The 288,358-nt window shown below is 35.4% G+C and overlaps 10 protein-coding genes across 13 annotated transcripts in view; 7 read left to right on the top strand and 3 right to left on the bottom strand.

The window, feature by feature from the left end:
- Nucleotides 1–17,343: 17,343 nt before the first annotated feature.
- On the top strand, nt 17,344–28,513 carry LOC135153857 (uncharacterized). Its single transcript, XM_064098106.1, has 10 exons — nt 17,344–17,505; nt 18,063–18,327; nt 21,433–21,554; nt 23,800–24,011; nt 24,562–24,683; nt 25,270–25,405; nt 25,675–25,938; nt 26,511–26,755; nt 26,927–27,353; nt 27,611–28,513. Exons 1-10 carry the CDS (start codon nt 17,466–17,468, stop codon nt 27,905–27,907), a joined length of 2,130 nt encoding a protein of 709 aa, XP_063954176.1. The 5' UTR covers nt 17,344–17,465; the 3' UTR covers nt 27,908–28,513.
- LOC135153858 (protein SFI1 homolog) lies at nt 28,336–54,162 on the bottom strand. The gene is made up of 14 exons (XM_064098107.1): nt 54,125–54,162; nt 44,035–44,608; nt 43,736–43,807; nt 43,106–43,216; nt 42,138–42,232; nt 41,576–41,796; nt 40,344–40,503; nt 37,488–37,649; nt 36,920–36,990; nt 34,340–34,432; nt 33,160–33,257; nt 32,704–32,770; nt 32,199–32,332; nt 28,336–31,263 (listed from the first exon to the last, which is right to left on the bottom strand). The coding sequence occupies exons 2-14, from the start codon at nt 44,598–44,600 to the stop codon at nt 31,080–31,082; spliced, it is 2,034 nt and encodes a 677-aa protein (XP_063954177.1). The 5' UTR covers nt 44,601–44,608; nt 54,125–54,162; the 3' UTR covers nt 28,336–31,079.
- A 10,082-nt stretch (nt 54,163–64,244) lies between these two features.
- Nucleotides 64,245–78,565, top strand: LOC129259159 (uncharacterized). Of its 3 annotated transcripts, XR_010293306.1 has the most exons (8): nt 64,245–64,334; nt 65,070–65,416; nt 66,459–66,661; nt 68,700–68,799; nt 74,794–75,105; nt 75,854–76,056; nt 76,905–78,019; nt 78,245–78,565. XR_010293306.1 is itself a non-coding variant. In XM_054897453.2 (7 exons), exons 2-7 carry the CDS (start codon nt 65,107–65,109, stop codon nt 77,049–77,051), a joined length of 1,275 nt encoding a protein of 424 aa, XP_054753428.2. In that variant the 5' UTR covers nt 64,654–64,933; nt 65,067–65,106; the 3' UTR covers nt 77,052–78,565. The 3 variants fall into 3 exon arrangements, 2 of the variants coding, with proteins under 2 accessions (XP_054753428.2, XP_063954178.1); XM_054897453.2 differs by lacking the exon at nt 64,245–64,334 and adding an exon at nt 64,654–64,933 and having other exon boundaries at nt 65,067–65,416; nt 76,905–78,565; XM_064098108.1 differs by lacking the exon at nt 64,245–64,334 and adding an exon at nt 64,844–64,933 and having other exon boundaries at nt 76,905–78,565.
- A 2,271-nt stretch (nt 78,566–80,836) lies between these two features.
- Nucleotides 80,837–94,339, top strand: LOC135153937 (uncharacterized). Its single transcript, XM_064098875.1, has 11 exons — nt 80,837–80,907; nt 82,497–82,551; nt 83,171–83,278; nt 84,075–84,119; nt 87,825–87,929; nt 88,830–88,901; nt 89,620–89,688; nt 89,892–89,957; nt 90,724–90,792; nt 91,424–91,510; nt 92,419–94,339. Exons 2-11 carry the CDS (start codon nt 82,498–82,500, stop codon nt 92,557–92,559), a joined length of 816 nt encoding a protein of 271 aa, XP_063954945.1. The 5' UTR covers nt 80,837–80,907; nt 82,497; the 3' UTR covers nt 92,560–94,339.
- Nucleotides 94,340–98,932: 4,593 nt separating this feature from the next.
- Nucleotides 98,933–106,926, top strand: LOC129259684 (baculoviral IAP repeat-containing protein 7-A-like). Its single transcript, XM_064098109.1, has 7 exons — nt 98,933–99,048; nt 101,552–102,278; nt 102,605–102,756; nt 103,249–103,363; nt 103,640–103,857; nt 104,112–104,223; nt 104,648–106,926. The coding sequence occupies exons 2-7, from the start codon at nt 101,684–101,686 to the stop codon at nt 104,851–104,853; spliced, it is 1,398 nt and encodes a 465-aa protein (XP_063954179.1). The 5' UTR covers nt 98,933–99,048; nt 101,552–101,683; the 3' UTR covers nt 104,854–106,926.
- A 943-nt stretch (nt 106,927–107,869) lies between these two features.
- Nucleotides 107,870–117,088, top strand: LOC129259683 (uncharacterized). The gene is made up of 9 exons (XM_064098110.1): nt 107,870–107,961; nt 108,774–108,823; nt 109,641–109,701; nt 110,097–110,201; nt 110,679–110,729; nt 111,267–111,368; nt 112,048–112,122; nt 112,897–112,974; nt 113,368–117,088. Exons 3-9 carry the CDS (start codon nt 109,645–109,647, stop codon nt 114,502–114,504), a joined length of 1,605 nt encoding a protein of 534 aa, XP_063954180.1. The 5' UTR covers nt 107,870–107,961; nt 108,774–108,823; nt 109,641–109,644; the 3' UTR covers nt 114,505–117,088.
- Nucleotides 117,089–124,000: 6,912 nt separating this feature from the next.
- Nucleotides 124,001–139,400, top strand: LOC135153860 (baculoviral IAP repeat-containing protein 7-like). The gene is made up of 7 exons (XM_064098111.1): nt 124,001–124,265; nt 132,729–133,367; nt 134,488–134,639; nt 135,210–135,324; nt 135,611–135,846; nt 136,654–136,766; nt 137,899–139,400. Exons 2-7 carry the CDS (start codon nt 132,812–132,814, stop codon nt 137,924–137,926), a joined length of 1,200 nt encoding a protein of 399 aa, XP_063954181.1. The 5' UTR covers nt 124,001–124,265; nt 132,729–132,811; the 3' UTR covers nt 137,927–139,400.
- A 2,084-nt stretch (nt 139,401–141,484) lies between these two features.
- LOC129259158 (transient receptor potential cation channel subfamily A member 1 homolog) lies at nt 141,485–164,091 on the bottom strand. 2 transcript variants are annotated; one of them, XM_064098112.1, is made up of 17 exons: nt 163,735–164,061; nt 160,700–160,802; nt 160,306–160,462; nt 159,242–159,318; nt 158,570–158,715; nt 157,020–157,168; nt 156,050–156,166; nt 154,547–154,621; nt 153,957–154,054; nt 152,922–153,245; nt 151,967–152,101; nt 149,756–149,864; nt 148,496–148,587; nt 147,757–147,978; nt 147,269–147,337; nt 146,684–146,914; nt 141,485–144,424 (listed from the first exon to the last, which is right to left on the bottom strand). In XM_064098112.1, the coding sequence occupies exons 2-17, from the start codon at nt 160,769–160,771 to the stop codon at nt 144,299–144,301; spliced, it is 2,199 nt and encodes a 732-aa protein (XP_063954182.1). In that variant the 5' UTR covers nt 160,772–160,802; nt 163,735–164,061; the 3' UTR covers nt 141,485–144,298. The 2 variants fall into 2 exon arrangements, with proteins under 2 accessions (XP_063954182.1, XP_054753425.2); XM_054897450.2 differs by lacking the exon at nt 154,547–154,621 and having other exon boundaries at nt 163,735–164,091.
- Nucleotides 164,092–178,198: 14,107 nt separating this feature from the next.
- On the bottom strand, nt 178,199–211,512 carry LOC129259680 (transient receptor potential cation channel subfamily A member 1 homolog). The gene is made up of 17 exons (XM_064098113.1): nt 211,222–211,512; nt 208,658–208,760; nt 205,783–205,939; nt 204,702–204,748; nt 203,995–204,140; nt 202,441–202,589; nt 200,660–200,782; nt 197,211–197,285; nt 196,580–196,677; nt 195,337–195,660; nt 194,402–194,536; nt 185,939–186,047; nt 183,470–183,561; nt 182,728–182,949; nt 182,261–182,329; nt 181,698–181,928; nt 178,199–180,959 (listed from the first exon to the last, which is right to left on the bottom strand). Exons 2-17 carry the CDS (start codon nt 208,727–208,729, stop codon nt 180,834–180,836), a joined length of 2,175 nt encoding a protein of 724 aa, XP_063954183.1. The 5' UTR covers nt 208,730–208,760; nt 211,222–211,512; the 3' UTR covers nt 178,199–180,833.
- A 55,730-nt stretch (nt 211,513–267,242) lies between these two features.
- LOC129259679 (relaxin receptor 2-like) overlaps nt 267,243–288,358 on the top strand; it is a 41,707-nt gene continuing 20,591 nt past the window's right edge. The window contains exons 1-9 of the mRNA XM_064098114.1: nt 267,243–267,578; nt 273,108–273,293; nt 278,449–278,541; nt 279,807–280,026; nt 281,748–281,819; nt 285,009–285,080; nt 285,682–285,753; nt 286,317–286,388; nt 287,688–287,759. Coding sequence (XP_063954184.1) covers nt 267,473–267,578; nt 273,108–273,293; nt 278,449–278,541; nt 279,807–280,026; nt 281,748–281,819; nt 285,009–285,080; nt 285,682–285,753; nt 286,317–286,388; nt 287,688–287,759 — 965 coding nt within the window. The 5' untranslated portion in view covers nt 267,243–267,472. The remainder of the gene's footprint in view (nt 267,579–273,107; nt 273,294–278,448; nt 278,542–279,806; nt 280,027–281,747; nt 281,820–285,008; nt 285,081–285,681; nt 285,754–286,316; nt 286,389–287,687; nt 287,760–288,358) is intronic.

The raw sequence follows: 288,358 nt of genomic DNA on the forward strand, positions 1-288,358 counted from the left end.
CACCAAATTTCTTCTGGTTGTCCTTTGAAACAAAGTTTTTTTTTTTCCTCCCTGAATATGTGAAATGACTAGTTTTAGCATTGTATGGTTCAATCAAGTTGGTCAAATCTGTAAAAATTGAAATATTGTATAATTCAAACAATAAAATACAAAAGAAATAGTGAGTGATCGAGGGATCATCGACTCTCATTTGCATGCCACTAATATAAGTTGTGCATGTAACTGTTTTGTGAAAAATAAGCCGCAAGTTTCAATCGTAACTTTCTATTATACATCTGATTTTGATGTAATTTTTAGCGTTATGCTTGTTTGCACTTTTCTCAATTGATTGAAATCAACATTTATCTGGGGTGGACTCCGGGGGTGGACTTGACCTTTAAACATGAATAACAAGTGGACTACAATTTCGATTTTGATGTCATATTATTCTGATGTGACTAGCATAATATTCCCCCAATATACCAACACGTACTCTTCACAACTTAATTCAATCAATCAATATAATTATTGATAACTGACAAAAAAAATCTTAAAAACAACGACAAAAAATCTCTCACAGGAACACATGGTGTGATTATCGGCGGAATGGAGACGTGCTATCATGAAATATCGGAGTACAAGCTGTATAAGCCTGTACTAGGTTGATAGATTAAGTTTATTTACTATCAATTTGCTCAAATAAAACGAGGGTAGTTGAGGGTTGGTGGAAGCGGTACACATTATATGTAACTTGTGTGAGACCAAGAATACACAATATTTCAGTTTCAGTTTAATAAGATTTCCTGCCCTGATTTCAATATAAGCTTGGTCTTTTTTTAAGTTGAATTTTAAGAAGCTGCTTAAGCTTTGACATTGTTCAGTAATTATCACTCTCTTTATATATTTCACCTTTGATATTACCTGCTTCTAATTGTGATAGACATCTTCCCCTTTCTCATGCAGTAACCACTCACAAAGGGATTAAGTATCTATCTTTTTGTCTGCAATTCCATCCCTCTTTTAAGTAGACTATCCAATATGGGTAAAAAAAACCATGAAATTCATGTAAATGATGTCACAAATCAAACACTTGAAATTATAATCACCTTGATAGATTTTTCTCAAACCTTCAACGATATTTTTATTATTTTTTCTGATATTTTAGCAGTAAACTTTTCGTCGGGTGAACTTCCCCTTTAAGAAAAGAAGCGATTATCCGTAATGAGGTTTTATGAGAGATAAGGCAACGAATTGTTAGTGAAATCTTAGTCCCACTTTCATTGTGAAACAATGCCCCTTGTACATTTACGAGGAATTTAAACCACAAGCAAAGGACTGGGTTTCATCACCAATCTGTGCAAACAAGTTATTTAGTGTGTGGTCTACTCCGGGGTCTGATTATCAGGGAGTGTTTGTGTGTCATTTTGTACCCATGGACCAAATAGCTCTATGCATGGACCATAGAGCTATTAGCTCCATGCGTGGACCTATACAGCAAGAGCTCTGAACTTACATTGCTGTGATCAATTTGACATGTACTATCTGGAGTAAATTCACTCAAACCTAGTATGTTTAAAAAATAATTATTTTTTACAAAATACAGAATGTAATACCAATTTAGACTAGGATAACTAATATACGGTGGGGGGGGGGGGACGTGACTCCCAATCAGCTGGCAAAAAAAAACGGGGGGGGGGAGGGAGGAAAGAGGGAGAAAGAAAGAAAAGTGGGAAATTAAGAAAAATAAGTTTAGGAAATATTATTTTCCCAATAATGTGATACTACATAATTAGGGCCTAAATGTATGTGTTCATCAATCCCGGCTCTCACAAATCATGGTCTGTATAACGAGAATAAAAATTTTCGTCCTAAAACATATCCCGTTTTCAAGACAATTCACACCGAATACTTTTCCTCGCGCTTGTATTATTTTATACCGTGACATACGTATCGTATAGCCTATCGTATATGATTACTTGAAGTGATTGCCCCTTTAATGGTCTCCATGCATATTTAAAAAAATCCATGCTTCGCATTCGCATTAGTGTATTATGCTCTTCATGAATCCGTTGATTCTGTTCTAAAAATGTTAAGATCTCGCTTTTCGCTCGCATTGTTTGATGAGAGAAATATATATTTTCTACATGACTTATTAGAAACAGTTCTTATTCTTTATTTCAGCGGTATTTCAGGTCTGAATATCAAATATTGTAGCTCACTTTTCGCGCTCGCAATATTTGATTAATGAGATATGTATCATGTTCGTGGTTACAAACCTGCTAAGATGTGTTTAGGTTTAAATCTAAAAACAAAGTAATTGGGGAGCCTACAATAGTCAACCATTTTCACTCATAATATGTGAGCACTTCACCCTACCTCATCTTAAAGCATTTTTTTAAAACCTCATGAAATGTCCTTTTAAGAATATTGTAAGGATTAAGGAATTTCCAAAGTTATTGACTGTTTTCATACCCGTATAAGGGCATGGGTGATGTACCATAAATGGGGCGAATTCAAGATGCATTAACCATGATCCTACAGCATTAACCCATTAACCTATATATGTTTTTCATCTATATTTGCATGTTAGTATACTGTACGTGCTTCCTTGATGTTGTGGTACAGAATTGTTGTTGTTAATTGCCAAGACTTTAACCCCCATTCTTTAATAGAATTGTACCCAAGCAACAACTCGGCAAGACTACCTCATGAAACTGCACGAGGGATGTAATAGCTCCATGATGAGGGCATTTACCAATATTCTATATTACGAAGATGTGCGCAACGGTAGACATTAGTCATACAATTTAGCTTTATCATGTGGATGACACGATTTGAGTTTTGAAAATCCTTCCATTTATCCATCCACTAGCTTTTGTTACATGTAATATAAATAACATACAGGTAAATCATACAATACAACCGATTTTTGCCATTTGGGGATTTATTTCTTGATGAAAAAATAACAGCAGGCCTATATACAGCAGTCTTTGTTAACAAGAAATATCGGTACCTGTCTATACTGTCAGGCAAGGTCAAGACGAAAAGTGCATGGCTGCTTTACACCCAATTTGCCTCCAAGTGAATTATTTCTCGTGGTCACTATAATAGACAGGTAGATTCTATTGATAGGTGACCACAGTGCTGTTGTTTAAAAAAAATGACAAACCACTAAACTCTCTCTATATTCGAATAAAAAAGTTTGGTATTGAGTCTGACAAATTGTTCAACATTTTCGTTCCTCTTACTGAAATACTACATTTATATTTGCAAATTTCAAAATAGGCACTAAATTTTGAAAGTCTTAATACTTTTATTGCTATTTATAAAAAAAGCTTGAATAATGTATTGCCAAAAAATAATAATAAACTCATTTACTTTCAGAAATTGATATTTTACATACTCTAATATTGCTATAAAGTACACGAAATTCATGTCTTGAGTTTTTCCAGCTATATTAGAAGAAATGTTTTCAGTTTACATGCCTTTTCCCTCGTCATATAATTGTACTTCAGGTTTTTTTATGACTGCCGTGGAATCATGTAATGTACATGTCCGACCAGAGCTTGTTGATGAGATGTTAACTTGTATAAAACATTATCATGATTATCATTCTCATATACGTGTATTGTATTTGTAATTTATTATTGTACGTATGGACTGTATTATACTTGTGTATTATGCTTATCAGTCTAATTCCACATTTTGTGTGTGTTTTCTGTATAGGGTTTATTATTATTATTGTTTTGACGGCTTATTGTTATCTTGATTTGATGATAGCAAACCTTTAACAATGGATAACAAATACAAAAAAGGGTTTCATTGTATTACTTATCCATGTAAGGCATACAACCCTTGAGTCTTAAATATCTATAATCAAGGGCCACAACATTTTGGAAAAGAAGAAGTCGAGCAAATGAGTAAAATACTTATCAGTAAAATTTGATTACACCATTGATCAGTGGCGTACATAAAGAACCACTGAAATTGAGGGACAGATCGTAGCACGTGTGGCAAAAATGCGAGCAAGCTAAGATTTTGACGTTTCTAAAATGAAAACATAACTTTGTAATATAGATTTTTACATATTCAGAAATTGATATTAAATTCATGAATTTCCGTTTCTTGCATTTTCTCCTTTCACCAATCTTCATATATTCGTGGGGTCTATGCTCCAAACCTAATCACATATGCAAAAATAAATCAAATAGCAATAAGAGAACTTGCTCTTTAACATGAGAATATAGTAATCATGATAATGATGACCGTTCTATTTGATGAAGAAAGCGACGGTATCCGAGGAAGTTTGGACCAGTAGGCTGACGTACATGTATGATAGCAAATGTTTTAAACAGTCGGAACAAATTCTATTTTATAGAGAGATAAAGAACTAAAATCAGCAATCTAATAGTTAATGTAAGTTCTTAGAATTAGATCACTTAAAAGTAATTTTGAAGCGTGACAACAAATCTTTAAACTATCAAGTTGAGGGAAGTTTTCAGAACAGGTTGGATTATGAAACATAAGCCAAATAAACATCCAACAATACAAAATAATGATTTGCAGGAGCACTTTCAAACTATATTTATATTGAAGTCGATCTGCGTGATAAAGCATAGTACATTATAAAAAGTACCTGAACATTCATTAGGAGCAAGTAAATGTTAAAACGTGTCCTAAATAACTGTCATTATCTATTTGTGTTTGAAATAGTTTTGGATTAGGGTGTGCAAAATATGTTAGTCTTTTGTTGAATCAAAGAAAAAAAAACATCAAATAGTCACTCACCAGAAAATTTCAGATTTCTTTTTAGGTTTTCGGAAAATATTAACATTATTCTCACTGTTTTATTTGTTAGAATGAACCGTTCGCGTATAAATATAAATGTCAGTACCTATCAGGTAAGTGACAAATGCATAAAGTCTAATATTTGGATATATGTCAGATGAAAATGATGCCACTTGAAAGTGGGACGATGGGGGAGCAGACTTTCGAGTCGCGAAAGTCCACTCCCCCATTTTATGGGTTTATTAAAAAAAATATACTTCAATGATTGTTTTACTTAATTGAATTGAATTGATGTAACTTGATTTACTTTAGTAAAATGGATGCAAAGAAAATAAGTAAATCTTACTTAAAACTGCCAAAAAATACTTGGAAAAATAAGATTTTTTTGCCATTTGAAATCACTCAATGATGCCAATTTATTGAGTGAATTCAAATTATTTTCATTTTACAGTGAAGGGGCTGACAATTTCAGAATTGTGCTTTGATATTCTTATATTCAGTCACTAAATTTGTGAAGTCCTTGATTCGCTCTTACAAGTCATGTCTAACGTCATTTTCGTATTTAAATCCCTGCTAAAGCTGTATATGTAGTAAATGGTTAAAACTGTGATCGTGGCCTTTGCAATTTTCCCCGCCACTAAATTCAAATTATGCACTTTTCTTTTTAGTCTCATAAAAAGTGGCTCTGTGTGAAGTTATCTGGCAAATTTATGGTTGAATTAAGAAAATTATCCTGATATTTTCAGCCCCTTCAATGCCCCTTCATGATTAAAAAAAGGAATACATTGCAAGCGCACAAACATTTTGATCAGGCACCTTATCGAATAAATTTTCATTTACAATCCTAAATTTATTCTACATAACAGTTTTTTTTTAATTCACATCCTTACCTCCATCCTCCATACCCTAAAAGAGCATATCTAATCTAGTAATGAATGTCGGATACTTAAAGCTTTGTATTACTTTAATTTGGCTTATAGTTGAAGGAACAGGAATCGATAGGTGAATTGGTATTTTTGAAATTTAGCTGGTAATATTGATGGATCCCCGTAGGTTTACACTCCGACGCCAATATTGTAAAGATAACTATAGATCTTTGATAAGCGCCAAGCGCGGAATGATTTATCGATGTAGGAATGGAACATTTTATCAATATTTGTAATAATGAACAGGATCAGTAACTAAACAATGTTATTGTATTGTTTTATTGCAATGCGCCAGGTGACATTAATTCATAATATTCCATATCATGAATAGATAGTTTTTGCGCGTTCTAATAAATGATAATGTATACGAGTGCAAAGCGCAAGTGGCTTATTTTTCAGATTTTAGGCACAAAAACTGGACATTCTTGCACTTTTTGAAATCTATTGGAGAGAGTGCAACGCGCGAGCTGAATTTTTTATATTTTGGGCAGTTTAAGCAAGTTTGTAATAAAGATCAATAGATGTATATCAATAAATAACTATTGCGAGCGCGAAACGTAAGCTGAAATTTCTTAAGATTTAGGCCTTAAAATGAGACATTCTATGCATCTTTTCATGTTGAAAAGGATGGGTGTCTATCTAAAAAATAACGCGAGTACGAAGCGCGAGTTGAAAACTAATTGCTTTTTATAAATAACCCACTGAGTACCCCAACATAAATCTTTGCTCTTAGTAAACAATATATAGGCGCGCGAAGCGCGAACTGATATATATATATTATATATATTAGTATAATGCCCCAAGAGGGAACCGTTTATTTATATCGACTTAAAAACGGGATATTTGAAGCACCATATCATCCTCGGTCTATCATAATAACGTTGTGAGCGCGAAGAGCACGGCATAGGTTTTTTTTTTAAATTGAATTATCTATTGTCCTGAAAGCTTTTTTTCATTTCACGCCCCCCCCCCTCAGATTTGACTACTTTCATCTAAAACTTGTGTTAATAATTGGGTACATTCAACCAAGGAGTTTAAAGATATTGATAACCATGTCACCCCATCTCTGAAAACTTCTTGAACAATCTCAAGAATGACCCTTTATCAAAATGTCATTTTGATGCTTATATACCGATCAATACCGGCGGTGATTGTTTGTAATAGCTAGATCAGTCTTTATTGGATGAAATAAATAATAATTATCGTTAAAGAACAATTCTAAATCCAACACAAGATTGGTGACTGACCGTTAAACAAATCTTTGTCAGTCATTTTTGGACGATAATTTAAATTTGACCGTTGGAGCGGATTAACATCGTCTTTTAGCAAATGATTGATTTTACTTAAAATAGACCTACAAAGGAGTTATCCTGAAACTTTCCTCAATAGCCAAGTCTATTTTTTTAAAAGAAAGTATACCTAATTAAGTCAAAACCTTTTTTTTTTTTTACTTTTCTAAACAAAGACTATGACAATTGTCTGTTTTTATATTGTGACTTTTTTCTATCGGTGATTTTTAATGAAAGAAAATATCGGAGATTTAATTCAATATATCATAATAACGGTACCTCCTATATAGTATTTATATATATATATCTAAAGGACTTGCTGGACATTTTTTCTGACAAAGTATGTTTTATTCAACAGTATCGATTATGAAACATTCAATGTATATGCATATACATTTTTTTGTTCAAACCAAAATGTTTGGTTTTGTTGCGGCAACCAGTGGCGTAACTACGGGGGGGGGGGGAGGGGCACGTGCCCGCCAATCAGCTGCCCCCCCCCCCCAAAAAAAAAAATCGAGGAAATTTTTTCATAAGTTTATGAAACATAATGTGCTTAGGGCCTATGTGTTCATCATTCCCGGTGCTCGCATAGTCGCATTGTCTATTTAATGAGATGTGAGAGTGACGGTAGTGTTTATCCGCTTAGAACAGAAGAGCCGAAATTTTGTGTCAATGCGATTGAAAAAAAAATCTTTTCATATTCTTTTGACCCATGTATACTTTATAATGTCTGGCAAGAATATACGAGTCAAATGGCAGGGGAGGAGAAAAACGTTTGGGAAACAAAGATGAAAGGCATTTTAGATATTTTTCGCGCGCGGAGCGCTGGAGCAAAATTTTGTTTGAAGAGAGAAAAGAACGCCTCGTTTTTATGGTGCCGGGTAAAAATGGCAGAAGTAATAATGGCAGAGGTAAAAATGGCAGAGGTACAAATGGCAGAGGTAATAATGGCAGAGGTAAAAATGGCAGAGGTAAAAATGGTAGAGGTAAAAATGGCAGAGGTAAAAATGGCAGAGGTAAAAATGGCAGAGGTAAAAATGGCAGAGGTTATAATGGCAGAGGTAAAAATGGCAGAGGTAAAGATCATGATATGCTACATCAACAAGGACAAAAACAGAACCTTTTCGGTTAATATCAGTCATAGTTATTGAATTTGAATGGACTCCTCTCGACGAAAGGAGTATTATGAACTGATTAGATATTATATTGATTTTTCTGTCATCATTTTAGGTCTATACTTTATCGTTGATATGATCAAACTCAAACTATTTCATGCCAAAATAATTTCAATTAGTGATTGATGAAAGTATTTATCTTGGCCAGTTCGTATAGTAGAACAGCACTTCATCCCATACATAACCAACAAATTTTAATGTAAAGACCAATGTGCGCTACCATTAACACACTGAAATAGACAAGTTCGGGATTTCTTTGAACCACTGGCATAACTTGGATAACAGAAAAATAACAAAACGTTCTGTAATAAAAGCAATTTTTCATATTTCAACATCATAATGGATCCGAATAGATATTGATATGATACGTATATAGTTTAATGTAAATGATATAATAATAGCAACTAGTGTTCAGTTTTTCAGAGCAATACCTCATTGCACCTAGTCCAAGTGGATGTCAGGTTCCTAACCTAGTTTCTATGGTAACGGTTACCGCATTAATTTTGAAATGTGTAGCGAATCAGGGATTTGAATTTTTAGGTGTTTCTTAGGTACCATTCTATCGACCTGTCTTGAAGGGGAAATTCACCCTGACAAATGGTTTACTGTAAAATTAGCAGAAAAATATATTGGTGAAAGTTTGCAGCAAGCCCATCAAAGATTAAGATAGTTATTAGAAGTTTGAGTTTTTATGATCTGTGACGTCATATACTAGCAGCTGCCCCGTATTTAATGCACCAAAATGTATACTTTTCAATATTTTAATAAGTGGTTCATGATTGCTAAAAAAAATCTTTCAGGTGCGGATGTGAAATGATTTGTATGTTACAATAAAGCCATTTTCATTTTTTTTTAGAAATTGACATTTCATTGACATTTTTTATTACACCATATGCGGGAAAAACTGCTCGCAAATGACGTCACCGTTAAAATGTAAAATTCTAACAGCTTTTTAAATCTTTGATGGATTTCCTAAAACCCCCACCAGTACCATTTTAATTATTTTCTGCTATTTCTACAATAATCTTTATGTCAGTGTGAATTTCCCCTGTAATGAATGAAGTATAATACTTGGGATCCAAAGTGTGCTTCAAATTTGAATATTAGAAGAGCGATTTGACATGAGAAGACCGTGCATGTAAGTCCAGGAAAAAATAAGAAATACCAACTCAAGTGTTATCAATTTGGTGCAGAAGATCTACAGCATCATTTGAAAATGTTACCCTTTCCATTAGTCAAACATTATTATTCCAAATTTCTTCTCAGAACCTTTCATATTTAACCTACTGTACATGGAGGGGCTTTTGGGTTTTTTGGCATGGGGGTTTAAAACTGACCATTTATACCTCTATCATTTTTACCTTTGCCATTATTACCTGTGCCATTTTTTCCTGTGCCATTTTTACCTTTGCCATTTTTACCTCTGCCATTTTTACCTTTGCCATTTTTACCTCTGCCATTTTTACCTTTGCCATTTTTACCTTTGCCATTTTTACCTCTGCCATTTTTACCTTTGCCATTTTTACCTCTGCCATTTTTACACCGAGCCGTTTTTATAAGGTTTTTATTCTTTTTACAATAGACCGCCCCCCCCCCCGCAAACACCACCCCCTCTCGCTACGCGCCTGCAAAAATGTCCCCTTTTCTGGTCAGAATATTAAAATTTTCGGCTCGCGCTCTCATCATTTGGATAGTGAATTCCTACAAACAAGCCTTAAAATGCCCCTCTTCCTATATGAATTAAAAAAAAATACATTTCGCGCGCAATATTTGAGTAGTGAGATACGTTTCTAGTTTAAAATTACAATGACTACAAAAAATGCTTCATGTGTTTAGGTGTCATTCTGACAAAAAAAGGAACCGCTTGGCGCGGGGGGCTTGCACTAGATGATTATGGTGAGATATGTATGCTTTTCATGAATTCCTAAAAGATAGTCCTTAAAATGTCTGTTTTGGGTCAATATATACGCTAATTTTCAGCTCGACCTTCGCGCTCCCATTGTTTGTTTAGTGAGACAGGTTCGTATCATAATAAAATTTGTTCATTATATCCCTTTTTTAAGTCTGAATATCAAAAAAAATTCAGCTCGCGCTTCGCGCTCGCACTATTTGATCAGCGAGATAAATATCCCTTTAGTGGCACAGTCCTATATATTAGGTCAGCTTACTGGCAATTGAGCGCACTTCGCGCGCCCACTGAGTGACACACAATTTTTGCTTGTAACCCCACCCCACCCCCCCCCCCGCCCCCACCGTGACCCAAATCACTGGCGGTAACAATAATGCACATAGGCTAAAGTATGTATTTAGCTAAACTAAGTAAGAAATCAATTACGTGATTTTTCGCGTTATTCTCCCTTCCCTCAGGCTTAACCTAAAAGTTATTATGAAATGGAAGGATACCGTGGGTAAAACTGATTTTAGGGCAAATGAAAAAAAAGGGACTTGCATGGCTTCATTTCAGGACTTAGTTGTTTTATGGCATTTGCCCCACAACAAACAACAAATATTAATATATTTCTCTTTCAAAATAAAGAACCAAGGGGGGGGGGGGGTGGTATCTTCAAATGTTCAGCCGTTCGGTGAAGTTATTGGCTCTGTTTCGCATCCTTTCTTATTTTTGCAGTATGTACAGATGAAACGTACTTATCCAGTCGAGGCCCAGTAATGACAATGGCTGTCTGGAAATATGAACGCGGTCATTTTTATCGTTCATGGTTGTAAAAATTCATGCAATCTATCGATATGTCGCCAGTGTCCCGTTGGTATTTAAGTTGTCAAAGCCCATTTCAGAATGGGATCGAATTTCAGGCGAATTTCGAGAGAAACCCTGTACGTATTAAAGGGGGAAGTTCGCCCTGACGAAAAGATTGAAATGAGTTGCCTGTTGATATACTGAAGGTTCAGTTTTTTTTTTTTAGAAAATGTTATTTTATTGGGGGATTTTATTCAATGTAGAAAGCTTTTGGCACATGACATTAGAGATAAAATATGATCATAAAAAACTAATGAAATTTATTTGATGGATTTTCTCAAACTTTCACCAATATACTTTTTAAATTATTTTTTCTGTTTTTTTTTACGATAAACTTTTCGTCAGGATGAATTTCCCTTTCAAAATATATGTACTTCTTCATTATGAATCTCACCTTTGGTATTCAACATTCATTTATTATTCAATATTTTATAGGCTTATATATTCAGGATAAAACGAAACAATCGAAAAGCATCGATATCCTGTTAACATTCATACATATTAATTTCAAATCTAACTTTCGGAATGTCCACCCCCCCCCCAAAAAAAAGGGGGTACAAAATATAAAGAATCCCATCTAGAATTTAAGTATGATATATACATGTATGATAAAGAAATGTAGAATCAAATGGGTTTTGGAGTTTATCCGGGGGCTGGTCATTATGCCAGGCCACTATCATTTTTTATAATAGCAGCCTTATCAGATTAATATTGCAGTCGTGATGATAGTGTCTTGGATTTTGGTTAATTTTTCGTATTTGTGCTTGGCCTAAATTTCAGGAAATGTTGACCAAAGCAAAATTAAATCTCACGCTTCTGCGTTAAAATGGAGTTTTAAGAGAAAAACCTGTTGAACGGCTTCTAGATCATTCACTGCCCCGTACAAGAACAAATAAACTGTCGTTTTCCCCGAGGGTTCCATGAATTCCGTACAATCGTGACCGTACAAAATCCTGTGGTAAACATTCCTCAATAAAATCCATTAGCTTTCGTTTCGTGCTAATTTGGTGTGAAGTGATTAAGAATGGATTATCATGGTACGAAGCTTTATTGTGTACCTGATGTATTGTACGTCAATTTGTTATCCGTGCAAGGCTTTCCCCTTGTTCTGTTATTTATTTCTTTATATCAGGAAATTGGAATTTGCACTTCTTTCTGTGAAGTATCCAACTTACTGCATGCTACATTTACCCTCCCTAATCTAAAATTATTGCTATTTAAAAGCAAAAACGGTCTACGGTGTTAGTGTGTTATTTTTGCAGGTTGTTAGAATTCATATAGAAGCACTCATATTTCACTAAATTCGAGCGCACAGCTCTAGCTGATGATACGTTTTGACAATCAGACCTGAAAAGGGATATTTTGATAACTTTATACATGGAGTACATGAAGAAAATAGGCACTTAAAAATCGAATAATGCGATCGAGCGCACACCGCTAGCTTAAAATTTTGATAAACAGAGGAGAAAACGATATATTTCCATTTTTACAGAGCACTTAATGAAAAAAATCAATTTGTAAATCAAACAAATTATCAAAGCTTGATATCCTAGCTGAAATTTATTTTCTTTCCAAGTCTTCATTTCACCTTCTTTTATTCATTCTACTTCCTCCTCTTACTTTTCTTCCTTTTTGTTAATCATCTCCTTTCGTTTCTTTTACTTTTTCCAATAAAATCTTATTTGGTGGTTGGTTTATTCTCACATGTCTTACGAAGGTTTTGTAACTGTTTTTTTTTCCCTCAAGCTATCGTCTCCCTTAGCTTTTCAGTTTCCTTCTTGTCTTCCTTCATATGCTCGTCTCGATATGATTGAATTAGTCTGCTGTTAATTTATATAAAATGGCATATAGTGAATTGAATTGAATTGAATTTATTGGAACTTCACTGGCAATTGCCAATATTTTGTTCGAAAGTGTATAGGTCCCAACTATAGTGTATAGGTCCCAACTTCTGACAGATGCAAATGGAGTAAAATGACAAAAAGCAAAAAAAGGTGTTGTTTGATTAATTAAAAGAGAAATCTCAAAGGTTTCACGTTGATTCGAAGGAGGTGGTTTCAATTGTATAGTCTTACCACGTAAATGATATTCAACAGTCAATGCGAGAATGTTGAAATCGAATGGCCATTCAATAATCGTAAATGCTGTGTTGACATGGTGGGTTTCAATGCTCAGTCAGAGTATTGATAAATGAAGTTTTATTTCATAGGCAGACAATGATGATTGTTCCATGCCATATATTATTTATAGTTATCAATTGATTGTGTCGTTTGATATTAAATCAACACGAGGCCTTTATTCTTACCTACGTGAAATTTTCAATTTAGAGGTTACCATGAAAATGACGAATAATTGTTTTACATTTAGGTGCATAACACACCAAAGCAACATCTCTTGGTTCGCCTGAGAATGCGTTAATTGTATTGTTGAGATTCAAATATGTCACCACAAATGTTGAATTTGTAATACCACTTTTATTTTAATTTTTGAATCCATGGAGTGTTTACCATTTTCCATTCACCAATTGTGTGTAGTAGAATATTGCTATAGAAATAATGTTGAGCTTGCATAAATAACATTTTTGTTCAAACATGGAGGGGTATTGATTGTCTTCTGCACGTTGGACCCGATAATGCATTTAATGTTCTCACTGACCTCAGGTTAATGGATGTTTATATTCAAGTTGACAGTTACCCTTGCCCATGTTCACCAACACCCAATAAGTTCAAGTATGTCCCTGATCTTGATTTAATACCATGTGTCATAAATGTCATTGACCACTGCCCAAGTGAAACCAACCTGTTTTATAAAATTCAGACTTATATTATTCAACTGTGTCTGGGAAATGTTGAAATTGTATGTCAAAGCAAATGAAAAGGAATTAAGTCTCATCATGGGTATCTAAAAGTATGTTTTTATTATTGTGTACCTTTTACACACCAAGATATAATGAAAGGCATTCAAGAATGCTATTGAGTTCACAACTAATGAAAAAAAAATCAAGTGGTGACACAAGGAGGGAGGGATGGAGGGACAAGGTGGCAATTGCCCCCCCCCCCCTCTGGAAATTTTGACAATGTCAAAATAATGTAAAGTATTGCAAAATTTCGCTTATATTTTGAAAATTTTCTCATCCGGTCCATGTCGGCTCTCAATGCTATTTAGTCAATAATGGCATGAATTCGCATATAGGTTTAGAACTGCTTTACAGGGTCATTCTAAAAAAAAATGTTACAATTCACAAAAACGTGTCTCGACAATCTTATGGCCGCTAGCTGCACAACCCAGCAGAACATTTTCTACAAAAATATTATTAAGACAATGACATTGATAGACTAGCTCCACAAAGCATATGCGATCAGTGACTAGTATAACTGTAATTCATCAATGTTGAATATTGACATCTTATTTAGAACTTAAAATTTCTAATTTGCTTTGCTATATAAGTTCTGTCAGTAATTGTTACGAAAATTAATACACTTCTCTGATGTACTATGCTGATATTGATAGTACGATTCTACTTCCAGAACAGGTGTCATGGCTTTGTCTAATGTTGAAGTCGGCAGAAACGGTGGAGAGAAAGGGAAGAAGGGGAAATAATTAAAGGACAAGTCCACCCCAACACAAAGTTGATTTGAATAAAAAGAGAAAAATCCAACAAACATAACACTGAAAATTTCATCAAAATCGGATGTAAAATAAGAAAGTTATGACATTAAAATTTTTGCAAAATTTCACTTAATAGTTATATGCACATCCCGGTCGGTATGCAAATGAGGGAACTGATGATATCACTCACTCACCTTTTTCTTTTGTTTTTTATTATAAGAAATATGAAATATTCTAATTTTCTCATTGTCCTGTGAATTTCTCACTGAAAATTTGGAATTACCATTGTTTAACATTATATGGTTCAGTCAAGTTGATCCTTATTGTCAAATCTGTAAAAATTGAAATATTGTATAATTCAAACAATAAAAACAAAAGAAATAGTGAGTGATGGACATCATCATCGATCCTCTCATTTGCATGTGACTAAATTGTGCATATAACTATTTTGTGAAGAATAAGCGAAACTTTTAAACTGTCATAACTTTCTTATTTTACATCCGATTTTGGTAAAAATTTCAATTCAATTCAATCTTTATTTCGCAGATAGGATAACAATACAAATAATGTTTGTCTAATTTTTCTTCCTTTTGATTCAAATTAACATTTTAATGAGGTGGACTTGACCTTTAAGCTTTCATGGACAAGGAAAGAGAAAGAAAAAACTATTTGCAATGACTCATGAGGAGGATTGATATATCGCCAATCAAAATTGTGAGCGCGAAGCGCAAGCTAAAACTTGTATAGTCTAATCTGCAAATTTGACATTCTAAGCATTTTTTGTGTAAAAAACGATCAGGATATTATTTGAATAAACTATTAATGCGAACGCAAAGTGCTAGCTGATTTATTTCGTATTCTGACTGAAAGCTTGACATTCTAAACAATCTTTGTACCAATTACAGAGGTTCAGACCCCAAAACGGGACATTCTATTAACTTTTTGTAATCATAAAAAAGCATGGGTGATGTCTTGCTCTCGTTTCATTCACCGTCATTTTTTATTATTCATGTCTTTCATGTTTTTTATGTTTTTCCCCTTTTTCTCTCTCTATCTTTTTGGCTTTTGGCAAGCCGCGGGATTCCTCGTAACCCAGAGAACTCATCTTGATTACGGGGCTGCGATTGTTATATTTTGTTCATTGCCAGACAATTTTAAGATGAACTACAATCCTGTGGCCCGGTTTTTCGGTTTTCTCATTCCAACGTTGAACATCAACTACAACAAAGAGTACACTTGTCCGTTTCCTGTTCTGTTTTTACCATTTTTTTGTTGGGGGGGCATAATGAATATGCGTTCCAAATTTATCTTTATTTATTGAAAAAGGTTAAACGAATTCCTAAATATGGATTTTCCTAAGCTAACAAAATAAATATCGCAATTTGTAACTTAATTTTACTTCTGTAACGAAGATTGACAAGGGTAAATTACATCGAGAGGATTTGATGGTACTATCTTTGGATTCCCAGAATTTGTATTATCGCTTAGGATCTCAGATAATGGATGAAAGTGATTTTAAGGTTGCCTTATTCAAATTATGAACATTAAACTGAACGAAATATGTATGACTATTATGGTACTTTTTGTTAAATGTTATTTGGTAAAATCCTGCTTCTGAAAAACAATATTGAATATTTTTTCTATTTTGCAACATTTTGGCTTCAGTAAATAAAATTGTTGACAGCACACTTAAACTGAATTGTGTGTATTTCTATTTCAAACGTGATATAATTGAGTAACATAACTGGGCAATGCTAAAGATTAACATACGTAACATTGATATACAGTGCTTTAGTAAATCCGGTCAGTACTTTAAATTGACGCAACTTGCCCATTCTCTGTTGCCACTTTCTCGTACATAGTACTTTCAGAATATGCATATTTCAACCCATTCTGTAGATTTAATTTTTACTATTTTTTCCGCATCAATTGGTGCATTTTTGTGAGAATGACCCTACATTGCTAATATTTTAGCATAAAGATAACACACTTTCTTGCTCTAGAGCACCGCTTCCTCGTGGGCAAGCAAGTGAAATACAGGGGCTGCGGAAGCAGTGTACAAAAACACAAAAATGACAATATGATTGTGATTTTATGCATGATCAGCCCCCCCCCCCCTTCCCCACTTTGAAAACCGTTCCGCGGCCCCTGAAATAAAATTTTTCGTAGGCATGCATAGGGTGCCACAAACTCCTTTTTCTTGATGAGGCTTCGAGCTTTGGTCACAACTAAGAGCGGCGACCGACCGAGTAGCCTGCTAGGGCGCCGCGGGAACTATATTAAACCAAAGAAACGAAACCCTTGCCCATGCCTATCTTTTCTGTATTATGCTTTTGCCGAATTTCCTGTTTATGAACGGGAGACGCATTTTGAAGCATGTGCCAAACTTCCCAAATCTTAATTAATAAATAAAAATTACAGTGACCATGTTTTCTTTAGATTATTACCTTTTGGTAGCCTTATGCACCCATCCCCCTCCCTCATATTCTGCTCTTCCCATTCCAGCTTATTTGCTATTCCATCTTATGGCCTCTTACCAATTTAGTTACCAGTAATTTCGTTCTCTTTATTTGGCGCGGGATGGGGGCGAGAATTTTATGTTCTTTGCACGTCATGTGCAAGAAAATTGATAACTTAATATCTTACAGATTTGACCAAACAATTGGGCAATATCCCTAGAGTTCGAATGAGCACTCTGTTTGCGTTGTATGGAATAAAATGTGAGACTTGATGGAGAGTTTTATAGAACCGAGAGTATGGAGTTGAAAAAAAATGACGCCCTCATATTCAAAGAATTTGGCGCGGGGAATGAAATCCGCTTTATACACAGCTTAACATCGGGCTTAACATGCGCATTTAGTGATGTGGAGGCAAGGATGATTTCTGCATAAAAGGAGCTGATACTATATGGGAGGATAACAGGGGATAACAGGTTGCAAGTACAATGGCCGGGACAAGCTCAACATCTGCTGGAAATTCGTCGGGTGAGTTTTAAGTCGGCCCATCATCAATCTAGTGATCTTTTCTGAATTATTTTTTTTTGCAAATACGGGAGTCTATATACCAATATTTTCTATCATTTTAGCTGAAATCATGTTGGAAAATAACCCCAAAGTATTCTTCCCGACACGATAGAGACTCGAATGTAGCAAACTAGCATACAATGGAAATGAGTCATTTTCTGAACGATATATTCATATTGTACGCGCTTAATGATTTCTGTTACAATAATTGTTACTAATTAGATTTTTTTTAAATAGTAAGGCCTTTTGGTTTTAAGAAAGCCTAATCATTTGGTTCATACAACTTTTATATTCAGTCTGTTCTTTATTGTTTTCGCTCGTAACATGTATGCAACCTAACAAATATACATTATCATTATGGACAAATACCTGTAAAAAATATTTCATTACGTAGAACATATACACGTAATTATTTTGATCAACTTAATTTCCTGAATATCGAGAATCGTGAATTATGAAATGGTAGTAGACCTCGATCTCAATAAGTAAAACATTTATGTAATTCGATAAAATTGTAGGGATGGAAATTACCCAACATAAGCAGAGTAGGAAGGAAAAATACCTGGACCGAAACCATGTTGCTGCAGATTTGCGACAGAAGTGTAAATGTGGTGAGGATTGCCTGTCAAAAATTGATATTGAGACGGCGCATTTATGGAGGAGCCGTTTGTTTCAGTGTAAAGAGGGAAGTGCCCGACAAGTCAAAATCATCGAATTGATGCAAAGTATGCAGCTTACTGTGGACTTCAACACATTCATAATCAATAGCGAAGTCTACTGTCGGTAAGTTTTCGATAATTACTTGTTGTTTATTTGATGTTGATTTATAATTGTTACTCGTTAAGCCTTTTAGTTCACGAGAGTCTATCTGCTCATCTTGTACCCCCGCCGGGAGGGGGGGGGGGACTACATTGACAGGTGGATACCATCGCTGTACTTGTACGTTTAGTGGTACAATTCAGGGAATACTTGCCAATAGTATCGTTTAATTTTCAATACTTGTTAACCCTAAATCTCCCGGGGTATTATGATTCTTCAATTCTTGTCATTCCCGGGGGGGGGGGGTGGTATTATGGCCGCCCCCCCCCCCCCCCATCAAGATCTCGGCCGCGGATTGCGCGATCATAGCATAGGTAATTTTCACTGAATTAATATTTTTATTTTATATGAATTAATTATGCTAATTTATTCATGAAATCATACTTTTCGCTCTGATACACTAAATAAAGCTCCTGGATTACTATTTTTTGGTGAAAATATTCTTTATAGCATTCATAACAATTGTAAATAAAAAAATTCTGGTACCAAAACCGATGTATTTTATGTATTTTATTGTTTTTTCGATGGAAATCGTTCCAGACTTAATTCTGATCATAAACAAGGCAAATTAATTGACAAATTAATTAAGTTTAATTAGTATAAGTAGAAATAATGATACATTTATAAATTTTGGCTCAATACACAATTTGCATTGGATTTGTACATGAAATCACGTTTTAAAGCAATTTTGGGTCTTACTTACATAATGTTGCGTAATGTCGTAACCGCGTACGCGGGCGTCACAAATTTGGTCTCGAAATTTGCGCGAGACTTAAAAGTCAGTGAGCAGCGAGGTCAAAAAATTTTGCGCAGCAGATATATCGCGAAAATTGTCGAGGGGGGCATTATGCCCCCCGGAGAATTAGGGTTAAGACTAGATTTGTATGGTTTCACACGCCAATACTTGTTAAGGGGTGCATTTTCAGATTATGGAAAATACGTGTTTAGGGTGTTTAATTGAGATATCATGGTCGTGCATGGTATCCACTCGTGAATGGAAGACCCCCACCCCCCCCCCCTTGACAGTGCTAAATGCGGTTATCAAGATGTTAGTGCATAGTGTTCTCCACCATGCATTTTCGTGCCGCCAATAATGGGAAGGGGGGGGGGGGTCGTTGTGCTGTAATTTGATTTATTTTAATGACTAATTCATTTGTGGGGATCCACATCATCCAATTTAGGGTCTACATGTACACAATGTGTGCCCAGGCCAGGGGTGCTAATTTATGCTTTGGACGGGGGGAGGGAGGGGGGGGGTGAACAAATTGAAGCCAAATTATGACACGTCTATCCATCGAACTAAAACATTAGCAATTTGGTATGTTTCATATAATCTTTTTATGACAACGCATTCCAATGCTCTTTAAAACATGCATTTTGCCAGACGTTTTGAACTCGTCCCACATGCCCCCACATATGTCCTCACCCAAATCTAATGATAGCACAATATAGGCCTACCAATCGGTAATTTTAAGATAGGTCCCAGAAAAAGAAAAACTCCGATAATTTTGGGGTCCTTCTCTTTATTAGCGACAGTACATTATAGCGGTCTGTACTCATTTCATTACAAAAAACAAACAAACAAAAACCACCGGTTTCAGACGAATCCCCTTTCCCGAAAGAATGAACCGGCATCTTTGGAATAACGAATCATAAATTATAAACATCTAAGTAACATTTAGATACATTGCGTCAAAGCAGTGTTCTAATAAAATTTGGTGTAGATTACCGGCAGGCTCAAGTGCCCCGGCCGGCGGTGCGATAGATAAAATATTTTTCCGAGCTATTTTGTAAATCGAAAGATCGTAAGTCAGCTGGATGAATTCGAATGGTCGAATTTAAAGCTTCATATTTATACACATGAATATAAAACATTGTTTTGTATTCCTTGTCCAAATTTTGGCCTATCGTATATTACATTTGGGTTTAAATGGTCTACAATCTGCTCAAGTGAACGCCTGTGCGATCGAGCGTTGCAATGCGATCTGCATACATGTGCGCGTGCGTTGTTCGCCACATTGGCTTTGCCGATTCGTCCCTGTCTTCGTAATCTAATCGAAAATATTTTGTGGAAATGCGGCGAAGTGTCAAAATGTATATCAATTTTCAGTTTGCTTGATATGTATTTTTTGTTCAAGCCAAGTATTTTGCGGTGGACTTCGCCGTGCAAGTCCAAATCTAATGATAGCACAATATAGGCCTACCAATCGGTAATTTTAAGATAGGTCCCAGAAAAAGAAAAACTCCGATAATTTTGGGGTCCTTCTCTTTATTAGCGACAGTACATTATAGCGGTCTGTACTCATTTCATTACAAAAAACAAACAAACAAAAACCACCGGTTTCAGACGAATCCCCTTTCCCGAAAGAATGAACCGGCATCTTTGGAATAACGAATCATAAATTATAAACATCTAAGTAACATTTAGATACATTGCGTCAAAGCAGTGTTCTAATGAAATTTGGTGTAGATTACCGGCAGGCTCAAGTGCCCCGGCCGGCGGTGCGATAGATAAAATATTTTTCCGAGCTATTTTGTAAATCGAAAGATCGTAAGTCAGCTGGATGAATTCGAATGGTCGAATTTAAAGCTTCATATTTATACACATGAATATAAAACATTGTTTTGTATTCCTTGTCCAAATTTTGGCCTATCGTATATTACATTTGGGTTTAAATGGTCTACAATCTGCTCAAGTGAACGCCTGTGCGATCGAGCGTTGCAATGCGATCTGCATACATGTGCGCGTGCGTTGTTCGCCACATTGGCTTTGCCGATTCGTCCCTGTCTTCGTAATCTAATCGAAAATATTTTGTGGAAATGCGGCGAAGTGTCAAAATGTATATCAATTTTCCGTTTGCTTGATATGTATTTTTTGTTCAAGCCAAGTATTTTGCGGTGGACTTCGCCGTGCAAGTCCAAAAATTTTATACTTGAGAAATCATGCCATGAAAATGCATGGAATAAGGTGGAATAGATGCAAAAATGGTCCAAATTAATGCTATGAATCATAAACCGCTAATTTTCAATATGCTTTGGAAATTAATTTTGTTTTGTTTTCTGGTACAGACATGCTTGGTTGCAAATTTTACGTATTTCTGAGAGTTCATTCTACCGAGCACTTAAACTACTAGGCGATGGAAAGCTGCACAATCCATGCAATATTGGAAACAATGGAAAAGGCTCTCGAGGTAAATCAGTCTTGAAAATCAATACAAATATGACAATATTTCAAATGCAAACAAGAACAAATGCAATTGTTTTTAATGTGCCTACCACTTTAGAATTTGATAAATATTTTTGGTTAACAAAGAGGTTTGAATGAGTGCAAGTTTATTTCACCTCAGCCTCTGACGAACAAACATGCACTCAAAATAATTTAGTATATGTTGTTCATGTTAATAGGTCCATGATAATAGTAATCCATTGTACAGTACTAAAAAGTTTGTATAAAAAACGGGACAGTTTTGAAAAGTATATCAAATTTTGTTTCAAATTATGATGTCTACATTTTGATGTTAATATAGATGCTCTCAGGTCTTATCTTTCAAATGCTATACATAGTTTCATTAAAATAGAAGAAAATTGATCATCAGACTTCTTGCTAGATTTTATTCAACTTGCTCTCATTTCTTTATTCCTGCATTAAGTATATGTTCATACTTGGTAACTGTGATCCTTTAATTAATACTATATATGTGTATATGAAAAAGATGGAGTCAAAGGTCATGTAGGGGAAAAGGTCAAAATGTTATGTGAACATGTCCATCCTTTTTAAAAGTGTTTTACAATTAAATTACCAGCTCTCCCATTAATATTGTGAATCCCCTGGTTGGGTTTTTAAAAGTTGGTTTTACTTATGAAAAAAATCAATGCTAAAAGATATCATTATTTAAAAAAACAATTCAAGTAAATGAATAGATTTGTAAAATGGATGTTGACAGCAAAATTCTAAAATTATGGCAAAGATAATGAAAAAATCAAGTCCAACCTCGGAAAATGTTGATTTGAATAGAAGAAAATCAAACTAGCATAGTACTGTAGCACAGCCCTGTACATACTACATACTACAAGTACGATGATACACCAACCTGATGGACTGTACTTTAACAGATGATGATGATAGTGCTGAAAAATTCATCAAAATCGGATGTAAAATAAGAAAGTTATGGCATTTTAAAGTTTTGCTTATTTTTCACAAAACAGTGATATTCACAACTTGGTGAGTCAGTCGATGATGTCCATCACTCACTATTTCTTTTGTTTTTTATTGTTTGAATTATACAATATTTCATTTTTTACAGATTTGACAATAAGGACCAACTTGACTTAACCATATAGTATTAAACAACTCTAATTCCACGTGTTCAGGGAAGAATAAATTGTTGTATCACTTGACAATTAGGACAAAATTAGAATATTCCATGTAATATAATACAAAATAAATAGTGAATGGATGATGTCTTGGTATCCTCATTTGCATACCAGCCAGGATGTGCATATAACCGTTTTGTGAAATTCTGCAAAACTTTAAAATGTGATAACTTTCTTATTTTACATCCAATTTTGATGAAATTTTAAGTGTTATACTTGTTGGATTTTTCTCTTCTCATTCAAATTAACTTTTTGTTGGTGTGGGCTCGTCTTTTAAAAGGAAATTTGCGGATTAGCAAGAAATCTGATGATCAGTATTTTCTAATTTTCTGCTGCCATTTGGCACAAGCCTTTTATTAATTCCTGACAAAAATTTTCTGTGTTCGCTCAAGCATGAAAGAAACTATTTTTATGGCATTTGAAAGATAAGACATCAGAGCATCTATTTACAAGAAAATAAAACCATGATAATTTGAAGCAAAATTTTGATAGACTTTTCAAAACTGTCTGTTTTTTCTTTTGATACGCACTGTATATATAGAGCTGCCAAGTTTGTGAGAAAACTCTTCAATTCTATATTTACAAGCAATTTTTTTCTTGATTATTTTGACAAACATGCCAGAATTCATAGTTCTTAACAAGTTTTCAAAATCCAATATCTAGGAGAAAAATTATATTTACACTAATGTCATCAGAATCCTACTAAATAAGATGAAATCTACCAATTGGCAGCTGTTTATATAGGCCCATTGGTAAGCTTTCCTTTTTACACCAAGGAATTGATATAGGTTGATAAAGTGATGTCTCTTTGGTTGCATCAATTGAGTTTGTAATCAATTTGGTCTGTAAGAAAAGTGTAAAAGATGTGTTTATCATCAATGTTGCTTTCCTCCATGTGGCCATTTTTATTTACACATGTATAAAGGAATCTATATATACACTATATTATTCAATTTTTAAATACCAATTGTATGTCTACATGAAGTGTGACATAATTATGTAAGTTCTGCATGTCAGATACAATTCCTGAGAAGTATTGATTACACAATGGTATATTCACAGGCCAGGAAGCAGTTGGTTTCATGGACAATTATGTGAAAATGATGGGCGACATCTGTCCGACGACTGGACGCACATTCCTTCCTTGCTGCACTGACATTGGAGATGTGTATGATGTGTATTGTCAGCACTATTACAATCAGGAACAACAGATAACAAGAACACGTTTCAAACAACTTTGGAAGGAATACTATTCACATGTTTCATTTCCAAAAGTATGTATATTTAGAAAAAAAATTAATCAGCATTCAAGGATATTTATACTTGTTTATTACAAATTTTCACTGAGGTGCAAATTTTTTTCATGGCTTCGAACTAAAATAGACACTAGAAGGTTATAGGACCATGCACCTCAGGATTAATCAACATTTAATCAACTAACCACAAGGAATAAAATTATATTTCAAAGTTTGGCATTCCTAGTTTGGCATTGTATCTGTGAAACACTTAGCATGTGCATGTCTTCACAAATATGCAGTGTGAGCTGTACGTTCCACTTCATATTTTTATTATATTTTTTATATATATATATATATTTTTTTTTTTTGGGGGGGGGGTGTTTTATTACATGAAGTATAATAATTTTATTTTTATTCTCCTAGAAAGTAAAACAGGATGAGATCTGAAATTGATTTTGTTACACAGGAGACATAATTTATTTTACATCTCATTGTTTAGAAATTTGACACAACTATGATTTCACGTAATAACAAATAGGAAGTAAAGAATGATAAAATATTAATATTTTCTTATTCATTTTCACAGATTACGAGGATGACCAAATGTAATGTCTGCATATTGGCAAAAGATCTTGTCTCAAAAACATCAGATCCTCAGACAAGGAAAATGTTGGTTAAAGAACGTGATGAACATCTCAAACGCCAGTGGTAATTTATTTTTTTTCACAAAGACTAAAAGGAGAGCAGTTAATGCAAGTACAAGCATAGATGGAAGATTTTCTGTTCATTTAGCACAGAACATGCTTTCCATTCTCTCTCCTCTATTTGATTCCTCCCCCTTTAAAAAGTTTCCTCCTTTCTTCTCTTTTTTTTCTTCATTTTAATTTCTCTGCATTGAAGTTTTTAATTTTTCTCTGCTTTCTTCAAGGGTGTGGGTGATACGGATCTGTTCCTGCACTCCATTCATTGTAAATTTAAAAAAAAATTGGATTAAAGTAGTTCAATCAGTTTGAACTTGTAAAGTACAGCACTTTTATTGGTTTAATTATCTCAATAGAAATATCAAATATCATTTTTTCCTTCAATATTATGTGCTAGCATAAGTCCAAACACCCTCTAATCCACCACTGAAAATGCTTGGTTCAAGAGAAGTTTAAAACTATCAAGTTTAAAAGAATGCTAGGGGAGTGACAGGTAATATTGTGAATGTTGATAAGCTTTCTGGATACATGCCCTTTGACGAATATTACTGTGCATCTCATATCTTCTAAATATAAATTGTAAATTGATGCAGGGGAGAGAGGAACGCATATTACAAAAGGAAAGCAGAGGCCAGTTCCAACAGCGAAGGTATTATAAGTGTCATTGTGGACGGTATGGACCAAGCTAAAACCTATCTTCCGCACTTTAAAGGATGGTCTAACCCAAAGGTGTGTAAGATCTCTCAACTTCTGCCTTGTGTCAGTTGCTAATTCTGATAAGTGCCATTGTATTTGAGAAAATGAAAAACAAAACATGTTTATTTCTCCTGGCCCTTACATAATCTACCCATTGTAAAAACTATCCATATTTCAGTTTTGCAGATATCAATGATGGATTTATATGAACTGAATATTACACAACTACATGTATATGAAAGATATAATAGAGGCCTGTTTGTGACTCATAAACAATTAGTTAGATTGTTTTTCTGTTCCAGGATTGTGACAAGTACAGACTGCAGCCTCACATTGAAGGCTGTCTAGTGCATGGCAGGACATTTTATGCCTACCTAGTCCTGGAAGATAGCCATGATTCCAACATGGTCATCAACACATTAATGAAGGCTTTGGTAAAGGAGAGTGCGGGAAGACCTCTTCCTTCAACTCTTTACCTACAACAGGATAATTGTTGGAGGGAAAACAAGAACCGCTTCTTCATTGGGTTCATGGCCTATCTGGTGGCAATGCACATATTTAATGAGGTGGGTGTTAGTGCATGTTGGTTTAAAATTGCTATATGCAAATCATTGTCCATGAAGTATAGTAGCCAGGATCTGCTTAAAGGAAAAGTAGCACATTCCATCATTGATTGTACACCATGGAAGCTGTTATGATTTCAATTATTAAAGCTAGTGACCTCAAGTATGTACATCTTTTTATTCAACAAATTATAGTCACAATGAAGATATCAGTGATGAAACACTGTACAATAACATGTTTTCAATCCACCAACCAAAATGTGTAGTTTTTTCCCCACGGTTACCAAATGCTGTCTCATTTGGAAACTGAACAACACTATCATGTCCATAAATTATGACTTACTTGAAATGTAATACAACAAAAATATAAGACAATTGATAGGTAAAGTGGGGATAGGAGAGAGATAGGGGGAAGGAAATAGTTCATTTTATTCTTTTAACATACATTAGGCGATGTTTGATAAATGAGTGCAATTTCATTAATGTTTTTGCATGATGCAAAGATGATACTTAAGATGGCAATTTTTATTAAAATTTAAAAAAAAGTTTTCCTCCACAAATTATTTTGCTCTTAGGTTCAGATGTCTTTTCTTATGGTAGGGCACACCCACGAAGACATAGATCAGCGCTTTAGTTGCATCTCGAGATCACTGAAGCATCGGGATGCTCGCACGCTTCCAGAGCTCCAGAGGGTGATTGTTGACTCTATGCCAAAGATGTCAGTTAAGGCTTTGAGGTTAGGTCAGGTGTTTGATATCAAAACTTGGCTGGAGCCATACCTCAATCCTATAAGTCAGCATAGTGCACAACATGCATTCAGGTACATTTATTTTACTTCATGATATTTATGATAATAATAATACTAATAAATATTATTAAAAAGATGATAATAATAATTGTCTTCTGAAAAGCATTATTACACTACTGTGACATGATGACCTACACACAGCTTTGGTTAAATCTTTTATTCATTTGAACTCTATTGATTCAGACTGACACGTTCCAAGGACGGACCTGTATTGCTCCACTACAAGCAATGGAACCAAGATCCAGATTGGCTGCCTCTGGCAAATGAGGATCAGATTCCTGTCTTTATCTCAGATGAAGATGGGAAAATGAAATTACCCCCAGGTAATCCAAACTTGCGACAGGCAACGTTTGAAAAACAGAGTCTGGAAATGGTTAAGCGAACCATATCAAATGCCAAGCACCATTTAACAGATGCAGAACATGTCAGTTGGTGGAGCAATTTTTTTGAGAACCCTCTTAATGATGCTCCAGCCAATGACTGGTTTCTGACCAAACTTGCACGTCAAGCCCATTCTCAACCAGACGGCCCTGGTGAAGTGACGGGAGAACTGGACTTGGCTCCTACACTACTGACACCTTTTCTAGAGAAGGAACGCCATACCATCAGGGTAAGTTGCATGTATTTGAAACAAAAATTATAATATTCTGAAAATATGAATATCAAATACTAAAAATAAAGCTTCATTTAAAAAATTCAAATTAAACTATCAACAGTTTTTATTTTTTAAACACTTATCGATCATCAATGCAAATTAATTCTTTGTCTTATTTTATGTTATAATTAAAATGTGTTCTTTTCTAGTTCAAAATCTGTATAAAAAATGCAATTTTTGTAATTTATATAATTTTAACCTTTTTTTGTCAGATTATACATAAAAGGAACTCACGGTCAAAGACAATCCAGGTAGCCCTCACCCTCCAAGCTGGTAAAATGGTTTTGACAAAATCAAAGGGTGTGGGGCAGATAGTGGGTATAACAGATGATGAGATCTCATTATCTGTATACCAAGGGAAGAAGCACACTATCTGGAGACCTCTTCTGCGACCGAATGGATCTTCAAAACAAAAAGTTGTAAACAGGGAAGATATTTCCAAGACGTTTGACTTGACGCCAGGTATGAGACTTCCCGGTAACATTGTGACGGCAATGGATGAACTTTAGAGTTGTTTTTTTTTCTCTCGAAGTCAGAGTCAAGAGTATATAGGTTTGTAATGGTATAAGCTATATCTAGCTATGAGAAAATAATTAAAGTAAGTCAGTCAATTCTGATATGTTCTAAAGGATCCATTTTAGTTCCTCTGTAAATGTTTTAAAAATATTTATAATGTTCCTGATTTTTAACACACCTACTTTATAAAAGATATATTTGAATACGTATTTCATTACATATGAAATAGAAATTATAAACATACCACATAGGCCTACCATTAACACATCCCTCTGTCTGCTTTAACACATAAATCAAAGCATAATGATTAATTTAGTAAGTAGTGTTAGAAATTCAATTGCATTCTTTATTTATAAAGTAAGCGCTCTTCTGGAACATGTGACGGTAAGTCCTGATTTTTTTTCTGTTCTTTCCCTTTAATACCTCTCTCTTGTTTTGTATTTCCAAAGTTAGGTCAATGTGTACCCAAAGGTTTTATGAGCTTTGAGTAAATAGTTTTATTATCATCTATGTTTTTGGCTTCTTGCTTACGATGTGAACAAATAATGAAACCAGGAATATGGTGAATGCAATAATAAATAATTAGTTAATTATCACGTACCTTCGTGTATCCCTCTTGTTGTAGATCCTTTCATGCTGTACTACATACACATATTTCAGTTAATATAATTATTGTTTAGATGCCTTCTAATACTATCTGATGATTCCAGCTCACAACACTACAATCATCTGACACAGATCCAGCCCCCCCCCCCCCCTTTGAAGCAAAATTTAAAATTTGTAATGTAAAAATGCCATGGAAACAGAGATGTTCCCCCTGTTTTACCTGTTCCTCTGAAAATCCCCCCCCCCCCCTTTGGAAAATCCTGGATCCACTCCTGGCAATCATGCTGTAATTACATCCAAAGTCAGTGGATGTATTTTTAGTCTACAATAATTGCTTCAATAGGCCTCCCGGATAGGCCTGCATATTCTTAAATACAGGAAAGTCAGTTATATTTTTTGGCCGGAAATGCGCTGTAATTTCAGCCAAATCAGAGTAGATCTATAAGGCAGCATATTCTTAGGCTCCTATATGCTGTAATTACAGCCCAAGTCAGTTATATTTTTTGGGCTAGAAATGCGCTGTAATTTCAGCCAAATCAGAATAAGCTAGAATCTGCTGTAATTACAGCCAAAGTCAGTTATATTTTTTGGACCAGAATGCGCTGTAATTTCAGCAAGATCATAGTAGATCTAGTCCTGCATATTCTTATGCTACAATCTGCTGTAATTACAGCCCAAGTCAGTTATTTTTTTGGCCAGAAATGCGCTGTAATTTCAGCCAAATCAGAGTAGGCAACAATGCGCTGGAATTACAGCCAAATTGGAGGGAACTGCAATACGCTGTAATTACAGCCATAGTCAGCTATATTTTGGGGCCAAAATGTGCTGTAATTACAGCCAAAGTCAAAGCCAATATATCTTGGCTAGGATGTAGGTAGTACTTAGCACGAAGAAAGATCAGCACACATTGATGCTTCTCTCTGTTCCAGCCGCTGTGATTACAGCAACACTGTATTTATATTGCTTTTTAATTGCAAAGGTATTCATTTTAGTAGAATTGTGAATCATTTCCTAAAAACTTGACAGTGCTTTAAATTGTCAAATCCAATTTACAACTGTTTCAAGTAATAGTCTTAAAAGAGGCTGTTATTATTAATGCAATGTATTTGTAAAAATAATCCATTGAGATGTATACAGGCTCATCCAAATGATCCAACAAAATCTGTTTTATGAGACAGTTTAAAAGAGTGAAATTTCCATAATGTATATATATATATAATGTACCTGACCCCTATATTGGGGACCTTCCTAAAATGATTTGTCTATGTTTTCTAATTCATATGGAAGGGTGTAGTTTATGAAGAGGAGTAAGAAAGGAAAGAAAAAAATAAAAAAAAAGCAGGTTCAGGCATATAAAACAAAAACACCTTTTTATATCATTTCATGGTTTTGTCCTGTAGTAACAGTCAGACACCTGTGCTTCTAAGCTAATCAAAACCAAAAACAAATGTTGATGAAATGTTCCCTATTTAACACTTTAAATTACCTCAGTAAAAAAAATCAAAAATATCCTCAAACTTGATGAAGATCACTGATTGTATAACACAGAACACACTGATTTCAATCCATCAAAGCCTCAACCCCTACTTGTAACACTGGAGTACATGTATATTTCATTGCCTGAATAGGAAGCAGAATTATATAGCAGTTACATTAACCAAACACAGCTATTGAATTATTTCATTGACATGCATTTCCCATTGGTCAGTTACGAGTTTGTTTTCTTGGTGTGACTACGACATAAACAATAATTGTACATTTATATTGCACAATTTCTATATGTATATACTCAACTGCGCATTACAATAATGTTATTATTATTATTACCCCGGCTATGGCCGTGCTGCCTACAGGCGCTCTGGCATTTGAGAAATTTCTTCCTGCCCATCCCCATTGATTAAAGTCATTGAAAAATTCAGAAATGGGAATGTCCTTATAGCAGACAATTTTTCAATTAAGAACGAACTGGTTAAAATCACTATGGCCATTTTCTTTTTCCCAAAATAGGAATGTTCGTATTTAATAGAAACACTTGGCAGGTATCATATCATCATGAGAGACTCTCAAATCTAAACTGAAATTTTATCTTTTGTAACAGTATCAGTTCTTGACACTAATGGCGTGTTTCTACAGAGAATCGTTAAACGGTATTACCTGCGTAAAAATCTAGAATTCCAGAAAACTTCCCTGTAGAAACAGATGCGATGCGGTTTACTGATGAACCGCATTGCACAAAATACGGTTTTTCATAACCACCTCTGGGAGGTGGTTATTGCAGAGTTAATCCATTCATTTGCAACGCAGAATGTGGTTTAATCAGAATCTTCGCTCTGTACAAACAGGTTGGTTTAAGGGCAATACCATTTTTCGATTCCGGAAAAGATGAACCGTTTTTAACGATTCTCTGTAGAAACTTGCTGTAAGACACTCATCCAATCTCTCTAATTATGTCTTTTCTCTTGTGTGCGTCAGAATAGAATATTTCAGATAGATGGTGCCATATGAATGCCTATTACTATTATGAGCAATGCCAGCATGCAAGGACCAATTAGAATTATCTCATACATCATTCATGAGAGAACAAAAGCGAATGGAACATGGTCCACACTTGGAATACACTTGAACTACCTTAGTACCTACACGTACTGTACATGTACATACCATTCTCTCCATCATCCTAACATCTTGACTCAACTGAAATGATTGACACCAACGATAGAAACATCTACCAAGCTGACCTTCCCTGGTATTAAATAATAATAAAAAATGACAGAAGATATCAATGGAAAACAGAACTTGCACATAAAGGCACATATACCTACTCAAAGATGTTTCATTCTACCATGAATTATGCAGATTTCTTGCATTATCATGCTTTATTTAAGCAGGAATTTAGCGCCCTTTGCCAAAAGCGAACAATTATAATTGGAATTTTTCAGTATGTACACAATGAAACAAGTGCAATCATGTACATACAAAATCTGGATAATCCATGGTTTTGTAACATGATACAAAATGAAATTCCTCTAGATAAATACAGGTCTACACGTCATGATGAATAGTCATAGCTGGGCAATTCCATAAAATATGTACGTCCGACCCCCTATATATGGGACCTTTGTTAAATTTTCTGTCTCTGATTTCTGGTTCTTTTGAAAGTCTGTAATGCTTTCAAATGACCATGACTTGGTCAGTTTATGAAGTGAAGCAAAACTTGAGAAAAATGGGGTTCGGACGTACAAAAAGGTTGATTATTTTATGGAATTGCCCAGCTGTATGATGATTGGCATAAAACTGACCAAAAGTTGTCTCATTTTGTCTGAATTCCATGAAAACAAACATTAAAAACATCATAGGACATTCCACTCATATGATCTGGTAAATTTTTTTAAGTAAAACAATTCAAATTTTGCATATTATCTCTTTGCTTTCTTTACTTGACTATAGTAATATACAGCGAACTGCCAACTCCAACTGCCTCTCCAACTACTACACAACAAGCAAAGATAGTTTCAATTGAAGTGGAAAGAACAAAGTAAAAATTTTATTCTCAGAAAAATCGATACAAAATTGAACAGTTTGATACATATATGTTCTATAAGAAGGATGATTTGTATGAAAAATTATATTGTAATGAGATAAAGGGTAAAGAATGAATATAAATGGACCTTCCAATACCTGTAGAATTCCATAGCCTGTGCATGGAGTGCCCTCTTCTTCTTCTCTAATTCAGCATTGTCTCTAAGTCTCTGGATACACTTAGGAAGCAGGTTGCTCCTAGCATAGTGAGCATCTGCCCTGGCATACTGAGCCTGCATATCAGTGATAGAGGTAACATTAATTAAACTAAGGTGTCTGGGCTAAAATAGTGCTAATACCCAATTCACAAAGAGAACTAAACGGATATTGCATAAAAAAATACGAGTTTTCACCTCTCCTTACTACAAATAATGACTGTTTTCCCACTGGAATTATAAATATAAATAATGAAAACTTCCACGTGTTTCACAAATACCCTGTGGTCAAAATAAAGCAATGCCGACAATCTGAATTGTCAAGGTAGAAAACAACATCTTGACCAGATTAATAAAACATGTCTTTTCTTCTGCTTTTTTTTCAGTCGAGCATATGGAAGGTTCTCATCAAATGGAAGATAAACCATATTAGACAGTTGAAATGTTACCTTGCGATGTCTTCTCCATACTGTGTAGTGGCACCATTGCTGAAATACTGCAGTCAAAAGGTGTTTCCTGTGAACGAAAGAAAGTTTTATCAATGGTTATCGATTCCTCCACATTTGAATTCATGGTTTATTTCTTTTGAGGTATTTTAAACAAGAGCTAATATGAGGAGTTTTCAATCATATTTCATCTTGACACCGAAAACCCCTAAAAATTACTGGAGTCAATACCCAAGTAACAGATATATATTACTTTTGGTGAACTGGAGATCCTTTTTTCACTATTCCTTCATCAGAATATTTTACAAATAATCTGCTATTCAATCTCTTTCCTATGATAGTTTTAATCAGGACTGTACACATTCACATGGAAATGGTCAATACCCTGAAATTTTATTATCTCATGAGCACAAAGCAAGCATTTCTGTGAAGGAATGTTTGAAGATATATGTTTGCTACCTGTGCATTTGTCTTGCTTTCCTTGTAGCTGCAAAGAGTCTAAGCTCTTCTCTGTGTTCACACTGCAGGATCCATTGATTCCAACAACGTTTCACCAACTGCAAGAAATTAAATAGCAATTTACAGGTACTATTTTGAAACTGAAATAGAACCGATAGTAACGATTCAATACTTACAAAATTATAGTTGTTGAGACTGAAGAAAAAAATAAATCAATAATGATATATATGAATTTGTTGAAACTGAACAAGAAAAGTTGGCAACAACTCAATTCATAATAATTTACATGTAAATGTAGGTGTTAAAACTGAAAAAAGAGTCACTGTGACAATTCAATAAATACTAAGTTACATGCACACACAATAGTTGAAAATGAAAAAATGGGTTTCTAAAATCCAAATTCCTTATCAACCAAGAAATATAAAGCCTAGGGATTTGATAATTTTGTTTCCAACATTACAACAGAATGGCTGATATCCAAACATCCTTACAATATTCAAATGACTAATATTAACAAATGAATTTTACCAGACAGGCTTTACAGTGCGTCCCACAAAAAAGGAAACCCGTTTTGAGAGATAGATTTCACAATTATTAAATATGTTTTTACTCTAAATTTGATTCTCGTGGCAAGAGTGAAATCTCATCTCTGATTTGAAACCAACAGCTTAGCAAATCGTTCACGCATGGCAGATTACAAACAATAAATATTGACACATATCAGAAACAATTTGCGCAGAAACTCATGTGTGAATCTGAATCCATTCTCATTTCAGTGATCGGTGAGAGAATCTTACCATAGAATACAAAAGAGATGCTAATGAGCTAATAGACAAATAAGCACCGCCGTCATTTCACAAACCAACCTTGTCAAATTTTTCTGCGCAATCTGGCTTGACATTAAAATTTTAAACTCGTCTTGCTCATTAATGCACGAATTAATTAGGTATCATATTAAAGAAGAAAAATTGAATTATATGGTTATGTAAATGAAATATCCTAATTCATTTGCTTTTGACGAAAAAGGGCATGGAAATCCCAGTTTCCTTTTTTTTCTGGGACGCACTGTATAATAACACAGAAATGCAAATAATTTTTTTTATAGACTTGTGAATATTTTATTACCTGTATAACATCCATAATTCAAAATCTTAAAAGCAAGGCTAATGGAGACACTTACCATCTCTTGGTGCAATTCTATTGCTTGTTCTGTTCTTCTTTCTTTCACTCTCCTCTGAACAACAGCAAGTCTCAGCATTAACAGACCCAGTTTCTATTATGGAAAATTAGAGAGGTCACGAACACAGAAACTTGAAATATTTCACAGAATAGCTGACATGTATCAAATGTAAAAGACGAGTGAAAAATGAAATGCTTCAACAAAGTAAGATTACAAGCTGATCAATTCAGAACTTCTTCATCCCATATTCCATCAGGACGGACCACCTGAATGATGCTACCCTTTTAATAAATCAACACAATAGGAAACTTCCTAGAGACCCCACACCGGCCATCGAACGTAGGGTTAATGATAAGCTCCTCTCTCTCCAGAGGAAGGATGTCTTGTCTAGACCCATTTACCGACAACTCCGGAGCTCGTCTGGTCCATGTCCCATAATCTTTGGGCAACCGAAGATTCATAAACCAGACACTCCACTCAGACCTATTGTGTCTACTAGAGGATCTCCCACGTACGCACTGGCTCAGCATTTGACTTACATCTTACAGCCTCTTGTTGGTCAGGGCGTGCATCACGTGAGAAACTCTAAACATTTCGTTGAGCAGATCTGTCAGATGAACGTCTCTAACAATGACCTCCTCATCAGCTTTGATGTTGAGTCATTGTTCACAAGTGTACCAGTTAAGGATGCTTGCACCATCATCCTTGAGAGATTGAAATTTGACAGAACTCTCCCTGACAGAACACAGTTGTCTCCTCTAGAGATCCATGACCTGCTTGAGATGTGCCTCAATTTCCACCTCTTTCAGATGGAGAGACATTCTACAGGCAAACGGAAGGGGCTGCCATGGGGTCTCCCCTGTCCCCAGTGGTAGCCAACATGTTCATGGAACATTTCGAGGAGACGGCTCTCCAGTCAGCAACCCACAAACCCAAAGTGTGGCTTAGATATGTGGACGACACTTTTGTGGTTTGGCAACACGGAGCTGAGGAAACTAGCAATTTCTTACAGCACCTCAACTCTCAACACGAGTGTATCAAGTTCACCATGGAAATGGAGAATGAGGGGTCTATCCCCTTTCTTGATACAAAGATTACGAGGACGGCACAGGGATCCCTATCCCATCAGGTTTATCGGAAACCTACTCACACTGATCGGTACTTGAACTATCGTTCATTCCACCACCCATCAGTGCTGAGATCCATCAACAAGACGTTAGTCAAACGAGCGCATGAGGTTAGTGACCAGATCCACCTGAGAGGTGAGCTTGAGCATATCAAACGTGTTTTGAAATGTAACAACTACCCCTCACATAAGATCTGCACTGAGCTTCCCCCCTCGCGGAACCCTCGTGTAGGACAACCCAAGGCGAGAGTCGTTCTTCCATATTTGGGAGCAGCCTCTCACAAAATTCAGAGGATTTTGAGAGAAGCCGACATTGAGGTTCGTCATAGTTCCTCAAATAAGCTTCAATCTGCCCTCACTACACATAAGGACAAGCGCAACTCCAAGGACCTCCCTGGAGTTTACCGAATTCCTTGTGAATGCGGTAAAGTTTACATCGGAGAGACGGGTCGTTCCTTCAACACTCGGATTAAGGAACACAAGGCCCATGGTAGGAGAGACGAGAGGGAAAAATCTGCAATCATCGATCATGCCCATACGCATGATCACCGGATTCTTTGGGATGAGAGTAGACTGGTCACCCGTGTCCCCTACTGGTATCAACGGAGAGTCAGAGAAGCGTTGGAGATTGAGGAACATAACACTGTTCCTCAAGACAGCGGCCTCCAACTCAGCAATATCTGGCTTACCGTTCTAGACAAAGAGGCTAATTTGCCTAATTAGCCTACCCGGACGTTCCACACACGTGTGAGCACTGCAGTGTATGGGCGGAAGTGGTGACTTTTGTCATTCATGCTAATCCTAGCGGGAATGATAACTGACAGCAATTTCCGGTCGTCGCTGGTTTTGCGCGCCCAATTTGCGTGTTGTCACCCACGTCCGCATATGTGGATGTCATGTGACCTATCTAGCCAATCAGAGACATGTACCCTGCGAGATACCGTGCATACGGCACTTCGACAGAGTATATAAGGCCTGCTTTTACAAACTTTGCTCATTCTCCTGAGGACGACAAGAACACACTTGTCGAAACGTCGAGATTGGGTGGTCCTTTTCAGGACCAACATATGCCCAAGAAAGATACATGGTGTACCGTGAAACCTACTACACTAATCAACATCAAACAAGTGAAAAAAAAAAATGGCTTGTCAATCCGGTTTGCAGTATTTGTTATTAGCATTATCTTCATAGAAACTCATGTTTGTCTAAAATTTTTACTATTTTCAATTGCTTTATCATGTTTTGTACATGTCAATGAAGAAGATGGAATGCAATGTAGAACAATAAGAAAAGAGAATTTGGAATTTAAAAAATGCATAAATGCATGCTTAACATGTCACATTTATTTCTGAATGAGAAAGAAATGGCAGCAAATTCAACATTCCTATGAATTCTATCATCGTCTTTGATCTCTTAGAAAATATTCTTCAATGACAGATAAACTTAGGACTTACCTTCAGTTGTGTGTTATGATGTATCCTTGCTATATCTTCTTGTCTCCTCTCAATATGCACTTGATGAATATCTTTTTACATTTATGATATGAATCAAGGAATACATTCATCAGTCTCTTTTGCTTTCAGCAAAGACAGACAGAGCCATAGGAGACAAAATTAAAATAGGATCATGTAATGATGAGTGTTTGAATAAACAGAAGTTTTTGGAAGAGTTCAAATCAGTTTCAAGCAATGCTCACGAAGGAGTGCTTATGAAATATCTCAAATAAGTTAATCATCATCAATTCCACAACACTCATTCTTATAGTGAAAAATCATTGCAATGCAAGCAAAGACAAATAAAAAAGGAAAGCCCCCCCCCCCAAAAAAAAAAATAATAATAAAACAGGTTGAAAATTTAAATTTATGCTTGCTTATAAAGCATTTAACACATAATTGATGAAAAAGTCTTACATGCGCTATGTTGCTTTACCTGTGTGATTTTAATAAATCTCAAACAGTAAATCTCAAAATACATCTAAACCTACAAACAATAACATAATAAAAGCAAAATAATAAAGGATACAGAATCTCCAATGAGTGAGGAGTCTCCTCATCCTGGCTCTGTTTCCAAGACGATCAACCTGTTCTTGGCGCTGTGCTAAGGATCGACGGGTAAACCATCTCTGATTCCAATGCTGCCACGATTGGGTTAATAGTCTGTGGGAATACACCTGGTAAGCTTGTGCTAAATGTGGTATGAAAAGGAGAGTTACAGATAAGAGTGATGTTTAGAGTATATGAGAGTACATGCCTCCACCTATCAACACATGTGTATCTATAATTCCTGATGTAGAATTTTCATAATGACTATGGTAACTTCTCTGTTTAATGCTCCGATCGTTGATAGCACTCTCTTCATCTCTAAAGACATTTCTTTTTTCCAGTCTAGAGTTTTAGGATTACAATTTCATTCTATACTTGATGTGTTCTTTTGTGGTTGTAAGCACTTTGGGCCAATTTGGGAAAAGCGCAGTACATGAATAATGAATAATAATAAATAATGAATAATGATTAAAGTAATAATAATAATCTCTTTCATCTGCTTCAAAGCTGTCTTAGGATGATGATACCCATCTTGAAAAGCAAAGTATTCACAAGTTACTCTCATTCACAGCACCTGTGATGCAAAATAAAGTGAAACTTTGAAATCACACAACTTTCATATTTTGCGTCAAATTTCTTTGAATTTTCTACATTATGCTCGTTAGATTTTCTCGATTCATCTTGGCCTTCAAAAAATTAAAACAAGAATCATTTAGCTGTATTTTATCATCTTAAATATATTCCCATCCTCCGTGCAGGTGTAGGCAATTGTGATTCTTCTTCACAAAGTTTTAAAGATACCATACAAAAAATAATGTATCTGATCATAAAGATCATACTTGCCTTTTTTATTCAAAACTCTCAAGAGCACTCTACAATAATGGAGAGTAATTACCACGGCTAAGTAGGTGTTACGCACTCAAAGTATCAAGGTATAATTTCTGCCATTTCCTTCATTTGGTTGAATGCAATACAATATGGAAATATTTCTTGCTGAAACAAGGCAAAAGCAATTTTGTGTCTCGCCCACTTATGAAAATGACAAGAAATATCGTGATTTGCGAGGGCACGCAAGAGAATTATATCGAAACTTCATTGTGAAATGACTGGAATGGAATAACACTTGTCATAAGAGCCTTGCACCGTTGCATGTAAACTTTAAACTACCTTCCAAGTTTGGTTGAAAAGTGACTTTCGGTTGCGGAGTTAGGTGTCATAAGAGAGTCTTGCATGTAAACTTTAACGTTGACCTGAAAATGACCTTTGACCTTACCATGTGACCTCTGACTGCAGCATAACATGCAGGTCCCCCAAGTCCATCTACCATCCTAGTTTGGTTGAAAAGCGACTTACGGTTGCGGAGTTAGGTGTCATAAGAGAGTCTTGCATGTAAACTTTAACGTTGACCTGAAAATGACCTTTGACCTTACCATGTGACCTTCCACTGCAGCATAACATGCAGGTCCCCCAAGTCCATCTACCATCCTAGTTTGGTTGAAAAGCGACTTAGGGTTGCGGAGTTAGGTGTCATAAGAGAGTCTTACATGTAAACTTTAACGTTGACCTGAAAATGACCTTTGACCTTACCATGTGACCTCCCACTGCAGCATAACATGCAGGTCTCCCAAGTCCATCTACCTTCCAAGTTTGGTTGAAAAGTGACTTTCGGTTGCGGAGTTAGGTGTCATAAGAGAGTCTTGCATGTAAACTTTAACGTTGACCTGAAAATGACCTTTGACCTTACCATGTGACCTCAGACTGCAGCATAACATGCAGGTCCCCCAAGTCCATCTACCATCCAAGTTTGGTTGAAAAGCAACTTACGGTTGCGGAGTTAGGTGTCATAAGAGAGTCTTGCATGTAAACTTTAACGTTGACCTGAAAATGACCTTTGACCTTACCATGTGACCTCTGACTGCAGCATAACATGCAGGTCCCCCAAGTCCATCTACCATCCTAGTTTGGTTGAAAAGCGACTTACGGTTGCGGAGTTAGGTGTCATAAGAGAGTCTTGCATGTAAACTTTAACGTTGACCTGAAAATGACCTTTGACCTTACCATGTGACCTTCCACTGCAGCATAACATGCAGGTCCCCCAAGTCCATCTACCATCCTAGTTTGGTTGAAAAGCGACTTAGGGTTGCGGAGTTAGGTGTCATAAGAGAGTCTTACATGTAAACTTTAACGTTGACCTGAAAATGACCTTTGACCTTACCATGTGACCTCTGACTGCAGCATAACATGCAGGTCCCCCAAGTCCATCTACCATCCAAGTTTGGTTGAAAAGTGACTTACGGTTGCGGAGTTAGGTGTCATAAGAGAGTCTTGCATGTAAACTTTAACGTTGACTTGAAAATTACCTTTGACCTTACCATGTGACCTCTGACTGCAGCATAACATGCAGGTCCCCAAGTCCATCTACCATACAAGTTTGGTTGAAAATCGACTTACGGTTGTGGAGTTATGTGTCATTAGGTTTGTGACGGACGGACGACATTTGGATCCCTAAGTCTCGCCTTCACCTCCGGTGGGCGAGACAAAAAAATTAACATCTAAAGTAGGATTTGAACCCGTGACCCTCTGATTGAGAAACAGGAGTAAGAACCACAACACCATGATGCCCTTGATGTGAAGATTAGCACCTCAACCATCTTGAAACCTGGTAGTCTCTACAATCAGTCTATATGACTCAGATCAATAAGGATTCAAAATGGTGATCTTAAATTGGTTCTCCTTTCTACTATGAGCCTAACCCATTTGCTACCAATTCATGGGTATTCCTTGAACAAACCCTATGGGAACTTGAATTAGTGTTCTTTGGATTAAGGATACTCACCATTGATCCTCCTTTTCTCTTTCCTATGATGAGTGTATGGTATCAGGCCTTGGTGATAACATCTTGATACCAGTGTCTTTTCGTAGTGATGCTGAGCTTGCCTCTCTTTCTCCTTCATCTCCTGTTTCTCTAACCATCTTCTTCTCCAGGCATTCCATGCCTGAGGAAAATTTTAGTAATAGATTAATACAATATAATTAACATATCAAGCATATTGGCCATGACTCCTTCTGTGTACTAAGTGTTCAAAGAAGGAACAAGTAACGATATTGTATGTATTAACTAGAAGCTGATATTGTAATACAAGCATAACAGAGGGAAATAATGTTCAAAATGAATAAACAGATTTATTTGAATTACAGATATATCATCACAGGAATTGTATGTTTCAGAATTTGCAAATGGCACAAACGGGTCATAAAAAAAAAAGATTCATATAAAAATTTCCAAAATTAAAAAACTGAAGGATACTAGAAATTCAGTTCACTATTTCCTATTAAAGGGGAATCCAACCCAAATAAAAACTTGTTTTTATAAGAAAAAGAAAAATCAGACAAGTTGATAGGTGAAAGTTTGAACAATATTGGACAAACAACAAGAAAGTTATGATTTTTTAAAAGTTGTAAATATTGGTAATCACTATACCCATGGAGACTTCAAATGGCCGCATATGGGATGTCATAGTGATGTAAGGCAAGGACTACTCTTCCATGTACTCCAATACATATTGTGGCTAAAATGTCATTTTCCCAAAAAGTTTTATTTCAAATTATATTTTTCTTTCATCATGAGGACATAAAACAATATACCTGGATTATATTTAGATTACTGCCCCAGGGGAATGGGTACTTAGGAGAAAACCACAAATCCCTGATAATAAAGTACATGGCCTATGGAAAAGTTGTCCTTGCCCCTTGTCATAATTTACTTACCCAGTTGCCAATTTGAAATCTACATACTATTAGTGATCTCAATTTAAAAGCAGCTATAACTTTCTTATCCCTTGTACGATTTCTTTCAAACTTTCGCCATTCTGTTTAATTTATTTTTCTACTTCCCAACACAACATTTTATGGCAAAGGCTGGATTCCCCTTTAAAGAGAATTATCAACAAACACCTATGATACTTTTCTTTAGTGTTTAAACAATTGCCCTATGCTATTTCCCCCTTTCTCTTTTCCCTGCCCACCCCCTCTCACTCTCCCTCTCTCCACCTTTCTCTTTCAACTCACCCTCTGGATGAGACTCTCAGCCCAGTACTGCAAGGCATACACGTCAGCATCATTCTCCTCCCTGCGCTGCTGCAAGGCAGCCCTCCATTCATTCCAACAGAATTGCAGTGCATGTCTCTGATGAACCTTCTCAGCTTTCTGCTTCAGTACTCTCTTTGCTCTCCTCAATGTGACATAGTGCTTCCATGCTAACATGGCCTTGAGTAGCAATGTACTTGAGGCTGTCAAGTTGGAAGTAATAAAAAAGACAATAACATGCATGCACAAGAAAATTTCACATATGATTTACACCCAATTCAAAATTTCACAATTCATATACATGTACATGTATTTAGAATTTATAATATACCATATTCTAAGGAGAAAGTAAACATGGCGGTAAAAGGAAAAAACAATCATTGAAGAAATAGAATGAGGAAAAATAATGACAAAGACAAAAAAAGAAAGAATTTAAAAGAATTAGAATAAAGGAAAGCCAGAAAGAGAGAAGCAAAGAAAGAAGAGAAAGGATATCATTTTTTTAAGTGGGGGCGGGGGCAAAGAAAAATTGTTCTAATATTACCATGGATGCTTGAGATTTCTTTCTTGGCATTCTTCACTTTTTCTCTCACAACAAATGCTCTCCAACACATCCATACATGTTGGTAAATCTTGTATCTGTGATAGGAAGGAAATAGGTGATAAATACTTTTCTTATCTAGTATGTGTTCAAACATAGAGGAGGCAGTGAAAAGCAAAGGAATCATAAAGGTTATAAGCACAAATCACAAGTCATCTACATATATCTGCCCATGAGCTCATAACACAAAAAGTCATATTTTGGCTTCTAATTCAGGAAGGGGATTGTGTACTTGCTTCTAGGAAAGCTGTATTCCATCCAATACTGTTTGCATCTTTTCAAATTTATCTGTGGACCTGTGCATGCTTTCTTACAAGAACAAATGTATATTGGCAATTGAAATTGCATTTAAAAATTTAGCATCCTCTGCAGAAATGACTACACCAATGATGTGTCCAATTGTGACTTGGCCTACCTAATACCACATAAGCAATTTCACTATGAAATACAGCATTCTCTTACAAGCATACATAAAACCACTCATTCTGCAGCTCTTCACAAATACAGGTATAAGTTTTTAACAGATTAAGTATCAAAAGCTGCCTATTTCCAGTTTCACACCTCATAAAACCTTACTGTCAAACAGAAACAGGTTGCTATACGGGTATTTTTATGTTTACAGTTGTTAATTATTCAGTTTTTCATGGCAGTGCTGTGGTGTAGAAATGAGTTGATATACATGTACCCCCACAGGATGGAAGAAAGTCAGAAATTTACATTGTCTCTTCGTAAAGCATCAGTCATTACCAAGATTTGGGTTCAAATCCCAGTCTGGGCATAGTGATTTTCTCACATTCTTCTTCAATGATTATTTTCAATCCTACAAATTATATTAAATTATATTTTAGAATCCCCTGGAGCCATCTGATTCTTCCTGAAAACCCCCTCAACAATGAAAAGTTTTCTGTTACCTATGATGATACTCAGCTCTTATCATTAGGGTCCATTCTCTGCGCTGTGTCCACCAGAATTCTCTCCACTCGTCAAACATCTTCCGCAGAAGCCGTGAGTTGTAATGCTCCCTGGAGTTCAAGAAATGGAAATCTCAATTTAATTTTCTGTCTGCTTGAAAATAGGACAAACAGAGCTACATGTTCATTTTGTATTTGGCAGGGACAAACTAATCCTTTCTCGAATAAAAATTTCAGGATGTCGAGGAATGTCCAATATCACGGACTAGCAATCTCCAAGAGTAATATCACATTCAAATATATTTGTTGTTGGGGGCAGGTAAAGAGAAACCTCAAATTCCCAGAGCCAATTCCAACCAAGCATCACAATATGGGTTCAAACCCCTCGATGGTTTCAAACCCTAGGTTTGAAGTGCCATAGAATAAACACAAATAAGTGCATATTGCAAATATGCACACCTGAAAATAGGATCAGGTTAGAGTAGTGCTAGGAACCTCTTTGGTAGATTTGTGCCACAAAGAATACGTATGTTTTTCATTTTGGAATGCATTAATACACCCATAATTGAAGTAATAAACAGACTGTTATTATCATGATTACAATCATTTTAAACTGAGGGCTCTAGATACCTGATAATTGATGGTCTGACACCAGTGCAAGCATTCCTCCTCCACACCTTGAAATACTTCCTTGCAAGAAACCTGGAAAAGAGCACAGAGTACATCAACACCCCTGGCATATTCAAGACTGTTAGTATTTAACGTCCATTTGGTCTCCTAGCAGATGGTTGCATTTTCGGACTGTCTAACAACATTAGAGCTATGTTAAAATAAATTTTCTCACTGAAGCATATATTTTCAGATTATTCAGGATCTCTTGGACATTCCAATGATTAAGATGATAGCAGAAAAGATTCAAGACATTTTACCTGATTCTGAGTTCATTCAACCTTCCTCTTTGTCCCCACGTATACTCAAAGTTTACAGTTTGGTTCCCATGATGCTTATTGTCACCATCACCTCTCCTTCTGACATTTTGTGCAACCCTGCTTCTACCATCCTGCTCCTTTACATTGGAGACCTTGTGACTTCTTGACCTTTGGTTTGGGTCATGACGAACTGGAACAGGGATTCGGGATTGGAGTCTTGGTTCTAAATGTGCTTCACCAAAAGTCACATGTTTGGTTTGATATCGGGAGGGGACCTGCGTTACTGGCTCCCTTTCAGCAGCTTCTTTGAGATCGTCATCACCATCATCATGATGAGTATCTGAGGAACCTTTCCGATGGAGACGAATCCTCTCTGCTCGAAGCTGCATCGATGAGTGGAGCTCATAGAGGATGGCCTGTTTGGCAGCAGCATTGGTCTGACGGTGCAGGTCACTCAGAGAAAATTTGTCAGCTTTGTGATGGGCTTCGGCTAATGAGAGGTTCGGAAGGGTTACCTTGGAATTGCGCTTCTGGGTCATTTTCATTGGTTTCCTCAACATACACATAACATGGGCTGTATGAAAGAACAAAAAATATGGAATCTAATTCCTGGACATGCAACCAATACAGTTAATTTCTGTTTAGAAAATGGTCTTTTCACAGCATAAGACATTAAATTTACATCAAATACATGTAAGGGTAAATTTCTTGTAGTGGACTGTATTTCTGAACACTTTCATGAATTCCTATCAAACACAACATTCACATGTACTTAAAATTCATCAAAGTTTAAACTTCTACCATTATTTAAACAGAAATAATTAAGCCTGAGTCATATCGATTATTTTGAAAACCGGTGTTCGACAGCTTTAATTCGATCGAACATCGATGCATCGAATTTTGAAGGCGGGGAAATCGAGTCATTCTTTTTTTGCTCCGGCCGTCGCGTCGATGCGCTATGCACGCACTGCATGCACTGGCCGGGTGAGCGTTGCACAAGCAGATGACAGAGCAAATTTCATTTGTATTTTTCATCATCACAAAACACAAAAAAGGCCGGGGACCAATGCAGAAATCTTCCCAAAATATCTCCAACAATGATATTTGCAGATGACAACACATAAGTTTAAACAATATTAAAGACATGAATCACGCAGAGTCGATCCGAATGATTTTCGGTCAACTAGCACTCGCAGTCCAGACTCGCACACACCAGCCCCGTACACTCACTCTCCCGAAACGACAGGCGTGCTTGCCAGCACCAGCAAACAAGTGCGACCAGCGCGGAGAGCGCTGTAACTTGCCTGAGATTGTGTAGTTGGCGGGGTAGTTGGATCCAAAATGAGCTCCAAATAAATTGATGGGAATAAATACGTAATTTTCTCTGGATGGTCATTTGAATTGGTATTCAATGCTGATATAACGATTGTGAGGAAATATTGTGGAATATGAGTTATGACGATGTTCGAGAATTAATCCTGATAATCCATTCCTTATTTTTAGAGTCAGACACAAGAGCATGCGATCGAAATAAATACGAATGTCTCGGATCGAGCTCTACATTCATATAAATTATTATTGGATGTTAAACAATTACAATTTAATAAGATTTTATCATGTTTATGGCCATACTAAAAATAATGACGATGTCAGCTAAGTAATATGTTCATATGGAAGAATTAATAGTATTATACTGGCATTATCTTTATTTTTATTCCATCTCTGGACGACGTCTCCGAGCTCCGAGAAAAGAAGCACAATGCGCATGCGCGTTCGATGACGTATGACATATTTTCCATTCATGAAATCAGAGCCCAAAGTTGGGCACAAACTAGCTTCAAATTGATGGGAAAAAATATCAAACGCAATTTTCTCTGTTTTGTCATGTAAAATGTTATTATATGGAGATATTACGATCTTGAAGAGAGTTTCTGCATGTTGACAATGTTCGAGAATCAATCCTGACGTGATAATTATTTCTTTAGACAAGTGCACTCACTCAAGTCGATCGTCATGTGATGTCCGTCATTGAAAATTGATACGAAATACAAACGTTTCACATCAAGCTCTAAATTCATATTAATGATTATCATATGCGAATTATTGTTAATTATTACGATTAAATCGTGTTCTATGGTCATGATATTAATATTGTTCATGAAAGCAAGATTTATTTTACGTTGATCGCGCCAATTTTCCGGCCATTTTCTGGTTTGATTAAAGCACAGTACCTACTGCGCATGCACGATCGATGGCGACTTCCATTCATGAATTCATCATGCATAAATTATCTCGGCACGAGCAGACGAGTAAGACTCGAACTATGATTTAAATAAACTTCAAATTAATGGTGAAGAGGCATCATAATTACACAATCGGTTTCATTTTGGGGGCAATATAAATCAAGTAAGTAGTAGTCAAGTTGGACATTAATGTTATTTTGATTTTTGATGATTGATTGTGTGAACCAAACGAATCGGCCGGCCGACGTATTTTTTTAATTTTTTTTCGATGCACCGACTTTGCAAAATCTGCACCGGCGCTCGATGACATCGATCGAACACCGATTTAAAAATCGAATCGACTCAGGCTTAGAAATAATCAATATCCTTGCCGTGATCTATTTTTTATTTTTACAATATCAGCTCCTGACATGTATGAACGCACCTCTCTTCACATGTAAAATGTTATGGTCACTTGAAAATGGTACATGTATCCCAATAACCAAACGTGTGTTTTCTGTCGGTAATGTTGGAAAATTAACAAAATCACTTTTCAGGAATCATATACACTGTATATGGTATACATGTAGATCTAGACTCTATTTTGAGAAAGTAAAGACTTGGAAAATGTGTTTTTTTGCCCGTTAATATAATCTCTATTCTCAAATTCCCTTTGGAAAGATGTTGCGAAGTTCAATGTATGAAAATGATTATCAGATGTGATTATGCGACAAACATCTGATATATTTTTTTGTCTAGCCCTGAGCTAGACTGTTTCACAGGAGTTTTAAACATTTTTCCTGCTACACAGACGGAAGTCTCCATAGGACTCCTAGTACCAGTGCTTTGCAGGATACTTATACAGTGTCCATGGAGAAAGGGGGGAGCTACCGCACCCTCCTCGATTACTGCTTAATTCCCCCTTTTGGAGGGAGAAACAGAACGCAATAATGTAAAGTTGTTAATGAAGAATGTAATAAACTTACCAGCTGAAAAACTGAAAGTGGTATTAAACACAAATGTGATTGGCTGATGCTTTTGTATGCTTTAAGCTGCAAAAGAAACATGACGACAATCGATCGCTGGAACCCGACACCAGCTCTTGGAATAAAAATTTTGGATATCAAATCACGAAGCTGGTGAGCTGATTATATTCTTCATAAAAACCTTTACATTATTACGCTCTGTTTTTCCCACCAAAAGGGGGAATTAAGCAGTACTATAGAATCTAACCAAGGAGGGTGCAGAAGCTCACCCTTTTCTCCATAGGCGCTGTAGTTAAGCATCGTGTGAAGCACCGGAACTATGAAACCCAGTTTGCGACATAAGCGCTTGTCTGATCATCCGGGGCCAGTAAAAGTCGGGCAAGTGTTTTGAAGTAAAGACAAAAACTACTTGGCTGAATCGGGCAAGCAAAATTCTCACAGCGAAATGAAATTTTTAAAAAGTGTTCCAATATTTCACAAGCAAAAATACAGAAGAGAGAGAGACAAAAAAACAAAGTTAACAACTTTCTTTGCCCCAAATTGCAAGCCAGTTTGCATCATTTTGTTTGATCTACACAAACATACACATACAAAGTCAGCATACATGCATGTAGCTGATGGCCAGGCCTGCCATGCCGGAGCTGATCGATTGGTTTTCTGCAGATCGGCACCTCCCCGATCAAACTCTGAATCAGAGTGAACAATCTTGCATGAAAAATAATTTTTCCACCAAAATAATCACAAAATCGTGAAGTTGTTTATGGATTCTAAAATTACTAATCTGCTGATTTGGTGACATGATCAGAGGATCAAGTTGTGGAATTTCATAACTAGTTGTTTCAGCCTTTGTTTTGAGTCCTCTTGTGATCGGTCCAGACTTGTAGTGGCAAGAATTGTGTGTGTGTGTGCCACAATGATTATCTTATTTTCAAGTCTTACAATGTTTCACTTTGAAATTTCTAAAATATTTGTCTGATGATTTTTGAAATTTCAGAATATTTCATCGAAAATTAAAAGTTAAAATATACACAACAGTAAGTCCCCCCTTAAACAAACATCCAAAATTTCCGAACCACTGGGAGTTTCTAATATATTTTTACATGAGCGTGTAGGTAATTTTATAAGCTACCCTCTGAGTGAATGTTACAGATGTATTTTATGTCATCCTTCAGTGGGCACCGCTGGAAGGCAAAATTGTCACTTTTTAAAAGTCACAAGCCAAATATGACTTTGATTCCAATTTATTGGAACAAATTCCACATTCTCATCATGAAAAATAGTCAGAAGGCTTTTAAAAGCTACTTTCTAAAAGACAATACAACCTTTTGCTGAATTTCACGGTTGAATAAACACAAGACAAAATTTGCTATAATTCGATTTTTTTACCCATTTCTATCAATTAAAAAAATTGAATATGAGAATTAATTTCAATATTCATCATTTCATGGTTCAATGGACATTTACTGAAAACAAAAAATATGATTTTCAAATATCATAGGCAAGTATTGATTCATTTTGGGAACTGAAATTATCTTATCAACTTTTTTTATGTTCATTGCCAATTAACATGCTTCAATGATTCAAAGGTATTTAATTAAACATTCATGCTTGAATGAACATGTGGAATGTGAATAGCTCTTTTAGACGTTATTCGAAAAATATGTGATTGCTAACTATGGATATCTGTCACAAACCTTCTTCCATAGTTCATTTGATTTGATTTTTGTGAAAATCCCTATCTCTAATGCTTCAGTGAACACACAATATTAAAAAATCATGCAAATGAGAAGAAAGTTCAAGGCCTTGGCCCCACTCTGTGCCGTATCAAATGATTATTTTGGTGTGCACGTCTTTTGGATAGTGTCACTCTGAAGGGAAAATGGCATTTTCATTGTCACAGACTCATTTCAGAGGGGTTATAATGGGGGAAAATTCAGTTTCAAATTTGACTTACCGGTAATTGCTGTTTTTTTTATCACCACACACTTTCCAAACTTTGTACTTTCATGGTTGAGCGAGCACACCTGAAAACTTAGGAATGAATACTCTTTATATTGCATAATGCATTCTTTTCCTAACAATTTCTCAGGGTCAGTTGAATTTATGGACAAATCAGTGGTGGATCAAGAATTTGAAAATGGGGAGGGGGGCCGAGAAATTGGGGGAGGGGAGCCACTAACATTTTCCAATCTTAAACATGTTTTTTTTTTTACTTATAGAGGATACTACCATAAACCCCTATGATGATACGTCACAAAAAAATTGTGCTCACTCAACCATGAACATACATTATCAATATTTTGTGTGGAGTGGCTAAATGATGGATAGCAAAACAGCAGCACCATAAAATTCACAAAAAACAACCTTCGCCCAATTTTGTATAATTTACACAATCTGAAAAACGGCTCTTGTGACTTTAAAAAAATTGTCATTTTTAATTCAATCTTTGATTACTCATGCATGACTCAACCGATCATCTCATTTTTTCCCCAGGAATTGCTCAATGAGTGTAGAAAACCACCCACAAATTTTTTTCTTCTCAAAAGTTACCGCATTTTGATTTAGGGGACTTACTTTTTTTTGTTAGAATCTATAGATCTAGATCTAATGTAGACTACATGTAGAATTTTTAGATAATTTGAGCTTTCTTCCTCTTTCTTTCTATTTTCATGCCTTCTTCTATCCTTCCTTCATGCCTATATTTTCGGGTTCCATTTTATTCATTTTCGATCTTTTTAGGTGGTCTGTCTGTGACAGATCACCTCTTAATTTCGTCAGAATTTTCTTTATTATTTATTTTTAGCACCTATGTTTGTCGCCAACTTTTCTCCGAATTGGCTGAATCAATTTGGCTGATTTTTCTGTCATATATAGAGTCTATCATAGAGACGGCATACTAAGCTTTTCAAGGTTATCTGATTACGATGACGTCATCTACGCGCCATTTTGTAAAATTCTCAATTTGATCATATCAACATAACGGATCATCAATAATCAACTATATTTACATCACATAAACTTTAGGTTAAAGGTCATCTGTCAATGTCATCAAAGGTCATGTTAAGGTCATGACGCGCGCGTCAAAGCTAAAAAAATTCTCCAAATGGCCTATAAATTTTTTTAGGCATTTCAAAAATTTGCGCGCGCGCATACGGTAACGCCATAACGCAACGCAGAAACACAGTTTTTTTTTATATCATTGCATTGATGATATAATTCTCAGCAATTTGATACCTTGATCAACCTTCTACGACCATTAATAAAGAAATTAACACCCGTTAAAGTTTGCAGCACGTGTGCGCGCAAGCTCTCACTACAGGCAATATATGGGCAAAAACATGTCTATTGAAAATTCACTGTAGCTCTTTAAATAGTCCGTTGACCCCAATTTTTGTTTTTTAATATCGATAGAGTATGAGTTGTAGATTTCATTTCATGTCACCATTGTCCCTCAATTTGATCATGACGTCATCAAAATTGCGCCTAAACTGAAAATGTCATTCTTTTAAAAAATGACGTCATCAAATTTATGCAAATTTGATCATAACTCCGTAAATATTGATCATTTTTCGCCCAGATTTCAATATGTTGTAGTTTAGAATGTACTCTTTTTCCTTAGTTAATATAAATATTCATTTCGAAAAATGCATCATGGTGTAAAACAGCGATGAAAAGAGGCATGTCATTTTTCCTCATTTTGCGTGTAATCTCTATGGGACATGACTTTTTCTCAAAACTAGATTCTACATTCCTATATTTCGTGAGCTATACATGTATCTCCATTTTTTCATGTCAGTTATCTCTGAGCTTTTAGTATGTTGTAGCTGAGATTCTAAGCTTTCGGAAATGTGCCCTCCATTTTTTGATCAGATGCCGGGATCATGCCCGTTTTTAGCTTGCAAAATTGGATTTGCAATTCTCAAATTTGCTTACGTGTAATCTCTATGGGGAATATCGTGGCTCAATGGATAACGCACTTGACTTGAGTTCTCGGGGGCGCAGGTTCGAGTCCTGGGGGTGAACAAGATTTTTTTTTTTTTCATTTTTTTTTCTTTTTACCACCTCGTACATGATCCTTTATGATAATTAAAAGGTATGAAAGTTAACATTTAGCAAGATAAAACAGATTATAATTACTTTTTTCATATCACATGTATTTTCATATATCAAAGAGACCCTTTTCAGTGCTTTATCATCTCCAGTCTTTCACAAGTATTCCATCCATAATGAACATTCCGTTGTCATCATGAAGATCATATTGATCTGCTTGAACATGGTAATAGTGATCATGATGGCGAGAATAAGGACAGACCACCTAATTCGTCCACATGACGAATTAAAATTCTAGTTCTTTCTGTGTCCATTTATTTTCTTAATTCTTTCCTTCTCTGTCTTTCATTACTTTTTATTTCTTTCCTTTTCTTTCGTACATTCTTTCCCTTAATTTTTCTTTGCTTCCTTCTTTCTCTCCTTTTTTTCTTTTCATTCTTTCTTTTCTTCCTTCATTCTTTATTTTCTTCTTTTCTGTTAGTTCTTCTCCCTTATTTCTTTCTTTCTGTATTTCCTTCCCTCTTTTCTTAATGTTTTTTTCTTTCAAAGAATGAAGGAACCTTTTTTTTTCATTCTTTCATTATCGCAAATTCTTTCATTACTGCATAGCCAAAGATCTAGATCGATAGTACCGGTAGATCTAGATCTAATCATTTTTTTTCCCTTTCTTCTCCCTTCATCCCCCCAGCCATGACGAAGACTCAGCGGAGCATATCCCTGACCGAGCCATGCCCACTCACACGTAATGCGAGGTTAGTATCATAGTAGGCATCTCTCACATTCCAGTACAAGTTCGCAGCTGAAACAACTAGATTAAGTTATGAAAACTCAATAACTTGTTCCTCCGATTACATCTCCAAATCAGTAGTCTGAGAATCCATAATATAATTATAAAAATTTCCCACCGATTTTATTATTTTGGTGGAAAAACTTTTTATCATGTGAGATTGTTTGCACCATTGAAGTCTGCTCCGATCCTACATGGCTAGCTAGTAGTAGTAGCCTGCCACACACAGGCATGCAGGAGGCCAGTTCGTTTGCAATGTACATACATGTATTTTGGGTTAGCAAGAAAATCACCGCAGATCAAGTTTACATTTATCGATTTTATTGTTGTCTCCGCTTCGTCGTATTTGATGAAAATTCGTCACTTTTAAATGTATTAACTATATTTTGTTCAATATTTTGAAATATGGGACAAATAGGCGTCCCGGGAAGGGTTTATCGGGACGCCGGGACAAGTCAAAGCCTGGCTTCAGCTTCAAAGGAGCAAAATACGGGATGATCCCGGGAAATACGGGACGTCTGGTCTGGTCACCCTGATGATGACATTGACAGTTTCCATATTAAACTTACTAACAGTCAGAGGCCAATGCTTCTTAGCCAATCAAAACCAAGAATTTCACTGAAATTGTCAGCACTGGCAGTTCTAGACCAAAAGCTTCGGTCTCTGTTATGTTGGTTGTTTAGCTGAACTCCGTTGGCTTCACTCACCAAATACAGAGACCAAATTTCTAGCGCGATCTGTACAGGGGACTCAATGGCCATATGTTTATGTAATGTCATTATGTGTATTAAAGGTCAAGTCCACCTCAGAAAAATGTTGATTTGAATCAATAGAGAAAAATCAGACAAGCACAATGCTGAAAATTTCATCAAAATCGGATGTAAAATAAGAAAGTTATGACATTTCAAAGTTTTGCTTATTTTTAACAAAATAGTTTTATGAACGAGCCAGTTACATCCAAATGAGAGAATCGATGATGTCACTCACTCACTATTTCTCTTGTTTTTTATTGTTTGAATTATACAATATTTCAATTTTTACGAATTTGACGATTAGGACCTCCTTGCCTGAACCACAAAATGTTAAAATAATGGAATTCCACGTATTCAGGGAGGAATGAAACTTCATTTCACATGACAATGACGAGAAAATCAAAATATTTCATATTTCATATAAAATACAAAAGAAACAGTGAGTGATGTCATCAGTTCACTCATTTGCATACTGACCGAGATGTGCATATAAGTTAACTGTTTTGTGAAATGAAGCGAAACTTTAAAATGTCATAAATTCGTTATTTTACATCCGATTTTGATGAAATTTTCAGTGCTTGTTGAATTTTTCTCTTTTTATTCAAATCAAGTTTTTGTTGGGGTGGACTTGTCCTTTAAGTTCGGATAAAACAGGGCAGTGAAGTTGCGCGACAGCCGAGGTAAGTCACTGTTTTTGTTCCTTTTAACTTGATTTTCCCCGTTTTTTGGCAATTAATGCCAAGAGGGAATATTAATTTGCATTTCGGTCACGTTAATTTTCAAAAGTTTGATTCATTAAACTTAAACTAAAGACAAAAATTGGAGAGCCCCGACGGGGGGATTTTGCATTGTATTTGTAAGTCCCCTAATGGTGGCTGCACGATAGCGAGCCGTCTGTGTACGAGGAGAAATAAAAAAATGTTAAAAAACTCCTCGAAACAGACGGCTGCCAGCTGTCTACTATGGCACTTCAGTCAGCTGCCGACAACTTTCATGAAACGCCCCCCAGGTCTCGATGACCAGTCCTCCGATCCGGCTCGGCGGCCGCTCCGCACCGGCGCTGCAGCGAGGCAGGCGCTTTTATTTTTATTTTCGGTGGTGACCGTAACGTGCCGTGGTTGTTTTAAATTTGAATTTATATATCACTTAAAAAACAGTAGTAAAGGTGGGTAGCCGTGAAGGAGGTGGGGAGATATACATTTAAATATTTTCACTCTCCTGGTTTTTAGTTTACATTCTTCCTCAAAGTTATAGAAATTTGAAGAAAAAAAAACAGTTTTAACATCAACTTACCGCGGGCTCCGATCCGTTCAAAGTCTAGTCGTATAGACGTCTACGGGCCGCCAATTGTCTCTTTGTATAGTGTCTTTCATTTGATTCTATTTATATTTTGTGGAATTAAACAATTCCATATCCAATTTCACTGGTGTTAATCGGGGGCGGGGGGTATAAACTCACATTTTTAAACGATTTTATCCATTTGTATCGGAAAAATAATACATACTTTAACTAGTTAAAACATGCATGAAATTAAAAATAGAAATTATGTCAATCATGCCGCCGCGAATATATTTTCCGGACATGATAACGCTATATGGTTATGATTTGTTTAATTAAACCATATAGAGCTAAATACAGATAGCTCTATGATTAAACTTGTTGTGTTTGTAGGTAATGTTTTCCTGTTGTTTGCTATTAAAAAAATTTCTATAAACCATGGATTTTTCTAGCATTTTTGCAATCTATGATTAAAGAAATATACAATATAAAATCTTCCAAAGATATACTGACCTGGACCAACACAGCGTAGCCAGGATTTATTTTGGAGAGCCGGGGGCGCGATAAGCGGTGCCTGATGGGGTGGGGGAGGTGCAGGAAATTTTTGGTATCTCATCAAATTCAAATCAAAATAAGACGTCTCTTTCGTCTCTAGTACAAATTCAATTGATCTTCCGTGATTTAAAAAACTTTTATTTTTCAAAAGAAATTATGAGCGCTCCCGAAATTGGAAGAGTTGAGGAATTTGAAATAATTCCTCTTATTGCGCAAAGCGCAGCTAAGCTAAATATAAAAAATAAAAACAGAAGTGGTATAAAATGCCTACCTTGTTCCTTTCAGATTGTAAAAACTTTATAGACGCATTAGATTTCTTTAACTCGCAAACTATTAGAAGACGGGTACGCATGGAGGAACTTCATTCCCCCGAATGAAGTTTGAAATCAATGGCCCCCCCCCCAAAAAAAGACAGAAGATGGATGTGCAGCGATATACCATTGTGAGTATAAAATAAATGGGAAACAGAGAAGAAAAAAAAAAGGTGTGGGAAACAACTAAGGGGAGAGGCAGATTAGATATTTTGTATGAAGAGAGAGAAGAAGTCTCGTTTAGGTTTTTATTCTTTTGACAAAAATGAAAAAAAAAAGCTATACGCTTCTTCCAGTTTCTCCCTTCGCTTTTCCTTTTTCTTCCTTTCCCCTTCTTTTTATTTTCTTTTTAGAAGCGGTTATTTTTTGGGGGGCACCGCTCCCATCGCGCCTGTGGATCAACAAAAAAAAAAAACAAAAAAAAAAGGAGAAACATACAAAATAAACTGTTTGCAAGCACTGTTAAAAGAGAGCATTATGATAAAAAGTTAACATCTTAAAAGGGAACATGAATAAAACATGGAAAACAGAATCAAAAGGAAAACCTTAAGTTTCTCTACCCCCAAAAACTTGAATGTATATTATAAAAATGAATCTCGTTGACAACTTTGGAAACTTGGGTATGAATCAGTCTTGCTGAAGTCATCTTTAACTGTAGCAATGACTTCATGAGCTTTTAGGAAAAACCATTATTCATTCAATGCTTTTTTTTTAAACCAACCAACATACAAATGACATGAATGAAGTATTAAAGATCTGCTCCCCCTTCCTGTCATTGTGGCTCTGATGTTATTTTCCCATCTATTGTGAAATATAAAATGTATCTACTGTGTCATTTTATAACAGCCAAGTCTCTTGCATATAATGATGTTCCCAATGCACTTTAGATAGCAAAAATTGCTCACATTTAAAGGTGACTTTGAAAGATATTGCTAATTACTGATCTTCTCGAAGATGATAGAAAAAAAAAAGATTTTTGAACCAATGTGAAAATTTCTGAATTTTTACAACATATGGATTTCACAACAATTGTTTTTTGTAAAAGGTATTCAACACACGCTAATATTGCATAAGTGTGATCGTATAATGCAATAAATAGAGAAGGTTGATCTCACCATTGGTATATATTTTTATCTTTCAAAAGCAATTGATACCTTTCACATACTTCTTTTAAAAGAATATAACATTATGGAATAACAGGTCGCTCTTGGATGGTTTGATAATTATTTATCAAATTGTATGTCTGAGTATGTTGTGGTCAACGGGATCCAATCTAATTCAGCCATGTATCACACGGCGTTCCGCAGGGGTCCGTCCTCGGCCTGTTGCTTTTTTCATTTGGATGTTAGGACCCAAGTTGTAAATTGTTCCTCAATCCTTAGTACTCTTTGCGGATGATACCAATGTTACTATTTCTATACAAATTTGTCATTGATACCATAGAAAAAGAACTTCATCTGGCTCCATAACAACAAACAATCCATGAACCTTAAAAATATTTTTTTAAACACTACTATATATTGATGGCAAGATTATTTCTTAGGTATAAAGAATGATTCATTAACAAAAATAATTTCTATCCTGTATGAAAACCTCATATTGATGATTTATGCACTCGCTTTAATATAAAAAACTACTAGGGTCCTCAGCAAACTGAATTTTATTTCACCCAGACATGTTTTGAATTCATTATAATACTTTGCTTTTACTACATCTCACTTCTTTCTTTTCTAGGCAGAACCTGAACTTGCTGCTGAAGTATTTAAGAAATTATTTGAAGAAAAAAAATTGGGAATAGAAGCAGATCCCTGATGGCCGTCTGAAGGAGTCATCATTAATATTCCAAAGAAGGGCAACCTTGTTGCGAGATTGTAATATCTGGCGCGGAATCCCTTTACTTTCTATACCTAGCAAGATCTTGGTAAAAGTTATTATACAACGAATCTCATATTAAGTATGTAGATGCACAACTAAGGAATGAACAGGCTTGATTTCGAAGAAGAAGGGGATGCATCGAACACATATTTGCCATAAGAAAGGTCATAGAACAATGCACAGAATGGCATAGGCAGGTTTACATCAACTTTGTAGATTTTGCAAAGCAGGCTTTCGACAGTCTACACCGGGAAAGCCTTTGGGCACAGACTGGCGGATCCAGGGGGGGGGGCACATCCGGCCCGTGCCCCCCTTTTGAGAAGCAAAATAAAAATTTGTAATGTAAAACTGCGGTTGAAACATAAGTGTGCCCCCCGTCATGGGCGGAAATCACAGGGGGGACAGGGGGGACGTGTCCCCCCTACCAAAAAAAGAAGGGGGGACACAATATCAAATGTCCCCCCTACTATTTTGGGTCTTTTATGATGGAAAAAATGCATCATTCACATTCGAAATATTACATGTATTTTGGACTAAATGACCTTACATTTAGTGTGAAAACCTTTTTTTTCGCTTGTCAAATTTTCCAGAGTCAATAAAATAAGATGAGGAGAAGACTTGGAAAATAAAAAGAATCTTTCATGTCACTATACAAAATTTTCGGTCGCGCTTCGCGCTCGCATTGCCTGTTAGGTGATTGTTCAATATGGAGCTTAAATATCAAGTTTGGAAGTCAATATACATTACCCATTTCACCTCGGAAATCGAACTTTCATTATTTTGTGTGATTTACAAACTGATTTTTAAAAAGTACTCTGTTACATTTTATGCTCGCGCTGAGCGCTCGCAAATTTCGATTTAGTAATTACCTATTATTTTAGTGTATTCAATTTAGTTTGAAATACCCCTTTTCAAGTCTGTTTGTCAAAACGTATCAGATAGCGCTACTCGCTCGCATTTTGATTGGCAAGTTATGTATGTCTTAATATTGATTTTCATGACAGTTTATCAAAGATGTTGGCTCTCGATTTGCGCTCGCATTAATGGTTAAAAATATCTTAACTGATGCATTCTATTCATAATTACAAAACTGCTTGAAATGTCCTGTTTCAGGTCATAATATCATCAGATTTTTCGCCCTCATTAGGCATTAATAAATAAGATTTTAATTAAATGATTAAATTGTCCCTTTTGTTTCATCTCGCGCTTAGCAAGAGGAATATGAAGATAGTCACCATTTTCACATGACATGTCCTAAGGATGTCCCGGTCCTATAGGTCAAAACTCAAATGATATTGAAAAATATCAGCTCTATTTAAATCATTGTCCAGTTTCAGATCACAACATCAAAATTTTTTTGCTCACGCTTTGTGCTCGCATTATTAATGTAGAAAGATCCCCTATTACTCATTCTGGCTGCTATGCTTCAAGCATATATTTGCTTATATAGTTTGCCTCTGCATTTTACTCATATATATATATATTTTTTTTTACATATGGTATTTATGTTTTTCTCCAGTCACTACATATAAGATTGTCACTTGGTTATGTAATTTATGCTATATTATGATTATGTCTCAAGCAATGTAAATTTGTTTTGTATATTATTTCAAGAAATGCAGAAAATCCTGCCAAAAAATTTCTTTTCATGATTTACAAAACATGAATAGAGTGTCCCGTTTTAGGTCTAAATCTCGATTTTTTCCCGCTCGCGCTTCGCGCTCGCATCAATTGTTTAGTTATATACCTATCTGTTTAAATTACCAAAAGTGCTTAGAATTTTCATTCCTTGGGTAAAAATTTCAGCTCGCGCTTCGCGCTCGCATTATTTGATTTTTAAAATATGTTACGTCTTCATGGCTAACTGCAAGCAGTCTTTAACAGTATCTTTTCCATCAGTTCATTTCTGCTCTCGCTTCACGTTTGTAGTAATTATTAATTTACATACACATCTTTTTCAGGATAGCAAACATTGCCCAGATGGTTCAAAGTTTTAGAAAAAATACATAATATTTCTAAAGAAATTAGCTCGCGCTTTGCGCTCGCATTATATAGATAAGGATTATGATTTCATATATTTATTTTTATTCATAAGAATAAAGCAAAGAAGTAACTAATAGGACTATCCCTTCAAAGAAACAAAAAATCGTCTACGAGCGGCCAATCGGGGAAAGTATGGTTGAAAAAAAATCCGCCCCCCCCCCTATTTGCGAAGGCTAGATCTGCCCCTGCTTAACAAGTACCTTTTCGATCAGTTCAAATGAAACGTATTTAAACTTTTTGTGGCTGCACTTTGCACTCGCATTATTAAGGTAAAGAAGACTCCCAATTACTCATCCTTTTCATGATTTACAGAACATGAATAGAGTGTCTCGTTCTTAAGTCTAATTCTCAAAATTTTCCGCTCGCGCTCCGCATCAATTGTTTAGTTATATACATATCATGTTTAAGTTAAAAAAGTGCTTAGAATTTCCATTTTTTAGGTAAAATTTCAAAAAAAATTTCAGCTCGCGCTTCGCGCTCGCATTATTTGATTGTTGAAATATGTAACATCTTCATGGCTAACTGCAAGCAGTCTTTAACAAGTACCTTTTCCATCAGTTCATTTCTGCTCGCACTTCGCGTTCGTAGTAATTATTTAGTTGCATACACATCTTTTTCAGGATAACAAACATTGCCCAGAATGTTTAAATTTTAGGAAAAAAAATACATAAAATTTCCCCAAAAGAAAATTTCCTCGCGCTTCGCGCTCGCATTATATAAATGAGGATTATAATATTATATATTTATGTTGATTTATAAGAATAAAGCTAAGAAATTACCATGAGGACTACCCCTTCAATGAAACAAACAGATATCATCGAGCGGCAGATCGGAGATTAACATATGGCTGAAAAAAATCGCCCCCCCCCCCCATTGGCGAAGGCTGGATCCGCCCGTGGTCCCCCCTACCTTTTGCGACAGATTTCCGCCCATGCCCCCCCCCCCCCCCCCCCGTTAGAAAACGTTATGTATCTGTTTATACTCTTAATTTGCATACGTGTTTCATACGCATTTCCATCGAGCATCCGCCCACTGTGATTTCATAGTTCGCCCATTCTGTCCATTGTCAGGAGCGGATGAAAACGGATGGAGCCACCCCGGCGGCTTGTCCACTGCATCCGTTGGCCAGTGGGACCAGGCCTTAGGAAATGAATAGCATTCTATAAATCCCTATTATTTTTGTTTTGTCTTCCTTTTTTGTTTTGTTTATTTAAACATTTACACTCAGTGGCGTAACAGGCGGGGGGGGGGGGGCAGGGGGGGGGGGCAAGTTGCCCCGCCCCCCCTGGCGGATTTCACCGGGAAGATAAAAGAAAAACGGGAAAAAGAAAACAAAAAGGAGGGAGAAAGAAAGGGAAAGGGGAAAAGGAAAGGAGGAAAGGAAAGGGAAAGGGAAAAGGGAAAAGAAACGAAGAAAAAACTTTTTTTTTAAGAAAAGGAAGGAAAGCGGGAAAATGTACGAAAGACGAACATTTGAGAAAGAACAAATTATTCCGAAATAGGCCTATGTAATGCAATAGCACGGTGGGAAATAAATTAAAAGATGACAAAATGGCAAACAATAGCGGGAAACGAAGGTAGAATGTAATTAGTCAAAAGCTAATTATTGGAAAACAAAGAAAAGGGACAAGAAAAAAAAAATAACACGACCGGGCTGCCGATGATTGAAATTAAAGAGCGGGAAGAAAGATGGACTGCATACAACATAGTGCTATAAGCTTGCTAAATGTTATGCAAATAAGCTACCGGGGCTTTGCCCCAGACCCCACGCAGTAGGGGCTCTTCATTTATAACCTTCAAATGGCTCATCGCGCGCCAGCGTTCACAATCACGTTCAATCACTGCACATGCGGGGGGGGGGGGGGGGGTCTCGGTTCTACACCCAAGAGGAAATAAAAGAAATTATAGGAGACAACGTATAATGAAATGAATGGAAACAATGAAATGTGCTATTTGCTGAATATAATGGAAAAATCTATCACATACTAGTAATTAGAATGTAATTTCAATAGGCAATTTTTTTTTCCAGCTCGCTTTGCACGCTGGCGACTTTTTATAATAATAATAACGCAGTTCTTTTATAGCGCATATCACATTATGTCATAACGTCCCTATGCGCTTCCATAGGACTTGGATATTATTACTGGCTTTAGCCCCGCAGCCAGGTACCCATTCACCTCACCTGGGTTGAGTGCAGCACAATGTGAATGAATTTCTTGCTGAAGGAAATTACGCCATGGCTGGGATTCGAACCCACGACCCTCTGTTTCAAAGTCAGACGACTAATCCACTGGGCCACAACGTTCCACATTTTTACAGATTTTTCCCACATTACTATGTTTTGCCCCTCAAAATATTTGGTTTATTACGCAACTGGGTTGAATAAATGTGTTGTGTAAAAGCTATATCCTGTACATGCCCGCGATTTGATTAAAATAGCGGCAATCTGCGAGGTTTAAATGGCTTTGATATCAAGAAGTTCCGGGGGCTCCGCCCCGGACCCCAACCGCACAGCACTTCGTATGGAAGGGTTGGGCCATGGCCCCAAAAAGTTCTACAAACAAGAACAAAAAAAGGAGGAAATAAAAACAAAGGAAAAGTGTAGAATATGATTTTATTTACTGAATATAATATTTAAAAAAAGCTCAAAGTTAGATTCTTCTTTGTTTGCAGTATGTGTATTTTGTTTCCTTTATTGTAAAGCGCGTAGAGAAACTTTCAGTTTATTATGCGCTATCTAAGAGAAGTATTATTAGTAGTATTATTATTATCATGAAAAGGTGATTTTTTTTTCTCGCTCGCTTCGCTTGCTCGGGACTTATATAAAGCAGCTTTTTAGCTCATGTGCTATACTGCGCCCCTCGTTTTTTTTTTCTCTCTTCACGCTACTGCCGAAAAGAAGAGTGAAATATATTATTATCTGGATATAATGTCAAAATCTGTCACAAAATTGGATTTTTGTATTAAATTGTCAAAATTTTTGCTTGCTCGCTTCGCTCGCTCGCAACTTTTTTTTAAAGATAAATTCTGCCCGATACGCAATATCTGGCTTTCTCAAAATAGTCGCCTCATTACACCATTACCCCTGTTCATACCATGATATGACCGGGAAATTTTTGGCTCTTGCCCCCCCTGGCCACTGACCCCTGTTACGCCGCTGTTTACACTATATAGTCTTCTCATGGACCTATTACGAAGGGTCTTCTGCACTGTAGGGACGCTGTCTTGGGCCTTGAGCAGTGGCGGCACCAGGATTTTTTTAACCAAGGTGGTAAAGGCGGGCAAGATTCTTTTGCCTGTTTCAAAATAGCGAGCGCGAAGCGTGATCTAAAAAAATTAATGTAGGCTCTCTCCTTTTTAAAATGAAACCACTTTTTTTGCTTTTCGAACTTACAGCAGCACCCCCGGTAAAAAAAAAGTTCCCAGTGCCCTGCGCGTAAATTGCCAATTTTGTAAGCACTTTGCCCTTGGTATAGATCCGTGCACTTATCGTCATGCCAAGGATATATCCGGGGAAGAAGTGGTACAACGTCTAGGCCAAACCCCTCCAAGAAGAAATTAAATAGCCGCTCAAGTGTTGTTTAAGCCAGATATAGCTATTAAATAGTTGTTACGATGGTGGGAGATCACTTAGAACTGCAATGTGGTAGAAAATGCTGGTACAACTACGCCAATGATAAAACAAAGTTCTGTAGGCCTACTTTCAATGTAGGCGTATATTAAAAAAAAGAATACGTGCAGGAACTAATATTAATTGTCATAAAAATGTAGATCAAAACAATAATGATAGCAAATATTTACTACTATACTTCCACCAATACTGCTACTACGACGAATTCGACTACTACTACTACTACTACCACCACCACCACCACCACCACTACTACTACTACTACTACTACTACTACTACTACTACTACTACTACTACTACTACTACTACTACTACCACTTCTACTACTACTATTACTATACTACTGCTACTACTGCTACTACTACTACTACTACTACTACTACTACTACTACTACTACTACTACTACTACTACTATTACTACCACCACCACCACCACCACTACTACTACTACTACTACTACTACTACTACTACTACTACTACTACTACTACTACTAATACCACTACTACTACTACTATTACTACTACTACTACTGCTACTACTACTACTACTAATACTACTACTACTACTATATATTACTACTACTACCACTTCTACTACTACTATTACTATACTACTGCTACTACTGCTACTACTACTACTACTACTACTACTACTACTACTACCACCACCACCACCACTACTACTACTACTACTACTACTACTACTACTACTACTACTACTACTACTACTACTACTACTGCTACTACTACTACTACTACTACTACTACTGCTACTACTACTACTACTACTACTACTACTATTACTACTACTACTACTACTACTACTACTACTACTACTACTACTACCACCACCACCACCACCACCACCACCACTACTACTACTACTACTACTACTACTACTACTACTACTACTACTACTACTACTACTACTACTACTACCACTACTACTACTACTATTATTACTACTACTACTACTGCTGCTACTACTACTACTACTAATACTACTGCTACTACTACTACTACTACTACTACTGCTACTACTACTACTGCTGCTACTACTGCTGCTACTACTACTACTACTACTACTACTGCTACTACTACTACTACTACTTCAACTAATACTTCCAGTAACTACTACTACTACTACTACTACTACTACTATTTCTCCTCCTCCTTCTACTACTACGACTAAGACTACCGGTACTACTATTACTACTACTACTACAATTCCTACTACTACTGCTCCTGCTATTACCCTTTTTGTGCTGGGATGGGATATTATTTATCTATTTAGATATCCCTAGCTAAAAATATCTCTGCCAAAATGAACGTCAATACTGAATAGAGGGCGGGTTGTGTTTTACGGAATAAAAACAATTAAAATACAGCCTTCCTCACCTTTGTCACCTGTCGAATGCAATACTTAAGGCATTGCCTTGGGAAGCAGGGGTGCTGAAGCCCCGACAATATTTTTCTTTGGGGCGCTGCGTGTATTATTCTCCATAGGCAGCACCCCCTGGAATTCTGGTACATGACCCCCAAAAAATGCTTTTTTTTTGCTTGTCAAATTTCTCTGAACCAAAATAACGTTCATTTTGTAGCAACTCCCCCCCCCCCACATTTTTGGTTTGTCTAATAATTATAATAGCTAGTTTTTATATAGCGCTTTTTTCATAATGGCTCAAAGTGCTTTACAGCATATTATTACCCCGGTCATTGGATTCATTTCAATCCCGTACGAAAAGTGCACAATTTCCACTCCCTGGGAAGCATTCCTTGCATTCATCGCAGCCTCACTACGGCGCTGGCAAATTTAAACATACCATTACTTTCGCATCCTATCGGGTACCCATTTAGCTCCTGGGTCGAGAATGGCAATGTGTGGATTAACGCCTTGGCAAAGGACGCTAGACCGCGGTGGGATTCGAACACACGACCCTCTGTTTACAAGGCGAGAGTTAGAACCACTACATCAAAGCTCTTCCACCAGCACCCCCAGTAAAACAAATCGTTCCCAGGGCCCTGACCAAAGGATGACTTTACCTTTGAGTGAAACAGGGGTTTACGTCATTGATATTGGACAACCTGATTGGAGGGACAGAACCAATACTTTCACTTCCCACCCATTTTCGCTTTCCTGATCGCTGCAATTGGTTACTGCTCTTTATGACGCGTTACGCGTTGTATGTTTGCTTTCCCTATTGGTCAATTAAAAATGTGGGCCCGATCTGTAAGAAATCAATGTCATCAACCTCTTTTCAAAATAGATAAATAGAAGCCTTTCTACTCTTTATACATCACTTGCAGATCAACATACCACTGGGAGTCTTCCTGCAACTTATCTCACTTTCTTGCGAAAACAGTCTTCAATAGCTTCGTGGCCTTTCTCCGTGTTCATATATCAAAGTAATAACAAAAGTACTTCGCTGTCGAGTTTAAAGCTTTTTTTTCACATGAAGCTTCACCAGAAGCATTATTGTTCAAATATTTTGTTCAATTATTATTTAATCCGAATACTTTTCTTTTATCTTTTAAACAGTAGATCTTCACAGAAGTGAAGCTGGTATAGACTCTATACCATGGCTGCTTGTATCTTCTTCCTCCTGATGCTGATGGTGTGCCATTCCTATGGGCAGACCTGGCCATCTGGTACCTACGGTCTTCCTAAACCTCTGACTGGATGCCCATCTGGCTGGACTGATGGACGAAGAAAGCATGATACTGAAGACAGAAATCCAAATAACAACTGGAGTAACCCTCTTAATCTGGCTGGTTATCAACAAAGCAGCAGCATGGAACATGAATTCTGCATCAAGACCTCTACTTCTGGTAGCTCTGGTTGGCCAGCAGGAGAGTACTGCATCTATAAATATGGATCTTGTCCATCAGGTAGGAGTTTTTGCACATGTATCTAGAAAAATGCGGCGCCAGACCAAGAGAAGAAATCACGCCATTATGTTTAGGACGAGGAAACATTGTGGAGTGGCTTTAACGGTATTGACCATGTATCTTCTGCTCATTGTCCTGAAGATGACAAGAACGTGAGCTTCGGTGGTCCTTTTTAGGACCAACAATTGCCCACGAACGATACATGATGTACCATAAAACCCACTACACTCTCCTTCTTCGCAATGGAAATCTTTTTATGGATAGGTATCTATTTCTACTCCCCCCCCTCCCACACACACATAAAATTAATGAAAGAAAAAACCGAAACCGACAATTTCCCGCCCGAATAGTAACATATTTACCGTCAGCCCATTGCTGCTTTGTTGAGAAAACGAAATGCTTGTTTTTCCAACGATCCGTCGAATAACTAATCGAGCGTGTTTTTAGACAACCTTTTCTCAACCATGCGTCAATCATATTTAACGCATTATGTCTCATATGAAAGAAGAAAAGATGGATATTTAAGTTATGAACTTTGTTTTCCGAATATACAGCATAAAAGTCAGAAATCTAACTCAAACTCGCAATTTGCTCGTGCAAATGAAAACTTGGTAACACTACTTTCCATTGTTCTAAGTCAGTCATGCAAGCATCATGAACGTTGATATGGGCTTCAAATGAAGGAAGAGAAGCATATCTTTCCGTTCATGTACATTTCATGAAGCAAATTTATAATCATGATAGCAAAAAAATTACACTGAATCTGGGTTTCGTTTTTTCTGGGACGCACTATATATTGTTTCGCTCTACCTTTCTATTCATTCATGCAATTTTAATCCGATGAGTGCATGTCGAAAAGTTTCAGTCCGCTTTTAAGGTTCTTTAAAATAATTTTGCGGAACCAAACACTTATTTGATAATTTATAATCATTAATTTTTTTTAATAGAAACTACTAATCGTTGATTTTCATCTTTATTTTTGGTCGGAGATCCCTTTTTAAGAGCGTACAAGTCAACCCATATTCCAATCGACTTCTTTTAGGATTCCAGGAGAAATTTGTTTATTGGGATGATGAAGACAGCGGTAATGCGAATACTAGGAGTGGGACTCTGCCCAATGGTGTGTACGACAATAACACAAGGTACAAGTTCTGCTGCAGAAATGACGGTGATACCTCGCAGGCCATCTCTCTTCCAACGGGAAACAATTTCTATCTTTTCGCCACAAAGGCTACGTGTCAGCAGGTGAGTCCAGATATGTATAATGGCCAATTATTGCAGTATTCATACCCCCCTCTGTTCCATAGGGCTCCCATTCCACAGAAGGGAGACCTTTGAAAGACCAACAAATTGGCAAGGTCTTACAGCAGTCTTCAAGATCACTGAACTTTGTCATCTTTGTGGAATGGCTCTGAATGACCCCTCAAAAACTCCGAAAGACTGATGGGCTTAGACTAGTCCTCTCGAGGGTTAATTGCCAATTCGTCTACTGCCAACTCGTCCACTCACCACATGGTCTACTTTCATTTAGTCTAATGTCATTCCGTCCATCAACATTTCGTCTAATAACCATTTGGTCCATTAACCATTTGATCCAATCATCACTTCCTCTAATCACCATTTCGTCTATGACAATTTCGTCTCATAACCAGTTGATCTAATATCCATTTCATTCATTTTGAAATTTAACACTTTGCCCAATTAGACCAAACGGTACATGGATTAAAAGGCCATTGAATGAATTGATTATTTAGAGACTGAATGGCATAAGACTAAATGAAAGTAGACCATGTTGTGAGTGGACGAACTGATGGTAGACCAATTGATAGTAGACGAGTTGGCCATTGGACGAATTGGCATTAGGCAAATTGGAAATTAACCCTCTCGAGATCTTTCAATGGTCTTTCAGAGATCTTTTATGCAACAAGTGATCTTTCAGAATTCTTTCCATGGACCTTTTTTCCTGGTCTTTCAATGATCTTTTAATGATGTCTCTTGAGTCTTTCAGCGATCTCCGCAAAAAATCTTGAGAGACTATCAAGAGATCATGGAAAGACTAATAGAACTTTGAAAGTTCATCAAGAGACCGTTGAAAGACCATCAAAATACCATTTTCCTGAAAGACCGCTGCAAGCCTGTTTTGAACGGTTTCAAAAAGTTTTGGAGATCATGGAGACCATGAAGACCACTGAAAGATCAATCAGGAATCATGAAAGACCTCAGAGATTTTTGAAATTTCATTGAGGGATCCTTGAAAGTGCAAGCAAATTTTATGGTCTTCTTACAGCGGTCTTTCAGAGGTCTCTGTGGAATGGAGATTAAAAAACCGATATGAACATGATCTCTGTAACTATCGTATATCTGTATTATACAATCTTCCATCTTTCATATTTTGCTGCACATGGATGAGTAATTTGTATCCTCTCAAAAATTTGATTCTTTGATTTTTACTAGGTTGTCTGTTGGAATCGACATATCACCTCTCGATTTGTCAGATTTCTTTCTTTATTATTTTTTTGATCGGGTTAGGGTTGTAACATTGATAAGTCAAAATCAAACGTATCAATTTCTCTCAATTTCATGCCATTATACAATCTAGCCTCGATATGACGTACGATGTTTCAGAGGATCAAGTTATCATTGGGTGACCTAACGTTAGGCGCCATTTTGTAAAAGTGCCTCATTGATTGTTGGTTATATAATCATAAAGAAATAAAAATAATCATATTAATATCATTAACACAAAATGTCATATCGAATCCAGGTCATAAGTTGATAGGTCATGGCTTTTATTCAGGTTATTTTAAGCGTTTCAAAGGTCTTGGTGAGCAAAGGATGTCTTTTTATGCCATTACATTCGATATGATGCTTCTTCTTTTCTTTTTTTAGATGGCATCATTGCACACATTGCCAATATATGGAGATTTGTTATGTTTGAGGTAATTTTACGTGTACTCTATACGGGACATGGCTTTTACATGCGTGTCTTTCGTGATCAGCCATATCTCCATTATTGGAAGGCAGTTTTTGCTGAGCTTTCTATATGTTTTAGCAAAGCCTGGAGACTACTCTAACTCTGTTCAAAGTTATATGGTCATCATGATCACATCGAAATACCAGAACTCATTACTCCTGATAGAATACCTAATATCGTCTAACGACGAATCAGACATCTAGTTATAAATTTGTTTTATGTTTCATAGCTGTACCACGAACCCCTTTTGACTAAATTGTGTTTTTTTTTCAGTTATCATTCAAATTACAATTTGGTTTTGAAATACAGGTTAATGGTATGGCTGTAACACTGGAGTATTTTTATTGGGATAATGAGGATTCCAATAATGGAGACGATGAAAGTTCTGGTACCAACACTCCCTATCCAGGTGCGTTTGACAATTTAATTTATTTTCCTAGTATTTTTTGGAAAAAGTTACGTTATTGAAGAAGGTCAGAAATTGGAGGAAAAAAATATGCTTATATAATCGTCACACTTTTGTATGTATTATTTGTTTTTCTATTTTTCTTTTTCTATAAAAGTCATCTCTTTGGTGAAAGTTGGGCGGAGGGCTTAAGTCTTGGATGAGAGGGATAGGATCCAACCCGAAAAAAATGGTATTTAGCACAATTAAGCTCATCTTTTGTAACTATTCTTCATTTGTTCGTATTATTACAAACGCAATAAGAGTCTAAATTATTATTTCAATTGATAGAGTCCTTCAATCATCTACCTCGGTCATAATCAGTGGCGTAACAGGCGGGGGGGGGGGCAAGCTGCCCCCCCCCCCCTGGCGGATTTCACCGGGAAAAGAGAAAAGGGGGAAAGAGAGAAAGGGAAAGGGAAAGAAAGAAAAAGAGGAAAGGGAAAAATGGAAAGAAAGGGAATTAAAGAAAGAACATAAATAGGGAAAATGGAAGGAAAGCGGGCAAAGGAAAGAAGAAACCGTGAGGAAGTACACATATTCTGAAATACTTATAGCATGATTAGCAAGAGAGGGATATAAAATCAAAAGATATGACTCAATGGCACGGGCAACAATGGCGGGAAAATGGGAGAAAGAGGGAGAAAGAAACGGGAAATGAAGGTAGAAACAAAAGCTTAATTGGAAATTCAGAATATAGAGAAAAGGGACGAGAAAAAGAGAATAACTTAATAACACGACCGGGTTGCCGAGGATTGAAAAATATAAAGACTGTGAAGAAAGGTGGATAGCGTCTATTATAAGCTTGCTAATTTTTTTTTATGCAATAATGGTCACAATCAGGACAATCCCGGGAAAAATCCCTAGCCAACGAAGGGTTAGCCAAGGGCTAGTTATATCCCCCGATATTATGTCCTAACCTAAGTAAAGCTTTGCGCTAGCTAGATTTACCGTAAAAAGCCTGTTTACTTTGGCTAAATTTCCAAAGCTACTATCAAATAAGTAGAATTTAATCATTTTTAAAAGCCAATTTTTTTTCTAGCTCGCTTCGCTCGCTGGCGGCTTTCACAAATTCCACACTTCCTATGCTGTGCTGCCTCAAAATATTTGGTTTATTATCCGCAACTGCGTTGAAGTTAATATGTGTTGTGTATGTACCCGCGATTTGATAAAACAGTGGCCATCTGCAATGTTTAAAATATCACGGGGTTCCGGGGGCTCCGCCCCAGACCAGTGGCGGCACCAAGGGGGAGGCACAGGGGTCATTTGCCCCAGTGAGTTGGCCCCACCCCTGAAATTTTGAAAAATAAAAAATGTATAGTAAATGTTGTCGTAAGCATCCTACTAAAGCTGCAAAGTGCTCCAAAACAGCTTTTTCGTTCCTTAAATTTTGGAAATTTTCTCATCCATTCACTGTTAGCTCCCAATAATATTTGTCAGTAACATAAATCTCTCAGGTCAGGTCAAAATGTCGCCCGCGCTATACACGCTCGCAGTACCTGTTGACTGAGATAAGTAAATTATCTGTTCAAATGGGGCTTAAAAATCTAATGTTCAAGTCAATATGTTTCTCGCGATTAGAGTTTTCATTATTAGCGAGATACGCATCCTGCGTACTCAACATTTTCATAAATAAAAAAATTCAGCTCGCGCTACGCGCTCACATTAAAAGTTTCATTAGATAGCCATCCAGTTCATGATTACAAAAAGTGCTTATAGAACGTCCAGAAAAGAATATTATAGAACATGTCAGGATGTCAAAAATATTCAGCTCGCACTTCGCGCTGGCATTATTTATTTGGTGAGATATCATTTCCATGACCCAATGCAAACAGCTGGTCCTTAACAGGTCCCTTTTCAAGTCAGTATTTATACATTAAAAAAATAATAGCTCGCACTTCTTGCTCGATTTTGAGAAATAGGCAAAATATTTGTGTGTTGACCCCCCCCCCAAATGTTCTTTTGCCTCCCCCGAGGTTAAAAATCCTTGGGCTGCAATTGCCCCGGACCCGATCCGCATAGCACTGGCCCCAAAAGTTCTACAACAGAACAAAAAAGAAAAGATGAAATAAAAGGAAAGGAATATGTAAGATATGATGTTATTTTCTGAATACCATGTCAAAATCAATCTCAAAGTTAAATTCTCATGAAAATCTGATTTTTTTAAATCTCGCTCGCTCCGCTCGCTCGGGACTTATAATTAGCAACTTTTTGCTGCGCGCGGCACGCTGTGGCCCCTCGTTTTTTTTTTTTTTTTTTTTTTTTTTGGGGGGGGGGGGGTACTTATCACGCATTGAGCTTCGCCCTAATGCTCGGGGCACAATCATAAAAAATCTTGTTCTGTTCATACCATGATATGACCGGGAAATTTTTGGCTCTTGCCCCCCTGGCCACCGACCCCTGTTACGCCCCTGGTCATAATCATAGTAATCAATCGTCGATATATATATATATATACACATATATATATATATATATATGTCGATGTTCATTCTATTGTTTTAGATTGCAACTTAAAAATAACTCATCTGATAAATGCGTTTTCTAGTGATACTCATTCGAGTTAGTTATATCAAGTTTGTTGACCAGGGGGCATCCGCTGCTGGAAAGAATGCAGTTTCACACAGTGTGATCAGAGTTGTTTTTTTTAATTAAATTTAATTTATTTCCGTTAAAAAACAAATAACAATGAATATGAAATGATACATGTGAATTGATGAATGGAAAACGGGAGGATGGCCCTACTCAGCAGCATCAATCATGGTGCTGCTGGTCTACCGAGGGGTCCTCATATAGTATAAAAGAAAATTACTCAAATATAAATTATACACAATATAAAAATAACATACCAAAACAATAAGAAATAAAACTAATCGGTCATAACATCTAGCCCCCACCCCCTACGTTAACACACTCTACATTTCAATGCATAGAAATTGAGCAACAGAGAATAATGTACAGTCAGACCCAATTTAAGATGTGGTTATCAACTACGTTATTAAATGAACTATAAGAAACAGAACATTTAGCATCACGTGGCAATTCATTAAAATGTATCGTACCCCTGTATGAAAACATTCTTCTACAGTATTCAGTCCGTGGTTTCGGGAGAGAAAGATTTTTATCAGAACGGAGAGAATATTTATGAGTTGAAAACTGAAATACATTATTCAAGTAAGGCGCACTAAGACCATTCAGACTCTTATAAACCATTGAAAGAGTATGCTTTATACGCCTTGATTTTAATGACTCCCAGTTTAAGAGTTGATGAACAGTATGGTTATATATATATTTATACGGATTAATTTTGAGTATTATTCTACAAGCTCTATTTTGTATTTTTTGCAATTGTTGGGTACATTTCAAATTTGATGAATCAAAGACTACATCAGCATAATCAAACAATGGCAAAATTACTGAACGGTAAATTAATTTCAGACTATCCTCATTTAAAAATGAACGAAGCCGACCAAGGAAATTTACTAATTTACTGGTTTTAGTACAAAGTTTATCAATGTGGCAATTCCATTTTAACTCTGGATCAATAAAGACCCCCAAATCATAAATTCTTTAGACTGAATATATTTTCCTGAAATTCTGACATTAAGAGACTTGTGCACAGACAACATATGACGTGACCCAAATAACATACTTTCAGTTTTGTCGATATTAAGACTTAATTTACTTAAGCACATCCATTCGTATATACGTTTTAGATCAGCATTTATATTGCTTTCAATGAGATTTACGTCATTATCAGAAAAATACAAAACAGAATCATCAGCGTATATATGGATTTGACAGTGCTTAACTTGTTTAACTATGTCATCTATATATATAGTAAATAAGATAGGGCCCAATATTGAGCCTTGTGGTACTCCATAATTCACAAGCAAGGGATCAGATAACGTAGAGCTAATGAATGTACTGATTTGACGATTTCTCAGATAACTTTCGAACCATATGAGACTATCATTAGATATTCCAATTGATTTAAGTTTCTTCAACAATGTATGATGTTCGACCGTATCGAACGCCTTTTTCATATCGATAAAAACGGCCCCAGTATATAAACCAGAGTCAGTGGCGCGTAGCCAATCATCCGTAACTCGAATTAGAGACGTTATGGTCGAATGTTTTTTCCTAAAACCAGACTGTTCCATTGAAAGTATATTATTAGTTTTTAGATACTTGGTTAACTGCTTTTGAACTACTTTCTCCATTTTGGAAACAGGAGAGAGTATAGCGATTGGACGATAATTTGAAGGGGATGATTTGTCACCCGATTTATGTAAGGGAATTAATTTAGCCTGTTTCCATCTTATTGGTACGACACCATCTGACAATGATTTGTTTATAAGGTAAGTAAGAGAATGGACAATGATGGGGGCAGACAATTTGAGCATATTCATTGAGATACCATCGATTCCAACAGATTTCTTGTTTTTCAAGCCACATATGATATTAAGGACGTTCCACAGTTATGTTTGTGCGCATCATGATCTGCGCATATTTTACACTCCGCGCGCTGACGTCACAATGGATGAACTGGTGATTAATCAGCTGTAGGTATGTGAGCTGATTTTTCTCCTTATCTGCATTAACTGCAGATCCGATGTGTTTTTGAAGCTAAGAAACTGGAATTATTCCATGGACCATTATTTTTATTCCTCCTCTACAATTTCAAAATACTTTTCTCTGTAGTGCTGCAAAGTATGATGAATATGACCCCGAGTTTGAATAAAATAAATGGTAGAGTGGTCCGGAATTTTTCCTCACAGATACAAAGCTTTTGGCGTGTTTTGGGGGTGTTTTAAGAAGCACATTTGCTCTAATAAGAGTGCTGATAGTTTGAAAACAAGCACATGAACCCATATTTTTTAATGTTTACACCTCTTATGTATACCTTCCTCTACAACTTTGCAAAGTTTGGTGAAAATGATATGGGTTTTGAATAAAGTGCAGCATTTCTTTTATTTCTCAAGTTTGTTATTGAAATTTGAAAATTTTTGAGGTTGAGCATTTGTTATCTTTCCCGCAATTTCTAAGAACTGAGAGTGCTGTTAGACTTACATGAGCAAACAATTGAAAGCATAGATTATAAATTTTAAGGATACAGTTATTAATCATATTGCAAAATTTGATGAAGTTTTCATGGATAATGACTGAGTAATATAGCTTTAAACTCATTGTTGTGATCTCGTGTGGTCTAAAAATGCCAAATTCTTTTGACTGCGCAATTCTCAAGAACATCTATTTGAAGCTCTATATAAAAAAACCAAGCACATGAACCTATATTATTTTTTGCATTTTCATAATGCATAGATACCAAAGTAACTCTCTGCAAAATTTTGTGAAAATGAAATGGACTTCATTTTAACTGTGGAACGTCCTTAAATACCTCGTCTTCAGTTACAGTATGAAGCGAAAAAAAAAGAATCGGTAAAATCACAATGAGAGGAATTATGGGGAACTGTTGGAGGTATATTAGCAGCTAGGTCAGCACCTATGTTCACATAGTAGACTATGGAAACAATTATTTACTCTGTTGAAATACTCAAATGTAAAGGTGGTTTCACATTGTGCTAAACACTCTGAACATACTTTGGCACACACTGTGAGAAACTGTGTTCTTTCCAGTAGAGATAGCATGGCTGAAAGCTCGCATAGATAAAACAAAAAATGAATAAAACAACCATCAACATTAGTCTTACTTATCATCATGCGCCTTCCAAGAACTTAACTACAATGTGTACCTGCATCTAAAAAAAAACTCTTCAGAATATAAAGAGCCACTATACTAATACGATTTTTATTAAAATGAAAATTCTTAATACATTATTGATGTTATTGGTAAATATGACCTTATCAAAAACTAACACAAGTTTTGATCACCTAAAAGTTTGGTGCTCTCAGAGAAATTTGAGACTATCATAATTATATTCTTTCATTTGAAAGGTGTTGTACTTGGGGGAATAAAGCTGAATTTCTGCTACTACCAACCTGCAAGTGCCCCGACCTGGCCGTCTGGTACATACGGTCTTCCTAAACCTCGGACTGGATGCCCAGCTGGCTGGGTTGATGGGCGTAGAAAGCATGATACTGAAGACACAAATCCAAATAACAACTGGAGCGATCCTCTTCACTTGGCTGGTTATCAACAAAGCAGCAGCATGGAACATGAATTCTGCATGAAGACCTCTACTTCTGGGAGTACCAACTGGCCAGCAGGAGACTACTGCATCTACAAAAAATTGGCGTGTCCATCAGGTATTAATATGAATTGGCAAACCGTTAATGGGTAGCTTCTCTGAATCTGATGATTATAAACCCGTATTCCCAATCGATGAACTTGATCCTAGGGTAAGCGAATAGATATCATATTGAAAATGAATTAGAATTTATGTTCAAATCGATTTATTTTAAATCCATTATCTCTGCAGTTGTTATTTACTATCACAGGCCGAGTAAAATAATGAGCCTACATCTCGTATGCAACCACGTCCTGATCAATCTTCTTATAACCACCCTGCTCATTTTCTTGTTACATAATTATATTAAAGTTCTCTAGATAATTGCTTCTTTCTTCCTTGCTGTCATCATTTACCTCGTTTAATGCATGATTGACAGCACACATTCGTTATCATGCTAATTTGATTGCAATTAGAGTATACCTACATAAACTGCATGACCGTACGCAGCAGAGGGTTTAGAAGGTTGTCACCTCCCACCCGGCCCCCCGAATTTTTTAAACATATTTGTACGATAATTCTTGACATTCTCTCTTGCTTATGCTTTCATAAATGTTATTAATTCAGGTTCCCCTAGATAAAGATTTCAGCCCAAGGCATTTTCAATTTGCAAATGTACTGCCCCCCCCCCCCGTAGAAATAACGCTTATATCGGTCTGTCAGCAACAAAAGTTTATCATTATGGTGCTCATGTAACAGTAAATGTTATGATGTAAGTGCCTTTCATCGATCCCTATTTCATACCTGTCATCGATCCTCTTAAACAGGTTTCCAGGAAGGTTACATTTACTGGGATGATGAAGATAGCGGCAATGCCAATACTCAGAGTGGTACTTTGCCCGATGGGGACTACGACAATAACACAAAGTACAAGTTCTGCTGCCGAGATGACGGTGTTGTCTCACAGGCTATCACCCTCCCTACCACAGATAACTTTTATCTCTTTGCAGTGGGGGATACTTGTCAACAGGTAAGTGTTATTGAGAAGATTCGTCATGAACATTTACTGAGGAACTAGACTCACATAAACCTACCCATGATTAGTCCACCACACAGTAAAAAAAATATACAGCGCTGTTTACTATATAAACCTTACAGTAATTGTTTAAACAGTTTAAACAAGTGTTTTAATCTTAAGCAACAAAGTTTAATATTCAATATCTAATCTTCAATAAATTCAAGATGATTGTTTAAACGGTTAAAACAAATACTGTAAGGTTCATATACTAAACAGCGTTGTTTAAAATCTTAAACAGCGTTTTTACTGTGTATGTCCAATCCATTTTCACTCGCGCGACATTTGTTATAAATTCAACCTCATAAGCCGCATACTCAAAAATCACTTTTGCAGACCTATACAAATTACAAATCAACGTATTGATCAACATACAAATCTGAAAACTTGCTTGTCGAAGATATTTTATTTTCTCGTCGTGACTCGGATGACGCGACGCTATTGAAGATTTGACTTACCTGAATACTACTCTTGACTTGATCTTCGGAAGAAAGTATAGGCCCAATCAAGTCACATTTCTTAATTTAGTTTATTTTTTAGACATAAAACATTAATATAACGTGTACTGCATCCCTTGACGTCACGGTGACATTCTAGTATCTTGCAGGTGTTATTTTATTCGGGGGGAAAATAGTGCAACCAATCAACATCATGAAAAGATTAACATCTAAGATTAAACAGGATGTTTTTTTAATTAGTTAATTTCTTAGAGCTTAATGTATACTTTACAAACCAAACCATGAATGAATATCAGGAATAACGACCCCGAGATTATGACATTACATTTTAATATTTTTTCACAGGTGGCTGGTAAGACAGTGGTCTCAGAATGGTTCTACTGGGATAACGAGGATTCATCTAATGCTGATAGCCAGTATGGTGCACACCCATATCTTGGTGTGACTGCTAGCGGTCAAAACATCAAGCTAACATTCTGTTACTACAACTAGCAACAAGCCACCGCCATGGACACAACACCTGAGCCTGTTTTACCAAGATGACGACAAAATAACGATGATTAAAGTATTTGATTAACTTTTGATAATTAGTTTATGGCCTTTATTATTTATAAATTTTTTCTCTCTTTTTGAAAATCGTTTTAATCAATGAATATAATCACTTTGGTATTTCCATACTACATCTTCTTGCATGAGTAATTTACTTCTTTCTTTTGCTGTATCTTTATCATTCTTTGAATACAGTATACACAACTTTATATCTCGTATTTTTTTATATTCATTAAAAGTAACGTCAGAAACATTTTCTGTTTCGATTTGAGAAGCTTACAATTTGACTCGAATTTGTTCCTTTTAAAGCATCCGGTAAGGCGTTGCATATTCCTTTCAAATAAAAATTATATTAATTTAAGACATTCAAATTTCGAATCTAAAAGTACATCTTTGTATTCTAATTTCAAGATTCAAATAAGATGGTAATGCTTATATAGAAAATTCTACACATTCATATTAATTTATATAACTTCATACTTTATTACCCCGGGGTATTAATGTTGTTTCTGGTTTCATTTGTCTAATGAATATTCGTAGTTATGATACCACTAAGCCGTCGAATTTATATTCTGCCATTTAGAGAATCTGTCCGATCAAGGCTTATATTGTGTAAAACACCTCTTAGGAAATATGATCTGTTCTGTGACGTGTGTACACTTTCTCATAATACATAGTCATTATCAAGGATGAGTGGTATATATTACCCCCCCCCCATTTTCCTTATAGTTGGACTGTCTTACATGTACCTTCTGAATTGCACACACTCTGACATTCAAAGCAAATAAATTAAGCTCCAACAAAGTAACTGAACTCCTTGAACTACAATTTATGCAAATGGGTGTGGTTGAAATATGATTTGATATGTAGGCGAGTGAATATTACATTCACGTTGAGTAATAATTTTGAATGTTAATCAGGGAGTAGCCTAGATAGGTCTATTTGGCTTTTGCTATTCCCCCACATCGCATTCATTACCCTATGTATTTTGTTATTTTTGTTAATTTGTCATTTTACAATATTCATTACTCCTTTACTATGGAATCATTTTGATTGATCTCGATATATTGTATCTTGTATGTTTTTTACAGATGTGAAATAAATGAATTTGAATTTGAATTTGAATTTGATTATAGCCCGAGTACCCGAAAAAATAGCCTAATTTATTAACGTTAATTGATATTATTTTCCTGGTGGGCTAATATTTTAGCTTGTGATTTTAAATATTTTCTTGGAATTGGATTTAAATAAGGATATTGTAATGCCCAATTCTGTTTTTAAACAAATATGTATGAAAAGCAGGATCATATAAAAATTACATTTGAAATTCTCTGATACATTTCTTTTTATATACATATTTGAAAAATACAATGCTTTGTAGGATTGGTTGAAGGGTGTATATTCTATGTTAAAATAAGAAATAATAAAAAAATGCATTGGTGTCAGGAATAGAAATATAGTATATTTTGTTTATTGTGCAAATGAGATCTTATACTCCGTACTTGAAGTAATTTTAAATTTCTTTCTTGCAATCTTCATCTTCATTTTCCTCTTGCTCCTTTTTGTTCTTCTTTTTTTTCTCAATGGGATGAAAGCGAGATCGGTGAAGTTAGCATCGGAGGAAATAATATCAAGGAAAACAGAGTGATGAATTTACATTTAGTTATAGGGAGAGTGCGAGAGAAAGGGGAGAGAGCGAGAGAATGAGAGGGACGAAGGGGGAATGTGGGTAGAATTCCCTTACCCCTTATCCTATCCATACATAACTCCTTGATCCATTCAACAAAGTCCTACCATCAGAGGCGTCCTTTCATATTTCGGGGTGGGGAGGGGGGGGGGGGTGGTCATCAATTTTCTGCGCACCAAATTTTAGTACAGAATTTTGCGCGATAAGCTCGCCGAAAAATTGTAAAAATTTGCATGTTTCATGGCATTTGCATGCGAGTGTCTTTAATGTCTTTTAAACATATTTTGTGTTAATTTATTGTATGTTTCAGGTTGTCAAAATCATGTATCATCACCCCTTCCCGGCTCCCATGAAGGCAACACTAAGCCTCCATATACCAGGGAAACTCACAATGCCATAATAAACAGTTCGATTGCAATTAAGTCGTGCATGACATATTGATTTCTTAAAACAATAAATATACTCAGCAAACCCAAAGTTATCGTACTTGATCATGAATGTATCCGATCAATCTCATTTTGGTAATTAAGTTTTAATAACTCAGATTTCGCAAACTGGACTATACAATTCCTGATTAATCTAATTTCCATACGCTTAAAACATGCAGTAGGCGTATACTTGCTAAACCGTGAACAGTTTCGAGCCTCTTGATGTCATATGAAATTCAATTCCACGAGCTATAAATACATAAATATAAACCTATTCTCCCAGTAAGCCTATCATAATGTTCGTCAACCATTTTAGGCACACAGTACTATGAGGCCCAGAGAGAGTTTTTATTTTGAAGTTTTGTCGATTTGTTCATTTACGAGCTGCAGGCTTAAAGACCCCGATTTTAGAATCTTACATCAATCACTTTAATTAAATGTAAATAATTTAAATTTTAGTTGATATAAGCGTACAATTATAACGGGAAATTCGATTGTGGTATCAAAAGACTCCGCCTTTCATTTCAAATATTCATTTATCATAATTTAATTTAATATAAATACTAACATCCTCTAAATGTTAAAGAATTGTCATGTGAATTACCTTGTAGTTTGACATTTTCAGTCTTAATGATCACGATACCCCCCCCCCCCCCGTTTCTCCATTATATAGAGGGAGAAATTATAGCTCAAAATAAAGAAAAAGAAAATGATGGTGTATAAAGGACTTTGGTCACGTGATTATTGCCCTCGACTTCAAAACATTTATATCATTATTTCTCGTAATAGACTTTGTGTATTGTTTTTCAAGTATAGCACATAAAATTTGCTCCTTGTTCAATTTATTTTTTTTTCACCTTATCCATCGGTTATCTATACATTTTTTTCCAATCCTTACGCCTTCGAAGAATCCTTTTCATTCATTACATTTAGAATAATGCAATATTTATATTTTAGAACAATTGAATGCAGTTCATCCAGAAATCATGTTATTTCAGGGGGCGCGGAACGGTTTTAAAAGTGTGTGTGTGTGGGGGGGGGGTGACTGGCCATACGAAAAATCACAATCAGATGGTAATTTTTACGCTTTTTGCACGATTTTTGGGGTAAAAAGTGGTGGGGGACTAAAGCCCCCAGTCGCCCGGTTCCGCGCCCCTGATTTTGGCGTACGTGACATTAACTTATGTCATGAAGGCTGCAGACCAACCTTATCTTTATAGTGCTGGTTAATCATTATCGAATTCAGTACGATAAAAATATTGTATTGAAAACGGTTTTATTAGGTTTCATTTGTCAAATATTTTTTTAAGATAACATAACATAACACAACAATACAAATCTATTTCTTGCCCTTTGGTTGGTGTTGGATAATGGCCAAGATATCCTGATGACAGAACAAATAAATTAACGATATGTACTGAACAGTTAATACTGTTAAACAAATATTGTAAAAACGTGTATGGAAATTCCCGTTGCTGAAAACATGATATCATATTTGTCATGAGATTATGAGGTTGCTGATTTCAAGCGGGCAAAGGGGTGTGTCATATTTACATAATTCAGCTCGATGGATAACTGAAAAAAAAATCCAATATAGATTGAGTTCAACGCCATTTGGTGGTGCGAAGAGGAAGATATCTAGAAGCAGAAATTTTGTGTAGTGACACCTGGATTAGCAACCGAAGTGAGTATTTTTTGTTTAACCTCTCGATTTTCCTGTAGTTACATGGATATCTTTGCAGGACTTACACGTTTTGTTTTTTTAATATATAAGTTTCTTCATCGAAAACAAAAATGAAAATTGGAAAAGGAAACATAATGATGATGATGATAATATCAACAATTGTAATGATAATGATGATAATAATGATATGCAGATGAAGAATGTCAGCGTATGAATTATACTCCACATCAAAGGTCAAGTCCACCCCAGAAAAATGATGATTTGAATCAATGTAGACAAATTATATGAGCATAATGCTGAAAATTGGATGTAAAATAAGAAAGTCATTACATTTTAAAGTTTCGCTTATTTTTCACAAAACAGTTATATGTACAGCTCAGTATCAAGCAAATGAGAGAGTCGATGATGTCCCCTACTGACTATTTCTTTTGTTTTTTTATTGTTTGAATTGTACAATATTTATATTTTTAGAGATTCTCTTTTTTTAACTTTCTGTTGGGGTGGACTTGTTCTTCAAGTATACGCCTCAGGTGCATTGGTGTTGGACGTTGCTCCAGCGTTCTTAAGCTCTTTTTAATTCATTTCAAATTTTATCAATATCAACGCATTTACAAAAGTAAAATGATAATGGTTTATGACTGAAAGATCGAAAAATGGGGTTGAAAAAAAGAAACAGAGGTGGTTGTGGAAGAAGAAAATGGGTAGACTCAGACACGGAGAAAGAATTCAGCGAGAATATTTTTTTTGTAATTGAAAATGGTACTTTCAGAAAATTGCTTTAACCAAGATATCTAACAGAATTACGTTCATGTTTATAACTGCTACAGGGGCCCCTTAGCAGAAAGAGTTGCGTTGAATTGGATGTTAAAATCAAAAGCAGGTCAAATACTTTCCACGAAGGGTATTTTAGATTTAACACTACATAATGCATGGGCGGCGATTTGCCGGGCCGGCGGGGGGAATGACACTCAGCGATCAGTGTTCAACATCCTCAACTGTATTAGGCATATACAATCTATTCAATTTGTGAAGTCCTCTTTATCAAGAATGATGGAATCTTGATATTCCTGTGCCGTACTTATTTTATTTTAAATTGCAAGTTTAAATAAACAATTATTCGCCCTCGTTTTACATTATCAACATTTGTTGTTCTGAATAATAAATTTAGGATGAAATAAGCAAGCTTATGCAATTAGACTCGGAGAGAGAGGCAAGGTATTGGTAAACCCGAAGGAGTGAACAAAGTAGGATAGAAGAGGAAGGTGACGGCAGACGTGGAGAAATAGAACAGGATAAGACTATTAATGTTACGACATAATGATTGAATCGAATAAAATTTCAAACATATGAAACAAGTTAGATACAATGAGGCATATTTGAAGAAAAAGAAATAACAAGGGTTTATTCATGAATACTGGTTTTATTACATTTTTTGACTTGGTTTTATGATCCTATCCTATCTCATCTTTCCAAATCATGACGCATAGGCCTTTATTCATCTTTTTTAAATTACAGCACCATTGAACCAAACAACATTGATAACAGCCCCTTGTGTTTCTTTTTCAATTTTATTTGCCTCCCCCAAAAAGAATGCCGGAAGGATCAGAACAAGAACTAGAAAATATGATACAAGTAGATAAGGAGGTAAGTGATCGACAGGATTTTATTTATTCATTTTACTAGAATTAATAATTCAAATCTGATGCTTTTGATTCCATAACATTTCGTTCAATGAAGTGAGCACCCCCCCAAAAAAAAAAAAATGAAGAAATTACTATTTTTTAACCAAGGCCAATTATTGGTTCTGGGATATAGACTTGGCATGGACAAATTCATATCGGTAATTCATTCAAAAATAATCATAGAAAACAGTAAATTAGTGCACACACAATACTCTATTGCAATCGGTTAGTCAAAACTCATTGAGAAATCTTCAGATATGAAAAAAGAGATTTTTTTATCCCGAATAACTCATTTACAAAAAAAAAACCTTCCTTCATTTTAGGACTATCTAACTTAATTTCTTTTTAACAAACCATCAGATTATCTAAACTTCGGACTGATGAATTTTTGGAATATTAAATCTTCTTATTATTCAAAGGTTCGGAATACGAACCCTGGGAAAACAATTGTCAGATTAATTTCAGATGCGGCTGTTGTTGTACAAAATACTGGTTTGCGGACCTGAGTGCTCTTGTCTGAGGAAAAAACATGAATATCCAGTAAATAATAAATGAATTCTTCATTTTCTAATATTTTCTAGATGATGCTTTTTGCGTTACAATCCACGCTAGAAAATGCAGAAGATGAGACCATCAGGAAAGAAGAATATCACTTTAAGTTGGTGACTTATACAGGTTTTGAACAACAGGTTAGTGCACCTTTTATTAATGAGTAGCTTTGAAAGAGAAGGATCTTTTCTAAATTATTATCGTATCACCGATCTGTGTATTGATATACAGATCAGTGCATGATGTACTTTTTTTGTTTATGTAAGTAACTTTTTTATCACTTTTACTTCAACTTCTTTTCATATAAAAATTCCCATGCAATATCATCTAGGCCTACTTCAGGGCGATCCTCTTATACAAGTTTTCTCCCGGTGTCGATCAAGGGGAGAAGGGGGGGGTATATATATCCCCAAATATTTCAGGTGGGGAGGGCTTTTGTTATCATCCCTAATACTTAACAGTTGAACATCAGCCAACTTTATGAGGAATCATATGACAAGTGTGAAAAAGAAATTTCATGCAAGCACAGACTCAAATTTGACGGATCGCCAATTTCATGATAATAAAGTGAAAAGTAGACTCCAAACCCTTTTTGTGTCAGGCAGCCACAGTTCTATTCTCACTACTTCATACTCGGCATTATGCATTATACGAATTAAGAAAATCTGTGCCTGCGGACTAATGATAGATTGTGGTATATGCACATGATGACCATCATTTTTTTTCTCTCTGAATTTTCTTAGGTTAATTGTTAATGAATAAATCGATTCCTTTCATAAAATTGTCAGAAACAGATACATGTAGGTGGAGGAAATATTCCAGGATGAAAAAGAATAACATGTTCATTAAATGATGTTGAAACCAAATCAATGAATTCTCATTTTATCTGTCTCTCTTCTCCCCCTTTCATAACACTTCGAATGGATTTCCACAAAGTATGGGTGTTTGACTGATGTCACGTTGACACCGGATCTCACTGAGGTAAGATTTTATTATCATCGTAATCATGGTAATTACGGGTGGGTGGGACAGAAAAAATAGTATGCCTTTACCATGGCAAACATTTTCCTTCAAATTTGACAAATGTGTCGTATCGGCTTCAGTCCAGGTCCATGGTCCAACCTACTCAGCGAGACAAACAGTCTGTATAATAAATTTGAAAAAGTTCCCCAATTTAGGGGATTTGGGAGAAGACTCGTTTTCCAAATGCACAGGAAAGGAAATGTGTGAGAGAGCTCTAGTTTGTATTGAGCGAAAATAAGGGGAACTGGCTTGATTCCCAAATTAATCAACGATTTATTGCGACGATATACCGTTAATACAGGACTAGACATTTGAAAGTCCTGGATTCAATCCCCGGCCACGGAACATTTGCCCGTGAGCAAGGAATATAATCATCAGTGCTCGTTTTATAGTCTGATTACTGTTTTTTCCCATGAGTATTTATTACTCAATGTCTCACAATGATTTGATTTGATTAGATCCCGGGGATTAGATTCAAATATGTATTCATTACAAACCACCTTGCAGTCTAAAGCTAATATACGGTGTATACGGGGTATGTAACCGTGGACATAATGCTACCATCTTTCCGTTATTAAAGACCTATAACTTTTTTTCGATTTTATATATTGTAATGGATTTGTTGTGATATAAAGTAATACAGTGAATATCAATATGCGAGCGAGCGAGCGAATTTTCAGTACTTCGAAGACAAAATGGTGTTCAAAACTTTTTCAAAGTGGTGTGTTATTACGAGTAGCACATTACGGGCAATGAATACGTATACAGTTTGTATAAAAAAAACGGTACAGATTTGAAAAGTCTATAAGATTTTAGTTTCAAATTATTATGTCTATATTTATTGTGTTAATTGGTGCTCTAAGGTCTTCTCTTTCAAATGCTATTAAAAAATTTAGTTTTGTTCATGCTTGAGGGAACACGGGACGTTTTTGTTGGGGGTTCAAAAAGAGGCTTGCGCCAGAATTGCAGAATATGAGTAATATGATGATCGGACTTCTTGCTAATTAGCAGACTTCCTCTTAACCTTTTCATTATCTTTGCAATAATTTTCAAATCATGCGGTCAAAATTCATTTTCAGATCTATTTATTTGTTGAATTATTCTGTTATTTCTTTTTAATATGCTCTGTGTTAGCTTTGAATATTCCTTCTTCAAGCTAAAATTATTTTTTTTCAACCGAATTATGGGAGAGCATGGATTTTTATTCAAATCCTTTCATTATGTGCTACAAAGGTTATGGTGCCTTTTGAACAAAGCCACACAGATGGGCGGGCGCTCGGGTTGCTCCCCCCACTCAATTAAAAAAATCATGACCAAGAAAAAAAGTGGACAGGAAATAAAAGGAAAGATAGAAAGTAAAATATGATATTATTTTCTGAATATTATATCAAAATCTATCACAAAATTTGATATTGTGATTAAAAAAAGGGGGAATATTTGCGTGCTCACTTCGCTCGCTCACAACTTTTTTATACATTTTACCCGATCTGCCATATCTAGCTCTTTCAAAATTGACTCAATACACCATTGTCATTGAAAGACATTAATCCCTTCCTGTGTTTCCTGTCAAGCAATTAAACTTGGTCAAGGAATTAATGACCCATTGAAAAATAGATTCATGTCTTTTAAAGGTACATAACATAATTTGTTTCACATAATAAAACGATTTGAATAATCACAAGTTTTCCCAATTAATAATTCAAATCTTCTTGCTTGTGTCGAAAAAAAAATCTTCTTTTCTCAGTTACTTATGAAGGAAAATTAAAAGGTAAGAAAAGTTTAAATGAAAAAACAAAACAATTCAATTAAATAGATAACTTTGTAAATGAAATTTGACAGCAGAATTCGAAAATTGTGGCACAGATAATGAAAAAGTCAAGAGGAAGTCTCCTGATTAGCAAGAAGTCTGATCATTGTATGGTTACACATATTCTGCAATTATGGCGCAAGCCTCCATTTGAACCCCCAACAAAAACGTCCCGTGTTCGCCCAAGCATAAATAAAATTTATTTTTTTAAATTGCATTTCAAAGATAAGACCTTAGAGCATCTATTAACACCATAATATAGACATCATTATTTGAAACAAAAATTTTATAGACTTTTCAAATCTGTCCCGTTTTTTTTATACGCACTGTATACGTATATTGTAAGTGTGTTTGTTATACTACCATCTTTCTAAACGGCCTATATTACGGTTTTTCGATGTGGATATATTGAAATGGATCTGTCATGATATAAAGTTACGAATTACAGTTAATATCAAAATGCGAGCGAGAAAAGCGAGCGAGCAAATTTCCAAATTTACAAAGACAGAATGGTGACCAAAAATCGTATTTCGAGGAGTGTGTAGTTATGGAGAAATGCAGCGAGTTAGCATAGAAATCGAGCCTTGAAAAAGTTGATTTAATCGTTAAAATGATGTGCATATACATGTATTACAATGGATGATAAAGGCAAATTATCAATAAATGAAACATTAGAAGAGCAGGAAAACGAAAATAAAGAGCAAATAAGTATCAAACAGTCCATGTTCTGTTCAATCAAAACTCATTTGCTCACTGGTTAAAGATGAGATAAGAATAAAAATAAATGTGATCATTATTATCAGGAATATGAAACGATTATAGGCCATCGCAGAACACAATGTAAGCTTCGAAAAACATCGAAATAGCACTCAATGCAAACTAAAAGGAAAATATTGCAGGAAACGAATTATTTTACAACATTCAACATTTTGAACAAAATTCATATTTGAGATATTTGATAGATTTTCATGGAATTGATACGATTTAAAGTCTCCTATAACCGGATAATAAAGTGTGTGGGAAATATTTCTTTGATATTAAACGTGCCTCTGATGTGTTCCATTTGGTTTATGTTGGTCAATGTCATCAGTAACTCATCATACACTTTACTTGAAGTATTCAGGGTATGCCTATATATTTTTTAAATATACCCCGCTTCCACAAAGATGAAAGGAAAATAATTATGACCCCCACATTCACGCCAGTACCTGTATTCAAACTATGTTTTGCTTGGTTTATGATCATTTTAAAAGTAAATGGTATTATCCAATTCATAAATTGATGTATTCTAATCAGACTCTCATTATGCAGGGGGAAATAACATTTGCAATAATAAGGCTAAACATGGTGATTTGTCATGACCAAAATCTTGTAAGATTAGTTTTTCATTTTTTATAAAGCAAAATTTTTAGACAAATTTAAGCAATTTTACCGCATTTAAAAATGAATACACCCATTAGTAGTATTAATTATCTGATGATAAAAAATCGTTCTGCCCTAAAAGTGGGGGGAGGGGTGATTGTACATGCCCCCCCCCTCTGCAAAAAATGGGGGATGTATCCCCTATCCCCCGGGATTTACGCCCGTGGTTGACGGGATGTAAAGGGTTTTACAATGTTAAAACGGAGCAGCAGCTGAGTAGACGAGGGATATTGTTGAGAATGAAAGATGAAAAATCAAAGGCCATACATAATATGCACATCCAATACAAAATTACATAAAAATAGAAATAAGAAAGGATAGATTAAAACATCATCAAATCCGAGATTACGGTTTATTGAGGATAAGGTAGTTAAAGCATGGACCCTATTCTGTCGATGGCCTAACAATGTTCTGTTGTCCTGTGTTTTCTTTAGATGGCGATGGGAAAGTTAACAGCATGTTTTGAAGCTGTAGAAGAGGGATTGATGACCGAAGATGACTATTTTTTCGAGCTCATATCACCTTTCTTCTTTTACACCGTAAGTATGTGTCATAACAAAAGAAGGTATGTTGTTATTAGTAAGAAATGAACATTGATAATAATTAAGTAACATAATTATTCTGATGTACAAGACAGTTGTAAGAAGATTCTCCAAAATAAGTATGTTAAAACAAGAAAATATGAATCTGAACTATTTCCCTTTTCAGTATTACGGCATTTTCTGCGATATTCATATCATTTAATTTAGGTTGGTTGAATTTTAAATTCCTTTTCACAGATATATTGATTGATTGGTGGTGATTTTTTTACCTGATTGCTAAGAAAGCACGAATGCTTGTAAGCAAGCAACCAGAGGACCGACGGCTTAAGGTCCTCTCCAAAGGACCTGGTACTGAGGATTAATGCCTTACCAAAGGGCACTAGCGCACCAAGTGGGAATCGAAACCGGGTCACCGGAATACGAATCCCCCGCTCTACCGACTGAGCTATCACGCCTCCTATATAATTGATGTGGCGTTCGGCTTGACAGAGATGAAAGTTTATATTGGATTGAAAACAATTACTATACAAATCATTCCATTTATCATATTATTTCAGGGTTTCTTCCAATTTTTCTTCATATCTTTTTTAATTTGTCTCTTTTTTTAATAAAAAGATTTTTTATTGACTAACGAGACTATTACTCTCTAAAATACCCAAATTGAAACATGCAATAATCATTGATAATAAAGAAAAAATATACGCAGATAAGTGATCCATAGATAGATATGCCCTTTTCATTCACTTTTTGGGTCACAATTCTGATACTTCTTTGACACAATACGTTTTGACGATTTAAAACGAAAATCATCCGGTTTAATTTCATAGCGTTATTTATCAAACAATTTTTGCAGTGAATTTTATATATGTTAATTTCTCTCTCACTTCATTATTTCAGTCAGGAAAATACAATCAAACAGACCAACTTCTGACGACAATGTCAGCTTTGTCAAAGATATCCAACTTTCAGGTAAGGTTGAAAAAAACATTGTCTCAGTTTCTTTCTTTTAACTATAAATAAAACTATTTTTACTGTACAATCTAAGAACTGTATATACTGTATGTAATAATATGTATCACCTGATTCATTTTTATTCGCATGTATGTTCAAAGGATGAAGAAAATGACACAAATGATCTGAATGCATTTCTGATGTTGAATGAACCTAACGATCTCGAGGAAAACAGACTTTTGCAAATATTGATACCAAATCTACTTCCTTATTGATTTAATGTTCTTAATTACTCTAATGGGCAATAGCTGTAAATGGATAATTCCATTTAGATGTGTTTAATGACAAGAAAAAAGTCGGATCAAGAATACTTCTTACAGTTTGGACACAATAAAGCCCTATATTGGGCTAACACAAGTGTATGTTGTGTGTCACTAAACCATCAAATGGTATTTGTAAATTTAACGAAAGAAGTTAAAGAGAACTGACTCTTTAAATTTAATGTTTATCACCGTTTGTAAATAAAATTGTTCTTTTGGTCACCTTTCTTTAAATAATATTCTGTCTATTGTGTTCTTTTTTAAATTTGTCTTTTTTGTTATTTTACAAGCTTTACGATTTATCTTTTTATTTTTAGTGCTCAATGCCTATTTGAAGTTGTTTGTACATATTGAAAATAATGAAATGATTATTATGTTTCTCTTGTTTCCTTTTAATTCGCATGGTATGCTTGAAGGACGAAGAAAATGTGGAAGAAAACATTTTTATTGCATTTCCGGTGTTGAGTGGACCTTGCGATCTCGAGGTAAACAGACTTTTACACTGGGGTACAGATGGAAGGGGGCTGGGGGGGGGGGGTGGTGAACTGTGTCATCAGTTACTTAGTCAATTACCTCATTTTGAAATAAACCATCTCGGTTTTCATTGGCTATCCTGTCAAGGTATTTTCGTACATTTTATCATATTCTTGTACATGTAATTAACGAGCAAAAACCTTTTTCTGTCCAGACATCATTGATCAAGGAAAGGTCTACTTCCAAAGATCCGATCTACCAAAAGACGAGAATCCGTGATGTAAGTATATGTCATATTCGTTTTTTATACCTTATCTGTGTTTAATACTGTATTGAATCATAACATAACATTTCAGATTAAAAATTATAATCCTGGAATAAAATGTTTCAAGGCTAGACGATTTTTTAGACCATGATTGTTATTTCAATACTGGGGTCTGATAATATGCGATCAACGAAAGTTTTATTTATTAAAAAAAACAGATAAATTTGCATGGTCATAATGCAATGATTCTAGTAAATTACTATTATGGGATATGAATTGAATAAAAATCATATAAACAGACTAAGATGAAACAGAAAACTGGAATTTCATGAGGTTCCGATAAAATTCGAAACACTTTAATATTATATTCAATAAGTGAATAGATGGCATATTTATCCAAAGACAATACCCGAGTAGGCCTACTCGATTATGATGCAGAAAACAATGATGACGATGGTGATGATGATGAAAATGAATATATTAGTATTAATGTTACATTGATTTTTGATAAAAGTAATGATAATATAGCAGGACGGTAACATGTTGTAATATTATCGATAACAATAATGACATGCAGTTCTAATGATAATGATGACAATATTAGTAACAATAACTACTAAACCATATGTAATGATGTGAAAACAATTATAGTAATGCAATAGTTAGAAACAGTTACATATACTTGATAATGATATAACTATTTATATCAATAAATTATCAATTATATATCTTTTTACTTTTGAATTAACTTTTAATATATTCATTCGTTATTACTTCACAGAAAAAAATCGATTTCACTTCAAAAGAGATGATACAAGTCGAACTGAATCAGCTTCACCACGTCTTTGGGGTAAATATCACGTAAACGGGGACATATGAAGTTAAAAGGAAAACATGACAGTTTGCATATAACCGTTTTCACAGAATGCTGCAAAATTTTAATATTAAATAACTTTGTTATTTGTTATCAGATTTTGAAAAATTTTTCCTTATATTCTGCTCTTTGGATTTTAATCTATATATTTAGATATAATTATTTTTTAGCCCCGATATATCCATTTAAACGCTTTTAGCTATAAAACATGCATGTGTCCACATCTATCAAAATATTTTTTAAGCCAAGAAACGTATATCAAATAATTAATTTCGAGTAGCAAAACAATATTTGAATGATTATGATATGAATTCGTGGATGTGCACCAAGAATTGCATGTGATCGTTTAATATCCAAGATTGCACTGAAGAACTTTGAATTAACATTAATCTTTAACGATTTTGTTAAATCATAAAATGACAATCGTATATCATATTCAGGTTGATACTAATTGATAATTGACTAAATAGTTAATTTATACTAGGTATACAAGGCATGTAGACTATGTATAAGTAGAGACAGTAAATATTTTCCTCATAATGCACAGATAGGTTGAAACAAATAATCAAGACAGCTCTGTTCTTTTATGATCTATCTGTCTCTCTAGAAGCGCTCAGTTGGCGGAAATACGATATACATTTGGATGGTCTGTATGCTATTGTATATCCGGATTTTTTTTACCAAAGTACTCAAGGTAAACGTACTAAGATCAAGTATTATTTTGCTTTCAAAACAACCATACCAGATATGGGCCAAATACTAAAATATCCAGTAGTCGGAGAAAGACCTCCCAATCTCATTCTCATTGGAAATAGTTTTTTTTCTGTCCCGGAAGTTTTTTTTTCCTTGGTAAATAGTTGGCTGCTATGATGATAATGATGATGATCTGCAGCATTAACATTTCTGTTAAAATGCATTCATATGCGAATAGTTGATCGAATCAAGTTTATTTCTACACATTTGCTGAATGAAGTGAGTTTTGAGGCATGATTAGGCATAGAGCTAATAAAGCACATATATAATATTATCAATTAAAACATTTTTCTCTAAGCCGATAGAGACAATCTATGAAATAAGTCCCGACCACAAAAAATAAGTGCTAAGACAGACCAGTTACTAAGTATACTAAGTACCCGACCACAAAAAATAAGTACTAAGACAGACCAGTTAAGACTGTGCCGATAGAAACAATATCACAACCTGTATTATTTATTCATGATTTATGTTATTTCAATCGCATATATCCTGCACACTATTATTGGGTTAAATAGTTGTAAAAATGTGCATGTGTCAACTATCTGTTCAAAGGAAATCACAACAGCAGAACAAGAATTGTGTATACTCAGGATAATGAATAATAAGAGAAAGTTATTTCCCCCATCATGAACGATCATATTTACTCATTTAATCTTTATGATTTTTTTTTTTTCTATTTCTTCAGAAGCTATTGGTTGGCGGGAATTCGAAAAACATTTCGATTATCCGTTGGCTGTCTGTGCTGTTATTTCTTGACAAGTGTGCCGTGGCAATCCCCGTAAACACAGAACATTCACCCGTAACACTTACTGCTGGTTCAAATGGGATCGTTCCTTTTGCTTGCAGAAAAACAGATCCATTCGCAGCCAAATACTACAGTCTTCAGCTGGAAGGGAAAGATATGCCATTTTACGTGGATGGAGATTTTTTCTCGGATGGGCTGATGTCAACAGATCAGGTCGAAAGATTCAACGTGGAATTTGTTGAAAATGATCAAGAAATGTCAATAGAAATTAATATTGCGCAGGTTTCCGTTGAAGACCAGGGGACATACATTGCTATACTCATTGTCAAGGGGGATACGACGGAGTCTCATGTCATGAAAAGAGCTGTCATGATAGTAATTCCGCCAGGCCCAGCGATCTGTTTCTTAATGCCAAGTGAAATTTATCCTGATAGACATGAGATACACTGTCACTCTGAACGTGGAAGTGGCAACTCGACACTCACTTGCTTTCAGGAAAAGGACAAGATACCATATTTTCAGATTGGGAAAGATCAGAGTGATTCGCAGGTGGTTTACAGACGGCGATTCTGGATCCTGAATATAAATGTCACAGTGTATTGTTGTTCTCATGATATTAAAGAAATTGAGAATATTAAGCAAAAGTCATGTAACCAATTCATATTCCCCCCAGGACCGGAACCAGAACCAGAGATCAGTACAACCTTTAAGCCTTACACACCGACTGAAATTGCACCAATTACAAAACCTTTTTACATGGAAGAAAATAACAATCCTTCCTCTGAAGTTTATTCTATTTCTGGAAGTGATCGAAATATTGACAAGTCCTCTTTAATCATATCTCTAATGTTTTCAATCATTTACCTTATCATGTAGTAATTTCTATTCATAACTTACTGTAAGTTTCTTGCTAAGACACTAAATTTCATTTCTAGAGATTGAACAGAATTTCTCTTCGTTTCAATCACAGGTGTAAATTGAATAAAAGTATAAATCAAACATAATTACACATCAAGAACAGATCAAATTATAAGAATTGTACAATAGCATATTTTTATGATCACAAAAGCTTCTACAGAACAATGTCACCTCACCTGAGGGAACTTACTTATCTGAAGCAGAGCTCAGCCCCATGTTTGTAGAAGATTTTCCTGCGATTCGGTATTTATAATTAATTATGTTTTCATTTATGGAAAAGAGAAAAAACAGTATAGTTTTATATTCTACATTAGTGTTGTTTCTATCTCAAGTGATCAAGGGGCAATATTCCGTTGCTAACATATCAAATTTAGAAGCAAATACCATTTTTCTGAGAGTTCAAAAACCCTCATTCTTGTTCTTAAAAACGGTGTGCTTCTGAGAGTTTAGGGAAACTGATCTGAAAATCACGGTTTCAATTCACAGCAAAAACTGTGGTGTTAACCGGTGTACATAGAGGACCACACCAGTTATTTTACACCGGTGTTAAATTGGTGGTGTTAGATTTACACCTGTAGGTGTTATGACAACACCTATGGTTGTTACATTTACACTCTTTGGTGTTATGTTCAATCTCTAGGGTGTTATTTTAACACCTCAGGGTGTGGTCCTCTATTAACACCAATTGGTGTCAGTTTTAACACCACAGTTTTACAGTGAAACATGGCGTATGCAATATTTTTTCCTAACATTAGAAACTAGTTCAACCTGGCCTTATTATAGAATAACTCATGTAAATGGAGTGGCGTGTATGGGTAACATATACTTATTCATGTATTTTGTATAGCTGAAATCATGTGTAAAAGAAAATACGGATACTTTTATTTTCAAGGAAAGTGGTCCCTTTGCATATCCGATTGGCGATTCCTTGCCTTGTCTCACGGGACATTTTTAAAATATCTTAGATCTTTTTTATATTAAATTAAAAGATTAATTTCCTGATTGATGGTGATCCTCAAAAAAGTACCAGAAGGAGAACAAGAACCAAGACTTGACTGGAATACTCATGCCAAAATAGTACCGTGCTGTACTGAACACGAACATAAAATAAAAAAGCCAAGAGATAAAGAATACAACAAGGCATGAAGTCGACCATCTGTTGACCTTGAATATGGTCCGTGCTTTATCATGTTTATGTACTCGAAATATCTGTTCTTAATATTTTGTCTAGAAATCTTTTAATTGGTTTATTATAGATGATGTAAAGGTGGCATCATTGATTGAATATTTTTTATAAATTACATAATTAAAGTCAACAGTTTTGCCTTGCAGATTCTGAGTTCATTGTTCTAAAAATAGTAATTCAATCTTCTTCGATAACATGTACATGCAATTATGTCAATGCAAAATTTATGCATGAATTTGTTTTATCGGTTATATTTTCTTATAGTATTCTTCTGTTGTATTTTAATGTTATATAAGTTTCCTTAATGTTGATACTTCGATCCTTTGATCTCAATCACTTTACACATTAAGATACATAATATTCATAAAGAGCTTCAAAACAGTATTCAGTCGGTTTTCATTAAAAACGGCACTTCAGGAAAGATGCTGTCGTTCTCTGTACATGTACATGATTGAATATTGTTAATTGTTGTAAAATTCTAATTTCATATATTATATTTGTTAGAATTTCAGGCATGTAGAAAGTCTTTGATTTGATAATATGTCCAGTTCATGATATCATGGTCATCGATAAATTTGCAACTATTCCAAACAATTATTTATCTTTTCAAATATCACGTTCCTCTGTGCAAAAGTTGTTTCTTCTACCCTCTTACAGGGGCCGCGGAACGGTTTTCAAAGTGGGGGGGGGGGGGCTGACCATGCTAAAAATCACAATCGTATGGTCATTTTTTAGTTTTTGTACACGGTTTTGGAAAAAAGTGGGGGGGGGATGCTGAAGCCCCCCAGCCCCCCCGGTTCCGCGGCCCCTGTCTTACATGTCTTCATTTTTAATATATTATAATATAGCCATATCTCTTTGATTTCACTTTATTACAATGCTTTGATGTAAGAACTGTAAACTCGGGTATAAAATACAAAATTTGCTTGCTTTACTTTCTATAGTGTCTCCATCTTGAATGTATAATATATAGCCATGTCTCTTTAATTTCACATTATTACAATGCTTGTTATATAATATCTGTAACTCCATTTATATCCAGGTATACAATACAAAGAAGAAGTGTTTGTAATTTTGCGTGATGATGTGTGTGTGTGTGTGTGTGTGTGCGCGCGCGCGCGCGCGCGCGTGGGAGAGGACATTGGGGTGCAAGAGCTAGAGCTAGAGAGAGAGAGAGAGAGAGAGAGAGAGCAGGGGGATGAAAGTTGGTTTTAAGAGGATTAAGCGACCAAGTTTGAAAACCCCATCCTATGTTTACAGAACAATTACCAGTGGCAGTCAAACTGTAAAGAAAATTCATATACGATTTTCATGATTGCATTATAATCATTAAACACTTGGCAATGATTCGGGGTGTCTTTTCACGCACGTATAATACACATTGACAAAAAAATACTCGACTTAAATTTTGAAGAGAATCCTGACAATGGAAATGTGGAAATTATTCACTTGGGGCATACCAATTTTCAGAGGACCTTATCAGCAATGTAAAGGGTCACTAAAACTGACATTTATATCAGGACATATTTTTATTATTTTCAAATTCATTGTATCTACAAAAATATTTGAATTTACTGCTCACTAATTGGAAATTTGTGTACACATTGTGCAAATGGCCAAGGAGGCCGAAGTGAATGGAATGGTCAAAATTCTTTCTAAAATATAGTGTTACAGCCGCTTTGTACATGTTGCAATGATAATACAAAATAAATAATAATGATAACGGCATATTCACCTAGTTTAGCCACTTCAGTTCGAAAAACTGTTCTCCCAGCGGCCCCTGCTATTATTATTAGCCCGGCTTTAATAAAGCACCTTTGAGCCGAGTTTGGATGCCTTGTCCAAACTGATAACAGTTCTTAGCATACATTAAACTGTTAAAGGCCAAATCCACCACAGGAAAAAGTTGATTTGAATAAATAAAAAGAAATCAAACTAGCATAACGCCGAAAATTTCATCAAAATCGGATGTAAAATAAGAAAGTTATGAAATTTTAAACTTTCGCTTATTTAAAAAAAAACAGTGATACGCACAACTCAATGACATGCAAATAAGACAGTCGATGATGTACCTCACTCACTATTTCTTTTACTTTTAATTATTTGCATTATACAATATTTCATTTTTCACAAATTTGACAATATGGACCAACTTGACTGAACCATCATAGTATTAAACAATGCTAATTCCACATGTTCAGGGAGGAATTATTGTTGTTTCAATTGACAATGAGGAGAAAATTAGAATACATCATATTTCATATAATAAAATACAAAAGAAATAGTGAGTAGATGATGTCATCATTAACGACCAGGATGTGCATATAACTATTTTGTGAAATTAAGCGAAAATATAAAATGTCATACCTTTTTTATTTCACATCCGATTTTGATGAAATTTTCAGTGTTATGTTTGTTGGATTTTTCTGTTTTTATTCAAATAAAATTTTTGTTGGGGTGGACTTGTCCTTTAAATGATATAATTGTTAACTGTGGGCACAAAGTGACCAAAATGGCACACGTTTCTACAAACAGCTGCTATTACTAAAGTATTAGGAATTAGCACAAATTTTGCAGTAAACGGGTAGATTAGCATTTGCCCATAAAAACGACAGTATTATACGTACTATTTCCATGCTGATCAATATAAAGTTGAACCTTAATGATCAAGTTGGTCCAAAGGACAAAAATGGACAAAATAGTTTCGTTCAATTTAACTCAATCCATTGTATTTAATAACTAATACCCATTGGTTGTGGGAGAGATAACTCAAATAGCATGTACTGAACATTTGAACCTTTAAAAAAAAATGAATTATGGCATTACTCATTTTTATGTTTTAAAAAGACAAAAGTAAATATACATGCTCACCAATTTGCAGGTTTAATATTTGGAACCAACTACATTATTTCAATTATAGACTAATAAGACTCACGATGGGTTGTGAGCAATGCTTATTTGGTCTGTTAGCATGCCCTGGGAAGCGAGGGTGCTACGTGTATTATTCATCATAGGCAATAACCCCTGGAAATCAGGCAGGTCCATGCTGAAAAGTAGTAATCTAACCAAAATCACCTTTATCTTTTAGAGAAAATTCTTCTTTTTTGTTTGCTTGTCAAACTTTCCTGACTCAAAGCCGGTTCATTTTGGATTGAAAGTCTTTTGGGGGGCTTGTGAAATTGTTCTTACAACTCAGCACCCCCTATTAAAAAGTCATTCACAGGCCAGCCTGTTGGCATGATGAAGAACAAATGAGATTAGGAACCAACGCGCATTTTATGGTAACTTCAGTTTCCCAAACACATCGTAATTCAAGTAAACGTTTATTTTCTTCCACATGACATTTCATCAATTTTTCATACATATCAATTATACAAATCATTTATATACTACTAAACAATTAGCATGAATAGAGTATTTAAATTATGTACGTAGAAGCAAGTGTAAAACCCAGTAACCGGAGGCATATGTTTGTCGGGATACGCCTATGGGCCTATTGACCATTCGGAATACGCATGTAATAATCATTCTGATCAACACTTTTCTAATATGTGAGATACCAGATATTGAAAATTGTCATTTTGGGCCAACATGACCAACAAATGGCCAAAATGATCACTGAGATCGTGCTTGGGTCAATAAATAAAACTTTTTATTCCCTTCCCCAACACCCTTTTGCATAACATGATTGATCCTTCCATTTCGCAGGCAGGGTGAAACATGATTGTGTGTGTGTGTGTGTGAGGGTGTTGGAAAAAGTGTGTGTGTGTGTGTGTGTAAAATGACCTTTTTAAAAAGTCTCAGTGTGTGCGCGCGTGTGGGTACGTGAAATTGAATCTTGTCAGACGTTTACTACCGATTATTCACGTCTGGATCGAACTTAAACGCCACCATCCGATAGGCATGACCAGGGCTAGGACCTAGAACCTCTGCATCAAATTCCAAGCTGATTAATCTCTCCAAGCTTTTCCCTGAAAAAATAATAATAGTAATACAAAATGGTTGTGTCTTTGTTAAAGCACACACCGTCCACAGACACTCATGGCGCTACACCAGCAACGGATCCTTTGAATATTATATAATAGTACAAATGTAAACGAATTCAACTTACAGATCTAAAATTACCACAAATACAACGCGGTAGAAAATGCAAAAAATGTATATATACAGTTTTGCGTCACCCGCTCGCACTCGCTCACACACAGACTTTTGAAAAGGTTAATGCCCCCCCCCCCCAAAAAAAAAAAAAAAAAAAAAAAAAAAAGATAACAATGATTTTTAACCCTGCCTGTAAAATTGAAAGATCTATCATAAATGCGAAAAAGTGATAAATTTTAGCAGTCCATATAAAAGTTCCCTCTTTCCTCGGTGAACTATAAATACAGTCAGAAATCATATTAACACATTGCAATTTGTAACTGAGCCCCTCCCTCCACCCAGGTCGTAAATCACTTTCATACGTTATTTCGTCGCGCACGTACATCAACAACAACGATTTTGAATTTTGAACTGTTATACAAATATACGTGACATTATATTTACTGAATCATTCCTGGCAGATTCGTCGTGTTCGTGTTGCATTTCTAAGCCATTCTCCTAGCTACCAGCATTCGCTACGGTGTAAAAGGTAAGTTTTATTTTGAAACAATGCTTTTGGAAATGAAATTGATGATTCTACCTTTACCATATATGTCGATGCTTAATGCATAGAATAAGCAAATGTAATTTTTGCCGTCGCGTCGTTTTAGACCCTTTTTTATTAGAACAACTATGATTCAGCTCATATAAATGGTCTACGGCATTAACAAATAACAAAATTTCCTTTTGAAAGTGTACAACTCAACCAAGGTATGTGTTGATTCCTCATGGAAAATGTAAAATCGTCATCATAGCTATCTATGATTTCTACTTATTAAGATCTTGAAAAGATGAAATATCAAATAATTGAAAACATAAGAAGAAGTGAACTTTCGAAGTTGTGAAGTTCACCATTTGCCTGCAGGCTGTGAAAATGAAAGATGAAATTTCTAAGAACTTAAATAACCTCTTATTTGCCATCGGATTTCAAGACGTTTTCAACACTATGCTTGTCGGGTTGTTTATATGATATTTGTTCAAATCAACATCCTGATAGGGTTCTCTCAGGGAGGAAATGCCTATATACACTGTTAGAAAACAGAAGGTTTTACAAAAGAAAAACATATTTAAAAAACCCCAGATATTACAGAAAGAAAAACCAAATCAATCTGTAAATTGTTTTAACGGGAAATATTTTCTACAATTTTTGTACAAACAGGTCTCTTTAAAAACAGTGGGAAACATTTTTATTACAATAAAATTTGTAAGGTTACATACATCAAATACCAATTTTCTGTAATCTTGCCCAAATGCGTGGTAGATTACACAGTACAGTAAGATTGCAGGTGTTCTCGAGACACTGCTGCAGGAATTTTAGTTCTGTTAAGTAGAAATTTTCTAACAGTGTACTCTCCTGCCCATAACGCAAAGTTTTTTTGTTTTTTTTTGGGGGGGGGGGGGAATTACAGAGAAACAAAATGATAACTTTGATTGTTATTATAAAAGGATATTGTATCGGATATTCGGAATTGAATGTCTGATCTACTTTGAAAAGATCGTTTCGGAAATAAAGAGGTTTGGATGCAAAATAGGTGGTGTGGAAAGAGAGAGGGGGGGGGGAGCGAGGGGAGAGAGTGAAAGCGATAAAAAAATAGAGGGAGGAAAGGGAGAGTGAAACGACAACAAAAGAGTGCGACTCGCATGTAACTCCAATAGCTCAGTTTAGTCTTGAAATATACTTCTGTTTGTTTTGATACTTGACCATAAATTACCTTCATCATGATTTTAATCTGTCATCAGATAAACGAAGTTAAACATTGATAGAATATGTAATCACAATCAAATTATGTTTATTGAATTAGCCGTCAATAATTATCTTCTTCTACTATGACCCATGCAATGATTGCTCCTATAAAATCAATGTAAATATGATAATACACTACTTTCAAGAATCACAAGGTTCAGATTGATATCTCACACCATTTCGAAATACTGAATCGAAAAATCCCTAAGCACTAAATATGGGAGCCGCAAACATGATGTAACCGGGCGTGAAAATGACGAAAAGAGCATGTAGTTATCGTCGCCTACTACTTTGCCTAACTTAATCTTAACTTATTTTGTTGGCGTTACTTGAGAGGAACATTTTCTAATTTGTACCCTCGTCTTATGTTTGGCCAGTTTAAAAAATAATGTCATATTCTTTATTCAGGCCAACGCAATTACTCTCCATAAAAAAGAAAATGGTAAAAATTGTACCAGAATGTTAACCATAATTCATTATGGTTCATACTGTCACGATTTGAACCACGATTCAAACGTCTTTCTTAATCGTGATGTAATCGTTATGATCTTATCAGATCGTAACAGATCATATCAGATCAGTCGTGGCAATCGTATTGAAAGTAGAATACTTTTCAACAGTTAAAAAATCGCGATCTGTTACGACAGTGGGAACGAGGAATTATCAAGTTGACGTACGATCATGACGGTAGTGGCAGAGGGAATAACTTGCGGTTATTAGCTTGGAGTTCCCACCCCTTTCCAAATAAAAACAGTGCTTGGGAGGAGATCAGTGGGTGGATAATGGAGTAATTATGTCACTCCAAAGAAAATTCAGGTTATTTTTTATCATATGCAAATTCATTTTTCTTCTTTAATGGAAGAAGCGTGCTCACCTGAAATTCAAATTATTGATTTTTTAAAATAAAATCTTATGCAACAGGTCAAAGGTGAAGTAAACTTTAATAACATCTCTATATAGACTTCGTAAAGACTTGATAACTTATACATGTACATGTATGCTCTAAATACCCATAATAATACTATGATGAGGCAATGACCCTATAGACACAAACAAGAAGAAAATATCAACAACAATTCAACAAACATTCTCAAAGCAAAATACTGTGACTTTTGCGAGGCTAGCTCTTCGTCATGTTGAAATGAATACCCAAGTTTACATATTAAACTGATCATCTTTCGTGCCTCATGTGTTGCATACATATTAAATGTTCGATTTCTCTTCTCATTTATCCGTCTAATATCTACAGGTACAAGAGTGTCTCAAAATGCTAAATCTAAGATATAAACATATCATGTGCAACTAGCTTTCGAAAACGCCGAACTTACTCTTTTGAGATCAACGAGTTCATCTAAAAAGAAGCATTATATACTAGGAGAATATGGCTGCCAATACTACCGTCCCACATGCTAGCGTACGCGGCAAATTCAAGGCAAGATATGACCTGCAGAAAATGAGGTTTGAAGTGGAAAGGATAAAAACATTTAAAACATGGAGCAAATCATGTCCGATTCGACCTGCACCTCTTGCGAAAGCTGGCTTTTTCTACGTTGGAATATTTGACTTAGTGGAGTGCTTTTCCTGCAGAGTTCAAGTTGATAAGTGGAAAAAGGGACAAACCGCTAAGGGTCGACATGAAGAGAAGAATTCACTATGTAAGATGGTGAATAATGAGGAGAAGTTAAATATTACGATTGTAATGTGGAATGAAATGAAGAAGTGCCTTCAGTCAAAAAGTGAAACTGATGGGGAAGTGGTAGTGAATCAATCCGATACCAGAAACTTGATCACTCCAGATGATTATGTAGACGCTTACTGTGGAACATCTTTCTCTGGAAGGTTGTCATTAGCTAAATATCCGGAGCATACAGGGGAACTAGATAGACTTGACACCTTCCGTGATAAGTGGTCAGACGAATTCAATTTGCCCTCCTCAGCCCTGAGGTGGCTGGCCAACGCTGGATTTTTCAAAGATGGTATGATAATAAAATAATAGAATATTAAAAACAGGTTTTTTATTAATAAATGAAATAATTAATGATTATTTGCAATTAATTACTTTCGTTTAATGAATTATGGGCGTCACACTAAATTTGAAGGTTTTGGGTTTTTTGCTTTTTTGTTTGTTTTGATTTGTTTGTTACTGTATTTTGGGGGGGTGCCTATAACCTGTCGCCTCTCCAGCTACTTTAAAAACGTTATACCTTGTTATATTGCTATCACTCCTTTCCCCGCTCAGGGACTACTACTTCTACTTTCCGGAAGCATGTATTACAATTACTTTAACTGTTCAACTTTGCAGGTCCTGGTGACAGGGCTAGATGTTTCTATTGCGGTGGTGGTGTTGAATGCTGGGAGGAAGATGATGAACCTTGGTGTGAGCATGCAAGAAACTTCCCTACATGCACATGGCTTCTTGGCATGAAGGGCGAGGACTTCGTCAATGACGTACAGGTGAGTTATGGATCTCAGTCTCTATTGATATTTCGTATTCTCAATTTTGATCGATACCATTGGTTCATTTGAACTTTTATGTAATATATTGTTCGCAGCCCATTGGCTGAATTTGTTAGGTTCTTGATAAAGACGTTCATTATCATTCCCAACTTAAAATGCGTTAAATTAAGTCTATCCCGAATGGTGAATTGTATGTTGCTGGTACATGTATTACATAATGTTTTATAGATTTAAAACCCTCATCTTCGTTATTGGTTTATTTTTGTTTTCTGCTTGTTTGCCTTGCTTCTTGGAGTCTACAGTGATATGTATCTTAATAGTTAATAGACGATTTTCTTAACTATTGTGGGCAATCTCTCCACAATGTTTGTCCATGTGTTAATTTTATGTGGTCTTCTTCATTTATTGAATGTTTTGAAAATTACAAATATATAAATTATCTATCCATGATGCATCAAATTTAGAAATAACCTATGACATGTTTCACAGGATTACTTTAAGAAAAAGAAAACACGCGAGGAAGAGGAAAAGAATTCCGGAGACACTTCAACTGCCTCTTCGCTGAATCACCAGAATGCTCCTGCGTCAGTCCCAAACAAGACAGGTAATGATGCTCATGGTAGGAATGTACGATGTTTAGATGTGTTGCCCCAATTCAATATGCACCCTACACATAGTGCTATTAAGTAACAGAGAAAAGTTTGGTTGATGTATAAAAGGGACATCATTAGAAGGTTGATTTAAATCAAGATTGTTCAAGATTTTATGTATAGTGCACCGTAATTTTATGGTGTTTTAGTGTTAATGCTGATTGTATTCGGATTAAACATAAAAAATACTTCTAACGCATGAGGTTTGTTAAAAATATACAATTTTTCAGGACAAGTGTCTGCTAATGACTTAGTAAAGATGATGGACAGCCCAACCGTGAGAATCATTCTCAAGACTGGATTCGACGCAGCTCTTGTATGCCGCGTCCTCGAGGAGCAACTGCGTCAAACAGGCATCGACTTCTCATCTTCAGACAACTTCATCAAGGCTTTAGAGGCAGAAGAGAAGACCAACCCGAAATCTCCAGTGCCCAATATTGAGATGCAGGTGAACAATATTGAATATATATTGCTTTTGTGGTACAGTTATATTGAAAATATGATAATAATAAATATATTGAAAATAAGAGGAAAAGCAAGAATAACCAAATGAAAAACATAACCAAATAATGAATAATTTACGTCACTCTTACTCCTAGAAACATGAGTAACAAGCTTGCAAATTACGAAATGTCTCATCAAAAGCAAGAAATGGAAGGAAGACAATGTCAAGACTGAGGTTTTTTTCATTTAATTACACAGACTCAAAGGCTTGCTGCCATTCAGATAGACGGTAGTCACAGACAGGATCATTCATATAACACTCGGTCGGATCAAAACGGCTTCGGCACGTCAAGATCTTCAGTTGTTAATCGTGAGTAAAACTTTTTAGGATGGGATGGAGAGTACGGGACGGAAGGTCTATATTTTTTAAGCTTCTGAATATGACGTTTTATCCATTGCATATTTACTATGCCTACGTAGAATGACTTCGAGATAAAATTAGATTAAAAAACCCTTTAATTGGGTCTTCTTTTCAGATCATCGCAAGATTTTGACAATCCGGAAACATATCAATTTTCTAACTTAATGAATAGTTCTATCAATAGTTTTAACTGTTATTGTATCTGTCAGGTGCACCCCTAGGGGTGCAAATTGAACCCTTTTTCATAGTGTGTGGTGATTTATCAGTTAGATAATTATGTAAGACAGCGAAACATTTTGCATTATTCAAAATATTATTAAGAGGTTATCTGCTCGAACTTCTTACAACAAAACTCATCTTCTCGACATTGCAGAACCCTTGCCAACCTCACCAAGGACTGGGTATCCACAGACTACTCGGAATGCATCCTGCTTGATCTGTAGGACGCAAGATGTTGCTACCAAATTGCTTCCATGTAACCATGAAGTGGCTTGTCTTCAATGTACCCGCGTTGCTGTCAAATGCCCATTATGTGGCATTGACATTACCAGCTATCGGCGAATTACTTTTGACGTTTAGTGTCATACGATAGGAAGTTTAAAATATATGTCAATATGGGCATGGTAAGGTTTTTGACAGCAGAGTTGAATCAAATTGAAATAGTAATACATGAACATGTAAATAGAGTCTCATTGCATAAAATTTCACAGAACGTTGAAAATTGAAAACTATTTGTTACTTCAAGTCATAGAGAACACGGCTATTTGAGCACTGACTTTTGCTGGTCAAGTTAGCGGTCAGTTTCCATTTCATGATTTTAATTCAACTTCATAGACCTTCATCAGCAAAGTTTGATAAATTATCGAATGTAGATAATCTACTGCCCCTCGTACAAAACCTACTGCAGTTGAAGTAGAGAGGTTTGATTTGTACACGATCTTTTCTCGTCAATGTCTCGGCCTGCAACCAAGCAAAAATCAAATCCTTAATAAAATCTAAATATAACAGAACTACAAATTATTAGGATTTGTTTGAGACAAGCGTATTAAAAACAACTTGATAATGATCACGCGAAATAATTCAGAAACTGATAAAGCATTCGGGTTATTTGAATTTTGCTACCTTCCATCCATCCACTGGACGTCAAGGCGCAAAAATTTGGTTTAGCAGCTTTAACATCATGATTATGGCGGCTCAAATACAGCCGAGATAGTCAAAAGTACGTTTGCTTTTATTACAGAATGAAAAAATATTACCAAGTAAACAGGTTGCAAAATATGGCATGAATCTTTTCATAAGTACAGTAGTTATCCATCCATTAATATATTGTTTGTTTGTTTATCAGATTTTTTTCAATATTTGATAAGCAATTCATATGAGGCCAAAGTCTTGTTATTATCGATTTAAGACCGATTTAGGGGTAAGTGTCATGTTTGTCTTCGCATACATGTAGATCATAACGCACCTTTGTATCCAGTATATTTGCTGTAAAATCATATGACACCGATCATTAACTTAACAAGCTGCAAATAACAACATGAATATCACGAATGAGTAGACCCGTGACTTCGTTGGTTCATGTATTCTCTTGAATTATGAATATAAATGTGACCAAGATTTATGGTGAAAACATTGAAAAGGGGTCATATTTAACGACAGTATTTGCAAAGTATACCACGCATCTTGTACCAGGGGTTACACGCAACACTTTAGATTAAAAGGCTAACTAACTCACTAATGAACCTGTTCCCTTAATTACTCTCACGTGTTTTATCCACCTTTAAATATTGGATTATTGACAGAGAATATGGAATGAAAATATTAAATTTTCTTTATGTTTTATATACGGCTCCGTATTTTTTTCGTTTAATACTCTCACTATGTTTTCATCGTATTGCATTATACCATTATCTTGTAATGCGCATGTACAAAGAACACTTTGAAATTGTGGATGCAATTAAATAATTCAAAATAAGATTTTAAGTATCATGCGACAAAGTCCTTGTACATTCAAGTCTTTCTTTTAGACCTCATGATGTTGAATTACGATGCGTTTTATAAGATTTTGAGGAGAATATAGCTATTTGGATATATTTTTTGAGACGTGAGTTATTTATTTCAATTTATGATTTCAATCAGATTAAATGTTCCAACTGATTTTAATTAAATGAAATATTTATCTTCTCGTAAATCAAATTTGAAATTCTTGACCGGCATTCATTACAAATCGTCTTAGATTGTTATGTTATTCCATTTAATATCGATTGATTCGCTATCTATTTAATATTGAACTGTTCAAATAAAAAAGTTAATGAGAAGATAATATAAAAGTAACATAATCAACCCAATAATTATGTTTTAGAAATGACTCACATGCAATCTGATTTTTTTTATCGCTCTGGTTTTGTGAATAAATGAAATTATATGTACACAAATTTTGATTTCTCCATTATTTTAGATCAACAGGAATTGTATGATTTCTGAGGGATCTAATGAAGACCCAGCTTAGGTTCATAAAAAAACATTTGTCCATTGTACGGGCTGCGAGAATGCAAGAACATGACCGCAACCAATTAGAGGCGTGCAGCCATACTTCAATGAGCAAAAATGACATTAGACTAAGGTATTATTCAAAAAGAAGCTAAATCCAAGGAAATTAAAATAATAAAAAAATCTTGTAAAAAATTTTGAAATTAAATTTGAAAAAAGAAAATATTAAAATTTCAGGTTATAAATATAAGAAATCGAACATTACTGTTTTTTTCTGAAATATAAATAATACTTTCTCTTCATATAATACCAATGCCCCGTTAAAATCTCTGGAATACCTACAATAAGAAAGGCAGCAATCGTACAATCCTTTATACCAAACTATTGGAGAACCCCGTAGACTTTAGCCCAAGATTTAAGACACAACTCGACAAACTTTATTATATTTGTATCTTTGTACATAGTTCTTATAGTCCTTTGCTTTTTGTATCTGTGTGTATTTACATTTAACAGGGCCCTCTGGGAGAACAGTGTGGGCCACTGATGAGACTACCCTACATAAACAAGACTTGATGGTGATGATGACGATGATAATAATGATAATGATAATAACAATAACAATCCAGGAACAAAGAGTTCCTGGATGATAAAAGCGGGTGTAGACGACGTTAAACTGCATTTTTTGTGTGCAGAGGGAAAACGGGGTAGTAGAAACAAATAAAATACAAAAAAGGAGAAAAAACTTTTTGAAATAAAGAGGGTGTGAATAAACGAACGAAATTTAGCATTGTCGCATCAAATATTGTTGTCATGAGAGTTACGTTTTCGTTGTTTGATTGTTAAAAAGCTCCAGCCAAAACGTTTATCTAGGTGGGTTGGAAAAAATTAGATCATGATCTTGCAGGAAATGAAATATTTGACGTAATGCATCAGAAATAGATTTCGCAATGAGTTGGGTTTCCAAATCCTTGTCGTAGGGGTCATCTGTATTCTGATATCAAGTTCTTGTGATCCAATCACGACCCTACATTACATCACGTGATATCCAATGTAACGGGCGTCAAATATTTACTTTACGCACGGCCCAGAAATTATATCTATAAACAGATATATCGAATCACTCTATACGTTAAGCACTGCGACGCAAATACGCAACAGACATCCATGGTTAAAACGAAGAGACGCTGCAGATTGATAGTAAGTGGCATAATTTTGATTTTTACCATTTTACATCTAAATGTTATTTATGCTTATATTAATGTGTTGTATTTCAATTTACCATGTTTACAAGAAATACGGTGGAACTAACATACTAATAGCATTGGACTGAGTTGGCGCACTAATTGTCTTCCACAATGATATTCCGCACTGCTTTTTTTGCATGTTTCAGTGTGGTCGTGTTTCAATTATGATGTTGCGTTAAGCAAAAATATCACTGGTTAACATTTCATGTATACTGAAAAATCTGAAAGATAATTTAAAGAATGAAAGACAGGATATCGATGATAACAGATGAAGCTGATATACTATAAGAGGATGTAAACAATAATATAAATATTTAAAAAGAGAAAACTCCTTATAGAGAGAGTTGTGAGAGCTCTTATGAAAATATTACAAATAACATATTAATATTTTTATTTTAGATATCGTAAGATTATTTCAGGAATATAAAATGATTTATTATGCGATCAATAATAATGATATTACAAAATAATTAAGATTCCTTAAGGATTAATGCGCCGAAATGACAGACAGTCAAGAGTTATCACATATTATCTCATACATGTAGGCTGGGTATTTCCATTGTGACGTCAAGAAAATTTGCATACAATAGCAATAAATAACGGTGGTCTATAACCAATCAATTCCAAGCTTCATATCGAGCAAACATGTTTACCGTTATCATAAATCATATTTCATGACATCAACAAGGCAAGTCTGCTATGTATCACAGCATGATATTATTTTCACTTTTTCTATTTCATTTAACCAAACGGCAAATACCCAAGGCAGAAGATGAATATCGACTTTTCAAGCAGAGAAAACCGTAATAAACAAGGTATAATATATTATACATCATAATCTAGCATTTCGTGATTTTCGTCTCGTCTCAAATGTTTCAAATAATCAACATTGAGACTTGAGAGGTCATACTTATTTTGATGAATATGAAATTCAATATATTTTTTTCTCAAGAAAAGAACATTTCTTATTGCTTTAATGATTGCGCACCCGCTTCAAAAGAAATAGTCATGGTGTGGTGCTATTATCATAATTACCATAAAAACCATTACCATTACTTTCATTTAAGTCGATCTGATATTAACCTATAGTGCATATAAAAATGAGTTGATTGATATATCTAAACGATTTTATTTCACAGCTGTGATATTTTAAAGTATTATGCCTATATACCTGTATATATATTGATATTCCATAATGTGAATTTTATTTAGGAGCTTGAAATTTTGTTATATTTAGAAAAGTAATCGTTTACACATTATTCCTGAAATCTAAAAAAATGTCAATGTATTCGTGTTTCCTTATGTTACGGAAAATGAGATTTAAAATTGCGCCAAAAAAACAGAAACCGTACAAAATATGGTATTTTAGGATCAAAATAAAGCAATGAAGATTAACATTCATTCATTCTGTGTTCAGCAACAAGAAAAGTTTGAATTAATGATCCCAACGCACTACTTGATTCCGCGTTTAAACGAAGACATCCGTCTTGTATGATAGATACTGAGGAAAATGGATGTCTCCTTTATTCTATTTCCGGGTGAAATTTACAAGTTAAAAGTTATATTATTCATACACCCATCGCTTTACCGTATTCATTAGTAAACATATTAGTTTTGTTTTAATTTAAACAGCATAATGGGAAGGAAACCGCAATCACAAGAAAGTACGGATGGGGAACAAGTCGGAGAGGAGGTAAGAATTTTTTTTATACTAATATATTTTATCGTCATCATTAGTAGTATTAATAGTAATATCATTAATATATTTACAAATATTATAATTGCAATTATTACTATATCATTATTATTGTGATTGGCATCATTATCGTCATGACTATTCTTTGTTTATTATAAGTGTCATTATTATTACTATTATCACAGATTTCGTTATTAATATCGTTATCAATTTTTTTTAATTATCATTTTAGTAGAAGCAGCAGCAGCAATATTAGTAGTAGTAGTATTAATAGAAGTAGAAGTAGTAGTAGTAGTAGTAGTAGTAGTAGTAAGTAGTAGTAGTGAGTAGCAGTCATATTATTGTTGCAATTTCTATTAAGTAATCGTCATTCACTTTTGATTGTTTTTCAGGCGATGTTGGAGGCCCTGGAATTAGCGGTATTGGCCGTACGAGATGGAAGGATGCAAAAGCACGACTACTATTTCAAGTTCTGTACTGCTGATTCCAATGAATATGTTAGTCAAATTACAATTTGTCCTAAAATCATCTAATCCTGAAGATTGATACTGAACGATTATTTGAGGAATCGTACCTTGTTTTTTATACAGTATATGCCTAGCCTTGTGACGTCATACATAGTTTTTTTTTAGTTTACGTCAATTTAAACTCCTACTGAACGATTATTTGAGGAATCGTACCTTGTTTTTTTATACAGTATATGCCTAGCATTGTGAAGTCATATATAGGTTTTTTTTAGTTTACGTCAATTGAAACTCCTGAAATATTAATCGTATTACATAACTATGATTGATTTCTTTATCAGACCATTTCAATTCTGTGTAGCAATCGTAGTCGCTATATGATTACGATAGTTTCGATTCGAATAGTCGCATATTTGTAAAGAATCATTGGTAGTTGGTTGTAATATATCTCTATTTATCTCGAGGAAACATCACTAATCTAAATATGCCATTTTTATTCCTGTTTGAAAGGCTGGAAACTGTGAAAGGAGATCAAATAGGAGTCGGGAACTCAGTAAAGAGGTTAGTAGATTCCTGGTTTCGGATGTTATTTCTTGCAATATTTTCAGAAATTGAAAAAGAAAGTTATACAATTGGTTTCAATAGATCAGCTGTAAAATAAATAACAGTTTTCAAAACGTTCGAGAATGTTTATAAGTTGTAAATATCTAAAGACATATATTTGTGTTTTGTTGAAATATTTTTGAAAAGATGCTGATCACATACATAAACGGGCGTATCATAAAGAAACGGTAGCGGTGTTGTGGCTTAGTGGATAAGTCTCCAGACTTTAAACTGCAAGGCCAGGGTTCAAATCCCACCACAGCACTCGCAACGCGTTTATCTACATTTGCCACTCTCCACCCAGGTGTAGGAAATCCTTGAATGCTTGAGGGTCCGATCAGGATAGCCGTGTTAAAAGCCGGGCTAATAGTATGCAGCGTTTAGAGACAAATGTCATTTGATGTCGCATGCATTATTATCATTATTATCTTTGCTGCATGTTTGGCAGTATGGATCTGTCTGTGTTATTAAAATACCTATATGTTCATTATACAGATGTTTGAGATGGTTGAATCAGCATTTGAAGCAGTTGGAAACGGATCTTTAAAAGAAGAAGACTATTACTTTGAACTCACTACACCTTATTGTCAGTACGAAGTAAGTTGTTAAAATCGCTAATTTACATACATATATCAAGTTACTTCATTTGAATGGAAGTTCATGCCATCTCTTTGTACCATCTAATATTTTTATGTACATACTCGTTCTCTTAAAAAGCAAATTAAAGTATTATGTAAAAAAAAAAAAAAAAAAAATTGACTTGCAAAGTCTGGTATCTCCCGCCCCTTTTTTTCGCCTCTCTATTTCTGTCGTCATCACTGAATTCTTTACTTCTCGAAGAGTCTTGAATTGTAAGTGGGAATGGAGCCTTACAACCCCATATATATTTATTTTCAAAAAGACCCCCAAAGGATATATGATAGAAGGAATAAGGTATTGAGACATATTTTTCATTAAACTATTCGGCACATATCGTACAAATTTACCTCTTGGCTTGTTGAATACAACATTTTTAAAGTGAAATAAAGTGTTTAATTGAATGAAAATGATTTTTTCATTGGCAAATTGGATGCAAATATATGTATAACAGTCCAGCTACATTTATTATCATTATAATACATGTATTCTTCTTTCTTTCTCAGTCTTTCTTTCTATCTTTCTTCTTCGTCTTATTATTATTATCATTATTAATATTATTATTGTTATTATTATTATTATTACTACAATGTTTATTATCTTCGTCCTTTTCATATCAAAACATTGTCCTTTCCAATAGTCAGGCTGCTATCCACATTATGATAAAACTACATATTTGGAGGATCCACAAGGGCCTGAGTCATTCAGAATCTGGGTAAGGGTATTTTTTATTGGCAAAATACGAATAACCGAATCAACAGTAAACAATGAAATATGCATTACATAGCTACGCATCATATAGTCCTGGGTGATTTGAGCGCTCCGTAAGGTATACAAAAAATATAGTTTTGATAGAAAAAACTGAATTATAGGAAGCCAAATGTGTATTGCAATCAATTTACCTAAATCAATACTTAAATTCGCTAACCATTGGCTTTATACACATTTCAAATGTATAATGATACCAGAAAATATTACACTATATTCGCGCGGTACGCCTTCGTCTTGGTCTCATGTCATAGTTTTTAAATAAACCGACTCTATTAATAATTCTCTTGAACTAGTGCACATTGTCTTGTCGTAATTTAACCTCTAACGTTTCAATTTCACATTAACCCTACCCTTCACTTTGAAATGAACTAATAATCAATTGTATCATGAGTATGGAATATTATTATTAGTGCTTATAATGATATGCTATTATATTACTTAATATTGTTGCTAAAGATAATCTCTTTTGAATCTAAATGAAAAAAAAAATCATACAAAACTCTGGCCTGACCAGTAAAATAATTTTTAGTTAAACCCCCTAAAGGCAAACATCACTAAGGGATAATTGCAAAGTAGATATGACTGTGTATCAGTATTAAGATATACTTGCTGAAACGTGTATTAAAACAACATCAGGTTCATTGCATGAAATGCTTGGGATTTTCCCTTTGTAATATGAATAACCACAAACACATATACCATGATGATTATTATACAGGATTACATCTGTCCAGTTGGGTCGCAGATCAAGGACTTTGTGAAAGATGGATTACCGTATCAGCTTACAGGGAAGATGGTAAGGTTATCATATGTAAAATATAAAAACAATATAATCACGATACTGAACATATTAAGATCGGATGTTAACATGTAATTTATGCCATTTTAGATTTGTGCTTATTCACAATATAATTTAATGTAAATTCAAAACAAAATAGATATTAAAAAAGAGGTAACTATGTCATACAAAGGTTATTTTTTTTGTATTATGCAATAAAGTATTATGAAATAATGAAAAATACTTAAAAATATTAATTTTCATATCATATACAAAAGGATTTCAAATTATCATTATACAGAATCGCTTTCATTTATATTATTGCATCATGTTTGGCTATAAAACGTCTATGGTTAGCGTTAACATCCAGATTAACTATCCTTTCCCATTTCTACTTATAAAATTCCTCAGAAGTTGGACAGACCCATGAACGCCATAAGCATCACATTGTCTACATCAAGGTTCTCAATTCGATTGTTTCTGGTACTTTCCGTAATGATGATACACACAACACCATCAAGTGCCAGGGAGGAACCACCCTTGACACTGACTGCCGGGCAAAGTGGCGTCATTCCGTTTGGGTGCAAGAACAAACAACCGTCTGCGCCTAAATACTACACCGTCAAGTTCGAGGACAAAGACCGTCCTTTCTACATAGATGGACATTTTTACCCTGAAGGACTGATGTCATCGGACCAAGCTGAACGATTCAACGTGGAATATGTCGAGAACGACAGTGAAATGTCTATAGAAATTAATATAGCCTCTGTCTCTGTCGAAGACGAGGGGACATACATCGCATTACTCATTGTCCAGGGGGATACATTTGAGTCTCATACCATGAAAAGAGTTGTCTTTATATTCATTCCTCCCAGCCAGGCGCTTTGCTATATAAGGCTCAGTGGAACTTTACTTACACAAAACAGGCCTACGATTCATTGCCATTCTAAACGTGGAACTGGTAATTCCACTCTTAGCTGCTTTCAAAAAGGCGACAAAATTCCGTTTTTTTACAATATTGACGATGAAGAGGGCTATTCTCAGGTAGTTCACAGACGGAATTTTCTGCTCATGGATATAGACAGCCCAGTCTTTTGTTGTTCTCATGACATAAGCGATACTATTACTCAAACGTCATGTAACCAATACAGATTTCCCAACAAATACCCTAACATTAGCACTACTCTCAAACCTCCGAAAATTGCTACAGAAAATGTGCTGATAACAAGCTCAATATCCAAAGTAGATAAAAACATTCCGCCGTACACTGAATATCCTTCATATTCTGGATGTGATCATAATAGTAACCGGTCTGCTCTTGTCATCTCTCTTGCCGTGCTTTTCATTTATGCTTGCATATCGAATCCCCAAAACAACCTCGCAATGAAAATGAAGTTCATGCTTTGTCTCTTTGTATTTTCTTTCAATTCATTTTTACCAAAAATTACCGATTTAGAAAACAAAGTTCGATGCACGTTTTTAATGTCTGCTTTGATTTTTTTTTTCGGTGGGTTTAATGGGATTGCTATTTTTTTTCGAACACTTTAGGTAAATTTACATAATAAGGAGATAATAGTTATGGTTCTGCAATGCACGAACAAAATTTGAAATGGAAAAACCGATTCATTCATAATATATTATCATTTCAACACAACTATCACACGTCTGTATGATCATGATGATACTTAAGTATAACAATGCTAATAATATGAAACATTTATATAGCGCTTAATAAAAAAAAATCTAAGTGCTGCATATATTACCTCGGCTTTAGCACGGCTACACTGATCGGGCGCTTGAGCATTCAAGGAATTCCTTTCTACTGGGAACCCCATTTACTACACCTGGGTGAAGAGTGGCAAATGTAGATGAACGCCTTGCCAAAGGACGCGAGTGTTGCGGTGGGATTTGAACCCCAGACATTGTGGTGCATAGTCTGGAGACTTCTCCATTGAGCCACAACACATATATATACCCATTATCTATATCCAAAGTGTAACTGAATAAAAAATAATAACTCTACTGTAGTTACCTATATACCGTTATAAAGAAATATATACATGGACAGTGATAAAGAAAAAATATCTTACCCAAATACTCTGCAATACTAGTATAGCGCTTGTATCTGCACTTGTACTTTTAGTGTATTTGGTAACTTGTTGTTTTAGCTCTTTGTATATTTTTGAAATTAGGTTTAGTTGGTTTAAAAAGCAAACATCTTTTGAAATTCAGTTTTACGTTGTAGGCTTTATATTTGTTTATTGAACCCAAATGGCGTTTAGCTGAGATGTACATATCAAGAAAATGTGTTTGTTATATAAAAAACAAAATATCTGTACATATGATTACATTGACAAGTCACCCAGTATGTAATTTTTATCATAAAACATTGCAATTAGTTGTGTGAGATATTAGGGGGTTTGCGAATATATATTTTTGTTAATATTATGCAGTTAAAGAATATTGAAAACTGCATTATGAAAGGTTTTGAAATTCAATGAATATTCAATTGCATAGTTTATTTTATTTTCCAAAGGATTTTTCATTATCTAAACTTTGTTATTAATAAATTGTCAGTATCTCAACAAATGGTTTATTTTTAAAGAATATACCAGGGACCCGTCTTACAAAGAGTTGCGCGATCGATCCGATCAACCACAACTATGGACGGCCAGGAACATCAAGATCTAAAATGCAAATTGTTCACAATATTTTCTAGATAAGTTTTATATTCATTCATTCGTCATTCTCTTGAAGAAAATGGTCTGATCCTCTTTGTTAACTAAAGAGATTGTGCAAATTTCCTGCATGAAAAATGGTATTGATGGGTTTCCATACAGTTGAGATTGATTGGATCAATCGCAACTCTTTGTAAGAGAGGACCCAGATCTGACATGGTATGTACATGTACATGCTATGTCTTCATGCGCATTTCGACTCTAAAATTATTCAAGTAAAAACTCACAAATATCATGAACATGTAAGATAGTTAATCTTTGAAGATATTAACAGTCACCGGTTTGCAAAAGCTTTATATCAATTACAGCCTTTTGAAACTAAAGACGTCTTGTTTTGTCTCCAGTGGTAATGAAATTAATTAATATGAAATATAAGAGAGCTGTGAAGAAGAATGGGAGGCGGGTCCAGGATTTTATGGGAACACAAAGTGATGGCCGATTTTATTTGGGAGATATTATCTAAGGCAAGCAAAAAAGAGAATAAAACGAAAATAATATCACTCACAGAGAGTGAATATCTGTTTTAGATAAAAAGTTTAAAAAGAAGTGAAAACACGATATTTGATTATCATAAATAATGTGAGAGAACCTTTAACAAAGGTCTCACTTCCCCAAAATGGGGTTACAAGTACAACAGAGTGCATTTTTAATCACTTTGGTGCTCTGCCCTCCCCCCCTCCCGATTCGCATCTGCAAGGAAGGAAGAAAGTTGAACAAGAGCAACGTCAGCATGCTTGGCAATTTGCCAAGATAATATATCTATGACTCATGTAAAACTTGAATAATGAAATTGATTACTGAACTTCAGTTATCTAGGGTCTAAAATACACCATTGTCTTCCTTATGTCAACACCGTTCGATGTAGTCATGTTATTTTGAAGATGGAAACAATTTTATGAAAGAGTAGACAAGAATAATGGGGTTGAAGAAGAAAACTATTGATAGTTGAAAGAGAAAGAGGGAGAGGGAGTAGCAAAGACAACCCTACACTGAAAAAGAAGAATTGGGTAAAATGGGTACATTCACGTTTGTTGGGTAAAAAGATACCAAATGTTTTGTAAGTTTTACTCAATATTGCGATGAAATTTACCCTTCAAACATGCATCTTGCCTAATATTGGGGAAAAAATACCCAGCAAACATGCATGTTGCCTTTTCTACCCAATATTGGGTAAATATTCTTTGTTTTTAAGATATGCATATAATTCTGATAAAGACAATTGGATACGACAAAAAATAGTTGCAAATGCTGGAGAAATTGAAAGAGAGAAACATAAAAGTTACGTCTCTCTCTCTCTGAGATTGCACTGTTGTGTGTTTTGTAGTGTGAGTGTGTGCAAGCGTGTGCAGTTTTGTGTTGTATGTGGGTGTGTGTGAGCGGTATTTGAACACATGAATAACAAAAAGAAAGAAAAAATAAGAAAAAGTATATAATAACATATTAATATAAAGGTATATACAGTCCCCCTCGATCGACCCCAAATTGGTTTACCAGTCAAAACAAGATTATTATTGATTTTGATAATCAGTTACATATTCAGTTCCAAGCCTGGGAACGCATGCTTATTGTCATTCAAATATTCAAAAATAATAGTACAGACGACATTACAAATAAGGACATAATATTTAACCACAATCATTCGTGACAATAAAGCTTTCCCCGCTATGTTCTCTATGTTTTTCCCCGCACCTAACCCTCTCTGTCTCTCCACCTCTCTTATGTCTACACTTCCTCCTTTTTGCATCGGTAAACCTGGCAAAACTTTAGAAATAAAAAAAATAGCCTGACAAAAAGGAATGTTATAAAAGGATGAATGAGAATAGTGCAGTTTCATTTTGCCCCTGATAAATTGAATGAAAAAATATCTGTCGTTTGATTTCTTTTTAAAAAGCGTTCACGGTACACCTCCAACGAATTCGTTAATAGCATTGTTAGGCCGATGAAGACATAATGGTATGATGAAATGTCAAACCGTGACATGCACTTCTAATTTAATCTATGTACATGCGGGGGCTTTTTGACAATTCATTGCATGGGGGTTTAAGACTGGCCATGTTTTACCTAGAGCTGTCAGCTATTATTTAGTTGAATTCATATTCTGTTCATGATTCGAAAAAGTATTACGAATGTCCCAGTCTTTAGGTAATTCCTATCCTGTTCATGATTTTAAAAAGTGTCACGAATGTCTAGTTTTTAGGTTGGAAAATAAAAAACTTTCAGCTCGCGCTTTGCGGTCGTATTAATGGTTTAGGTAGGTTCGAATCTAGTTCATGATCTCAAAAAATATTCAGAATGTTCAATTTCCAGGTCACAATATTTAAAATATCAACATACTTGGGCTAGCGCTTCGCGCTCGCATTATTTATTGAGGCCTTACATCTTTAGTTAGGAATACCTCCCCTCTTCGAAATATGTACTGTATATAAACAAAAAATATATACATATATACATATGTATATAAATATATATATATATATGAACCCTCAGGGGGAAACAGTCTGTACAACTAAAATCTGAGCAACTCGCTCCACCCTATTACTATACTACATGAAGCTCCTATATGTACATGTAGTTGAGCACTTTTCAGTAACTGCAGTTTCGTATAGTCATTATATATATATATATATATATATATATATATATATATATATATATATATATATATGTATATATATATATATATATATATATATACACACACACACACACACACATATATATATATATATATATATATATATATATATATATATATATATATATATATATATATATATATATGTATGTATGTGTGTGTGTGTGTGTGTGTGTGTGTGTGTGTGTGCGCGCGCGCGGATGTGTGTGTGTTTGTGTGTGTGTTGGGGCGGGGGGAGGGAGGGGGAAGTTTTGGTCTTCAAGGTTTTTTTTTTTAATAACTGATTTCATTGTTTTCTTTAAGATATATATGATTCATGATTTTATTAAGTTAGTGAAAAAAAAGTTGAAAATATGAAATGTCAAGTATTATATGTGATTTGAAATGTTAATTTGAAATGTTATGTATTTTTTTTGTTCACGAAATCATAATAAAAACATTATTCAAAACAAAACAAAAAGTGTGTGTCCCCCCTACCTTCAAGGAGAGATTTCCGCGCCCATGTATATTCGAGGTATAGTAGAACTATTAGAAAACATTTTTGTCCATCACGCCTATGAAAATTACTTTTGTTTCATCAACATTTCCAGGGAATTTCATTCTAAAATTGCGCAAGGCTGAATACCTTTTTAAGATGAACCTTGCTCCACTAAATATTATGTTTGTTTTGGATTATTGCCATGACACAGAGAGATATCACACGGTGTCAATTGTTGACTTGCTGCTTCGGGTGAATACCATAAATATAAAATATTTCTTCATAATCTATAATCCATAATCTTCTAAATATATTTTGCATACAGCATTCGTGAAATGAAGATGACTTCCCATCCCTATCATGTCATAAAAATCGCCATGTAATCATCACATTGGGGGGGGGGGTCCTCCCTGGCTATAACATGATCCCTCTTTTTTCTGTGACACCCCTTCTCTCTCCACCTCTGTCTGTTTAGTACTATATTCATCTCTCTCTCTTTCTTTCTCTTCCTATCTCTCTCTCTCCATCTTTTTCCCAAATTATAATATGCCACTTTTTTTTATTGCGATTAATGTTAAAGCGCTGCATACTATTACCTAGGCTTTAGCATGGCTACACTGAACGGGTACTTATTTACTAAACCTAGGTGGAGAGTGGCAAATGTAGATAAACGCCTTGCCAAAGGCCCCGAGTGCCATGGTCTGGATTCGAACTCCGGACCTTGTGGTTCAAAGTCCAGCGGATTATCCACCGTGCCACAACAATTTATCCCGTGGATTATCGTGCATTATTACTATATACCGTGTGAGTAAAGAAAAAAAGTGACACCTCACAAATCCCCAATCTAGGGAGAAAAATATGTCATGCACACATAATCGTTATAAATGGCTGGAAAGAGTATCTCTTCCAAAATTATTATATACCATACATATCTGGTATATCTTCACGCTTGAAGTAGGTATGTATAAGTAGGTATTCTTTGCAGTCATGAAACTTTTGATTTGCGCCAAAGTAAGGCATGATTGCAATTAATGAATCCAGACCTTTTCCACCTTTTTAATAATCAACATTGGAATTTGTTAAATGAACACTTTTTAGGATCAATTCTAATGTAAATTTTATTGCAAAAGAGGGATATGCAAATATATTAACTAATTCATATAGGATTATGACATCATTGGCTTCTGAATTCATTCATTGCAGTCATGCCTTACTTTGGCAAAAAGTTCAAAAATTTGATTATCCAGGCGTGAAGACATACTACATCAATATGGTATCCAGTTATCAAGTAGAATATACTATTTCAGGCCATAATAATTATGTGTTCATGAGATATTTTTTTTTTTATACATGTACAACAGCTTTGGCAACTCTTTGTATTTAGATATGATGTGAAAATCTGTTTATCTGACGGTCAATCGGATCGGGGTCGCCCTAGCCACTAACCCGTCTCTGTGGTCTAGTGGTTAAGGCATCGGCGTTCAAAGCTGGAGGCCCGGGTTCAATATCCGGCAGAGACATTTTTCGGCATCACCAATTTTTCCAAAGGGCAGATAGCTCTGGGGAAACTTGATTTGAACCTACGCCTACCATTGTTCTCTTCATTCATTTCTTTCACAACATTTGATATATATATATATATATAAAGAATAAAAAAGGAATATATATATCATGGGGTAAAAGTTTGAGTCACTAGTTGACCTAATCTGGAATAGAGGTTTGTTGATCATGTTATTACAACGGGAAAACTCGGCCACATTTGAAACATACACACTAAGAAATTGTGGTTCAATTTTACACCCCTAGGAGTGCACACAGGCTTGTCCCTATACGAGTATCCCTAGCGGTGCACACGTACACCCCGAATAGGGGTGTAGAGTGTGCACCCCTATTTGGGGTGACCATCTGCACCTTAAAGGGTGTACACGTCTATCCCTTAGGGTGCATAATGCAACCCCACATGACTTGCTCAATCAAACTTTGCTATCCTTTTTTTTTTTGGGGGGGGGGTGTTGGGATAGATAACAATGATTATATTGGATAGCTTTACTTCATGGAATACCAAAAATATTCCACTCGTTAGGGCCAATATTCCACCCATCTGCGATTCTTGGAATATTCCACTCTGAGCCATCCAATAAAATATAAATATTATATGTGCAATGAATAATGAAAATTGATTAAATCATAATTATATTAGATTACCGGGGCAGGAGGCGGTCGCCTTGTGATTTTTATTTAAGTAGTAAAAACAAAATATAAAAACGGAGAAAAACGAAAAACGAGGGGGAAGTGAAAAAAAGGGGGAATAAGAGTATGAAATAAGAGGTTTGGACTACGATTATTTCTTATAGTCCTGCATTTTGATAAAGAAAAGTTAGACGTATCTATACGTCGCCCCCACACCATGTGACAAACTCAGACATAGCAATGTAGTCAACTTTTTGCTTCAATTGCCAGAAACATAAATATAATTTCCCTTTCATTTCGGCATTTTGACGTTTTCAACGAGTCACGAGTATGCCAACCACCAAATATAAGCCTTTTTATGCGTTTCTTTTCCTAGTCGCCCTGCTAAAAGCAATATCGAGTGATCCCACCACTGAGGAAATATATATGTAAGTGTGGAATGAAGATTGCTTGTTTCTGAGGTAAATATGAGTTATATTCAAGATCCTAATGGTCCCAGGATCGAATAATTTGATTTTCTTTTCGAATGGTAAAACGGGTGTGTGTGTGAATATTTATCGTTGAATTGTTATTTCCGATCCCTCGATATATAGGGGTAATTTAGCTGTCATAAATGATCCTTATCATAATGTAGATGAAAAGTTATTTACGAATACAATGTGAAATAATGTGAAATCATCAATAATATAAGTTTTTACTAATTCACTTTGTAAGTAGCTTACCATACATCGTTGAAATGAAAAAAAAAACGTTGACGGATGTACTTGAGACTTGAGACGAAGAAAGTAAATGAAGATAGAAGGATTAAAATTACATGAGTAAGGGATTATTGTTGTGTTGCGTGTGGGTGTGTGAAGACATGTAGTCCATGGTCATATTAAAGGGAAATGAAACCTTCGGAACAAGTAGGCTTGTGTCAAAACAGAAAAATCAAAGAAACAGATCAACGAAAGTTTGAGAAAAACAAGACAAAAAATGAAAAAGTTATGAGCATATGAATATTGCAATCACTAATGCTATGGAGACCTCCCATTGGCAATGCGACAAGGATATGTGATGTCACCTGTGAACAACTCTCCCCATTACTTTAGTATATATTTCACTTAAATTGCCCCTTTTATCACATCTATCAGTAGATCATGTGTTCTTTCTATAGGAGGGCATGTAATAACGATTTTTTAAAGAATACATCATTGATAAAAGAGTTTGCATCACCATGAGAAAAAGCAAAAAGAGACATTTTTAGGCTATTTCATAGTCCATCAAAGGGAAAGTTGTTCACATGTGACATCACACATCTTTGTCGCATTGCCAAAGTGAGGATCTCCATAGCATTAGTGATCGTAATATTCAAGTGCTCATAACTTTCTCATTATTTGTCTGATTTTGCTCAAACCTTCGTTGATCTGTTTCTTTGATTTTTCTGTTTTCACAAAAGCTATCTTGTTCCAAAGGTTTCATTCTCCTTTAAAAACGAAATCTTCCAAATTAGGCGGAAGGGTATGTTTGTACTTGCGTGTGAGGGCAAGTGTATGTGTATAATAGTTATACGGTGTGTTGGGGGTAAGTTGGCGCGTGCGATGCAGTAGGGATCCCTGGTGAAAGAGAAGAGGGCGCGAGTCGCGAATATACGTACATGAACTGTTTGTGGGAGACGGTATAAAGAGAGGAAGTGTTTTAGAAGGGAAAAAATTAGTATGAAAAAAATAAACAGATGCAGTAATCACATGGGTTTTCACATACTAGTCAGGGGCAGCTGAAACCCACCCATCCTCCCCCACTCTTTTTTCCAAAACCGTGTACAAAAACGTAAAAATTACCGTCTGATTTCCAAACCACTTCCGCAGCTATTGCTAGTAATACTTATAAATGTAAAACAGGTAAACTTGCATAAGAAAGCCTTCTACAGTATAAGTCGAATATCCGCCCAAGTCAATGCATTTTTTTCTTAGACCAGAATATGCAAAACAAGTGTTATATCTCTAGTTTTTACCGAGTAGTCGATTATTTCTAATAGATTTATGTGGTTCTAAAAGTTTCCACCAAGGAAAATGTACCTGAAATGAGCATCGTATCACAGAGCAATGTTTATCTTACTAAATGACAGTGCACACGGCATAAGCCGTTTCGATCCGATTTCTACAGAAATAAAAATAGCATTTGATACGAACATTCCAAAAATTCCCATTAGTGGTATGAATACAAAAATCAATAATCCAGCCTATATAGTCTCTCAGTAAGAACAAAAGCAAAATTGAATTTAAAAAAGGAATGACTTCATAATCGGATGCGACCTGAAGCCCATGTGGAATTTACTCCAACCATAAGGCTTGCAAAAAGCAGAATTTCTTATTTTAGTATTCCTAAGGGTGTGCTGAATTTCAAATAAAATGATTCTACTTCTTTGAACTTTCATACTATTAAAAAAGCTCCAAGACGGATTTTTCGCAACCTCATCGGAGACGGTAAAATTGAGGTTCGTTCTCAAAATTCTACGAGCCACTATAGCAGCACCGCAATTGGTGAGGTTGCACTGGCATATACAACAGGCATTGGCCAGTATCACGTCAGTGAATGGTTTTGATTGATTGATAACGAATTTATTTCATTCCAAAATTTCAACAAAGTTACAAATTAAAACGAATTACAATATAACGAAAATGAAATGAAATGAAAACTTCTGAAAAACAAAGCTTATTATTGAAGGTTTCTTTCAATAAATATGGTATGACGACAAGACTACCTCTGTGGAAGAAACAGCAAATCAGTGTTCCTGTAGCTAGGTAAAAGCTAGACTGAATTCATCCTTGCACTCTGTGCAGGGAAGATACGCCCAAATATCAACTCTTGATTTTCCCATTAAAACAGGAACGTTAATTTGACTCCCATCCCTCCATCCATTCTTTTCGAGAAAAAAAAAACACTTCTCTGATTGTCTCGAAAGGGTGTGGCCACCCCAACTCAACCCCCTTTCTGCAAACACAGACTTTCGTCACAAGCCATATTTACAGACCGTCTACAGAGGCAAGAACATACGTAGTTTAGACATACAACCTCTTGCAAAGAATCGGCCTCTGGTACGTGATTCCGAGTCCAATCGGAGAGGATTTATGCAAATGACATTCATTTATCTAAGCGCTTGCGCTGGTGTACTTAACCCTGATTTTGTGCTATGAACCCTAATGACATGTATTCATGTAGGAAATCAAAACTCGCATCCCTTATTCTGTGAAATACACCACTGCACTGACAACCTTCTGTGTGAAGGGTAAGTTTCTTTTTTTTTTAATTTCAACGATGTATGGTAAGCTACTTACAAAGTGAATTAGTAAAAACGTATATTATTGATGATTTCACATTATTTCACATTGTATTCGTAAATAACTTTTCATCTACATTATGATAAGGATCATTTATGACAGCTAAATTACCCCTATACATCGAGGGATCGGAAATAACAATTCAACGATAAATATTCAAACACACACTCGTTTTACCATTCGAAAAGAAAAGCAAATTATTCGATCCTGGGACCATTAGGATCTTGAATATGAATCATATTTACCTAAAAAACAAGCAATCTTCATTCCACACTTACACATATTTTTCCTGAGTGGTGGGATCACTCGATATTGCTATTAGCAGGGCGACTAGGAAAAGAAACGCATAAAAAGGCTTATATTTGGTGGTTGGCATACTCGTGACTCGTTGAAAACGTCAAAATGCCGAAATGAAAGGGAAATTATATTTATGTTTCTTGCAATTGAAGCAAAAAGTTGACTACATTGCTATGTCTGAGTTTGTCACATGGTGTGGGGGGCGACTTATATACGTCTAACTTTTCTTTATCAAAATGCATGACTATAAGGGAGAATCGTAGTCCAAACCTCTTATTTCATACTCTTATTCCCCCTTTTTTCACTTCCCCCTCTTTATTTCGTTTTTCTCCGTTTTTATATTTTGTTTTTACTACTTAAATAAAAATCACAAGGCGACCACCTCCTACCCCGGTAATCTAATATGATTATGATTTAATCAATTTTCATTATTCATTGCACATATAATATTTATATTTTATTGGATGGCTCAGAGTGGAATATTCAAAGAATCGCAGATGGGTGGAATATTGGCCCTAACGAGTGGAATATTTTTGGTATTCCATGAAGTAAAGCTATCCAATATAATCATTGTTATCTATCCCAACACCCCCCCCCCAAAAAAAAAAAAGGATAGCAAAGTTTGATTGAGCAAGTCATGTCACTTAAAATTTGGTCTTAATTCATTAAGATCAAATTAATGCGACTATCGTAGTTCTTACACCAGCCATTCTCAATTACTTTTGTCAACAGCTCCATATTTATCGTTGAGAATCTGCCAACAAACTACACATTTTTTTTCCTGATGTTGGTGAATCGTCACAACATTAACAGGGATATACTAGCTGTTCAGACTGTTCTGAACTAGATATAGATGCACCAAGCAGAGAATACATAAAAAATAACTTAAAGAAGTGTAATCAATCCTCCATAGGGGTTATCGAGTGCTAAATCTGAGTAAACCAGTAAGCACATACACACTAAGAAATCCCGGTGCAAATGGGGTAAACGATACGTGCGTACACCCCTTAATCCCATCGATGTGCAAGTTAGCGTTGTAAGTTTGAATTCCAATTAAGGTAACTAAATAATCGATACAGTATAGTGAATGGACCGGAAATCTAGACAATCTTTTTGTTATTTTAGGTGGGGGTGCATTATGCACCATCAGGGGTAGACTTGTACACCTTTTAAGGTGCAGATGGTCACCCCAAATAGGGGTGCATACTCTACACCCCTATTCGGAGTGTACGTGTGCACCGCAAGGGGTACTCGTATAGGGACCAGTCTGAGCACCCCTAGGGGTGTAAAATTGAACCCCAATTTCTTAGTGTGTATGTTTCAAATGTGGCCGAGTTTTCCCGTTGTAATAAAATGGTCAACAAACCTCTATTCCAGATTAGGTCAACTAGTGACTCAAACTTTTACCCCATGACATATATTTTCCCTTTTTATTCTTTATATATATATATATATATATATATATATATATATATATATATATATATATATATATATATATATATATATATATATATATATATATATATATATATATATACTAAATGTTGTGAAAGAAATGAATGAAGAGAACAATGGTTGGCGTAGCTTAATATCAAGGTTCCCCAGAGCAATCTGCCCTTTGGAAAAATTGGTGATGCCGAAAAATGTCTCTGCCGGGAATCGAACCCGGGCCTCCAGCTTTGAACGCCGGTGCCTTAACCACTAGACCGCAGAGACGGGTTAGTGGCTAGGGCGACCCCGATCCGATTGACCGTCAGATAAACAGAGTTTCACAACTTATAGAAATACAAAGAGTTGCCAAAGCTGTTGTACATGTATAATGTCACCATACCGCAAAAAAATATCATGAACACATAATTATTATGGCCTGAAAGAGTATATTCTACTTGATAACTGGACACCATATTGATGTAGTATGTCTTCACGCCTGGATAATCAAATTTTTGAATTTTTTGCCAAAGTAAGGCATGACTGCAATGAATGAATTCAGAAGCCAATGATGTCATAATCCTACATGAATTAGTTAATATATTTGCATATCCCTTTTTTGCAATAAAACTTACTTTAGAATTGATACTAAAAAGTGTTCATTTAACAAATTCCAATGTTGATTATCAAAAAGGTGGAAAAGGTCTGGATTAATTAATTGCAATCATGCCTTACTTTGGCGCAAATCAAAAGTTTCATGACTGCAAAGAATACCTACTAATTATTCAAGCGTGAAGATATACCATATATGTTTGGTATATAATAATTTTGGAAGAGATACTCTTTCCAGCCATTTATAACGATTATGTGTTCATGACATATTTTTCTCCCTAGATTGGGGATTTGTGAGGTGTCCTTTTTTTTTTAACTCACACGGTATATAGTAATAATGCACGATAATCCACGGGATAAGTTGTTGTGGCACGGTGGATAATCCGCTGGACTTTGAACCGCAAGGTCCGGAGTTCGAACCCCGACCATGGCACTCGGGGCCTTTGGCAAGGCGTTTATCTACATTTGCCACTCTCCACCCAGGCTTAGTAAATAAGTACCCGTTCAGTGTCGCAGTGCTAAAGCCTATGTAATAGTATGCAGCGCTTAGAAACATTAATATAAAAGTGGCATATTATAATTTGGGAAAAAGATGGAGAGAGAGATAGGAAGAGAAAGAAAGAGAGCGAGAGATGTATAGAAATAAACAGACAGAGGTGGAGAGAGAAGGGGTGTCACAGAAAAAAAGAGGGATCATATTATAGCCAGGGAGGACCCCCCCCCCCCCCCTGTGATGAATACATGGCGATTATTATGACATGATAGGGATGGGACGTCATCTTCATTTTACGAATGCTGTATGCGAAATGGATTTAGAAGATTATGGATTATTGATTATAGATTATGAAAAAGTATTTTACATTTATGGTATTCACCCGAAGCAGCAAGTCAACAATTGACACCGTGTGATATCTCTCTGTGTCATGGCAATAATCCAAAACAAACATAATATTAAGTGGAGCAAGGTTCATGTTAAAAAGGTATTCAGCATTGCGCAATTTTAGAATGAAAATTCCCTGGAAATATTGATGAAACAAAAGTAATTTTCATAAAGGTGGTGGACTGAAAACGAGGAAAAAGTTAGAAAATGTTTTCTAATAGTTCTACTATACCTCGAATATACATGGGCGGAAATCTCTCCTTGAAGGTAGGGGGGACACACACTTTTTTTCTTCTTTCAATATGTTTTATTAAGGATTTCATTCAAATGAATTACATAAACTGCAGATAAATACAAAAAAAAATACAAATCTTCATTTCATATCAACAAGGATATGCAAAAAAGTACATATATATTTACCAAGAACTGAAGCAAATAAGGACGGAATGAAACTCCTTAAAATTATACTTTTATATCTGAAAAAAAAATAACTCAACTGAGTCCCCAACCCTCTATGTATTTCAATAATAATTAATGTTAAATGGCTATATAAATGATTTGCAGGAAAACAGAAATCGACCTAAATGTATTATCATTGCATCCCATTTTAAATCAAGCTTCAACATAACTTTACATAATTATACACACATACACACACCCACCTTAACACCCATACACACATGCACATACCACGCATACGTAAACAAACATAATATGTACAAATCTGCATAATGAACGTTTAACATTTTGGCGCAATAGGATACAGAAAGAAAAAAACCCTGCAAATCATATTGATACAAGAGAAGGGGAAATTGAAAAGAACTAGTAAAAAGAAAAAAAAAACATCAACATTCACACCAGGATTCACACTCGCACCACACTAGACACATCCCACCTGTTCACATTCAAATCCATTTTCACCTTCAGTTCATCCCATTTCTGCAAATGTAAACTTAACTTGCCTGACTTCGTTGCCAGGCCTCTTTCTTCTTCTATACAACCCGTTATATATTTGTGTATTTTAATAAATGACGGTACCCGGCCTTCAGCTCTGGAATTAAAAATTGCATATTTAATAAAAAGAATAACAGAATTGACACATTTAATTATACAAGAATTTCCAGGTAACCCTAAGAATATTTCCCTCCAATTCAAAGTTCTTAATTCAGCTAAACAAAAATGATCAATACAAAATTGCCAAAGAGGTTTAACTTTTATGCAATCCATGAGTATATGAAAGTACGATTCAGTTTTTGTACAACCAAACTAACAATAATTATCTCCCACGAAACCAAATCTCATCAAATGTTCTTTTGTATATATTGCTCCATGTAAAAGCATAAACTGAAATTCCCTTTGTTTTCTTATAAGAGTTGTACTCCTGATATATTCAAATAAACAAATTTCTACATCAGTAAAATCAAAATCACTGTGACCATCCTTAAGTGTTAACTTGTATAGCTCTTGTAGCTTAGTAATAAACAAGTTATAAATTGTTTTTGATTTAATTACTTCAAAAGCTGTTTCCTGTTTTCCAATATTCATACTTATCCCAAAGTCTACCAAATCAATTTTTTTAAACTTTATTAAACTATTAAAATTTTTCCAGCTTGCTGATATAACGTGCACAATATATATTATTTGGAGAAGTTGATTTGCGGCAATACCGAGATTTTGAAAAAAAAGTCACAGGCTTCAAGTGGCCATTATCAAAGATTTGATCAACGCTAAATATTCCTTTATTGAAAAGATCATTGTCAAAAATTGTTTTACCTTTTATACAAATATGTTGATTATTGAATATAATAGGGTTAACCTCCTCTTCAGAATAACGAAATCTCCTTAAGTCTTGCCAAGCCTTCATCATTTTTGAATAAAATGGGGGCATTTTTATATTTAATTTTGACGTGTCAAAGTCACATAGAAACATAAATCTCCCCCCAACTGATCGAAAACAAAAATCAAAATACAACTTCCATCCTGCATCTCGTTCTCTGTAAAGTAATCGTTTAAGCCACATTAAACGTTGAGACTTTACAAACAACTTAAAATTCATCATTTTTAAACCCCCTTGTGAGTAATCCTGGTACATTATAATTCTCTTTATCCGATCTTTTCCGGACCATAAAAATTCAAATGTGATCTTTTCAACCTCAGCACACCCACACACACCCTCACACACACACACACACATATATATATATATAATATACATATATATATAATGGTGTATACAGTATATATTTCGAAGAGGGGAGGTATTCCTAACTAAAGATGAAAGGCCTCAATAAATAATGCGAGCGCGAAGCGCTAGCCCAAGTATGTTGATATTTCAGAAATTGTGACCTGGAAATTGAACATTCTGAACATTTTTTGAAAACATGAACTAGATTCGAACCTACCTAAACCATTAATACGAGCGCGAAGCACGAGCTGAAAGTTTTTGAGTTTCCAACCTAAAAACTAGACATTCGTGACACTTTTTCAAATCATGAACAGGATAGGAATTACCTAAAGACTGGGACATTCGTAATACTTTTTCGAATCATGAACAGAATAGGAATTCAACTAATAATAGCTGACAGCTCTAGGTAAAATATGGTCAGTCTTAAACCCCCATGCAATGAATTGTCAAAAAGCCCCCGCATGTACATAGATTGAATTAGAAGTGCATGTCACGGTTAGACATTTCATCATATCATTATGTCTTCATCGGCCTAACAATGCTATTTACGAATTCGATGGAGGTGTACCGTGAACGCTTTTTGAAAAGAAATCAAACGACAGAAATTTTTTCATTCAATTTATCAGGAGCAAAACGAAACTGCACTATTCTCATTCATCCTTTTATAACATTCCTTTTTGTCTGGCTGGTTTTTTTATTTCTAAAGTTTTGCCAGGTTTACCGATGCAAAAAGGAGGAAGTATAGACATAAGAGAGGTGGAGAGACAGAGAGGGTTAGGGGGCGGGGAAAAACCTGGAGAACCTAGCAGGGAAAGCTTAGAGGTTGAAATTGTCACGAAAGATTGTGGTTAAATATTATGTCCTTATTTGTAATGTCGTCTGTACTATTCTTTCTGAATATTTGAATGACAATAAGCATGCGTTCCCAGGCTTGGAACTGAATATGTAACTGATTATGAAAATCAATAATAATCTTGTTTTGACTGGTAAACCAATTTGGGGTCGATCGAGGGGGACTGTCTGGTTCAGATTCTTTGCATAAAAGAAGACCCTGAACCTTTACCACTGCATCCAATATGATATAAACGGCTTGATGGTCATAACCCTTGGAAGTGGAAGTGCTGTTGGGTATTTTGTACACCATAAGCAGCACCCTCTTGGTAATTAGCTTGGTATGCTAAAATGTAGAGATTTGATACAAATCTCTGTTATATTTCAAACAAAATGAAAAACATTGTTTATTATCTAATTGTTATTATGTTTGTTGTAATTCTTTTTCGGACCTAAAAGAACTTCATTTAGTTGAAATAATTTTTTGTGTCATTTTCCCCCTTAACCAAATCCCCTTTCATTTTGGAGTGAAAACATTTTTTCTCGGCTTTTTAACAAACCAGCACCCCATATCTCTTTCATTTTTGCCTCTGCCATCTTTACCTTTGCCATTTTCAACTCCGCCATTTTTTACACTGTTAGAAATTTTATACTTAAAAATAAAAAAATCCTGCAACAGAGTCTGGAGAACACCTGTAATCTTCCTGTACTGTGTAATCTTACATGCATTCGTGTAAAATTACAGAAAATTTGTATTTTCTGCGCGTACCCTTACAAATTTACTGTAATAAAACTGTTTTACCCTTTTTAAAACATCTGTTCTGTAAAATTGTAGAAAAATTGTGGAAAATTATTGGGGTTTTTCTGTAAAACCTGTTTTTTAATTTTTCCGTAGAATCTACTGTTTTTTTCTAATAGTGTACCTTGGCCACTTTTACCCCTGCCATTATCACATCTTCCATTTTTACCTCTTGTCATTTATGCCTCTGCTCTTTTTACCTCTGCCGTTTTTACCTCTGCCATTTTTACCTCTGCCATTATTACCTCTGCCATTTTTACCTCTGCCATTTTTACCTCTGCCAATTTTTACCTGGCACCTAAAAAACGAACAGGATAGGAATCTAAACAATTAATGAGGGCGCGAAGCGCGAGCTGAAAGTTTGTATTTCCAACCTAAAAACTGGACAATCGTACCATTTTTTCAAATCATGAACAGGATAGAAATTTGACTAATTTAGTTAAAACAATATTAGATTCGAACGCGAAGTGTGTGCTGAAGATGTGTCATTTTCGGCCTAAAAATATGCATTATTAGCATATTTTAAATTCAAGGACAGGGTAGCTATCTCAATAAATTTTGATTAAAGTGAGCGCAAAGCGTATCCTGATTTTTTTTATTTTCCGGCCAAAAAAATCATCTTTATTTCACCTTATAGCAATATACAGAATAGTATCTGACTCAACCATAATTACTGATGCGAGCGTGAAGCGTGAAATTAATATATTTTAATATTCAGATCTGAAAACTGGATCTTTCAAGCACTTTTGAAATAAAGAACAAGGAGTTTATATCAATAAGCAATGCGAGCGCAAAGCGCGAGCTATTCTTTTTTTTTAATATTTAAACCTACAAATAAGGAAAAAGATGGATATCTTACTAAATGAATGATTTGATTTTATATATTTCGATCTAAAAAGTGAAAAAAATAAGCACGTTTTCAAATAAAGAGATGGCTGTGTATCAATGCAAAGCGCGAGCGACTTTTTTATTTTTATATCATTACCTGAAAGTTTTCTCTTTTTTATCAAATTATTACCCTCCCCTTCCATCATTTAATTTTCTTCCTCGTCCTATCTTCTTATTTTTCTCCTCACCTTCCTATTTTGTGCCGCCAATAGGGGGCGGGCCACCGCTTCGCTTCCTTGATCTACCTATGATCCCGGGCGGATCCACGATTTTCCAAAGGGGGGGGGGGGCAAATTTTTCGCAGGAAAATGTTGACAAGCCCCCAAAACCACAAATTAAGGATATTTCATACAATTATTTTGTGGAATCTGTGTTCATTTCATTATCACTTTATCACTTATCACCTGAGACATTTCCCTTTACAATTACAATTTAAATTGTTTCCAGTAGTGATAATTCAAAAAACTTTTGTGCTTATACATTTGCAGGTTCCGAGATGCTGCCGAATTCACGCTGTTTGGAAAGGCCTTCATATACTAGTGGAATTATATTTGACTGAATAAAAGAGAAAATGCCTTTAAAAGAGAAGCGAACACGCACCAAGGTGCGTGGCAAATTTCATGTGAGACATCAGCCCGAGAAAATGAAATATGAAGCTGAAAGAAGACAGACATTCAAAGCTTGGAGTGAAACATGGCCTGTGAAGCCAGAAGAGCTGGCAAAGGCTGGATTTTTTTACGTCGGAGTATTGGACAGAGTGAAATGCTTTTCATGTGGTGGACAGATTGAAGGCTGGGAAGAGGGGAACACTGTAATGGGTGAACATGAGAACCTGTATCCGCATTGTGACATGGTAAAGAAACAGGACAAAAGAAATGTTCCCATTCCTGTTGGAATGAAAATGGGAGGTACTGAGCAAACTGATGGACATGTCTTCCAGAATACGAATGTTGACTATGTACTTGTCTTTTGTGGATCTTATTCAACGGGAAAATTGACTGCCAAATATCCACGTTATACAAAGGAAGAGACGCGACTCGAATCTTTCCGAGATAAATGGTCAGATGAATTCAAATTACCTTCTTCCGAGACTAGGTGGCTGGCAAACGCTGGGTTTTTCTATACTGGTAAGAATGAGGAACAAACGTAAGGAATAACAAATCGCTTAATAAGCCTAAACGAAAGCTCAATAAAAATGTAATCTTCAAATTGTATCGTTAGAAAAGTGCCAAGACCAAGAAAAAAAGGGAAAGAAGTGTGAATTGTGATATTATTTGTTGAATATTATGTTAAAATGTATCATAAAATTCGGTTTTCATTTAGATTTCAAAATTCCTCTCATTGGCTTCGCTCGCTCACAACCTTTTAGACATTACCCTCATACGTCAACTTGTGTCGCTCAAAGTATTGGCACTCCATGGTGTAGACACCAAAATCATGTCTCCATTACGGCAGCGAATTTGAAAGGCGTTTTGAATTTTCAAGTGTCCTGTAGTCATTTATTTTCACTTTCTAAACCAATCGATTCAAGGGCCGCGGAACATTTATAAGAGGAGGGGGCTGACCATATAAAAAAAACACAATCAGGGTCCCGTAACACAAAGGTTAGTGATTAATCGTATGCTTGATTTTCATGATTGATTGTACATTGTAGCCCATGCTATTAAAGCTTGTTGTTACGGATGCAAGATGGTAATTCTTACGTTTTTGTGCAGTTTTTTTTAAGTGAGGGCTCAAATCTCCCGCCCCAACGGTTCCGCAGCCCCTGCACCGAAACTAATCTTGTGGGTGAAAAGGTAGTAGATTAGGCCCATATTAGACTCCATTTTGAAGAAGAAAAAAATCCCTGACGTACTTTTCTAAGAGGCTAAATAGTACCTGAAAACCATAAAAGAAACTTTTATCACAATAATTTTGGGGGTCAATCCACCATTTATTGAGTATTAACAATATACTTTATTCTTCTTTATTTCAGGAAACTTACAGATGTGGCTTTCTGTATTCTATGATTTTTATTTTTTAATCCGCTTTACTTTGTATGCTGTTTATTGAAAGTTTGATACGATATATTCATTGTAAAACAAGTGGTAACATATTGGTCCCCCTCTGGACGGGGGATCGCCCCCTACAAAACAATTGTTTCCTGTATCACTCTCCCAATTCTGTAGTCTTGGATCTTCCCCTGGACAAAATGCTGTGCCTCATTTCATCACCCCCCCCCCGTCTCCACATTGCTTAAACTTATAGGTCCCGATGACGTTGTTAGATGTTTCCATTGCGGAAATGGCCATCGGAGTTGGGAAGAAGATGATGAGCCTTGGAGCGAGCACGCCAGATCCTTTCCGAAATGCGAATGGCTTCTTGCAATGAAGGGCAAAATTTTTGTTGACGAAGTACAGGTGAGACTCGTGTTTACCTATTTCATATTATATATGGTTTGTGACTATTTCTCTTTTATGATACGAAAAATTACATAATAATCGGTGTGGTTTTTCTTTTATTCGCTCTCTCTACAAATATACATATTTTACAAGAATTAGCCACGATCATGATGATTAATACTCAACCAACGAAAATCTTAATTCTTCACCAAAAATGAAATAAAAGACAATGAAGTTTTCAATTTTTAATGAATGTATTACTTCTGCGAAACAGTGAATGTCTTCTTGAAAATGGAACTAGTGAGCTCCTGGTGTCATCTCCCATTAAAACAAACTATTATATTTTTCTGCTCCAGGATATGAAATTAATATTGCATCATTAAAGATCATCATTGCTGCAACCTATTTTATTTCATAGACAGAGAAAAATGGAAAAATAGAAACGACATCATCATGAAATTATCTCATGATTCATGCAAGTACTGCAAATCTAATTTAAAAATCGTAACCTCGTTGAATTTATTTTTTGAGATAAAAATCAATCGAAATATTTTGTATACGTAAAGATAATCTGTTCTATCCTGACAGGAACATTTCAAGAACGCAAAAGTGAATGCGGCGGAACAAGAGACCCCGAATACAGACACCTCATCAGCTTCTACACCTGTGCCCAAGGCAGAAACGGCTTCGGGTTATGCAAAAGGTATTCCCAAAATTATTTTATGTCAGATAGATATATTACATGCACAAACATGACAAAGAAAAATAAATTCGAATTCATATGTAACGAACCAAAAAGAAAGAAAATAAGAAAATAAAGGTAAGATGATATTGCCAAATTTGGAACACTCTTTTGTTCAGTCACAATCATGACTTGTATACGTCCTGTATACACATGTTTTGGTATCTCGTGATGTAATCTCGTGAAATTGTAATCTCACGTACTACGTAACTGATATTTTGTATGATTTCCTATGTATTTCCTATAGAAGTACTTACAACTCCGTTGGACAAGCTGATGGGTAGCGCAACTGTAGAATTTATTCTAAGGAATGGATTCGACAAGGCATCCGTGCGTCAGATTCTGGCCGAACATGCTCTTAAAATGGACTTAGATTTCTCATCTTCAGACAGTTTGATTGAAGCTCTACAGGCGATCGAGAAAGTGAACAACTCAACTGAAGAAAAATCAGTGGAATCTTTAGTTAGCCGGACTGAGATGCAGGTAAATTGAAAGACATGATTGCTAAATATATTTTGTTATAAAAAATCATTTAATTATTATTATAGCAAGAAGGTAACACTGAAGCTGGGTGGGTCAGCTGATTTCAGCAAGATGGCTTGGACATAAAGGCCTATATGAATTTCAGTTTCTTGAAGCTCTAAATACCACCAGAAAACTGGATATTAGGATAACGTAGTCTGCTGGCCTTCTTCTATCTTCCTTTTTGAGAATGATGCATGTTTCATGTCTCCTTGAAATTCATTGTAAAGCAAATGACGAATGGTTATTAAAAAAATAACGTATTAAAAGGAAATCTCGCTTGAGGTCGGTCACAAATTTGAGTTATTGCCACAAGACCGTCATGTCCGTATGATATGGCTATTTGAATGGAGGCTGACTGGAATCGGGGGTTTCTATGGAAAAATACCCTGAAATTAATACTGTATCAAGTGCCCAACATCATAAGTCTTCAATTTATTGGGCATGATTCATGCGACGACATTTTCGAAATGTGGTTTTATGTGGCGGAGACCAGGAAATTTGGGTGGGGGGAATATTTTAACTGAAGTTATCAATAGTTACCGTTCACTATGGCCGTGAATGAAAATTTCTAACTAATTCATTACCATCGCCGATTTGCATTTTAACCAGTGAAATATGAATTTTCATTCAGACATTATGAATTTGAAATATTGCGTGCCTTTAACGTTTGGAAAAATGAGAGTTGAAACAGTTTCATCAAATACTGAAATTGATCAATGATATATTATGTGTAAAGTAGCATGTATATTATCTATATATTTGCAGACAAAAAAATTTGCTAATCTTGAGATAAAAGGAGGTCCGAGACAGGAGGAAGCATCGAATATTCATTCTGATCAGAAGACCTTCGTCACTGCAAAATCTTCAGGGACTCAATCGTAGGTTGAACTATGAAATTGAGGATGATAGTGAAAAAATACTATACTTTTAAATGATAGTTTTATCATCAAAATAGTCAAATAGAAATAGGGATTGTCTGTTCCATTCTGACATAGCAACAGAGTGATGGAAATGTGGTGTATTTCTTTAACAACATTATTTTCCATTGTTAATCTGAATAATATTTGTATCGAATCAGTAGAACCATTGCCGACATCCCATCGGACTAGATATCAACCTAATAGAGAAAAAAGCATCATGCCACCAAATTATTTTGATGTGAGCATGAGGTGGCCTGTCTTCATTGGACCCATTTTGCTGTCAGATGCCCATTGTTTGACACACCAATTACCAACTATCGGCAAATTTTATTTGACGTCGTTTAGTATTTTAATATAATCAGAAGTTTAAAATATAGTTCATTATAAGCAAGATAAGGTAATACGTGAGTCGAGCTAAATTCATCTTTTTTTAAATCTAAGTTAATGAGGTTGTATTGCCTAATATTTCATAAGATATGAAAAAAATTTACAGTCCAATTTGTATAACTTAAGTTCTGAATCAGTACAGAGCATGACTTGTAAAATCAATATATAAATTTATATATTTTTTTGATCGAAACTGTTCAGCGTTTATAAAAAGCTGCACTATGATGATTTATATTTCGGAAGTGTAATCTAGTATACTTCATGTACCAAATTAATTCATAATTTTATCATTCAAATGTCAAAAATTATTTTTGCATCTAAAAAAATTCTACAAGAGCTAACAAAAGGAACGTATAAAATACAAAGATACGACACCCAAGCTTACTAGACTGATGTAAGTTTTTGTATATCGGTATATATTTTTTATGTTGTTTCTCTTAACCCATCTAAAGGTCAAGTCCACCTCAGATAAAATGTTGATTTGAATCAATAGAGAAAAATCAGACAAGTATAATGCTGAAAATTTCATCAAATTGGATGTAAAATAAGAAAGTTATGACACTTTAAAGTTTCGCTTATTTTTCACAAAATAGTTATATGCACAATTTAGTCACATGCAACTGAGAGAATCGATGATGTCCCTCACTCACTATTTCCTTTGTTTTTTTATTGTTTGAATTATACAAAATTTCATTTTTTACAGATTTGACAGTAAGGACCAACTTGACTGAACCATAAAATGTTAAACAATTGTAAGTCCACATGTTCAGGGAGAAATGAAACTTTGTTTCACAGGAAAATGGGGAGAAAATTAGAATATTTCATATTTCATATAATAAAATACAAAAGTAATAGTGAGTGTGTGATGTCATCAGTTCCCTCATTAGCATACCGACCAGGATGTGCAGATAACTGTTTTGTGAAATTAAGCGAAATTTAAAAATGTCATAACTTTCTTATTTTACATCTGATTTTGATGAAATTTTTCAGCATTAGGCTTGTTGGATTTTTCTCTTTTTATTCAAATCAATTTGTTGTTGGGGTGGACTTGTCCTTGAACTATCTTAAATGTTTTATTGCCTTTATGTCAAATACAGCCCACATATAATACAACAACTTTGGAGTGTAGTGTTAAAGGGATACTCCAGGCTGAAAATAATTGATTAATCTAAATATGGAATCACTAAGCAAAATGCAAAACATTTCATCGAAATCTGATAACAAATAAAGTTACTGAAATTTAGAATTTAGCAATATGTTTTTAAAATAGTTATACGCACGTTGTCATGAATATTCATTGGGTAAACTGATGTCATGTCCCCACTTTCCAATCTCTTACGGTATTACTTGGAATCGTAATTGTACCGATATTTTTACACATGTTTGTATGATTGAGTCTCCCTTGTAATAAGATAATTTGCAGGAATGAATATCTAATGCAGTCAATCAGTTGTTAACCAAAATTTCTATAATTGTTGGAGGACAATATCTAATTATAAAATACCAAAGTGAGCATATCATCAATTTGCTCATTGAATATTCATGAATGCTTTCATAGAACTGTTTCACCGAAATAATTAAAACATTTGAAATGTCATAACTTTGTTATTCTTTGTCAGATTTAGATCAAACTTTCAGTGAATTGTTTGTCTAGTACTTCTTACTTTGTTCGAATCATATTATTTTTAGCACGGAGGACCTCTCTTAATAATCAGATTTGCTTTAAAACAAAAATGGCAGGTATATGTATTATTAACTAAACAGGTTGTTAAACACTGGATGAATCTCCTGCATTAGTAAAGCAGTAATCTCCAGTGGCGTAACAGGCGGGGGGCAGGGGGGGGCAAGTTGCCCCCCCCCCTGGCGGATTTCACCGGGAAAATAAAAGAAAAACGGGAAAAAGAAAAAAAGGAGGGAGAAAGAAAGGGAAAGGGGAATGAAAGGGGAAAGGAAAGGAGGAAAAGGAAAGGGAAAGGGAAAAGAAAACTAAGAAAACCTTTTTTTTTTAATGGAAAAGGAAGGAAAGCGGGAAAATGTACGAAAGAAGAACTGACATTTGAGAAAGAACAAATCATTCCGAAATAGGCCTATGTAATGCAATAGCACGGTGGGAAATGAATTAAAAGATGACAAAATGGCAACCAATAGCGGGAAACGAAGGTAAAGAGTAATTAGTCAAAAGCTAAATTGGAAAAGAAAAGGGACAAGGAAAAAAAATAATAACACGACCGGGCTGCCGATGATTGAAATTAAAGAGCGGGGGAAAAGATGGACTGCATACAACATTGTGCTATAAGCTTGCTAAATTTTATGCAAATAAGCTACCGGGGCTTTGCCCCAGACCCCACGCAGTAGGGGCTATTCATTCATAACCTTCAAATGGCTCTATAACGCCCCCCGTTCAATCACAATCAATCACTGGCATACAGGCGCGGGGGGGGGGGGTCTTGGTTCCACACCCAAGAGAAAATAAAAGAAATTGTAGGAGACAACGTATATCATGAAATGAATGGAAACAATGAAATGCGTTATTTGCTGAATATAATGGAAAAAGCTATCACATAATTAGAATTTAATTTCAATTGGCAATTTTTTTCCAGCTCGCTTTGCATGCTGGCGACTTTTTTTTACAAATTTTCCCACATTGCTATGTTTTGCCCCTTCAAAATATTTGGTTCATTATGCAACCGGGTTGAATAAATGTGTTGTGTAAAAGCTATATTCTGTATATGACCGCGATTTTGATTAAAATAGCGGCAATCTGCGAGGTTTAAATGGCTTTGATATCAAAAAGTTTTTGGGGCTCCGCCCGGACCCCAACCGCACAGCACTGCGTATGGAAGGGTTGGGCCATGGCCCCAAAAAGTTCTACAAACAAGAATTTAAAAAAAGGAGGAAAAAAAAGCAAAGGAAAAGTGTAGGATATGATTTTATTTACTGAATATAATGTCAAAAAATAGCTCAAAGTTAGATTCTCATGAAAAGGTGATTTTTTTCTCGCTCGCTTCGCTCGCTTGGGACTTATATAAAGCAGCTTTTTAGCACATGTGCTATACTGCTCCCCTGTTTTTTTTTTTTTTTGTTTTTTTTTTTACTCTTACGCTAATGCCACAAAGAATCCTGTTCACAGTGGCGTATCGTACAGACCACAAAAAAGGAATCTAAAGAGAGAAAAGTGAAATATATTGTTTTCTGGATATCATGTCAAAATCTATCACAAAATTGAATTTTTGTATTAAAAAGGTCAAAATTTTTGCTCACTCGCTTCGCTTGCTCGCAACTGTTTTTAAAGATAAATTCTGCCCGATACGCATGGCCTTCTCAAAATAGTCGCCTCATTACACCATTACGCCTGTTCATACCATGATATGACCGGGAAATGTTTGGCTCTTGCCCCCCCTGGCCACCGACCCTGTTACGCCGCTGGTAATCTCGTCATATTTTTTGTTTGTACATCAAGTATTATATTTGATAAGCCATCTATTTTAGTCCAAAGGTTTGCCATACTTATTTAAGAAAGAAGCAAGGGTGGTGCATTTGCCTAGATTATCACGCACCTTTGTATTCTGTGTATTTGCTTTGAAATTATATTACACCAATCATTAGCTAATACCTTGGTCACATTTGCTCTACGGCGGCCGTAGGCGAGTCGAAAACAGCCGTTTTATTAATTTTAATTCAAACCACCTATATGTAGTTGGTACAAACAATGTCAAAACGGCTGTTTTCGACTCGCCGTACGGCCACCGTAGAGCAAATGTGACCAAGGTATAAACGAGCTGCACATAATAACATAAACCTTACGTAGGCCTCAGAAATCAATTAAAAAAATGTGGAGGTCATATTTCAAGGGTCTGCCAAGTTTATCACGAATCTTGTATCAAGGGTTACATATGACACTTTGACCAAGGAGTTGTTTTGACAGTCTTTTGATTAAAAGTCTTGCATGTTTATATTGTTACCTATGTTTAACGCGTCATATCCTCAACCCTTTGAATGCTTCAGTCCCATGAGAAATGCAATAATGTAGGCTCTACTGGAAAATAATCTTCTCTTTTATCTATTATTTTTAAATGAATTTATTTCATTTATTTTGTCCTCTTTTATTATTATATCGATTGAAATTTTTTCTGTTTGATATTGAGCGGTTTAATATATTTGTTATTGTTTCTGTCATGAAAAGAAAATGTAAGAATAAAATAATTAACCTGATATGTTATATAAATGATTGAAATGCATTATGGATTTTGTTATCGTTCTGTTCTTAAAAATGAAATGAAATACATACGTACACATAATTGATTTCTGCATTATATTATTTATTTCAAAATGAATTTAATCATCGGAAAATAATCTGCCAAATAATGACATTTTTAAATATAACATCTAATCTAGATATTATATAACTAATCATATCTGTACCGAACCGTGATCGTAAGATTGTAATAATTTGTCTAAGATATCATAGTACGCTTGTAACATAAAAAAATATAAATCTCGCTGTTACTCCTTTGCGTACGGTGAATAATTACGATTAGCAAGCTAAACAAAAAGTTCAAGAAAAAGATGTACACAAGATAGAACTTTATAAAAAGTTTGTTGATAAATGAAAGCATTATGACCCCCCCCCCACACACACACACACATGCCCTCCATATTCTTTAATTTGTTTTCATGCAAAATCGTATAATATAAATTGTTGTGTTGTGTTGTCATAAATGACAGAAAGGGCAACGCAATTTAGAAAACAAGCAAATTCAGCCATTTTGATGATTAAATACACAATAAAATTTCCAACAAGGTATCCATCCATATTGTTTTAGTAAGAAATATAAGGCCTCTAAGAACAGATTCTTTCCTCGTTCGACAATGGCCTAAACAAGATCTTAGGTGATCAATATTATTTGTTATCAAACAATAATCAAAAGAATTACAAGGAAAAGACATTACGGAGATGCAGTCTAAAGATTGAATCTAAACATCGTTTTTACTACGGTATGCTTATACAGTGCGTATCCAAAAAAAGGTTTACACTTAGAAAAAATCCTGTGAGATTATATATTTTTAATATCCTGAAGATTTTTCCACATTTTGACATTGGTACAGATCCATTTAAGCAAATGACGATATAACTGTCAAAAAATATTTCCGCTTGAGTGAGCACCACTTACTGTTGAAAAGTTAGTGAAAAATGATTTGCGCAGAACTTTGGAATAGTTATGCGAATAAAAGTAGACCTTTATCATGAAGAATACGTGGAATTTAGCTAGTAAAATTTATTTGAAGATATCTTTTTACCCTTTTTAACTTGTTTCCTTGCCCAAAACACTTCGAAGAGTGCATTGCGCCCCACACCACTCCCCCCACACACCGAGTCCATCGTGACGATATTTATTTTACACTGAGCTGTGATTTACATGAAATGGCTTAGGCTCGATTTTCATTTTGTTAATCATTGTCAAGTTTGGAAAAAGTGTGGAGAAACAAGTATTAAATGAAAAATGAAATGTAAACTCACTTTAAATGATAAAAACTTAGTGAAAAAATGCTGGAGATGTCTGATATAAACGTTTGTTCAGATTCATTTATGTCCTCAGATCCAGCTGGCACAAAAAGGGTAAAGGTTGTGGAAGAGCCGTGGTGTAGTGGTTCTGACTCTCGCCTTGTATACAGATGGTCGTGTGTTCGAATCCCATCGCAGTCTAGCGTCCTTTGGCAAGGCGTTAATCCACACTTTGCCACTCTCGACCCAGGTGCTAAATGGGTATCCGGTAGGATGCGAAAGATATTGTATGTTTGATTTGGCCAGCGCCATTATGAGGCTGCGATGAATGCAAGGAATGCTCCCCAGGGAGTGGAAATTGTGCATTTTTCGTGCGGGATTGAAATGAATCCAATGACCGGGGTAATAATATGCTGTAACGCGCTTTGAGCCATTCTGGGAAAAGCGCTTTATAAAAATTGGCTATTATTATTATTATTATTACTAAGTGTTGAAATTTCAATTTGGGTGGCAAAATTGTTACAAAATGCTTAAATGTATCCGTTTTACTTCAATTGACTAAAAGTGCAAGGGAAATGTAAAAGATGTTTCGCAGGGTAAGTTTGATTTTGCCCTTTCCCCTACACAGCGTGAAAACGAGCATTTCTGCGAGCTTTACAAAAATGGACAGTGCCCACTCAAGTGTAACATTCTGTCAAAACTTTTACTTTCACTGAATAGATGAGACCCAAACCCAATATTATATGTGAAAAAGTTACCCACATGTTGTATATTTTTTAATTCCCAGGGCTTTTTCAAAGTGTAAACTTTTTTTGATACGCACTGAATAGCGCGATTTATGATGAACTATATCACATAAAGTGTTTATTTTTCTTCCGCTAGCTTGTTTAATGTATCATAATACGTATAATGCATAAGGTGGTGGGAGCGAATTGGGTAATGTAAGCGGTCTAATATAGGCCCTACATAAAAGCTAAAAAAATCATTCATATTGCTCATTTCTAGAAATAAGATATTTTTCTTGCACTCGCTCCATTCCAATATAAAAGATTTTACGCAGAAAAAGGTGAAGAAAACATGATAGAAAATCAATGAAGCTAAGCTTCGGGATGTTTTGCATTATCGAAATTTTCACTCCATGAACTGTACAGTAATGTGACTCATATACTTTGACTGAATTGTGTTTTCTCTTTCAAAATTTGAAACAAAATGGCGCGTCTAAAAACAATTCGTGGGTATTTTTGGAGGGGTGAGAAAGTGAGCATGTAGTGGTTCCTTCTTCCATCAGGTCATGTCTTATAGGACAAGGTACGGAAGGTAGTACTGAAGCTTAGGGCCCAAATGAGAGGTAAGTTCGCCATCACAGTACGTACCACTGGCAGCTTTCCCTGTTATCATGGTAGTTACCAAAATGACAAAGTGTCAGATCAGTGCACCATCCTCTTTCATCACTTTGAGTTCTAGACTTGTTTCTCCCACGTAGAATTCGAGATTGAACAATTAAAGGGAGTGAAAACTCGATAAAGGCATCTGTAGAATGAATGTTTAGCATAGACGAATATAATTCCGCTCGCCGTTTCTCTTTACTTTTCCTATACCTTTAGACAGTATTATGTTCAACTTGACTTATCATTCCATTGATTTCGTCTCGCATTTGACGTAGCTTTTGAAGAACGGTTTGGTCATTTCCACCATCGGTCTGGTCACCCTGACTGCTAGATGAACTCTGCAGTGCAGAAAAACGAAACATAGAAACAATGAATGATACGATGGCATGCTAATGCAGTGTAAGTGAATGGAAAATAAAGCCTCATCCGGTTTTGGGGTATGGATGTCATCATTATTTTCAGCCTCCATCGCCTTGAATAAAACAGTATTCGTTAATCGCGTGATCAGACTCACACAAAATCAATTCCTACGCTTTTCTTCAACTTTATAACAACACATCCCCCCGGGGGCCACTTACATTGACGAGTGGATACCATGCGCGACCAAAAAAACACTTAAAAAGGATGTCTTTTTCACGATAGGGCACGTTACGTACCTAACGTGATAAGGGTGTCAAAAACACAAAAATAATGAAAAAAGGGTATCTATTTCGCTAGGAAAATTACGTGTTTAGGGTCGAATTTGCGCGGATGATAAAACAAAATTAAAATGTTTTATAAAGGATGTCCTTTTTGCCCCCAACACTTCGTGTTTAGAGTCCGATTTGCGCGATCGATCGAGGTGTAGAAGTTGGGGTCGTACTAAACCAAATAAGGTAAAGCCGACGACCGAAGGACCCGTAACAATAAAAACATTCCTGTACTTGTTTAGGGGTTCATTTCAGGGAATATTCGCCAAGAGGATCGTTTTGTTTCCAATACTTGTTAAGGGTAGGGTTTCACACGCCAATACTTGTTAAGGGGTGCATTTTCAGAATATGGAAATTACGTGTTTAGGGTGCTTTTCGAGACCCCATGGTCGCGCATGGTATCCACTCGTGAATGGAAGTGCCCCCACCCGGGCACATCCCATCTCCTGAAAAGCATCATAACGAGTTATCTCCTTTTTTTTTTTAACATTATACTCGGGTAAAATTCGCAATCAATTGACCTTCAGTACCAGAAGCACTTTGGCAACATTCTTTGTCTTATCTTGCCATGGTACTCATCTCTTGTCTCATCATTCCTTTTTTTCAGTTTTGGGAAGGATGAATGTGGGAGTGTGTGTTTGCGTGCGCGCGCGTGTGTGTGAATTAAGAGATGTATGTCTGAATTAAGAGATTTAGAATGGAGAGATATACATTTGGGATTATCTGGAAGTACGAATAGAAATAATTGTGTAAACTGTATAATCTTTTTCATCAAATATGCCATTTTCCAATCCAGAACTGATGGTCAGGTTCCTTCCTGCCATAAAATACAAAAATATATTGCGGAACGTATAGGGAGGAAGAAAAATGCTTAGCTATAAAATCGGGCAAATTGAGTTTGCATGTAAAGAAATGGGAAGAACTGAATGTGAATGAGGCAGTGAATGCAAACAGGTGTGAAGCGTCTGCTGGTGCTGTGAGTGTGTAATGGTATGTCCGCGTGTGAATGCGAGTGTGCAATGGCATATGTCCGCGTGTGAATGTGAGTGCTTGCTGCCAGGGATGGGGGGGGGGGTCTTCCTATCTCCATGGTTAGCAAAAGATATGTTTGAGTAGATCCAAAAAGAAAGAATATTTTGTTTGGGGTGTGGAAAAGGGTTTGTTTGTTTTATTTTGTTGATGTTGTGTTTTGTTTTCGTGTGTGCTTTATATATAAAATCTTTATTCAGATTATTGTATACTTTCTAAGAATAAACATAGATACATTCTTTAATGTATTGTCTTACAAAAGTTGGAGGAATGGATATACATGTATAAGTACTTTTTTTTTATTATGGGATAACCTCTTCACTAAAAAAGTCTGTACTTTTGATTTTTCATCATACAATACGGTATTATTATACAGTAAATACATGTGAAATTACGGGGTTTTTGTTATTGGTATTATGGGTTATGATAATATTTGTTCGAAAAATTTATATCAAGATGTATATTATTTCATTTGTTATATTGCTGTATACGTGTACTTCACTTTAATTTGCATACATGTATTTGATTTATTACCCTTGTATGTATGAAAAATGTAATAGTATCTGAATAAAGGCTATTAAACAAAGCAAGAAAAAAAAGTGTGCATTTGCTGGGCTCGTGGGGATGTGGGTTTGTGTGTCTCCTGGCTGTTTGGAATCGCGCGCTTGTGTGTATTTGATATGACCGTGCGAGTCAGTGTATGGGGTGTGTGTGTGTGTGTACGTGTGGCGTCAAAGGGGTATCGAAATTGGTACAATGGACTTCGCCTGTGCTTCCAGAAACTACAAGGGTAGTGTAAATGTCTTATTTTACTCTAAACCACCACCACCACAATCTGGTACTTACGCAAGATAAATTCTTCAGGACTACATTAATTACCTTTGCGCGAAGTTCTTTTCTCTCCTGGTTTTTCAAACAGACCTCTCGAACGGTTTCTCGAAGCTTTTCAAAATCGAAGACAGAAGTAAACCAAGAACGAAACCTTGCTGCTCTGGATTGACGTGAAAGTCGCATCTTCATCGACTGAACCGTGATAGGAAGCCATCTTATGACGTATTTACGTAGTGGGGTACCAAAAGCCATATTCTCTCCTGATATTACACTATCCACCTGAGCAAAGTTTCAATACCACAAATAACTTTTGCTATTACAAAAAAAAGCTTTAATGTAATTTAGCATAGATGATTTCGAAGCACAACATGGAAATGACGAGCGACGTTTAGGCGTATTACAGTGCACACAGTAATAAAAAGAAACCAAAATGGGAAACTATAAAAAAAAAAACTTGACTCTAATGAACAGGGAAACATTTCGTAATCTACATTACTTTTCATAACCTTTTCCTTGAATAACTTTGTAATATCAGGCGTAGGTCTGATGGACGATATACAAAATGATATTGTGTAAGGCAATTAACAGATATAGGATACATATGACGTCTATAAGACAAGAATGAAAACCCACCTTTAACTTCATGTAATAGAATGTTGCCTTCTGCCTTATGCGATGAATGTCCTCAACGGCTACACCAACCTGTGAAAAACATTGAATAACTTCATTCATTATCACCCAAGAGTAAAGAGTTAAAACTTGTTATCTTATTTTTTTGGACAGAAATACAGAATATTATGTTTATAATATTTTCAAAAAACCAAGAATTTAGTTCATGATTTTTACTGGTACTACTAAAAATTTTATTTAAAAAAAGAAAATCAGAAGATCTTTGCTACTGCTCCTGCTGCTGCGCCGCGGATTTCCTATCTTAGAGGACTTTAGTGTAATATTCGCTATTGAGACAATAAAGTTATAGATGTGGCACAGAAAATGTGCTGGTAACTTCGACGATTTCAAATTCATCCTCGGAATTGAAACATGAATTAAATTACCGAACCACAAACAAATCAATTCAAAGTCTGCTTACTAAGATACACTAAAATACAAATTCTTCTTACCAACAAGTTCATGGCAATGATGGGCATCGTGATGACAAAGACAACAAAGGTGATGCTGGTGATGATATCTGAGAAGACAGCAGTCAGAATGTAGTCTTCAACTGGGCTCTCGTTCTTAGTCCCAAGGTAGTTCTGAGAGTGAAACATCCGACTAAAATCAAGCTCTCCTGTTGTCATGGCAAACGTTCGAAGAAAGGCATCCCCGAAGGAATGGAAATCGGTCTGAAGATGGGTAAATTGATAATGCAAGTACTAGTGTTAAAAGGATATCGAATTCAGATGTAGGCCAATGCTAGATTCTAGTAAAGAGAAGCATATGAAATATATCTACTTTATTCTGATTAAGATTCCAAGATTAACTAAATTAACACATTGTGTCATTCTTGATTTAATATATTGAAGTAACAGAGGTACAAAAATATTACAAAACGATATAAAGCATACATCGTGTCCCCTCCACTGTTTATGGTACCCTATTCTATGTTTGTTTAATGTAAGAACTTGACTAATTTCATCCCCTATGCCTTTTAACAATTGCCAACATTTTTTTACATCAGTTTCCTCATCCTAACTCTCTTGTCATTCTGCCCCCTCTCTGTTTATGAATAATTGTTAACTTTTTTTGGGTTAGAGATTCTGGATCGAAAATATCCTTGTTCATGATTATGAAGATGACAAACCTACTTATAATCTAGTCATTCTTTTGGATAAGAGTAAAGCTTTAACGACAGTCATTTACCTGATTTAAAAGTAAGGTGTTGAAGGCCAAAGCAAATGCCACAATGAAGAGCAAGATGACGGCAAGAAATTGAACAGTACTGAGTAGAACATCTGAATTAATATTGAAATAAAAATGATTATATGTATATATCTACCATACCGCCATAAACATGATATAAGAAAAAATGCCTTGCATAATGATCTCTTGTTTTCTGAGACCTTCGTTTCTTACTTAACATAAGTAATCCTAAAACTCTTTGCTCAAATATCTCAATGCACGAAGTCAAGTCCTTAAAGTTAAATATCAACATACGGACGCACACTTATGTTAATCCAAAGGATCATATCTTCAGATGAGATTTGTTTTCAATAAAATCACAATAAATGAAATTCCTTATAATGATATAATTCAAGCCTTTGCCATTTGGTAGGCATCGCATAATTATATTTTATAAACTGAAAATAAACATAAACTGGGTTCCAACAGAAACTGATCAAACTTTACAAGGGCAATGCACAAATTCCAACTAGTCAAAATGAACAATATTTTTACACAGGCTAGCTTCAATAATCTTTACTAAGCACATGTGGATAATTGACAGCTTGGTTCAATCACAGCGAGGCTATAGCCGCTGATATCAATTGGTTTCAATTTTAAAAGTAAAAAAAATGTCAAAATTAAGACCAATGAAAATGGGATGGAATTATAACAAAGTTCACAGTTTATTACACATGTCTTCCTGGACATGTTTTAGTTATTGGCTCAGTCACAAAGAATCTTCATAAAATTAACGTCAAAATTTTGAATGACTGGAACAATCACACAGCCCGCACAACCACCCCACCCCAACCATTCGGCAAGCGAATAATATGAACACATTGTCCCGTATTCTGAAGTCGGGTTTAACTTAAACTCAGGTTTAAAGTTGTGGTTTAAGTATGCACAGCCAATTGTTACATAATCACTAACAGTAGAGATATCATACTTCAGCCCATTCTGCTCTCAAATCATTCATAATTGTGTAGGAAGTGTAAATAGATGATTGTCTTCACCATCGATTAATCAGGAAAGAGCACAGTAAACGTAGGAAACGTACAACTTAATACAAATTTTGATACTTTTGGCTTCCCATACTTAAACCACAACTTTCAACCTGAGTTTAAGTTAAACCCGACTTCAGAATACGGGCCAGTGTGTACCAATGTGTGCCCCACCCCTATATGTACGATATTACTGGAACCATTCAGAGGCATGCAATCATATTTCAGTGGGCCATACCTTCAAACATGATGACGTAGATACCGAGGGTTGACGTTTGTCGAACGTAGAGGGTGAGGTTAATCCATGCCAGAAAGATAGCCAATGCACCACACTGCCATTGCCATTTCTGTATAAGATATACACCATAATCATACATTTATTATGAATATGAATACAATGAAAGCTTTACCAATGCTATAATAAATCGCCAAACACGTCCCATTGAAAATGAGCGATACTACTCCTTGGTTCGGGAAATTCGCAAGACACCAAAATAATATTCTGTGAAAATGAAAGAACATAACTTTTTTGGATAAATGAATAATGAAACAAACGCACATTCAAAATCAGTCTATCAATTTATGTTCGTTTACAAAAAAACTGGTTTTACTGTGGCAATAAAGTTATTTGATTAATAACAAGATTTCATAATTTAAGTTTAACATAACGCTTAATATACCCAGAGAAGCCACATAAGTTATTGGAAAGCAGGCCATGCATAACACAATATATCATTACAACCAAAACAGTGATATTTAATTTGAATATGATAATAATTATCAAACAGCACTCCTCTCATCATATTAGCTCATAAAATCATATCAAAACACGTTTGATGTTTTAACCTTGTTTCGTCGTTTATAATTCAAGAAAGGCAAATACAAAGTTGTGTGAGAAGTAAAGAAATCTGCTAGCTCCTAAAGCTAACTAAAGCTAGTTAACTAAATAGAGTAAAATTCACAGAGCAAAATGCTAAAAAAATCATTACAATTGGATAACAAATAACAAAGTTATTGAATTTCGAATATTTGCACTATTCAATTGAAACAGTTAAAGGGTGTGTTTATGCTTCCATTGCGAGGACAGAATCAGGTTTTCAAACGTCGATTCAAAACGCGGATCGTAAACGTGGTTCTGGGAGTGCTGTTTATGTTTAACTTTTCAGAGACGAAATCACGATCTCCAGCTGGCTTCGCATCGTAATTTTCGTTGAGCAGGAAAGCGAGGTCAAATTGGGCGCGCCCTTTTTTGAAAGTTTTTTTTTTTCCGAGTGTTGTTATGGGGAAGGTACGTCGACTGTTATATAAACATCTAACCATTTCCGATATTTCAGTCATTGCATGGAGCTTCTTGATGTAGCCATATGATTTCCACCATGGTGAGGATAATAGTAAGAAAAAAGAAAGAATATTAAGTATACAAACTAATAAAATTTGTTTATGCTACTGGGGCATCTGGCGATGTCTCCTCATTATAACTCATGTTCCAGGTTTTTTTGGGTGTAAATCTCTCAACATTCATCGTGATGACAAACTTGGAAGAGTAATACTAGTAATAGTACTACACATGCAAAACAAGGGAGATGAGAGGTAATTCCATGGAGGTAACATGCGACCATGGAGCAATGCGATTGTATTTGCCCGCGGATTTTCATCTCACCGGAAGCATGTACCAAATGACGTAATTTAAACACGTTTGCGATCGTGGTTCTGTTTATACTTCCCCAGAAAGCCTGATTCGGGTCAAACGACGTTTACAAACGCACCTTTTTGTGAGTTTACGATCGGCATTTTGAAACAGCGTTTAAATGAAAGTAAGCATGGACGCAACCGTGTTATGGACTAATCACGTTTGGAAACGCTGATTCTGGCCTGAAAAGTGGAAGCGTGAAACGGCCTTAGGCATGTTTTCATGAATATTCATAAGATGGGCTGATGATGTCACATCCCCACTTTCCTTTTTCTTATGTTATTGCATGAAATCATAATTGTATCATTTTTTTCATGAATGTGCAAACGATATGTCTCCATTATGATAAAATCGGTTGCAGCAATTAATAACTAATGCACTTAATCAGTTGTCAATCCAATCCAATTGTTTTAGCTCTTGGTAGAAATTTTTTGAATAAACCTAGTTTCATATAATAAAATACAAAAGGACAACTGGGGATGTGACATAATCTGCCCACCTAATAAATATTCACGAAGACATGCCTAGAACTGTTTCATCGGAATAATGCAAATCTTTAAAATTCAATAATTTCTTTAAAATATCCGATTTTGATTAAATTTTCAGCATTTTTGCTCCGTGAATTTTACTCTATTGATTGAAATATAAATATCTCTAAGCATCTATATTCTTCAATGCATCGTATCTATAAAGAAAATAACAAACAAAACGAAACATTCTCCAGAATACTACTGTTATAGTGCACTGTACAGTACATACCTGTCTTAACACATATTCTTCGTATTGGGCTTCACTGACTGGTATTACGAGACAGAATGTCAACACGTAGATAGACCATTCTAAAAGACTCTGGTAATTAAAGTAACTCTGCCCTTGGCTGTACAACTGAAATATCTACAGAAAAATACACGAAAGATTAATATTAACATGTATTTGAACATGTTGAACAAAGCGAGGATCTGAAGTAATATATTGGCCTACCAAGTTTCACGGCTAAATTGAAAATGCACTTCTTTGCCGATTCATCCTGGACCTTATCCATATATATATAGAACAAATTTCCAATACACATATTTCGAACTAAATACAATGAGTACTGAAATCACCATTAACTTAAAACTAGACCATTTTGAAAGGTTACATCAAAACAATATTTGTCAAATTTTCGTCACGCAGCGATCATGATACCCGACCATAATTATATAAGGAAATGGTACTGTCTATCAAACTAGATCTTTCCTATCCAGGTTGAAAAGAACGATAATCATCGAAACAATATGAAAAGGGTGACAGACAACGTGTGTGTGGGAGAGTGGATAATGGTATGGGGTGTGAGGGTGTGTGTTGAATGTAAGACAAAAAGGTTGAAGAGAGAGTTGACATTCTTCTATCTTCATGACTTGTAACGATATACTCATTATAATAAGAAAGGATACTGTCGTTGTTGCTGTTTAAGCTTATGCGGCGCGTATCATTCAGTAGTGAATATTTGCGCCATCATAATTTGCGGCAATTTTTATATAACCTTTTCTGTATCTAAATTAATTCAATTAACAGAGGGTGTAGCGCTGCATTATTTGCGCAATTTTGGGAGAATCACTCTGAAATGAATCATACTGAGTCAGAATCATACTGAATGAAAGAAACGTAGAATTATTAAAGGCTGTATAGAATATTCAAAGATTTAGAGCTTGTGTGAAACGTGATTAATTACCTCTTTGATAACATTGAGGACAACCAACGTCAACAGGAATCCAGCACTGTTACTCCCAAAGAAATACTTTGCAGCATCAGAATACGTTTCATCAGGTAACAGCTTGCTCGCATTGTAGAACCATTCGACGTGGGTTGCATTGTAGAACGTGAAGTAGAAAGAAGGAGGATTCACCAACACGTATCCAGTGAGGAAAAATAGAAAGATGAGATACACAAGGAGCGAGACCAAGTTCAACGCGAATCCAAAGACTCGCCATTTGTGTTCGATGAGCTTGATGGACAGAGGATGGGTCAGAAGATGGACGTGGCGCACCTGTTCTTGCTGGAAGAAAGATTTTTCATATTCACGTAAATACCATTGGTTATACGATTTTAATCTTACACATGAATTTAGACTAATGATTTTGAAAAGATAACAAAAAAGAAATAAAAGGTTACCACTAACAGACAAGAGTATGACATTACATTAAGTAATAAGCTAATTAGTAAAACAAAATGGGATATGAGGGGACCGAAGTGGTCTGACCTAATTGTGTTAATGTTAACCCACATTATGTACAGACGGAGTTTGTTGAAGATGATCGTGTATCTCTCCTGATTAAAGTGAAAAACGTGAACACAGAGTCGTCTCTTTCGAATAACCTTATTTCCCAAATCACACAGGGGTAACATAACACATAAAAATTAAGTTATTATTGTCATCATCATCATATTTTACAATACCGTCTCTCAAAAAAATATAATGTTTGATAATAAGGATCAGTATGGATTTATATGACCGAATTAGTATTTTTACCTGCATGATATTGCACATTGATTTTATTTTCATGTATGATATGATGATTCTTGTTATCTTTGTTATGTTTTCGTTAGGTTATTGATGAAAAACAGTTTTATGCTGATCTCTTGTACCTGAATAAATAAATCCTAATAAATAAATACATAAAATATTTCATTGAAGCTTTATTATAGTCTTTAATACGTCCTAATAATATTTTCATTGCTAAAATGATGGATTGGAGTATATGCTTACCATGAGGGCCAATGGGTGATTACCATTTCTTATTTGAGTATGATTCGGTTCAACGTCCACGACTAGCTTTCCGTCGTCGTCAAAGACATCAGTATTGTCTATTGTAATGATATAAATAAATCGAACAATAACCTGGTGGGATACCGCTTATTATAGTCATTCTACCACCTACAACCATGATAACTACGACAACGACTACTACTTCCACTATAATTTCGCATAATGATAACGATGTGAATATTGCAACTACTACCTTAACTATCATGACTACTTCTGCTACTACTAATTCTAAGGTGAAAATTATGATAATAATAATGATAGTGCTTACAAAATTTGTAATAATGATGATGAAGTGAAACAATTATATCTATAGTAGCTGCATTATTTTATCAACGATAACAAAAAAAAATAAAGTGGTTATGATGATGATGATGGTATACAATATAAATAATAACATACATAATGATAATGATAGCACGATGAATAGAGAATGTGAATGGAATAAATGGTTGTTGAAATAATTATTATTATATCTCAAAATCAACAACAATGAAGATAATTTAATCAAAGGCCAATGAATGTATGCTGACCATCTTCTATGTGAGTACGATTTGGTTGAGCATTCACTAGTAAGTTTCCTTCATCACCAAAGACATCATTGGTATCTATTAGAAGGATTTGAATAACAATAATAGTAGCCCCATAAATGATGTTTTTCCCGCTTCAACAGTACGCCTCTTGTTTTATTCATATTTTAACTGTTACGCATGTATATATACCTGAATGGTCGAAAGAATAGCTATAAGTTACAAAAAAAGAACCAATAAGTGGAAGAAAATTATTTAGGATTATGCTGCGAAGACAGCAAAGGGGTTTTACTATAATTATGGGTGAAAATAACAGTGACCGAAGCCATGCAAACCATATCAAATTTTATAAAAGAAAACCCATTTTTGACATGTTTTTATACTAGTAACACGCTTATACATACCAATAAAAACGAACCGTTTTTAAAATACTACAAGAAAGTTACGTAAATCGAATGAAATATCTCAAAGGGTAAAGGAGGCGGGGAATTTACAGTGCGTCCCACAAAAAACGCAACCCAGATTTCGCGATGATTTATCATAACTTAATCATAAATACAATAGACAAATGACCTACCAATATAAAGCTTAGAATCTCCTCTTTCATCTGAAATTACTTAAAGTATTCCTCATTCACGCATGAGTGAGCAAAAACAATTTGAAGAAAGGATAACGAAAACTCATTTTGCGGAGGTATCTGGATTAAAAAAAAATCAAATGCCTAAAAGGTTCAATATCTGCTGTTTTATTTGATTCCTTAATCACAGAAAATGGTCAAGAAGTAAAAAAAATCATGTTTTATGGAAACCATGCATGTATTTCAATAAATTCATTAAATATACGTGTTTTCACCGGTTTCCCACAGAAGCTATCGCACGGTTAACAAAAGACTTAATGCATGGCTGATCGTCAACAAAACGGAGTGTTAAGTGAGTCTGATCGCTAGCCTGTAAAACCTCTTCATTTTATGAAATTATCGAAATTTAAGCCTTATTTCAAATAACCAGAACTTTGTTACTTCTTGAACATTTTCTGTAATTGAGGTATCAAATTGAAGAGCAGATATTGAACTTTTTGAAAATGTGTTTTTCTATTTGAAACCCAGATACAGCTCGCCAACTGACTTTTTTGTATCCCCTCTTCAAAATATTTTTGCTCACTCATGCGTGAATGAGAAATAATCTAACATGAAAGAGGAGATTCTAAGCTTTCCAATGATAGGTCATTTGTCTATTGTGTTTGTGATTAGGTTATTATAAATCATCGATAAATCTCGGTTTCGTTTTTGGTGGGACGCACTGTATAAAAGAAAGGAGACATGAGATGTGACAGAAAGTAGCCTGTATGACAGAAAATATAAGTTGACAACAATATAATACATTTACAAATAGAAACACAAACAACAAGAACGCAATCTAGTCTAAAATGAGAATGAAAATAATGAAGAGTAATCATTATAGAATAAAGAAACAAAACTAAAAATAACACGATTGCCACTATACATACATTTCTTCTGCTGCGCCCAAGGAGAAAAGTAGTCATCGAGAAGTTCCAGATAGCACGTGACTTCATCGCCATTTTCATTTAATGTGATGCATCTATCCATTACGATCTCAGCTACATCTATTGACAATTAGTTAATAGATGGACAATGTTTATGTGAATGCATTAATAATACAATTTCAAATTACAGGCGTAAATTTATTACTTTGGTGTATGTCAAGTAATGTTTTCATTACACGCATTATCAGTGTCCATGTTTTTCTATTAGGTCGATATTGAATAAGTGTAATTTAGTTGGAATAATTTCATTTTGTATAACCAGCATGCAAACCGGATCATGAATACATAGGATATTTGTGCAGTATCAAGTGTTCCCTTTGTGTGAAATAAAACTAAATTCTTGTCAATCAGAGAGCGAACCTTGTACTGGAAGTTTTCTGGTTTTCCCCTTAATTATCATTCTTTGTGGAAACCTATAATAACAAAGTATAGAAATACTCGTTCTTCCTTTAAAAACAAATATGAACGATTAGTTTGTTGTACAATCTTCAAAGTTGGCCCGAAGTTATCAAATGGCACTGAGTCTTTCAAATAAAGGGGCGGTCTCATGACAGGGGGTGGGGCAAGAAGACCCAAATGAATAAATGAAGACCAAATTAAGACCCATGATGAATAAATCATACAGGGTATCATAGAGTTATACAGCCCAGATTTCTCCTTTCATGCTCTTCTTTCTTCTTTTTCATCGGTCGTTTTTTCCCCTCTTCTTTCCATTTTCATTTTCACTACTTAAAAAATCAAAGGGATTGGTCGCACCTGCCTAAACACATGTCGAATGCACATCACAGAGTTACTACATCAAACCTTTGAAATTGTTTAACTATGCAAAGATCGAGTGCATGTATGTTATATATACCCTCTTTCAACTTATATAATGTTAATAGAGAATGTCACAGCAGCTTTTTTCACAAACCAGGCATATATTGTATGAGCTGTCTCATAGGCGTGGAAATTTTGAATGGTCGACGTCCAAGGCCCAAAGTGAGGTCATGTGACTTCGTCTTCATAAGGACCAAGAGTGTATCGAAATCGGTATGCGTCACCAAAAACTTCGAAGTATCCCTATGAAAAGAGGTAAACAATGAATACAGCTATTTTGATGAAGTAATAAACCTCAAGCATATGACATCGTAATCTCATAGCGCCCTCCCTCAGAGGATATATGAATAAGATGCACCGGCTGCAGATCACGCACCAACGCATGCTATGGCTTCAGCCTCTATTAAAAATGGCGGCAGAATCATTGCATAAGGTTTTTTTCTCGTAATAGTCAGCTTGAAATATTAGGCCTTAATAGACATTGATGGCGTGATCATTGCATAAGTTTTTTTTTTCGTAATAGGCAGCTTGAAATATTAGGCCCTAATAGACATTGATACTAAACTCTAATTGGTATCATGATGAGATCGAATTCCTCTTAATTATGTATTGCTTTTCAATCCATCATTGTCATGTTTGTAACAGAAGGAGACCCAGTAGTAAATTGGGTCTTGTCGTGTGCTCACATCAGAGATGGATGCACTTAAGCAGAAAGACAGATAATGTATGTAATGTATGTAAATAAAGATTGATATTTTTATTTTATTTATACATGCTACACCGACAAAAAGTACTTATCTAAGTGGAAGAGGACGTGGTTTGAACACGAACATGATCGCTGAGCAAAGTGCTACTTCCCCTTTTGTTACATCATACACATACCAGCTGTGAGAGATATATACTTTGTGTTTTTCTGCATGATCATAGCTTATGCATGTCCTCAAAATACATTAAAGATATCAAACATATTTTATAGTACTATCATGATATTAAATATCAACACTGAATAGAGAAAAAATCGGAACCTAACCATTCTAGTATTTGATATCGTTTAACGTTCAGAATCTTCGAATTTGATATCATCTTACATGCACACTTAAAAAGTTGGGCAACATACTGTCCACTATGTTGGGTAATGTATGTTGGTGAACATATATATATATTCTGGGTAATTATCATCCAATTGGGCAAATTTATTACCAAATTATTAGTTTTTTATTACCCAATTCGGACAGATCTTAACCAATACTTGTTTGGACAGTATGTTGCCCAGTGATGGTTAAAAAATGGGCCTTTTCTGCCCAACCTTTTTAAAAGTGTGTATATTTCACCATCAAAATTATTTTCAATGTCTTGTCACTGTTGTTTTTTTTTTTTCAAAGGACATTTCACATGGCTTCTAAACACGTCAGTCCAGAACTGAGTCCCGTTTCACAAATTATTTAATAATGATAAAACTACCATAGTCGTTAAAAGTTGCTGCAATCATTGAATTGTACTGACTGATTTATGTAAACTTGTTAAAGAAATTGAGCATTTTGCCATTATAAAGTGTTTATTGGACATGACCCAGAAGGGGGGACAACAAATCCGAATACGTCATGACGGTATTGATCTAATTTTTAGTTTTATCAATCAACTTACTCCCGGTTATACATGATGGCCAAGGATAAGCAATTGAGATCATCATCGGCACTGGTCTGGCGTAGATCAGCACCGTTGTAGAACAGGAACTCGACTATCGACTGGTGGCCGAGTCGACAGGCAAGAAGGAATGGTGATAATGCACACTGCATCAGATAAAAGTGTACAGAAATTAATATGTTGCTGAAAATGCAAATGCATAATGTAGACTACGTTTTTGCGATTGGTCTGACATGGGAGTGTTTCATGAAAGGAGTTTTCAGATTTTTTATCCGGAAGTTACCATGGAAAACTGTCCTTCTCGGCCAATCAAATCAAGAAAAGTTTTTAAGATCTGACAACCTGTTGAACGAAAAATGGAACACTCTTCAAGGAGATGTCATCATTTTAGATACGATCTAGATTATAGGCCTGTACGATCTGTGCCCCTTTACATAAAAGTTACCATTACAGTAACTTTGCCATCCAATGATAACTTGCATATAATTCTTGATTGTGATTGGCTGTTTATTAGCGTTGCCATGGTAGTTACCATCGGATGGCAAGGTTACCATGTCGAAATTCAGTCTGCTAGGATATGCGCATTTATAGAAACCTGAAATTATACACCATGATATTTCAAAGTTCCAGAGTCATCATTTTACTCAATATATTCTCAAGAATGATAGTCACCTCAGAGTAAGCTAGTGTCCATGCATCCTCCGACGGTCCTGTCACAACCAGGCTTGATCTAGCCATCATATTCACGTCTGGTAAAGAAATACATGAGAAATATTACAGTGAACAGGCGAGGAAAATAACGAGAAAAATCGTTATGGGATAGAGAGGGGGAGGGAGAGAGAGCGGGATCGTTTTAAAGATTCAAATCATTCATAGACCTACAAAGTCAATAAATCTTAACGTGTTTATTCGTAACACATAATAGTATAATTTTTGTAAACCGTTTCGATAAAATCATGTAGAAATAGAGAGAATGATTAAAATGTATTTTTTCAGCTCAATTGCAATACAGTCTGCTGTGTTTTAGTACGTGTGCAATATGACGTTTGCGACGAGCGGATGACCTCATTGTCGACAGAGTACATACAGAATATGTGCAAATAAACCTAATGTTTGGATAGTTCGCATTGATTCATTTTCTATTTCAAACGCGAATGCAGAAGGTTAGAAAAATCAAGGATATGGATTTCATTAAATTACAAAAAAAAATGAACATTGAATCACGAATAACCAATCCTCTTATAGATAAAATCTAAGCAATACAATACACCTACAGACTATCTTAGTCAAAGTTAGAATTTATACAAAACATATTGGTCACGCTCTAACTTTATTGTACTGTCCCATATAAAAGTAAAAGCATTTTACCCCAAACAAAAAATACTGATGATAAAAACGATAGTAATAAGAATAATGTTGAGGATAATAATAATAATAACACTGATAACCTAACATGAATAAAATATTCATAAATAACTCAGTAAATAAATAAACAAATAAATAAATAAATAATATAGAAAAAAAAACAATTAGAAGACATTTCACTGATCACAGTGACCCGAACCGTTTCTGCATCAAAATGATTTATCCCTGAGTGTGGTCACAGAGGACTCTTTTCAGGTTCCGTCTGACCAGGATCTTTTACTGATGTTATAATGGTGATATCGCCCAGCCTTCTCTTTAATATATTTCATATCCATCTACACTTTCTCAAAAGCGACCTCTTTTATACTCACCTGCGTTTTTCGAGACGAGAAGTTTAACACATGGCAGACTGCCCCCTTTCACGGCTAAAAAGAGTGGTGACAATCCATTGCTGTTTGTAGTGTTAATCTTACTGGAATCCGCCTCCAAAGCGTCTCGCAATTTATCAAAAGTGCCATATTTTGCTGCCTATATCATTTTGTTACGAAAAGGAGAGACCATGACAATAACATGATACATCGATGGAAGAATAATAATATAACATGAATATCATAGTGCTGGTCTCTCGATTGTGACTGAAGATAGACATTTTGATTTGCACCAAAGATAAACTCATGACTATCCTTACCCATGTAGGTTGAGGTGGGGTGCATGTGTGTTTTTATGAGATGGTAGTAAGTGAGAGTGGTAGTAATATTTACTTACCGTAATGATGCGGTTAGTCGTCGCATTCTCCTGATCTGTCTCGCTTGTTGCAGCAGCTTGCTTCATTTCCATTCTTACTTGAACACATATATCAACGTCAAACCTAAGAGCACGAACCAAGACAAATTATAACATGTATAAGGAAAGAGATGACGGGGTAAATCTACAGATGAACCTTAATGACGTTTGATTATATACCAACATATTTTTTTTATCCTGTGTAAAAATTATTCACAAATTATTTTTTTGTAGTATAAAAAAGTGACGATTTTATCTCCAATGCTCATGACTACATGAAATAATGCCTATAATTTACGTTTCCACGCATGAGTAAGTAGGAAGTCTTCTGTCGAGTCTGGGAACAGGTTATCTATTTATTTGTGTGTTTATGTGTGTTTTTTTATGGGAGGGTGATTGTGTGGGGGAGGGTGGGAGAGTTTGCGAAATTAAGCCAGGACGTTCGCCGTTATATTATTTAGCTTCTCAAAAGGCGGGAAATCAAAGGCAGATAACCAAAGAACTTTACTAGAAAATGAACCAAATTTGTATGCATCGCAAACGTCCCCAGTTGGCCATACACAAACAAAACGTCCGCACATGCATGACCATATGCATGACGCATACGTGTGCGTCGCCATTTGCGTGTTATATTGAGTGTGTTTGGGTTTTTACTATTCCCCGTTTTGGCAGCAATTACAAGTGTATGTGTTTAGTACATTAAAGTAATCCATTAATGGCGATCAGATTGAGGAGAATTTATTTAGAGTAATTATGTTGATGGTGGTGGTCATTAGAGAGCTAGTAATGGCAATATTGATGGTGGTGGTGGTGGACCAGGAGTGGTGCATGGTGTTTGTAGAAGCCAATGGTAGTCACGCTGATGATCATTTCCCTCACAGTCACAGAGAACACTTAGTAATGATGGTAAATGGGATGGATACGGAAATGTATTGATAAATTCATGGCGGAATTGATAGCTGTCCTCTTAGTAGTATTGAACTAGCATCCAGGGGCCGCGAAAGAACCGTGTACAAAAACATGAAAATTACCATATGATTGCGATGTGTTTTATGGTTAGCCCCCCCCCCCCCCCACTTTGAAAACTGTTCCGCGGCCCCTGGCATCATCCTACTACTAAACACGGTGGCATGATTTCGAATGGATTTTCTTTTCACAAATCTTCTTCATATTGTGAATATATTTTACATATATATATATATATATATATATACACACACACACTTAGTGTTCAGACACAGTACCGGTATCGACTTCAATATAAAATACAACACAATGTTATAGTGCATGCGGATTTCGGAAATGTGAAAATTTACAGGAAGTCACATGGTGCTATAACATGCATAAGGTCAAATTCTTTTGACATCTACGGTGTAGCATGGAATGGGCCTATTACCTATATATAAATGTCTTGTTAATTCGCTAGTCATTCCAATTACCATGTTGATAATAATATAATAATAATAATAGCGGTATATTTACCCAGGGTAGCCGCTTCAGTTCCGAAAACTGTTCTCCCAGCGGGCCCTGCTATTATTATGTGAAGCACGTGTTTGCAAAGAGCAAATTCACCATTTTCGCATTTTGATCGAAAGTGCTTCAGTTACCATGGAAACACCACAGTCATTGTCAACTACACATACCTCCCTCATGACTAACAGCGGGGGAGATACTCCACTGCGAGATAAACGAGAGTTTTTGTAGAGTACTTGTATTTAGATTTAAAAAAGGTTGCATAAATTTCACATATACATATTGCACATTATAAAGTATACATGCAATGCACGGTTCGCGTATCGTATACTCCAAATTCGAATCCAAAATCAATGGGGATTAGGCTTTTACAATTTTGTGAGGGACAAAGGTTGTCATTTACAGAGAGAAAGGTTGCATGCAATAATAGCGTAAATTGCTTTGACACAATCCATACAACGTTCGCGATGAATTTCTATACTGTATTCTAATGCAAATATATATGATTGATCGGTGAATGCATGTAACCAACCTGTTTTCATTTTATCATTCACAAATTACGTTCTAATAATTTCAGTGTTCAGTTCAGTTCAGAACTGAACTGAACTAATTTCATTGTGATTATATTTCTATCTCTTCTGTTCCATGCTTTCAATTTCATCCGCTTTTATTTTTCCTTTCTCTTTCTAATCATCTTTATCAATGTATTTATTTATTCATAAAAAAATAATTCATTTATTGTTGTTTCTTGTGTATTCATATCATTCACAATCACGGAGGTTAACATAGGAATTTACTATTACACGTGATTGTAATTGCTTTATTAGCAGAACACACACAACAAAAGTCCTTGCCCCCGGTGAGGTGGCACTTCCATTGACGAGTAGATACCACTCGTGACCAAAGTAACACGAAAAAGGGATCTCTTTTTCAAGATAGGGCACGTTACGTACGTAACGTAATAAGGGTGTAAAAAACACTTAACTATTGAAAAAAGGGGGTATATATTTCGCTAGTAAAACTACGTGTTTACGGTCCAACTTGTGAGGATACAAAAAGACTAAAATACTTTATAAAGGCTGGATAGCCATTATACTACGTGTTTAGGGTCCGATTAGGAGGTGGGGCGGTACTAAACCAATGTATTAAAAGCCGACGTCCGTTACATAACAATTAAAATATCGTTGTACTTGTTTAGGGGCCGGTCGTTGGTTCAGGGAATACTTCCCAAGAGTATCGTTTCGTTTCCAATACTTGTTAAGGGGTGCATTTTCATAATATGGAAATTACTTGTTTATGGTGCTTTTCGAAACCCCATGATATCCACTCGTCAATGGAAGTACCGCCCCCCCCCCTCGGGAGTCGGGTCCTTACTCCACTCTCCACAGGCCTCTTCCACCCCACCTACGCATACACATGCATTGCACTCCCTTTGAAAATGTTTATTTAAATTCCTTACGTAGGCCATTAAACATTAGTGACTAAACTACGACAAAAAATATATTCACAATGCAGTTGAATTCAAAGTTGTAGAGGCTACTCACCTTCAGTACGCATGTGACATTGCCCATGTTGGCACGGATGATGTTTGTAATACTGCGATGATTATACCTCTCATAGACACGACAAATGCCAACACGGAAAATGAACACGAGTTACTGGAAATAATAATGGCTTTCTTCGACTTGTTTGTTGAGGTTGAGAACCCATCGCTAGGCCTACAAACGACTATGTGAGCCTGCATGCCATCCTTCAATATTGAATAGCACAAATATAATACAACCGAGCGTCACAATAGAAATTCTGTGATATTCAACTTGCACGCTCTCTACTGCATTCAATATATATTTTACTCCAGCGTTGGAAGAACTGATGAATGAAACCCTACTCCAGTGTTTGAGGAACTGACGGAACCCGTATGTTTGTGCGCATTGTCACGAGTATGTAGGCTTTTGGTGTAATTTGATGAATATTCATGCTTCTTTAGTGAAAACCCTGAAAATTGGATTAGTAAGCCTTAAGATTTGTGAAAATTAATTTAGGCCTAAGTGAATATAACGATGTTATTATTAGTTAGCTCTGAATACAATTTTTAATGGATTGAAAAGCGTATGTTCTAAACTTGAAATAAATATAGTCTCACGGTCTTCAAATGGAGTTCTGAGCTATTTAATTTATTCACTGGGTTACGAATAAAAGAAAGTGATTTTGGAAATTGTTTACAATTCCCTGAAGGGTTATCGATCATTTTACCTCCTTTTCTCTCATCGTACTTCAAGGAAAATATTATCCCCATATTTTTATCAACGGGAACTGTTACCCCCCCCCCCCCGGAAATTTACCCTCTAGACGCCATACGGAGCCTTTAAAATGCCATCGACTTGACGACATGGCGAGATACTTTATCTTGCCATGTCGACTAAATAAACTTATTATGTCAACATGGCTTGTCAATTTGTTTTCTACGTCCCCCTAAATTCAGGTTGACCCCCCTAAAATCTTGTTGGTCCCTTCTAAAATTTTGCTTGATTTGCTTGTCAATTTTTTTACCTGTGTCCATCCCAAAATTTCAGGTGGACCCCTCTAAATGTTTGGCCTTCCGCCGCCAATGATTAATTACACATGGCAAAATAAAGTATCACGCCATGTCGTCACGTTGATGGCATTTCCAAGGCTCCGTTCTAGGGGTAATTATCCGGGGTAATTGTCTGGAGGGTAAATTTCCGGGGGGTAACAGTCCCCGGCGGTAAAAATATGGGGATATTTTCCTTGAAGTAGTTGTCAGGGGGTGATTGCCCTAATTGGGTTATTGTTAAAGAACCCAGGCGCGGATCCAGGATTTCGTGGGGAGGGGGGGGGGGCCAAATTTGACCTGATTTTTGGCGCCCATGTTTACTTTTCAAAAAATTGCGCCCACTCCCTCCCGGCCAGTCTAACTTAAGTGCCTTAAATGGATTTTGAATTATCTTATAATCACATTTTTAAAAAAAAGACAATTAAAGACCACTTTTTTAATGTGTTCTTGAAAAAAAAATCCATGAATATATAATGTAATATCAATGGGAGCGCGAAGCGCGAGCGATTTTGGGGGGTTTCAATTTGGTTTAACTTCTCACCAGAGTAGGCCCTACTAGAATATTGTGTGAACGGGAGCTGTAGTTTCTTTACTAGTTGTTTTAGAATACCCTTCAATAATATGAATGATAATATCGATGCAATCGACTCATTCTCCTCATCAGTGGCGTATTTATTCAATAGGGGGGAGGGGGCCCTCGGGCCTCCTGGATCCGCCTATGTTAGTAGTTGTGAACAAGATGCATATCTATTAAGAAATGAATGCGAGCGCGAAGCGCTAGCTGAAAACTTTTATAATGATGAAATGAAAAGGACATTTTTAGTTGTCAGGTTGGAATATCAAATATTTTCAGCTTGTGCTTCTCGTTCGCATAAGAAAAAACTGTGAGGTCGGGATGCGTATATAACTAAACAATTTATTGATGCGAGCGCGAAGCGCGAGCTCAAATTTTTTATATACTGACTTAAGGACTCTTTTAAGGTATAATTCCTATTCTAATTGCTTGTCCTTTTTTTTTTCTTCTTTTTTTCTGTTTCTTACTCTTTTATTGCGCCACCATGGGTGGGGCAAGATCTTTGCCCCCTGGATCGGCCTATGTATGTTAACCTGAAAAACACTAACACTTATGTACCTGGGATCGATGCAGAGGATACATACCTCATTAATCAAATATTGCGAGCGCGTAGCGCGAGCTGAATTTGATATAAACCCCTTTTTGTGACCCTGAACAGGATATCTATTTCGCTAAACAGACTTAAAACTCGAGAACATTGTTTTTGTTTATTATCGTAAAAACGGGATATTTTAATTCAGCCGCATTAATTTAAGCTTTTTGGTCAGGACATATATTTCACTATAAACAGGCAATACGAGCAATGTTGCGCCCCCGGTCGAAAATGAATTTGCATGAAGCCCTCTAAGTTCAAGGTCAATTTGGTGCCCTCGGTTGAACATAAACTTGGCGCCCCCATGTGAAATATAACTTTGCCCTCCCCCCTCTGAAACATGTATTTGTCACATTATGGTCAAAATTCAAATTAGCGCTCCCCTAGTTCAAACATTAATTTGGTGCCCCGCTAGATCAAACATCATTTCGGCGCCCCATAGTTCGAACATCAAATCGACGTCCGGGTCAACATCTCCCTATTTCTTTTCCCATCTCTTTTTCTTTCTTTTTTTTTCTTTCTCTTTTCCTAATTCCCCTTCCTTTCTCTTTCCTTCTCTCTTTTTCCCCCCTCTTCCTCTCCCTTTTTCTTCTTCTCTTCTTTTCCTTCCTCCTCTCTCTCTTTTTCTTCTCTTCATTTTCCTTTTCTTCCTCTTTTTTCTTTATGTCTTCCTTTCCCCCTTTTCTTCTCTTTTTTCCCCATCTTTTCTTTCCCCCTTTACTTCTCTTTTTTTTCGTCTTTTCTTTCCCTCTTTTCCTCTCTCTTTTCTCGTTTTTCTTCTCTTCCTTTTCCCCCTTACTCTATCTTTTTTCTTCTTTTCCCCTCTTCCTCTCTCTCTCTTTTTACTTATCTTTCTACCCATCTTCCTCTCTCTTTAAATATTCTTCTCCTCCTTCCTGTTTTTTTCTTCTTCTTATTCCCCCTTTTCCTTTCTCCTTTCTTTTCTTCTCTTTATTTTCCCTCCTCTCTTTTTTCTCTTCTTTCCCCCAGTCTTCTTCCTTTTTCCTTTCCTTTCTCCCTCTTCCTCGCTCTGTTATTCTCTTCTTTTCCCATCTTCCTCTCTCTTTTTATTCTCTCCCTTTTCCCCTCTTCCCCCCTCTTTTTTTTTGAGCTGGGGGTGGGGGGTGAGGCAAGGCCCCCTCGGCCCCCCCCCCATGGATCCGCACCTGATAAAACCCCATGGTCTCGTATCATTTGACCATTGGACCTTTCGATGACATTTGATATATCTGATCATAATTTTACACACACTGCGGACTATCGGACCCGCGGACTAACGGACCCGCGGACTAACAGACCCGCGGACTGTCGACCTGCGGACTATCGGACCCACGGACTATTGGGATGTCCCATACTGAATGCCCTTACGCAGTTCGCTAGGAATATTTACACGAGGGTTTTTTTTTCATTATCCGATTGTTGCTTCCGATTTTCCTCTGATAGTTTCGATGATTCTATGAACCTACATACCAATTATGTTGAATACTAGGAATAAGATATGTAGTTATCTTTATACGTGAAGTACATTATCTTTTAAGAAAAATAAGGAAAAATTTCCTGTCTATCGCTGACAGAATCAACGTTGATATTAAGACACTTGGTAGCACGCCAACTAGCATGGATGGGTATGAGTCAGTCTCTCCTTTTTTTCCATTCCCCCTTCTCTCTCCCTCTTTCTACCTGTACATAAATATATATATATATTTATATATATATAATATATATATATATATATATATATTTCTTTGTTTCTCTCTCAAACACTGTCTCCCATCTATCTCTCTCTCTCTCTCTCTCACACACACACACACACTCTCTCCCTCTTCCTCAGACTCCCCGTCCATGTGACTCTTTCTTTCGACCTGCCTTAAATCAGAGATTATTGGTAAAATTGGGAACAATGACAATGTGCATTCTATTACTAAAAAACAAAACCAAAACAATTGGTTTGGTAGGGGTAAAACCCAAACGATTATCTTCCCTAACTCCAGTTATCTAAGACTATGTATATGTAGACGTCATGTATATCAATGTTAACAAAATGTAATTCATATTCTTTTATAAATTTCGGCTTCAATTCTTCGCCGGTTCGTCGCTCACCGTTCTTATGCTCGTTTTATTTAAACTGAATATTGTTTTATTATTTTTGTCAACTTATTTTGAATCTTGGTATATAATTTCTATGGTTTGGGTTTCAATTCAAACAGTTAGCTAGCCTACATGAAAGTTACAACTTGTATTTGTTATTACATATAAAGAAGGCAAGGCGCGCGGCTCCTTGGTCAATAAGTTACCAGATGTTAAAACCCGAAGATATAGAATCATAATCAAATTGTCAAAACATCTCAGGAACCGCAAAGTATTCAATTTCATCGCAGCGGTTATACAAATCCGATATGTGTATTCAATCAATCATCGAACTTCTATGATAACTTTATAATATTCAAGTCCTAACTTTATTAAAATCCTATATGTTTTACTGGATTATGACAAGTAATTGTCATTCACCATTCGGAGAGTTTTAATATTGTCTTCTCTGAAAAGTACGATCTTCGGATCATGTTTGTAGGATTATATTCATGATATGTAATATTATGTAGGCTGTGCGATGTCGAATGTTTTCGTAAAGAGAACAATGTTTGTTTTTGGGCGGATATTTAGAAGCAGCAATTTTATCTGCCAAGGTGCTGAGACATGTTTATGTAGATGTGCATCGGATGATCACCATCTACAAAGCAGAGATGTATATGGTTGTTCTAAACTCAATTCTGCTCTTTCAGTGTTTTTGTATTTGGTCCAAATACAGAAACACTTTAAAAACAGTTTAATCAAATATTGAAATTTATCAATGCTATCTATATGTGTAAGGTAGCATGTATATTATCTATCATTTACAGACAAAACGATTTGGTAATCTTGAGATAAAATGAGTTCCGAGGCAGGAGGAAGCATCGAATATTCATTCAGATCAGAAGACCTTCGACACTGCAAAATCTTCAGTACTCAATCGTAGGTTTAACTATGGGATTGAGGATGATAGTGAAAAAATACTATACTTTTAAATGATAGTTTTATCATTAAAATAGTCAAATAGACAAAGAGATTGTCTGTTCCATTCTGACATAACAACAGAGTGATTGAAATGTGGTGTATTTATTTAACAAAATTCTTTTCCATTCTTAATCTGAATAATATCGAATCAGTAGAACCATTGCCGACATCCCATCGGACTAGATATCAACCTAATAGAGAAAAAAGTCTCATGCCACCAGATTATTTTGATGTGAGCATGAGGTGGCCTGTCTTTATGGAACCCATTTTGCTGTTAGATTTACATTGTGTGACACACCAATAACCAACTATGGGCGAATTTCAATTGACGTTGTTTAGTATTTTTATATAATCACAAGTTTAAAGTATGTAATTCATTATAAGCATGATAAGACAATTTGTGAGTCGAACTAAAGTCATTTCTTTTTTTTAATCTATGTTAATGAAGTTGTATTGCCTAAGATTTAGTAAGATAATGAAATAAGAAAATGTTCTCACTGTACATTTTGTGTAACTTAAGTTCTGAATCAGTATAGACCACGACTTATTCACCCTATAAACATTTTGTTTGTAAAATCAATATTTTTTTAATTTTGATCGAAACTGTTCAACGGTATAAAAAGCTGCGCTATGATGATTTCTATTTCGGAAGTGTAATCTAGTATACTTCATGTACCAAATTAATCCATATTTTCAGAATTCAAATGTCAAAAATCATTTTTGCATCTTAAAAATTGTACAAGAGCTAACAAAATGAACATAAATAAAAAGACACGACATCCAAGCTTACTAGATGTAAGTTTTGGTAGAACGGTTTATTTTTTCACGTTTTTCTCTTCCCCGATTTAACTATCTTGAATGTTTTATTGCCTCCATCATGGCCGCTTAAACATGTCAAATTCAGCCCAAATGATACAAAACTTTCGAGTGTAGTGTAAAAGGGGTACTACAGGCTAAAAATAATTACATCTAAATAAATAGAGCAAAATTCACTGAGCAAAGTGCTAATCATTTCATCGAAATCTGATAACAAATAACGAAGTTACTGAATTTGAGAATTTAGCAATATGTTTTAAAGCAGTTATATGAATGTTGTCATTAATATTTATTGGGTAAATGTCATGTCCCCACTTTCCAATTTCTCACGGTATTACTTAAAATCGTAATTGTACCTATATTTGTACACATGTTTGTATGATTAAGTATCCCTTGTAACAATATAAGTTGCAGTAATGAGTCAACCAGTCAATCAGTTGTTAACCAAAATTTCTATAATTCTTGGAGGACAAAATCTAATTATAAAAGACCAAAGTGAGCATATGACAACATCAATTTGCTCATTGAACATTCATGAATGCTTTCATAGAACTGTTTCACCGAAATAATTCAAATATTTGAAATGTCATAACTTTGTTATTATTTGTCAGATTAAGATCAAACTTTCAGTGTATTGTTTGTCCGGCTAGTATTTCTTAGTTTGTTCGAATCATATTATTTTCAGCATGGAGGACCACTTTTAAAAAGCAGATTTTTTTTTTCTGTCATGAAAAGAAAATGCAAGAATAAATTAATCAACCTGATATGTTCTATAAATGATTCGCATGCATTCTGGATCTCCTGTTCTTGAAAATGGAATGAAATACATACGTACACATGACTGATTTCTACATTCTTTTATTTCAAAATCAATTTAATCATCCGAAAATAATCTGCCAAAAAATGAAATATGTTTTTTTTCATATAAATTCTAATCTAGAAATGATATAACTAATCACTTGTGCTTTATGAAAACATTGCCCCGTTTACATTATCTGTACAAAAACCGTGATCGTAAGATCATAATTTATCTGAAATATCATAGTACGCTTGTACCATCAATTATTTTAAAACATCTCGCTAATGTTACTCCTATGTCGTACGGTGAATAATTACGGTTAGCAAGCTAGACAAAACAAAGTTCAAGAAAAAGATGTCCACATGATAGAAGTTATAAAAAGTTTGTGGATAAATGAAAGCATTATGCCCCCCCCACACGCACATTTATTTATTTATTTATTTATTTATTTATTTATTTCAAATCTTTATCCAGAGTAGCCTGTTCAGCTTTATACAAACAAATATGTAAAATTACACAATATATACAATTAAAACGTTCATTAAAAATCGCTGGTCTTCCACAGGGCTCTGCATTAATACCAAAACATATAATTCATAACATAAAGAAAACATAAGTAAAGAAGACATATATACACATCAAAATAAGATTCAGAATGAGAAAGTAAAAGAACATGGTAAGACAGGGAGAAAGAGATAGAGAGAGAGAGAGAGAGAGAGAGAAAGGTGGCAGAGGCAAACAGAGAGAGAGGCAGAGAAGTGGAGAGAGAGGGAAGAAAAATGTGAGAGAGGGAGAGAGCGAAAGGGAGTTCACAATTCTACGTGAAAGTATAGGTGGGGCAAGTTCATGAATTATTTTAAACATTGTGCAGCAGGCAGATTTCCAAAAGAGTTTGTCCAATGTTGGCCAAGATAATTTATCAAATACTTCATTGGACGGGGTTTCCCAAGTTAAGTGTGAAATTAAGTATGCTGCCCTTTTATGTAGGCGATTAAGGATATCGTAATTGACATCACTTCTCCCTGTCCACACATTACAACAATAGAGAATATGGGGCATTATATACCCCCAGTAAATCTGTGACAATTGTTCAGCGGAGAAGGTAGATCTCAGTCTTCTCAAAATACCCAACTTTTGCTTAACATCTTTTGCAACTTTGTTTGTATGACTTCTAAAGTCTAGATATGAGTCAATAATGACCCCAAGACATTTATATTCATTTACACATGCTATGGATTTTCCGTCTATAATAATATCTAAGTTTTTATCTTGTAATGTGCAAACTTTTTGACGTGAACCAAGTAGCATTGTCTTAGTCTTATCGACATTGAGAATAAGCTTGTTTCGAATTAACCATTCATGTGTTTGCTTCATTACTCCATTAAGCTGTGTTTCAATGTCATGTTTAGATGTACCTGATACAGAAATGGTCGTATCATCGGCATACATGAACACAGATCCATTTGGAATACTCTTTGGTAGGTCATTTATAAATAAAACAAACATTAGTGGGCCAAGTACCGACCCTTGGGGAAGACCTATATTAACATCTTTAATTGTCGACTTGTTATTTTCTACAGAAACATACTGTTTGCGATGAGCAAGATACGAGTGAAACCATTTAAGACTACTTGCACTACAACCATACATTGCTAATTTATCTAAAAGGAGTTCATGGTTCACAGTGTCGAATGCTCGACGTAAATCGAGGAAGATAAGTCCATTCATTTTCCTATTGTCGACGTTACGAGACCATTCATCTATCATACAAAGAAGAGCCGTTTCACACGAGTGGTTTGGTCTGAAACCAAACTGGCTCGAGCATAATAGCGATCTTCTGCTTAGATAGGACATGAGTTCTGAATGGACAGCCTTTTCTATTACTTTTGATATAACAGGCAATATTGTTATTGGCCTATAGTTACTTGGGTTACTTTTATCGCCTGATTTGAAGATTGGTTGAACACGGCCAATTTTCCAAGCGTCAGGGAAGGTACACGATTCAATTGATAAATTCAAAATGTATACAAGTGACTGTATTAAAATTGGTAATTTACATGCATATTTCAAGAGTCTTACAGATAAATTATCATGCCCTGTGCTCTTTTTTACTCCTAATTTGTTTATTTCCGAAATAACAAATTCAGAAGAAATTGATGGTATCTCAAAAACATCGTTATCGTGTACTAGTGCTTTTTTAGTTGCATCCACGTCATGCCTATGATGTGCCAAATTATCACTGTCAAACAGAATGCGATCGTAGTCAGATTCAGATACTTTTGCAATTTTTTCGACAGACTCAACAAAGTAATCGTTCAAGTATCTGGCGACTTCATCTGCATCAGATATAATACTTTGATTTACTTCTAGGCATATTTTATTATTCTTATTATTTTTACAAATGCTTTTAAGAACTGTCTAGATTGCGCCAGAGTTTCCAGCGTTATTGTTTATCTGTAACTGTATAAACTCACGTTTTGCTTCCTTGATTTTATGAGTGATAACATTTCGCAGACGCCTATATGCAGTCCATATCACTTGACTGTTCAAAGTTGTGGCTTTCTTGTGCAAGAGGTCACGAGTATTCATTAAAGAAATTAAGTCTCCTGTGATCCATGGACATGGATTATTACGAATGCGTTTTCTCTTGAACGGGGCATGATCGTTTACTGCATTCATAAACATATTATACCATAATTCCCATGCATAATTCACATCCTTTGTATCAAATACTAAGTAAAAAGGTAATCGTGACAAAGTTTGTTCAAATGATTCTGAACTGAAGTCCTTAAAACTCCTCCATTCGATGTAATTGTTTTTAGGGGAATCGCTTCCAAATACAGTGAAGACCAAAAAATGATCACTCAAAAATGTTCTAAATACTCCAGTCATTGAATGGTTTTCAGAATCAGTGGTAAAAATATGGTCGATTATTGTACTTGAGCCTGATGTAATTATGGTAGGAATGTCAATAAGTTGGTCAAATAAGTAGCCGGACATCAATGTTTGCAAGCTGTTAGCAAGATGATCCACTTTCGAAGTGCTAACATCACAGTTCAAATCGCCTAATATAATAATCTCATCAGCCACATCAATGACTTTCTGTCTGCATTAGGCGATTAAGTTCATCAAAGAAAGATACAGGTGAGTTGGGTGGCCTGTACATTACACATACGTATATATTCTTTTTATTGTTAACCTGTTAATTAATCCAAAGTGCTTCCAGACTACTATCAAATTGTGAAAGATGTTTAAAGTGAAGGGTTTCTCTGACGTAAAACGCAACACCTCCACCATGTCGAGACCTATCTTTTCTCAATATTGTAAATCCTTCCATAGCTAACTCTGAATCGGTTATTGTCTCATCACAGTGTGTTTCGGTTACCGCTATAATATCAAACGGGAAGTTTTTCAACAGAAGGCTAAATTCATCTATTTTAGCTGGTAATGAATTTATATTGATATGACATAATTTCAATCCTGATATTGAGATGGGAGGTATGCTTCCATCAATAAGATCATGATATTCACATTGGTGTTGGGGTGGCATAAATTTCATTGACTTGGTCGTCTGTTCAGGAGTCTCCTCGCCGTATCCAGAGAATCTATCCAATCCCGAGGAAACAGTCGCTCTCGATACATCTTTTTCCTGCGGTTCATTTTGTGGTTCGGGGGAAAAGGAAAATCATTGTCACTCAATCTCTCGGAGCCAGGGTAGTATTGAACTGATTCCCGCGTTTGGCGTGGCAGATTCAGAGAAGCGGGGTGCGTCCCGGTGTATGTCTCGCCAGGCATGACGCCTCGCATATGTCGGATGATGTTCACGGCTAATAACCGCGCACCGCTTTTATTCAGATGTACGCCATCTTTCGTCAGGAGTGTCGAGTCGATGTTCCCATTGTCGATGTATGACCAATTGTTCTGATTGGCCAATAGTTTCAGCGACTCGTTGACGTCATCAACCTTCTTTCGAGTTTCCGAGCTCTCGTTGCGCCGATGAATGTAGTCTAGTCAATATAGGGTTTGACCCACCACTAATTGCAACACGAGATATTCCACTGCAATGCTTTCAAGGAAGATCCCCTAAACAACATACTAAAAGTCCCAAGAAATCCAAGTAGTGGAAATTTATGAAATTTGCATATTATGCAAATTAGCCATAAAAAGTTAGAAAAATAAGGAAAATAGCCCAAAGATTACAAATTAAGTGTCCAAAACAATTCAATTTGAGCGAAAATTCATGATAAATAACTGTATTCAATGTTTTTTGTCAAAAGTGCAAAAAAAAATCTACCTCATTTGCATAATATGCAAATAAGCATCCTTATATTGAAAAATGTCAATGTATTGTGATTTTTCTCTCATTATCTGCTTGAAAATTTCATTAATGTTGGAATTTACATGCTGCAATCACTAAGGACTTTGAATACATTTGTATTCAGCTTAGTGTCTGTAGTGTAATTTGCATATTATGCAAATAAAAGTATCTAACATGTTATAAATATTCAAGAAAACACACTGGTGATACATCCCTCAAAAATTGCAAGTAGATTATCTATTGAAATTGGAATATGGCAATACCTTACAGGAAGGTTTCCCAAACACCATATTAAAAGTCCTTAAATATACAAGCATATGGAAAATCACAAAATTTGCATATTATGCAAATTAGCCATAATAAATTAAAAATTAGGAAAATAATCCAAATGTTGGAAATCAAGTGCAGAAATCAATACGAATTGAACTGAAGCCCATGATAAGTTTTACAAATTTATTTATTTTTAAATAAAAAAATTGTGAATAACTCTACCTCATTTGCATATTATGAGTATCTTTATATGGAAAAAAACAGAAATTTTGATTTTTCTCACAAAAACAGTTATGAAAACATTTTAGTCTAGATCAATATGATGTGAGCACTAAGAATGGCTAATACATTAATAATCAGCTTAATATCTAAAGTGTAATTTACATATTATGCAAATAAGCATCCGACATGTTATAAATATTCAAGGAAACCGACAAAAGTGATACTTTCCTCTAAAATTCCATGTAGATTATGTGTATTAACCATGATGACATTCCCTACACTTCTTGCTTGGTTGATATTGACTTTTGTCACTAGCAGTTACCCCACTCATATTGTACAATGATGAGTCCATTCTACATGGATCCCACTGCTTGAATGCTTCATTATTTCCATCCAAGTCTTGCTCTCTTCTTGACTTTGTAGAGACTTTGCATTTCTTGCGAGTATAGTCCACGCTAGCAACTCCTGGATTGCCAAGTGATCAGCACAAGATGTCACACCCGTACAAATAAAAGCCCATTAGCTTTGAATATTTGGTCCTTGTAGCACACCACTTAGCTTATAAACTTGGGGTCCTTGTATTTAAAGCGCTTAACGATAAATCTCCACCCTACATCTCAGAGCTCTTATCTCAGCATAGACCAACACGCAGTCTCAGATCAGCAGCTCAAGCATTGCTGAGGGAATCTCTCAGCCACACAACCTGGGGTGACAGAGCCTTCTACATCTCTGGACCAAATCTGTGGAATAGCCTTCCCCAATTTATCAGGAGAGCAGAGACCCAATCAACTTTTGAGTCTTACCTGAAGACCTTTCTGTTCCCCACTCCAACATTATCCCAAGACAAGAATAACTCAATTGTAGCATTACTAGGACAGTACTTGAACTGAATGATGATCCTAAGCACTGTTTGAAGACATTGAAATTTGTGAGATATTTCCTATTTTTGAGCAAGCGCCATGAGCGCCCAGCTGAGGCGGATACCGGCGCTTTACAAGAACCCATCATCATCATCATCATCATCACCATCATCATCACTTGTCTTGGTGGTGAATATGAGTACTTGCTTGGATCACAAGATCTCTGGGCATGCTTAATAAGAGTAACAATGGGCATTTGCCTATACGAGCGACATGAAAGCCATTCATGAATTCATGATGAAGGCTTAAAGTGCATTATAGGCATCTTTCTCAGATACAGGAAACGTGATTAGACGTTCTCGCTGAATCCAGTCGCTGCTTCATGATGAAGCATCCATTTTCTGTTCTTTCCTCTTTGATAAACCTCCTATGGCTACCATCTCCAAATATTAAAGCTATAGTTTCTAAGTAAGTCGTATGCAAATAATAATATTAATTTCCTGATATTTATGGTAAACAGAAATTCCTCAGTGAGACAATGAACAAACCAGATGGAGGACTAAGCCAGATTATTGCCTTTCCAACAAGAGGACACATCATAATGGAACACCCTTAACATCACCATCAAATACCATCCAACATTGATTAGACAGTGTGTACCACTTCCAGGATTTATTTGCCACAATGTGCTACTCATGGGTATACTGTGAGGTTGTCCAGAGGAATAAACATTTTATGGTACAACTATATAAAGGATGTTCTTCTGGAGGAATGCTGACTTTAATAGTGTCATGCAGATGTACTTTGGACAATCATACAACTCTCTGTACTGAAATCCGACAAGTCGACGTAGGAGACTGAATGCCAATCAAGAGGACTTTAACAGGAACACACCGTTAACCATGTCTTCTTCCGACACAAGTTGCCTCAATGAGACAATGGACATAAGTTGTGTCGGAAGATGTCAAGAGTTTTAGAGAAAGGCTAGGAAGGCTTGCACATTTTAATGCTCCAAAAGCATCAGTAAGGCAAAGCTTAGAATTGCTACACTGCATTAAAGAGGACCATAAGAGGGTTTATAGACAAGCCTATAATACATAATCTGTTGACCGGATTGAAAATGATCCAGGCTGTAACGATTAGCATGTTGGAAGCCCTTAATATCAATAGCTATGACTACATTGGAATATCATTATTAAAGGAAGGCAAATATTTTTAGTCTTAGTATTCACCACTGATCATGATGATGATGACGCTGAAGTCCTGGGACCCAGTCCTGACTCAGATATGGCCAGATAACATATTGTTTAGTCAAGCAGGTGTAGCCAGACTAATGAAGAAAATGTTAAAGAAAACAACCTGCATGAAGCTACTAGGCCAGACGGAATCTCTGCTGCACTTCTTAATGAGACTGCTCATCAGATCTTACGTGTGCCATAAGTTTGCTTTTCCTGGCCTCACTTTATCATGTTTATGCGGTGAAATTTCAAGAAAGTCTAAGTCGTTCCCATCCACATAAGAAATGGTTGTCAACTCTAACAAACTACACACCAATTCAAATACTGTGCTTTGTTCTTGCCAATCCCATCATCTTGTCAGACTAACGCTTAGGAAGCGAAGAACATATTTCCAGTAATTTTCCTTGAATATAAATCATATTAGGATAGATTTGAATGCTTAGTGATAGCAGCATATTAATTTGAAAAACTGAAATGTTTTTACTGCAGTCAATGTGATAAAAATAAAAATTTCTTTACATTTTCCATATAAGGATACTTATTTGCGTAATATGCAAATGAGGCACATTTGCTAGCTCTTTTTAAATAAAGACATTGAACTTATTTATTCATCATGAACTTTTGTTCAAAATTACTTGCTGTGGACATTTAATTTGTAATCTTTGGATTAATTTCCTCATTTTCTATTTTTTTAATGGCTAATTTGCATAATATGCAAATTAATTTTCAGGCATTGGGATGAATTCTCATGCTTAGTGATATAGTAGCATATTAATGTCAACATTAATGAAATATTTTCAAGCAGTCTATATGAGAAAATTCACAATATCTTGACATTTTTTCCATATAAGGATGCTTATTTGCATAATATGCAAATGAGGTAGAAATTTTTGCACTTTTGATTAAAAACATTGAATTCAGTTATTTATCATGAATTTCCATTCAAATTAAATTGTTTTGGACATTTAATTTGTAATCTTTGGATTATTTCCCTTCTTTGTCTAATTTTTCATGGCTAATTTGCATAATATGCAAATTTCATAAATTTCCACTGCTTAGATTTCTTGGGACTTTTAGTATGTTGTTTAGGGGACCTTCCTGGAAAGCATTTCAGTGGAATATCTTGTGTTGCAATTAGTGGTGGGTTACCCCCCTATTCTGGATAGATTGACTGGACTAATGATTGATGAGATAGTGACAAACTCAAAATCGTGGCATTTCTTCAATTCTTCAATCAGTGAGGTGTGTTTGGCAACAATTTCACTGGAGTCATCGATCGCGACATTGTTTGTTCCAAGGTGAAGAATAACCTCGGCAGGTTTACTCATTTGAACGAAGTCACACACTCTGTCATACGCATCTTCAAGCTTAGCGCCTGGGAGGGTCCTACATGCAACACGACGTTTTGACAATCGGGCTGGGATTAATCCTCTTGTCATGGAATCGCCGATAATGAGAATATCTGCTTTCACATCGCTCTTGCTTTTGGGCCTACAAGAACTTTCGTGGATTGCACGGTGCTTTTCCCTGTAAGCCTTTAGTTGATCATCAATGGGATTTCCTGATTGGCCACTGTCCTCTTTGTTTACATCACGAACAAGATTAGAGTCATTAGATGCAATAATGTTATTCACTGTGATCGATAATGTCGTTATTTGCTGCTGGAGAGAAATGAGATTAGAGCCTATTGAAGAGCAGCTTTTGCATGCTTCATGTTTTTATTCTTCCTCTGTACGCTCGATCTCATGGAGGATTACTTCGTCTTGATCATCATGATCGCGTAGATCTCTCTGGTCATGGTCGCCATATTTGTCTTGTTCATGCATGGTGACGAAATGTTCACATATCTTAGAATCAAGATGGGGTAATATATGACACAAAAGATCTGTCACATAGTCAATTCGTGCTTTCTCATCTTTCTGCTCTATATTATGTTCATATGAATAATGCAAATGATGGACAGCTAATCGTAACGCAGATGTAGTCATATATTTCGGTAATTTATACCTGAAATCTCCAGAACCCGGGGCTCCGGTATGAGTATTTGATTTTAGCGTCATTGTATAGAAAATCGACACTTATTTGGAACGTAGTTACTGATAGACTTGATAACACTGTCACAATTTATAATATGCTCGGTAAAATGTCACTGTTCAGTCAGTGTAACACATCTATTCTCACCAGTATTATGTTCACATAACTGTAGGCACTGTGGTGTATGTATGGGACTACTATCTCGGACGTCCGTGGCGTTTCAAATTTCTCAATCACAGCACATTTAATAATCCACAAAAATCACTCCAGAATATAAGACTAAACCATCACATGGAAGATAAGTAAGCAGTTCCACCACAAGACAAACGATAACAATGGTAATATTAAGATATTATAAGGCAAATAAAGTCAAAATGAGAGTATTTTCTCAAGCCGTTACAAGCCGTTACGTGTTGCTTTCCTTTTCGTGTTATCAGATATGATTCATCAGCAAAACTCCATCATGTGCCCTCCATCTTCTAAATCTGATTTGTTTTTTATGCGAAATCGTATAATATAAGGAATTGTTGTGTTGTGTTGTCATAAAGGATAGAAAGCGCAACGCAATTTAGAAAACAAGCAAATTCAGCCATTTTGATGATCAAATACACAATAGAATTTCCAACAAGATATCTATATTGTTTTAGTAAGAAATATAACACCTCGAACAGATTCTTTCCTCTCTCGACGATTACCGTTATAAGATCCTTGGTGATCAATATTATTTTTGATCAATAATAATAACAAGAATTACAAGGAAAAGAAATTACGGAGATACAGATTTAATCTAAACATCGTTTCGACTACAGTTTGGTTATATAGCGCGGTTTTTGATAACTATATCACATAAAGTGTCTATTTTTCTTTCGCTAGCTTGTTTTAGTGTATAACATGTATAATGCATAATAAGATGGTCGGAGCGATTTTGGTTATGTAAGCGGTCTAATACAGTCCCTACATAAAAGCTAAAAAATTCATTCATATTGTTCATTGCAGGAAATAAGATATTTTTTCTTCCTCTCGCTCCATCTAAATCAAGGTAGATTGAGAACTGAGTTGCGATTCCAAACAAAAAATTGGGATTAACGCCCATTTCAATATAAAAGGTTTTACGCAGGAAAAGGTAAAGAAAATCGATGAAGCCAAGCTTTGAGACGTTTTGCATTATCGAAATTTGCACGTAAAATTCGAGATTGAATTAAAGGCAGTGGAAACTCGAGAAAGGCATAGAATGAATGGTTAGCATAGACGTACATAATTCCGCTCGCCGTTTCTGTTTACAATTCCTATACCTTTATACAGTACTATGTTCAACTTGACTTATCATTCCATTGATTTCGTCTCGCATTTGACGTAGCTTTTGAAGAACGGTTTGGTCAGTTCCACCATCGGTCTGGTCACCCTGACTGCTAGATGAACTCTGCAGTGCAGAAAAACGAAACATAGAAACATGAATGATACGATGGCATGCTAATGCAGTGTGAGTGAATGGAAAATAAAGCCTCATCCGGTTTTGGGGTATGGATGTCATCATTATTTTCAGCCTCCATCGCCTTGAATAAAACAGTATTCGTTAATCGCGTGATCAGACTCATACAAAATCAATTCCTACGCTTTTTTCAACTTTATAACAACACATCTCATCTCCTGAAAAGCATCATAACGAGTTATCTCCTTTTTTTTTTAACATTATACTCGGGTAAAATTCGCAATCAATTGACCTTCAGTACCAGAAGCACTTTGGCAACATTCTTTGTCTTTATGGTACGTCATCTCTTATCTCATCGTTCCTTTTTTTCAGTTTTGGGAAGGATGAATGTGGAAGCATGGACCTACTATGGTGGAAGTATGTGTTTGCGCGCGCGCGCGCGTGTGTGTGTGCATTTGCTGGGCTGGTGGGGATGTGGGTTTGTGTGTCTCCTGGCTGTTTGGAATCGCGTGCTTATGTGTATTTGATATGACCGTGCGAGTGAGTGTATGGGGTGTGTGGGTGTGTGTGTGTGTATGTGTGGTGTCAAAGGGGTATCGAGATTGGTACAATGGACTTCACTTGTGCTTCCAGAAACTCCCAGGGCAGTGTAAATGTCTTATTTTACTCTAAACCACCACCACCACAATCTGTTACTAACGTAAGATAATTTTTTCCTACATTAATTACCTTTGCGCGAAGTTCTTTTCTCTCCTGGTTCTTCAAATCGACCTCTTGAACGCTTTCTCGAAGCTTTTCAAAATCGAAGACAGAAGTAAACCAAGATCGAAACCTTGCTGCTCTGGATTGACGTGAAAGTCGCATCTTCATTGACTGAACCGTGATAGGAAGCCATCTTATGACGTATTTACGTAGTGGTGTACCAAAAACCATATTCTCTCCTGATATTACACGATCCACCTGAGCAAAGTTTCAATACCACAAATAACTTTTGCTATTACAAAAAGCATAGATGATTTCGAAGCACAACTTTAAAATGACGAGCGACTTTTAGGCGTATTACAGTGCACGCCGTAATAAAAAGAAACCAAATTGGGAAACTATCAAAAACTTGACTCTAATGAACAGGGAAACATTTCGTAATCTACATTACTTTTCATAACCTTTCCTTGAATAACTTTGTAATATCAGGCGTAGGTATGATGGACGATATACAAATGATATTGTGTATGGCAATTAACAGATATAGGATACATATGACGTACGCCTATAAGACAAGAATGAAAACCCACCTTTAACTTCATGTAATAGAATGTTGCCTTCTGCCTGATGCGATGAATGTCCTCAACGGCCACACCAACCTGTGAAAAACATTGAATAGCTTCATTCATTATCACCCAAGAGTAAAGAGTTAAAACTTGTTATCTTATTTGTTTTTGGACAGAAATACAGAATATCATGTTTATAATATTTTCAAAAACCAAGAAGTTAGTTCAGGATTTCTACTGGTACTATGACTTTCGAAAAATTCTTATAAAAAAAAAGAAAATCAGAAGATCTTTGCTACTGCTTAGAGGACTTTAGTGTAATATTCGCTATTTAATAAGACAATAAAGTTATAGATGTGGCACAGAAAATGTGCCGGTACCTTCGACGAAATCAAATTCATCCTCGGAATTGAATCATGAATTAAATTACCGAACCACAAACAAATCAAAGTCTGCTGACTAAGATACACTAAAATTCAAATTCTTCTTACCAACAAGTTCATGGCAATGATGGGCATCGTGATGACAAAGACAACAAAGGTTATGCTGGTGATGGTGTCTGAGAATACAGCAGTCAGAATGTAGTCTTCAACTGAGCTGTCATTCTTAGTCCCAAGGTAGTTCTGAGAGTGAAACATCCGACTGAAACCAAGCTCTCCTGTCGTCATGGCAAACGTTCGAAGTAAGGCATCCCCGAAAGAATGGAAATCAGTCTGAAGATGGGTAAATTGATAATAGAAGTACTAGTGTTAAAAGGGTATCGAATTCAAATGTAGACTTATGCTAAAATCTAGATAAGGCGAGCATAATTTATGAAAGATATCTACTTTATTTTGATTCAGATTCAAAGATTAACTAAATCAACGCATTGTGTCATTCTTGATTTAATATACTGAAATAACAGATTAACCAAAATCACAGAACGATATGAAGCATAAATCATGTCCCCTCCACTGTTTATGGTACCATATTCTATGTTTGTTTAATGTAAGAACTTAAGTTCATCCCCCGTGCCTTCTAAAAATAGCCAACATTTTTTTTTACATCTGTTACCTCATCCCAACTCTCTTGTTATTCTGCCCCTCTCTCTGTTTATGAATAATTGTTAACTTTTTGGAGTTAGGGATTCTGGATCGAAAATATCATTGTTCGTGAAATTGAAGGTGACAAACCTGTACTTATAACCTAGTCATTCTTTCGAATAAGAGTAAAGCTTTAACGACACTCATTTACCTGATTTAAAAGTAAGGCGTTGAAGGCCAAAGCGAAAGCCACAATGAAGAGCAAGATGACGGCAAGAAATTGAACAGTACTGAGTAGAACATCTGAATAGAAATTGGAATAAAAAATATATATAGGCATACAGTGCGTTTCAGAAAAAGGTAATCCAAATCTTGGGGGCCAATATTCAACCCCATTTTATTCTGTAAATTTATTTTGCTTGGATATAAGAGAGGAACCCCTCAGCTTTCCATTGATACCTTATTTGTACCATTTGTGTCACGCATGACCGGATCAATTGATGTTGAACACAACAAGTACAGATACCGTTTTTTCGTCAGTTTTTTAACTTGGTGAAAGGGCAGAGGCTGAATGATGTAAATACTTTCATCGATGCCTGAGCTGTTAACAATCTTTTGGTTTTGAAATGGCTTATTTGAATGGCTTTTTGATAGCTTTGGAAATGAATGCAACACTAAAAGAGTTGCCTTTTCCAGTCAGGCGAGTAGCTTATGTTTGTTTCTTTCTACCATTGGAAAATGGTTCAACTTACGATTGAACAACGAATCATCTTGGTGACCAGTTTTTCACCGAACAGGTAGCCTGCAGAGGACTCGGGAAGCTTTCAGAGAACTTTTCCCTGAAAGAGATCCTCCAGCAAACAACAATCTAGGCAAACGTGAAGAAATATCGGGAGCATGGCACCATCCTCAACAGAAACGATGGAAACTCTGGAAGAACCCGCACAGCACGTTCATAAGAAAACATCGCGGCTGTACGACAACACCTAATGGAACAACCAAGGAACACGAGAGCAAGACGAAATGGAGTCGGACTGTCTACGTAAACATTTAACAGGATCACGAAAAAGGACCTCCGTATGCATCCATATCGGATGCATGTGCGCCATCAGCTCTTAGGAGACTTTCCTAGGAGGCTAGCATTTTCTAGATGGCTCATAGGCCATCAAGACAGAGATGCAAATTTCGTGAGGAATCTTGTAGTAAGTGATGGAGCTGCGTTCGCCATGAATGGCAAGGTGAATACTCATAACATTGTTGAGTATGCATTGGCTCGACATCCGCGAATGAGCCGACCAAAATAGACTGTGTGGGTCGGATTTATATTGTGCAAAATGGCCAAGTGATTGCATGGGTCCTTTTTCTTTCAAAGGAGTGTAAATGGTCAAACATACCAGCAGATGATTAACGAGGGGATCGTACCACAGTTGGACCAACATTTTTTTGAGAGACAGGATCGTGTGGTGTACATGCATCTTTGGTGGATTCAGGATGGCGCTCCTGTCCATCGTTCTAACCTCGTTCGAGATAGACTCAGAGAACTCTTTGAACATCGAATACTTGCCATCAACCATGACGTAGAATGGCCACCAAGATCGCCTGACCTCACGCCCTGTGATTATTTCATTTGGGGACATTTAAAATACAAGATGTCTGATGATTTGCAGGGACGAATTCGACATGAGTTGGATGCTTAGCGCAATGATCCGGCAATGGTGAGACGAGCTGTCCAGGATATCCTTCCACGCTGTCAGCTATGTGTGCAAAGGAGAGGAGGACATGTTGAACGTGTGGGTGAATAAGAATTACAGGTAAGACATTGAACTTTTAATCTTCATTTCATAGGAATGACTCGACTCTTCATTCCAAAAATGACATTGGAAAACATTTCATTTTATCAAGCGCACATTTTACCCTCTTTACCAAAACTTGGAAAATATGGTATCTGCACCTATTGTTTTGACATCAATTAATTCGTTCATGCGTGACACAAATGGTACAAATAGGGTACCGATAGAAAGCTGACAAGTTTCTCGTTTAAACTGTTTAAATCCATAAAAAATTATTTCCCAAAATAAAATATGATTCGAATATCAGCCCTCTAGATTTGGATCACATTTATCTGAAACGCACTGTATATCTGTCAAAACGAAATAAAAAAAAATGCCTTGTATTTCATATCTTGGTTTTTTTTTTATAAAAGACTCCTTGTTTCATTGAACATCAGTCATCCTGAAACTCTTTGCTCTAAGATCTACATGCACAACGCCCTCTAACATAAAGATCAACATAGGGATGCACACTTCTGTTTCTCTAGATGAGTATCTACAAATGATATTTATATCTAATATAATCACACGAAATGAAATTGCTAATAATAATAATTCAAGCCCTTGCCATTTGATAGGCCATTCAATGACTTTCATAATTATATTAAAGATATGTTTACAACGGGTTTTATTTTTCTCCGTAAGGGCTGCAGCCGAGAGTACCCCCAACTTGGCGATAAGGAATCTGAGAGAACTAATGATGTCCCAATTTACCTTCATGAAAATAATTAAAATGTTTATATTATGTGCTATATGTACTGTACATATTACGTCATTATTTCGGGGTCACAGGATCCTACGATATAAGTTGAACCAATCAGAGACGTGCAATCATATTTCAAGGGCCATACCTTCAAACATGATGACGAAGATACCGAGGGTTGATGTTTGTCGAACGTAGAGAGTGAGGTTAATCCATGCCAGAAAGATAGCCAATGCACCACACTGCCATTGCCATTTCTGTATAAGATATACACCATAATCATACATTTATTATAAATATGAATACAATGAAAGTTATACCAATGCTATAATAAATCGCCGAACATGTCCTAATTAAAACTAAATACAGACACGAGATGAGCGATACTTCTTCTTGGTTAGGGAAATTCGCAAGACACCAAAATAATATTCAGTAAAAATGAAAGAACAAAACTTTTTTTAATGAATGATTAATGAAACAAACGCACATTTAAAATCAGTCTATCAATTTATGTTCGTTTACTAAAAAACTGGTTTTATTGTGGCAATAAAGTTATTTGATTAATAACAAGATTTCCTATAATTTAAGTTTAACATAACGCTTAATATACCCAGAGAAGCCACATAAGTTGTTGGAAAGCAGGCCATGCATAATACAATATATCATTACAATCAAAACAGTGATATTTAAATTAAATATGATAATAATTATTAAACAACACTCCTCTCCTCATATTAGCTCACAAAATCATATCAAAACACGTTTGATGTTTGAAACCTTGTTTCGTCGTTTATATATCAAGAAAGGCAAATACAAATTTGTGTAAAAAGTAAAGAAATCTGCTAGCTCCTATAAAGCTATTAAGCTAGCTAACTAAATAGAGTAAAATTCACAGAGCAAAATGCTAAAAAATCATTAGAAATTGATAACAAATAACAAAGTTATTGAATTTTGAATATTTGCATTATTCAATTGAAACAGTTTTAGGCATGTTTTCATAAATATTCATAAGATGGGCTGATGATGTCACATCCCCACTTTCCTTTTTCTTATGCTATTGCATGAAATCATAATTGATTCATTAATGTGCAAATAATGTATCCATTATGATAAAATCGGTTGCAGCTATAAATAACTAATGCACTAATGTCAATCGTTTTAGCACTTGATAGAAAAAAAATTGAATAAACCTAGTTTCATATAATAAAATACAAAAGAACTGGGGATGTGACATAATCTGCCCACCTAATGAATATTCATGAAGACATGCCTAGGACTGTTTCACCTGAATGATGCAAAATCTTAAAATTCGATCCCGATAGAGGAAGGTCAGGACCAGGAAAACCTCTGCAAATATGCATCTTGTCCCAAATTTATCGGGATCCTTGTAAGTTTTTTATTTTGGTGATTTGCTGTTATTATCCTCGTGAGTGCCACTGTTGCTTTTTGAGTCATTTTCTTGCGTTTATTTCGTGAAACTTTGAGGTAAAACATTTATCAACAACTTACCAATTAGTTCAATGTATGACTGTAGTCCCATCTATATTTGTGGACGTCCTTCTTTACAAGAATCACTCTCTATAATTACCATTACTTACCACGGAAAGCAGTTTCGTCAATAGAAATAAAAGAACACTTGTCTCCTTTACATCATGAGATAGCAAGTGGTGAGGAATCTCCAGCGGTAGCGGGTGATCAGATGGTTGCCATTATACAAGAATGGCTCTCTTCTCATGAGGAATTCGTCAAAGGGGAGGAGTCCAATCGGTATTTAATGCGGACCCCCAAAACTCTCCTAGAAGCTCGGAAAATTAAAAATAGGCTTAGAAAAAAGGCATTTGCAAAGAACGCCTCAGATGAGGACCGAAAAGCATTCCGCGAAGCTTTGAAAGCGGTAAAGAATCAGCATAATTGAATAACAAAAATAAACTTGCCACCAAAATAGAATCGTTCTACAAAAAGAACTTTTGGAAATTTGCGAAACAGTGTTGTGAAGGATCGTTGGACAGCGATCAAAATAGCGGATCTTTATGGTGGCCCTGAAGGGACATCGCAAATAGACCAAGTCGCGAATATTCACGACGAAATTGGCGACGAAATTCACGACGTCGCCAATTTCGTCGTCAAATTGAATATTTACGACGTCGTGAATTTCGTCGCCAATTTCGTCGTGAATTTGTTTTGCTTGCCTGGGCGGTATGCGGGTTGAAACCAATTCGTCTGCTGCTAATTCATCCACTGCAGGGTCGATCTACATTCATTTAGTCTAATGCAATTCTGTCCATTAACTTTTCGCCTAACAACCATATGATCCAATAACCATTTGGTCCAGTCATCACTTCGTCTATAATCATCAGTTCGTATATGACCATTTCGTCTCACAACTAGTTGGTCTAATATCAATTTTATTTTCCTTAATTTCTCCTAATTCACACTTAGTTCAATTAGATCAAATGGCATATGGAATAAATGGCAATTGGACCAACTTGGTTATTAGACAAAATGGCAGTTAGACCATGTGGATAGTGGACGAACTGATGGTAGACCAAATGAAAGCAGACGAGTTGGCATTAGACCAATTGAAAAAAAAACATTGAAACGACAGAACGATGTCCACTGCCATCCATATGCATAGGCGGATCCAGGGGGAGGGGGGCCGAGGCCCCCCCCCCTATTGGCGGAGCAAAATAAGGAAAAAAGGAAAGAAAGAAAAAAAAAGGAGGGAAAAAAGAGTAGAAAAAAAGAAAAGGAGGAGACGAGTGAATAAAGTAAGATGAGGGGAAGACATGGAAATAAAAATAATATTTCATGTCACTATATAGAATTTTCGCTCGCGCTTCGCGCTCACATTGCCTGTTAGGTGATTTTCATATCTTGTTCAATATGGAGATTAAATATCAAGTTTGGAAGTCCATATACAAAACATATCTCATCTCTAAAATCAAACTTTCATTATTTTGCGTGATTAACAAATTGATTTTTAAAAAGTGCTCTGTAAATATGACAGTTTTATGGTCTGAATATTAACATTTTCCGCTCGCGCTGCGCGCCTGCAAATTTCGATTTATCAGGTACCTATTATTTTCGTGTATTCCATTTATTATAAAGTGCTTGAAATGTAGAGCTGAAATTGACTCTTTTTTTTCAGATCGGAATATCAAATAGTTTAAGCTCGCGCTTCGCGCTCGCTTTGATTTTCATGATAAAAGATGTATTTAGAATGCCTAGATTCTAGGTCTAAATATGAAACACGCACGCGCATGTTTATTCAGATATTCAACTTGTTCTTTTAATATTACCATGTATGCACCGCTTTGTTCCAATTTACCGATAGATATTTCATGTTGTAAATTATTGATGTTTTTGAAAACGGTATATAATTTCTTCGTCTTTTTCTTACTATCATTATTATTCTTTTTCTTCTTCTTCTTTTCTTCTTCTGTTATCTTCTCTGTTGTCTTTTCTCTTTTTCGTCTCCCTCTCACTTTTCCCTTCTTCATCTTCCTTTTTTTTTCTTCTCCTCCCCTCCTCTTCACGTTTCAATGATTGTCTTGTAATATTTCATTGATGCTCCTTTTCCATATATATTGTTCGTTATACACTGATTTTAAAATGTTTACTTTGTCAATTGTATGTTCCACACGGCCCCAATGGAAATCAGTCTGTGAACTGTTTGGGCTTTTTAACCGTGTATAAATAAAATAAATCTTATCTTATCTTATCTTATCTTCTCTATTTAAATCATTATCCAGTTTCAGATCACAATATAAACAATTTTCTGCTCGCACTTTGTGCTTGCATCATTAATGTAGGAATTACTCATTCTTTTCCAAATTTACAAAACATGAATAGAGTGTCCCGTATTTAGGTCTAAATCTCGATTTTTTCCGCTCGCGCTTCGCACTCGCATCAATTGTTTAGTTATATAGCTATCCTGTTCACGATTACAAAAATTGATTAAAATTTTCCATTCTTTATGTAGAAATGTCAAAAATTTTCAGCTCGCGCTTCGCGCTCGCATCAATAGTTTATTATATACCTATTCTGTGTAAGTTACAAAAAGTCCTTAGAATTTCCATTTTTAAGTAAAAATGTCAAAAAAATTCAGCTCGCGCATCGCGCTCGCATTATTTGATTATAACGTCTTCATGACTAACTGCATGCAGTCTTTAACAGCTACCTATTCCACCAGTTCATTTCTGCTCGCGCTTCGCGTTCGTAGTAATTATTTATTTGCATACACATCTTTTTTAGAATATCAAACATTGCCCAGAATGTTCAAATTATAGGAAAAAATACATAAGATTTCCAAAAAAAAAATAGCTCGCGCTTCGCGCTCACATTATATAAATAAGGATTATGATATTATATATTTATGTTGATTTATAAGAATAAAGATAATAAGACCACCCCTTCACAGAAACCAAAAATCATCTTCGAGCGGCCGATCGGGGAAAATATGGCTGAAAAATAATTCCGCACCCTCCCCCCTTATTGGTGAAGGTTGGAACCGCCCCTGGAACACCTAACAGGCAATGCGAGCGCGAAGCGCGAGCGAAAATTTTAAATAGTGACATGAAAGATTCTTTTTATTTCCATGTCCTCCCCTCATCTTATTTTTTTAACTCGTCTTCCTCCTCTTCTTTTTTTTCTCCTCTCTTTTTCCTCCTTTTTTTATTTCTTTCTTCACTTTTTTCCTTTTTTTGCTCCGCCAATAAGGGGAGGGGGCGGGCACCTCGGTCCCCCTCCCCCCTGGATCCGCCTATGCATATGGATAGCAGTGGACATCGTTCTGTCGTTTCAATGGTTTATTTTCAATTGGTCTAATGCCAACTCGTCTGCTATCATTTTGGTCGACCATCAGTTCGTCCACTATCCACATGGTCTAACTGCCATTTTGCCTAATAACCAAGTTGGTCCAATTGCCATTTATTCCATATGCCATTTGGTCTAATTGAACTAAGTGTTAATTGGGCGAAATTAAGGAAAATAAAATTTATATTAGACCAACAACTAGTTATGAGACGAAATGGTCATAGACGAACTGGTGATTAGACGAAGTGATGACTGGACCAAATGGTTATTGGACCATATGGTTGTTTAATAGGCGAAAAGTTAACGGACAGAATTGCGTTAGACTATTTGAATGTAGATCGACCCTGCAGTGGAGGAATTAGCAGCAGACGAATTGGTTTCAACCCACATACCGCCCAGGCAAGCAAAACAAATTCACGACGAAATTGGCGACGAAATTCACGACGTCGTGAATTTCGTCGTGAATATTCGCGATTTGGTCTATATTTGCGATGTCCCTTCAGGGCCACCATAGATCTTCCCCTTCCTGTACAAAAGAAACCGCCAATCAGTATTACCCTTCAAAATATTCATAACGGCAAATCCATACGATTTTGGTTTGACAACAGGGTTCCCCTACATTCAGGTCCCGAATGAGGATAATTCCTTCGACCTTACCCCGATTCGCCCGAAAGATGTAAAAATGATCTTAAGGAAAAAAAATCCTACATCAGCACCAGGTCCTGATGAACTCATGTACGGTCTGCTTCGGAAACTACCTTCAACACACTACTTCATGGCTACATTGTTTTCTAAGATTCTTGTCTCCGGTCATCCCCCAGAATCGTGGTCAAACAGTCGAATCTCCCTAATTCACAAAACTGGTCCAAAAGATAACCCCGGAAACTTCAGAATGATTTCACTTACATCATGTGTTGGGAAAATATATCACCAAATATTGGCTCTACGGGTATGATTGACACAACACAAAAGGCGTTTTTAAAGGGAATAAGCGGATGCGTCGAACATTCCCAAGTTATGAACGAGCTCATTGCGAATGCACGCCCTATGAAAAAGGCCCTGCACATTACCTTCTTTGACTTGGCAGATGCGTTGGATCGGTTGAATATTCTCTCATCTATGATACCTTGGAATCTTGCCATATCCCCGAAACCGTAATTTCTTACATTCGTAACCTTTATTCTGGACTGAAAGGTGTAGTAAAGTGCCCCTCTTGGACATCTGATCCATTTGAATTTCAGCGCGGGGTGTATCAAGGTGATCCGTTGTCCCCCATTCTCTTTCTTGTCGCATTCAACCCTCTTATTAACTATCTTAAACAGTTTGAAGACAGATTCGGTTACGATCTTAATGGACAAAAGTACATAACACTGCCTTTCGCGGATGATTTTTGCCTTATTACAGGCAACCAGAGGACTCATCAACGAATAATGAAAGACATAGGACTTAAAGTGAAATCAATGAGCTTAGCATTAAAACCGGCTAAATGTTTGTCACTATCAATTTGTAGTGGTTCCTCTAAAGATATTACATTTTGTATAGAAAATATTCCATTGTCTACTTTGAAAGATAAACCAGAAAAGTTTTTGGGATCTTACGTTATTTTTCATGGAAAGTCGCAAGATATTTTCAAAATCATTGACAAGAGATTGAATGATATGTTACGTAATATAGACAACAGCTTAATAAGGAATGAATTTAAAACTAGAGTGTATATTCAGTACGGTCAACCATCCTCAGGTATCTACTAACTGTCCACAATTTAACTGATACCCAATTGAACTCTCTAGATTCTTCTCAAACTAAGATGTTAAAGAAATGGTTAAACATCCCTCAATACGGTGCAACACCAGCAATTATGTATGTGCCTAGCGGCCTGCAAGTCATGCTAATGTCAGAGTTGTACCTACAATGCCATACTTTATCACCAGCGTCAACACTATCAAAAGGGGATACAAAAGTGAAACATGCGGTCATGTCTAAATTTAACAGAGAGAGCAAGTGGGTGTCTAAATAAACAAAATTCGGTGTTAAAAATCTATGGAAATGATCAATGGAACAGAAAATGTTACTGAATCTCAATCATGGAAAGGGGTAAAACGGGTTTTGAAGAGTGTTATATTAGAGAACAAGCATGATAAATGGTCTGACCGTATATCTTCTCTCGCTAAACAAGGCAATCTTTTACAATTGTTAGAAGAGAAGGAGAGTGACCTCACATGGAAAGGGATCATGTATGGTCTCCCAAAATGTCTCTTGAGTTTTGCAACCCGGGCAGCAATCGACTGTCTCCCAACTCCAGAAAACTTGAAATTGTGGGGCAAGAAACTTAATGAAACATGTAGCTTGTGTAGGTGTAGAGGTTCACTTGTGCATATCCTAAATTCCTGCTCGATAGCTCTTGATCAGGGCCGGTTTACCTATAGACACAACAGCATATTGCGTCATATTGCAAATGAACTGAAAAGAATATCAGAAGAAAACATGATTCCTGTGACAATATTTGCAGATCTTCCCGGTTTTAGAGTGGGTGTGGGAACGATGCCGACGACTGAATAGCCGGACTTGGTACTATTCTTCAGAGAAATACCCAAAGTAGTGATGGCTGAGCTCACAGTACCATTTGAGCCCAATATTCCAAGAGCTATAGAGTGAGGAATCTAGAACGATATGCACAACTGAATGAGGACATTAGGGCAGCCAATTGTGAAACACAGTTGATTTGTTTTGAAGTTGGAAGTCGAGGTGTTTTTACTAAAGAAAACAAACAACAGATTAAGAAGATATTCCGTCTTGTAAATAGTAAAGTATGTAAGGACACCATTCGTAAGATAAGCAAACTAGCTCTTGTGGGGTCTTATGTCATCTTCAATGCTAGGGCAGAGCCACAATGGACAGATATGACTCTTTTAGATTGAGAAATCACAACATGTACGGGAAGGCTTCTTCTCTCTTTTATTTTCTTTCACTGACCTTTCCACTCTTCCACCCCTCTTTCTCTCAACCCTCTTTTTATCTTTATCTTTCTCTCTCTTCCTCTCTTTCTTTTCCCCTCTCTCTCTCTCTCTACTATTTCCCTATCTTCACCTTCCCCTTTCTCATCCATGTAGAATACTACATGCTATCTTGTTAGCTCATCTAGTCTTCTGGATGTATAAGTAGGTCGATGATTTTTGTAAAGAATAAATTATATGCCAATAATGCAATATCTCATTCACAAAACTTTGTATTGCACTCTCTTACTTCTTCTTATTCCTCTTTTTCTTCATTCTCCTTCTCTGCCTTCTCCTTTTATCCTGTTTTCCTCCTTCTTTTCGCTCGTCACACTTTCTCCTCCTCCTATTTCTCTTCATCAAGTTCACTCTTTCTATCTCCTTTCTATCCTCTCTTCATTCCAGTTGTAAGGGTGTGTGCTTGATCTATTTCAATTTTCTTTTCTGCAATCACCAATGTATAATCGTTTATGTAAATTTGCTTGTGATATGTTATATATTGTGTATCTGTAATTATTTTATTAGTCCTGTACTTCGTCCTAAAAAACGAGTAACCTGGACTTATTTCCATTGTAACTTCCCTTTGTTTTGTTTTGAATAAAGGTGATAATAAAAAAAATCGTTAAAATATCCGATTTTGATTAAATGTTCAGCATTTTGCTCTGTGAATTTTACTCTATTGATTGAAATATAAATATTTCTAAGCATCTATATTTGTCAATGCATCGTAACTATAAAGAAAATAACAAACAAAACGAAAAATTCTCCAGAATACTACTCTTATATAGTGCACTGTACAATACCTGTCTTAACACATATTCTTCGTATTGGGCTTCACTGACTGGTATTACGAGACAGAATGTCAACACGTAGATAGACCATTCTAAAAGACTCTGGTAATTAAAGTAACTCTGCCCTTGGCTGTACAACTGAAATATCTACAGAAAAATACACGAAAGATTAATATTAACATGTATTTGAACATGTTGAACAAAGCGAGGATCTGAAGTAATATATTGGCCTACCAAGTTTCACGGCTAAATCGAAAATGCACTTCTTTGCCGATTCATCCTGGACCTTATCTATATATATAGAACAAATTTCCGAAACACATATTTCGAACAAAATACAATGAGTACTGAAATCACCATTAACTTAAAACTAGACCATTTTGAAAGGTTACATCAAAACAATATTTGTCAAATTTTCGTCACGCAGCGACCATGATACCCGACCATAATTATATAAGGAAATGGTACTGTCTATCAAACTAGATCTAAAGAACGATAATCATCGAAACAATATGAAAAGGGTGACAGACAACGTGTGTGTGGGAGAGTGGATAATCGTATGGGGCTGTGAGGGTCTGTGTTGAATGTAAGACAGAAACAGGCTGAAGAGAGAGTTGAAATTCTTCTATCTTCATGACTTGTAACGATATACTCATTAAGAAAGGATACTGTCGTTGTTGCTGTTTTAGCTTATGCGGCGCGTATCATTCAGTAGTGAATATTTGCGCCATCATAATTTGCGGCAATTTTTATATAACCTTTTCTGTATCTAAATCAATTCAATTAACAGAGGGTGTAGCGCTGCATTATTTGCGCAATTTTGGGAGAATCACACAGAAATTAATCATACTGAGTCAGAATCATACTGAATGAAAGATACGTAGAATTATTAAAGGCTGTATAGAATATTCAAAGATTTAGAGCTTGTGTGAAACGTGATTAATTACCTCTTTGATAACATTGAGGACAACCAACGTCAACAGGAATCCAGCACTGTTACTCCCAAAGCAATACTTTGCAGCATCAGAATATGTTTCATCAGGTAACAGCTTGCTCGCATTGTAGAACCATTCGACGTGGGTTGCATTGTAGAACGTGAAGTAGAAAGAAGGAGGATTCACCAACACGTATCCAGTGAGGAAAAATAGAAAGATGAGATACACAAGGAGCGAGACCAAGTTCAACGCGAATCCAAAGACTCGCCATTTGTGTTCGATGAGCTTGATGGAGAGAGGATGGGTCAGAAGATGGACGTGGCGCACCTGTTCTTGCTGGAAGAAAGATTGTTCATATTGACGTAAATATCATTGGTTACGATTTTAATCCTACACATGTATATAGGCTAATGATTAAAAAAAAATAATAATAATAATGAAATATTAAAAGGTTACCACTAACAGACAATATTATAAAATTACATCAATTAATAAGCTAATTAGTAAAACAAAATGGGGTGTGAGGGGACCGAAGGCCGACTTACATCCCAGGTTCGGTACAGGTCTGACCCTTATTGTGTTAATGTTATCCCATATTATATACAGAAGGAGTTGGTTGAAGATGATCGTGTATCTCTCCTGATTAAAGTGAAAAACGTGAACAGAGTCGTCTCTTTCGAATTACCTTATTTCTCAAATCACACAGGGGTAACATAACGTTTTAGCTATTATGATCATTATCATCATATTTACAATACCGTCTCTCAAAAGATATGTTTGATAAATAGGATCAGAATGGATTTATATGACCGAAATAGTATATATACCTGCATATTATTGATTGATTGATTGCATTTATTCTTTTTCATTCCAAAAATTAACAAAAGTTACAATGTATAGCAAAACACAAAAATATAATATACAGAAATGAAAAAAAGGGAACCCACTGGAAAGCAAAGCTTGTAATTATGGGTTCCCTGCAATATTATTGCATAATATTGCATATTGATTTTATGTTCATGTATGATACCTGTATGATGATTTTTGTTGTTATCTTTGTTATGTTTTCATCAGGTTATTGATGAAAAAAGTTTTATGCCGATCTCTTGTACCTGAGTAAATATATCATAATAAATGAATAAATAGATAAATTAATAAATAAAATATTTCTTTTGATTGAAGCTTTATTTTAGTCTTTAATACGTCCTAATAATATTGTCATTGCTAAAAATGATGGATTGGAGTATATGCTTACCATAAGGGCCAATGGGTGATTACCATTTATTATTTGAGTATGACTCACTCCAACTTTAACGACTAGCTTTCCCTTGTCGTCAAAGATATCAGCATGGTCTATTGTAATGATATAAATACACGTAAATCGAACAATAGCCCAATGGGAAACGGCTTATATATAGTTATTGTACCACTTACAGTCATGATAACTACGACAACGACTACTACTTCCACTATAATTTCGCATAATGATAACCACTAGCGTACCTACGGTGGGGGCAGGGGGGCAGTCTGCCCCCCCCCCCCCTGACGAGCCACAACCCATACAAAAAACATATCCCTGCCCCCCCCCCCTGACGAGCTTGAAAGGCCTTTTTTGCCCCCCTGACGAGCTCGAAGACTACTTCTGCTACTACTACAAATATGGAAATTATGATAATAATGATGATAATGCTTACAAAATTCATAATATTGATGAAGTGAAACAATTATATCTATAGTAGCTGCATTATCTTATCAACTATAACGATGATAGCACGATGAATAGAGAATGTGAATGAAATTAATGGTTGTTGTAATAATTATTATTATATCTCAAAATCAACAACAATGAAGATAATTTAATCAAAGGCCAATGAATGTATGCTGACCATCTTCTATGTGAGTACGATTTGGTTGAGCATTCACTAGTAAGTTTCCTTCATCACCAAAGACATCATTGGTATCTATTAGAAGGATTTGAATAACAATAATAGTAATAATAGTCACCAAGAAAAGAACCCATAAGTGGACGAAAATTAATAATGGATTATGATGCGAAGACGGCAAAGGGATTTCATTATAATTATGGGTGAAAATAACAGTGACCGAAGCAATGCAAACCATATTATATTCTAAACCCCTCAAAAAGTTTGGAAATCTGAAGTCGATCGATAATCCCTCCTCGATTTTAGTACATATTAATGTGTGATTGATAGCAATGGAAAGATCATTTAATTTTGTTTTAAATGATACCCTACATGATTATGATCATGGTTCACATGTTAGTACAGTCAGGGCCGTAGCTAGAGGGGGGGGGGTATGGGGATGTGACACCCCCCCCCCCCAACATTCATGGCAGTCGGCAAAATCATGTACCAGTTGGCAAAATGGAGGATAGGGGAGAAATAGAAAGAGGGAAAGAAAGGAAGAGAAAAAAGAAAGGAAATAAAAATAGGGGTACTAACTTCGAAGAAGGTTACGACTGTTAGAGTAAAGACAACCAGTTGGCAAATCCAAGTCCATGTAGCCAGGCTTAGAGCCCTACTAGTCAGCAAAATACAAAGGACAAAACAGATGGAGCTATAATAACACACAAAGTAAGCCCCCGGTCCTCCCCCAATATAAACAAGCTTGTGAGTTTGCAAATTATACCACAATTATTGACGATTTAACAAACACATTAGTTTTGTAAAATTAGAGGCAATACTAGGTAAATAAAATTGGGGTGGGATTAATTTCCAAGGTTTAAGTTGAATAATCAAAGCCAAAGTATAGTTGGCAAATTATAAAGTGGGCCTATTAAAGTGGCAGAACACTATACGCTCTACCAGTAAGCAAAGTGATGTACAAGTACTGCCCCGTTTCAGATCTGAAAAGAACAGAACACAAGACTTACACAAACTGGTAACTCTGCAGTTGGCAAATTCATGAAGACAAGTCTACAACTTGTAGACTTGTCTACAAGTTTGCAGTTGGCAAAAACACAAAAATATTCTAAGTTATTTTTACTAAATTCTGTCGCCGAAGATTTTCTTTTTTTATTTATGGTGTCAGAATATGCTTGGGGTGGGGATGGGTGGGAGTGGGGCAGGTTGGGGTTGCATCATTCCTGGTGCTCGCATTGTCTGACTAATGAGATATATAGTCCTGTTGTATTTTAAGTCCATGAAGATTATGCACCAAATTATCTCCTCGCACTTCAAGTTATTATTGTTTCATGTAGTGACATATGCGTTTTTCATGACTATATACTTAAAGTGATTGCCCCCTTTTAAGGCCTTAATAAAACATTTCCAGTCTGTGCTTACGTTCGCATTGGTGTGGACCAATATAGATACCGGGCTGGTGTTAAATCAACACCGGCGTTTTTGCACTGCACGAATTCCTAAAGACAGTCCTTAAAATGTCCCTTTTTCTGATCTAATTACAACAAATTTTCAGCTCGCGCTTCGCGCTCGCACCCCTTAATTTTTGAAATAGTAAATTCCTACAAACAAGCCATAGAATGCCCCTCTTCAGGTCTGAATTTTAAAAATTGTCAGCTCGTGCTTCTCGCCCGCAACATTTCATTAGTGAAATACGTATCATGTTCATGATTACATTGACGACAAAAAGTGCTTCATGTACCAGTGTAATTTTAACAGAATCAGCAAGCGCTTGGCGCTCGCATTAGATGACTATGATGAGATACGTACGCACTTCATAAATTCCAAAAGATAGTCCTTAAAATTTCCCTTTTTAGGGTTAAGTTATACAAAAAAATTCAGCTCGCGCTTCGCGCTCGCATTGTTTGTTTTGTGAGACAGGTACGTATCATGATTACAAAACTTTGCTTATAATGTCCCTTTTTAGGACTGAATATCAAACATTTTCAGCTCGCGCTTCGCGCTCGCATTATTTGATCACTAAAATACATATCCGTTTAATGGCACAGTCCTTAAAATGTCTCTATTAGGTCAGTATACATGGCAATTGAGCGAGCTTCGCGCGCCCACTTAATGACTCAAATTTTTTGCTGGTGCCAACCCCCCCCCCCCCATGCCGTGACCCAGGGTCCGCCACTGTTAGCAGTAGCACTCTTGAAATTTTAGTTGAGACATCTTGCACAGAAGGTCAATTAAACAATAACAAATCTTTGATTTTGATATTATTAATGCATATCGGGTATATCATTATACTGCAAGTTAGCAACTACGGCACACTAGCCTTTCTATTTTGATCCAAAATGTTTATTTTTACAGTGCAAATATCTTTGTATATATTTGTATATTTTACCTTAGAGTATTCACCAAATGCCACTAATTCAATTCTACAAATTCAAAATCTTTTAGCATGTAATTATTGTAGGGGGGCACATCCCCCATCAGACTCCCCCTGTGCTCATGTTGGCGCTGTCCGACGCCAAATTTAGTTGGCAAATGTAGCTGGTACACCCCCCCCCCAACAAATGCTTCTGGCTACGGCCCTGAGTACAGTGCCTTGAAATGTGGGGAAGGTCAAAATTCAAAAGTTGCAAAATGACACACAATATTGAAAGTAACTGTTTCTTTTTTCTGTGGTGATGAGTGTGTTTCTCAGCGGTTTATTCTATTTTCATGCACCTTAACATCAACATTAACATGGAGATCTGTGAGATAACATGCCGGTTTGAGTCCTGGTTTGAAATACCCATGCATGTTTGTTTGTTATGAGTTTGCTTGTGCAGAGGTGTGTTTGAATCCATGTTAATGTTGGTGTTAAGGTGCATGAAAACAAAAGAAACCGCTGAGAAACTCACTCATCACCACGGAAAAAAAAGAACAGAGACTTTCACTAGTGTCATTTTGCAACTTTCGAATTTTGACCTTGCCCCACATTTCAAGGCATTGCACCTCCATGTGAACCATAATCATATCATGTAGGGTACTGATTAAAAGATATATGATATGATATATGCATTGTGTAAAATTGGGAGTTGAGAGAAATTAATGGCCAAACTAAGATTTCCAAACTTTTTTGAGGAGTTTATAAAAGAAAACCCATGTTGACATGTTTTTATACTAGTAACGCGCCTATACATACCAATTAAAACGAACCGGCTTTCAAAATACTACTGACAATAAAGTTACACAATTCGAATATCTCAAAGGGTAAGGGAGGTGGGGGATATATAAAAGAAATGAGACGTGACAGAAAGTAGCATGTATCACAGAAAATGTAAGTTGACAACAATATAATACATTTACAAATAGAAACACGAACAACAAGAACGCAATTTAGTCTAAAATGAGAATGAAAATAATGAAGAGTAATTATTATAGAATAAAGCTAAATATAACACGATTGCAACTATACATACATTTGTTCTGTGGTGCCCAAGGAGAAAAGTAATCATCGAGAAGTTCCAGGTAGTACGTGACTTCATCGCCATTTTCATTTTTTATTAATGTGATGCATCTATCCATTACGATCTCAGCTACATCTATTGACAATTAGTTAATAGATGGACAATGTTAATGTGACTGCATTAATAAGACAATGTTAAAATACAGGCATATATTTATTTCTTTGGTGTATGTCAAGTAGCGTTTTTATTATACGCATTATCAGTGTCTATGTTTGTCTATTTAGCCGATATTGAATAAGTGTAATTAGTTAGAATAATTTCATTTTTTTGTATAACGAGCATACAAACCAAATCATGAATACATAGGATATTTGTGCAGTAACAAGTGCTCCCTTTGTGTGAAATAAAACCGAATTCTTGCCAATCAGAGAGCAACCGTGTACTGGAAGTTTTTCTGGTTTTCTCTTCGTTATCATACTTTCTGGAAAACTACATGTTTTATAATTAAAGGACAAGTCCACCCCAACAAAAACTTGATTTGAATAAAGAGAGAAAAATTCAACAAGCATGACACTGAAAAATTCATCAAAATCGGATGTAAAATAAGAAAGTTATGACATTTAAAAGTTTCGCTTCATTTCACAAAACATGCACATCTCGGTCAGTATGCAAATGAGGGAACTGATGACATCACTCACTTACTGTTTCTTTTGTATTTTGTTATATGAAATATGAAATATTTTTATTTTCTCGTCATTGTCATGTGAAATGAAGTTTCATTCCTCCCTGAACACGTGGAATTCCATTATTTTAACATTTTGTGGTTCAGGCAAGGTCCTAATTGTCAAATTCGTAAAATCGAAATATTGTATAATTCCAACAATAAAAAATAAAAGAAATAGTGAGTGAGTGACATCATCGACTCTCTCATTTGGATGTAACTGGCTCGTTCATATAACTATTTTGTTAAAAATAAGCAAAACTTTGAAATGTCATAACTTTCTTATTTTACATCCGATTTTGATGAAATTTTCCACATTGTGCTTGTCTGATTTTTCTCTATTAATTCAAATCAACACTTTGCTGAGGTGGACTTGACCTTTAAGTAAAGACAAATTTAAAAACAAATATGAACGATTTGTTTGTTGTACAATCTTCAAAGTTGGCCCGAAGTCTTCCAAACAAAGGGGCGGTCTCATGACAGGGGGCGGAGCAAGAAGTCCCATATCATAGAGGGTATCATAGAATTATGCAGCCCAGGGCCCCGTCTTACAAAGAGTTGCGATTGATCTGATCAATCACAACTATGGACGGCCAGCAACATCAACATCTATTATGCATGTTTTTCAAAATATTTTCTAACCATGATTTACATTCATGTTTTCATTGTTTTCTAGAAAATTCACTGTGCTTCTTTTTGTTTACAAAGGACATCGTGCAAATTTCCTGTAGAGAAAATATGACACTGATGGATTTCCATAGAGTAACGATTGATTGCATCAATCGTAACTTTTTGTAAGACGGGGCCCTGATTTCTCACTTCATGCTCTTTCTCCTTTTTCCTTATTCGCTTTTTTCTCCTCTTTCCATTTTCATTTTCATTACTTCAAAAATCAAAGGGATTGATCGCCCCTGCCTAAAAACATGTCGAATGCACATCCCTGAGTTACTTACTACATCAAACCTTTGAACTTGTCGAAATATGCAAAATCGGGTGCATGTATGTTATCTACACCCTATTTCAATATATATAATGTTAATAGAGACTGTCCTAGCAGCTTTTTTTCACAAACCAGGCATGTATTGTATCAGTTGTCTCATAGGCGTGGACGTTTTGAGTGTTCGACGTCCCAGGCCCAAAGTGAGGTCATGTGATTTCGTCTTCATAAGGACCAAGAGTGTATCGAAATCGGTATGCGTCACCAAAAACTTCGAAATATTCCTATGAAAAGAGGTAAACAATAATTACAGCAATTTCGATGAAGTAATAAACCTCAAGCATATGACATCGTAATCTCATAGCGCCCTCCCTCAGAGGATATATGAATAAGATGCGCCGGCTGAAGATCACGCACCAACGCATGCTGTGGCTTCAGCCTCTATTAAAGATGGCGGCGTGATTTTTTAAGTTTTTATTCGTAGTAGTCAGCTTGAAATATTAGGCCTTAATAGACATTGATGTCGTGATCATTGCATAATTTTTTTTTTCGTAATAGTCAGCTTGAAATATTAGGCCTTAATAGACATTGATACTAAACTCTAATTGGTATCATGATGAGATCGAATTCCTCTTAATTATGTATTGGTTTTCAATCCACCATTGTCATGTTAGTAACAGAAGGAGACCCAGTAGTAATTGGGTCTTGTCGTGTGCACACATCAGAGATGGATGCACTTAAGCAGAAAGACAGATAGATGTATGTAATGTATGTAAATAAAGATTGATATTTTTACTTTATTTATACATGCTACACCGACAAGAAGTACTTATCGAAGTGGAAGAGGACGTGGTTTGAACATGAACATGATCGCTGTGCAAAGTGCTACTTCACCTTTTGTTACATCATACACATACCAGCTGTGAGAGATCTATACTTTGTGTTTTTCTGCATGATCATAGCTTATGCATGTCCTCAAAATACATTAAAGATATCAAACATATTTTATAGTACTATCATGATATTAAATATCAACACTGAATAGAGAAAAATTCGGAACCTAACCATTTCGATGTTCTAGTATTTGATATCGTTTAACGTTCAGAATCTTCGAATTCGATATCATCATCTGACATGCACACTTAAAACGTTGGGAAACATACTGTCCACTCTGTTGGGTAATGTATGTTGGTGAAAATATATATATATTCTTGGCAATTATCATCCAATTGGGCAAATTTATTACCAAATTATCAGTTTTTTATTATCCAATTCGGACATATCTTAACCAATAGTTGTGTGGACAGTTTGTTGCCCAGTGATGGTTAAAAAATGAGCCTTTTCTGCCCAACCTTTTTAAGAGTGTATATATTTCACCATCAAAATTATTTTCAATGTCTTATCACTGTTGTTTTTTTTTTTTCAAAGGACATTTCACATGGCTTCTGAACGCGTCAGTCCAGAACTGAGTCCCGTTTCACAAATTATTTCATAATGATAAAACTACAATAGTCGTTAAAAGTTGCTGCAATCATTGAATTGTACTGACTGATTTATGTAAACTTGTTAAAGAAATTGAGCATTTTGCCACAATAAAGTTTTTATTGAACATGACTCAGAAGGGGGGGGGCAACAAATCCGAATAAGTCATGACGGTATTGATCTGATTTTTTTTATCAATCAACTTACTCCCGGTTATACATGATGGCCAAGGATAAGCAATTGAGATCATCATCGGCACTGGTCTGGCGTAGATCAGCACCGTTGTAGAACAGGAACTCGACTATCGACTGGTGGCCGAGTCGACAGGCAAGAAGGAATGGTGATAATGTACACTGCATCAGATAAAAGGGTACAGAAATTCATATGTTGCTGAAAATGGAAATGCATAATGTAGACTACGTTTTTTTCGAATGGTCTGACATGGGAGTGTTTCATGAAAGGAGTTTTCAGATGTTTTATCCGGATGTTACCATGGAAAACTGTCCTTCTCGGCCAATCAAATCAAGAAAAGTTTTTAAGATCTGACAACCTGTTGAACGAAAAATGGAACACTCTTCAAGGAGATGTCATCATTTTAGATACGATCTAGATTATAGGCCTGTACGATCTGGGCCCCTTTATATAAAAATTACCATTATATTAACTTTGCCATCCAATGATAACTTGCCTAGAATTCTTGATTGTGATTGGCTGTTTATCAGCGTTGCCATGGTAGTTACCATCGGATGGCAAAGTTACCATAATAGTAACTTTTATACAACGGACCCTGGTTCTGTCGAAATTCAGTCTGCTAGGATATGCGCATTTATAGAAAACCTGAAATCATACACCATGATATTTCAAAGTTCCAGAGTCATCATTTTACTCAATATATTCTCAAGAATGATAGTCACCTCAGGTTCTGTCACAACCGGGCGTGATCTAGCCATCATATTCACGTCTGGTGGAGAAATACATGAGAAATATTACAGTGAACATGTGAGAAAACTAACGAGATAAATCGTTATGGGATAGTATGTGTAGAGAGAGAGAGAAGAAAGAGTAAGAGAGAGAGCAAGATTCAAACCATTTATAGACCTACAAAGTCGATAAATCTTAACGTGTTTATTCGTAACACATAATTGTATACTTTTTTGTAAACCGTTTCGATAAAATCATCTAGAAATAAAGAGAATGATTAAAATGTCTTTTTTTTTCAGCTCAATTGCAATACAGTCTGCTGCGTTCTAGTACGTGTGCAAATATGACGTTTGCGACGAGTGGATGACCTCATTGTCGACAGAGTACATACAGAATATGTGCAAATAAACCCAATGTTTGAATAGTTCGCATTGATTCATTTTCTATTTCAAAGGCGAATGTAGAAGGTTAAAGAAAATCAAGGACATGGAATTCATTAAATTACACAAAAAATAAATATTGAACCATGAATAACAAATCCTGTTATATAGATAAAATCTAAGCAATACAATACACTTACAGACTATCTTAGTCAAAGTTAAGAATATATACAAAACATATTGGTCACGCTCTTACTTAATTGTACTGTCTCATATAAAAGTAAAAGCATTTTACCCCAAACAAAAAGTCCTGATGATAAAAACGATAGTAATGAGAATAGTGATATTGAGGATAATAATAATAACATCGATAACTTAAAATAAATAGAAAATTCATGAATAACTCAATAAACAAACAAATAAATAAATAATATAGAAACAAAACCAAACAGAAGAAATTTCACTGATCACATTGACCCGAACCTTTTTTTACATCAAAATTAGTAATCCTTGAGTGTGGTCACAGGAGACTCTTTCCAGGTTCCGTCTGACCCGGAACTTTTACTGCTGTTATAAATAAATGGTGAACTGATATCGCCCAGCGTTCTCTTCAATATATTTCATATCCCTCTAAACTCGTCGTGATCCGAAGAAATCTATTTTCTTTTGCAAACGCGAGCTTTTTTATACTCACCTGCGTTTTTCGAGACGAGAAGTTTAACACATGGCAGACTGCCCCCTTGCACGGCTACACAGAATGGTGACAATCCATTGCTGTTTGTAGTGTTAATCTTACTGGAATCCGCCTCCAAAGCGTCTCGCAATTTATCAAAAGTGCCATATTTTGCTGCCTATATTATTTTGTTACAAAAAAGGAGGGATAATGAAAATAGCCTGATACATCGATGGAAGAATAATACATAAAGATATACGATGAGTAATAATACAGAAAGTAGTCAAAAGCAAACATTCATCCATGTATTATGAACACGACCCTCTGTTCTCCCATATACCATTCATGCCATTGTTTATGATTCTTCTTTTTAATTAATTCGATTTTTAAAAATCATTTCCGAGATGTCAGTATACTTTATAGCTCCTAAAGAGATGGCCATCATATTGACATCACCATGTCAAATAGCGGTCGGACACAGGTAGATGGTAGATGACCAGGCAAAGATCGGTTGATTTTAATTGCCACATTTCATTCACATCGTTGATATCGTAACTTTTGAACAAATATTTATAATTCTCAAGGTAAATATCTGTGGTACCTTAGACCGCATTATACAGTGCGTCCCAAAAAAAACGAAACCGAGATTTATCGATGATTTATCATAACTTAATCACAAAGACAATAGACAAATACCATTGTAAAGCTTAGAATCTCCTCTTTCATCTGAAATTACTTAGATTATTTCTCATTCACGCATGAGTGAGCAAAAACGATTTGAAGAGGGGATACCAAAAAGTCATTTGGCGGGCTGTATCTGGGTTTCATAAAGAAAACCACATTTTTAAAAAGTTCAATATCTGCTCTTTAATTTGATACCTCAACTACAGAAAATGGTCGAGAAATAACAAAGTTCTGGTCATTTGAAATAAGGCTTGAATTTCAATAATTTCATAAAATGAAGAGGTTTTACAGGCTAGCGTTCAAACTCACTCGACACTCCGTTTTGTTGACGATCAGCCATGCATTAAGTCCTTTGTTAACCATGCGATAGCTTCCGTGGGAAACCGGTGAAAACACGTTTATTTAATGAACTTATGGAAATACAAGCAATTTTCCGAGGGATTATAACTTTTTTACTTCTTGACCATTTTTTGTGATTAAGGTATCAAATAAAAGAGCAGATATTGAACTTTTTAGGCATGTGATTTTCTTTTTGAAATTCAGATACCCCCAGCCAAATGAGTTTTTGGTATCCTTTCTTCAAATTGTCTTTGCTCACTCATGCGTGAATGAGGAATAATATAAGTAATATCAGATGAAAGAGGAGATTCTAAGCTTTACATTGGTAGGTCATTTATTTATTGTATTTGGGATTAAGTTATGATAAATCGTCGTTTAATATCGGTTTCGTTTTTTCTGGGACGCACTGTATAAGTTCTACCACTAATATTAGTACTACTACTTCTTCTTCTACTACTACTTCTAGGTCTAATTATATACTGTTAAAAAACAGAAGATTTTACAAGGAAATAGGGGGAAGAAATAAAAACCAAATATTTTTTTAGCACGAAATAGCAGAATCATTCTGTAAATTGTTATGACAGGAAAGGTTCTGCAGTTAAACAGAACATGTTTATTGTTAGAAAGAAAAAACAGTTTATTTCGGGAAAATGTGTTAGGTTTCATACACCAAAACGGAGGCAAAGAAGAAGAAAAATAAGTCAAAGTATACTCACAATTACATGAGTAGAAGATACCAGAGGCGTCGATCCTGGGGGGCAGGGGGGGGGGGGGCGATCGCCCCACCAATGAAAATATTGGGGGGGGCAAACATATCGTTTTGCCCCCTCCCCCCCCCCCCAATAATTCCTCATGTGCAAAAATAAAATAAGATTGTAATGTTACACGGAAATGAGCAAATGAGATTGAAATACACAACTCTTTCTTTATTTAAAATCGTGCTCAAAATGTCTGCTTTTCAGATTGGAATATAAAAATTTTCAGCTCGCGCTTCGCACTCGCATCATTTCTGTAGCAAAAACCCATACTTTTCATGATTAAATAGGTGAACAGAATGTCCCGTTTTCAGTTATAAACCTCAAAAGAACTCCCGCTTCGATTTGCAATAATCTTTTGTTGGGTATATATCTTGTTCTTTATCAAAAACGTCCATTAAACTGTCAATTTTTTTCAGATCGAAATATCAAAATTTTCAGCTTGCGTTTCGCGCCCGTATCTATTGTTATTTTAGACACCCATCTTAATCGTACAAAAAAAGCTTAGAATATCAAGCTTTCAGGTCAGAATATAAAAAAATTAAGCTCGCTCTCGGCACTCGCATTATCTGTGTAGTGAGATCCTCCTCATGATTTACTACAAACAATCATAAAAAGGTACCTTTATCCTGTTTCCAGTTCAGTATACTAAAAAATTTCAGCTCGCGCTTCCCGCTCGCATTAATTTGTTGGTGAGATATGTGTCTCTTTCTCACGAGTCATATATATGTATGTATATATATATATATATACATACATATATATGACTCGTGAGAAATAGACACATATCTCACCAACAAATTATATATATGTATATATATACATGCCTATGTGTGTGTGTTTGTGTGTGGGTGAGTTTGTTTGTTTTGTGTGATCGAGCGCCTTTGGAAAGTTGAGTCATGATTTTGCCCCCCCCCCCCAATCTGAAAAATGGATCGACGCCCCTGGCAGATTCAACCTTGATTAGAATAGAGTTGGTCTCTAGATTATGACTGAGCACCCAAAGATCCACTGATGACTATCCTTACCCATGTAGGTTGAGGTATTTGAGATGGTAGGGGTGAATGTGTGTTTTTATGAGATGGTAGTAAGTGAGAGTGGTAGTAATATTTACTTACCGTAATGATGCGGTTAGTCATCGCATTCTCCTGATCTGTCTCGCTTGTTGCAGCAGCTTGCTTCATTTCCATTCTTACTTGAACACATATATCAACGTCAAACCTAAGAGCACGAACCAAGACAAATTATAAGGAAAGAGATGAGGGGATAAAATCTACAGAAGAACCTTAATGACGTTTGATTATATACCAACATATTCTTTTTTAATCATGAGTAAAAATTATTCCAAAATTATTTTTTGTATTTAAAAAGTGACGATTTTATCTCAAATGCTCATTCCTACATGAAATAATGCCTATAATTTACGTTTCCACGCGTGAGTAAGTAGGATGTCTTCTGTCGTGTCAATATATGGGAACAAGTTATCTATTTAATTTTTGTGTTTATCTGTGTTTTTAATGGGAGGGTGGGTGTGGGGGTGTGCGTGTGTGATGAGAGTTTGCGAAATTAAGCCAGGACGTTCGCCGTTATTTAGCTTCTCAAATGGCGGGAAATCAAAGGCAGATGGCACCAAAGAACTTTACGAGAAAATGAACCAAATTTGTATGCATCGCAAACGTCCCCAGGTGGTCATACACAAACAAAACGTCCGCACATGCATGACCATGTGCATGGCGCATACGTGTGTGTGTCGCCACTTGCGTACGTGTTATATTGAGTGTGTTTGGGTTTTTACTCTCCCCGTTTTGGCAGCAATTACAAGTGTATGTGTTTAGTACATTAAAATGATCCATTAATGATGTAAGCGATCAGACTGAGGAGAATTTATTTAGAGCAATTATGTTGATGGCGGTGGTCATTAGAGTGGTGGTGGTGGACCTGGTGGGTGTTTCATAAAGCTGCTCGTAAAATTACGCACAACATTACGAACGACTGGAACATGTTCTTATGTCCTAAATGAATGACATTGGGATGTACCATCTATCACAAGAAGGGGTCACCAGTCGTGCGTAAAGTAATTCGTATCTTACGAACAGCTTTATGAAACACCCACCAGGAGTGGTGCATGGTGTTGGTACAAACCAAGGCAGTCACGCTGATGATCATTTTCCTCAGAGTCACAGAGAACATCTCGTGATGATGGTGAATGGCGATGGTTACGAAAATGTATTTGATAAAATTCATGGCGGATTTTGATGGCTATGTTCTTAATAGTATTGAACTAGCATCATCCTACTACTAAACAGGGTGGCATGAATGGATAATATACATATACACAGTTAATATTCAGACACAGTACCGGTATCGACTTCAATATAAAATACAACACAATGTTAGTGCATGCGGAATTCGAAAATGTGAAAATTTACAGGAAGTCAAATGGTACTAAGGTCAAATTCTTTTGACACCTACGGTGTAGCATAGAATAGGCCTATTACCTGTTCCACGCTAATTCGCTAGTCATTCCAATTACCATGTGGATGAAGCACGAGTTTGCAAAGAGCAAATTCACCATTTTGCATTTCGATCGAAAGTGCTTCAGTTACCATGGAAACACTACAGTCAATGTCAACTACACATACCTCCACCTTGGTCATCTCTTTTAACAAACAAAAACCAGTAAACAATAACTGCTTACCCCTTTAGGGTAGCAAAGATGGAAGAGTCCATCAACTTTTCCCAAAAATACTACTACGTCATTCATGTCATTCACGTCATTATTTTCTGAGAATAAGGACCACCTGACCCTTACTCACGCTAGCCAGAACTGACCACTGGCTCTCTCTTTCGCTCACTCTCTCTCAGTCTGTACAGGAGGTCATCCAAATCCTCTCACTCTCTCCTCTCTCACTCAACCTCTGCATGTTTTCTATTTATATAAATATGGGTATTCAATATCCATACAGGGGGGGGGGTAGTACCTCAAGGGGTTTCATCCCTTTAACTACATATTATGTAGCACCAAAAGGGTGCTACAATTGCTCCGCACGGTGAGAAATATCTTCTTCCCGGCATATACCCTTCTTGTTTTGCGAGTTAAAGATATGCACTGCCGCTAAATTGTTTGTAATCAAATCTGATCTTTCCAAGGGAAGCATTCAGTATAACTTAGGGAATACCCTAATCTCGGGACCCTTTTCTTTAGAAAAAACTTGATAAAACGCTTTAGCTTTCGCGCTTCGCGCGGGGTAGATATTATTTTAATTTCCTCCATTGTATCCCTTTATGTGCGTTCACAATCACTTTTAAAAACAAGGTTCAAAATCAAAATATAGTCAACTGAATTAGAGCTGATATAGGTAGAGACAAGAGAGACGGCTCCTTTTCATTTTAATTTAAGAAACACCGAAAGCTTCGCGCGGGAGGGGGAAACTCCCCCTCCCTTCACCCAGTCCCTAGGGAGCGTGCTTCACGCGCTCTTTAAGTGTTGGCACGCTTCGCGTGCATTTACCACCCCCTCCAAAATGAAATCCTGGCTACGCGGTTGCCCCCACCTCCGCATACACATGCATTGCACTCCCTTTGAAAATGTTTATTTAAATTCCTTTACGTAGGGCATCAAACATTAGTGACTAAACTACAACAAATAAAGAATATTCACAATGCAATCGAGTCTACTTACCTTCAGTAAGAATATGACACTACCCACATGGCTCTGTTGACACGGTCGATGTATGTAATACCGCTATGATTATACCTCTCATAGACACGACGAATGCCAACACGGAAATGAATATGAGCTACTGGAAATAATGATGGCTTTCTTTGACCTGTTTGTTGAGGTTTTCCTCACATGAGAACCCATCACTGTGAGCCTGTATGCCATTTTTCAAAATTGAATAGCACAAATATAATACATAAAGGCACAATAGAAATTATGTGATATTCAACTTGCACGCTCACTTACTCCAGTGTTTGAAGAACTGACGGAACTCGTATGTTTGTGCGCATTGTTACGAGTATGTAGACTTTTGGTGTAATTTGATGATTCTTCACGCTTCTTTGGTGAAAACCTTGAAAATTGGATTAGTACGTCTTAAGATTTGTGATAACATTAATTTACGCTTAAGTGAATATTCAAATTCAAATTCATTTATTTTCACATCTCTTAAAAACAGGGTACAAAATATAGTGAGTTAATCTAATAGAGTAAACACAACAATGACAGTTGTATAATTTAGACAAAAATAACAACTAAAGAAAAAAACATAAAGTAAATGAATAGGATGTGAGGGAGTAACAAAAAGCCATGGCCTATCTAGGCTACTCCCTTTTTACATTCATTACTGATAATAACAAAACAGGATCTTCCAATCAACTTTTGAGATTGAAAAAATATAACGATGTTATTATTGTTTAGTTCTGGACACAACTTCCTTTTAATGTATTGAAAAGGTTTTAAACTTGAAATTAAAATATAGTCTCATTCAACGTCTTCAAACTGAGTTCCGAGCTTTTTAATGTATAACCATTGGGATTACGATAAAATAATTATGCGAGCATGGAAATTATTCACACGTTCATCCTACACCTTTTCTTTCATCGTAAAATGTTAATATAATATTATGCTTTTATATAGCACTTAATACATCGGAACGACGTGCCCAAGCGGTTTACAGATATATTACAAATGATCCCAAATTACATGAATTGTGGGAGTAACTGAGCAATTCCCTAAAATCATGTTTCTGATAGAAATGCACCGGTGGAACCGGTTTTAAATTCTCATCTTGGTTTCAATAAATCCCGTCAGGCATATGTTCACTACCTATTGGTTACAAAAATCTTTTACCAAAAAGGCAGTAAATGGGCCTTTAAAACCAGCCCCCCCCCCCCCCCCCCATACTGAATGCCTTTACACAGTTCGCAAGGAATATTTAGACGAGGATTTTTTTTTTAGGACACGAATTCATTATCCGATTGTATCTCTACCGATTTTCCTCTATAGTAAAGCGGATAAGCCGAACAATTGTGCAAATTTTGACTAAAGCATGAAACTTTCACAAGTAATAGTATATGCCGTAAGATATATTTTAAAGATGGGAGGTAAATTTATAAATGCCATTTTCGGCCGTTGCCATGGCAACGGATTAATTTCTCCAAGATAACATACATTCCCATGTAAATGGTAAATAAACATGATATAGATGACCAAAAGGATAATTTTCAGGCTCCCAATTCAGTGATTTTATGCACCTATACAAATTATGTTTAATACCAGGAATAATATGTAGTCATCTTTACGTGAAGTCCATTATTTTTAAATAAAAATAAGAAAAAGCTTCCTGTCCATCGCTGGCTGAATCAACGTTGATATTAAGACACTTGATAGCACGCCAACTAGCATGGAAGGGTGAGAGTCAGTCTCTCCTTTCCATTCCCCCTTCTCTCTCTCTCTATCTCTCCCTCTCCCTCTTTCTCTCTCTTTCTACATGTATGTATATAAGTAGAATTATATATACATATTTCTCTCACACACACGCCCTCCCTCTTCCTCAGACTCCCCGTCCATTCGACCCTTTCTCTCTCTTTCTTTCGACCTGCCTTAAATCAGAGATTATTGGTCAAATTGGGAACAATGACAATGAGCATTCTATTACTAAAAAACTAAACCAAAACAATTGGTTTGGTAGGGGTAAAACCCAAACGATTATCTTCCCTAACTCCAGTTATCTAAGACTATGTGTATGTAGAAGTCATGTATATCAATGTTGAGAAAATGTAATTCATATTGTTTTTTTTTTCGGCTTCAATTCTTCGCCGGTTCTTCGCTCACCGTTCTCCTCATTTGATTTAAACTGAATATTGTTTTAATTATTTTTTTCAACTAATTTTGAATCTTGGTATATAATTTCTATGGTTTGGGTTTCAATTCAATCAGTTAGCTAGCCTTCATGTAAGTTACAACTTGTATTTGTTATTACATATAAAGAAGTCAAAATGCTTCAATATGAAAAGCCCCTTCGTCAATAAGTTACCAGATGTTTTAACTCGAAGAGATAGAATCATAATCAAATTGTCAAAACATCTCAGGAACCGCAAAGTATTCAATTTCATAGCAGCGGTTATACAATTCAGATATGTGTATTCAATCAATCATCGAACTTCTATGATCACTTCATAATATTCCAGTCCTACCTTTATTAGAATCCTATGTTGTACTGGAGTATGACAAGTAATTATCATTCACCATTCGGAGAGTTTAATATTGTCTTCTCTGAAAAGTACGGTCTTCGGATCATGTTTGTAGGATTATATTCATGATATGTAATATGATGTAGGCTGTGCGATGTCAAATTTTTTCGTGAAAGAGAAAAATTGGGTTTTTTCGGCGGATATTAGAAGCAGCAATTCAATCTGCCAAGGTGCTGAGACATGTTTATGTAGATGTGCATCGGAAGATCACCATCTACAAAGCAGAGATGTATATGGTTGTTCTAAACTCAATTCTGCTCTTTCAGTGTTTTTGTTCCAATTTTCTCTCGAAACGATTTGTATTGTAACAGCGTTAAACACGCTAAAAGCGACGTCTTAATAACCTCTTAACGTCTTCAATATCAAATTCTAGGAGCAGAGAATTGTGATTGACAAAGTAAACAAACACAGAGACATATAAAAGGGAAAGCAAACGTCACTACAGCTTGTACCTCCCTTATTGATTTCAGAACTAAAAAATCTGATCCATTAGATTTTTGTATCAAGCATGAATAAGTGTTTTTATACGCCAAGCTCCAGCACGTCAGATAATAGATTGTATTGTAATGCTTAAGTAGAAGTATACACTGTGAGTGTTAACAAAAAAAAGTTAGCAAGAGTATAAGTGGTAGTAAGAGAATACAGGGGGTCACAAGCATGAAAGGGATATTATTAGCAGCAGATACATGAGTCAAATTATAAATAGCGAATAAAATACCAAACTAATATGAGAAGTAGTAATAGTTGTAGTAGTAGTAGTAAAATATTAAATGGGGAAGAAAATAGTGCAGTAGAAGTCAGTGAATATCAGGAGCATACCAGTTGTAGTGATTATAGTTTTAGTAATAATAGTAGTAGTCATGGTAGTGGTGGTAGTAGCAGCAGCAGCTGTACGTGGTAGTAGTAGTGTAAGTCGAGGTAGCAGTATAATAGCACTATTTACCAGCAGAAGTAGCAGTAGTTGTGCTAACAGTTATGACATTTGATTTGAGAAACGATAGGAAAGCCACTAAATAAATGCACATATGAGATCTACACTCTAAAAACACTGAGTAAAATTCTACCCAATACTGGGTAGAAAGGGAACATGCATGTTTGCTGTGTATTTTTTTTACCCCATATCAAGCTATTTCAACGCAACATTGTGTAAAATCTACCAAATATTACCCAAACTACATGCATATTTCCACTGTACCTAATATTGGGTAAACATTTTTTTTAGAGTGTAGAACACATCAAATGAAAAATAGAACTGGTGCGCAATATCGACATCCTATTCGGAAATCGGATGGAAAACAAATCAAAATGTCAAATCCTATTCGTTCTTGTAAATAATGGCACGTGCACGTGCTCCTGACAAAATTGAATTGAATTAAAATGATTCTGCAAATATTATCATGACTAAAGGTATATCCATACTTGAAACTAAATATGGATCGATGCTACAATCAAATACTTCACATTGGTTAGATCATCTTGGATATCCCGTTCTTGATTGTGCTTTGGTCGATATCTTAATTAGTTGAAGTGTTTTTTTCCTTCTCCCACTTATTCTACAACCTGTTATTTACTTACTACTGATCACACATATTCAACAAGTTTAAAGTGTACCTACGAAATTTACATTATGTTCGAAACCTGTTATGACTATCATATATACAATTTGATGCAAACTTTTTTTCACTTTTTAAATCAAAATTTGTTTGTTTGTTTACTTGTTGATCTTGTGGCTGTTGAGAATCGATTAAGCTCTTGGGTCTTCTACCTTGAATCTATATTGATATTCACCATATTCTCATGACGAGTTGAAGTCATGAACAGGGGCACTCTTCATTTCCATGTTGTGATTTAGCCTGTTTCGTGTCATATGGGAGTCAGGGGCCGCGGAAGAGGGGGTGGGCTGCAGCCCCCACTTTTTTCCAAAACCATGTACAAAAACGTAAAAATGACCATAATATGATTGTGATTTTTTGCATGGTCAGCCCCCACTTATGGCTCAGCTCCCCCCCCCCCCACTTTGAAAACCGTTTCGCGGCCCCTGGGAGTGGTATCGCTTTGTCACAAGTTCACAATGATCTCCCTGGAACTCGTTTGTGCTACATAAAATGTTTTCCAGACATCTTAAAAATCTTTGATTCCCTGCATCCCTCCGTCTTTTTATTTCCCACCCCCAAATCCCAGCCTTTCATGAAATCATTTAACAAACGTTTCTGTCGATCAAAATTAGAGAACAGGTTCAATAATTTGCTTTCGTCTAATGGATAAGGTGGGAGATATACTCGACACTTGTATTTAATAATTGTGTAGATAAGTGGCGAGTAAGTTATCGTGCATCCAGAAGAGTACACTCGAGTTAACTAATAACCAGGATACTGTATTTCTGTAGAATGAAACGTCACGATTGAATCGCATCACGAAGAAGGAATGTTGGGATGGACAAATTATCACCACATTCAGGCACTCATTCCACTATGTATTCCCACCCCCAAAAAAATATATATATATTTTGTGAGACGGAGATAATTAGGGAATTCCCGTCTCGCATCTTCTGTTTAAAAAAAGATTATTGATAAAAGTTCATTATTCAAAATTATTCTTCAAAACCAGTCTGTACTTGGTAAATTAATATTTTTCATATAAATAACAGAATGGGGACATTTATACAACTACGATTATAACTACTGCTACTACCTCTACTTCTTCCTGTGCTGCTGCCGCTTCTCATTCTATTACTACTACTATTACTACTACTACTACTACTACTTCTACTACTACTACTACTACTACTACTACTACTACTACTACTACTACTACTTCTACTACTACTACTACTACTACTTTTATTACTACTACTATTACTACTACTTTTACTACTAATATTATTACTACTACTACTACTACTTTTATTACTACTATTACTACTACTACTGCTGCTGCTGCTACTACTAACACTATTACTACTACTACTACTCCTGCTTTTACTACTACTATTACTCCTACTACTACTCCTACTTTTACTACTACTACTACTACTACTACTACTGCGACTACTACTTTCACTTCAACTAGGCTACGGTTAAAGCAGCAAGAGATTGCTGATTTCTCATTTTGATTGACATGCAAAAGGATTGGTCAGTCTCAATTATCGCTAAATGGATGGGCCGCGTCAATTAGATGATTCAATTTGCTAACTTTGACAGGATCTCATTCAACTTGAAACTGTCAAGCAAGGGGCAATAACGCCATGTATCCTAATTGCTCCTAATTTGGAACACAATCTTTTGAAACCATGCCATTTCAAAAATCAATTTCATAATTGGATCATTAGTATTCTTCGTGTAAGCACTTGAAAATATACATGCTGTTTTTCCATAAAAAGAACTTTGGGTTAGGATTTTACTTGAGATTTAATCTCGAGACCTTATATTTTTCTGGAGGCAAATAACACTACCCAGTCATTACACCAAATCTTAGGTCTTTGGTACATGCAATCCATATTTGTATAATCATCATATTCATCATTGTCCTCATTATTACTTCGTATCCTTTTGTTGTCATTCTCTGACTATTCTTTTTTCCATATCCCGCCTACACGAATTTATATTTTAACTTATTTTGGAGAGGCACTTAAGGAGCTTATAGATAAAGGCGATGATTATTCTTATTCCAGATCATAAAATTTTATGATGGTGCATGATTTCAGTAATGTGATCCGCGAACAATCTGTTGTTGTATTCTCTTCTAGGTATAACATTTTCGAAGGACTGTACGGAACAACAAACATTTTTCTTTTTAAAAAATATCAAAAAGGAATACTTAACTTTAATATGGAAATTTTTCTCAGCGTTCATCTCCCACTTCGAGAAAAACCCCGCTATATATATATGGATTAGATTGGGCGTTGTCAGTTTTTTTCTGATCAAATTCTTGTCACTATTTCAAGTTTATTTTCAATTCAACTCAACAGTAAAATCAAAGCAAATTATTACACTGTGAACAAGATGACAGAACAATGGAATATATAATAAATACGATATAACATGAATAAATATAAATATATTTATATATCATTTTGTACAGTAAACTGAACGAAGTATTTTTATCGATCTCGTTTTAAAAGCATGGACCCTCATAGTAGGGCCATTGGTCATGGATGTCGATCGGTGTTCATGTTTGAAATTGTGTTCTCAGTGAGGGATATATTTTTTCCAAAAAGGCCGCGGGCCAGCGAAGCGAGCCAAAAATTTTACCTTTTTAATACAAAAATCTAATTTTGTGATAGATTTTTACATAATATTTAAAATAATCACATTTCGCCCTTTTCTGTTCTTTATTTTATCTTTCTTGGTTGTGAAACTTTCTTCTTCTTTGTTTTTTGGGGGGAGGGGTGTCCAAAGTCTCATGCCCCACAGCTGTACATCAGCGGGGGTGGGGGTGTTCTTAAGAATGTAATATGTTTTAGCTTTATTTCTACAAGACTACGTGCTACGTAATGTAAAGACTAGATCAATAATGCAAGCGCGAAGCGCGACCTGATTTTCTTAAAATTCACTTGAAAATGGAGCCATTTTTGCAGACTCTTTTTGGTTTTTATGGTTATTTCACTTTTAGATTTCAATCCTCGTTTTATATCATAAACCGGGATAAAGAATACTAACAATTTATTCCTTTAAATGCGTTGATGCGGGTATACGTTGAGAGCGTAGACGGACTCAAATGGTGCTTGCAAACGATCCAGATGTATCTAGGTTAGTTGTGGTCTTCACATAGACAATGCACCTTTCAGGTGACCTACCTAAAGCGGCGGTGCCGACTTTCTGAAACGGTTGATTTTTCTAAGATATGCAATCCTATTCACAAAAAGGGAAGATATACGCAATAGGAATGGTAAGTGTGTTCAATCCTTCTGACGAATATTTAAACTGGATCTAAATGTCGTCAAACGGGAAGGAGTGTGTTTCGTTATTCAATGAAAAGTATTTACCCCTCCCCAATTCCTGCAACCATGTGGACATGATGAATGCACCGTAGCAATCACAGTGGCACCGATTTTCATATCGTTCCTTTTTATTAGCCGCGAGCAAACTCAACTTTTTTAGGCGGAATATTTAGGCATAACCTCCACGAATGATAACTATACTGAAAAAATATCTGTCTTCATGATAATTGCTTCAATATTTCATTATCATATTTAAACAAATTATAATTCGGCGGATGAAAAAACATCAATTTTCCAGAGAAAAATTGGGATAAATCGGGTTTTCTCCTTAAAAGCATACCAAAAACAGCCCAAGGTACATGTAGTGGAATCAATTCAATTCCACGGTTATCACTTTCCAATATGTTAATTAAATTGAAATATTAAAAGTGTAATACATGTAGTTGCTTTGGCATGATTTAAAACAAAATTGTCGTAAAGGAACCATGAAATTAAAAAAAAAATGAAATCACACTTAGTCATAGTAAGGAGTTTCGCGCGTTTTGTTGGGAATTAGAGGATTTTTATGGCCAAAAAACATGGACTAATATTCCTTGCAAAAATTATGTTTTTAGACTTTTATAGTTTCTTTTTAGTCTTCAATTAAACATAGTTCTGGAAAGGCTGAAATATCATCAAACTTCTTTCAGAATAGCTGTTGAAATTGCTGCGAATAAAAATCATCATAGGAGAAAATCAATAGTGCTCAAATTAATGATATTTTAAGTTACTGATATTTATGTTGTCCATTTCAAAGATGAATCCTTCAGGAAACCCCATACCATGAAAAGTCATGAACAAATAAATATTCCTGGGTCAAATAATACCGTTGACAATACAAACATTTTTGAGAAAGTGTTTCATCATTTGCGTTTTAATATAACCAGTTGTCATATATAGCATGCATATTTTCCATCTTTTGGTAATCTGCAACTCCGTTTTCAAAAATGTATTCCACGCTCTCTCTCTCTCTCTCCCACCCACTCCCCCATCTCCCCCCCCCCCCCCCCTCTCTCTCTCTTCTTTGACTGTGTGTATGAACGAGAGGTCCCTCATCCAATTCATGAAATCATCTCTTATCTTATTACAGGTATTGCAACACACACGACTACAAAAGGGGAATTATTACCAGAATCCTTGCCTCAAATTTCTCAATAAAATCGACTTATGCTCATGGTTACCCCCCAAAACGATTTTTCAAACAATCATACCCTCAAGCGCCATGGGAAAGAAACGCAAGAGGAATGAAATTCCACAACTTCCATGACTGAGTAACATAATTCCGTCGTGTCATCGAACATAGCCTAAAAGTGAAACGCATATCGTGATTTTAGAGAGGTACGGGAGATCGCCATCGGATGTGGGTTTAATATTCGAAACCCTCGACAACTGATAATTTTGAGCAAGCTGGAATGCAGTAACTTTGTGAGTTGGCTTGAGGAATATGTTTATCTTCTCCCGGGTGTGAGGATAAAGCGATCAGAAAACATTCGTAAGGGGCACTTTTCGTACACGCCACGAGCTCTGAGATTTTGTTTCATCCAAAGGTAGGAGAAGGGCCCTTTTCATGAAGGTTTATAACTCGACGCCATCTCTATGGGTAAGCAAGCTCGACAATAGACAGATTGGACAAAATACTGATGCATGGAAATGGCACGTGGGAAACACACGTGTTAAAGGATGATTATTGTCCAGCTAATTGGCCTTCCATAGAGATGGCGTCGAACTTGAGTTATGATGCTTTCATGAAACAGGCCCTGATGTCCACTGCACAACTCCAAAGTGCTGACATTGCTTTCATATCTTAGTTATTAATCGGATCAAGAAAGCAGTACGATTTCATCCTGAAGTAGCAAATCAGTTATTGTGTCCATACCTTCTACAATTCACTTATCAGACATATAAATGTCCTCTAAAATGATGCTGACATATTTATGGTTAATATGTATAATTAAGTAATATATTGTGTTTTCACTTTCCGACCGATATCATTTCAGAAGACTCACTTGTTGACGTCTGACAACCATTGTTTGTCATCCCGTATTCATAAAGGAATTAAATTGTCCAATTTCCTCGATTATGCAGGAACACATCCACCTCCTCTTCCGCTCTCTCTTCTTCTCTCTCTCTAATCTCTTTCTATCACTCACTCACTAACTTCTCTCATTTACACAAACACACTCTCCCTAAATTCCTCGCATACACCCAAACACGCACTTGCAACATACACACGCGCGAGTACCCACCCCCCCCCCGAACGCACACACACACGCAAACTTGGTGGGAAGTTTGATTGGGAGCTAAAGTTATAGCTCCCGTTACTCTCTACCTCCCCCAAGAGAATAAGAAGGTTTTAAGGGTGGGTGGAGAGTAATGACAGTTATACCCACAATACATCGGGGACATCATGCAACAACTATTCAAAGTGAGTTTTGTCGTTAGAAAGTATAACAGTTTTGACATGTCCTTGCGTAGCATTGCCTCGAGGACTAACATCCCACTCATGTTTGTTTGATCTAAATAAATATTTTTTAAAATAGGATAAAATATACCACCGACAATAGGAAACCTATTAGCAAAATTAAATAGCCGTCGGACATATCGGAAGGCTCTTCTATAGTTATCTAACATAACAAAGATTTTCTTTAATAGAATTTCGTTATATAGGCCTACCCAAACGATTCGCTAGTGACCGGAATGTATATCTCTACAAATGCATCTGATTTAAAGACGGTTATTTTTTCTTGAATATTATTATAGAGGGGGGTTCCAAAATATCAAGATTTGTCGTGTTTTGTGATATTTGCTCTGACCGGCCCAACAATCCCTTCTGTGGAAAATGTAACCATTACTTCAGAACATGAGCTCCCAAACGTCAAACACAACTTTATTTTGATTACTATTTTGAAGCAAAAAAAAAAAAAAACATAACCCACTTTCGTTTAAAATATATTTTTTTTAGCTTGTCCGAAATAGATTCCGTTACATAATACCTAGCAGTCGTTCTGCATAATTCATATTGAACCACTCTGCACTCGATAAACAAATCAACTCATATTTTAATAGATAACTTTTATTGGAAATCAAAAGTCTCTTGTCAAGATATTTATATTGCCAATAAACAAATGGATACATCACCGTCAGAGCAGAGGATCTGACAACGCCCATTAATGCATTCCATTCATTATCATAAGTATCTTTTTTAAACAGAATTTAAACATAAATTATTTTGTGCGCTTACTTGATATAGGTATGTATTCCAATTTGAGTATTGTTTTAGAGTGTATTTATTGCGATCTGGACGATTCTCAATCTGACTTTGAAGTTTGAAATAAGCTTCGAAATAGATCGAGGAGCTCATGCGCACCTAAGATGTGGGATATGTGTGCAATATGAATATCCTGCATTAGAGTGTTGATGTACATGACATCGAAATAATAAAGTTGTAAACGCAAGAGAAAGTTGTCAACGCAAAAAAAATATTCCGCCACGCATTTCGGTGTCAGCTAGATAGGGCTTTACTACGCTAAAGGAGACGGAGGTATGCTCCATTAATTTGGTTGCTATGGATATCACTTTGGTATATTTCAGATAGGCATATCGCATGCAGAGACCCAGAGTAAATACTTTCAAAATGCATGAAGTAAATAAATTAATAATCGGAAAAATTAAAGTTGTAAGTAGCCGACAAATGAAATGATGAAATCAGACGCCTTGAATTTAAAGAATAGAAATAACTATATGTTACTAGCGAAGCGCAATATTTTTTCAAATTAAAATATTTATAGTCTTATAACATTCATATAAGGCGCAACACTCCCCCACTAGAGAAAATAGTCTTGAACTCTTATCTTGCCAGCAGATATAAAGTTCCATTTCATGATATTCACTATGAAGTTGATTCCCCTTGTTCGGAAAGTGTGTTGATAGCATCCCAGATAATTATTTCGGTGACCGACATACGAGATCGGGCCAACCCATTTCCTTTTCAGCATCAAGAAATTGAAAACCGATTTCCTGAAGGAATGCTTCCTGTTTCCAAGGAAACCCAAGAAGAAGCATTTGATGGTGATGATAATCTTACTTGCAATTTGCAGCTATACACCATATTGCAAAATAACATAACGGGAATAATTATATGCCATAATGTTTTTTTTTTCCATATTCAGTTTAATCAATATCCAAAACGTGCATTTCACGATGTATACCTAATCTCTATAATGGGGATTCGTGTTTTAAGCTTCATAACAATCATAATTGATGCATTATTTCAAATTAAAGGAATTTCCATCGGTTGCGCATCGGTGATTGCAGATGTAATAAAAATGAATAATAATGGCTTACTTATCATGTTTGTCGTATTTGTATACTTGGTATGTGTTTTGATATTTAAAAGGTTCTTCTAAAGCGTGACAAAGTTTGACTGGCACTTTTCTTTACTCTTCTTGCCGCCCTTGTATGTTTTTGTTAAACAGAAGTTACATTACGTTTGCAATAATGTACTAGATTACACGGAAATATAATAAAAACCTTACCTGTATATTTCTATCATACAATATTGCATTTTTATTTCTAGACCTTAGTCACCTTTTTTCTTATCAGTACATTTGAGTTTGTATCGTTCATTGCATTACGTTTATGATGTTTATTTTTCAATTTTAGAAACCATCTCGTCAGCATAGTCAATCTTGCTCCAAACAACACGCTTACTGTCATCCTCATATCACGAACTATGATTGCTTCTACGCCTTGTCTGCCTTTCTTCTTTTACTTTTTATCAGTTTGCGGACCATTATACACACCATCTATCTCTAATTATATGGCTTAAATTCTCGGCCTCGTACACAGATCCATTATCTTGATATCTGCAATTTAGAAAGAGTTTCTCCATCAAAGGCGACATAATTTTGACGCTTCTAAAATCAACCGGAAATGAAAATGGGAGATTCGAAATTGTCTGTGTTCTATCGCAAATGAAGAAGATTGTCAGAAATGCATTATCATATGAAATGGATTTGGACTCCACTATGATAACGTAATTCTCTAACCTAATTTACGTTTGGCGGAATGTTCAATCATCTACCTTTTGTTGAGCTATTGTAATCAAAATCTAAAAATATAAGATAGAGTTGAAATTATTGTTCCATCACAGTGAAAAATTGCCATTGAAATGTGAAATTTATTTGATTCAGGAATTGACTCTTCCCCCTCAAAATTGTTTGATCTAATTCTTATTTCTTAGTCAATTACAATTGCTCATTCGACTTACAAACTTTCGCATATACTTATTAGATAGATAAAGCACCCACGTTGATCTTGAAACGGTGGAATTCGAATTGAAGACAAGATGATGGGTTTGTATCAGTTACTGAATGTAGGCAGCATCAATCCTCAGAATTAAAAACAAAAAGTACAATTAAAAACATTCATTAATGAAATATAATGAAGGGAGGATGCTGATTGATTTAATTCCTAACATTTCGTCGGGTTAATAATGGACTTGACCATTAGTACATTTATGGAGGAATAATTCAAATTTGATATGTATAATGAGATACATTTAGGTAATGAGGGATATTCCCACGAAATATTGGGTTACGCGATTACATAGCCCCAAGCGATTACTTAATCAATGTATTGAAGGTATATACATGTAGCTGGATTCATGTAAAAACAAAGTATAAACCCCTCAAAAAAGTTTGGAAATCTGAGTTTGGCCATTAATTTCTCCCAACTCCCAATTTAACGCAATGCATATTTAATATCATTCAAAAGATCGTTTAATTCTCTTCAAAATGATACCATGCTTGTTATGATCATGCCATCACGAAAAGAGCAGGATTCAAAAGTGGTGGATGAGGTCTGAATTGAAAAGCTGCAAAATGAGCAGAAATAGTCATGAAGGGTCAATAAAGAACATGATTCTTTTGTCTGTGTCAATAGAGATGAAAATTTATTAGAATCAAGCCCTTGCTTCTTCATTTTTTATGTTTTGTCGTGGTTTATACAGTAATGGTTCTGTGAGATAACATGGCTTGAGTCGTGGTTTGAAATACCCATACATGATTGTTTGTTATGTGTTTGCTTGTGCAGAGGTGTGTTTGATTCCATGTTAATGTTAAAATGCATGAAAACAAAAGAATCGCTGAGAAACTCACTCATCACCGCAGAAAAAAGAACAGTGACTTTCAATATTGTGTCATTTTGCAACTTTTGAATTTTGACCCTGCCCCCACATTTCAAAGCACTGCACCTCCATGTGAACCATAATCATAAGGTACCATTTTAAAGAAAAGTAAGCGATCTATTTTTTGGTATCAATCACACATTGATATTCACTAAAACCGAGGAGGGATTATCTATCAAAGTCAGATTTCCAAACTTTTTTGAGGAGTTTATATGTATATAGTTATATCTTCAACCACATTTACGCTTTCTCAATACGATTGAAAATCAACATGACATATGAAAATATACGTTTTTGTCGTTCAAATAAAAACAAAATACAAAAAGCTTTCCAATTTCTAGATATATAGGAAGATGTTTTGAAGATACATTGTACGAATGGTGTTATTTCATACGGAGGTGAAGTAAAGAGCCGTTAAAAAACGCATGAATTATGAGTTCTGTTTGTAAAAGCATGTTCATGAAGCTTTTCTTTGTCAAAGGAAACACATTTAGCTTGCACACAAGTCGAAAGAATTTATTTTTTTAAAAAGCTTAAGTTGATATTGCGCTTTTGCAATGTTTACGTTTTGGAAAATTACCATCGCAGGCCTCTTGTGGCAAATTTAGATTTAATTAAGTATAAAGATTCACTTGCATCAAGGAGCTTTCGTTGTTTTCGATTAACCTTACGTTGTTTTCATAGAAGAAGGCTAATCTGATTTGAAGATGCAATTTGAATAATTCAATTTTTAATAATTTTGATGTCTGTTGTTCTTTTAGAAATAATTCATTCCGTATGATCGGATTAGTATTTATTCACACACTCTCTTTCGTGCTATGCCTCTCTCTTCCCTATCCCACTTTCTTCCCTTCTCTCACCCCCTCCCCATCTCTCTCGCTACCTCTGGTTTAGATATGCAAACAATATGAATCGCTGTGCCCTCACCTCCTTTTCCATTATTGTTACACTGTACAAAATGAAGTGCTAATTTAGCACTTATAGTGCTTGTATAGTGACTGCACTACGTACGAGTGCTGATTTTCTAGTTCAAATTTAAACTAGAAAATCAGCACTTGTAGTGCAGTCACTATATATACAAGCACTGTAAGTGCTAAATCAGCACTTCATTTTTTTACAGCGTAGTTTTTGCCAAGATCCCATCTTACTGCTTATTTATAATTTGTTTGCAATTGCAATCCCTTTTCATCATGTTTTCAAGTTTGTTCTCCTTTGCACATTACAAAAGCAGATTAAAGGTATTAAATGCATGATTATCATATTTTCTTGTATGTACTATAGAATAATTTAAATAGAATAAATCTTTACTGTCATTACTGCATCCTCGTTAGCATTATCATCATAAGAAGTATATAATAATATATTGTGTTATTATTATTATTATCAATAATGTCACCTATTGCTATAATTTGTTTATTTCATTACTATTAAAAGAGTTATTTTTACCATTATAATGATTTTGCGATAGTTATCATTAGTATCACTATGAACATTGTCATAATTATCTGCGATACTTTGCTCACATGTTGAAAAAACCATACCTGTAAGTTAAAGGGATGGTCCGGGCTGAACATATTTATATCTAAATAAATAGAGTAAAATTCACAAAGCAAAATACTGGACATTTCATCAAAATCGGGTAACAAGTAACGAAGTTATTGAATATTAAAATTTATCAATATTTTGTGAAAACAGTTATATGCACATCGTCATGACCATTAATTAGGTGGGCTGATGATGTCACATCCCCACTTTCCTTTTTCTAATGTTATTTCATGAAATCAATATTGTTTTATTTGTTCATACATGTGTGAAATATGTGTCTCCATTATGATGATAAACGTTGCGGCAATAAATAACTAAACTGAATCAGTTGTCAATCCAATTGTTTTGGCTCTTGGTAGAAATTTTTTGAATAAACCTGATTTCATAATCTAAAATACAAAAGAACAAGAGGGGATATGACATCATCAGCCCACCTAATGAATATTCATAAAGACATGCCTAGAACTGTTTAACGGGAATAATGCAAATCTTTAAAATTCAATAACTGCGTTATTTGTTATCCGATTTTGATGAAATTTGTTTACTCTACTTATTGAGATATAAATGCATCAAGCCTGGACCATCCCTTTAAGCACATAAACACGTGCTTTTCTAAAACTGCGGGGTATCATGTAACGGAATCTATTACAGACAAGCTAAAAAAAATTACAATATAAAACGGTATATTCTATGATTGATGTAAGGAGCCTGCAGTGTTATTTAAAAGTCATAATGTAAGACTATGTCGCTCCATAATACCAGGCGAAAGGGAAAAAAAAGAATATATGATTAGTTTTCCGGTTTTTTAAGGTCATCGTACTAAAGGTCAGTGTGACTAAGACATTCGTATCATCGGAAGTTCTGTAGACGCAAGATATATCGACCCTTCGTCAAACTGCATCTATACTTGTATCACATCGTTGCTCGAGAAAGGATTCTGATGGTAAGATCATGAAATATGAGCGATGAATTTCAGAAAAACAGATAACGCCTCAATTGCATGACAAAAATAAGAATATTTCACAATCCTACCCACAAACTATGCCGATGGCGATAATATAATTCATCATAGAACGATGCCCTTTGGAAAGTAGCTAATCTTGGGCGTTAAAAATTAAGCCGGTATCTCCTTATGAAGATGGATTTATAGATAAGACATCTAATTTTGAAGTCGCAAGGAATTATCGATTAAGCCCTGGTTGCCCAAAGGGCGTTGGTGACTTTATAACCACCCCGAAAATTGTCGATGAACGACGTTAGACGATTAGTGGGACAAAAATTGATCTGAAATGACATTTAGAAATTGCTTACTTCATCTTTTCTTTTCGGAAGTAAGGAAAATCACAAAACACTAAACAGCCCCTTATGGAATGTCATCGACATTTGATGAAACCTTTCAAGAGTTCCTTCAAAGATTGGATAACATCAACATGATGAAAACGATACAACATATATTTCATCATTTCACCAATAAAAAGGTTTATTGTAGAAAAAATAAACATACATGTAATTCGTAGTCACAGAATAAATTGTACACGCTACCACAATGTGCGCAAGAATCATTAAAATTGAAAAAATTAATATACATGAATACACATTACATGAATCATATGAAATATTTGTAGTTATAATAAGAGCTTAAAAATATATATAACGCGCAACCGCTTTCACTCCATATCTCTCCCTTTCTCACACACCATTTTGTTTATTTTACCAGTGGTTTCAATTAATATGTAGAAAATAACAAGGAGCCGAGAAAGAGAGAAAAACCTGGGCGTGCCCAATGCGTACACAGTAAAAAAAATTATACAACGTTGTTTATTATATGAACCTTACAGTAAACTGTTTAAACAAGTGTTTAAATCTTAGCAAAGTTTAATTTTCAATATCTAATCTTCAATAAATTAAACATGATTGTTTAAACGGTTAAACAAATACTGTAAGGTTCATATAGTAAACAGCGTTGTATAAAATCTTAAACAGCGTTTTTACTGTGTTCCCACTATAACCCAGTCCTTTGGATTCTAATCCATCCCACCGCAATATTTGAAAATTAATATTTTTGTTGCATATTTCAGCAAAAACAATCACAAAAAAGTAGGTACGGTATGGATGCTTGATTCTCTACTTTGAAGTGCATGAAAACATTAATATTATACATGCTGTAAGCTTGTTCTCTCCGATTCCTTGCTTGCGTTTTCGAAGCTTTCATGTTTTCATGCCCCCTAAGTAAAAACCTGTGCTTTTGGTCCTGTACGAATAATAAACGAAATCTACAGAATGTGGTCCTGTCACATGAGAAGACCAACTCATCGGTTAATCTTTCTTGCGTACGATAGTTGGAATCTGATCCAGTTCGCCGTGTCCACAACAATCCTCCAAAACTTGCCCAAAATCCCTTACCAAGGCTGATAGTATCGTTTAACATTCCACACACATACGCACCCATCTTAAAGGTTTCATGTTTGGTGATGGAAAGGAAGTTTTACAGAAAACCAGGGCCCTGTTGCAAAAAAGTTTATGTATTGATTTATGTCATGATTTATGTCACGATTTATGTCATACAGCATAAATCATGACATAAACACAAATATTGACATAAATCCGTTGCATAAAGCTTTATGTCTTAAATCACGACATAAAATCATGACATAAATCCATTTAAATGACATAAATTTATGTCGTGATTAAAATCAAGACATAAACTGCGGCTTTCTGCAATAAGTGACTTAAGGGTAATTTTAGGATTATTTTTTATAATTATGCCCTTTGTAATTTGATGATATTTTGAGTTTTACTTGGAGTTTCGAAATAATTTTTGTGTCATTGGATAGCCTAAGATGTATTCTTTCAATAGTAAAAAAAAATAACTATCGTAAATATTTCCCTTATTTTCATAAGCAAAGCTAGGCCTAAGCATAAAAGTTATTGTGCTTAATTTTTTAGGATAGGACATTTTCCTTAGAATAATATTATAATTTAATATATCAACGTCACATGTTTTCAAGCACCACCCCTCCCTCCCGAAATAATGATAATAACTTTGACTTTCAGTCTAGAATCGCCCCTTTTGTGCTTAATTCAGATGTGATTAAACAAGAAATTTGGTACACACATTGGATGACTTCAAGTCCGGTGTTGGCGTTGGTGTTGGAATTGCGATTGCTTCCCCTAGCCCCAAAACCTATTTTGTGTGTTAGAAATCATGTTGCCATGGTAACGGCATATTATATGACAAAAAATTGGTAAAATACTTTCAGTTTTAATTTTTTCATCAATTTTCAACCAATTCTCTTGGAATTTGGTTCACACATTGAGTGAGAGGTAAAGATGTGAGAGACACATATTTTGTGTGTGTTGGAAGTTGTGTTGCCATGGTTACAACATATTGGTTCCAACTACTTGATTAGTTTTCAACCAATTCTCATGAAATTTGGCTCACACATTGGTCTCGAGGTAAAGACAAATACAGGACATTTTTTTTGCATGTGTCGGAAATCGTGTTGCCATGGTAACATTATATGATATGTCAATACCTCTGTCACCCATCATTTATATTTTTTCATCTTTGAGCACCTGGCCATTTTCTTTCTATCTCTCTCTCATCAAATGTAATCCGCCCCAAAAAATGCTTTATCCTCTTTTCCCCTTTCTTTATCATCCTCCCTCTGAGATTGGCCCACTATCATTCTCGGAACTTATTTATCAAATTCTCAATACATCTATCTCTGTTAATGACTCCTTCACATTTATAGTATTTTTTCTTCCCCTTTTCCCGTTCTACTTCACCTCGCCCCCCCCCCCCCCTCTCTCTCATTATTTCCTATACAGTGTAATCTTTGCATCTCTGGATCTTTCTCACTTTTATATGAAATTTCCTTTTAATTTCTCGCCCTTCCTACTTCAAATCTTCATCTCAATCAATTATTTTCCTAATTTGACAATTTATGGGACAATATTCAGAGTTCATAAAAAAAACAATCATACAATTTTCTACAAATATTAATTACTATTTTTAGTAGGGAAACAAGTGTGTTCTGAGGGGCAAATCATATTTTAACTACACCCCACACCCTCCCGATTCAATAAAAAAAAAACGAACAAAGAGATGAAGCAAAAAGAATGACATTTTATGTAAATTTATTACTTTTAAAATAAATTCACACTAAAATTTGTAAAACAATGTAATCTTGTTACCTGTCCCATGTCCTTTAATCATGACTGTATAAATATGATTTAAAGGTCAAATCCACCCCAGAAAATGTTGATTTGAATAAAAAGAGAAAAATCAAACTAGCAAAACGCTGAAAATTTCATCAAAATCGGATGTAAAATAAGAAAGTTATGACATTTTAAAGTTTTGCTTATTTTTCACAAAACATTGTATGCACAACTCAAACGAGACAGTCGATGATGTCCCTCACTCACTATTTCTTTTGTTTTTCATTGTTTGAATTATACTATATTTCTTTTTTTTAATATAGATTTGACAATAAGGAACAACTTGACTGATCATATAGTATTAAACAATGCTCATTCCACATGTTCAGGGAGGAATTAATCGTTCTTTCACTTGACAATGAGGAGAAAAATTGAATATTCCATATTTCATATTATAAAATACCAAAGAAATAGTGAGTGGATGACGTCATCAGTCACCTCATTTGCATACCCACCAGAATGTGCATATAACTGTTTTGTGAAATTAAGCAAAAGTTTAAAATGTCATTATTTTCTTATTTTACATCCGATTTTGATGAAATCTTCAGTGTTATGCTTGTTGGATTTTTCTCTTTTTATTCAAATAAACTTTTTGTTGGGGTGGACTTGTCCTTTAAAGAGGTACATGGATTCAAATAAAACATATTATTTATATCCTAAATGAATACAATACATGTACCTCAATCAAGTGTACAACTACAAACATGATACATAATAATACATCTTAAAAAACAAGAATAACTAAATCCCATTTTTATGCTTAATAAATATTTTCATTTGAAAGAGACAAATATTTATGTAATATCATGAAGAGGAACTCACAGTGATGTTATTTATTCTTCTTCTCCTTTTCTCCTCTTCCACCCCTCCTCTTTTTTTTCTTCTTCATCTTCTTCTTTTCCTCCTTTTTGGTTGTCTTCTTTTCTACATATAATTCATTTGTATTATTATGACCTATCATCATTAATAATAATAATATAGGGTATTTATATTGCGCACATATCCACCTTGTTAGGTGCTCAAGGCGCTCCTATATTACCCGGCTAAGCTAGGCGTTCATAGCGCACACAGCTTTTTAAGGAATTACTTCCTACCTATCATTAACATTATAATAATTTTATGATAACAATCATAAAAAGATATCCACAATGTCAATATAATGATTATTATCTCTGAAAAAATGAAAATTAGTTCTTTTGTTAATTTTCAAATCTTAAAGAGAATACTTCAGGGTACAGCCAGATAGTTCCCTTGCCATGTGCAACCAGGTCCATGATGTCACGTCTTCAACAGTCTTGACTCTTGAACAATCTGAAATTATAAGAATAATCAGTGAAAACAACTTTAGCAACTCAACTTTGTAATAGTAGAGTGTTCACATACATGTGCATGTATGATATATCTCTTCAAGATTATGAAAGAGCCTTTTGAGATTGCAATCACAGGCTTAAATAAAAAAATGTATATAATGTAAAATAAAAAATGGGTTAATAGTCTCCGAATATTATTTTTTATACCCTTATATGGTTGTAAGAATTCAATCAAGTCATTAGAGAAAATGTTCATATGTGGCGAAAAAATACAACAACACAAAATTGAGGTCAAGGTCATGCTTATGTTATCAACTTGCGACCTCTCCCTTCTACTCCTACCACTATTTTATTCTTAAATGCACTTATATTGTGTTTATGCTTGTAAGCTCACATTGTTAGTCTCTTTGTTGAGATGAATTACATGAGATGAATTGTAAAAGAGATTCATATTTGAAAATGAATGATATATAACAGTACATCACATTTACAACCGCTCTTAAAACAATAAAATAAATTAAAATAAATATTACCGTACAGTATACTTGTATTTACAAGTAGAATATTCAATAAACACAACTTTATATAAAAACTCACCTTCATACTAAAAGATATTTCTTGTTCAATGGCACACAGTGGCAGAGTGTCTGGACTTTCATCTCCTTCCAGTTGCAATCCCCCTCTTTATTTCTACCTCTTCTCATCGTTTGTGTGGTTCAACTGTTAAGAAAGTGAATACAAAATTTTTAATAGTAACAGATGAGAATGAATTCATATTTACATTTTGAATAAACAACTGAAGTTCCTTCTTTAAAAAAAATATTTAATCATTACAGATTTTGTCAAATATATTTGACAGGGGTGTTGGGACAGTTTCACTGGCTATTTTCAGAACTGTGTAAAAATGAATTCTATCCATGAGTGCATTGAGAATACTAATCAAAGGCAAATAAGGTCTAGTCATTCAACCTTGAAATGGTTTGATGAAAACACTAAGAAGGTTCAAATTTGAACCTTAGGGGTTGGTACAATAAGGAGTGCCAATGAGAGCAATTATGCTCATTTGTGCACCTTTATGGGTGTAGCAGATTTGAACCATGTAATAAAGGTTAAAAGATTTGAACATTTTTAATGTTTAAGTAATACTATTATGCACCTTAAAATGTAAAATGTTGCCCCTTTTATTGTGCAAACAAATATTTCTGGGTGCAAACAATAATGACAAGGTCAATTTTTGCACCTTTTATCACTTAGGATGCAATATTGCAAGGAGAGTACAAGTGTTTCATCAAGGCTTCAAATTCCTTTTTTCTGTTAGAAAAATGATTTACACACGCAATATATGAATACTTCTAATGAAGATAGATTTTGATAGGTAAGAAAATTGTAGGCCTTATAATTCTATTATTTATACAAAAATTTGGGATTTAAAAAAATTCAAATTGCCAAGGTTTTTTTTTCTAAAAAAAGCACCCCTTTAATAATTTATCTGAAAAATCCTTTAGAGTAAATAGGTAAAAGAAATAGAATATAGTATAAAAAATTCTTGATAACAGTCACCAAGAGAATTTAAATTATCATGGTTATTTTAATCCACAGATCAGAAACCAAATCTTGTAGTTACCGGTAATGGAAATGCCTTTTCTCCAAGCATATTACTTTTGCATTGGTTTAAAATTAATAGAAAAGGCATTTGATAAGGTTTTTAACCTGTTAAACAAATCAAAGAACTAAAATGTGCACTATATCCTCAGAAGTGTATTAAACTTATCAAACAGGTAGCTTGTCTACAGGCCATCAGCCAGCTCGCAGAGAATATATTCAAATCAGAAAACACAGAGGATACATACATGTAGATCTATTTTTTTTTTTGACTGCATGTTCAACTCATTGCTTTTGTTAAAAATTGGAAGAGTCTAAAATATAAATCGAATATGTACATTAATATCTATATTAGATATCAACATACAATGTAGTTTTTTGTGAAATTACATGTCTTTTCAGTTCAGTGTTTAACTAAATTAGTTCAGTGCGTAATTCTCCCCCCCCCCCCTTTCTTTCCCATCCTGTTCAGTAGTCTCCAGTCTTTGTTAACACAGAGGGTGTCCCAGGGTTTTCTAGATAATTTTATCACAATACACACCAATCATTTCAGTTTTTTTTTTGCTTAACAGAGAGGGACCCCCCCCCCCCCCAACTCGCTCCTAGGGTCTAATACTCTACATGTTATTGTAGTGCACATCTTCCAACTGATGAATCTTGACTAGATCTAGGCCTCTACCCCTGTCATTAGAAAACAATATTAGAGCTAGACTACCCTATTCCATAGCTCTATCATAAACCCAGGGGGCTCCACCACCGTAGCGTAGGCAGCAGAGGCCCCGCCTTCCAAAGGTCTAAGTTAGAACCTACAGTACTAGACTCAATTTGAATTTTAATGTCAGAGTTAAGGAGCCAGGCTAAAGATTAGACATAGAATGGATCTAGAGTAACATTTGTAGTTATAGTAGATCCATAATGTAGTGTTAGATAATCTATGATAGATAGGCCCTACAAATGATTAGCTTACTAATGATGCAAAGACAGTTTCAATTTTGGGCCCTAGAATATACAATACAAGCGATCGCTCGTTCTGCCTGAGCTACATCTATTTCAGATCTCTTGTATTGCTAAACTAGATTAAGTCCCGAATTAGGTCTCGATTTTGATCTATAATAAAAGCATGAATGGAAGGAACCCAAGCCAGACCCGGTCCAGGGGCAGGGCTGCACCACCTCATTCCCTGGCCAGAACCAAGGCCCAAACCGGGGTAGGCCTACATGTAGATCTAGTAAAGCAGTAATACAATGGTAGAGCCAGCTCAGCTAACCGAGACAAATTTAAATTTCTTAGATCTAGTCACTAGACCTGGGAGGTCTAGTGACTAGTCTAAGTCTAACTAAGACCCTAGATAGAAAACTAGATCAGAATAGATCTGACTACTGCAGATCTAGACTAGAACTTAAAAGGGGCCAAGCTAATATAGCTAATATAGGCTTTGGGCCTGGCCCTGCCTACCTCAGGCGAGGGCTCGTATACTATAGGCTCCCATACACTTCACTACCGCTACCCTCCTCTCAGACTCCACCTATCTCATTTGTATCTGATATAGTGGAGCGGACGGTAGCGGTAGTCTGTACTATCTAGACTATAGTGGAGCCTATACATGTACGAACCCTCGCTTGAGGTAGGCCATACCTAGGCTATACTCTCTAGAGTCTAGGCCTAGCCTAATTTTTTTTTATCTAGGCCTGGGCTAGGTCCTAACTTATTCTTACTTAGTTTGTCTTACTCTTAGACTTTACTGAGTCTGAGGGCTAGAAAGTCTAGGACTAGGGCCTGGCTCTGACGCGACGGTCAGTGAGTGACAGAGCTGGATAGACTCTAGTCTCTAGTCTAGGCCCTAACTAGAGGGTCTAGACTAGTCTAGACAGTCGAATCTAACGTTAGGCCTAGACTAGATCTAACTTGTTAACGTTAGAATTTAGATTCTAGAAAGACTAGAATATACTGACTAGATTTATAATTTTCCAGAAAGGGCGGGGGTGCTCTAAAAAAAAACCTTAAAAATCAATGTCCAATATGTCGTGAAGATGAATTAAAATTGTTTTCTGTCGGTGTTCATTCCACGCATGTTCATCCGACACAGGAACCTTAAAAACAATGTCCAATGTCGTGAAGATTATTTAAAACTGTTTTCTGACGGTGTTCATTCTATGCATTATTTGTCTGTGTCAGACGCCGGAACCTCCGGCTAGCACTGCCGGCGTTGTACGGCTAAAAGCAGCCGGAGAGTTTACAAGCAATCATGGCATAAAATTGACGGCGATAATAATTAATTTAAAATATCTCTTTATACTTAGAAACTTTAATTTTTAGTCAGAACGTGAGATAGATCTATTATCTATGATATATAACAATGAAAATTGGATACATACCAAAATATGCCTCTATCCCGTCAAAATGGGAAGCCGATGACCCTTTTTCGCAAGAACTTGCTGCGGCTGAAAAATGACAACGTTGAACTTATGCCAAGTTTATGTCAAGTTTATGTCAACAGGCTCGTTCATGACTATTCAGTTTATGTAATGATAATCAAATCGCGTCATAAGCTAAAACAATACATAAATATTTTTATGCAACGGAATTTATGTCAACGGCATAAGCTATGCATGATTTTATGTCATGATCGAAATTTATGTCATAATGACATAAATTTTTTTGCAACAGGGCCCAGGTCTTTACTTTCAGGGGCGGATCCAGCTATCGCCAATGGGGGTTGGGGCGAATAAAAAATTACGCATATTTTCAACGATCGGCCGCTCAAATTTTTTTTTTCTTAGAAGGGGTAATCCTAAAGGTTATTTCTTAGCTTTATTATTACAAAACATAAATAAAAAAAATAATCTCATATAAGCCCTAATTAAATAGTGCGAGCGCGAAGCGCGAGCTATTTTTTTTGGTGGAAATTTCATGTATTTTGTCCTGAAAATCGAGCATTCCGAGCAGTGTTTCTGATCGTAAACAAGATGTGTGTGTAACTAAATAATGTCTTTCATTGGTGGGCGCGCAGTTGCGGTATTGTGCGAACCACCAAGAGAATGCGGTGCCACTGCGAGTAAGCCTATGGGGATCGGGCCCGTCGTTACGAGGCCGTAAATTAAACATGGGTATGGATACCTCCTTCGTACTTTTTCTTTCTGTTTTTCAGCGTTTCTTTTTCCGGTTGCCAAAAAATAGGGGACCGGGGCCGGCTCGCCCCCCCCCCCCCCTTGGGTCCGCGCCTGACTTGAATCTTTCTTAAAAGGGATGTTTCAAACAGCAAGATGGTATTACACCCATCGCTAAAATAAAGACAATTTGAACAAGGTCAGTTTTAATACGAGACTTCAATATCCAGAAGACGTTATTATCCCCTCTATCTTTTGATATAAGTGTGCAGATTCTACTAAAGGCTTTGGTGGCCGATAAATATTATTTGGTTTAGAACAAATTTTTCGAACATGAAAATGAATATGAGAAGAGAAAATTAGAAATATAGAATCCCATTAATGTATATTGAAATAATATCGATTTAATATAATTCTCCATCAGGCTTATTTACAAGGAAGAAAATTATGCCTAGCAAAATGTATTTTAACTACTGACTTTCTTTTCAAAAGGAAATCCCTAGAATTGATGAAAATAAAATAAAAATATTCGCAAGCGATTAGTTCACATCTTCATAAGATCTCTTACTGTCTGCGTTTAAACTGCACAATCTCCGTGTCTGGAAATTGAATTTTCAACATCACTCTTCAAGACTATAATTTGTTTTATTTATACCTTCCCCTCTGAAGAGTTTGCTTGTCTTTAAAACATTATTTTGATGGAGTAAATATTGATTTCTCGTGATTACAGGATTTAAATACCACTGACTTTGTTGCTTAAAGGTGACTTAATGTATTAGGTCTAATCCTTGACATAATTCCATGAATTTAATAATAATTTTCATGGCCCAAATAGCTTTTCGACAGCAAAATATATTATATCTAACTTCATACAAAGTGATAATAAATTGCAAAACACAAAAATCTGCATGGCAGTTAGATGAACGTCGGATAATTTCAACTAATGACAGGGTACTTGTTAGTCATAATGGTATTATTCCCTCTTAATTAAACCGATGACCTCCTTTTTGTAGGTTAAAACACTCAAAACGTCAAGAGTTGCTCCTCAATATATTATTATGCCATTGTGTGCTGAGCTCTTGCGGTGTGACAAAAGTCGTCTGTTCTACACTGCGGGGGAAGAGAGAATGACAGACAGTTTTCCCGCCCGAACCAGCCCCCAGGATCAAGGCTTAGAAACCCGATACGGTGATGACCTAGCAGCATTACATTCTACACGCACTGTATTGATTCTTAATCTTGTGATCGAGTGTCTGTGTGTGTGCAGGCAGGTGATGTTGATTTCGATGCGAAGAGTTTAAAAGGAAGGGGAAATAATTGGAACTTTTTTCAATATTAGTTTTATTTGTGATGTTATATTTACGTTGCTGTTATCATATTTGTAATATTGAACACTTTTATAAGTAAGTATAAGTTTAAAAGAGATTGTTTCAATAGACGTCAACCGATAAGAAAGAATGTTTTAAAAAGTAGGCCGAACGGAATATATAAATGAATTAAAATTCAAATCTCTCTCTGTTTTCTAGGCTACAAACTACTTGTGTAACATCTTTTACAATTTCGAACATAATATAGATAAATCGTTGTTTGAATGATGAATTTTAACTCTCTTTTTCTTCTTCACTACCTTTCTTAAATTTGAAACCATTGAAATATTATCAGTTTAGTACTTTAAAGGACAAGTCCACCTCAACAAAAAGTTAATTTGAATAAAAAGTGAAAAATCCAACAAGCATAACACTGATTTTTTTTTTTATCAAAGTCGGATGTAAAATAAGTTATGATATTATAAAGTTTTGCTTAATTTCTCCAAACATTTATATGCACATCCTGGTCGGTATGCAAATAAGGAGTCTGACGATGTCATCCACTCACTATTTCTTGTGCATTCTATTATATGAAATATGAAATATTCTCATTTTCTCCTAATTGTCAAGTGAAACAATGATTCATTCCTCCCTGAACATGAGGAATTGGCATTGTTTAAAACTACATGGCCCAGTCAAGTTGGTCCTTATTGTCAAATCTGTACAACATAAATATTGTATAATTCAAACAATTAAAAAAATAGCGAGGGACATCATCGTCTGTCTCATTTGCATGTCACTGAGCTTTGCATATCACTGTTTTGTGAAAAATAAGCAAAACTTTAAAATGTCATAACTTTCTTATTTTACATCCAATTTTGATGACGTTTTCAACGTTATGCTAGTTTGATGATTTTTCTCTATTTATTCAAATCAACATTTTGCTAGGGTAGACTTGACCTTTTAAAGAATTAGTTATTCCTGAATATCCAACATCCAATCTGAATTTGCTTTGGTGCAGTTCTTCCCATATACGAATCCAATGAATGTATAATGCAAATTTTGTTTTCAATTTAATAAGCAATATTCAGTCCCGGTACTAAATTTCTAGCATCATCCGTTGTTATAAACAGAAAATTCAAGATATGACTTATTCATTTATGACAAAAAAAACACTCTGTACATTTATTCAACAATTTCATTTTGGAAAGGTGCAACGAAACCTTATCCTCTTGTTCTTTTTCCTTCCTGTTTTTTTTTTCCTTTTATCATTTTTCTTTCTCATCCTTTTTTTACTAATACGACGTTTTTATTGTTACCCGAGATTCCATCATCAGCATGATCATTTATCAAAACTGAGCTGTTATATTTGACGAGATTATCTTGATACATTAATGACCCAACGTCAGTTCATGGTTAAAGGTATAAGGTTTAAATAATTATCTTAAGAAGTATGATTTGGCGTTGCTGTTATGCAATGACACTCTAAAAAAAATCAGTCAAAATGACTACTTAATATGGTTAGCTGTGTGCAACTGTTATTTTAGTCATATTTGACTATTTTATAGTCGTATTTTACTATAACAGTGTTATTTCTGACTAGAATTTATGTCAGAAATGTGATTATCAGTGATTGCCATATTAGTTGCACCCAGCTGACTACTGGTCTAGTCAATTTGACTGATTTGTTTAAAGATTGTATCATTTTCAAGAAGTAAACCAGGAGAAAATGATAAAGGGGGTGAGAAGAATTAAAAGTAAGTGAAAAAAAGAATAGTATAAACAAGAAATAGCTGGGTTGTGTATTTCTATGCTACTACTTTTCGTTTGAGAAAACGGTTACCTTCCAGTTGACTTCCCCCTCCCCCCCCCCTCATCTAATGACCCTGGTACTGGTGCTGCCTGGTGTTGCTCCTAATATATACGACGCCCCCCCCCCCCCCTCCCCATCCAATCCCGTCTCCAATACCTCAATAAGTCGTTGAAACCCAAGCCATAAGTTTCATAATTATGATGCGCAACGAGATGAAATTTCTGTTGTTTGGGAGATATTGTGCGAAATGTGATCTCAAAACAAGCAGCACTTAAATCACAAGACACTTTTCTATGAATTCAGATTATGGATGTTTACGTCTTATTGCCGACCGTTTCGTTTTGATGAATATCCAAATTTCAAATACAAGGTAGAGTTTTATCTATTATCTCTCAAAAGAAGAACTAATAAGTAACACCGAACAAACACAGACCTACCCATACACAAAGGCATTTTAGTTTGCTAATAGAGTCAACGTAATGTTAGTTGTAAGAACTAATTTATTTACATACATCTGTATTTATGGGCAGAGTAATATGTGGAAGGTGGTGGCCGCCCAATATGACTTTTCAAACAGTTAATAAAAAAGGAAAGAGAAAGGGAGAATCAAAGTAAAAAGATGGGAGAAAATTATGAAAATTGACGAAAGAAGAAAAAGACATAAGAAAAGAGATATCTTGGTCGTGTAATTATACTCCCTCTGTATTTCGATTTGAGAAAATGGTGTCACTTTTTAGGCGTCATGTCCCCTGGCAAGATATCCTATACTTCTACCATTCCCCTGTCTTTATGTCATCTAACAGAAGTTGTTCTAAAAAATTCTCACCGTCAAACGTTTGGGCTTGAGTCACGTTGGGAAGTTGAGAATTTTAATTGAATATATATCAAATGTGGACTGCAACCGAGCCATGGTGCACCCTGTTACACCCACAAATGTAATAATCGCCCACAAATGTAATAACGCCCACAAATGTAATAACACTTTACCCACAAATGTAATAACGCCCACAAATGTAATAACACTTTACCCACAAATGTAATAATTTCACCCACAAATGTAATAATGCACTTTACCCACAAATGTAATAATTTTTGATCGCCCACAAATGTAATAATGACTTTACCCACAAATGTAATAAATTTGAAGGGATTTTTGCCGAATTCGTTCTAAACTAAAATCCTGTAGTAATGCGTTCATATAGCGATTGACCTATTGTAATAGGTCCATGATATAGTACGAAAATGCAAAGTCTTTTTTCCAGACCCGGTTAATTAAAAAATTATAATGTAAGTCCAAAGTCTTTTTTCCAGACCCGGTTGTTTGAAAAATTATAATATAATTCCAAAAAAGTCTTTTTCCAGACCCGGTTGATTCAAAAATTATAATATAAGTCCAAAGTCTTTTTTCCAGACCTGGTTTTTTCAAAAATTATAATATAATTCCAAAGTCTTTTTTCCAGACCCGGTTGTTTAAAAAATCATGATATAAGTCTAAAGTCATTTTTCCAGACCCGGTTGTTTCAAAAATTATGATATAAGTCCAAAGTCTTTTTTCCAGACCCGGTTGTTTCAAAAATTGTGATATAAGTCCAAAGTCTTTTTTTCCAGACCCTGTTGTTTAAAAATTATAATAATATAAGTCCAAAGTCTTTTTTCCTGACCCGGTTGTTTCAAAAATTATAATATAAGTCCAAACTAAGATACGATAATGATATTCCAGTGGAATGGAAATGAGAATTGAGCTTAGTCTTTTCTCCAGACCCAGTTAATCGAGACTGGTGGAATTGATGTCTTTGTTTTTGTGTTAACTTATATGGCGCATATTGTGAATATATGTGCTGAGAGTAAATTGAGAATCAAGCATAGTCTTTTCTCCAGACCTAGTAACTAAAAACTAAAACCGTATAGTAATGCGTTCATATAGCACAAAGTGCAAAAGTTTTTTTTCCAGACCCGGTTCATTCAAAAATGATAATATAAGTCAAAGTCTTTTTTCCAGACCCGGTTGTTTAATAAATTATAATATAAGTCCGAACGAAGATACGATAATGATATTCCAGTGAAATAAAATTTTGTTGTTTTAGCTTATACGGCGCGTATCATCCAGTGGTGAATATTTGGGCCAATGAAAATAAGAATCAAGCTTAGTCTTTTCTCAAGACCCAGTTAATTAAAACTGGTGGAATAAATGTCTTTGTTGTTGTTTTGACTTAACAGCGCTCATTGTGAATATATGCGCTAAGAGTAAATTGTGAATATATGCGCTAAGAGTAAATTGTGAATATATGCGCTAAGAGTAAATTGAGAATCAAGCGTAGTTTTTTCTCCAGACCCAGTTACTTAAAACTAAAAACTAAAACCCTTTACCCACAAATGTAATAATTTCACCCCACAAATGTAATAATGCACTTTACCCACATATGTAATAATTTTTGATCGCCCACAAAAGTAATAATGATTTTACCCACATATGTTACAAAATTTGAAGGGATTTTTGGCAAATCTGTTCTAAAATAAAACCCTATTGCAATGCGTTCATATGGTGCAAAGTCACAGTCTTTTTTCTCTAGAACCGGTTATATAAAACATTTAAACAATCTTCCAAATAAAGATCCTAAAATTAATTCTTCTTATTGTTGAATAACACAGAAGTTTATCGTAGTCTTTCCTCCAGACCCAAATGTTTCAAATAGCAAATAATAAATAATAAAAAAAAAAAAAAAGACCCCACGATTTTATTAATGTTGAACAAAATGTAAATATAGCATAGTGTTTTCTCCAGACCCAGTTATAAAAAAATCATTCAAAAAAACAAAAGAACAACAACAACAACAACCAAAAACAGACCCCGCAATCTTTTCAACATTGAATAGCATGTGTGTGTGTGTATTTGAGTATTGTCAGACGTGTATCAATAAGATATGATTATTTACGTCTGGGACCGACCTTTAACGTCACCATCCGAAACACGTGACAAGGGCTCGAACCTCTGCATCAATTTATAACTTTCCCACATAGCTTGGATTACAGGTGCACGCCACAACGCCCAGTTAGTATCAAAATATGGTGTAGTCTTTGTTCCAGCCCCGATTATTTCACAATTGCATATCATAAAGAACACTATTAACAAAAACCCCACTATCTCACTGATGTTAAATAACTTGAAAATATAACGTTTTTTTTTTGACCCAGTTATTTCAAAATAACAAATCATAGAAAAGATATATAATAATAGTAAAACAAAAGCCCCACAGTCTTATTGTTGTTGAATAACATAGAAATATAGCGTAGTCTTTCCTCCAGACCCACTTATTTCAAAATTACAAATCATTTTTTAAAGAGTCAACGAGAAACAAAGACCCCCACTATCTTATTAATGTTAAATAACATGGGAATATAGCGTAGTCTTTCATCCAGACCCAGATCTTTCAAATAACAAATGAATAATAATAATAAATTAATAATAATAATAAAAACAACGGCCCACGATCCTATTCATGTTGAATAGCATGGAAATATAGCGTGGTCTTTTCTCCAGACCCAGTTATAAAAATCATTAAAAAACACAACAACAACAACAACAAAACAAAGACCCTGCAATCTTATCAATATTGAATAGCATGGAAATATCATGTAGCCTGTGCTCCAGACCCAGTTATTTCAAAATAGGAAATTATAAGAAACAATAAAAACAAACAAACAGTATCAGTAAAGACCCCACAATATCATTGATGTAGAATAACGTTGTTATCTTGGATTTTAAGGCGCGTATCATATGAATATTTACGCCTATGATTAATTTGTCGTCTTTGTGGTATGCGTTATCACATGATTTTTATAGTTTGGCTTAATTTGTATTTTTAAGAGAACTGGGTGTGGGGTAAAGACAACACTCTAAACCCAAGCATTTTAACTGGGTTTAATTTTGAAGATTGGTCTTAGATTTGAAGTATTTCTAAATTCATTTTTAAATAACTGTGTCTGGAGGAAAGAGTACGTTTTAAATCTCGTCTTTTTTTATATATTTGTTTATTTTTTAAATAACCGGGTTTAGACGAAAGACTAAGCATAATACTCGTGTTATTCCACAGGAATAGGAATATGACAAAGTTTTTAAGATTTGTTAAATTATTTTAAATGACTGGGTCTGGAATAAAGACAACGCTCTAAACATGTGCTTTTCTACATGGTCTTAATTTGGAGGATTGTTGGTTCTTATATTCGTTGTTGGGGGTTGGATTTTTTATTGTTTTTTTATTCTTGAAATAACTGTGTCTGGAGGAAATTCTACAATCGATCTTCATGTTATTCCACAGTAATTAGATTATTGGGTATTCGTTTTAGAATATTTGTAAAAACTATTTTATTTTTTCAAATAATAACCAAGTCTTGAGAAAAGATGATTGCTTTACCCATGCATTATTACAATGTTTTGTAGGGGTCTTAGTATTATTTTAAAAAAAATGGGAGTGGGGTATTTTTTCTGGGTGTAACTTTTGAAAATTAGTCTTAGATTTGAAGTATTTCTAAATTCTTTTTAAATAACTGTGTCTGGAGGAAAGAGTACGTTTTAAATCTCGTCTTATTCCACAAGAATAAGAATATGATAGGGTCTTACGTTAGAAGATTTTTTTGTAATTTTTTCAATGATTAGGTCTGGAATAAAGACAACGCTTTTAACCTCTCTTTAAAAAAGGTTCTTAGGTTGAATGATTGCTTGGTCTTAGATTTGTAGTTTATTTATTATTACTATTTGCGTTTGAAATTATTACTATTTGCGTTTTGAAAAAAATTAACTGGGTCTGGCTGAGTCTTTATACTGTTTTTGTTGTTGTATTGTTATTCATAATTTTGGAATAACAGGGTTAAGAGAAAAGACTAAGCTCAATTTTCATTTTTATTCCACTGGAATATCATTATGGTATCTTAGTTTGGACTTATTTTATGATTTTTTAAATAACCGGGTCTGGAAAAAAGACTTTGGACGTATAGTATAATTTTTGAAACAACCGGGTCTGGAAAAAAGGCTTTGGACTTGTATTATAATTTTCTACTCAAACGGGTCTGGAAAAAAAACTTTGAGTTATATTATACTTTTTGAATTAACCGGGTCTGGAAAAAAGACTGCACTTTTGTGTTATATGAACGCATTACTATAGGGTTTTAGTTTTTAGTTTTAGGTAACCGGGTCTGGAGAAAAGATTACGCTTGGTTCTGAATTTACTCTGAGCGCATATATTCACAATATGCGCCATATAAGTTCAAACAACAACAAAGACATTTATTCCTCCAGCTTTAATTAACTGGGTCTGGAGAAAAGACTGAGCTCGATTCTCATTTTTATTCCACTTTAATATCATTATCGTATCTTAGTTTGGACTTGTATTATAATTTTTGAAATAACCGGGTCTGGAAAAAAGACTTTAGACTTATGTTATATTTTTTTAAACAACCGGGTCTGGAAAAAAAGACTTTGGACTTATATTATAATTTTTGAAACAACCGGGTCTGGAAAAAAGACTTTGGACTTATATTATAATTTTGTAAACAACCGGGTCTAAAAAAAGACTTTGGACTCATATTATAATTTTTGAAATATCCAGGTCTGGAAAAGAGACTTTGGACTTATATTATAATTTGAATCAACCGGGTCTGGAAAAAAGACTTTGGACTTTTGTGCTATATCATGGACCTATTACAATAGGTCCATCGCTATATGAACGCATTACTACAGGATTTTAGTTTAGAACGGATTCGCCAAAAATCCCTTCAAATTTATTACATTTGTGGGTAAAGTCATTATTACATTTGTGGGCGATCAAAAATTATTACATTTGTGGGTAAAGTGCATTATTACATTTGTGGGTGAAATTATTACATTTGTGGGTAAAGTGTTATTACATTTGTGGGCGTTATTACATTTGTGGGTAAAGTGTTATTACATTTGTGGGCGTTATTACATTTGTGGGCGTTATTACATTTGTGGGTGCAACACACCCCCCCCCCCTCCAGTAACCCGCTACTTGTGAAATAAAAAAAGAAAGAAAAACTTTTGAGTAAAAGAAACGATCAGAATGTGCTTCAATGAAATCTTCATTTTTCCAAATGCGCTAATCACAAGATTGATCTCCCAGCAGACGTTTTGAGTGTTTAAAGTTTCCGATCGATATCCTTGATCGAATGTAATAAATCCCACGATCAAGTCTTATTTATCTCTCTAAAGACCTTATGATATGACTTCTTACTCTGTGTGATATAAGTGAGATTGATGCATCAGCAATGATTGATTTATCAAAATATCATGAATACGTAGAATTGCAAGAGTGCCGTGTTTTAGTGTGCACGTATCTAGCTTATGCTTTAATATGAGAATATTATGAGTTACACATGGCTGAAGAGAATTACTTTAAAAAGTAAATAATAAGAAGAGAGGGAATCAATATTTACCATGGCTAAGAGTTATGTCAAAATTTAGAAAACTGGTAGCATGATATTCTGCTACTCCGTGTACATCTTTAGAGCTACAAGTTTTGTCCAAGGTATTTTACTCTTATTTTTTATTCAGTTAAGGAAGTGTTGCTGAGTTTTTATGGCTTGAATAATAACCGAGGACTGGACAATGCACTTGCATCAGGTAATTATCATACAACTATCAGTTACCATGGTAATAACGAGGTATCATATAGACCCACGCACAGGATCATGTATGATTAATGGCTTTTACCGAAGATGTTGTACAATGCAGGGGGTACTTCTTCCTTTATTGTTTGTCTCAGGATTTCAGACACAAACATGACAAGTCAACATTTAAGGTAACGTTACCAACCAAGGTGAATAACCGGTAAAGACATAGAAGTGTTGAAAGTTAGCAGAAATTATCGTCTCTGCAAACCTCCCCTCCCCTCCCCCTGGCGCGCTCTCTCCGTAACTCTCTCTCTCTCTCTCCGTTTGTCTGCTTGACTTTCTTTGTATCCCATTGTATCTTTCTCCCACATACCATTTTTGTGTTGAATGTTCTCCTCCATCCGATTTATATCACTGTTCCTCTTGCTCTGGCACGCCTGCACAAACAAAAACCCACAAACACCCCCCTTCTGCCTGCTTCTCAACCCCCCTCCCCCCATCTCTCTCTTCCTCTATCTCTATCTCACTCTCTTCATGCCTCAAATGCTGTCGTTAAGTTGGCTGATTCTTTTTTTCTTCCTTTCTGTTCTCTTTCCTTTTCTTCTCTCTCGTCTTTTACATTTATTACCTTATTTCTTTCTTCTTCTTTTCCTCCTCTTCTTCCGCTTCTTTTTCTTCTTCTTCCGCTTCTTTTTCTTCTCCTCATTCTTTTTCTTCTTTTTCTGTACCATAGTTTTCTACTTCTCCTAGTGGAAATAACGGATAGAGATAGTTCCGTCCCGTCGTTACAAACTCAAGGGAACATTATAACCACATACATCTACCACATGTATAATTCATTTATATCGTGATCGTTTTCAAAGTAATCAAAGCAATTTAATCATAGATCTGCATCATTTCCCCGACCCACCACAGTTACCACGCTTTGAGAGGATCACTGTTCTCTAGCCATAATCACAAGGATCGCATCCCACCACCATGCGTCTCATCTTACCCATCCCTCGACTCTTCCAGTTCGCTACACGCCCCATCAAAGATGGTCCCAATCATCTGTGCTATAGGAGCTCCAGACTGAGTGGAAAAGGTACATTTTTTTCATTTGATACGGTGCCCTCCCCCGCCAGACTTCCTCATCACTTTCCGCTCATCTCCCTTGATTGTCTCAACCACTCTTTCGATGATCATGATGATTCCGAAAAAAAAAGACAGTGTCTTGTTCGCCCAGCCCACTAGGCGCCCAGAATTCAATTTTTCAAGCTTCTTTTCTTTCGTTGCTCGGTTTTTTTTTTTTTTTTTTGGCTTACCATTATTTTTCATCTTTTTTTCTAGTCATGGTTTATTAGGATTCATCTTGATAGGTATAGGATATATGTGGCAGATGATAGAGATGACGATTTGCAATCTTATACCATCATAGCCAGTGATACAGATATATCGGGAATTGTAGTTACCCCCCCCCCCCCCCGCTCTTTCTCCCTCTCCTCTCTCATTCACGTACTTCATCCCTTTTCTTTTTCTTTCTCTCTCTCTCCATCCCTCTCTCACTCTTTCTCCTTTAGTCCTTCCACTAAGAGAGAGAGGGGGAGAGCAGTCAACCCGAGAACATCTGAAACAATCTCGATGTCTTATTGCTTTTATTCACTCTATTAGATATTCGATGATATAATCATACTGCTCAATGAGCTAAAAACGATATTTTTTTTTACAGAGAGAAAAAAATCTAAAATAATTCATGAATAATAATGAGGCTCATCTATTTCCTATCTTGGCTTCGCTCTTCAATTCCAATTCAATATTTAAGACCCATATCCTGAGGTAGGTTGAATCATCTTCATTTTGATCGTTTGAAAGGCCATTTCCAATTTTCATTGCAAATCAGCCATTTCCACCGAAACCATGCTCATATATTACCTGTTTCCACAGCGCCTATTCAACTACCCGAATTGTATTTCAACTGGCGACTGTTTAGCAGACAAGCTGTCATTGGCAGAGTTTTCGGACTTAAATTAAGGTCACAATGCACAGCAAATATCTCCAAACAATATTTCCATCATGGCATTTTCCGATGAGATGTATATGTATAGGGATTTGGTCGTTTATTAAATTTAATAAATGCTATCCCGTCTCGCAAGGAAAACTCTGCTTGATTACATTATATCAATGTACCCTTACCTTACTTTAACAAAATAAGCGAGGGATTTTCTACATTGCTGGCCGTTTTGCAATATATTTTTCTTTCTTAATGTCAATATCTGTAATACGTCAAACATTCAAGCTACTTGTTTCAGTACGTATTTTCATAGTGTGTAAGAAATTGCAATGTTGAAATCGGTTGTATATTATGCAAATATTTTTTAGAATGATGAAAGTAAATGAGAGTAAAAAAAATATGCATATTTTTCACAGGAAAATTTACTTTGGAAGAATGCATACAACTTGCTTGCCCCATGGTCAGATGACAACGTTACTCTCAAGTCTTGTATCGTGTAAGGCTCTGTGTGGCTGAAGCACTAAAAACGTTCCCTTAAAAAGAATTTTGATGTTTTTTTTCTCAAATGTTGATTATCTTTGACCTCTTTTTCGTTGTTCGAACTTTTCTGACGAGAAAGGTGCTACCGAAATTGCTGATGACCTTTGACTTTTGTTTTTGCTTCTCAGAATATTTGCCCATCCTGACGAGGTTTTTATACGCCACTGCGCTGAAGTTTAAAACATGGATGCAGTAAGCATTTCAAAAAATCAAGGAAGAAGCACTAGTGCTACATTCATTAACCCTATTCATAAAGTCATAATAATGTATATAAATGTTTTTTTATCCACTGCCAGCCTTTGCTTATTTTCTTTACCGTTTACTTAGATTGGCTCCTTTAATCATCAAAGGAACCGATTTTTATAAATTGCAATTAAATACATGATGAAATGAAAATCTGATTAATTGCTCGCATTAAACCTTCTCGCTCACCAATATTCGGTAATTTATTACAACTCATAAACCCGCAAACATTGAATAATGAGTATTCATCTTGTTGGCAATGAATTTTTTTTTTTTTTTACCATTTTGATCTAATCTATTTAAATTTCGCAAAAGAGTCAGAGTTATAATGACTGAAAAAGAAGATTCCCCCAAACTAAATACTTTCCCGATCACCGTTTACCGACAGAAACATGACCAAATCTTTAGGCCTTCATTAATTATGATCCACATGAATTATAAAAACATGTATAGTAATTACTAAGCCTAGTAATTGCCCAAGGTTTTATGAAATATGTATTCCAAAATACCTATGCATTTTCCGATTGCACCCCTTCCCTTTCTGTCCCCTCATATTCCCTCTTCTCCACCCCCATCTTTGTCTGTTTATCTAACAATCTATCTCGCTCTCTTTCCCACTCTTAGTTCTCTCTCTCTCTATTCCTCCATTTTCCAAGGACTACCTCACATATTAAGCAATATCTTGATTGTTTCTTGTATCGCCATGTCTGAATTTTCATCATTTTTCAGCTCATTGCAGGTGAAAATAGCAATTAAAGAGATCATAAAAGGCTGTTCGGTATGACAAAAACACGCGCATTATACTGCAACATCCATAAAACTTCCGATTAATATAAGATGATATTCACGTTTGAAGGGCTTTTAGGGATTCGTGTCTTAAGAGGGGGAACTCCCTTTTCCTCATTTAGCTATGTAGATATGGGGAGATTTATTTCATGAAAGCATGTGTCTTATGATCAGAAATACTCATACAATGTTCTTTATAAAAAGGCATAAATCCATATTGAAGGAGAATTGTTAATAATTGACTTCAATCTAATATAGAAGTGACATGAGGATCTTTTCATTATAGACATGATAAATATAGGTTGAGGTTAAGCTATTCTATCTCATCATTGTTTATACGGATTTTACTTGAATCCCAATCATTGACTATTCAAATCATCCTGCACGCAACGTTTTTTGTTTTTTATCATTTCGACCATATAGAAATATCATGCTGTAATAGCCGAAGAGCGGTGATTTTGACACATCCCAAGTCTCACTGCTGAATTTAAAATGAACCCTTTCAAAATCTTAACACAATCTATGTGGTATTTATTCCTTGTATAATTTATTGTTAGTCGCTCTTCCAGCGGTCTTGTATTAGCATGATTAGTAAAATGTTTTGCATGGTGTAATTGTTGATATGTTGTTGGGTTGAAATAAGCATCTCGACCCTTTACGCAAATTGACCAATAATTGATCACAAGTTTGACTGCACATCACAACTTCAGGAATTTTCGTGAAATCAATCCTTCTTAAGGAGTAGATTCTTCTTATTAGTTTATTAGTATTAAGTTCAGCGTTTCTCCAAATTTGGGGACCTAAAGGCCATTTAATTTTGGTGAAAACATATGTTTTAACTCAAGCTATCCCACATTTGATTTCCAGGGGTTTTTTAACAACAAGTTGAGTACATAAGAAATCATGTTTCAATATGAATTGTGAAAAGATTGAATGATTTTGTGAAATAGTAACTGACACGGATTTTGAATGGAAATTGTGTTTTTTATGAAGAAAAAACAACAACTAAATTATGAGGACCTTTGTTACATTAGGAGTCTTGTTAAACCATGATTAAATTTACATTTTAAGATAAAAGAAAACTATTCTATCATTGGTCGATATAGTGATTTCAAAATGTGCAAAAGAAAATTTGTAGGTACCCGATGACGCGCTCAGTTCGTTGTGTGTCCTCACTTAAATGTGCAGTTCGTGTGTAAGTCCCCGGTTGCCAAAGGGGGTAGGTTCACTTTCATTAAAGGTATCTATCTTAACCGTTTTTATCAATGGACACAAAAATATCTTTCACAAACCAATTTTAGGTATTACTCAAGTGAAAACCACATCCATCATTATAACAAACACATAAACTGGCAATTCTGTGAAAGGCGTTTTTTGTTGTTGATAAATCAGCTTACACATATTTTGAAGACCGATCGCCTTTGTACTCAGAGGACAGGTAAACCTGAAATCCCCACAGATTTTAACATCCATCATAAAAAGGTACGCCTTTAAAAGTTGTTTCTTTGAACAACAGGCACAGTGGGAATTTTGGATTCGCAGGTTTGTGGTCGTACTAAACTGCATAAATATTAAAATGTTTACTTGTATCTATAATGTATATCGGAATTGAAAATAAAAGCAAATGTTATCTGTAAAAAGGGGGCAGGCGGAAAGAGAGGGAAGGGAGAGATGATTGCAATGGAAGAAGGAAGAAACGTATGAATTATTAAAATCTATAAAAAAAGGGATAAGCTAACGAATTAGGGAAATTGTATTCAAATTAGTGATAATGTTCCAATTTAACAAGAAAACAAGTGGGGTGAAGCTGAATGCAGGAAAAAAAAGGATTTTCTCTAAATCCCTCGAGACTCACCGATAGATCTTACACGCAATAAACACCCCCCCCCCCTTCCCTTACCCCGTTCCCAATCTCTTACTCTTCCCGCCACTCTCCTCTTCACAGTCGTACTACGTAAGGTTTAATGCCCCTAAGTCTCTAACTTGAACTTGGAGAGCAAGCTGCTCTCGCTTCATCCAACCTAACTCACTTTTACTCATCATCAGCCTAACTCTCGAATACCATTTGGCTTGTTGCTCGCGTGCGTTTTGGACATCATCTTGCCGAGTATATACCTCCACGGTCAAGATGCATCCAATCAATATTTGTCCGGTCTTCCGGGGGCTACTTGCTTCTCTTTAATTTGTTTCGCAATACTTTGGCGCTGGGCAGGAGCAAAAGCTTCAGTATTACTTTATTTTTGGCGGTCATCTGTTGGTGTTGACTTGATGTTTGCAAACGAGGATTTTTGACGGATACCCTGCCGATCACGAGCAGGAGATATTCAGTTAATTGGTTAATTTGAAAAGAAGATTTGGGACGTAAATTATAAACTTTTTTGATAAGTGATTACCGGATTCGGAAAAAAATAATTGTATGCCAACATTATGGTAAGTACCGAATTTCTATAAATCGAATTTTATGTTAATCCTTTCTTAATTTAAACCAAAATCACCGATAAAAATGTTACTCTTATTTTTATTTGAAACCCACTCCTTTTTTAGATATGAAAGCATTACTTTGGGTCCATCGTAAATAAAATTCACCTTTATCAACTTTTGTGAGATTTGTGTTTTTTCTGAAAAGGAATGATTCTTCTATTCAGATTCTGTGAAAAAAAAAAAGTTTAATGTCTACACTCTAAAAAAAAGTTTACCCATTATTGGGTCACAGACAAATGCATATTGGTTGGGTAAAACGATACCAAATATTTTGTAAATTTTACGCAATATTGCGTTTAAATAGCCCAATATGCGGTAAAAAATACACAGCAAACATGCATGTTCCCTTTCTACCCAATATTGGGTAAAATTTTACTCGGTGTTTTTAGAGTGTACTGAAAGTAATTTTAAAACGCTTTAATTCACTATTTAATAAAACATGACTGGATCATTAATATGGCGCTGTAACGCATTTTCATGTTCCAATATTTTTGTTTAATCTTGACACATTTTCGATGACTCGTAACTCAGACTCCACAATAAGTTTTCAGCTTCTAATCACTTAACAATAGATTGCTAGATTACAGAACTCAATGGGAAACAATTAGTGTTTACATTAACACAATCGGGACCTAAAGTTCAGACCCTAACTAATTGTTGCGCTGGTTTAATCTGGTTATACACAATCTTAAATATGGTTGGTTAGAATTACGCGTGTTATTGAAAACGTATCTGATAAAAATTGATAAATTAATTCGTTAAAATTTATCCTAATTTATATTTTTTTCATGCCAGTTTTGAGGGTTCAGACCCATATATAGCAACACCACTTATTAGGATCAATCCTTTTGTAAGAGAGTATATGATCTCCAGATCCGTTTCTGACGCTTTGAAAATTAATTTAATAAAGGTTTAGATACTTTCCAATGAGAAATATCCGCAGTTTTTCAAAATTTCATTCACTGCGTTCTCCTAGCACTGCGCTAAGTACGATTTTTTTTAAACCAAGTTGCTGATCTTGGAAGTAATACAAGTACATATAGCTAATTTTTGTGAATAGCAATAACACAGCAGCATTCTATCACAAACGACCCGATTTTCGTAAAATGTCTTACATTACTCGGTGACATGGAAAATAATTACTTTCCAACTTCTTCTGAAAATTATATTCAAGTTAGAAACCATAATAGCTTTACCCTTTATACACTCTTAAAAAAAGGTCTTCTCAATATTGGGTAAAATGGAAACATGCATGTTCGTTGGGTAAAAAGATATATATTTTGTAAATCTTACGCAATGTTGCGTTGAACAGTTGAAATAGCCCAATATCGGGTAAAAATAAAATACCCAGCAAACATGCATGTTTCCTTTCTATCCAATATTAGGTAAAATTTTACTTTGTGTTTTTAGAGTATGCAGTCAATCACGGTAATGATGATATAATAACTTCGATTTATTTGCATAACTTTAAACAAAAAAGTGTTTAACCATCTTCCTAAGATTCCAGTATATTGTATTGCATGCTCTTTAAAATTTATATCAATCTCTAATAAACTCGTTTCAAAACATAATCGAGCTTTATGTTTCATTTCATTAAGAAAATATTGTTTCATGTAACTCCTCAATAAACATTAATGCTCTGAAATATCTTAACCAGGCAGAATTGTTGGCGCTTATACTGTAATTTGTTGAAATTTGTATATGCTATCTTAACATATTGTATTGTAAAATCACAACATAGTATAATACGTTATATATATGAGCACATTCTTTCAATGCGCACTTGATGTCTTATCAATTTTTATTTGTTATAAAGCTGGTAAACATAAGGATGACACTAGCTAAATTGTGATTTCCATGATTTGCTTGATTTCCTTTTTCAGACTCTTCAATGGTACACCATTTTTTCTGTAAATCTGAAAAGGGTAATGCTACTGATTGAAGGTGACATTAAGATATTCTTAAAATCTTAGCACAATTCATCATTTTCACCACCTTAAGCTCGAAAATATTTACAAACTTATCTTCCGCGTTTCGCATGTGAAACGCCAAAGCTTTGATATTGACAGTTTTGATCCAATAATTATGAATTACCACTCTTTTTCAAATTTGCATTTCATAATGAAATGGCACGCTACACGTAAAACAAATCACTCATGTTTAAGAATATTCACTGACGTTTGCGAAAATGTTGTATGCATTAGATATGTGTAGCCTGAGGGAACATTAGATCAACAAGGAATCAGTAAATTCAAATCAGATGCTTCAGAATGTACTTTATATTGATCAGTCTGCTCTTAAGTGTTTTTTCTGCCTTAAGTTTGCTTGAATGAATAAAATATAATAATGGATAGGTGGTTAGAAGGATTTTTAAAGTCAAATGATACGTATAAAGCAGGAGATGGTAGTCACAGATTTCAATAGACATTGATGTAAATTGAAATAACAACAACAATGAACAAATGATAATGAATTGATTTTTAGATTAAATAACCTATTTGAATGTAATTTTTTTTAATTCCTTCTTTTCATTTTATTTTCAATTTGTAATGTTATAAGGATTTTTTGAAAGAGAATCTGAATCTTGTAAGAATGATTAAAAACAGTAAACTCTAAATTACAAGGATTTAAATTAAATCCAGATCGGCTGTGAATAGTGACCAGCCGAATTTTGAATTTATTTCAAATCTCAAGGATTAACTTTTAAATCTCAAAATATTTAAATTTAAATATTTCATATTCATATTAAAATCACCAAGGTTTAAATCTAATATTCGGCTGGTCCCTATTCACACCAGATCTGGATTTACTCTTAATCCTTGAAATTTAGAGTGTAACAGGTAACTCTTGACACTTATCCTTAATTTTTGTAATGAGGTTCAATTTTTTATACTCAAATCTTATTTTTAATCTCTAAATGCAGAGGAGCTAATCTGGTCCCTAATCACACTCCTCCCAGAGTGAGATTAGGAACCAGTCCTGATGGAATGAGATTTCAATCTTTCAAGAGTGATTTTTCACAATTTTGGAGTGAAAGAGTAAACAAGATGCACACTTTCACTCCAAAAAATTAAAAATTCACTCTTGAAAGATTAAAAGCTCACTCCATGAGGAATGGTCCCTCATCTCACTCTGAGAGGAGTGTTATTGGGGACCAGATTAATTTTTTAGGGAGTAGATAGGTTTTCAAAAAGCAAGAATATATCCAAATTCACTGAAATTACGAAACCATAATACCTTACATTTTGGAGGCATTTTAAAAACTGTCACTCTTGTTACAGTAATTTCAACTATATTTAGCATGGTTTAATTCTTTAACATATTCGGATTACTTGTGCATCACTTTAAAAAGTATAATCTAACCACGAAAGGGTGACTTGAACTTGTATTGGCCGTTTATATTTTTTTGACATAATGATAATTAGATTTCTTGACCGGTTCGCATAATCATCCCATCACTTAAAGAAAATATAGATGCGAAAATGGTTTTTAAATTAATAAAAACATCTAGAATGACGGGCGAAATATATTAACAGATGAGACTCAGGCTTATCAAGTTTGAATCCAGAATGTCAGATTGGGCGAATATTGGACTTTATTTCGATTTCAAACAGAATCTTATTTTCATTTCATTTGAAGGACAGACTTCTGATGCCGATGGCGTAAGGGTATAATTGATATCAATTAGTCGACCGATAATTGGTGGCTTGGTGCGTCATAAGCGTTCCATGGCTTTCGCTCACAGGCTAATCTTCTTCCCCCAAAAAGGTTACATGACATATTGCTCTCTTGACTTCTTTTCCAGGCTAATTTTCGACAAGGGCGGGATATCAAATTATATTGATGCAAAGTAATCAGGGTTTAGGCTTAGAGTTGGCATAGTTGGTGTGGAAATTATCAATTACAGTACAAAAATAATAATTTGACTTTTGGGACTTTTTCGTTAGATTTTCTTGGGGCAAAAAGTAATGTTTTGTGCGTTAGTTTGTTTATATATATATATATATATATATATATATATATATATATATATATATGATATTGTAATTGTATCCTAAGTTTGGACATAGAGACATCTACACATACATGCTCAAAAAGATAAAAATATCATTATATTAATTTACATTATCATGAACTAATGTCTCTATCCGCAGTCAAGGGATCTGTAATATTATCATTCTCGATTTAAGTACGTTGAGCGTACACAGCATCATGCATTAATGGCATTAGAATGTGACATATTTGTTTCCAATTTTCGTATATAGACTACCGTGCATCTTTTTACCTGATGTTCGTATTTTGTATTGGTATGCTTGGTTTATTTATCAATTTATGTATAGAAGTGTGAGTTACAGACATGTACTAATCAGAAGATTAGTCACGCAATGGGATCAATATGGTCTATCTGAATAATGTGACCTTGTAGAATCCAATCTAGCCGTGGAAGCGGGGGGGGGGGGGTCTTGGCGAGTTTCCGCCCCCTCATATTTCTTTCCAAAACCTTGTACAAAAACGTAAATACAGTGCGTCCCAGAAAAAACGAAACCGAGATAAAGCGATGATTTATCATAACTTAATCACAAATACAATAGACAAATTACCTACCAATGTAAAGCTTAGAATCTCTTCTTTCATCTGATATTACTTAGATTATTCCTCATTCACGCATGAATGAGCAAAAACAATTTGAAGAAAGGATACCAAAAACTCATTTGGCGGGGGGTATCTGAATTTCAAAAAGAAAACCACATGCCTAAAAAGTTCAATATCTGCTCTTTTATTTGATACCTTAATCACAAAAAAATGGTCAAGAAGTAAAAAAGTTATGTTCCCTCGAAACAATGCTTGTATTTCCATAATTTCATTAAATAAACGCGTTTTCACCGGTTTCCCACAGAAGATAAGGATTAGGGTTGATTTCGTTTTGGAGGTAAGGTGTTATGTTTAGCTTAACGAGCAGATTTTCCATCAGAGCAATTGTCGTCGGAGCAAATGTCATGGAACCCTGTCAAAACCGGTGTCCATATGGTTTGATATTGAGAAGACTGCCCCATCAGTGACATAATATGCACGTAATGATTCTTAATGAATATATTCATGTTTTCAAGCTTCCCTTGTAAATGTTCTACCTAAATTTAGTTGTTTTAGCCCGAAGCTAAGATCATCATTCAATGAATTCCGGATACCAAATCTCCCTAACAAGTGTTGGGATTCGGACCCACGACTCCCCCCCCCCCCCCCCGTTTCAAAAGCGAGGGTGATTATTTACTTCTAGACCACGATGGCATCACGACCCAGGGGGATCTTGGTGCCACTCAACCCACCAGTGCAATACATATACTTTAAATTTTAATGGGTTCTGTCACACATTCTAATATGGCAAGCCATTTTAACATTATTGATCTCATTTATTTATATACAAAACTATATCCTTGATATTAGCTTATGGAGCGTTTTGGCCCAGTGGATCAGTCTCCGGACTTTGAAACAGAGGGTCGTGGGTTCGATTCCCAGCCATGGCGTAATTTCCTTCAGCAACCCAGGTGAGGTGAATTGGTACCTGGCAGCAATTTATTCCTTGAAATGCGTGTGCGCTGTAATCTTAGTAATTGCGGCTGCTAAGCTACAGCTGGGGTTATAATATCCAAAACCTTTGGAAGCGCATATATAGAGACATTATTCATAATTGTGATATGCGCTATACAAGAACTGTTTATTTATTATTATTATTATGGAATTTTCTTTTGGGGGGCATAAAAATGATTTCATATCAAGATTTTTATCATTCCAACACCAAGATTTCCATCATTCATATACAAAGACATAAGCTATTAATATCAAGAATTATATAAATTACGCTAATGACATATGCAACCCTGATGTTCACCAAGATTCGTCAGAAAAGTTGTTGAATCCAAATCTATTTATACGTTCGTAAGTATTCGCTGCACGGTGAAATATATTATCGCACATTAGAGTTATCGTCCGTTTCTTAAAAGATGGCTTTACCAAGATTTTTTTAAGTAGATAATACTACTCAAATTGAATATTCTGTACTTAGTTCATCAACTCAATAAGCATGATAAGTATATTTGAATAGTCTTCCGTTATGCTTCTCATTTATAATTCTGCCATTCATCAATGACTTTTATTCGTATTCTTTTCACGAAAAAATGTGGTTTTTTTCCTTGCGATTGACAATAAAATCTATCGTCTTCGGGCTACCTGAAAATTTTATTAGATTTTTCATTGTCTGTGGACAGTCTACAACAACAGACTTTATGTTATTTCTCGTAGTATAATCCTTTTGACAAACTTTCATCTAAATCCATATTTTCCCAAATCAAATAACAACCTACCGGTTTTTCCGTTATGTTGAAATAAGCTTTGAGCTTTATTCATATATACTACCTAAAACAAATAGTACATCAATTTGAAAGTGAGAAGCCATTTATATGATTGATGGTTCGTGCCCCGAATCAGCGCCCATTGCACCCGTCTTGAAATAATAATTGTGACCGAAAGCATTTCAAAGGAGATGTCTGATGACGTTCGCGTCATAACGTGGCGCTAGTTCATGTCCTCGGGCAAGGTATAACTTCATAAGAGAGCCGTTTATGTTAGAAAGATATACTTACATTAATAGCATCCTGACGTTGAGTGATGATGTCGAGATAGAGGATTCGATGGCTTCATTTAGTGATCGAATAGATCTTCACAGGATGGTGGAGGGTTGCCCGATTTGGAGAGGAGCTGGTAGTGGTGAAAATGGACATTAATTATTGATGAAATTTCGGACGGAAAAAGTTTCACTCTTGCCTGGCGATAAAATAGGAAAGTCTGTTCAATTGCCATGTTGTCACCTTACAAATTATTTTCGAAAACGAAGTTAACGTAGATGAGTGCAACAATGAAGGGTCAAAAGTAACAAAAATATTAATGACTGCATTTCAATGGAAAATTGTAAGAAGCGAAATTTCGTTTCACACTATACCTAGGGCCTTTTCACACGTGAATCTTGTATCATCATTGTAATGATGATCGCAATTCGTCTTTAAAATCATCGGACCTTTCACTCGAAAACTGTGATTTGAATTCTAATTCCCGAGCGAAGGCGGCACGTGTCCTTGGTGACATGTCAATCAAAGCTCTGCATCGCAAATACAAACTACGACGAGTGCATGACAATTGTGACGAGTGCATGACAATCGGAAGTGCTTGAAAGGTCACGTAAGCTCCGCCCCCCCCCCCCCCCCAAAAAAAAAAAAAGATGTTTTGGAGGTCAAGCCTTTCACACGCAAAATTCGTACCGTAATTTGAGTGAAACTTAACTGGAATTCACCTCCGGAATAGAATTTGAATTCGTGATTTTGATTAGCGTTCGTAATTCTAATCATGTTCTAGTTTGGTTTCACACGTGCTAAAAATTCGTCATTAGCCTTATTTTTCACTGGAATCATCATTCAAATTACGATTTTGTTATCGTGTGAAAGGGCGGCTAGTTCTTCAAACCCCCTCTCCCAACTAATTTTGTATTGTATGAATATAATTGTGGGTGCTGGCTATGAATGAATTATTAAGTATTACAGGGGCCCTCATTCGTGAGGAAGGAAGCGATTAGTCGAGATATTGATGAAGGTCGAATATTCATATTTCAGATCGAATCTGAAATGCTATCAAATATTCACAACTCGTGATGGATGCTCTGTGTGAGAAAGACGGTCGAAAAGGGAACTAAAATATCGACTTTTACGTCATCAAATGATCAATTGGAAAACGTGTGATAGTACTTTGTCGAGTTTGATAAAGTTATGGCTAGAGTGTACGCCATTTAAAAAGGGGTAACTTATTTCTATCAGCTGTTTAAGATATTTTGGTCCACTTCTTTCCAATAGAAGTGTGAATTTCACTATGTATCAGTAAATTATTTTGAGGAACATAGTTTATCAATTTTTTACCAAAACGAGAAAGAAACATTCAGCTGTGGATCATAAAATCTTCGGAACATTTTTCCAACACTATAATTAAAACAATGAGTTGGCAAATTTAAAGACATTTGTTGTCAATACTCTGGGCAGGATGTTATTCGATAGCGTGGATCGGTTGTCTCGAACAGTTTATTCAGATTTTGCGGCCAGTTAAGTACGTTAAAGAGATTTTATTTCGAGGATCAAATTTGAAGAGATAGTTGTCAAGTTGCATGGCTCATAAAAAGACACAAAACAAACTTAGGGATAAAAATGATGACAGAAATCTTCAGTATGTGGTTTAATGGGTCATCCACTAATCATATCCGCCTGGCTTTCAAGAGAATATGATATTATATTTTATATCAGCATTCTCTTCATGCCCAATTTTCACTCAGTCTCTCAATTGGTATCATTACTGACGATTATCTATGATGTTCCTTTATTAGAGGCTTCTTTTGCCTTGATCTATAGTTCAATTTACCTATAATTCTTAATTTAGTTTAGTTCATTTTGTTTTTAGCGTTTTTACTCGACGTAATAAATACCCAGCAGAATGGAAATGAACTTATCATTCATTCTATTTTTAAATAGTCAAGACCGATCCCTACCAGCCTTTACTGGTTTAACAATGGCAGTGATAATGCTAAGAACGTCAATACATATATACCATTTAAAAATACCAAGACGAGAAATTTGTATAAAAAAATGAATGGAATATACTGAATATTAATTAGTTCTTATAAAAATTTAGATTCACGCATTTCAGTGATACGAAGAAGACACCTACATTGGAATATGCAATGACAACACAACAAACCTTGACAGTAACCAGATTTGACAAAGTTTTTTTTTTCCTTTCTCGAACAAAAAAAATGTATTACAATATACTGTGAAAGAAAAAAGAAAAACATCATATTGGAATGTTTTATATTTCTATAAGTTTAAATGAATCGCACTTACTAACAAAAGCTTTACCATCGTGTTGAGGTAATGGAGAAAAAATGGTAATGGCACCTCCACCGTCAAAATGGAAGAACAGAAGCGACCAGATATCGCCGGTATGAAACGGGTTTATCAAATCATGTCATGACTTGTCGGTCTTACTTTCATTTTGTTTTCGTTATAACAAAAATTGTGCCTATTTTGGAAATCTTTATCGTGCTATTTTAGTGTGTTTGCAAATTAGCACTATTATGGTCCGCAAAAAGACATTTCCGACTAGTCCGATAAATGCGAGGACCACAGAGACTTCAAGTTGGCTTCGACCCCCCCCCCCCCCAAATAAAAAAAACTATGTCATTCATCCAATCCATTCTAGAACAAGTTTCACTAAAACTTGCTATCAATGGCAAGATATTATTTCCACTCTCACAAGCAAATGAAATAAAGGGTTTTTGATTAGCTGAAATATAACATTTAAGTTTATTTAATACATTAGGATGGCATTTTCATAGTGCCGCGTATTATTTTCTTGTGATCGACTTAGATGCACTTTAACACCTAAAGCACATGTGTGAATATTTGCATGAATACATCAATCTTATAGTCAGTAACCTAAACTCCTCTGCAAAGTTAATGTTAACAACAACAAAAAAGTTATATTTTAACCCTTTGGTCATTAAGAAGAATTTGTTCCTAGAAGCAAATGTTTCGTTTTTATCGCCTTCTCAACGCGACCACGCGATATTTTGAGGAAAATCATGCTTCTGTGCAATGAATGATCAATCATATTATGATTACACCTTACTGGATGCACATATTGTTTTATTATAATTTCATCTCCGCCGATTTATTGGATTTATCTTCAAGCTTTGGGTTATAATGATCTTATGATTTTCTCAGCATAATTGTGTAAATAGTCTTCTCTTTAATTTCAACGTTAATCTGTAGTGCACCATTTCTGTACCTTATCTTGATGACATCCTGTGAAATGTATAAAAACTGCTTATTTAAGATAAAAAGTGCCTCAATTTTACGCGCACTAACAAACAAAATCCATAACCAGAGAAGGAGAACTCTAGTGAACACTTATCCCTGGTAGTAATGCAACTACGTATATACACATCGATTTCTAATCATATACTTTATCGTAGAAATCGCAAGACATTTAATTGCTTATTAACATATTTGAAATTCGCTGATTTTCGTATGTGGCCATGAGGTTCCGATTACATCGGGACCCCATTACACATACTGGTGGCTTCCAGGTTATCATTGATTTGATTGGCTAATAATTGAAAGTATCTATAAAATGGCGACGTTACCAAAGTAAGATTGATGCAAAGAGGCCGGATTCTCCAGCCATTCTTCGTTTGTTATCAATGTTCAATTTGTAGAGATTTTTTTAATGTAGATTTATCATCTTAGAATCTTAATTCATTATGTATAAAACAACTGATTTTCCTCCAATTTGTGATGTGCTAAAATAATGAAAAAAATTATTGTAAACACCATGCAATGATGTACAACGTGCCCAAAATTACATCATGATAAATCAGTGGCGTACAGAAGGGAGCGGGGGCTTTGGGGTGCTTGCCAAAAAATCGACCAAGAAAAAAAAAGAGGAAGGTGAAATATAATGTTATTTTCTAAATATTATGTCAAAATCTATCACAAAATTTGATTTTTTTGATAAAAATGTGAACATTTTGCTCGCTCGCTCGCTTCGCTCGCTCCCAATTTTTTTTAAATAAATTTTGCCCCATATACACCATATCCGGTCCCCTAAAATTTTTGGCTCATTACGCCACTGTGATAATTAACATTACATTGATAAACCGTAATCGTATAATACATCATTGTCAGAAGGTCATCACTTTTTTTTAAATTCGACTACTATTGTCCATTTCCTTTAATTGAATACTCAATTTGTAAATCACTGTGGGAAATTCATCTCATGGGGGCGATTTGAATTAAGGAATGAATTTACTTTTTCGATTAAAGCACTTGCGATTTTTCAGTAAATGTAACGCTAATACCCTCAGTCCAAGGCTTGGTTCAGTCAACTCTGCCACGACCCATGGGACATTTTCTTTCCTGCCTATATCAGATGTCAAAAACCCACGTCCCATAATTTCATTTCTCCCCCAAACCAACCCGAGGGCGAAGAGGAGCGCTCCGTTATATTACAACCCAGCCATTCTTTTTCAATTATCCCCCTTTAGTTTGATCTACGATTTCATTTCTTTATGAATATCTTGGAAGCAATAATATTCGAGACCAGCCCATAATCAATCGACTTTGCTTTCGTTTGCCTGAAGGAGATTCGAAGAAAGAGCAAACATTCAGAGATTGTAGAACAGTTTGGGAAATTGAATTTGTTTAACCGCCGAGGCATTGGGCTGCAGGTGGCTTAAGTCGGGCGACCTTGAGTTGAAATGTAAACAGTAAAACTTTTTTTGTTTCATGTATTTTGCTCTCAAATCTTTAATAGATTTATTATTTCACCCAGTTGGTTATTCATACTATATTCATATATTTCTTAATCTTTCTATATTCATTTTCGTATTTCTTCTGTATGATGAAGAAATTTCTGAACTATTTATTCATTGAATTTAGTAATGACAAAAATATGCCACCTTCATTATTTACTCATTCATTTCATATGTTTCTTCCAACTCACTTGCTTCTTATATGTTTATTCAGGCCTATACATATCTGATGGTTAGTTTGCCTGTATATCCCAAGCTTTTAATTTATGTGTATTCAATGTACAGTTCGCGTATTCACCTTTATTCATTCGATCGATTTGATTTAGCTTCGTAGCTATTTTACTTTTTATTAAATTTACCAGGGTTTACTTACATACAAACGTTGTAATCTTGTATTGATAACGTTGCAGTTTTTTGTTGTTCCTGTTCAAATAATTTTCAATAGTCGATAGTGCACTTATTTTATTAACTTCCAGTGTTTTGGCTATCATATGAAATGTGGTAGTGTGTATTTTAGCTTTTGAGGACAATTTCTTTGGAATGTTCATATGGAAAAAATAAAATCAAATTTCCCACATAATTATAAATACTGAATCAGCGATAAAAAAAACATGATTGTCAAATCTGCGCTTCGTGGCGTCCCGCTTGCGATAAATACAGCATAATTCCTCGTTCCAACTTACATATTAATGCCCTTCATCTATTTTGAAGTATTGTACATGAATGTAAATACGGTCTCTGAAGTACGTCATTTCCTGAGAAGTATCCTATAACTTCTGTCATTCTCTGACAATATGATGAATGGTTTGATGAGCATGATGAGTGTAAAATTTGGGGAAGAATTGGGGGAATCCCCAACACCTGAACGGAAGATGACATAAATGTACTATCATATCATTAAATTTGTCTTGAATCTGAACCACAATTATTGCTATGTTCACTGGGATATTTCGGAGGGTAAAAGTCAATTGCATTTTAAAGCTGCATTTCGAAATAGTATGTTTCCTCATTCGTCCTCAAAAGCCAGTAAATGCACAAGAATCGTTGTAAATTGGAAAACTAAAGGTCATTCATTTTCATTGAAGTATCTCTTTATATGCGTTACCCTAAACGGCTAGATTACTTTATCAAAAGTGAGATATCGTTTGTTAGAATGATAAGTGGTGATTGGATTAGATTAAACTATCGTCCTGATAGATTAGCATTCAGGCCGAAAACTTAAATATAGAGGTTAAATGACCTGATGATAAAAGTCGCAACTCGCAAACTAAAATACTTGACAATCAAAATAACGGTGTCTGCATTGCTGTATACGATATAGGTCAATTAGATAGATTACGATCTTAAAGGTTTAAAGCGTATATACTATTAGCTCTAGAACGCTGAATCTATATCAATCTCCTCAAACTTTCAAAGATTTATCGAAAATTAACATAATGACGAGATTGTATTTAAAAAAAAACATGAACATTTTGTTTAATTTCGTTTTAAAAGTGTAGAAAACTAGGATTTGAGCATTGTAAGAATTGATTTGAATATTGATAGTTATTACATTTTCAGATAATTGCATATTCTTCTTTCCTTAAAGTGATTGGTTAACATTGGTTTGACTTTTAAAAAATCTGAGCTAGAAGGTCACACTTGTCACCTGTGTCTGTGATATGTTACAAAAATGAAGCCCAGAAAAAATTGCGTTCGAAAATAATTATTTAGTGCTTCAAAAGTTGAAATATAAAGTGACCGGAAACACCATCTTAATTTCATCCCATAGACTTAGGTGTACTATTTAGGCGTCTATAAGACGCCTATTTACAAAATCGGGGTTTGCCTTGTAGTTTTAGCTTTTCATTCTCAATAATGGTTGTTTTCAAGGTTAATTAGTTCTAATACATGCACTTGTACACACGTTTCATCTTGGTTTGAGAATTGTTTAAATCGGCTGCTCACAAAGTTAAACAATACCTTTAACCAAATCTGCTAGACAAAAAAAATGAAAATTCTAAGGAACCCAAAGGCTTCAAAGTAAAGCCTGTACCATGACAACAAAAATAAACATTGACTGTACGGAGTGTAAGGAACTCCTACTTATGACATTTAATGCCATTAGAATATAGCACTAAAATGAAAACTGAATAAGAAATTAAGCCGAACTGCATCATCTTGTAATGGCTGTAAAAGATCCATTATCGTTTAATAAGAAAATTTACGTCAATGCAAATTGTTTACAACTATCTTGTCGCTCTTTTATCGTTTTTGGTCTTTCTTTAAGTGAATAATGAATAAAACCCATTTGTTGCAGATTATTGAATAAGTTCGATGTTTGTAGGTGATATCACGCTTTTTTGTAGCGACTTATCTTCCAAATATTATAATGAATATCATATTACTGTCTCCCCCCCCCCCCCCCCCTTCTTCTCCTCCCACGCGAGGTTAATAGACAACAATGAATGCTTGATAACAATACGTTTGTACAGTTTTTCAACTAGAAAATTAATTTATGTTAATGGTACATCAATGGCAAGTGTATTATGAAAAAGCATGTTTATGTTTCTTCCCTACAGTGAATATCAGATGAAGGTTAGGCTCTTCAGACTCGTCACGGTGACGTAGTGAATATTATATTAAGAGAGGCACATATTAGGAAGGGGCAACGTAATTATATCATTTTGTTTTGCTACGAAACTACCAGCCTACTATGAGTTAACCTGCAACTTTATTGCCTGCGAACTATAGGCAGATGCGCTCATGTCTCGGCTATACCAGGTCCGTGGCTATACAAACATTTAAGAATTTAAATAATCATGTTCATACTAAATACAAAAAGGTATTGTGTGAAAGCACTTTTAGGTGGGGTTCTTACAAATATGCTTGTAAGCTTAGCCAAGAGATCATCTCTAATTTCTAATTGCTACATGCATACAATTTTACCATACTATGATCCATGAGGATAATTATGTGTCCAACCAACACTGGGCATTTCTTTTTGGCATTTTTATTCATCAAGTGTGATGAAAAATTTGCCCATTCTAAAGTAATTGCTGCTTATTTGCTAACCTTACTGGACAATATGCTTCCCGCATTGGGTAAAATACTGCCCAAAATTGGTTGGACACATAATTACCCTCGTGCTGGTTAAAATTGTACCCAATATTTTTTACAGTGTATATTAAGTTATCGACATGTGATACTGGTACTCTTCGATACCCAATACTGTTTTAAATAAATTATGCGATTCATCGTCTATTTCAAATCATTATTGATTAATGCTATAATGTTTTTCATCTGTTTCTCTGTGTTATTTTTTTATCTTGCAGGATCGATTTATTCTACTATGATAGGAAAGGAGTGACGGATAAACCCCAATAAAAATATATTGATACATTTACAAATATTACAAAGCAATTTAATGTGAACAAAAGGACTTTCTTTCGGTTACATTGGCCCACAAGAGGATGTGGTAGAACTGGCGGTAGCAGTGTCTACGACAAAAGTGGCAGCAACTCTGATAGCAACATATACAGCAACGCTGGTAGTACTCGTGTTATGTTTGTCATGAATTATTCAACTCTGCTCATTATGAACTTGGCATTGCTGATGGTAGTTGTGACGAGATTCTTCGATACTTCATTGGCTTCCCATAACACTAAAGGTAAGAATGGTGCGTACTAGCATTCCATAAAATGATAAATCATAATTTGCCTTGCACATCGTTGTAAAGGGGGAGGGAAAGAGACTTAATACATAATATGACCATTTACATTACATCATTATATGTCAAATTAGAAACTATGGCACCTCGAAGATATTTGATCCATTGCCTACAACAACTGGGTGGACCTTGTATACAAAAGCCCCTGGTAATTACAAACGTCAGTAGTCAACGTCTTCATAACCATAAGAAATAGACATTGGACAAGTATTGATCATTCTGTTTTTATAATTCCGTGTGTGACCCTACTCAATTTACAAAGCTCGGAAGCATAATATTTATTTTTACGGTCACATTTTTAAATTCTTTACTTTTTACTGTTCAACATATAGTGAGGGAGATGGAATTCGGAACTATTTATGTGTTATCATAATACAAAGTCGAAAAGTTACTTGTGTAATCTTAATAGTAGATGCATAAGTTTTGTATCCATTGAAGGCCTTAGATAACGATGAAGTTATCCATTAAAGGCCTAAGATATGAATGGAGCAAGGGGATTTTGCATATTTTTTTCGTCACAAGAAGTAGCGACCTTGCCCATTAATTGTACAGTCACAACAATGAAACCGACTCCAAACCGACTGATGGTATGTCATTGGTAATAACGTAATAGCTTTGACCGGTTTGTAACCGGGTTTCCAGGTTTGACTGTGACATTGTCATAATGGTACAGTCACAACAATGAAACCGACTCCAAATCGACTGATGGTACACAGCAAAAACTGTGGTGTTAACCGGTGTACATAGAGGACCACACTAGTTATTTTACACCGGTGTTGAATTGGTGGTGTTAGTTTTACACCTATAGGTGTCATTACAACACCTTTGGTCGTTACATTTACACGCTTTGGTGTTATTTTTAATCTCTAGAGTGTAATTTAACACCTCACGGTGTGGTCCTCTATTAACACCAACTGGTGTCAGTTTTAACGCCGCAGTTTTTACAGTGTATGTCATTGGTAATAACGTAATAGCTTTCACCGGTTTGTAACCGGGTTTCCCGGTTTGACTGTGACACTGTCATAATGATACAGTCACACCAATGAAACCGACTCCAAACCGACTGATGGTATGTCATTGATAACAACGTAATAGCTTTAGTCGGTCTTGACTTGGTTTCGCAGGTGTGACAGTTATGTCATAGAGATGGCAAGCCTTGCCGTTGGAAATATCTCCTGTCAATATAAGGCTCTCTTTCTTGAAGGGGTATTTCTTGCCCTCATTCTGTGAAAGAGGTAATCATGACAAGATGATGTCTGCCATTGAATGGATCAGGGTGATAAACAGGCTGATCCAGGCTGCATGAGAGAGGAATCAAGAGAGACTGCATGGTTAAAATGTGATCATCAAGAGTTTGTAGGTTTCTAAAGGGGTACAGCATCGAACAGGCAGAAATAGTTTGAGATAAGGGATTAAATGTGTAAAGACAATTCTCCACAACAATTTATGTTTAATAAAAAAAGTATTAGAAAATAAGTAAACACAGTCCTGAATTTTCATTGAATCGAATGAAAAGTAAAGACCAAAATATCATATTACATAGTTTCGCAAAAAAGTATCAATACATATGCTTTGAGATTTGAAAATGCCATGACTTTTTTTTATTTTAATTCCGACTCTGATGGAGTTTTTAGTGCTATGGTTACTTGATTCTATATATCTTTAATTAAGTTTTTGTTAAAGTTCTCTTTTATTTGGCCAATGATGAGTCAAAATGATACATATCTTTCGAAGCCTCTATTATGTGATGTAAAACAGCATTATCTTTACGATAAGATCCTTCCGTCGAAACACACTATTAAACAGGAATTAACATTTGAGATCAAGTTACTTTATTCTCATTATTGTCCAATGCTTTGCCCCAGATGTCGAAGTGACAAAAGTATTATCAATAAAAAAAAATCAGTTCAGATACTGGAATAGTTTCATTTAGTGTTCGCGCAGGTTTTATATATTTTCAATATAGATGTATATTATGGACGTTCTTCGTAAAGCAGACCTTGGTATGTTATTTCTGTATCCACGTGTAATTACCCCGCTCAACCCCAAACCATACGATCTCGGCCTAACTTAAACTTAAGATTCAGATACATTTAAAATGGCAGATACTAAGATTCGAACCATATATAGCTTGAACAACTTCAGACAAATTTGAAAACCTTCAGCAGTCTGGCAAAAAATAAAAACTATTTCATCTTGGCATTAGATAGAGTGGTAATTAACTTATATCAATTAATTCCAAACATTTTAATTTTGAAGACCAAATAACTATTCTGCATGATTGCCGAAACTCTCGCATTTCAACTTTTTACTGGATGTGAGCTTATCGAATATGGTGTTGATTTCTATCTCTGCTCGTAAGCATGGGCAATTATCATATTTCCCAGGTTCCTTCTATAGGTATCAAAGGGACAAAGAACACTCAACGAAGACCTGCTGATTCATCCACATGATACAAACATAAAAGCAATAATATTTAAAGGAGATTGTAAGAGATTCCCTAAAGAAACACCTCCTTTAATGCATTTAATTTTCATAAACCAATCCCTCTCATTCTCAATCCACACCAACAGTGAGAGTTCCGTCCTGCAAAAACTACAAACACTCGAAAGGTGAGCTGAATAACAGGAGTGCAGAATTGAAACGTTTGTGATCCCGGGGCGCGCGAAAATGTTGATGTTTTTGGTTTTTGGCGCGAACGAACGTCGAAGTAATTGGGTGAAATCCAATTCACTGTTTACAAAGCCAAAAAGCTTTCGACAGCTCGGAACACCTCAAGTGGCTTGGACACGTGTTGATGTAGTAGAGAGGTTTGGATCGAGTGAGCTGCGGGGAAAATTAGTTAGACAATCCATAAGACAGCATCATACAATGTTATCTTTTAGGCGATCATAAGAAAAATATAAGATCCGTCCACTTGGGCATGGATTTCAACTGTAATCATTCAGTTCATAATGGTAAAAATAACAAACCTACACCGCTGGATGCAGGTATGGTTGGATGACTATTTTGGAGATAACACGAGTGATGGTAAATACCAAGAGTTGTGGTTAAAGAAAGTGCAGGAATCATACTGTTACATGTTGATATGATTTGGCATCAAGTCTTTTATGAAAGAAATACTCAGAATCTCCAAGAACCATCGGTACAGAAATATATAGACAGTTTATCCGAAAGAAAAAGGTGTGTCCACATAACCACCACCACTCTCTTCATGTTTTTTTTTTATATACACAATATACATAATGAATTAATCAACTTCTTGTTGTTGCGGACTTGTCCTTTAATTTACTACTATATTAGATAGAAGAATTTTCTGTTGTTGTCATGAAAAACATTTTTTTTTTAGATAATGCAATGGAATTTAACAGCGAATTCCCGTTTGTTCTGCAGACAAATGGTAGTTTCAAATCAATTTGTTTGTTAATTTAAAAAAATTGGAAAAAAGAAAACACTGATGAAAATATCAATATTTGTAAAGGTGAAATGACAAAATAAATCTCAAAATGTGATAGCAAAACAAAAATAAGAATAAGTCAGAAATGCATCTTTAATTCAGACAATCTAAAATACATAGGTACCTGAATGCATTGTTTACCACAAAACCATGGAAATTATAAATATATATATATATTTTTGAAATCTTTTGAATGGCTTCATCTTGAAAACATAATTTCATCCCACTCATTTATTTACCTTGGGGAACAAAACGTAAGGTTTCCCCGGGGGAAGAAATGCTTTTACACTTGATGTCCTTTAAAGCTCTTGCAAAAACCTCTTATTATGAAAAAGATCTGCATGGATTTACATGCTTTACTCTTTGTTTTATAACTTTTCGCATCGACACCACAGAAGGATTCATTCCGCACAAACATTTATACACTCCCTAGGCTTTCAAATATTACTTTGTTTCAATTTTTAGGAAATCTTCAGAATCATATTACGTTCTTTCATCTAACGCCTTCGCATTTGTCTTTAAATGATTGAATTCGTTCCCTGAATTGTAAGATGATCATCTTCCTCTTATGAGAAAAGAAAAATGAATTATATTTATCGTTACAAAATAAAACGAATTTTGTGAAATATTGCCCTTAAGGGCTTGACTAAATGTGAAGGATATGCTATAACAACCAAATGATGATGATCCGACAGTATTCGCTGATAAGTGTTTTTTTTTATACTCATCTTTATCAGTTTGAGTGACCAGTACCTGCGCCAAGGTCGAAAAACGTGAAAACTATCAATGTTTCGCAAATATTCCGCAAATATTGCAAATCTTTTTTTGATCATTATTTTGTTTTTCGTATGTGCTAAAACACTCTATATAAATTTACCACGATATAATATGCCTTGCATTTGGGGATTTTTACATCTCATTTTCCCCAGCTTTATTTTTGTATTATAATTTCAGTTTAATATTTCTAACATAAAAACAAAACTAAATGAAAATGCATTAATCAAACAACGCTTAGATGATTGTACTAGTATGCGATTTGAACTAGATCATGTAAATGCAGCCACAAGATGTTGTCGAATTGTTTATACCCCCGAGAATCGGATTAATCCCGGTCTCCTTTACCTGATAGCAATACGCAATAGTAAGTCCTCTTTCCTGTCTGAGCTGTATCTACTGTGATGTCCATATGCCTTTGATACTGTATTATCATCAATGCTCTGATTCGAGTCTCGTTTTATTGACAAAGCTGGTCCGCGCACACAGGTGACCAAAGCGAATTCGCTTCATTGTAAATCGTGCTATGACTACATTGTCAACAGAAGTTTCGTGATGGAAACAACGCCGAAGACATGTCGGAAAATGTGATATTTCCTGATATTAGATACCTAGGGGATGGTTTATTGAATTTGTAACGTGTGGTTTGGATTGTGTTGATAGCTTGCTTGGATGGGTGGGTTATGTTCGGTGCCTGATGACAGACAACTTTTATTAGCTGAGAGAAATTGTTTTGAGTATTGGGAATTTCATTATAGATATCTTCACTGCGACACTAGTCACATCACCTTTTTTTCTCGTTTCCCCTTTTTCTATTCCCAACTTTTTTTTTACTTCTACGTATATTCTTTCTCTTTTTCAGTCCTGTATCCATATTCAGTTCTTTTTAAACATTATTATCAAACAAGCGCTCTATATGGCAATGTCGGATCCAGGGGGGTACAGCCGGCCCGTGACCCCCCCCCCCCCCCTTCAGAGGCACAATTAAAATTTGTAATGTAAAAATGCCGTTAACAACAGAAGTATTGACATATCGGGCATTTTTCCTCGGGAAAATGTGCCCCCCCCCCCTTTGGAAAATCCTGGATCCACCCCCACTCTGTAGTTATTCTCTTGACTCTTCTTTCTATAACACCTCGTGTTTTTTTACCCTATACATTCAAACCAACAAGACCAGTTTCCTACTTCCTATGTCCAGTTACACTCACATACACTTGTCTTCTTTCTTTTAATCCCAGATGACCATCTCGATGATGCGCCCGTCATCCGTCATCGTCGTCAAGCTCCGATGTCGACTGACCCTCACGCCCACTGTGGTGAATGGTTCCCATGTATAAACTCAACGCAGTGCATTCCTCAAGAAGCTATATGCGATGGCAACGTCGACTGCGACAACGAATCGGACGAGTCGGATGAAGAATGCAGTAAGTTATCTCATCCTCCCCCTCTCTCTATCTCACACTCACACACACACACCCACAGTCACCCACGCACACACGTTTTTTTTTAAAGATTATCTATTTCTTCCCTTGAACTAAAGCAAGAAATCCTAACGCACACTCTGTCTCTCCCTCTCTTTCTCTTGATCATTCTCCCTCATACTTTATATCCCTTCTCTCTTTCTCTCTCTCCCTCTTTCGATTTCCCTCGATTCCATGTCTCTCTCTTATTCTTTCTTATTTCTATAGTCTCATTCCACCCATCTCTTTCTCTCACAATAGAGCATACACTCACACACACGCACACACACACACACTCCCATCTTACCTTGTCAGTCAGATTATCGTGAGTATTTCGTATTGATATTATTCCAAATGGCAATGAAAATCCCAAATCATCCTGTTAATTAAATTAATCTCACCTAATCTACGGTAGATGTTAACACATTATGTGAATGATTCTTCCTATACACAATACTCAATTCGAAATTTAAGGTGTTTGGCAGTTAGATTACGTCAATGGATAATTCCTAATAAAGGTTTTTCGGTGAATCCTTTCTCATTATTTCCATCGATGGAATACCCATGGGGGGCTTTGGGTCATGCGCCGCGCCCCCCCCCCCAAATTTTTTTTTTTTAATGGACTAATAAATAAAATCAATTTCCAACAAAAGGAAATGAAAGGAAAGAGAAATGAAGGGAAAAGAAAGGGAAATGGATATGATGCTATTTTCGGATTATATAAAAGTGGATCCAAAATTTGATTTTCATTTTGAAAAGGTAAAGAATATTCCTCGCTCGCTTTTAAGAAATTTGATCACGCCATGTTCCCACCCATTCAATTATTGTTGTCTTTTTTGCTCATGACGCCACTGGTCGATATCTTACACAAAATGACAAGACTCGACTCTTCATTTTATAAGAGAGTCTTCAAATTTCAAGAAGCTTAGAATCCTAGAGGTATTGTTTACCCATCGCTTAATTTCTTCTATTTTGAATGATGTCAATTCTTGAGAATTTTCACATCATTCACTGTGTTCTCTTTGCATTAATTTCGGTTATTCGACTCCTGGAATTTGGGTCAGCTCGCTGTTAGAGGACGGGAAATTCAAAAGAAGGACGGGGGATAGGGGGTTGGGGCAAGGGGGATGAAGAAAATGAATTTGATGCAAAATGGAGATTAAAAGAAGAGAAGAAATAGTAACAAACACAGAGCTAACGATGAGGTAAAATATTTATGAGAGTAAAAGAAAGGGGGAAAGAAATTAAGGAAAAGGGTGGGAGAGAGAGAGAGAGAGGGGGAGGAGAGATGCTTGGAAAGACTGAATAATTGGATATTATTTAGCAAATAGAGTGTAAGCGAAGGGGTATAAGGATTAAGATGAAGAGTACGATAGAAAGTTTTAAATAGAAAAAAAGGGGAAGTAAGGAGCTATGGACTTGCGTAAAAATACGTGGATAGAAAGAGGACCAGAGAGAGAGGGAGAGAGAGAGTCAATGCGAGCAAGAGAAGGAAAGAAAAATTGGACATAATCTACATTCCAAAACGAAAACGTAAGTTAGCCTGAGGATCGAATGTCTCGCTCAGTGATTAAAAGATGTGCGATTAAAGACTCTTCTTTCACGTGAGTAGGAGTGCGCGTTCTACAACCATGAAAACGAGAGTAAGATCGACCGAAAATTGAACGCTGCTTTGATGTATTTAGGTCGTAGTTTAAGTTTGGGATCGGCGATTCTTGGACGATGTAAATCCCGTCAACAATGCGTCTTCGATTTTCCTCTCTTGAGAATTGAAAGTAATTTACTTACTGCATGATGTAGGTGAAAAGGTGAAGCAGGTTATAAAAAGACCCAAATTGGAATAACTCCATCTAAACCAATGACATGCGAGTATTAAGTACATTATACATCTTAATTTAATTGCTGCGAATCACGAACAAGTTTCACATTTCTTACATTAAAGGCTCAACTTATATGCTCAATTTACCAAGCCGGGCAATGGCAAGACGTAACTTTTTACTTGTAATACTAACAAGGATGCATTATAGCCGTTACAATATTACATGACAGGTGTAACAAAGCTAATGCACGCTTGCAAAATCATTTCCAAACTTAAGCATTATTTACATAGAGTATATCGCTGAACCTTCCGTTAGTTAGAATGATAAATTATTTCTTTTTTTCCATTGAAAACGCTTTGAATATAATAAGCATTGACGGCATTTCTCATTAAAATTACGCACTCACTTAACTTTAAAAAATAGTTGATGAATAAGTCCCCATGTCAGTACTTATTTTTCATTGTGCATATATGGCTACATTGATTCTGGGTAACCTTACATCTCCTCCCCTTTCATCGGGCAGTCATAGCTCCAATACAAATCAGCTGATATAGCGGGCAAATATGGGAAAGTTTGACCCACTTACCTTACGTGATAGCATTATAAGCTAAACCAACAAACTTGCCTCTCTTGTACTTGTAAGTAGGGTAACAGATCCTGCTAGCATAGGATCCATGGTGGGAGATGATACGATTTTTTTTTACGATAATTTCTTTTACAAGAAGGAAAGTTCTTTCAAATTATATCGAATAATCGAAAATATATTTGAAATTAAATACTGTATGATTCTGATGTCTGTTTGAAAAAAAAACATATTTAACAAAATGACCTTACGCTAAATAGCCAGTGATGGCGTTTTCATGCATGCAATTGTGGTTATGATAGATAAGTCTATTTTAGTCCACAAAGTGTCTGCTACTAATCCGTATTCAATGTAGTCTAAATCGCGCGAACTAAAACCTGTGTTTTAATTTAGTGGTTTCACTAAATTATTAAGATTATAAGCTCATGATTTTTTTCCGGCAGAACTTCTCCAATCTTGCAATTCGAAATATGAATTTTTCAGTCTATCATGTAAGCCAAATCGTGATTCAAAAGTTCTGTCCTTTCATTCTTCAATTTCATTCAAATGAGCCATACTAACAACATTTCAAGTAGGTATAATATGATTCGATTGCGATTTTTATAAAGGAGTCCACCCCCTCTATTTTCAACAAACGTTAGTTTATCAATGTGCTGTCTCTATCATATTTATATTGATGCAAATGATTTTTTTTTTATTGCGCAGGCCAAGATTACATTTTCCAGGTCAAGCAAGCGAAGGCTATCCCCCATCATTTCGTCTAATATTCTCAGCAAACGAGTCCAAATACATAAACTCCATTTCATTCAATATACATGTAAATAAGGATTCCCAAATGAAGGCAGATAACCATTGGATGCGGTGCAAACATATCAAGCGAACTTCGCTGAGCCCAGTCATTGTTCTTCGTTTTGTCGAAAGCACATTTCAGGATTAATAAATGCGAAAGTGATGGGTCTATCTCCAAACTTTAATCCGAAGAAAGCTTGTATTCTTAAAATCTATTTGCATGGGGTCTGATAATTTTGACGTTATTTGTTTGTATTCTTGGGAGTAGTGCTTTCTGTTTATAGGATTTTGGTGTTGTGTTTTAACGATGATTTCAGATCCTGGCGAAATGAGATGAGAGAGAAAACAGATATAAATACCATTTTCCTTGGTTTCTGCGGTCATGTGGGCATTAAGCTGCAATGTGTGGTATAAATAGATGAACGGGTAATAGCAAAAATCAAAGAAGAGAGAGAGTAGTGAAGAACATTTGGGGAAAGAGGCATACAAAATGAGAGACACATTCAGTGATTATGATTGCAAAGAAACACAGTAATACATATATATAGAGAGAGAATCACCAAGAAAAGCTACAGGATGAGAGAGGAGGAGACAGAAGGAGAAAAAGAATGAGGGAGAGAGCGAGGGAACCTTGATTTTCGTAAGGTCAAACGAATCAGTGGGTGCTTTGGAGACAGATATGCAATCGAACCTAAGACACCGTATCAGTTCCAGATTGGTTATGAAAATATAGACCATCCTGGATTGACGAGTCGATATTTTTGCGTGCTCCCGTACATTGAAGATGACGTTCGGTTTCATTTCCCGATCCAAAATTATCCGGTGCTTAGAAGCGGAAAGGATGAGAAGGATAATGAAGATATTTAAAAGCTAGTTAACCTCAAATGATCTTTTACTCTTATAACAAAAAAATGCAAATGATGATATACCTAAAAAGAAATGTACAGTCATGGAAGTGGTTTCTTTGGTTTACGAAAGAGATGAATGAAACACTAGAATTTTACTAAATACCACGAGCTTGATAACTTGTAGTCTTCTCTACTATTTTACCGAGTACAAGTAGTAATAGCAGTATTAGTAGAAGTAGTAGTAGTAGTAGTAGTAGTAGTAGTAGTAGTAGTAGTAGTAGTAGTAGTAGTAGTAGTAGTAGTAATAATAGTAGTAGTAGTGGTGGTGGTAGTAGTAGTAGTAGTAGTAGTAGTAGTAGTAGTATAGTAGTAGTAGTAGTAGTAGTAGTAGTAGTAGTAGTAGTAGTAGTAGTAGTAGTAGTAGTAGCAGTAATACAAATCCCTTGAAAAAAATACAAAGACAAAATGGCATGTATTATATTTCCACATCCTTATCAGGCAATAAAGTCCTTAAATATTCCTCCTTAGCAAAGATGTTTAATGTAGTAATTCTAGTCACTAACATCCATCGGTTCTGATTTTGAAATTTTATCACGTCGTATACTCATTATATTTGCCAGCAAGTTAACTTTACATTTTAAAAAATTTCAATGCCATTCTACGTCATTTTTTCACCTTTTTAATGCACTGAATAAAAGGATCAGAACCGTGCGCATTGCTTTTTACAATGGTGCAGCCACGATTGGCTGGTAAAAAAGAGAGTGGAGGAAGAAAAGGGAGGAAATTAAACCAAAACTTTTGACAAGAGGAAAAGAAAACATTATTTTTGTAAGCAATTGAGAAGAAAAGTATTTGCTTTCGAGAGTTTTAACCCGTGATTACTTTCATTCCAGCTAAGGTGATGTCGATTGTCATGCACAGCTATAGGATTATGACCTTCCCTAATTTCTCAGGAAGATTTAATCAGTACATTGAACACCGATCTACAATAAAAACGTATGCACATAACTTCTTGGTCTCATGTGAACATCTTCAGAATTATCATTCAAATCAAGATTACTTTTATTGATTTTTTCCAGTCGATGATAAGAATAGGCGTGTATATACCTTTATGGATCAAGGAAAGACTGACGACTCATCGGAGGAAGATGACTTTACACCACCAGCATGTGGTAAGTATTATCACGGGCAGAGCGAGGATTGGATAGTCCGGGGAGGGGTGCTCAAATAATGAACCCCAAGACGGTTATCAGTACTCATGAAGAAAATAATGAAGCCCCCAAAATAAATATTCTTGTCAGTTTAATGCCCACTCGCCCCCCATGTCGATGGGCGTATCCAAAATGATGTTTCATCAGCCGCCCCTACTATAAAATATGTATATACTCTTTTACCTGTTTTGCCTAACTCTCTCAGACAAAAACATGTTTCAGTTTACAATTCGGTTCTTTAAAATGGTCCAAAATAAAATAAGGAACGGGAATTTGTAACTTAAATATGACTTTTTTGGATTGTTTTAAACTTCTATTTATCGAGTTTGATTTTTAATTATTACTGTAATAATTTGAATGTGGTACAGCTTGTATGCATGTATGTCAACAAAGTTTACTTTAACAATTGTTAACCATATTTATATCGGTGGTTTTAAGTATGGATAGCCAATACTGCTACGTTAATACTTATGTTCAAGTTAAGTTATTTTTTCTATTGACCATGGTATTTTAAGCACCATGTCATGAAAGCATACTTAACACGCAAGCTAAACGGACAAAAATCTTGGTAGAAATTTGTACTTAATTTTGGTGGACCATAAAATGTAACTGGTTCAGGATATACACACATTTAATTATTCGAAATATGACATGCAGGGTTAATCATTCATAGACCTACTTGAGACTATGTTCGTTTTACCAAGGATGTTATTGTTGGCTTTTTCGTACTATGAAAGGTTGGGAATCATAAAAACACGTTCCCAATAAAGTGATTGGCCTAATAATATGACGCATAATCAGGCCATATGCCCAATTACTCTTTGCAAAATAAAATTTCTATCAGAATTCGTCTAGATTACACCATTTAATTCAATAAGAATGTAAGTGCTCTAGATTTGATCATTGACGTACGCAGCGGAGCAGGGGAATGTGCCCCCCCCCCCCCCCGAAATTTTAGTTACGTAAATTTTTACTAAAAATCTTAATAAAACTCAACAAAAGTGTGCATAAAGCTCCCTCGCTTTCCGATTTCTTCGATTTTTTTTACACACTCCGCCCCCCCCCCCCCCCGTTAAAAAAGAAATACGGCTGCGGATGAAATAACTTGTGTCCCTTGAAATTTAATTCACGTAAGATGAAAGGTTTTTCAACCATTCCTATATAACTTGAAAACATATTTTATGCATCATGTAAGCCTATTAAATGATCAAATGTTTTACTTTCAGATATTGGAACATACCCAGAAGAATGCAGATGTGTTCTCCTGTATGAAGACCCTATGGCTCATTTCGACTACTATGAATCGATGCTACAAGACGCATACCCCAGCGTTTTCGCTGAACCACCAATTGGAGCAACAAGTGAACCACTGGGGCTGGAAATAGCGTGCACGTCAAAACGACTGGAAAGGGTCCCAGAAGGGCTTCCACCCGGAACTTTGTATATGTAACTATGATTATTCATTGGTGTTTCAGTTCTTGCTCGTTTCTTTCAATTTCCAAATACCCTGATGTCCCATATTTCTTAGGCTATGCTTCATAACGTGTAACTGAATATAAAGATTTACATGTATTTACACATGCAAGGCAAGTTTGGTCGAAGATAACATCTTGCCGAAGTACTTTAAATTCAATGATAACAAGGGGGAAACATTATTAACATGATTAAGTTCAGTTAGTAGTCAGGGATAAGGCCAGTCACACTCTGGAACCAATGAAAATCGACCGATAATATACCATTCGAAATAATGTAATTGCTTCCATCGGTTTGGAGTCGGTCTCGGTGGTGTGACTGATGTGTGGAAGATGTTTCTCCCCGTCGGTAGTTATACAGTTTACGATTGATATAAAAGGATCATTTTACTTGAAAGGTATAAAACCCGTGGTGGGATAGTTCTACATGTTGTTGTTTGTTGGAAATTAATGGCGACCAGTCATATTTGACTATTACCGCCAACTCGTTAGGCCAACTATTATTTTCTTTCTTTTCTTCGACGTGTCCTTTAAAATCGTTCCTCTCCTTTCTTTATTTTTTTCTTCTAATTATCATTATACAAAAGATAGAGTTATTTAATCCTTAATGAGACGCACCAAAGCCATATAGTGGTTAACTTAAATTGCGATACTATAGCGATATATCATCGCAAACACCAAACATTGCCCACATTATTTTCGATCAAACGAATTAAAAGTTATAAATAATTCAAGTATACATCAGTTCCATCAAAAAGTGTTTTAAAGTGTTAATTTTTTCCTAACGTTGGATTAAAAAAAACCCGGTATTTTTGCTAAATTTATGTTAAATTGTCCCTATAAAGTTCAACTTTGTAAGGTAACAGGTATAAATTATCTCAATTCTGTCGAAAAATAATTCGATATTGAAATGAGACAAAGAAAATATCATAAAATGAATTTTACTGGATTAATGTATTTCTTAAATTTCAAATTCCGCATAAAGAAGACCAAAATAGCCTTTTATTTGAGCGTGGACTAGTTTATTTTGTTTGTTTCATCTATTTCATAAATGTTTTTTTAAGTATCTTTTGTATTTTGTGCACATTATGATGTTGTTCAAGGTCGTGTAGATAGATTTCAAACTCGGGCTAACACAGGTTCCTGGGAACGATTTTTTTTACAGGGAGTGCTGGTATAAATTTAACAAAAAAGGGATTTTGCCACAAAGAAGGCAGCCCAGCCCCGCTCCCATGTCAATGCATGGGTAAGGTTATTAAATCACAATCGAATATATAATAATTGTGTGATTTTCATAACCAAAAGTTATTTTGTATTCGTTTTGAAAACTGTTACGGCTAGACTTTACGTATATATGTGACTTAAAGGCGTAACAACTATCTGGTGCCTGTCTGACGGGGCAATCCAATGAAACATACAAATCGGTTTGGTTCTTATCATGTGCACAAAAAAAAGATTATAGCATCATAAGTGAATAGCATTCAAATGCTTCAATCACGTCAGTAGACTTCATCTTATATCATCTGTATCAATGTACAAATGAGCATGCCTTTTTCTCTCATTCTGCTTGGATAAAATTATCTTCTGGAGTGAAGAAGAGAAAGACTACCATTATTTCCCCCTTATCAACAAAAGATCACACTTAAATATCTGAGATCGTAAATATGTAAATTTATACATTCCTCTTTGCTGCAGGGATTTGTCGGATAATCGTATTACTCATCTCCATGGCGACAGCTTCCAGAATCTGACCAGACTTCGAGAACTGTAAGTGCAACATGATGTACATATACTTCGATGATAGACACAAAGTTATAAAATGAATGATCATCATCTTAATGATGTGGGTATCATGAATGATAATGGAGAATAGCTTCTTCGATCATAGATAGATTTTAAATAGAATCCTTTTTCATCAGACAGAATGAGGGCGTTAATTTTCATAGTGTTTATACAGAGACACCAAATTCAAGCTCGCTGGCTGATTGTAGAAGTTATTGTTTAACCACGCTCTTCCTTGGAGGTTGGCGGACGCAAGATGCCGGAATAAGATCTGTTTGTATGGAAGCCAAATACGAATTCAAAAGTCTCTAAATTTCCTGAAAAGGAGGAAAAGATGGGATGCCTTCAAAAAGGGGAAAGCGCTTCTCATCATAGGCAAGCACATGTTCTTTCGTCTTTTTTTTTTTTTTGGGGGGGGGGGCAAACGATCCACGTCTTGTGTAAAGTTGCTATGTAAGTTTTATGTGCATGATGATTGACGCAATGGCGATGCATGCCCATGACGGGAATCAGTATGGGGGCGGGAATGCCCTAAATACGGGAAATCAACCAAGACTGCTGATGAAATACTTTTTTTTTCACTTGTGGATTTAATGAACAGGGTATGAAAATCCACAGTCTCTCCTCAATTATTTTCCCCGCACAAATAGACCACTTTCAATGAAAACCAGAATTATTCTTCAAAATTAAAACCATCCTGTCGGTATCCATTATCTTGAATTCCTACTTCCTTTTGGATTTCAACCCACTATGAGCAAAAAAAAAGACTTGGCTATTTTTTATTTCTGTATTCTTCTTTGCCACCAGCAAATCATTCATTTCTCTGTATCCTAAATCCTAAAGTGGGAGAAAGATTGAAAGTAATGCCCTTTTATGGAGATATCCTGGGGGTAATGAGAGGGATAAGAACATGAAAGGTTTTCGGTCCCTTCTTACACCTTTTAGTCCCACTCATGCATGATACAACAACTGAATAATTTACCAACCCTGCATGGTACTCAATCGCTTTTCTTTCACCTTCATATACCGCATTCAAAAACAAGCAAGTATACTCAACAGTATATTTGGGTAGAAGTGGGTCGGTCTATATTGACGATGGCGCTCTTTGAGATGGGGTTTGGTCTCGTGGATTAAGATGTAACGTAAGAGGAATAAACACGGATGGGAGTAAGAGCCTATGCTACCTTTCCTGGAATTCAAGCGACTCAACTGTGTGTAAACTCTAAAAAACACATGAGATGGTTTGGTTGAAAAGGTTGGAAATGTGTGGAAACGCCGAAGAGTGACATTGCTTTCCACCCTTAAAAAAACCACTGTCATTCTCTCGGCCCTTTAAACATGTTTGACTAGATTGTTTCTCTATGACTGCTGTTGTAGGCTACTATTGCATCCCTTCCCGTCACATGCACAAGTTCAAACACACTTACCTAAAGCTCTTCCAAAGTTTTACAAAAAAATCAAACACACCTTCCCTCCATCCTTCTCCTGAAAAGATATACAAGAATACTTAAACGTGTCGTATTAAGCCCAACACCTGAGCGACAAGTACGTCAACAGCGCTTGAGCTAGGGTTATCTTCAATCATACCGCGGCTTCAGCGATACATAGTGTCATATTCGAGGATGTTTCATATCATGTTCCACATAATTTTCTCCGGCAAAAGAAGATGCCTTAGAGGGGTCAATGTACGAAAGTCATTGTAGTCCAGGGGCATTATTTAGATCATTGGCGCTCTTTGCGTGCAAGTCCTGGGTGCATGTATCCTTTTATCCCGCCTTTCTGACATAACATAAAGCTGCACGGCCACGCACAGAGATATCACATTTCGCATTTAGAGCATGTGGGATGATACCCGAGCTCGGTGCTATGCAATGATTATTAGGAATCTTCAATCATAATTTTGTTTCCACAGCTATGCATGGGATAGTTTGTCAATGTATCAAGTTAGTAATTTCGTATTCTTGTTGAGTTGAAAGTGAGCAATCTGTGTTGATTTTATTGCAACCCTCTTATCAAAGACTTTTGGCATACTTCATCCAAGTTTAAATATAAAAACGTTCATCCGATCCTGTAAGCTTAATTATATCTATCGAAAAAAAATAAATGGATCTTATCATCTTTAAGTTTTAACAAGCAAATATCAAACAGTTTACTTAAATAGAAAATATATCTCACAGTTATACTCATGCTAAGTGCAGAATTATTTGCTGTAAGACATAAAATAAAATAATTTCAAAATTCTAGTATCAGATACAGATGGATGCAGTGTGGGGGATTGTTAACTGATATGAAATGAAAAAGATGTCGAGCCTTAGATCACTTTTGATAGAAATTCTTTAGTGTCATAATTTTGTCTGTCCCAAAAGTTCTTTCCTCCAACTATGCTAATTTATCAAATAAAAATCACTAAAGCGAAGGAAACAATCCCATAATTAGATCATATTTTACTATGCCCATGCCAAATAATGTCGAACGTAGTACTGACTGATTATTACAATGGCTGAATGTGACGCACCCATATCATGCAAGCACGATCGATGACATTCCTAATTTCCTCTTCGTCGAGTTTTCCCGTCCAAAAACATGAGTGATTTTTTTTCAACGCATCATACTTGCTAAAGGGCGATATAGATTTGAAATCAGACCACGTTTATTAATCGCAAACATTGCTGTCCCAAGGTACCAGATTTTAAATAATATTGGCGGTTTTTATTATCCAAGACCGAGAAGGGCACGTAAAGGTACCTCCCATGAGAATGTCGGTTCCAATAGAACATATTATGTTCATAAAATAAACCAAACACTAGTACACTCTACCACCTTCCAATTTATCTGTGTGTGTCCGAATGTCAGTCTGTCCGTCTTTTTGTCTGTCTCCACCCTCGCTCTCTGATTATACTCTTCTCGTTCATTCTTCTTCCCCCTCTCTCTCTCTCTCTCCCTCTCTTTGTCTCCCCTCTTCTCTGTACTGCCTTTTTATTTATCTATCAAAGCAAAATGATGATTTTTTTAATGAATTGCTTTATCTCCCCCTTTCCCCTCTCCCTCTCACTCTGTCACACACACACACCCCATACCCGGATCATTTATCTCCTATTCTTTACGCTATCTCTTTTCTCTATCCATCTACATCTCTTCCGCTTCTGCATATCTCCCCATTTCAATTGATAACAGAGTAATCACTCACAACCAAATGCAGTCAATGGACGAAGATGTCTTCTACGACACAAGGAGTCTGGAAATGCTGTAAGTATTACATTATTATAATTAACAATTGTTTAAACTCTTTAAACGATTTGTTTAAAACGTTTAAACTATTACAAAAAAGTTCAAAAAGTTGTTAGAGTGACAGGCTTAAACAATGTACTACTTTTTTACTGTTTAAGACAGCATGAATGCTTGTAAGCAAGCAACCAGAGGACCGACGGCTTAAGGTTCTCTCCGAGGGACCTGGTAATGCACCGAGTGGGAATCGAACCAGGCTCATCGTAATCCGAAACGCCCGCTCTAGGCGACTGAGTTATTGCGCCTCCGTTACATATCGATTTAAGAAGGTTGCATGGGTTGCCGTATAAGCTTAGATTGACTGCGTGAAAAATTATTCCATTTTGTTATCTTTGGTAGATATGAATTTTTTTGTCGTTTTTCATTCTGCTTTACTCTATGTTTTCTTCCCATTTCTTCTGAATTCTTATGAAACTGTAAATCTTACCATTTAGTAGGTCCATGATCTTAGAAACCTTTCTGTATACACAACAGCCAGAATTTATGAAAAGCATTAAAATTTATGAAAAGCATTAACATTTCTCTAACATTGTCACCTTTTATTGTTTGTTATTGTCGTTAGCGACCTATCAGATAACCGAATTGAGAGGATAACTTCGGCTCATTTCGACTCTCTTCGACGGCTTTCTCTATTGTAAGTTTATAAATAATACCATATTGCTAGTTGACTTGATTTATCCATGTTTCGATGGTGTATTTCGTGATAGATAATTATTTATTTATGCTTTGTCGGGAACGATATTTGTAACTAGTAAATAAATGCAAATTTCAACATCTGCCGATATGTATTTTCATATAACTCCTGCATTATTAATATAGGATTATTTCGTGAATTTGGTTGACTAGTGTATGCTTCGATTTTCTTATTCTATCAAATCTACCTCTTCATGGTCCAATTTACTTAGATTCCTTCCCCGCTTTCCCCATAATTCATCATACAATTACGTAGAACACACCCTAACTGAAAGCATTTAGGATGTATTCTCGCCTGACACCGTTGGTCGATGTAAGCTTTGGATCAACATAACGGAATTATTTTGTGTAAGGTTAACTACAAATGTTAATTAACTTAATTTCATTATATTAATTTACAATAACTTCATATATGTTTGAATTCCCCAATGGAGACGATATTCATTTTATCTCCTCCCCCCCCCCCCCCCACCGTCTAATTCTCTCTTACTTGTTTTCTCATAGACGACTCTCACGGAATCACTTCCGGTGCGAGGATGGAGATTGCTTCCGGAATCTGGTTAGTCTGAGAGAACTGTAAGTATCCCCCTTTGCCAATGATTACTCCTATAGAACGTCCTTGTTTTTATTCCAATGCTTTATTTCTTCATGATAAGTAATCATTTTTAAAGTTATTAACTAGCTCAAGATTTTAGTTTTAATTCGGAAAGTGAATTGCATTTTACATATATTTTCTATTCCGCATTGAACGCTATTACTGCTACCTTTTTTCTGATACTGTATCTTAATGTTTTAAAATGAAAATGATACTTAAATCGGCAATCAGGTGTTTGCATATAACACAACTGATTCTATAAGGGCTGACCGTTTATGTGATATACTGTTCAACACGTTGCCTTTATTTCACGGTAAATTCCTGCCTCTTGATATTTTACATCAATTTCTGAAAGTGAAATATCAATCTTGTCGATTGGGTATTACGAAGATTCCACGAAATAGCCTTATGCTGGTCAAATCAATATTTGGGGAGGTTAATAATGAGACACTTGTAAGATGTAAGATGATATATCGCAGAAGACAAGCACAAATTTGAAGATATTCAAGTCCATGAACATGATGAAAAGAAGCCAGGAAAGGATTCCTCTTCTTATTTCCTTGAAGGCCATTTGTTGATGTATTATTCACTGAAGAACTCAACAGGTTATGCATCTTCACATTTTACTCTCTCCATCATTGGCCGACAAGGATCGATTTTCAAAATAAACATGAAAATCGTCTTTATCATTTCCCTTAGCCATGAGAGAAGTAAATAAACACAATACCCACCTAAGGGAGAGTTGTTCACCAGCTATCTGCTTGTCTCCGGATTCTCAGACTCGATTCACGCCTTCCGGCCTCCGGTGGTATCCAGTGTTCGCTCCGCTCAAAGGCCAGCTCGATCAATCTAAATGTAGTAAGGCCTATATTTTTCGTCGAGTCAACGATGGGGTGATTTTTTTTTCCCAGCAGCTCACTTTACATAATCTTCCTCTTCTTCGCATATGCCCTTTACCCTAAAACGCAATATTTTCTCCGATCCTGCCCTTCCCTCACTCACACACACAAACATAATGTACAAACACACAAGTTGAGCTTTTCCCTATCTTTCTGTTTCTCATCTTTCATATCATTTCTCTCTCTATCCCTTTTACCTTTCCACCTTCTCTGTCTCTTACACATATCTACAAGTGCGAACACACACTCAACACACATATCATATCTCTCTCGTTCTCTATTTTCTTTGTCTCTAGCCCACTCTCTCTCTCTGTTTCTCATCAAATAATTGAATTATATACATTGCTTTGAATTGTTTTTTAATTCATGTTCTTATTTCAGCGAGTTGGTAGCATGTGGGATCACAGAGCTAATGCCTGATATGTTCCGTAATCTTCACAGCCTATCTGTACTGTAAGTTCGTATCATTTAATTACAAGATTATTAATTTTTATATAAATGAACTTGTCCGTAATTGTTTTTTATTTCATTCTTTTAAATGTTCTTCCAATTCAATTCAATTCAATTCAAGGTGTTTTATTCAGATATTGCAGCCTAGAAGGCTGAATTGCATATGAATTTACAATTAAAAACATACAAATTGTTGCATATAATACAAAAGATCAATTTGAAGATAAACCAAGAATTACATGTTTGAAGCAAAGAAAAGTAGATTACAAGTAATATAAATGATTTTAAATAATAAATAATCAATTTGAGTTAGGCCTATGTTGCAAGTGAAGAAAATATAAATCTGAATTGTATTATAAATTAAACTAACAATACTCATTTAAGGCAAGAATTGTGTTTAAACTATTGCAATTTTATAAGACAATAAGGAACACATGTTTTAGTTACAAAATATTAATGGTCATGATCATGATAATTTAGAATTTAATCATATTACAAGTGAAGATAATGTGAATTTAAATTTGAACTGTACAGACAAGTTAGATTTATAATTCACTTTTCTGGTGACAATTGGGATTCAATTGTGCAAATAATATCTTATA

This window comes from Lytechinus pictus, chromosome 4, assembly GCF_037042905.1.
Source record: "Lytechinus pictus isolate F3 Inbred chromosome 4, Lp3.0, whole genome shotgun sequence".
In the NCBI taxonomy this organism is placed as follows: Eukaryota; Metazoa; Echinodermata; class Echinoidea; order Temnopleuroida; family Toxopneustidae; genus Lytechinus; species Lytechinus pictus.

Excerpts from the sequence above, each read along its gene's own strand:
- LOC135153857 (XM_064098106.1), top strand. The coding sequence starts at position 17,466 with ATGGCCGGGACAAGCTCAACATCTGCTGGAAATTCGTCGG. Across the intron at positions 18,328-21,432 it reads AATAGCGAAGTCTACTGTCG|ACATGCTTGGTTGCAAATTT; the intron begins GTAAGTTTTCGA and ends TTTCTGGTACAG. Across the intron at positions 27,354-27,610 it reads AGGAACGCCATACCATCAGG|ATTATACATAAAAGGAACTC; the intron begins GTAAGTTGCATG and ends TTTTTTTGTCAG.
- LOC135153858 (XM_064098107.1), bottom strand. The coding sequence starts at position 44,600 with ATGTGTATGTTGAGGAAACCAATGAAAATGACCCAGAAGCGCAATTCC. Across the intron at positions 33,258-34,339 it reads TAGAATTGCACCAAGAGATG|TTGGTGAAACGTTGTTGGAA; the intron begins GTAAGTGTCTCC and ends AATTTCTTGCAG. Across the intron at positions 31,264-32,198 it reads CAGGCTATGGAATTCTACAG|GGAAGGTCAGCTTGGTAGAT; the intron begins GTATTGGAAGGT and ends ATTTAATACCAG.
- LOC129259159 (XM_054897453.2), top strand. The coding sequence starts at position 65,107 with ATGGCTGCTTGTATCTTCTTCCTCCTGATGCTGATGGTGTGCCATTCC. Across the intron at positions 65,417-66,458 it reads ATATGGATCTTGTCCATCAG|GATTCCAGGAGAAATTTGTT; the intron begins GTAGGAGTTTTT and ends GACTTCTTTTAG. Across the intron at positions 66,662-68,699 it reads CAAAGGCTACGTGTCAGCAG|GTTAATGGTATGGCTGTAAC; the intron begins GTGAGTCCAGAT and ends TTTGAAATACAG.
- LOC135153937 (XM_064098875.1), top strand. The coding sequence starts at position 82,498 with ATGCCGGAAGGATCAGAACAAGAACTAGAAAATATGATACAAGTAGAT. Across the intron at positions 87,930-88,829 it reads CACCTTTCTTCTTTTACACC|TCAGGAAAATACAATCAAAC; the intron begins GTAAGTATGTGT and ends TCATTATTTCAG. Across the intron at positions 91,511-92,418 it reads TTTTTACCAAAGTACTCAAG|AAAAACAGATCCATTCGCAG; the intron begins GTAAACGTACTA and ends TTTTGCTTGCAG.
- LOC129259684 (XM_064098109.1), top strand. The coding sequence starts at position 101,684 with ATGGCTGCCAATACTACCGTCCCACATGCTAGCGTACGCGGCAAATTC. Across the intron at positions 102,279-102,604 it reads CGCTGGATTTTTCAAAGATG|GTCCTGGTGACAGGGCTAGA; the intron begins GTATGATAATAA and ends TCAACTTTGCAG. Across the intron at positions 103,858-104,111 it reads TGCCCAATATTGAGATGCAG|ACTCAAAGGCTTGCTGCCAT; the intron begins GTGAACAATATT and ends TTAATTACACAG.
- LOC129259683 (XM_064098110.1), top strand. The coding sequence starts at position 109,645 with ATGGGAAGGAAACCGCAATCACAAGAAAGTACGGATGGGGAACAAGTC. Across the intron at positions 110,730-111,266 it reads GTCGGGAACTCAGTAAAGAG|ATGTTTGAGATGGTTGAATC; the intron begins GTTAGTAGATTC and ends TTCATTATACAG. Across the intron at positions 111,369-112,047 it reads CACCTTATTGTCAGTACGAA|TCAGGCTGCTATCCACATTA; the intron begins GTAAGTTGTTAA and ends CCTTTCCAATAG.
- LOC135153860 (XM_064098111.1), top strand. The coding sequence starts at position 132,812 with ATGCCTTTAAAAGAGAAGCGAACACGCACCAAGGTGCGTGGCAAATTT. Across the intron at positions 135,847-136,653 it reads TTAGCCGGACTGAGATGCAG|ACAAAAAAATTTGCTAATCT; the intron begins GTAAATTGAAAG and ends ATATATTTGCAG. Across the intron at positions 136,767-137,898 it reads AAATCTTCAGGGACTCAATC|ATTTGACAGTAAGGACCAAC; the intron begins GTAGGTTGAACT and ends CATTTTTTACAG.
- LOC129259158 (XM_064098112.1), bottom strand. The coding sequence starts at position 160,771 with ATGGAAATGAAGCAAGCTGCTGCAACAAGCGAGACAGATCAGGAGAAT. Across the intron at positions 158,716-159,241 it reads GGACACTAGCTTACTCTGAG|TGTGCATTATCACCATTCCT; the intron begins GTGACTATCATT and ends TATCTGATGCAG. Across the intron at positions 149,865-151,966 it reads AAGAATATGTGTTAAGACAG|AAATGGCAATGGCAGTGTGG; the intron begins GTATGTACTGTA and ends TATCTTATACAG.
- LOC129259680 (XM_064098113.1), bottom strand. The coding sequence starts at position 208,729 with ATGGAAATGAAGCAAGCTGCTGCAACAAGCGAGACAGATCAGGAGAAT. Across the intron at positions 182,950-183,469 it reads ACGCCTTACTTTTAAATCAG|ACTGATTTCCATTCTTTCGG; the intron begins GTAAATGAGTGT and ends ACCCATCTTCAG. Across the intron at positions 180,960-181,697 it reads GAAAAGAACTTCGCGCAAAG|AGTTCATCTAGCAGTCAGGG; the intron begins GTAATTAATGTA and ends TCTGCACTGCAG.